Source organism: Agelaius tricolor, unplaced genomic scaffold, assembly GCF_023055355.1.
Source record: "Agelaius tricolor isolate 1412-34295 unplaced genomic scaffold, bAgeTri1.0.p SCAF_30, whole genome shotgun sequence".
Taxonomy (NCBI): domain Eukaryota; kingdom Metazoa; phylum Chordata; class Aves; order Passeriformes; family Icteridae; genus Agelaius; species Agelaius tricolor.
In genome coordinates this window covers 2,187,467-2,468,933 of record NW_027269290.1, presented here as the reverse complement: position 1 = coordinate 2,468,933, position 281,467 = coordinate 2,187,467, and the positions used below count along the sequence as shown (strand labels likewise).

Below are 281,467 nucleotides of genomic sequence, written 5' to 3'. Positions count from 1 at the left end.
AGACTGCAGAAAAAGCAGCTAAAAGCCCACTAGCTTCAGGTTAAATCAAGGTGTGTATCTACAGTTTTCACTTCTCCTTGCAGGAACGACTTCAAGCCTCAGCTATCAACAGCTCAGAAAAGAAAAAATAAGTCCTGAAAACCAAAGTTCCCACCCCAGGCAGGTGACCCAGGAGGAGTCACCCTGACCACAGCTGCCTTCAGCAAAGCCCTTGCCTGGCACAAGCACAGCCTGGCTGCTGGAGGGAGCCACCCACCTGCCAGGGAACCAGAATCCACTTCTCAGTCAGGTGCAGCTACAAATCCTGCAAGAAAAGGATGGTGCCAAACCCCCAGAGCAGCTCTGGTCCCAGAAAGTACCTTCTCCCCTTCTTGTGCCATCTCTCCAACACCCCAAAATCCCACACTTCTCCAGTTCAGGTTTTATCCCCTCACAAAGCCCAAATCACAGCTATTTCCCCTTCCAACAACCCCATTGCAACACCCTAAAGCCAGGCACCTCCAGACCTTCTCAGGCAGTTCCTGTTGAGCTGGCATCTCCTGTGCCATGCCTCTATTTCACTGTGCCCAACAAGTCCTTCTTTCCAGGATGTCTTCTCAAAAGTTGGTGCCCCTTTTTGTGTGCATCTGTCATAAAACTTGAACTTTCCAAATAACTTGAGAGGCCAAACTCAGCACCCTGAGCCTGACTGCCGTGTGAGGGTCTCAAACACCATACAACAGATCTGCCAGACCAGCAGGCCATGGTGCCAACTTCAGCCACCTCAAGAGCTGCTGTAATTCCTCAAAGTCCTTTTTCCCCACACCAGCAATCCTGGCTAAGCAGAGAGATTCCCAGTGCGTGGGTCCTGCCAGTGGGATCCTGCCCACAGTTAAAGTGCCAGGTACAAAGTATTTACTCACAGAAGCAAACCCCACAAAGCTCACACTGAGCCCTGTCTGCTCCAGATGTGGCTGGGAGAGGAGGAGGCAGCATGTGGGGAACACCAACCCTTAGGGTTGCCCTGTGCAGGCAGAACAGTGCAGCAGCTCTGGGATAAAGCTCCATCACCCTTCACAGCTTAACTGGGTGATTAAAACCAACACTAAATTATTCTGCCATTTTTAAGGTAGCCTGGGTGCTGTTAACAGGCAGCAGCACCCACTAGACCAAGAGCAGGAGCAGCTCACACGTGGCACCACCGTGTCCCACCCTGGCATAGGATTGCAAAAATTGACTATTAAACATGTAAATGGCAAGGGGAGATCCCCCAAAAATAGGATTGGTGCTCAGTGCCCCAGAGCCAAAATGCTCCCTGACCCCAGATGATGGTGTTAGTTTATGGGAGGAACCAGCAGGAGATTGGAGTACTGAGAAGTGACTTCCCAGCAAGAGAGCAGGAGTGCCACCATCTCCAGGATGAAAAGCATTTTGGGTTGTCCTCTCTCTGCCCCTAGACACTTCAGGAAGGACATTCTTGTCCCTCAGCACCTCCCAAAGAGCATGGCTGCAGTGCAACAGAGCCTCCATATGAGCTGAAAATCCCCTCTGACAGCCCAGCAGCTTCCAGCACCCTGAGCAAGCACCAACAACTCGTTCTGCTTTGGAGCCATGGCAGGCACAGACTTCAGAGCAACCAGGGCCAAGGGGGCAGTGGGGGAACCAGGGCGGATCTGCATCCACCTCCCTCCATGAAACCCTCGGGGGGCAGCAGCCCAAACCCACCCTTCAGCATCCTCCCGCCTTGCACCACCACTATTGAAAGGCCCAGAACAACCCAAAAAGCCGGAGGGGAGACTGCCGAGCATCCCCACGGGTGAAGCCACGCCCTGGGCTCGGGATCCAGGACACGCAGCTCCCGATGCTGTGCTGGATGCAGGGAGCCCGCGGATGAGCAGCGCGGCCGGGGAGAGGCCGGGGCTGAGGGGCCCCGGGGGTCGCTGCCCTGCCCTGCCCTGCCCGGGTGCTGCTGCAGGAGCGGCCCGCAGCCACAGCACGCTGCTGGGGTGAGGCACCTCGTGCTTCCCGAGGAAGGAAGGAAGGAAGGCAAACACCTCCACACCGGCCCCCAGGCGAGGATCCCCGGCGGCACCGAGCGCGGCAGGGCCGTCCTGAGGCCCCACCTCGCGTCCCGGCGGCGGCAGCGACCATGACAAAGCGGCCGCTGCTACGGGACCGAGAGCGGAGCTCCCGCAGTGCCCGGGCACCGGCACCGACCGCTGACCACGGCCGGGGCTCCGGCCCACAGGGCAGGGCCGAGCCGGACCCGAGCACTCCCTCGGCTCCGGGGAGGCGGGGAGCGAACGATGCGGATGGCCTGGGCTGCCCCGGGCTGCACCCTGCACCCCACACCGTACCCCACTGCTGTACCCCACACTGCACCCTGCACCCCACACCGCACCCCACTGCTGTACCCCACACTGCACCCTGCACCCCACACCGCACCCCACACCGCACCCCACTGCTGTACCCCACACTGCACCCTGCACCCCACACCGCACCCCACACCGCACCCCACTGCTGTACCCCACACTGCACCCTGCACCCCACACCGCACCCCACTGCTGCAGCCCGCACCCCACACCGCACCCCACTGCTGCAGCCTGCACCCCCAGCCTGCACCCCCTCCCCAAAGGCATCTTCAGGCTGGGGTGCGATAGGGCGGAGACGTTCAGAGAAATACCCAGGGGTGCAATGGGGACATGCAATGGGGACATGCAATAGGGATGCAGTGGGGGTACAATGGGGATACAACGGGGGTACAATGGGTTTCAATGGGGGTGCAGTAAGGAATGCAATGGGGGTGCAATTGGGATGCAATTGGGATGCAATGGGGTACAATGGGGTGCAATGGGGATGCAACGGGGGGTCCAAGTGTGAAGCCCTGGCTGGGCACGTAACCCCTCGGGGATGGGGCGATGCGGGGCGTCCCCGGGCTCACCGCGATAACGTTGACGAAGGTGGTCTTGCCCGAGTACTGCAGCCCCACCAGGGTCAGCTCCATCTCCTCCTTCCAGAACAGCGCCCGGAACCAGTCCAGCAGCTTGTTGAAGAGCGCCAGCATGGTGCCGGCCGGGCCGGGCCGCGCTGAGCGGGGCCGAGTTGAGCCGAGCGGATCCGAGCCGGGCCGGGCCGAGCGGGGCTGGGCCGAGCCGAGCCGAGCCGAGCGCGGCCGGGCCGGGCAGGGCCGAGCGAGGCCGAGTGGAGCCGAGCGAGGCCGACTCGGGGCGGGGCCAGTCGGGGTGGAGCCGAGCAGGGCCGAGCGGAGCCGATCGGGGCCGAGCGGAGCCGAGCGAGGCCGAGCCGCCGCCGGTATTGTCCGCGCGCCGCGGGCCCTGCTGCCGCACCGGGTGGGGTCCGCGCGCCGCCTCCCCCGCCCCGCTGCCGCGCCCCCTGCCGGCCCGGAGGAGCCGCTGCACCGAGCGGCCGGGCCCCCGGGACAGCCCGGACACACCGGAGAGCACGGACAGGCCGGACAGACCCGAATATCCCACAGCCCTGCCCTGGTCACTGCCGGCATCCCCGAGCCTCGGTAACCCAGGGCTCCTCAGATCACATTACGGCCGAGGCGAGGGGTGCACCCTCGTACTGCTGCACCCCACAGCCCTGCACATTCCCCCGAGCCTACCCCTGCGCCCCGACACACCGGTACCCCAGGTCCCCTGCAGCCAAAAGCCTTCCTGCAGTCCCAATATCCCCCAGCCCGCACTCCTGTGCTCCCAGCACCTCTTCACCTGGTGCCCACTGCACCCAGCACCCAGCACCCCCACCACCATCACCCCCGTGCCCCCGTGCTGGTCATCAGCACCGGCAGGTGCATTCCCTGCACCCCTGGCAGTGCCCTGCCACAGCTGGCACCAGCCCCTCCAGCCATGGTGCCATGCCACAGGGCACACCCCAATCCTGCACCCCAGCCCCCCACACACCTGGGAGTGCCGCTGGGAGCCCTGGCACACACCGCAGGACCGAGCTCTCCTACCCCACTGCAGCCCGTTCCACTGCCCTCCTGGTGTCACCTGTCCCCCTGGTGTCACCTGCCATAGGTACAGCCACGGCAGGAGCTGCCCCTGGCCATGGGCGCCCCTTGCCCGGCGCTGGTGCATCCAAAGGAGGGTGTGACAAGGGGACACCAGGGGTGATGAGGCCCCAGCAGCGCCCCTGGCTCCTGAGGCTCGGGGAACACCGGTGGGTGAGGGGTGACCTGGAGCTCCAGCCCTGAGGGAGGTGCACCTGCTGTGATGGGACCTCCACAGGCACAGAGAGGACCTCATCCACCTGCTGCTTTCTTCAGTGGTGGGCCAGTCACTGCTTTGGTGCCTTTGGAGGCTGTGCTTGGCCTCAGGCCTCAGTTTCCCCAGGTGATGTCTGTGTGATGGCTGGAGTGGTACAGGGATGGTTCAGGTTCAGGGTGGTGCAGGTGCAAGGATGGTTCAGGTGCAGGGATGGTTCAGGTGCAGGGAGGTGCAGGTGCAGGGGTGGTTCAGGTGCAGGGGCAGGTGCAGGTGCAGGGTGGTTCAGGTGCAGGGGTGGTGCAGGTGCAGGGATGGTTCAGGTGCAGGGGTGGTGCAGGTGCAGGGTGGTTCAGGTGCAGGGATGGGGCAGGTGCAGGGTGATGCAGGTGCAGGGATGGTTCAGGTGCAGGGTGGTTCAGGTGAAGGGGTGGTTCAGGTGCAGGGGTGGTGCAGGTGCAGGGGTGGTTCAGGTGCAGGGGTGGTTCAGGTGCAGGGATGGTGCAGGTGCAGGGGTGGTGCAGGTGCAGGGGTGGTGCAGGTGCAGGGATGGTTCAGGTGCAGGGTGGTTCAGGTGCAGGGATGGTGCAGGTGCAGGGATGGTGCAGGTGCAGGGATGGGGCAGGTGCAGGGATGGTGCAGGTGCAGGGATGGTGCAGGTGCAGGGATGGGGCAGGTGCAGGGATGGGGCAGGTGCAGGATGGTTCAGGTGCAGGGTGGTTCAGGTGCAGGGATGGTGCAGGTGCAGGGTGGTTCAGGTGAAGGGGTGGTTCAGGTGCAGGGGTGGTGCAGGTGCAGGGGTGGTTCAGGTGCAGGGGTGGTTCAGGTGCAGGGGTGGTGCAGGTGCAGGGGTGGTGCAGGTGCAGGGGTGGTGCAGGTGCAGGGTGGTTCAGGTGCAGGGTGGTTCAGGTGCAGGGATGGTTCAGGTGCAGGGGTGGTTCAGGTTCAGGGTGGTTCAGGTGCAGGGATGGTGCAGGTGCAGGGTGGTGCAGGTGCAGGGATGGTGCAGGTGCAGGGGTGGTTCAGGTGAAGGGGTGGTTCAGGTGCAGGGATGGTGCAGGTGCAGGGGTGGTTCAGGTGCAGGGGTGGTGCAGGTGCAGGGGTGGTTCAGGTGCAGGGGTGGTTCAGGTGCAGGGGTGGTGCAGGTGCAGGGGTGGTTCAGGTGCAGGGGTGGTGCAGGTGCAGGGGTGGTGCAGGTGCAGGGTGGTTCAGGTGCAGGGTGGTTCAGGTGCAGGCTGCAGGGATGCTGAGGGTGCTGGGGTGCAGGTGTTTGAGGGGTGCAGGCAGTGTGGGGGAGATGCAGGGCACAGGGGTTGCAGAGGTCCTGGGCTACTTGAGGGTGCAGGGTGTGATGAGTGCAGGAGCACTGGGGGTGCAGGTGTGGGGTGTAGCAGAGCTGAGGGCCAGCAGCCAGGGTGGCACTGGGGCATGGGGGTGCCAGGAGCCCCGAGCAATGCCACAGAAGCTGACAATTCCCACCTGCAGAATGGGACACAACCCAAAGGCACAGCTGCCTCAAAGGATGTTCTGTGAGACCTCTACCCAGCCTGCTGCCTCAGCAGCCTTCAGCCATCAGGCTCAGCAGCCTCAAACCCCTCTTGCTTTGGCCCTGCTCAGCTCTGCTGGGCTGGGGTGCAGAGCTGCCCCAGGGGTGTGCTGGCTGTGCCTCTGCTCTGCTCTGCTGGGCTGGGGTGCAGAGCTGCCCCAGGGGTGTGCTGGCTGTGCCTCTGCTCTGCTCTGCTGGGCTGGGGGTGCAGAGCTGCCCCAGGGGTGTGCTGGCTGTGCCTTGGCTCTGCTCTGCTGGGCTGGGGTGCAGAGCTGCCCCAGGGGTGTGCTGGCTGTGCCCTGGCTCTGCTCTGCTGGGCTGGGGTGCAGAGCTGCCCCAGGGGTGTGCTGGCTGTGCCCTGGCTCTGCTCTGCTCTCCCACACCGTGATGAGCACTCAAGGCTGTGCCACACCAACAGGGCTCATTCCATCCACATGGGATTTGAGCCAGGCCTAAAGCAAGGACTAACACACCAGGCTGTTTGCAATTCCCTCACAGCAGGTCCTTCATTGCAGCAGTTGCTGGTGCTCTGTGAGAGGCAAAGTGCTGAATCCACTGCTGGGGCTGCCTGAGACAAATGGGTGTGCACAGGAAATGGGGAAACTGGGTTAGGGCTCAACTCACCTCACAGCCCCTGACAATTAATGGTGGGGAAGTTTCCCTCATGTGCTATAAGTCATGGAGAAGCTGACTTTATTTTTGGAGACAGAAAGCATTTTGCTCTCCAAGCTGCTGCAGCCTGCTCAGGATCCCTGTGCTCCTAAAGGGAGGCCTGAGGAAGCAGAAATATCATTATTTTCTGTAATCACCCCTTCAGAACTCCTCATACCAGTGAAAAATTCATCATCCCCTAAATCTTGCATGTAATTTCTGCTTGAAGATCATATTTTTTTTAATAGAATCAGAGGATTGTTCAGATGGGAAAAGTCCTCTAATATCACTGAGTCCAACTGTGATCCAGCACTGCCATGGTCACCACTGAACCATGTCCATGGTGACTCCACCACTGCCCTGGACAGCCTGTGCCAGGGCCTGGCCACCCTTTTGGTAAAGAAATCTTTCCTAATAGCCAATCTAAACTGCACTCAGTGCAACTTGAGGCTGTTTCTTCTTGTCCTGTCCCTGTTCCCTGAGAGCAGAGCCCAACTCATCCCAGGTCCCCCCTCCTGTCAGGAGTTGTGCAGAGCCACAAGGTCCCCCCTGAGCCTCCTTTTCTCCAGGCTGAGCCCCTTTCCCAGCTCCCTCAGCCCCTCCTGGTGCTCCAGACCCTTCCCCATCTCCACTCCCTTCTCTGGACATGCTCTAGCACTTGAGGTGCCTTTCTTTTCATGAGGGGCTCAAAACTTTACCCAGCATTTGAGGTGGGGCCCCCAAAATACAAGAGGAAAACAGATTTTTGAAATATTCCAGCCCAAAGAATGTCCCTACACCAGTTTGGGGCTTCCCCCCAGCATTCCTGTAGCACTGAAGCTGTTAAGAGATTGCTCCTGGATGTTCCTGCAGTCCCTGCCACAGACACTGCCCATCCAGTGCCCAAACCAAACTCACCCCTCACAGCAGGGACTACAGCTCAGTTGTTGACCACCGCACACTGGGAGACATAAACAAATGAGTAAAAAAGATAATTTTCATGCACCATCCCCACTCCACCCACCCTATTTCCCTTATTCTCATCAAGGGGAGTCAGCCCTGACAGGTTTGGGGACATTTGGCTGTTTCCCAGTGGTTTGAACCAGGGTCCCAAGCCCTACTCCCTGCAGAGGGTCCATGGTGGCAGCTGCAGGGGTCACCCAGCAGATCTGGTCCCTGTGGCTGTACCCTTGCAGCACTGTCCCAGTGCTGTCACCCCACGGTGGCCATGCCAGAGCTGGCGACTGGCAGAGTCCTGTGCAAGAGCTGGCACCACCCCAGGGCCTCTCCAGACCTGAGAGCCCCAGACCTCTCCAGAGCATGTCTGACATTCCCAGCAGGGTTTGATGTGGTTGCTCAACCAAATTCCTTAAGGAAGCAGAGCTCAGGGCTGTGCCAGCCCATGTGGGTGAGGGGAGGCTTTTCCTGCTGCTTCCCTGGCTGAGTTTAACCCTGGCTTGTGGGAACTCAGCACATCACTCCGGATGTCCAGAGTTGCTGAGAGAACCCTTGGGGGTCTCGGAAATCCTGGAATGTTGCCAAGAGTGTTTGGTGGCTTGATTTTGATCCATCCACAGAAGTGACAGCAGTTTGAGGACATGAGAATCACTTTAGAGTGAAGGGTGTAAAAGGGACACATTTATAGGGTGAAATATAAACTTTAAGGTTTTTGGTACAGGGGGGTTATGGAGACAAGATGGAGGGATCAGGGCGTGTCTCGTCCTTCTTCTTTCTTCTTCTTGTCTTCCATCTCCTGTGGTGATGTTGGCACTTGGGGGTTGGTTTATGGTGAGGGTGCACTTGCTAATATGGGTGGAAGGTATTGGAAAATAAAGGTAAATATCATGTACGTAGATTTTAGTATAAAAAGACATGATGGCCTCGTGGGTGGGCAGAGTGCCCTTGGCTGCCTTGCAGGTCAGACCTCTGTTGGGCAGACAGAAAATTTTGTAGGTAAGAAACAATAAACAATCTGAAGATTGAAAAGCTGAAGAGTCCAGACTCGTCCTTAGAAACGCGGGCAGCCCAAAAACCACCCTACCACCCTGTCTATCGGGCCAGAGACAGACAGACAGCTGGACACTGGCTTACCAAGGAGCAGCACCAAGAGCTGTCACTGCCATGTCCCTCAGGGTTCCTGGTGCTCCAGCCCCCAGGTCAAGCCTCCCTCTGGCTCTGGGTGGGTGCTGCTGTGGGCCTCATCCTCTGTGGGCTCCCACCTGCTGCAGGTGCTCCCATGGGGCCTTCTTGAAATCCTGGCACCCCAGTGCTGCCTGGAAATGTCAAAGTGTGCCCTGAAATGTCTCCTTTCCTTGGTCACTGATTACTTGGAGTCCAGGGGTGCTGTTGGAGCCTGTGGTTACCATCACTCACCTGAGAGCAAAGCTGTTACTCATTACTCAAAATGCTGGATTTTGGCACATGCTCTGCCTTTCCAAGGACCTGCTGAAGCAGTGCTGTGTTTGATGGCATTGAAACTTTCCAGCAGCTGCAAGTGAATTTGGAGCATTCTGGGTCTATTTACCACCACCAAAGCTGGTGTGTGCCACAACAGTGATATCTGCCACGTGGCCACCATGTTTTGTTCCTCCCATCCCAGTGAGTTGTTGCAAGGGGAGGGAATGGACTACCAGCCTGGAAAACCCCAGGCCAAAATTACAGTCATGTGCATAGGACAAGATCTTGTATCTTTATACCTAATATATTTTCTTAGATGTAAGAAAGGTTTCACAAAGAGGGAGGTGAGGCCCTGGCACAGGCTGCCCAGAGAAGATGTGGCTGCCCCATCCCTGGAGTACCCAGGGCCAGGTTGGACTTGGAGCAGCCTGGGATGGTGGAAGGGGTTGGTACTAGATGGACTTGCAACCCAAACTGGTTTATGGTTGTGTGGAGGAAGGACTCTTCCTGAGCCTTGGGGACATGGTTCTCAGGATGCTGTAACCAGGGCCCCAGCTCTGCCTGCCTAGGCTGTACCTCCCCTGGAGCACAGGAACACCTGTGGGGAGGATAAGGACACCTGGGACCATACCTGGGGTTTAAGTGGGGGGCTGAGGAACAGCAGCAATCTTGGCTGTGCTGAAATCCCTGGCTAATTCAGGGGCTTCATGCTAGCCCAGGGCACGGGGAAGCACGAGATTTTGGAGAGGTTCTTTTCCTCTATCTGCTGGTACCCTGTGCTCTTTATGGACTGGGTGAAGCAGTTTCTCAGGACACAGCCAGAGCAGCTCAAACCTGTCACAGCACACGTCACAGGTGAGATGGCCGTGACACACAAAGTGTCACCATACAATATCAGAAGGCTTCAACCCATACAGAGTAGCACCACACCACTTCAGAAGGCTTCAAGCATCAGCCCTTCTTGTTCTTTAGCCCAGCCTTTTACACCCTCATGGTTCATGCATTGCACTGTGTGCCCTCTGTTCCCTCTGTGGTTGCTCAGCACACCTGGGCACTCCATGGCTCAGTGCTGTCAGTGCTGCTCACCTGCTTCTCACAGCTGCACCCACTGGGGATGGGGCTGAGCCAGCCCCACTCCCAATGACCCCAAACTGTACCTCCACAAACCCTGCTGCACCTCTGACATGGGGTGAGCCCAGAGAGGGTTTGGCAATAACACAGGGGATGGTTCAGGGGGTCAGTGCACAGAGGATGGAGAGAACTCCCACAGGGGCCAGGTAAGTGTGGAACAAATGGAGCTGGTAGAAACTGAGATCAAAAGGCAGGAAACCTGCTTAACTGATCATAATCTGCATCAGACAGCTGAGCTGGAAAAACTCCCAGCACCTGATGGGTAATCTGGGAGGAGGTGCCAACACCCCTGGCCGAGTGTGATCCTGCTGCTGCTCCTGCATGCCTTGGGAGACCCTCAGGCAGCCCTTGGCCTGAGCCTGCCCTGAGAGCTCTCCTCTGGACAGCAGATTGAAAGCAAGAGGAAAATGGTGCGTGTCCTGCTGTCAGGGAGTGCAGAAACACTGTCCAGGTGCAGTTTGGCAGTGGGCAAGGAAGGACTTGAGGAGGGGGATGCTGAATAAAGCCTGTCTCCAACTCAAATCGCTATGGGTGCCTCAGAGACACCATTAAAGGTAACAGTGTTACACCAAATTACCTGAGAAGGCAAAGTCCTGGGCCATGCATTCACCTGCAGGGAGCTTACAAAGCTCCACACCTCTCCAAGTGCCTGAGCATCACACAGGAATCCCACAGAGAACACAATTCCACCCCAAATCACCTGGCTGGGCAGGCTGGGGCTTGAGGAAGGGCTGACCTGGCACTAGGAGCAGGGGGATTTCTCTGCCAGGGTGATGGAAATGCAGCAGGTGAAAGGATGTCACTTGAGATCTGCCCCTTTTCCTGCTGCTGGGCCAGGAAACAGATTTGTTCCTGGTGCCAAGGGAGGGAAGTGGGCAGGGAAGACCATTGGGCAGCAATTCAGCTGCATTTTGGGGAGCCATGGCGTGGGGAAGGAGTAGGTCATGCACATGTCTTCCAGCAGGAAGATTGAGCCTTTTTTCCCTGCATCTCACACTGAGTCATGTCAGGGCTCATGACATGGGTGGGCACAGACTGGGCATTTCCCATCTCCTTCCCAGCCCTCACTGCCCAAGTGGGTGCCCAATGTCCATTGGCAAGGGCAGCTTTGAATACCTTCATAGTACTTCAAAATACTTCCCAGAGTATTTCCATCTCCATGCTTTATGACAAAATGTTTTTCCATGTTCTATATTTCTGCCTCTGGATTTATCAGTTAAAAAGACAACCTAATAAAACTCAAATATTATTTTGTTCTGATTTCAGAAAAAAACCCCAAGAATTCAAAATCCCCACCCTCATGTAACAAAAGGCAATTGGAAACACATCACTTGCAAACTGCACTTGGGAATCTCCCCTGCTAGAGAGAAGGGAGGTCTGGGTTGGATATGGGGGAAAATTTCTTCCCTGAAAGGTGCTCAAGCACTGGCACAGGCTGCCCAGGGAGGTGGTGGACTCACCATCCCTGGAGGTGCTCAAGAAACAAATATACATGGCAATTCATGATGCAGTTTAGCGGGCTCAGTGGGGTTTGATCAGAGGTTGCACTCGATGATCTTGGAGGTCTTTTCCAACCTTTATAATTCTATGATTCTGCTTTGAGGCTGTTGAGAAGGTGTTGGCTGAAGGTGGAGAGGAAAGCAAGCTGTGGAATGCCGTTGGTGGCTGTGCACCAAGCCATCAAGGTGTGTCTTTAGCAAGAAGAGTTCAGTGGTGCATGTTTGGAGCAAGCCCAGCCCTGCCCACAAAGGATGCACAGCCAGGACAGAGGCTCTGTTTATTTCAGGGTAGTTCCACCAGTGCTGTGTCTGACAGGGTGGACATTTGTGTGCAGCTGAAAGGCAAACCACACTCCCAGCATCTGCCAGCTGCAGTTCCTCCACATAACTTGCTCTTCTGGTTCAGGATCTTGCACCTCTCAAAAGCCAAAGCTGCTTTCTGTGGGTGAAATCTGCCTGGAGCCAGCAGCAGTGGCCACCTGGAGCAGCCAGTGCAGCACCTCACCTTGCTGCTCCCCAGGCTCCAAAGCCACAGTCGGGGCTGGCTGGGCTGTGCTCATCCCGAGGGATGCTCACGCTGCTGCTCTGTGGCCTGGCAGCATCAGGAGGGGTTTTTTTGGTGAAGGTGTCCCCGAGGCTGTGCGGGAGAGGTCCGAGCAGGGAGCCACAGGCTCGGCGGGAGCCCTGCGCTAGCGGGCTGCCCCCTCTGGCAGCTGGGAGGCGTAGAGAGCCAGCGTGTGATGGAGGAACTGGTACTGCTCGCTCGTCTGGATCATCCCACCTCTGCAAGGGAAAGGCAGGGCCCACTGACACTTCACAGACACAGAACCCTGCTCCAGCTCTCTGCTCCCAGGGCACAAACATTTCCACTGCACCAGCCATGTCAAGATGCCTCTGAAACAGGCTGCAGAGCAGCCCAAAGAATAGAGGGGTTCAGAAGCATTGCTGGGCTGTTCAAAATGAGATTGGCAGCTGATTTGGTGCTAATTTTCACCTGTACTTCTTGAAGAGTGGACAGGTGGAGTGTTTCTGGATTTAGTGGCTGAGCAGGGCGGGAGGAGCAGATGGCTGCCAGGTTCACAGCCCCTCTCCTCTCCCTCATGTCCTCATGTCAGAGCTACAGCAGCTCTGACTGCAGAACCAGCCTGGCACTGGGAATTGTTTGCTATCCACACACCTGCATCCCCCAGGCACCCTTCTGGTTTCCAGCAGAAACAGTCCCTGTGCCCCCTGGGATGCCCATCCCCGTATCTCTGCCACATCCCTCCCCCAGCCCTGCTGTCAGGCTGGCACCCAGCAGGACCCTGCAGGGAGCCCCCTGCCCTGTGTACCCACCTGTCTATGCGCAGATGGCACACGATGCCCAGGATATCCACCTCCCCCGTGTCCTGCAGCTGCTGGCACCCGATCCTGGTGGCAATGAAGCAGCCGGTGCGGCCGATGCCCGCGCTGCAGGGCAGACACAGCTGTGAGCACCTTCAGCACCCACTGCCTGCACCTGCAGTGCTGAGCTGGTGCACTCCTAGATTGTGATTTCTGCCTGGAGGGATGCTGGGCTCCTGGCCCAAGCTGCCAGACCAGGGTTCTGAGCCAGGCACCAAAGCCATGGGCTGGGGTCACTCTGCCATGGCAGGGAGTTCTTGCTGTGTGTCACAGCCCGGCTGAGGCTGCTCTGCAAGCACAAAACCATTCTGTGCCCATCCTTGTGCAGTGCAGGGGGGCTCTGCAGCCCCTCCGCTCCCAGCTGGGCTCTAACCCCAGCACCAGGTTTGCACTCAGCCTGCAGCAGTGCATGCTGCACGTTCCCTAGGGACACACAGGTGCTGTGCTCCACTGTCCCTCAGCAAGGAGAGAATAGGCAGAGGCCACCTCCTGCAGGAGGGCTGTCCTGAAACATGGCCACATCCAAGCCACAGGCCCTGCTGGGCGGCACAGGGAGCAGGAATGGGACAGGTTCAAAGGGACCAACCACGGGGTCACCTGGTTCCATCTCTCTGCTCAAGCAGGATCTTCCAGAGCTGGAGCTGTGGGTGTAGGGTGGGGCTGGTGGCTGGGTCCCAAATGCAGACCCCTCCTGCTCCCACCCTGCTGGACCCCAGTGCAGGATATGCCACTCTAATGCCACCATCGTGCTGCCAGGACAGGAGCTGCTGATTGACAGCTCTGCTGGGGGTGGCTGTGCCCTGGGATTCCTGCACCACTGTGGGACCTGTATGTGAGGACTCACAGGGGACTGACCCTGGGGAGAAGCACAGACAGGGCTCAGGGAGGTGCAAGCTCTCACCTGCAGTGCACCACGATGGGCCCTGGGCTGGCTGCAGTCTGCAGAGCCTCCTCCACCTTGGCCACCAGGTGCAGCAGGGGCTTGGCTGACTCAGGTGTCTGCTGGTCCGGCCAGGAAGGGAAGAGGATGTGCTTGACCTTGCGGCATTCCTTCCCAAGCTTCTCCAGCACAGGACAAAGAGAAATGGGGATGTGAGGGCACGGGCCAGATGAAATGGGGAGTTCAGCTCAGCAGAGCTCAAGCAGCTCATACTCATCTCAGCCACTTTCCTCCTGAATCCCTCTCTGAGCCTCTGCCAGACATGAGGGAGACCCCTGGGCCAGAGCCAATGGATGTGTCCCATCCCAGAGGGTGAGAACAGATGCAGAGTGTTCACATACTGTCCCAGAATCCAGGCAAAGCAAGCCAGATCCTTCAGGCTGGTGTCAACCCAGGGTGACACAGAGCCCATGGGGCAGAGCCCAATGACACAGTGCAAAAACACCAGACTGGTGCTGCTCTGCCCAGCTGACCCCTCTCCAGCACTCCAGGGCTGGCTCCTGCTCCCTCCCAGCCTCCCCAGGCTCTGCACACCCCTCCTCTGGCAGGGCCCTCCTGAGAATCATGAACCCTCCTCTTTCCTGTCACAGAGCATTGCCATCTCATTGCTGAGAACTCTCAGCCCAGAGATGCCAGGGGTGTCAGGTTTGTTTTGTGACAATGAGTGTTTGGGCTATTTTTGAGATTTCTAGGGCTAAAGCAATGCCTAGGGCTGTTACAACCAAGGCAGTTATTTTAATGGAAATGGGTATAGTTGTTGGAGGGGTTTTTGTGGGGATAATAAATGAAGTGATATTATCAGGGGCACTGCTGGGCCCCAGGTGCTCCCTCTGTGCCCCCAGGATGAGGCTCAGACCCACCTGGATGCAGAGATCCCGCACCACGTACTCCACACACTCGCTCACCCCCTGCACGTGGATGGTGAAGGGGCCATAGGTGCCCTCCTTCTCGGGCCAGTAGTGGACACATTTCTGGAGAACAAGGCAGGTTTGTGGCTGTGGAGATGCTCAAGGCACCCAAGGACCCTTGTCAAGGATGTTTGAACTGTGCTTGAGTCAGTGCTGGTGAGAGGGGTCCTCACCTTGGGGAGGTAGAGTGATACAGAGGGAAAGCAAAGAAGGGATAGATCCCTACCCCTGCACCCTCTCCCATGCTCTGCCCTGGATTTCAGGCCCCAGGGATGCATATCCCTGCTCAGCCCAGGAAGCTTCCAGATGCAGCAGGACCCAGGGCACAGGGAGAGAAGGGAGAGAAGGGAGAGAAGGGAGCATAGACATGGCCAGGAAAGGATTTCCAGTTCTCAGTTCCCCCAGGCAGGTGCTGTTGGCTCCCATCCCAGAAGCACAAGCAGTGGGCAGCAGTGCCCCCTCCCCTGGGCTGGATCCCCTGGCTGAGAGCTCTGGGGGGCCAGAGGGGCACTGCTGCCCACTGCTTCTGCCCCATCCCTGGGGGCTGCCCTAGACCCTTTATCCAGCTTTAACCCTTTATTATCTAGCTGGTAAAGAGTGCCCAGAGCACACAGCCATGTGAGGAGGAAAACCAGATAGGGCCAAGGCTGCAGCCCTGGGGATCTCCTCCTCCCCTTGTGATTCATCAGGGAACCCTCTGAGACAAAAGCACAGTGAGTGGGTGCACAGCCCCACATTTGGCCTCACCCAGCCCTCTGCTGCCATCAGCACCCCCCTCCCGCTGTGCCCAGGGCTGGGCAGGCTCCCTGGTACCTCCTTGCGCTCCTGGAGCTCGGTGATCATGACGATGAGGGGAGCCTCCTCCTGCCACACCATCTGCCAGAAGTCGCTCACGGTGTTCAGCAGGGGGCCCTGTGTGGCGATGTACTCCCGGGGCCGGCCCGCGTAGCCCTGCCGAGCACAGCCCGTCAGGGACCGGGGCACCCTGAGGGCACCGGGGCTGTGCCCGGCTCACTCCAGCCCCCACCACGCTTTAGAGGCTGAGCTACACGTGCTGTTTCTTACTAAATCTGTCCTTAAAATGCTTTTATAGACCTGCAGAGGAGCCATCAGGCATCCTCCCCACCCCACTGGTCCCATCACCCAGGAGCAAGTCCATCCTAGCACACCCAAAGTCACTGTCAGTGTGGCAATAGCTGATGGATGCCTTGGCGAGGCAAAGCTCACACAAGGAGCTGCACTCCTCACAAGGGGTATTTCCAAAGGACAAGCAGGAATCCCTGCTTCACAGCTCCAGGCATCCTCTGTCTCCAGACACTTCTCCTGGTATAAAATTGCCAAAGGTACAGAAAATCCAGGCCTTCCCAGCAATCTGTTAATGCTTTGGTCTCACAAGAAGTTGCACTGGGCCAGCTAAGGGACAGGAATGTTTTCAGGAACGTTTTGCAGAGCCCTATTTTCATGCCTTGAAATGATTTATTTTTCCTAGGAAATGTGATTTTCCATTCAGGAGTGTCATTCCCTGGGGGTATCAACCCTGGGAATTCCACCTTCCCCCCACAGCCATGCTCAAAAGCATTTCATGGAACACCTCAGAAGGAAGAGCATCAATCCCAGGTGGGGCTGATGTGATCAAACACCTGCAGAGCCCTCCCAGATTCCTGCTCCTCCCAGGCATGCCCAGGCAGGCTGGGTTGCCAATTTTCTGATGTGCCCACAAATTCCTGCACTGCTACACCTCTGAGGAGGCAAGGGGAAGGAAGGGGTCAGGAAATAGCAGCTGCACACAGGGGGGTGTGGGCACAGCTGTGTGTGCCACAGGGATGGGCAGTGCTTGTGCATTGCCAGCAGTCAGCTGAGACAGAGGGGATACAACAAGAGGGGGAGATGTTGGAGTTGTGGATGCTGAGAGTTTTAAACTTTCTGTTCTGACAAACTCTGACCCCTCAGGGGAACACTGTTTGACCTGGGGCTGTAGAGAGGGCTTCAAAAGCTGATTGATAGCACTAGGATTATGAGTTCAGTTAGAATATCACTGAGTAGAAAACTTAGAGTTTTAGAATACAGTAATATCTCTAGAACTAAAACCAGAAGTTTTAAAGCAGTTACTAGTCCTACTTCTTCATAAGTTTAAGTAGTGTTTTGTAATTAGACAAAAAAGCCCACATTGTGGACTTTGATAATTATTTGAGTTATTGAGCTAAAAGTGAAAATAATTTAGGTGTCATTTTTTAATTAAATAGTTTAGTTTTAAAAGATCTTGTCAAGAAAAGCCCAGCATTCCTGGGTGTCCCACACCTGGGGTGTAGGGACAGGGTGGCAGTGTCACCTGAGGTGTCACAGCTCCTCTGCTGCCCCTGGAGCTCCCAGCAGCTCTGGGCACAGTGCTCCTGTCCCAGGGAGCTTTCACCCTCCCTGCTGGGTGCTGCTTGCTGCTGTGGGTCTGAGCCACAAGCAGCACCAGGAAAAAATGCTCCTGACTGCCCTCCAGCACTTTTTGTGGGCTGCTTTTCCACGTCCTGCTTTCCTTCACTGCCTCACTCACAGCACCAACAGTCCCCCCTCTGCTTCCCTGGCCCTGGGCAGCCCCAAGGGCAGGGTGCTGCAGTGAGATCAGTGGCTCAGCCAGGGCCCTGGGCAGCCCCAAGGGCAGGGTGCTGCAGTGAGATCAGTGGCTCAGCCAGGACCCTGCCCCAAGGGCAAAACTGGCACCTGGCTCACAGAGATCCCCTTCTGGCAGAGACTGCAGCCTGGAAGGGTTTGCACAGGGATGGAATCAAAACCAAGTTGTCTAAGTAACACCCTAAGGTCTGGGGATTTCTCAGTCTCTGGAAAGGAACCCCACCACGTGCCAAAAATAAGCCACACCCCATTTTCATTAGTTCCCTTCCTGGGAAATTGCAGCAAGCCCCCTGAGCAGAGAAAAAATCCCAGGATGAGTGAGGTTTGAGGATCTCTGAGCTGCCATAACCTGCTGACACAGTTTGCCTCCCATGCCTGTGCCAGACCATGGACCAGTGTGTGAGGAGCAGATGGAGAAGCCACTGCCAGGGAGCCTTTTGGGGTGCTCAGTGTGCCCAGGAGCAGAGAGCAGCTCCCTCATGAGACTCTCCCAGCACAGGAACAGCACATCTGCCCTGTGCAGATGGAGCCACATCTCCAGCTCCAGCAGGAGTGGCAAGTCAAGTCTGCAGCCCCAGGGCAGCCACAGGAGAGCAGGTGACAGTGCCCCAGCATGTGTGAGCAGTGTGGCACCTGCAGCCTGATGCCCTGAGAGCCCTGGGCTGCAGCCCTGGGAGGAGAGGACACTCACTGTGATGTAGTTGGCATTTATGTAGCTGTCTTCCTCCTGGCTCCCAGCCCTCCTGAGGCAGACCCGGCTCTCAGGATCTGAAAGATGTCACAGGTCTCACCCAAGGGACTGATCCCGCCCATCCTCCCTGCTTCAACCCCAGGGGCTGGAGGCTGAGTCCTCCTGCTCCATGCCATGCCCAGAGCTGTCTGCACCCTCCCTCAGGCATGTTTTTGTCCCACTCCAGCCTCAGCCCAAACCTGCAGGTGCCATAGTGAGCAGCTGGGGGAACTCACCTGCAGTGATCCCCTGGACATCCACAGAACCTTAAAAGATCTTGTAAAGAAAAACCCAGCATTCCTGGGTAACTAGAGCCCAGCTGAGCCCCTCCACAGCACCCTCAGCCTTTACCCTCTCAGGACCATGCCCTTGGGACATGGAAGGCCCCAGGAGTGCTGCACACCTGGGTAGGAGCAGCTCCCCATGTACCCCAAGCACTGTGCACACCACGGGCAGAAGGAGCAGCAACAGCACCCAGGGGTGCCCACCCCAGTGCCACAGCTGCTCTGAGCCACCCCTCACCCACAGGCAAATGGGAGGCAAAGGGACACAGCGGCACCTACTGGGGAGAATGGTTTTGTATCTGTCCTTGAAAGCACGCCCAGGGATTTCCAGCTCCTCCGGACTCACAAAGTTGGGTGGGATTTTCTGCAGGGGGAGAAAACAGCCATGAGGAAATGCCCATTGCTGCCACTTGTGTCCCCTGCTGGTGGCAGACCTGGCTGCCCAGCAGGGCAGAGCTGGCCCAGGGGCATCAGCAGAGATGCCAGCTCCTGGGATGAGTCTGGCTTTACTCCAGCTGTGGTGGAACTCCTTCCAGAGAGGCAGTGCTGGGAGAAGAGCATGGCATGGGAGGGCAGGACAGGGTTTTGCAAGGACCCCAACAGGACACATGTGCACCAGGGACCAGGTGGCACCTGGGCATCCCTCCCCTGTTTGCCCACACCTCCTGCCCTCCCACTGGGGCTGTGGGGCACAGCTGGGCTCAGAGCCTGATGTTCACCCTGTCAGCCCCACCACTGCCAGCCCCTGAGATCACAGGAGGGAAAATCGTGATCATCGCACCGAAAACTCCTCCTGGAGCTGTGCCAGGCTCTGGGCGTGCTGCTGGAGCTCCTGTTTCCTCAGCACGTGGCTGGATGTCCTCAGAAACTTCAGTGTGATGTCCCGTGGCGTGCAGACAGGCTGGATGGGCTCCACGTTCCCTAGAGAGCTCATATCCAGCACTAGTGACACATTGGAGCCCCTCCTGCAAGGCACAGGGGTCCCTGGCTGACCTACTGCCACCCTGGGACAGAAGGACAGCCCACCCCACTGCATCATCAGTTAAAACCACCCCACACTGGGCAAAGGCCAGATGGAGACCCTAGCAGATGGGGAGATTGAGGAACAGGAAGTAGCTGAACATTTTGCCTTCCTGCTGGGGAGAAGAGTCCCCTGAAGGACTGAAGGTGTTGGGATTTGTCCTGGGCTGGGTGAGTGCCAGGGCTGCCTCCGCACTCAGAGCTGGCACTGCAGGCAGAGGGCTGGCAAAGGAATGTCAGGGGAGCCCTGGGATGAGCAGTGCCATGGGCACCCCGAGGCACACTCACCTCTCCTGGAGTCGCACGTGCTTCTTGGCAGGGGGACTGGGCTTCTCTGCCTTGTCCATGTCCTCTGCAGCTGCCTGGGCTGCCAGGCTGCCCCTATGAACTCTGGAGCACACCAAGCAGGCTTGGACCATGCTGCAGCAAGCACAGAGCCCTCGTCCTGAAGCACAGCAGGGCCACACAGGGGGCTCTCAGCTCCTGGGAGAGCATGGAGCCGTCAGAGGAGAAGCAGCTGGAAAAGAAAAGTCAGATCTGAGAGACACCACAAGGCTGGATGGAGCCCCCACAGATGGTCTGCAAGCAAGGGATTTTAAGTGCTCAGTTGTCCTGGAAGCAGGACCCCAGCCCCTGTATGCAGGCAGATATCCTGGAGAGCTCCCAGCACAGTCACCCTCCCTGCAGCACTGCAGCCCACACTGGTGACCCTGGGCATGGCACCAAGGGCCACCTGCCTCCCCTGAGGGGAGGACACCCACTCTGTGGTGGCAGGCACAGCCTGGTTTGGGGGAGCCCCAGATGCTCTCCACCTCCATGGAAGCACATGCCCTGTGTTCCCAGCCCTTCTCCATCACATCCCCCTGCCTCACCCTGGGGACATGGTGGGGAACTGGGAGCTGGAATGTCTGAGCACAGCAGTGCTCAGCAGGTGACAAGAGGTGGCTGTAGCCACTGCATGGAGCCTGGCCATCTCCTGCTGCAGGGACACACAGACCAGGCACCCTCAACAGCCCCATGGCCCTGGGACAGCCTCCTCCACCCTGCAGGTCACAGCATCTGTTGAGAGGAAACTGCTCTATCCGGGTGGTTGAGCAAAAGGCCATGGGGCAGCCCAGCTGGGGAGGGTGCCAGACATCCTCCATCACCAGGGCTGGGGAGATGCAGGTGATGCTGACTCACCTCTGGGCACAGCTCCTCATGGTGCAGGCAGCACCCTGGGATCCTGAGCCTCCTCCTCATCCCCTGCTTCCTCCATGAGCAGGAGGCAGACCCAGAGCCAGGGAATGATGCAGAGTCAGAGATCTTGGTGGGCAAAGAGTGGGATCCCAGCAGCCCATCTGCTCGGGGAGGTTTTGTAGAGAGCTGGTGTCCACATGGTGGCTGGGAACACAGCTAGGGCAGGAGCTGCTCCCCAGGATTCCCTGCTGCCCAGTGCCATTTCTGAGAGTGGCAATGCCACCAATGCCACTCACACCATCCCCGTGCCCCATACAGGGTGTTCTCAATACAGGCAGGACAAGAGCAGCTGCTGACCAGACACATCCCAGGTTCCCATCCCAGTCTGGCCAGGAAACACCTGGGAGATGCCAGGGAAGCACCTCAGCTCACATGGCCTGTCCAGCATCCTGGCCTGCCTGGCGCTGCCATCTACACGCACATGCCCACTGCCCCTGGCACAGGCCTGGCACTGCCTGGGGGCTCTCCTGCCTGGACTGGCACTGCCTGGGGGCTCTCCTGCCCAGCCTGGTGCCCAGGGGCTCTCCTGCCTATCCTGGGTGCCCTGGGGGCTCTCCTGCCCAGCCTGGTGCCCTGAGGGCTCTCCTGTCCAGCCTGGCACTGCCCAGGGGCTCTTCTGCCCAGCCTGGTGCCCTGGGGGCTCTCCTGTCCAGCCTGGCACTGCCCAGGGGCTCTCCTGCCCAGCCTGGTGCCCTGGGGGCTCTCCTGCCCAGCCTGGCACTGCCCAGGGGCTCTCCTGCCCAGCCTGGTGCCCTGGGGGCTCTCCTGCCCAGCCTGGTGCCCTGAGGGCTGCCTACCTGCTGCCCTGCCGTGAGGGCTCCTCGGTCCCGGCCCAGGCCCGCGGGCACGGCACGCTCAGCCTGACAGCGCGGTTTGAAAGTGTTCAGGAAGCCGCTTATCAAAGGAGCTGCTGCCTCTGCTGCTTCCTCTCCCTCCTTCTCCCCCACCCCGGCAGCCACCCACACACATACCGGCCACAGCTCTGCAGCTCGGCCCGGCCCGCCCGGCCCTGCTCCCCCCGGCCCGCCTGCCCCGGGCACGGCCCGGCCTCCCCGGAGGGCTCCACAGGAGCTCTGACAGGGCTGTGGGGTGAGCTCGATGGCCTCTGTCACACGCCATGGCCAGCCCTGCTGCCACCCTGGGGCACGGAGGGATGGGCAGGAGGCAGCCATGAGGGCAGGAGGCGTGAGGCGGGCTGCTCGGCATGGTGCAGTGGGGCTGCTCTGCGGGCACCACAGCCCCTCAGGAAGACAGGGTGAATCCTCCCATGCTGCAATGAATGCTCCCATGCTGCCGTGAATCCTCCCATGCTGCCATGAATCCCCCCATGCTGCTGTGAATCCCCTCATGCTGCCGTGAATCCCCCCATGCTGCCGTGAATCCTCCCATGCTGCCATGAATCCCCCCATGCTGCTGTGAATCCCCTCATGCTGCCGTGAATCCCCCCATGCTGCCATGAATCCTCCCATGCTGCCATGAATCCCCCCATGCTGCCATGAATCCCCCCATGCTGCAATGAATGCTCCCATGCTGCAATGAATGCTCCCATGCTGCCGTGAATGCTCCCATGCTGCCATGAATTCCCCCATGCTGCAATGAATGCTCCCATGCTGCCATGAATCCTCCCATGCTGCCATGAATCCTCTCATGCTGCCATGAATCCTCCCATGCTGCCATGAATCCCCCCATACCTGCTGTCCTCTTGCCCAGGCCATGCCCTGGCTGTTCCCCATGCTCCTGGAATGTGCCAGGGCTCACTCAGTGCCTCCCACCCTCGGTGCCTGCCCTCGTGCTCCTTGTGCCACCCCACAGACCCAGCCCCTGCCAATGCTGGGACAGCCCTCTGCACCCACCACCACCCCTCAGTACCTCAGGGTAGGACAGGTGGGCTCCCCATCCCCAGCTGGGAAGGGCAGGGGTGGATTTGGGGTCGCAGGTCCCTGGCCTGGCTCAGGTAGGCCAGGTCTGCCCTTGGGGCACTGCACATCCTTCCTGACACATCCCCACTGCTCTTCCTGTTTGCTCGTGCCGGGCTCTGCAGCTTCCTTCCTCCTCAGCCCTCACCCCGCTGTGCTGCAGCAGCTCCTGCTGCACCCCAACAGCCCCACGGACCCCAAACCCTTCCCTGTGTCTGCTCCAAGGGCTGGTCTGGCCACAGTCACCCCAGCCCAGCTCACTGAGGTGACTGTGCTGTCACCTCACCAGAGAGCTGTGTGTCTGTGCACACCTGTGTGTTTGCAGGTGTGCCAGAACAGCTTCCCTGGGCGGCCCTGCCAGTGCCACCCAGTGCCACCCAGTGCCACATGAGGGCTAGGACACCAGAGGGCCCAAGGTCCAGAGCAAAGTGCAGGGCTTGGCCAGCAGCAGAACAGCTTTATCCTGGAGAAAGACCACTAGCACTTGTGTCTTACCTGCAGATCCTTGAGTAGCCAGAGGACAGATTGAGGAATTCTCTGTGGGATGAAAGAACACATCTGTAAGGCCTGGAGGCAGCCCCACCACACACTGCCCTTCTTTCCCACTGTCCCTGACAGAGCTCAGGAATTGCTGGGATGACCAGCACTGTGGCACTAAACAAGGTGTCTGCAGAAACTTGCTCCCAGTAGGAACCAGAGCAAACAAACAAGGATCTGTGCTGGAGTAACAGGCTGCCAGACATGCAGACACTTCCTGAGGCTGGGACTGGGTCTGTGCTCTAAGTGTGGGGGGCACCTGTCCCATCTGGGTGTCTTTGAGCTCAAGGGGTTCCTGAGGATAGAGTGTCTCAGCTTGGAAATGGGGGTGTGTGTTCTATCCCCATCTGTCAGAGCTGGGGCAGTTGTCTGCTGTTCTTGGGGCAGTTTTCTTATCTCTCCCACAATCAATCCTCCCTCCAGGAGATCTCTGCTGTCCAAGGCCACTGAGTGTCCCTGCATGGCTGATCCAATCCCATCATCCCATGGGGAGATGCTGCGCCCAGGGGAGGAGCCAAGCATTCCTACCTGGGTACAATCTGAGCCTGGCACAGCACAGCAGCCTTTGCCCAGTGCATTGCCAGAGGAGCAGCTTCTGCTGCCCTGCATTGCCAGAGGGAGCCCAGGCCCATCTGCAGCAGCCCTGGAGCTGCAGAGGAAAACTCCCCCCTTGTGCAGGATCCCTGCTCCAGCAGAGCCACAGCTGGCACTGCAGGAGGGCTGAGCCCCCATGGGATGGGGCTGTGCCACCCCCTGACACACAGGGGGCAGGGACTGGTCTGACTCTGGCAGGGGTTTGGTTTCTTTGTTGTACTATTGCATTTGTATTTTTAATTTTCCTAGTAAAGAACTGTTATTCCTACTCCCATATTTTTGCCTGAGAGCCCTTAATTTCCAAATGATAATGATTCAGAGGGAGGGCGTTTACATTTTCCATTTCAGGGGAGGCTCCTGCCTTCCTTAGCAGACACCTGGCTTTTCAAACCAAGACATTCCTCTTGCCAGGTGCTGCCTTGGTCATGAAATGCCCCTGGATGCTGCAGGAAAGATGCTGATGCACTTCCTTTGCAAAATGGCTTATTTGGTTCCACTCAGATTTGGTCATGACAAAGGACCCCCCTCAGGGTTAAAAGGGGAAGCTGAGATGCTGGGATGCAGTGTGTCCTCTGCCTCTGGAGCATCACAACACCAAGGTCCTCCTGGATGTCCTCAGGAAATCCTTGCAGCACTTTCCCTCTGCTGCTCAGAGCTCCCTGTGCTGCTGGCTTGGCTCTGCCAGTCACACACCTGCCTGTGCCAGCTGCAGCTAAGCAGGACACCCAGGATGCAGCCTCTGGAAACTACACCTGGCCCCTGGGGCTGCTCCTTATGCAGAAAACTTCAGTGGAGACTGAAGGGACTGTCCTGGCCATGGCCACTCACCCAGGGTAGGAGAACATAGTAGGGATGTTGTGTGGGGATGTGCCATGGCCTAGGCTCCTAGGGGCAGAAATGTTTGCACTGCTCAGATGTCCTGACCCTTACACAGCTCTGATGGTGCACAACGGGAGCCCAGTGTGCTCCCACCTGCCAGCATGGCTGCTCTTCCTCCCCTCTGCCAAAGCACCAGCATGCTGAGGAGGTGCACGAGAAGGGAGAGCACTGGAGGGGACACAGAGCTGTGGAGACCACAGCAGGAAAATGAAGGTGCTGGTGGAAAAGGAGACATGAGCTGGTAGAGAGAGACTAGATGTCAGGGAGACCAGGAGCAGAGGGAGTCAGAACACACTGCATGACCCAGGGCATTTTTCATTTCTCAGTGCCACCTGGGCAGCAAGCTGTCCCCTGTACCTTGCTGCACCCACCTACGTCTGTTGCCCTCCTGGGACTGAGCCCTGTGCCTCCTGCCCGCTGGGCACACAGCAGGTGCACACACCTGCACGTGTCCCTGGTCACTCATCAGTGCCCATCCCTGCTGGTGGGCAGAGACCTCGAGCAGGGAACTCCAGACATGCCCTCCCTCCTTCCATCCCTCCCCTGGAATGCACCTGCTTGGAGCAGGATGCTGCCAGCTGGCTCCTCCTGAGGGACCCTGGCTGGGCTCACAGAGGGGTGTGAGCAGTGGGGAGCAGAGAGCTGGGGAATGCTCTGGCCAGGACTGTGCCTTTCATGTGCAGCCCTGCTTGTCCCATGTCACATCACCAGCTCTGCAGAACTGGAGCAGAACTGCTGGATCCTACAAGCAGGGACTGCTGGGGCCAGGGCACACCTGGCTTTGAGGGGAGATGGTGTCCAGGCTGGGGGCAGATCCCAGCCCAGGGTCAGTTTGCTGTAAGGACAGGACCAGAACACCAGGACAGCCACTGCAACCTGGTGTGAGCTAAGAGGAACATGACAGTCTCCAGGGACAAAACCCAGAAAGGGATGGGAGGAAGCAGCACTGAAGGAAATGGCTCCAGGCAGGTCACTGCTGTGCCCTTCACCTTCCTGCCTCCCTCCCTCCAGAACAGGAACATCCCTTGTCCCCCAGCATTCCTTTCTGCTCTGACCTTGGTGGCAGCGGGGTGTCAGGGGTGATGGTGATGCCCAGAGTGCTGCTGGGAGGGCTGGTGATGGAGGGATGCACATGGAGGGAAGAGTCCCAGCTGCTTCCACACCAGCCATTCACCCTGACCCAGGCAGGGATGTGCCAGGCATGGGATCCCCTGTCTCCTCTGACCATGGGCATCTGTGCATTAGGATTATCTGTTGGGAGGTAAGGACTAGAGAGGTCTGTGACATAGTCTCAGGGTTCTTGAAGAGTCCTTATAGGTGTGGCTTTACTTTCAGCAAGATGTAGGGCCCCTATGGAGTTGGTGCTCTGGAAAGGAAGATCTGGATTTATCCCTGACTGGTACTTGCTGTTTGTTCACTTGCATTTTAAAACTACTTTTCAATGGGGTCATCTTGCACCTCTGGCCATGATTTCATAGCCAGTTCCCTCTATGCAAAGAGCACCATCCACCTCCAGACTGGGACCTATTTTCCCACTACTGACCAACCAATCCTTATGCCCATTTCTGCTCCCCATCCTCCTGAGGATGGGCTCCCTCACCCAGCCCCCCTGCCCTGATCCACACCCCAGCACCTCTCCCCGCTCTCCCCACAGCACTGCAGCCCCAAAGTCACCTCAACCTGGGCACCTCAGCACTGCCAGCTTAATGACAGTGCTGGCACCCAAAGCACAGACAGTGCCAACACTTTCACTCCCCAGGGCTTTGTCCCACCAGGCCCCGTCACCTCTGGGTCCAGCACTCAGGAAGGGATGGTTCTGCTTCCGTTGGCACGACTGGCAGTCAGGATGTCCTGCAGGCTGCTGGAAATGAGCCCGTCTCCTCCGCTGCCTGAACATCGCTCGCAGGCTTGAAGGTGAAGCAGCTGCCTGAGGACGGAGCAGGCTCTGTGCCAGCTGCCGGCCGGGCACAGGAGGAGGAGGAGGAGGAGGAGAACGGTGCAGCCACGCCGAGCATCCCGCAGAGGCTCCCGGGGGGCAGCGAGCCCTCGGCCCCTCACCTGTGTCCGTGTGCCCCGCCCGCCGGCCCGGGGAGGGGGCAGCAGCCCCGCCGATGGCTCCTCCCGAGAGCGGCTTCTCGCTGTTCCAGCGTCCTCCAGGGGAGCGCGTTCCCAAGGACAGCCCCGGCAGGAGCATCCTCCGGGCGGGCTGCGGAGCTCGGCGCTCAGAGCTCAGCGCAGCGCTGCCTGCCAGCCCGGAGCCCCGGCATCCCACCGGCACCGGGATGATCCCGGCGGATGGGCGACCTTTCCTCCGTGGCCGGTGACGCTCTGGGCAGAGTTTGCTCCTGTGCTGTGCCTGGCTGGAGCTCGGAGCAATTAAGCAATCGCTGGTTCGTTTTGCCAAGGCACTGCCGCTGATCTGCCAGCCCTCTCCTCAAGGAGAACCAGAGGAAGAGTTTAGGACCTGGATTTCCTGCTTAACTCTGGATTGTTTTCTTTGAATCACTCGGTTTGCTCAGCCTACAGAAGAGGAGACTGAGGGGAGACCTCGCTGAGCTCTTGAACACCTCATGAGGGGCAGCTCCAGTCTCTGCTCTCTGTGACCAGGACTAGAGGAAACAGCGGGATCCTTGTCACAGGAGGTTTAAATGATAAAAGGAAAAATGTTTTCACCCAAAGGATGGTTGAGCACTGGAGCAGGATCACCTGGGAAGTGGTCACAGCTCCAGACCTGTCTGAGCTCCAGGAGCATTTGCACAAAGCTCCCAGGCACAGGGTGGGGTTGTTGGGTGTCTGTGCAGGGCCAAGGGTTGGACTTGATAACCCTGATGGATTCCTTCCAACTCAGCATATTCTATGGTTCTATGACTGCTGAGTAGAACCATGTCTGGTTTCTGGAATTAGGCACTCTCTCATATCTCCTGCAAACAAGCTGAGCTTTCCTCTAAACTTGCCAACAGAGCAGCAGCAGAGCTGGGCTGCACCAGCACCACTGGGCTGGGCTAACACTGATGCAGAGCTGGTCTGCTGTGGACTAAAGAAGGTGCCTTGGCACAGGAACAGTTCCCCTGGGAAAGGTGATCTCCAGAGTGAAAGTGCTTTATATGAGCCTGGTTTGTTCCTCTCCTCATGTGGGAAGAAGCTCCCCATGTTCATTTTACAGTGGAGGACTGTTCCTAAGCCAGGTGTATAGACTCAGGAAATAATAATAAATAATAAATAGGAAATAATAATCAGGTATAGAATCAGGAAATGACAGAAACATTAAAGTTGAAAAATCCCTCTAAGATCATTAAGTCCAACCATTAACTGACCACTGCCATGTTCACCACTAAATTGTGTCCCCAGGGTAAAGGGTATCTAAGCCAACACATGGGACCATTCCTCAATGCTGAGGTGCTCAGACTTTGACACTAGCCAACAAATGCCAGTGGAGAAGCCACAGAGGGCCAGCAAGGGCCACAGAATGACCTGGTTACCAGGACAGCCTGCTGGGGACACAGTCCCAGCGCCTGTGGCAGCACATCTCTCATCCATGTGTCACTTGGGCTTGTCCTGTGCTTTCCTGGGTGCCTCCAAGAGAGCTGTGCTTTTAGAAATGCTGTCAGGAAAATTCTGTGTGCTTTGGTTTCCCTTGGGGAGTGAGCCTTGCTTGGACACCTGTGGGCTGGCCAGGAGGCACACACATCCTCTTGGGAGGCTCCAGGACACAGAACTGCCTGCAAAAAGAAGTCTCCCAGGAACTGGACACCACCCAGCTCCTCCCTGTCCTCACAGCACACAGGGCAAAGCAGGTCTTGTGGGAATCTTTAAAATTAGAGGGGTTTGGGAAAGCTGCAAAAGGCAGGCCTCAGACACAGCAGAACTGCAATTAGAGCTAAGAAGTAGCCATAAGGTTTGTCAGCAGAAAAATTATATACGAGGTAGAAAGTAAGGACAAATAGAACAATGGTCTGTGTATTAACACTTGTGTAGAATAACTCCCTAAGCTACAGAAAAGTTTATCTAGTGAGATATTAGGAAATTCTAAGCTTAATAATGGAGCTCTGTGCATTGTGTTTTAAGGCTTACAAGCAGGTATTATATTCGAAATAAGCAAGCATTGTTTTAACCAAAGGTATGTATGCTTATAGTGGTTGAACTACTGTCAATGTGCTTTTGTTTTGTGTGATTGGTCAAAAAACTTTTAAAGTGAATTATAACATTGAGTTCTTTGTCTGCTGCCTGAGATGAGAGCTGGTGGCATCTTCCCATTGTCATAACCATGGAATGAGACTGATGCTGGAAAATAAAACAGCTCAAGGCACGTTCCTAACAGTCCCATCCCGTTTGTGATTTGTACATAGACCCCTGACCAGCAATAGGTCTCAGTGAAAAAGGCACAAAAAGGCCTGAAAATCCTCAAGACTCATCATGTTATTCCTACCCTGGGTGCCTTGGCATACTGCAGCAGAGTGTTATAGATGGATAATGAGATGATTGGCTCTCACAATTAAGGGATGACTATTGTGCGAGTATTAAGAAAAGCTTAGTGATGTACAGTTATGTTACTGTAGTTTAGACATCCTCTGTTCTCCCCACAGTTCCCTTTCCCCCCTGTATTGTTACCATCAGACAGCCTGGGGTGTCTAGGACAGGTACAAAGAAGCTGCACATGTGTCCCTTGCATGGGGCAGTTGGGAATGGAAAAGTTTGGTGCTTAGGGGGTGAGGCATGGCAACACCTGACCCCCAATCCAGTTACAAGAAAGCAGTTTGCACTGATAAATAGCAAAGAAGAGCTGACTGACAGACTTTGAGAGGGGCCAGGGCTGGCTGATGCAACCCCCAGGGCTATAAAAGACTGAGCATCCAGCTTGAAGATGAACTGGCCACATGATGTCCACAAGGGCAGTTCCCAGCGCTGCAAATTTTTCCTTATGTAGTCCTTTTGTTGTACTTTAGTCAAGGTTTAATAAACCTATTTAAACTTTCAAAGTGAGCAGTTGTTTCTCACAAGTGGGACCATGGCAGCCCTGCTGGGTTTTTGCCCAGCACAGCCCTGATGGGTTTTTGCCCAGCACAGCCCTGTTGGCTTTGCCCAGCACAGCCCTGCTGGGTTTTTGCCCAGCACAGCCTTGCTGGGTTTTTGCCCAGCACAGCCCTGCTGGGTTTTTGCCCAGCACAGCCTTGCTGGGTTTTTGCCCAGCACAGCCCTGATGGGTTTTTGCCCAGCACAGCCCTGCTGGGTTTTTGCCCAGCACAGCCCTGTTGGCTTTGCCCAGCACAGCCCTGCTGGGTTTTTGCCCAGCACAGCCCTGTTGGCTTTGCCCAGCACAGCCTTGCTGGCTTTGCCCAGCACAGCCCTGTTGGTTTTGCCCAGCACAGCCCTGCTGGCTTTGCCCAGCACAGCCCTGCTGGGTTTTTGCCCAGCACAGCCTTGCTGGGTTTTTGCCCAGCACAGCCCTGATGGGTTTTTGCCCAGCACAGCCTTGCTGGCTTTTCCCAACACAGCCCTGCTGGGTTTTTGCCCAGCACAGCCCTGATGGCTTTGCCCAGCACAGCCTTGCTGGGTTTTTGCCCAGCACAGCCCTGCTGGGTTTTTTTCCCAGCACAGCCCTGCTGGGTTTTTGCCCAGCACAGCCCTGTTGGCTTTGCCCAGCACAGCCTTGCGGGGTTTTTGCCCAGCACAGCCCTGCTGGCTTTGCCCAGCACAGCCCTGCTGGGTTTTTGCCCAGCACAGCCCTGTTGGCTTTGCCCAGCACAGCCTTGCTGGGTTTTTGCCCAGCACAGCCTTGCGGGGTTTTTGCCCAGCACAGCCCTGCTGGCTTTGCCCAGCACAGCCCTGCTGGGTTTTTGCCCAGCACAGCTCTGCTGCCCCAGTCCCTGGGCTGCTCCCTCAGGGGGACACCGAGCCTGGTGACCTCTCAGCAGTTATCAGTGACAGGAAACGAGCTGGGCAGGAGGGGCAGGAGACAGAGCCCCAGAGAGAAAGGAAGCGGTTTGAGAGCTGTCACTGCCGGCTCTGCTGCACGAGGAGCTGCGCCCACGCAGCCACGGGCACGGGGAACGGCGCTGCCCTGTCTGATATCTGTGATCCAATAATTCCTGCTAAAGGAAATTGTGAAAAACGCCAATCACTTGATTTTAAAATGTTAAAAGTTTAATAGTAATAAAATGGTTATAAAATAGTAATACAATTAGAGTAATAATAATAATTTGGACAATTTGAATTTGGACAATATGAGACACTAAAAAACAAGGAGTTACAGACGTCAGGTTATCTTTTTCTGGGCCAAATAAGCGTGAAAAATGACCCATGTTAATAGAGGATTAACCCTTAAAAGCAATAACCTGTTGCAAATTCATACACCTCATTCATGATGCATAAATTCCATTCAAACACAGGATTCTGTCTGGTCAGTGTCAGCTTCTTCCTCTGAATCCTGATGGCATCTTCAGGACTGAGTGAGGCAGGAAGAAGTTCGTTTCTCCTGATAATGGAGCAATAAATTCTTTTTCTCAGAAAGATTTAGGTCTCCTGTGGCTGCTGTCTCAATGTGAGTCCTTTCTTTAGAAAAAAAGTATCCTACACAGCATAGTTCCTATTTTAACATGATGTTATACGCTAAAACAATATTTAACACACAACTTAAGAGAATTAATACAGCATTACTTTCTAACACAACACATATAGTATTCATTTTAATATTTGCAAAAAGCCAATCATAAAATATGCATTTTTCACAGAAATTAAAACCACAGCATCTTGTGTACCAAACCAGTGTCAGCCAACAAGCAGTAATAGGCTACATGATAAAGAATGGAGATTCCAACACCAGGAGGACACTGTCTCCAGGGATGGATATTTCAAGGGATTTCTTTCCGTCTGACAAGACCCCAGCAGGAGGCATTTGATAGGCATCATCAGAAGTTTATCCCAGAAAAATTTTCACCTGACAGGATTCCAGGAATTATCCACTGCCTGGATAATTCTGGGAAATGTGGCAGCAAGAAAGCAAAACTCTGATAATATGCTAAAATATGCTAAAGAAGAGCCCCTTCCAGAGCCCAAAAGACTGTGTAAAACAGACCCCAGAAACGACATTTTGGAGACCCACATGGACCTTTGGTGTGATAGAAGCCAAATCCTGAGTCTCCCCCACCCTGATTGCCTGGCTCAGAATCAAAATTGCTTCTGGCTTTTTCCAAATTTATACTTTGATTATTTAATAAATTTCCTTAATTATTAATTTGGACTATTCATTTATAACACCCTGTTACAGTCATATTTTCTGGAAAAATCTTTTTGCCCAGGATTTTCTCCTGGGAAGTTGAGAAGCCTCAGAGAAAAAGGAAAACAATAATTATCTGATTTGTTTCTCCTGTGTTTTGCTCTTTTAGAATATGTTTAGAGATTGTTTACTAACAGGTGGTTGTTTCCTTAATTTAATGCGAATTGTTTTGACTTATTGGCCAATTACAGCCAAGCTGTGTCGAGGCTCTGGGAAGAGTCATCAGTTTCCATTATTATCTTTTTAGCCTTCTGTAAGTATCCTTTCTGTATTCTTTAGTATAGTTTAGTTTAGTATTCTTTAATATAATATAGTACCATAAAATAATAAATTAACCTAAAATCACAGAGTTCAATTCATCATTCCTTCCTGCCACAAGGCACTCTGCAAATACAATACTGCCCTCCCAGGCTGGGCTGCTCTGGGGTCTCTAGGAAGGGTTTGTGATTGTCCTGGTTTGAAAGGCAAACATTGGAACCCTGAATGCTGAGAATTCCAGACTTTCTGTGCTGCCAGGCACTGACCCCCAAGAGAACACTGCATTGACCTGAGGCCATGGAGAAGCTTCCAAAATGGAATGATAGAACTGGGATTGTGGGTGTGGAGTTTGAATAGAGGTGTGTGATATCACAGGGTGGGAAACTTGGAGTTTAAAATTTTGGAGTATAGTAATATATATAAAGCAAGATGGAGGTTTAAGGCAGAGGCTACTCCTTCTTCTTCATTTTGTTCTTCATAAGTTTAAATAGTATTGTGTAATTAGATAAAAAAGTCCACATTGCAGGCCACAGGTAGTTAGTTATTAGTAAATTAGTTATTAGAAAATTAGTTACTGGTAATTAATTATTAATTAATAAACAATTATCAGGTAGTATTAATTATTAATTAGTATTTAGTCATTAGTTATTAGTTAGTTATTATTAAAATAAAAATAAATTAGGTGTCATTTCTTAATTGGACAGTTTATCCTTAAAAGGCCTTGTAGAGAGAGAGAGAGAGACAGGGCTCCATTTTTAGTTTGTTAGAGTGAAGTGCTGTAGAACTCAGGGTTTGTGAGACTGTAACAGAGGTAACTAATAAACATCTGAGTCCCAACAAAAAATCACACATTTTATCCTGACCCTAGCAAAAAAATAACTTTTTATAACAAATAAAAGAATTTAAGGCTCGACAGACACAGATCCTCTTCTAGCCTTTGATAACAGCTAGAAAGGTGCTTAAAATAGCCCAGCCAGTGTCTGCTGCAGAAACAGGTGTGGTGAGTCCAGTCAATGGCAAGTTGTGGGAGTTGGGAAAACAGAAACTTCTACAGATACTAAAGGATTTGATTTGTTATAAAAAGTTATTAAACTTAAAAGTTAATAAACTTTAAAAAGTTTATTGAAGTTATAATAAAAGCATATGTGTATATAACTGCTTCTGAGTTAGGAGCCCATTGAATAAAACTAGCAGTAATACAATAATACAGTATAAGTAAGTAAAAGTGAGGAGTTTAAAAAAAAAATAAACCCTGTAGCAACTATCTATTAGTTTAAAAAGTTATATATTACCTTATAACAAAGAAACTTGTGACTACTTTAAACTATAACCAAATACTTACTCCTTTAAAATCTCACAACCTCTGAGACTAATATTTATCTAAACAATAAATCATTCTTAACCCAAAAATAATCCCATCCCTTCATTACCAACAACAATAATAACAAGTGAGTCACTGCTCGGGGGTTAAGATTCTTAACCTTGCTAAGGACAAACTGCACATGATGCTGCCTGGGGCCAAAGGACCATGGAGGATGTGCCAGCAGTTAAAATTTTAGGGAAAAAATCTTCAGTGAAAGGATGATCAGACACTGGCCAGGATGGAGACAAAGGCAGGTGAATGTGGCTGTTGTAGATGAGTGCTGAGATGGTGGCTCTCAATGAAGGCTGAACATTCTGTGTGTGTTCAGAGAAGTTGTGTAGATGTAGAGTTGTGTTACTGTGATGTGTCCCCCCCTCATTGTTATCATGGGATGGCCTTGGTATACTCGGGGCATTGGGGAGGGTTGGCCCGTTACTATGGCAATACCTGAGCTCCACCCAAGGTGTGAGACAGTGATCTGCACCCCTGGACAGCAAGGAAGGGGTTAACTGACAGCATTTTAAGAGGGGATAGAGGTATAAAAAGCAGAGCATCCATTTTGAAGATGAGCATGTGGCTGGTAGTCACAGGGGCTCACAGCACTATAATTTTTCCTTATTTAGTCCTTTTGTTGTATTTTTTTTGTTAAAGTTTAATAAACCTTCAAAAATTTCAAAAGGTGAGCAGTCATTTCTCACATCACACTTGGGGACATGACTTAGTGCTGGGGCAGTGGTTGAACTTGGTGACCTTAGAAGGCTTTTCCAAGCTGAACAACTCTGTGATGACTTTTCCAACCTGAACAACTCTCTCTTCTTGCATGTGTGAAAAATGCAGATTTTATGATTGGCTTTTTGCAAATATTGAAATTAATATTATATGCATGATGTTAGAAAGTTATGCTGTATTAATTTTTTAAGTAGTGTGTTAAATATAGTTTTAGCTTATAACAAAATGTTAAAATAGAAACTATGCTATGTAAGATACCTTTTTCAAAAGAAAGGAATGAGGTGCTCCCAAAGGGCTAGCAGCCACAGGACACCTAAATCTTTCAGAGAAAGAGAATTTATTGCTCCCTTATGAGAAGAAATGAACTTCTTCCTGCCTCACTCAGTCCTGAAGACACCGTCAGGATTAGGAGGAAGAAACTGACACTGCCCAGACAGAATCCTGTGTTTGAATGGAATTTATGCATCATGAATGAGGTGTATGAATATGCAACAGGTTATTGCTTTTAAGGGTTAATCCTCTGTTAATGTGGGTCCTTTCTCAGGCTTATTTTGCCCAGAAAGAGGTACCCATCTGTCCTTAACTCTTTGTTTTTATTGTCTCATATTGTCCTAATCCAAATTGTCCAAATTTTTATTCCTCTAATTATATTACTATTTTTATAACCATTTTATTACTATTAAACTTTTAAAATTTTAAAAACAAGTGATTGGCGTTTTTCACAACCTTCAAAAATTTCAAAAAGTGAGCAGTCGTTTCTCACATGGTGCTTGGGGATGTGGCTTAGTGGTGAGCAGGGCAGTGTTGGGCCAGTGGTTGAACTTGGTGATCTTAGAAGGCTTCTCCAACCTGAATAACTCTGTGATGCCTTCTCCAACCTGAATAACTCTGTGACGATTCTTGTGTGGCAAGAGGCAGAGCCCTGGCAGCCAGGGCAGGTCCCATCTCTGCAGCTGGACAGGCAGAGGCAGCCAGAGGGCAGCAATGCAGAGCTGATGGATCTGCCCAATGCTGCTCCTCCAGCTCCTAGCCACAGCAGAATGTGGGCCTGTCTGCTTCTGAGAGCTGTTCTAGATTGCAGAAATTCAGGGAGCTGCCATGCTGGGCCATGCATGCTCCTCCTGTGATTCCTCTGAGTCCTCTTGGTCTTGTGGCTGGGGGTGGAAGCCACAGGAGCTTGCAGCACATGAGGTCTGCTTTGTCCCTGTTCCAGGCCTCAGAAATATTCCTGTCTGCTCACAGTGGGGAAGCCAGGGTGCTTGGAGCCACAGATGCCCCAGATCTGGAGGAAAAGCAAAGAAGCTATGAGCTTTTTAGTTCCTTTTCTTCTGCTGTTTGGGCTGAGAGGGGTCCTTAGCTGCTCTGGGGCTGAGAACATCTTTCGAGCAGCAAGTCCATGGATGGAGCCATGGAGCTTTCAGCACTGGAGGAGAAATGCAGGCAGTAACTGGTGTCACCAGGGCCCCAGATACAGCAGAAGTGTTTGGCTTCTTGCCCATGAGAGCAGTGCCCTGCCAGACAGCAGCTGTACCAGCCCCAGGGCTGCTCAGCACCCTGCCCTGCTCCTGCCAGCGGGGCACGGGGTGAGGGCTGGCACCAGGGTGGTGTTTGTGGTGACCCTGAGCAAAGCACTGGTCCTCCCACCCCTGGGGCCAGCAGCACATCACAGGTGTGGTGCAGGGTGGGCAGTGCCAGTGGTCACCGTGCAGTGCTGCAGCTGCTGGTTCACCATCCCTCGACCCCCACACCTCACCTCTGGCTCTTGAGGGGTGTTTTGGGGCAGAGTGGGTTCTTCTGTGATGCTGAGCCTACCTTGGTGCTGGGGCCCAGGGCTGTGGTAGCAGAACAGGCAGCAGAGCTCTGTGCTGCTGGCCAGGGGGGCAGAGGATGGAGAAGAAGCAGCTGAGCACCCACAGGGCTGCAGAGAAAGGGCAAAGGCGGCCAGCTCTGCTCCCAGCTGGGGCAGGAACCCTGCCCTGCCATGCCACCCTGCCAGCTTGGCATCATGGCACTGTGGCAGATCATGTCCCACCTGGGCACTGCTCCTGCCAGGGGCATCTCCAGCTCCTGTCACAGCCCTTGGGCAGCTGCTGGGCCTGGTGCCCCTCTGGATGGTGGGGGAGAGAGAGAAGGGGCTTCCTCACAAACAAACCCATGGGGCAGCTGGGCCTGGTGCCCCTCAGGGTGGCAGCAGAGATGGAGAAGGGGCTCCCTCACACACCCACGGTGCAGCCGGGCCCGGTGCCCCTCAGGGTGGCAGCAGAGATGGAGAAGGGGCTCCCTCACACACCCACGGCACAGCCGGGCCCGGTGCCCCTCAGGGTGGCAGCAGAGATGGAGAAGGGGCTCCCTCACACACCCACAGTGCAGCCAGGCCCGGTGCCCCTCAAGGTAGCAAGGAACATGGAGAAGGGGCTCCCTCACACACCCACGGCACAGCCGGGCCCGGTGCCCCTCAGGGTGGCGAGAGGGGCTGTGTCAGGAGCCTCGGAGCTGCGGCTGGAGCGGCAGGGGCACACCCGGGGTGGCAGCGAAATGAGGCAGAAACTCTGAGCCCCAGCTGAGCCGCAGGTGTCCCGGCAGGCACGGGATGCTGGGTTAAAGTGTAGTGAAAAAACCCAGAGCAAGGGCGGAAAACAGCGGGGCTGGGCAACAGCGGCCGAGGAGTCGGGTCCTGGGTTTCTCCCCTGAGGCACCCCAGTAGATGGTGAGAACCCTTTTCCAGTGAGGTCGGGTGTTAATAAGGTCCCAGTTCAACGCCATTCTTACACCAAAGGCTCACCCACAGTAAAGAAGAAGCTGAGAGGAAGCTAATGTCTTTACAAAGAATTTGATGGGTGAAGGTATGGGTGTTAACGTCTTTGAAATGGGTCTTAATGTCTCTGCTAACTTCGGGCAGCAAGGTTTGTTGTAGAGCCCAGACAACTTGGCTCCTGAAACAAAGTGTCTGCACAAGCCTGAACTTTTGAACTTTGGGAGTAAAATGGTAGGTTCAAGGGCGAATATGCGGTAGGCGGTTCGGGAAGGCTGTACCTTCCTAGCACCTCGGCCAATGGGGAAAGCAAGAGGCAACATGGGGCCGGGAGTTTGGGATAAAAGGAGGCTGTGCCCTCCGAAATTCGGGAGAGAAAGTTCTGCCGGTGTGCATCCCGGTGCCCTCTCTCCCTTTATTCGAATAAAGGTGCAGGCTCCTCTCTCTCCTCTTTGGACATAAACCTCTGGCATCTGTGGATTTTCCTGACAAAGCAGTACAGAGCTTGACTCTGGTGGCAGTGAATTGTCCCCTCAGCAGTGGCAGCAACTCAACCGTTCCCCTCGGATCTGAGAGCAAGAGAGGGCCAGGAGCTGAGCCCAGCCCCTCACCCCCTGCCAAAATCTCGGGGTATCTCTGCCCTTCCCAAGAGAAACCCCCTCCCCAGCTGCACCCTTTCCCCCACCTTGGCCACTTCTTTTGTCTCTTCAGTACTGGTTCGTATCATCTCTTAGGCAACAGATGGGACAAAATTCCCTGAGAGAAAGAAAAAAAAAAAAAAAGGAAAAATCCTAACCTCCAGCAGTCCTGCTGCAGGTCTCTGGCAAAGGTCGCAGCCGATCTTTTGCAACCTCTTCCTCTGCCAGATGTCAAGCAGCAGAACTTGCCTCCCAGACAGGGGGCTGCTCTGGGACCAGGCTCTGTGCAGGCAAGTCCTCTGCCCCAGAGGTGCTGGAAGGGCTCCTCAGAAAACAGGAAACCACTCAACCAGAAGAAGCAGTGAAACATTCCCTCATTCTGCGATGTTTGTTGTTTTAGGCTCTCCCAGCCAAGTGGCTCAAGCTGAGCGGCAGCCCGGCTGATCCCTCTGAGCCTTGGGGCTGTTCCTGTGGGCCTTGCAGAGAGCCCAGCCCAACCCAAGCCAGCCACCACCCACGAGTGATGCAGGACAGCGTGGCTTTGCAGCCCAGATGCCAAACACGCTCCTAATGAGAGCCCAGGAGGGCATGAGGAGGCTCAGCAAAGCTTGCTGTATCATTGTTACCAGTCTGCTGTCCCTCCCCTCCAGCAGCAGAGCCTCTCTGCTTCCTGGTGTGTGGATGGTAAACTGAGGCAAGGCAGGTGTGTTCCAGCTCAGATGTGAAAATAACTTCTGCCAGTGCTTTGGGTAGGCACCAGCACTCCAAGTTTGGCATCTGGGCAGGTCTCCAAGCCTTAGAGATGCTCCATACCCCCAAAGCCCCAAATCAGGATGTCCAATTCAATGGACACTTTGTTGGGGACTCGTGGAGAGACAAGGCTGAGCTCTGTGTCACTCTGGAAGGCCTGGTGAATGGTCCCACTGACCCTAGTCAAGCAGCAGAGGTTGTGGCTGAAAGGACAGACAAAACTGTCAGCAGGCAAGAGTGGAGGGTACTGATCCTGCATCCCTCTGAGGCTGCCTCACCCCTGCTCTAGAACTGCAGCAGCCTTCAGGCAAGGCTGAGCATGTGCCAGCAGAGCCTTTGGCAACCAGTGGCTGTGGGAGCTGTGCCTGTGGCCAAGATGTGTCCCAAGCAGCAGCTACCACTGGGATGTGTGGCTGCCCACAGCAGCGCCCTGGGGAGCAGCCCCAGCCTGTGCCAGCCCCAAACATGCCACGAGGGTGGTGCTGGGGCTCCCTGCAGCTGGGCTGGGGGAGTAGAACCCAGAAGGGGTCCCCCAGCTCCTCCTGTGAAGAAGCCAAGCTGCTTGTGCTGGGGGCTGGATGCAGAAAGCACCAGGCACTGCTGACATTCTTCAAGATGCACTTGTGTTGTGTTTGGCTTCAGGAGCTGCAGGGGATGCCAGGGAGAAGCTGAGGAGCTGCATAAGCAGGCACTGCCAGGGCTGCAGCCAACCTGCAGGGACAGGAGCACCCCTGGGTGCCAGACTGCAGCTTCCCAGAACTGCTGCAGTGCAAAGGCCTCTCCCCATGCCCTGGGACACTCAAAGGTGTCACAGCCACAGGAATGGGTGTAAAAAGCCCCAGTCCAGGACTTGCCACTGGACACGGTGGTGGTGGTGGTGGCATTGGTGGGGGCGTTGGTGTTGGCACTGGCACAGGCCAGGGCACATGGGAGAGAAAAGCAGCCGGGCACTAAGAGGGGACAATGCCCTGCCTGTGACCTGAGCTGCTAGGCAGATCTCCTTCCTACCATGTGACATGAAAGATGGGCAGGCTTTGTGTTTACTCCTCTGAAAAAGAAACCTTCCTCCTGAAAACAAAACCTTTTGTGTGCAAATGCAGCTGTCTGAAGGTTTGTTTTTATACAGGAAACTTTGAACTGGAGGCTGGAGCTGGTTTCATTTTGACTTGGGATTTTCAGCTCATGGTGATATTTGGAAACTGAGCTGCTTTCCAAATTTGGAGGCTGGGTTTTCACTGTGGATTGTGGCAGCAGTGTCTGGGGCTTCCTGTTGCTGTCCCTCTCCCTGTCTGCAGAAATCTTAGCCCAGCTGAGGTGGGGATGGGTGCCCTTTGGGGGAAGGCTGAATACCTTGAGTGGCAGCTGAAATGTGTGGCCCTCCTTTGTGGGACTGGCAAGGGTTGGGTGCAGAACTCCTCCACCATCGGCTGCACAGCCTGCAGGAACCCACTGCTCCCATGTGAGGCTAGGCTGGGCTCATCCTGCCAGCCTCTGCCAAGAATATGGGACCTGTGAGGTGCAGACCTTGCCCACAGCTGGGACTGGAGGAGACAGGAGTGCTCACACTCAGCGCCATGGCTATTGCACCTCCTCCTGCCCATCCACCAAGATGGGAGTAGGAGCCCCTTGGGACCTGCTCCCAGCTCTGCTCCAAACCCCCTGGCTAGACCCTTCCCCTTGTCCCCAGGGACCAGCCTGTTCACCAGGGTGAGGATAAGTGCCATTCTGGACAAGCTCTTGGGATGCCCTGCACCTCCAAGCCAATGCACCAGCTCCTCCCCATCTCCCCTGATGAGGGACTGAGGGCTCAGGATGCCTTCCCTCTGGGATGGTGCCTGGTCTGATGGGGCTCCAGGCAGCAAAGCCTTTGGCAATCCCAACCCACAGACACCCTCAGGGCTGGTGCATGGGCTGGATGCCTGTGCTGCCTTCATCACTGTCCTGGGGCTCTCCCAGATCCTCTTTGCAGCAGCGGCTGGAGGGGATGCTCAGCACGACCACGATCCCCAGCACCTGGCTGAAACCACAGCACGTGGGACAAACTCTGGCAAGGTGCAGGGAGGAGTGAGCCATGCCCAACCTGCAGTGTTGGCACACAGCCCCTGCCCCTGGGGTGCAGACCCTTGGCCTCAAGGGGCACAGGAGACATCCCTGTCCAGCTGATCCCTCCTCCCCAGCATCCTGCAGCTGAGAGCTGGGCGAGCCCAGGCGGGCCTTCCCGCCGGTCCAGCCCAGACTTGAACGTCAGGGCCGTGCACCAGCAGAGTAAACGGGTGAGTGTGAGCGTGCCAAGTTGACACCGCACGCGCCAGCGCGCAGGAACGGGCTGTGCACCACGCCAGGGACACCCTCCAGGTGAGCTATGGGTCCCATTCCTTGTCCCCTTCCCTCTTCCCAGACACCTGGTTGAAGCCAGGATGTGTGCAGCGGGGAAAGGAGTGTGGAAGCTCCTGTGCCCTGGCAGGGTGCAGGCAAGCCTGGTGCCACAGCCCTGAGGGGGCGGCAGGGGATGGGCAGCCTCTGAGCACGGCTGTGCCTGGAGCAGAGCCTGGCACTCGGTGGCTGTCCCTGCACAGGGGGAATCTTGTGCCAGTGCCCCTTGCCATGTGTGGCACGAGTGGGCACTGGGAGCTGCTCATGGCTACTTCTCAGCTCTGTGTGCATGGCATCCTTGTAGCATTGGGCACCCTTGCTGCCAGCCTGTGCTGGCACTGCATCACAGAGTGGGAGCAGGTGACAGGGTGGGTGATTTTGGAGCCAGGCGCTGCCCCAGCACTACCGTGCAGTAGATCTGGGACCGGCACTATCCAGGCTGCTCTCAGCCCTCCCCAGTGAGTGCCTGTTGCCTGGCCAGGGGAAGCAGAGCCTGCTGAGCCCCAGGGGTGGCGCCCACGCCCCGGGGGTGCAGAGCAGGTCTGCCCGGCTCTGCCGGCTTTGGGCGCGCTCTGAGTCACCGCAGCCCCGCGCTCCCAGCTCTGCGAGGCACCTGGCTCGCACCCGCAGGCATCCCGGCTCAGCTGCCAGGGCTGCAGCAGGCAGTGTGGGGAGCCAAGAGCATCACCCAGGTGATGGTGACAGAGTCATTCCTGCCACTCGTTGCTGTCCCCCAGCCTGGACAGCGTGGCTGTGCCCTGCCCTGCAGAGGGGTGACGTCCCCCACTGCCTGCCTGCCCTCCCGCCTCTGCAAAACGGGAAGAGCTCCAAGCTACCAAAGCGGGTCAGGAGGCGGCAGCGGTGCTGGCAGGGCTCCATGTGGGAATGATTAAACCCTTGCCAGGGGTTGGAGAAGGAGAATCCCAGTGCTCTAGGGTTTAGGGTTGGAGAACCATGGCGTGTGAACCTTGGAAAGCGAGAGGTCCCATTGGCACCTGCATCCTCTGCAGATTCTGCCCTGGGAGCAGCCTGTTCCTCTTGTTCCTCCCTTGCAGCCCTGGGCAGCACTCAGCACCTCAGAGTATCAGAGGGGAGAAATTGTGGCCTGGGGCAGTTCACAGTGCTGGTGGGCATTGGGAGGGACTGAGGGTCAGGGACCAAAGGGTTGGTGCTGGCCTGAGGCAGGGCAGGAGCCCCAGAGCTGTTCCCAGCCCAATCCCAGTGGCAGTATATTAGTACCTCATATCATGGGGCCCCTGGGCATATGTTGTTGTAGGGTGCCAGGTTGGATGCACAGAATCCTGCCCAGGGAGGGATGGCAGAGCTCTCACAGAGACATCAGGGCATGTCCAGACAGCAGTAGAGTCTCCTCTGTGCAGTGCCAGCATTGCCCACAGCACCAGGTTGTGGCTGTGTCCTCTGAGTGACAGGTTGAGTCCCTGTGGGAGTGTCCTCAGCCACATGCTATCCTCTGGCAGGGGCCCTGCAAGGCTCTGCCCATGCCCAGCCTTGGGAGCATCACCTGCTACTGTCACCTCACACAGACCCTGTGACACAGCTGGGACCCTTAGGTGAGGTGGGCACTCTGCTGTCCACCCTGCCCATCCTCACCCTAGCAGGTGCTTCCCAGGGAGGCCTTGACTCCTCCAGGTGTGCAGGACCATGCTCAAGTCAGGAGATGCCTTAGCAGGGACAAACCCAATGCTGCCAGCTCCATGCCCAGGGCACCTGGAGAGGAGGCCAGTGCATGGAGCACAATGTGGGTGGGCCCTGCTCTGCTCTGGGGTCGGTTCTGCTCGGGAGGACAGCCCAGAGCCTTTGCCAGGCAAGGCCTTTGCTCTGCACTGTGGCTATTGTCCCTCACCTCAAGCAGGACCTGACACCACAGTGATTGGCACGCTGTGTCCCCTTTCCCATATCTGCTCCTGGGTGATGCCCCTGGAGCACAGGGCATGAGCAGTCAGTCCCATGCTGGGGCTCTCCTCCTTGCCAGAGGTAGTGGCTTGGCTGCACAGCCCCTGTCCCCTCCCAGCCCTGGTGGGCTGAGCCTGCAGCCACCCGGGAGCCCTGCAGCCGTCCTGGGAGCCCTGCAGCCATCCTGGGAGCCCTGCAGCCATCCTGGGAGCCCTGCAGCCGTCCTGGGAGCCCTGGAGCCATCCCGGGAATCCTGCAGCCATTCTGGGAGCCCTGGAGCCATCCTGGGAGCCCTGCAGCCATCCCAGGAATCCTGCAGCCATCCAGGAATCCTGCAGCCATCCAGGAGCTCTAGAGCCATCCCGGGAGCCCTGCAGCTGTCCTGGGTGCCCTGCAGCCATCCAGGAGCTCTGGAGCCATCCGGGAGCTCTGCAGCCATCCGGGAGCTCTGCAGCCATCCCAGGCAGGGGGCCATCCCCGTCCCCCTGGGCAGGGGGTGTCCCTGTCCCCCCAGGCTGCAGGGTGTCCCTGTCCCCCCAGGCTGCGGGGCGTCCCCATCCCCCTGCTCCTTGCGGTAGCGTTTGTTCGTTCGTTCTTTCGTTCGCTGCTTCGCGGAAAATGTGATGACTCGGCAGCCCCTGAGTTTCCAGGCCTGGTTCCAGCTGCTGGGTGGAGAAAGTTCTGCAGTTGTCTTTAGGTTTGGCACAGCTGAAGGCTTCATGGTCAGGGGGGACTGGAGGGGAGATCCAGCATCCCCACTGAAGGAGGGCTCTCCCTCTCTGTGTCCCCACCTGAGGTGGCACGGTAGCACTGAGGTGGCCGTGGGGAAGGCAGGGCTGGCACAGGATGAGCAGCTTCTGTCCCATGGAGAGGTTGCTGAGCCCTGCAGCGCCAGGGACAGGGCCTCAGCTTGGCTCCCAGCAGTGCTTTGGGCTGTTTCCACTGCAGCCACAGCCCAAACTCCCTGAGCTGAGGGAGCACAGCCACTGGGACCCGAGGTTAAATAAGCAGGGCTGCTATTCACACATGTCCCCATGGCAGGGGGTGACAGCTTGCTGTGCCACCAGGACATGCAGAGGCTCTGAAAGCTGCTGGGATGTCTCCTGGTCCATGCTCAGAGGCCAATCCCATGCTGGTGGGCAGCAAGGCATCCCCCAAGCCCATCCTTGTGCCAAGTGAGGTTACCCCTCTCCTGGTTGGGGAGGTGTGGGGCAGTGGCACAGTATGGCAGCAAGATCTGAGGGAACGCTGTGTTCCAGAAATCCCTGCTTGGCTGCCAGCTCAGAGACCAGAACAGGTAGAACAGACCCTTTGCTCCCTGGGCAAGCCACTGTCCAGAGCAACTGCCTGAGTGGGGGAGTGGTGGCTCATGCAGGGCTGCAGCAGCAGAGGCTGTGGCTGGAGCTGGGGATGGCTGGTGCAGGGGCACTGAGGCTGTGCCCAGGCAGGTGCAGTCACCATGCATGGCCTTGGATTCTCTCCAGCTGGGCCAGGCAGGCACAGCCCAGCTGGAGTGTCCCAGTGGCTGGGGTTGTCCTCTTGCTAGCCTGGAACTGGTCTTTGGTGTGCTTTGAAGGTGCAGGAGCCCCACCTTGACTCTAGGGAAACCTCCTGTCTGTGCCACTACTGCAGGGGACACTGCCTTTGACACTGGGACATGCAACGTCTTTTTCCAGGATTTTCCTTCAAAATCCAGGGTGCCTCCTGTCCCATGTCCCTGGATCATAATTCTTAGCCCAGCAAAGCCCTCCATCTTCACCTCCATCCCCTGCTTCATCAGCCAGGGGCTCCTTGCACTCAGCTCTTCCATCACCTGCCACTCTCCAGGGACACCAGCCCTGCTCGCTCTGCCTCTATCCCAGCCACCCTCCAGGTGACCCTCCAGGCTGCTCATGGCAGCAAACAACCCCACGCTCCCCATCCACAGTGTGGCCACCTGTGCTGGCAGCCTGCACCGCATAATGGACTGTGAGGGGACATCCATTGCAAACGTGTTTGGGGAGCAGCCAGCTGTAACCTCCCTGATCCTGCCTGGGCCCCCTGGCAAACCCTGCCTGCAGTGAGGAGCTCCAGCCTCCTCCCAGCCGGCTGCAGCTGCCCAGCTCTGGAAAGGGGCCTTTAAAAACAGTCCCCAGCCCACTGGAGACAGCAGCAATCAGGCTCAGATCTCCCCCTGTCTCATTTCTGGGGAGGTGCTCCATCTCAGGGGGCTGGAGGAGCTCACCCCAGTCCCTGTGAGCACTCACCTTGCACTAAATGGGGAGTGGGCAGCTGCCCATCAAGCTGGTGCCCAGCAGCAGGGATGGGTATCCCCAGAGCTGGCTGTGGCACTGGTTGATGGGTCAGCCTCATCACCCCAGGTGCTGGTGGATCTCAGTCCCAAATGCTTATCAGGAGATCTGTAAGAGCCACACCTGTTACCCTGGTCATCCATCACTTGAGTAGATGCACCCACGGCATTTTTGGCATTCATCCCTTGGAGCTGTGGGCATTAAAGGTTAAAAATCTTGCCTGTGCTGGAGCCAAGGCATTGCCTTCTGCTCCCACCCTGATCTCTGTGTTCAGGGTGCAGGGGAGGGGGTCTGGAGACAGTGACATGGAGAGGCTCTGATGGTAGAGCTGTACCTTTCTGCTGGGGGAACATCTGAGTCCTAGACAGAAGTGACAAACAGGCCCTCACTGCTGGGCTGAGCTGCAGGGCCAGGGCTCCTTTATCCTCAGCCCAGTCCAGGCAGGGACCTCTGCAGAGACGTGACTGTGACCACGGACCCGGACTCCTGGCACCAGTCCCATTTGGCTGGGACCTGGGAAATTAACTGTTGCCCATGCCAAGGGAGGGGGATTCATGTTCCCTGTCCCCTTTTCCAGCTGGCTCCATCAGCCTGGGAGTTGTCAGAAGGGTTGGGGTATGGACCTGGGGTTGGAGATGCATCCTGGACCAGGTCCTCTGTGTCCCCCCTCCTCTTAATTGCATGCAAGAGCTGGAGCATTCTCGTGAGCTTGTCCAGATACTGGGGGTTGTTTTGTCTGTCACAGGTTCCACCTAACAAACTTCTGAGTTTTTTGTCGAAGGAATCGGGTGTTCTAGAAGACAGGTGGGGGATGTGTCCTACTGTGACAGCTCGGTGGCTTACAGTAACGAGCAGAACTTGAATAGCTCCCATAGGTGGCCGTGCTGGCCACTGGGATAGACTCCCACGGCCACAAAGGCTGTGCTGGCTTCCGGACTGATGCATCACTGAGCCCCTTCCAGCACTGTCCCAGATCCCCAGCGCTGATGTGAAGCCAATGGCATCTCTGCTCTGAATGGGAGCTGGCACTGTGCCGCGCATTGCACAGACACCGCGGAGCACCGCCCTGCCCGCAGCGCGGGGCACAGCCTGCTCCCCGGGGCAGCCCCCCGAGGACAGCGCCCTCCCCCCCGGGCACAGCCCGCTTCAGCCACCCCTCAGACGGGCAAAGCCTGCTTTGGGCACCTCTGTGCCCGTGAGATGCCACGGCAGGAGCCTCTCAGAGTGTGCACTGCCCCCGCCGCAGCCCGCGGCCCACGGGCACGGCACAGAAACACCCCCATCCCTGCCCTCGGCGTGCCCAAACCCCCTCCCAGCCGCACCTGCACAGCAATGAGAGCACGCCGAGCTGAAGGGTGCCTGAAGGTGCGGCACAGAGGGAGAAGAGAGTGCACAGCACTTCCCACTCCACACACGCAGCTCCCTGGAGCACCCCAGCCCACCGCTGCCCCCTCCCTCCCTCCCTCCCTGCTCTGGGCTTGGCTCGGCTCGGGCGCGCCCTCCCAGCCTGGAGCCGCCGTCAGTCCCGTCCCGTCTCCTCCCCTCCCGCTCCTCCCGCCCCTCCCGCCCCGGCTCCCGGAGCCGCCGCTGATGCCAGAGCGGGCTCCAGCCCGGCCGATCCCCGCCGCAGCGAGGTCCCCGAGAGCCCGGCCAGCAGAGCCTCCCCCCGGGCCGGCAGCTCTGCCCGCAGCCCGCAGATCCCTCTGATCCGCTCTCCCCGGGCCAGCTGCGGAGTCACCGCAGAGGACGCGGACCTGCGGCGACAACAGCAAATGCGCCCGGCGAGAGGCGGCCGCCCCCGCTGGGCTTCTCCCAGGCTGGAGGCGAGCTCTGCCCCCGCCCAGGGCCAGCGGGCCCGGCCGAGGTGCCACGGGCTGGCCGGTCCCCAGTGATGCCATCTTGTCACCCGCGCTCGGAAAGCATGCGGGGACACGGCTCCTGGCTGCCGTGGGACACGGGGCTGGCTGGGGACAGCCGCTGCTGAGGAACTGCCCCTCCAGCCCAACTTGGTCATCCCTCTGATCTGCTGCCACCAGGTCCCCATGAGGTCGCTGCTGCTGCCGCTGCTGGTGCTGTGCGTGCCGCGGCTCCCAGGGACCCTGGCACAGGTAAGCGCTCGGCTCCCCAGCCCCGCTTTGGCTCCGCAGCTCTCGGCTGCCAGCTCGCTGCCGCAGGGGCTGCCCGGGCGAGCGGCTCGGGGCTGCGGGTGCCTCTCCCTGGCCGTGCAGCTGCGCCACATCAGCGGCTTCGCCATCCCGAGCGGCGCTTCCCCCGCTGCCCCTCGCCCCCGGTGCTCCGGGCCCGCTGCCTGCGAGCGCGGCGTGTCCCCGTTGCCGTGGCTGCCGGCTCCTCGCCCGCCACTGGCCCGGCTGCTGTTCCCAGGGTCCCCAGCCGCTTCGCTCTCCTCTGCCAAAAGCGCCGCGATCGGCGGGGAGCCGACACGAGTCTGCCCGCAGAGCCGAGGGAAAAGAACGCCAGGAAAATGATGGTTCTGCTGTGGCTTGTTGCAGGACAGGGAGTGGGCAGGAGACATTTCCTTTAACGTGGGGGGAACTGACGCCAGCCCAAAGCCGGGCACACCCTGCTGGGAGCAGGCTGTGAGAACACACGCCGGTGTCGCCGCTGCCGGGAGGGTGCCAGGGGCTCCGGGGATTCTGTTCTGCCCGTTGGGGTGGCAGCTGGACTGAGGTCTGCGGTCCCTCCCTTCCCTTGGTGGTGGGAAGGAGGTGTGCCTGTAGAGGGACTGAGATTGCCAGGCCCTGTGCAGAGCTCAATCCCTCCCTCTCTCTCCAGATACTCTCCTGTGCCCTGGATGGTTTGGTGGCCTTTCCCCTGTGGGCATGGCCTGTGTTGTCTGCAGCCCCAGGACCTGTGCAAAAGGCCAGGGCAGCCCACCGGCTGCATCTGCCAAGCCTGTCTCTTTGCCTTGGCTAAGGCAGGTCTGAGAAGTGACCCAGGCTCTCCTAGGAAAAGGGGTCAGAGCCCACAGATGCCATGTCAGGGTGGGAGCTGTGCCTGGCACAGGGCACCTCTCCCGGGTGCTGGTCTCATCCTGCTCCTCTCTCACTTGACACTTTCAATCCCCCAGGGCAAGGGATGCAACCACACAGCACAGGCAGCGCTGGAGGGCCAGGATGCACGTGGTGAAAGAGGTGAGTCACAGCAAGGAGGTTCCCAGGCCGAGGAGGGCAGGATGGTCTCGTGCCTGGAGGGGTGAGATGAGATGTGCTGGACCAGGACTCTTGGAGTTAAGAGTGGCTTTGTAAATATTCTGCTTTAGGCTGACTACATGCCCAGGGAAGGGGGAGAGTCAGTCCCATCCTTCTCCAGCAACCAACTAGATGGGGGCACAAGGCTCCAGAGCTCTCTGCTTCCACAGAGCACCAGCTGGGCTCAGTGGCAGCACAGCCATAGGTGCCCTGCTCAGAGCCCTGGAGCTGGATCAGAATCTGTAAGGCAGCCCCAGAGCTGCTGTAGGCCTGGAGCCAGCACAGTGTCCACATGGCATCAGTCTGTGCCAGTGAGAAATCACCTGGATGATCCACAGGCACCTGTAAGGGCATGAGGTGGATGTGGATGTGCTGTGTGTGGTGTGGTTAGTGGGAACATGAGCAGTGCTGGGGTCATAGACATCTGGCCCATTTTAGGTACATTTGTGCTGCAGATGTGAGGAGGGTGACAGAGGGAGGCAGGTGATCAAGCTGCTGGAAACTCAAGAGAAGCAGAGAAACATGGGCTGAGAGCTCACACCTTCAGGAGATAAGAAAGAGCTTGCAGTAACAAACCATCCCTGCCTGACACCAGGCTGGACAGTGAGCTGTGAGTTGCCTTCAGGTCAGCTCTGCCTGGTGCTCTGGGTGTCTGCTGACAGCAAGGGTGGCCCAGGGCAGCTGGCCCAGGTATAGACACCTCACCCATGGCACCCAGCTACATTTAGTTAGCCAATGTTACCCTTCCTGAGCTGGCTGATCCTAAATACACATTTGAACTTCTCAGGGATGGCCCTGTGGGGCACTACATGCTCCTTTTCATGTCCATCTGATGTTGTCTGGTCCTTTTGCCCTCACCAGCAGGCTCCAAACCACAGCATTGCATGGAACAGAAGTTGCACATAGTTCTGAAAGTCCAGCTCTAGGGAAGACACACACACAGAGCTCCTGAGCAGTGCCAATGGTGTCCCTGCCCCGGGCTCAGCCCACACTGCTCCTCCCTGGCTGTGTAAAGGTGCCCCATGGCAGCCCTCTGGGGCAGTCATTGTGCTTGGTTTGTGCTGGCTCACTGTGCCAGACCCTATGTAAGCCTGTCATAACACGTTGCACACCATAAATTTGAAGTGCTAATTATTTCACAAATGTGTTATTAGCACTAGAGCTGTTCTGGCATTTTCCAAAGGCTGTGTGCCATAGATGTGGCACCTGGGGACTTGGGTTAGTGCTGGACTTGGCAGTGCTGGGGGAGCAGTTGGACTCAATGATCTTAAAGGGCTTTTCCAATCTAAATGGTTCCATGACTGACAGCAAGGCTGAGGATGGAGGTGTGTAACAATCTGCTGGAGACATTGTGAGGCAGAGATGACCCTGCCCTGGTCACACCACCAGCTTGGGCCTGACAGACAGGCTCTGCTTGCCTCCTGTTGTGTGGGTGACTCCTGAGCAGCTCTAAGGGCAGGAGTTCAATAGCAGTTTCAGCCACTGACCCATCAATTAGGCCAAGCCCTGAATGCCACTTCCCTGTCCCCAGACACTCCATTGGGATGCCACAGCCCCTGTCCTCGCTGCTGCAGCACAGCCAGTGCAGGGACACACCTCAGCAGTGGCTGGGGCCTCTCTGGTCCCACATTTCCTCCATGCATGCAGTGTCCCAGCCCCCCCATGTCACCTCTGAACTGGGCAGGATGGGGGTGTCTCATTGTCTGGATCCCCCCAAAGCAGCCTTTGCCCCTCCTCTGTCAGAGCCCACACAGGGGCAGAGACTGTTGCAGGGAGCACAATGATCTCCCTGCCACACCCATCCTGCTCCCTGTCTTGCTCCTCCATGGTGGGCTCAGAGCTTCCAACATCTTTTTGAGGGGCTCAGGCCAGCCAAGGTGATGGGCGGTGGATTAGACCCAGCCAGGGAACTTCTCTGCCTTAAACCAGGACTCTCTGGACAAAGCCCATGGTGACTGAAGCCTCCTGGTCGTTCTTCAGTGGAGCAGATGCTCCATGCTTAGAGCATCTCTTTGACAGCTTCCTTTGACCTGAGTCCATGAAGGTTTCTGAACATCCTTGTGTTTCCCAAAGGCTGTTCAGAGTCCTTGGGTCAGGGTGGTGGTGTACCCCAGCAAGGGTGGGTGGCTGGGAGCTGGCCCTGCAGGCTGGCACCCAACACCACCAATCCCTGCTGAGAGTTTTGGATTTGCCTCTGCAGGCACCCTCCTGAATGTCAGTGTGAGTGACCATGACCGCTCAGACTCCCTCCTCCTGTCCTGGGATGAGCCAGAGGGAGGTGCCAAGGGATATTTCCTTGCCCTGTCCCCCCTGGGGTCAGGCATGCTGCTGCAGAATGGCTCTGCTGGACCCAACACCACCAGCTTCTGGTTCCATGGGCTGACTCCTGGCACACGCTACGAGATTGAGGTGACAGCCACGCTGGCCTGCATGGACACTGCCAGCCAGACCATCACAGCACAGACAAGTAAGGGCTCCCCAGGACCTCAGTGCTCCTACCAGTGGTTGTTGTGCTGTTTGGAGCCCTACTAGTTCATGGGAGGTTGGGCTTTTCCTCACTTTCACAAGAACCAGGGTCCTTTCTGTGTCCCCAGAGTCTTAGGTTGGGCTTTTCCTCACTTTCACAAGAACCAGGGTCCTTTCTGTGTCCCCAGAGTCTTAGGGGTCATTCCCTCATCCTTGTCCTGCCCCTGCACCTTGTATGGGCTGGGTTCATGCTGTGTCTTCTCCTCCTAGACTAATGGAGGTAATGATGGACCAGCCCATGGTGTGGCTCACAGAGAGCTGAGGGGTGGAAAATGTCACGCCTGGAAGTCAAGAAATGGCTACAAGGAAGGAGCATCTGCTCCACAATTTTGGCACATCTCTGTCAATCACTGCTCACCCCCAGGCCTTGCTCTGTGCCAAGGGCCGGAGAAGGGGCAGGGCTGGTGGCTCTACAGCTCAGGTGGGGATGGCAGCCCTTGCCTGCACCTCTCCAGAAGATCCTTGAGTAAATCAGTGCAGGTGAAGGTGGGAAACCTAGCAAAGGAGAGTGGAGCTGGAGGGAGGAGATTGGGCAGTGGAAGGGCTGGTGTCAGGCAGCAGTGGCAGAAGCAGAAGCTGGTTGTCACAGAAGGGCAGGTGGCAGAACCCACAGGGCCAGCAGGCACAGAGGGCCTGTCAGCAGGTGAGCTTCCAGGTGATGATGGCTTCACCTTCATGTGTTGGGCTGACCAAGCCTCCCTGCTCCATTCAGAGGAGCTGCTGAGACTGATCCAAGGGGATGGTGCAGCCCACACAGCCCGCAGGAGGCTGGTGAGTGCTCAGGGAGGTCATGGGGCTGTGCTTGGGGAATCCCTGCTGGAGCCCCTCTGCTCTGGAGGCAGGCTGAGAGAGCTGGGGTTGTTCAGCCTGGAGAGGAGAAAGCTCCCAGGTGACCCTGGAAATGCCTTTTAGTGCCTAGAGAGGATTTGAAAATGGAGAAACAGGGGCTTTTTACATGGGCAGATGGTGGCAGGACAAGAGAGAAGAGTCTTAAACTGGCAGAAGAGAAGTTTAGATCAGATCTTAGGAGGAAATTCTTCCCTGTGAGGGTGGTGAAGATCTGGCACAGGTTGCCCAGAGAAACTTTGGCTGCCCCATCCCTGGAAGTGCCCAGGGCCAGGCTGGACAGGGCTTGGAACATCTTGAGCTAGTGTTAGGTGTCTCTGCACAGGATGCCCAGAGCAGCTGTGGCTGCCCCATCCCTGGGAGTGTCCAAGGCCAGGCTGGACAGGGCTGGAGAGCTGGAATAGTGGAAGGGGGAATGAATGAGCTTCAAGGTCCTTTCCAATCCAAACCATTCCACAGTTCTGTGGTTCTATGAAATGGATTTTTGGTGCTCTTTGATTGTTGTCAGGGATATGTTGTGGTATCACCTGATAATTTCATCCTGGTGGATGTTCCCAACATGATGGGTGCTGTGCAAATACAGCCAAGGAATCCAGGAGCCTCTGGCAGGTCAAAACAGTGAGGGCAGCCCTCCCAGAACCCACTATTGCACCTTCCCCCAGCCACCCTCTGCTCTGGCCACAGGCTGATGAGGGGGGTGGGACTGGATGAGCTTTAGGGTCCCTTCCAGCCCAAACCCTTCCAAGATTCTGTGACTGGGTGCTGTGAAGCTGCCTGGCAGCACCTCCCTGGGCAAAGGCAAGTTGCACCAGCCTGTGAGCAGCTTGCCAGCTCAGGCTGTGGCAGAAGCAGCCAGCCCTGTCTGTCCATGTCCCATGCAGGTCCCTCGCCTGTCCTGAACCTGACTCTGAGCAGCAGCAGCTCCTCCTCTCTGCGTGCAGCCTGGGCACACGGGCACGGCCAGAGGGACGGCTACAGCCTGGCACTGTGGCACAGCCACTCCCAGAGCCTGGTGAGGAACGTGTCCCTCCTGCCCAGCACCTCCACCTTCCTCTTTGAAGGGCTCCAGGCGGGCAGTGAGTATGCCCTGAAGGTCAGCACCCTGGCTGGGCCCCGCCAGGCCAGCACCAGCACCCACCAGTGGACAGGTAGGGAGTGATGGGTGCCCAAGGAGGGAGGGGTGCTAGGAAGGGTTTGGCAGGAGGGATGCAGCACGTGTGGCAGGCTGGCAAGGGGAGGATGTCTCCAGGCTTGGGGTGGGGACCTTGTGAGTGGTGGGGAATGGCTGGAGTGTTTCACATCCTCAATGTGAGCTGAGTGCCTGGGCCAAGGGAGAAACTTTGCACTTGGGCCTGCATTGCAGCACCCAGGGCTTGGATTTGCCTGTTCCCAACAGAGAGGGGCAGTCTGGGGATCCTGGATCTCCTCGCTGCTGAGAGCTGTGGCAGTGCTGCAGTTCCCAGTCTGCCACCCCTCTGCCCTGCAGCTGAAAGACCATGGCAATGTGGAGGGACCTCCAGCCTGTGTGGGAGGGGGCACAGGAGACAACCCTCAGTAGACCCCTACCAGACCTTCACCCCTCTGCCACAGAGAGCAGCTGTGGGCACCAGGAGGGAGAGAGGAGGCTCCAGGGATCACCAGCCCCAATGCTGAATCTTGCTGTGTCCTGCTCTTCCCCTCAGCTCCCTCCATCCCCACCCAGCTGAAGCTCAGCCCAGGGTCCAGCACCAGCCTCGTCGCCTCCTGGGCAGGGGCTGCAGGGGCTGCCTGGCTCCACCTGGAGCTCCACAACCTCCTCACCCAAAAGGTCAGCATGAGCCTGTCAGCCAGGAGGGGCCTCAGCAGCTACACCTTCCAGCATCTGCAGCCTGGCACTCACTACTGCCTGGGGCTCAGTGCCACAGCTGGGCCCTACACTGCGCTGGGACCCAATGCCACTGCCTGGACATGTGAGTATCAGCTTGGTGGCCCCAGCTTTCTCCCTGACTCTGGTCCAGCCTCTGGATCCAAAAATCCTTGGGTGCACAGGGTGATTTTGCTTGGACCTGGCCAAAAGCTGCTCCAGGCCCCAGCTCTGGGGCACTGCTGTGGTGGGGCCAGTGAATCCCTTCAGCAGGTGGATCCCCTGTGCTGGCCTGCTTCTCCCTGAGATGCAGTGGGAGCAGGCTGTGGGCTCTCCCCTAGGAGGAGGATGGAAGGGCAGCAGGTCCCACTGGTGTTCAGTGCTCCTGGGACTTGGCTCTCATGGCTGTACAAGGGCAGCAGAAAAAATGGGGCAAAGGGGCAGCAGCTGAGCTGGTTTGAGCTGGAGGCCTCTGGGAGGGGCTTGTGCAAGAACAAGAAAGACTTTTTACATGGGCAGACAATGATAGGACAAGGGGTGAATGGTTTTAAACTAAAATAGGAGAAATTTAAATTAGATATTAGGAAGAAATTCTTCCCTGTGAGGGTGCTGAGGCCCTGGCACAGGTTTCCCAGAACAGCTGTGGCTGCTCCATCCTTGGGAGTGTCCAAGGCCAGGCTGGACAGGGCTGGAGAGCTGGAATAGTGGAAGGGGGAATGAATGAGCTTCAAGGTCCTTTCCAATCCAAACCCTTCCACAGTTCTGTGGTTCTATGAAATGGATTTTTGGTGCTCTTTGATTGTTGCCAGGGATATGTTGTGGTAGCACCTGATCACCTCATCCTGGTGGATGTTCCCAACACGATGGGTGCTGTGCAAATACAGCCAAGGAATCCAGGAGCTTCTGGCAGGTCAAAACAGTGAGGGCAGCCCTTCCAGAACCCACTATTGCACCTTCCCCCAGCCACTCTGCTCTGGCCTCAGCCTGATGAGGGCCCTGAAAAAGGGGAACTTTGCTGGTGACACCACATCCATAGCCCAGTAAAAAGTTCCAGTCCTGAACTGGCTCTCCCAGATGTTTCCAGGAAAACCAGGAGGGCAATGAAGAGGGCAGAGCAGATTCACACTGAACACCAAGGCAGTGTTGGCCCTCACAGGATGGAGGTGCCAGAGCAGACTCAGAGCTGCTGTGGCCAGTGACTTGTCCTGGCACTGGCCAAACACTGCTCGTGTGTATGCTGGGAGGAGCTGGGTGCCACCAGTGTCAAATCTCCAGCTCCTTCCTGCTCCACCTGCCAGCCTGGGAAGCTGGAGCCTGCTCCCTGCTCCATGCAGATGGGATTCTGGAAGGCCTCCAGAGCTCCAGCTGGTTTCTTTCTGCTCTGGAGTGAGGCTGATCCCTGCTGTTGCTGTCTGCAGCTCTGACCTGCTCCACTGAACAGAATTCCCCCATGGCAGACACACGAGCCAGGGGCGTCTGGCCAGGAGTTTGGTCCAGCCAGTTCCTGGGAATATCAGCAAGCTCATGGTGGGATGTGAATGGAGTGCAAGGAGACTTTCAGGAATTTCCCAGCAAGGCTGCCAGCTTTGTCTGGACTCTGTTAGTCCAGGAATGCTTGTGCTGGGGAGTGCAGATGGCTCAGTCCAAAAGGATGTCTAAGGCTGGACGTAACCCTGCAGGAATGAGGCTCAGCAGTGTAAGGGGTACGGAGTACCCCATAACCCTGACTCACACAATCCTATTCCCTTCCAGACCCCTTGAGTCCAGACAATGTGACCCTGAGCAGTGCAGAGGAGCAGAACTCCTTAGAGGCTCGCTGGAGTGTCCCAGGGGGACACAGGGACTTCTACCTGGTGACCCTGCAGGAGGGACAGGACAGTGCTCCAACCAGGAACATCTCCGTGGGTGGGGACAACGACCACGTCACCTTCCACGGGCTGAGCCCTGGCCAGCAGTACTCTGTGCAGGTGGTGGCAGTGGCAGGGCCCTACAGGGCATCAGCACAGAGCTCAGCAGCCTGGACAGGTGAGCAGAAAGCCCATGTGTGGCCCTTGGGGCTGTTCCTGCTGCCTGGAGGGGGCTGGGGGTGAGGCAGGCACAGGGACAGGGCACCTGGGACACCTGGTCTCAAGAGTAGCTTGTGGGTCAGAGCAGGAAATTCTGCCTCCCCACAGCGCCTGGTGAGGGTGGGCTCAGAGCTCCTGGGCAGGCTTGTGCCAGGCACAGAGCAAGATCAGATCCTGCTTTGTGCCTTCTGGACTCTGCTGGGCAGGTTGCAGGCAGCTCCTGCCTTTCCCTCAGCACAGCTGCATGGGTGGGCAGGGAAGCACCACCAGCTCCCCTGAGGGGGCATCTCCCTGTGCTCATCTCCTGGGTGACCTGTGGAGCCACAGCTGGTGCTGCCCCAGATCTGCCACTCTGGGGAGGGACAATTGGGGGGAGGTGCCCACCCAACCCATGGTGCTGGGGGCCCTAAGAGCTCTCCCTGCAGCCCCTTCTGCCCCTGTGTGGGAAGGAGACAACTGCAGTGTCACAGAATCACAGAACTGTTCGGGTTGGAAGGGACCTCTGGAGATCATCTAGTCCAACCCCCCTGCTCTAGGGTCCCCTAGAGCAACTTGAAAAGCAGAAAATCTCTTGTGAAAGCCGTGCCTGATGCACTGCCCTGTGTCATGCTGTCCTTGTCCCTTGCAGAACCACGAGCACCCTCTGCTGTGAGCCTGTCCAGCCAGGGCAGCCCCCACAGCCTGCTGGCCAGCTGGGAGGAGGCCTCAGGGGAGGGTTACCTGCTGCTCCTCAGCCTTGCAGAGCACCCTGTGAAGAACAGCTCCTTGCCCAGGGGGGTCACCAGCTTCACCTACGAGGGCCTGCACCCTGGGACCCTGTACACCTTTGAGGTCAGCACTGTGGCTGGTCCCTACACATCCTCACCTCAGTGCATCTCCAACTGGACATGTGAGTGCCACAGCCCCTGATGGTAGGACTAAGTCTTTTGTCCTTGGGTGTGTGTGGCAGCCATCTTGACACCTTCAGTGTCATGCTTTTTATAAGCTACAAGAATGTTGAAGTTTACTGGATGATTAATTGATGATTTGTGATCATGATTTATATTTTTGTTTGGGATTTTTTTTTTTTGGGGGGGGGGAAGAAAAGGAAAAGGTTGGTTTTAGGATTAGTTCTGTATTTGTTTTGGGGTGATTGTGGAATGATGTTGATTGATTGTTTAGTTTTTAATATAGGAAATATAGAAGAATCCCTTCCCCTAGTGTCACACCTCAGGGCACTGACAGCACACATCTTCCACAGCTGAATCCAGGAACTGGGCAAAAGGCTCAGCAGGAGGCAGAGGTGCTGCTGCTGTGTGTGACCCTGCTGTTCCCAGTCACCAGGCACAAGGGGCAGCCCAGTGCCCTTCTCCTCAGCCATCACTGCTCAGGCTAACGCTGCCTTCAGCCACCCTCTCCACCACCCACCACCTCCTCCAGCACCAGAACAGTTTTTTCTCTGCCAGTTTGAGCTGTGCTGGCCCAGTCCCTGCCAGACTGGTGTGTGGGTGTCAGCAGCAGGGGTGCTCCAAGCACCTGGGTGCAGGTTTATCCAGGGAAGGGATTCCTGCCCCAGCACATTTGGAGCTGCATTTCTGCCAGGTGATTCTAGACCTTTCCTTTTCTAGACCCTTTGTCCCCAGAGCAGCTGACCCTCAGCAATGGGGGCCACAGCACCTCTCTGCAAGCCTCCTGGAGAGCAGCATCCTCTGGCAGCACTGGCTACACAGGGACTCTCTGGGAAACCAAGTCCCAGGAGCAGGTCAGGAATGTGACTGTGGGCAGTGACTGGACCAATGTCACCTTGGAGAACCTGGTCCCTGGGCGGCAGTACACGCTGGAGATGGCTGCTGTGGCTGGGCCTTACAGATCCCCTGTGAGATCAGCCACTGACTGGACATGTGAGTGTGTCAGTGCTACCTCACCCTGCTGCAGGTCACAACCACCCCTGCCCCTGAGAGCAGAATGCTCTGTCAGAGTGGCCCATGTGTGAGGAAATGGGAATCAGAGACAGGGGTGCATAGACAGACAGAATGGGCAGTCAGCTGGAGCCACATTCAGCCATGTTGGAAGTAGAAGGGTCTGCAGTGCAGGAGGAACCCATCACTGAACAGAAAACTCCCAAATATCACCCAGGGGAAGGTGGGGACCTGCTCCCGTGTCTGCTGTGGAACAGGGGCTCTGGCTGCTCTGGGTTTGCTGTGCTGACTCCTGACCTAACCCCAGCAGGCACAGACAGGGCAGGGTGCCCAGGACAGCCCCACAGCACAGCACAGCCTCCTCTCACTGCCTGGCTGTCCCCTCTCACTGCCTGGCTGTCCCCTCTCACTGCCTGGCTCTCTCCTCTCTCTCAGATCCCCTGGCTCCATCCGGTGTGACGCTGACCAACACCCGGCGCCCAATGGGGCTCTCGGCCTTCTGGGACAAGGCTGCTGGTGATGTGGACCAGTTCCACCTCCAGCTCTACAGCAAGAGCCATGCAGCACAGAGGAACACCTCAGTGGGGCCAAACACCCACAACTTCACATTCCTGGGGCTGTCTCCTGGCACTCAGTACTTCCTGAAGGTGACTGTCCTCGCTGGCCCATACAGATCCTCATCACACTTTGCCACTGAGTGGACATGTGAGTCAGAAATATTCCCAGTCTCTTGCAGGGATGGGACATCCTGGCACTGCCTGCAAGACTAGCAGTGATGACACAAACTTGTCTGGGTGGAGGGAGGGCTCCAGTGAGACCTGCGTGCTCCCTGACCTGGAAGACAGAGCAGGTCTCACAGTGTCCTAGGTTAGGTGCCACGTGCTGGGCCCCAAAGGACCAAGTCAAGCTGAACCTTCTGTCTAGACCACTGGTGATCTGAAGGCCAGCCAGGGACTGGTGGGAGAGGGATGTGAGAAAGGAAGCATAGAGACCTGTATGGGCTTGCTGCTCCCTATCTGTGGAGCAGAGCAGCCCACTGGGAGCTGGGTGCTCTCAGCACCTGCCTGCCAGCAGCACCCTGGGGACATGCACAGGCAGCTTGCATGTCCCCCAGGAGAACAGGAGATGTGGTGGCCCGGTGCCCCCACTTCTCTTTCAGCCCTGTGCAGAGGTGCAGGCTGTGCCCTGGCTTCTCCACCACCTCATGGGTGTCCATGCTGTGCTTCCCTCCAGATCCCCTGTCCCTGGCTAACGTGAGTGTGCAGCCTGGCCGGGAACCCCAGGAGCTGCACGTGAGCTGGGTGGAGTCCGGAGGTGGCAGAGATCACTTGGTGCAGCTCTCAGTGGCTGAGTCCCTGTCCATCATCAGGAATGTGTCTGTGCCCCGTGGAGTGACCCAGCTGGACCTGCAGGGGCTGGTGCCAGGTTCCCGGTACCGTGTGGAGATCATTTCCCAGGCCGGGCCTCATCGCATCTCCTCTCAGACTGCCATCGGCTACACTGGTACAGCACAGCTCCCTGCTCCCTGTGGATGCCCACAGTCCTCCAGCTCCCAGCTCCATTCCCACACTAGATCAGTTCTGCCCAGCCCAGGTCTGCCCCAGTGACGCTGTTTCTCTCCCACAGTCCCCCTGCCTCCTCGTTCCCTGTCTGCCAGCCCTGTCAGCACAGCCCGGGCTCTGGCTGTGCACTGGGAGGCTGCTCCTGGCCACAGGGATGGATACCTGCTCAGCGTGCTCCAGGAGGGCTCTTCTGCACAGCCAAGGAACCTGGAAGCAGGGAAGGACAGCACCAATGTCACTGTGGCACAGCTGGAAGCAGGGACATGCTACCTTGTGAGGATCTGGGCAGTGGCTGGGCCCTACCGCTCCCTCCCCGAGAACATCACTGGCTGCACAGGTCAGCAGCTGACACCCATGGGTGGTGGCATCAGTGTTGGTGCCTGGGGAGAGGGAGGGGGAGGAGGAGAAGGAGAAGGAGAAGGAGAAGGAGAAGGAGAAGGAGAAGGAGAAGGAGAAGGAAGGCACCCTGGCCTGGTTTCTGATGAAGCTGGCCTGTGGTCACTTCCTGCCTCTCACAGTCTCTGTGTACAAAGATAGCTGCATGTTCAGAAGTGTATTTTTTCCTCTCTGACTTGTGTGTCTTGTTTTTCCTCACAGTTCCTGCTGCACCTACAAACCTGAGCCTTACCAACCCAGGCAGCTCCTCAGAGCTTTACACATCCTGGAACAAGCCCCCTGGCAGGAGGGACCACTACCATGTTACTCTGTACAGCCTCAGCACCCAGAGCAGGATTCAGGTCCAGACCTTGAGTTCAGATGCCCTGAACACCACCTGGACTCAGCTGGAAGCAGGGAGCAAGTTTGCTGTGCAGGTCACTGCTGTGAAAGGCTCATTAGAAGCCTCTTCCATCAATGTCACCCAATGGACATGTGAGTCTGACTGCCTGGGTTGGGCACCCCACTGTGAGCCTCCTCCTGATCCTTCCAGAGCACCCACTGTCACCTTCCCCATCCCAAGCCATGGCCACAGCTTCTGTGTGATGGTCCCACCCTTGTGCTCACTGCCCTCACTCCATCCTGGACACAGAGCCAGTCCCCCCATCCACCCCAGAGGCTCTGGTTACCTCCCCTGCCACATCCAGCAGCACACCCCAGGGATGATACTCTCAAAGCCGTGTGCCCTGCCTGGCCCTTTGTGCCCAGGCTTCTCTCCAGAGGATCTCTGGTCCAACCTGCCTGGAGGAGCCCTGGGCACAGCAGCCAGCTCTCAGCACTGAGCAGGAGGGATAACTGGCTCCCTGTTGCTTTGCAGATCCCTTGGCTCCTGTGAACCTCACCCTGAGCAGCCCCTCAGGCTCAGCACTGGTGGTGACCTGGGCAGTGCTGGGCCGAGGGGCAGAAGGCTTCGTGGTGGATGCCCATGACACAGCGTCTGGCACTCCTGTGGGGCACACACTGCTGGGTGGCCATGCCAGGAGCCACATCCTGAGGAGCCTCAGCCCTGGCACCCGCTACAGCGTGGCAGTGAGGGCCACAGCTGGGCCCTTCCATGCCAGCACCCCCAACCTCACCCACTGCACACGTGAGTGTGATGCTCTCCTTGCTGTGTTCTTCACCAGATCTCCCCTTCCCAGTTCAGTCAGGGGCCATACTGGTGCAGCTGTCCTGCTTACCTCTGCCACCCATGGACGTTCCCAGTGCTTGTTCTCTGCTGGATGCAGCACGAGGAGTCCGTGCCTGACCCTGTGCCACACCCTGTCCCTGGTAGCCACCCACAGTCTCAGCCAGCAGCCGGGCAGGAAACAGCTGCCACAGAGCCACAGCCAGCCCGTGGCACCCTGCTGCTGCCCCAGCTCCTGCAGCACAGGCCTGGCACAGGCAGGGCTGCCCAGATGTGCCATGCTGGGACATTCCCTGCCTGTGCTGACCCATCTCCCTGTGTACAGAAGCACACATCTCTACAGGGCACCTGTACTGTACCTGTGTACAGAAGGCTCACTAAGTCCTTTCCCACAGGTAGAAACCACACCTTGTTCTGAGCCCAGCTGTGGTTGTGGCAGTGCCCTGTGCTTCCTCCCCAGGCCTGCTGCTGCCCCAGCTCCTGCAGCACACACGTGGAGCCTGTCCTTGTGCTGAGCCCATGTGTGGCTGCTTGGCACACACCTGGAGCCTGTCCTTGCTGTGAGCCCAGCAGTGGCTGTGGCAGTGCCCTGTGTTTCCTCCCCAGCTCCACTGCCCCAGCTCCTGCAGCACAGAGCTGGAGCCTGTCCTTGCTGTGAGCCCAGCAGTGGCTGTGGCAGTGCCCTGGGTTTCCTCCCCAGCCCCATTGCTGCCCCAGCTCCTGCAGCACACACCTGGAGCCTGTCCTTGCTGTGAGCCCAGCAGTGGCTGTGGCAGTGCCCTGTGTTTCCTCCCCAGCCCCGCTGCCCCAGCTCCTGCAGCACAGAGCTGGAGCCTGTCCTTGCTGTGAGCCCAGCAGTGGCTGTGGCAGTGACCTGTGTTTCCTCCCCAGCCCTGTTGCTGCCCCAGCTCCTGCAGCACAGAGCTGGAGCCTGTCCTTGCTGTGAGCCCAGCAGTGGCTGTGGCAGTGACCTGTGTTTCCTCCCCAGCCCCGCTGCCCCCGGCCGCCGTGCGCCTGCTGAGCCCGGGGCACCCCGACAGGCTGAGCGTGGCCTGGGGGGCCCCAGCTGGGGGCAGGGATGGATACAGCCTGACCCTGTACCGGGCAGCCCTGGGCACTGTGGCAGCCACAGCCTCGCTTGGCAGGGACACCCACAACTTCACCTTCACGGGGCTGGCCCCAGGACACGAGTACTCACTGGAAGTCACTGCCACAGCTGGACAGTACCAGGCAGCAGCACCCAAAATCAGTGCCTGGACATGTAAGTACCTGGAGCAGTGTCCTCTGCAGAGGGGTGGGAAATGTCACAAACTGGGCTGTCCTGGGGAGAGCTGGGAGGTTCATGGGGGACCTGGTGGCTTTGGAGATGTGCAAACACCTCTGCACAGGTGTGAACTCAGCAGTTGGTGCAGGGGCACACTGCTGGCTGCATGACACTGGCAGGCTTGCACAAGGCCATGCTGATGAAACCTCATATGCAGCCTCTGCTGTGTTTTGGGGTATCCCTGGGGGCTGCAATGGGGTCTGGAGAGCCCAGCCCTGTCCAGCACAGCCTGTCCCAGCTCCCAAACAGCTCCCAGCCACAGGCCACCTTAGCAAGCTTAGGTGATATCAGCTCTAGTGATTATCAGCTCATTTGTGATTTCAGCTCTTTGCTTGCTGGGTGCCTTAGGCAGACACAGGGAGAGAGAGGAGAAGGCTGTGTGAGGTTCCAGAGGAGTGTCTTTATTGAATCTTCTGTGAAGGTCTCAGGGACAGCTCTTCTGCCAAACTGGGCAAAAGTAGGGGTTTTTATAGGGTACAGGGGTTTTAGAAACTGTCCAATAGTAAGGGTCAAAGGAATGTGACCTATAGTCTTACAGAGAGATAAGCAAGGGTTCTGAAGGCAGAAAAAGGGGCTTCTAAGGTCCAGTCATCATCACTAGGCATTTCCTGTCTTGGGCTGCTGAACACCATGGGGGCATTGCAGGCTCTGGGCCTGCCACAAAACAGGGCTGCCCAGATGTGCCTGTGCTGGACATTCCCTGCCTGTGCTGGGACATCTCCCTGTGTACAGAAGCACAGATGTGTACAGGGCACCTGTGCTATACATGTGTACAGGAGGCTCACTGAATCCTTTCCCACAGGTAGAAACCAGCTTACCATAAAGGTTCGTGAAATGAATCAGTGTAGTACAAGAAACCACTAATCCAGCACTTCTCCCCAGCCAGAAAGGTTCTAGGGCTGGTCAGAGAACAGAGGCTGTGCCAGTGCTGTACCTGCACAGCAGCTGGGTGTAGGAACACCCCTGTGCTCATGGCAGGGTGCAGGTGTTCCCACTGGGCTGTGGGAATGAGCATGACTTGGATGAGGAGGGCTTGGCATGAGAGGGACCAGTAAGGGTGATCATCATTAAAGGTGAGGTGGGATGAGAGTAGAAAAGAGAGAAGTGAGGGTGAGGAGGTGTTTGTCAGAGGGGATCCTCCCTCGGAGAGCACCTGTCCTGCTGCACCATGACCATCAGGTCTCTGTGTCCTGCTGCTGGGTGTCCTGTCCCTAACACGAGGTGTGCTGGCTCCCCAGCTCCTGCAGCACAGGCCTGACACTGTAGCAGACCCCACAGAATTGTCTAAGACCCCATGGAGGGCTGAGACTTAACAGCAGGAATTACTGAGTCATGATGAGATAGCAAAATAAGCTCCTGTCTTTTGCCTCTCGGACCCTAGCTTATCTCTGTAACCCCAAGGTCACTTTCCCCTAACCCCTACTATTGGACAAGTTTGGATCCCCTATACCTATAAAAAGGGGCTGTTTTAGCCCATTCAGCAGAAGAAGAGCCATCGCTGGAACCCTTCACAGACCCCTCAGTAAAACCATCACTGTGGAACCACCAGGACCTCTCCTTCTCCTCTCTCTCATCTGCTTCTCCCCCGAGCCCACTGGCACCTTAGCAAGCAAGAGCTGGAAATCCTGAGAGAGCTGATAATCACTAAAGAGCTGAAATCCACTAAGCTTGCTTAAGGCAGCAGCGGCTACGAGCGGCCTGGGTATGCGGGCACTCTGTCTCCAGGAGGGACTGAGCTGTGTGGGTAGGACTGCCTTGCTCAGGGCAAAGCCTGCTCTGGGGCAGGGGGGACTTTATGGCACAGACATGGAGCATGTCCTTGTGCTGGCTGTGCCCAGCTATGGCTGTGGCAGTGCCCTGTGCTTCCTCCCCAGCCCTGTTGCTGCCCCAGCTCCTGCAGCACAGATGTGGAGCATCTCCTTGTGCTGAGCCCAGCTGTGGCTGCTTGGCACACACCTGGAGCCTGTCCTTGCTGTGAGCCCAGCAGTGGCTGTGGCAGTGCCCTGTGTTTCCTCCCCAGCCCTGTTGCTGCCCCAGCTCCTGCAGCACAGAGCTGGAGCCTGTCCTTGTTGTGAGCCCAGCAGTGGCTGTGGCAGTGCCCTGTGTTTCCTCCCCAGCCCCGCTGCCCCAGCTCCTGCAGCACAGAGCTGGAGCCTGTCCTTGCTCTGAGCCCAGCTGTGGCTGTGGCAGTGCCCTGTGCTTCCTCCCCAGCCCCGCTGCCCCAGCTCCTGCAGCACAGATGTGGAGCATGTCCTTGTGCTGAGCCCAGCTGTGGCTGCTTGGCACACACATGGAGCCTGTCCTTGTTGTGAGCCCAGCTGTGGCTGTGGCAGTGACCTGTGTTTCCTCCCCAGCCCCATTGCTGCCCCAGCTCCTGCAGCACAGAGCTGGAGCCTGTCCTTGCTCTGAGCCCAGCAGTGGCTGTGGCAGTGACCTGTGTTTCCTCCCCAGCCCCGCTGCCCCCGGCCGCCGTGCGCCTGCTGAGCCCGGGGCACCCCGACAGGCTGAGCGTGGCCTGGGGGGCCCCAGCTGGGGGCAGGGATGGATACAGCCTGACCCTGTACCGGGCAGCCCTGGGCACTGTGGCAGCCACAGCCTCGCTTGGCAGGGACACCCACAACTTCACCTTCACGGGGCTGGCCCCAGGGAGCAAATACCTGCTGGAGGTGGCATCTGTGGCTGGCTCCTTCAGGGCACCTGCAGGGAACGTCAGCAACTGGACTTGTGAGTACCTTTTCTGAGGGGATGTGTGTGGGTTGTCTGCTTGTTTTTTCTGCCTCTCTTGAGGTCAGGATTGAAAGCACTTGACATGATAGTTCATGTTCAGACTCAGGTGTTTATTGTTTTCTTATCAGGGTTACAGCCTCAAAACTGAGTTCTGCAGTCTTTTATTAGCAAGGCACAAAATGGCTAACTATCTCTTATTATAAGGTCGTTTAGGCTAAACTATCCAATTGAGAACTGACACCTAAATTATTTTCCCTTTTAACCCAATAACTGATCCCTCAAAGCCCTCACGGGACTTTTCTGTCCAATCACAAAATGCCACCCAAACCCATGGAGAAGGAAGAAGAAGGTAAAGAAGAACAACCTGTCTCGACCCGAAAACCTCCATCTTGCTTCATATTTATTTCTATATTCTAAAACCCCAAACTCTAAGTTTTCCACCCTGTGATATTACACACTTCTAACCAACTACATACCCATAATCCCAGTGCTATCAGTTTTGGAAGCTTCTCCACAGCCTCAGGTCAAATGCAGTGTTCTCTTGTATGTCTGTGCCTTTCAGCACAGAAAGTCTAAAATTCTCAGCATCCAGGGTTCCAACCGAAGTGTGCTTTGCTGGGCAGTCAGGAAAGCTGAGAACAGCCAAGAACAGGGCCCTGCTGACCTTCACAGCACAGCCCAGGCAATGGCAGTGAGCAGGGCTCTGCCCACTCTCATCATCTCTGCATGGCTGGCCCAGAGAGTGATGGTGAATGGTGCTGCATCCAGCTGGGGCCAGTCACCAGTGCTGTCCCTCAGGGCTCTGTACTGGGACCAGTTCTATTTAATATTTTTACAGATGACATGGATGAGGGCATTGAGTCCTTCATTAGTAAATTTGCAGACCACACTAAGCTGGGAGCTTGTGTTGATCTATTGGAAGGAAGGAAGGAGGGCTCTGCAGAGAGACTTAGATCAGTTGGATGGATGGGTAGAGTCCAACAGCATGAAGTTTAATAAGTCCAAGTGCCAAGTTCTGCAATTTGGCCACAAAAATCCCCTACAACGTTCCAGGCTGGGGATGGTGTGGCTGGACAGTGTTGAGGCAGAAAGGGACCTGGGGGTGCTGCTGACAGCAGGCTGGACATGAGCCAGCAGAGTGCCCTGGTGGCCCAGAAGGCCAATGGCTCCTGGCCTGGATCAGGAATGGTGTGGCCAGCAGGAGCAGGGAGGTCATTCTGCCCCTGCACTCAGCACTGGTGAGGCTGCACCTTGAGTGCTGTGTCCAGTGCTGGCCCCTCAGTTTGGGAAGGATGTTGAGATGCTTGAGTGCATCCAGAGGAGCACAACGAGGCTGGAGAGGGGCTGGGAACACAAACCCTGTGAGGAACCACTGAGGGAGCTGGGGGTGCTCAGCCTGGAGAAAAGGAGTCTCAGAGGTGACCTTGTCACTCTCTACACCTTCCTGAAGGGAGGTTGTAGCCAGGTGGGGTCTGTCTCTTCCTCCAGGCAGCACAGCACTGACAGAACCAGAGGACACAGTCTCCAGCTACATCAGGGAAGGTACTGGTTGGATATTAGGAAAAAATTTTCACCAAAAGGATAATAAAGTACTGGAATGCTCTTCCCAAGGAGGTGGTAGAATCACCATCTCTGGATGTGTTTAAAAAAGACTGGACATGGCACTTGGTGCTAGAGTCTGGTTGAGGTGTTAGGGCATAGGTTGGACTCGATGATCTTAAGAGGTCTCTTCCAAGCTCATTTTTCTGTGATTCTGTGGTTCTGTGGTTCTGTGGTTCTGTGATCAGCTCCACCAGCCTGGGTGAGGGCAGCTGGAGCTCCAGAGCCATGGTTCAGGGCAGAGGCAGGCAGGAGGAGCAGCAGTGGGGAGTTCACCTTCCCCTGTCCCCAGGCTGGCTTTGTGTTCCCTCCTCGCCCCTCCCCAGGGGACAGGGCTGTCCCTGCTCACACAAGCACAGAGAACTTTGCAGAAGCTTTCAGCTGCCTCTGGGCTGGTGGGTGGAGCCACACAGTGGAGGATAAGGGTGCTGTCCATCTAAAAGATCTTCTAAGATATATATATATATTTTATTTAATTTATCTAGATTTTAATATGTTTTGTGTTACTAATATAAAAATAAGTTAAAACGTTTATAAATAATAACCTTTAATAAGTTGAATATTAATAAGATTGTTTCACTATATTTAAGTTCTCTTGAGTTACATTTTATCAGTCTACTGTTCTATTAAAATTAAGTTTATTATTCTGTTATTAAAGTTTATTCATTCTAAGTTTAAGTGCTGTTTAATATAAAGATTTAATATATATATTTTAAATTTAATTTATCTAGATTTTAAAACCTTTTGTGTTAATAATATAAAAGTAAGTTAAACATTTATAAATAATAACCTTTCAATAAGTTGATAAAAAATAACCATTCAGTAAGTTGAATGTTAATGTTATTAAGTAAAGTTTCACTATATTTCAGTACTCTTGAGTTACATTTTATCACTTTATTATTCTATTAAAATTAAGTTTACTATTCTTTGTTATTAAAGTTTATTCATTCTAAGTGCTGTTTAACATAAATTACCCTAAATCTTGTTAAAAGTTATTTATCTAAACTGTAAAATACATAGTTAATTTTCTTAGAGAAGTAAGTGTGGTGCATCCTAAATCTTGTTAAAAGTAATTTATCTAAACTGTAAAATACACAGTTATTTTCTTAGAGAAGTAAGTGTGGTGCATCCTAAATCTTGTGAAAAGTAATTTATCTAAACTGTAAAATACATAGTTCATTTTCTTAGAGAAGTAAGTTTGGTGCATCCTAAATCTTGTTAAAAATAATTTATCTAAACTGTGAAATACATAGTTCATTTTCTTAGAGAAGTAAGTGTGGTGCATCCTAAATCTTGTGAAAAGTAATTTATCTAAACTGTAAAATACATAGTTCATTTTCTTAGAGAAGTAAGTGTGGTGCATCCTAAATCTTGTGAAAAGTAATTTATCTAAACTGTAAAGTACACAGTTATTTTCTTAGAGAAGTAAGTGTGGTGCATCCCTTCTGATGGCACTGCCAGGAGCCCCAGGCAGTGTCCTGGGTCCCTTTGCTGACTGATGTGTGTCCCATCCTGTCTTGGCAGACCCCTTGGCACCCCGCAATGTGTACATGACCAACCAGGGCTATCCCAACAGGCTGAGTGCATCCTGGAGAGCTGAGCCCCAGGGACAGGACAGTTACAGGCTCCTCCTGTACCACTCAGGCTCAGGCATTGTGGCAGCCAATGTCTCTGTTGGGAAAGGCACCAGCAAATTCACCTTTTCTGGCCTGGCTCCAGGACACAAATACCTGCTGGAAGTGGTGTCCATGGCTGGGCCCTATGCAGCCTCGGCAGGGAACATCAGTGACTGGACAAGTAAGTGTCAGAGCTGGAGATTCTGCATCCTCACGAGGCTCAGCCTTCCCATCTGGGTGGGCTCAGCACCTGTGGTGGGAAGGACAGAGACTCAGCCAGGGAGCTTCAGGGTCAGAGAATGGTTTGGGTTGGAAATGGAGGGGATGTTTTGGAGACCATCTAGTCCAACCCTCCTGCTAGTGGCAGGGACATCTTCAGCCAGATCAGGCTGCTCAGAGCCCTGTCTAGGCTGACCTTGGATATTTCCAGGGATGGGATGAGATGGGGTGGGAGGTACCCACAGTGTAGCTGTGGGACCATGGGCTGGACAAGCCCTGGTGGATGGGAGAGTGGGGCAGGGCAGTCCTGCTGCCTGTGGCAGGGCCTGGCAGCCACCAGTGCTGTTCCAGGAGACAGCCCATGGCCCCACTGGCTCCTCCAGGCATGGGTGACTGAACAAGAGCCCAGCAGTGCTGCTCTGGTAGATGACACCCACGGCCTGGGGGGCCATGAGGCCTCACAGCTGGGGGGGACACCCCACCATTCCTGCCGCATTTTTTCCAGGCACTCAGAGAATTGCTGGCATGGGGTATAAGGGGAGGATGGGCTTTTTTTTTTCTTTTTATGGAATGTGGAAATGCAGATAAGCACAATAAGCCTTTTCATGTGCTCGTCCCCACAGTCCCCATACTTTGCTTGGGGAATCCAGCAGTCCCTGCTCCCACGCTCAGCCATCCCCTGGCAGGGTGCAGGGAGTCATGTGCAGAGCCCTTCGGGCAGGTTTCTAATGAAACTTGCTAATTAGCAGGAAGAATCCATCTCCTCACACTCCTCACTCTGTATGTCCTTCAGCTGCCATTTAAAGGTCATTTCTGGCAATGTTATCACTGAGCATGTGGAGTCTCCTTGTGTCACCCATGTCCTCCTTGTGTCTCTGTAGAACAGAAGAGAGCACATGCATACCAGTAACTGCTCCTGGTGTGGTTTTTGTTGCAGCCCCCTCAGTTCCCCAGAATCTCTCGGTGGTGGCTGAAGGGAACAGCAGCATGCTGATCTCCTGGGGCAGTGTCCCTGGCCAGCAGGACGACTGCCAGCTGTGGCTGCGGGACCCCCGGAACAGCTCCCTGCCCTGGAGGCACTCCCTGGCCAGAGGACAAGTCCAGCACCTCCTCCAGGGGCTGATCCCAGGCAGGAACTACTCTGTGTCCTTGAGCTGCGTGGCTGGGCCCTACTGGAGCAGCACCAAGCCCTTGGCAGTGCCCGTGGGTGGGTACACGCTGCCATGGGGAGGGAGGGAGGGGGCAGGATGGGAGAGGGAGAAACACCTGGGGGGCCTCAAGTCTGGAGTGTCAACAGAGGCATGGGAGGGCTTGTGGTGGGAGATGGAGAAAGCCAGCAAGGTGACCCTCTGGACCCATTGGCTCCCTAGGCTAGCCCCACCACAGGGATCTCCTGGCTCCCTGTGCAGCAGAGCAGGCTTTGCAGATCTCCACTGTCGATGTCTCCTGTCAGATGGGAGCTCATTCCCACTGTCCTGTGGCCCATGGCACAGCAGGCTCCCAGGCTGCAGGTGTCCAGCTCTGCTCATCTCACTGGCCTGGGGAGCAGCTGCTGGCAGGGGCAGAGGTTGGGATTTCTCTGATCCAGTGAGTCCAGAGCCTGCCCTGTCTCCTTTGCAGAGCCAGATCCAGTGAAGGATGTGCAGTGCCTACCAGAGTCAAGGAGCCTTTACCTGAACTGGACAAGCTCTCCTGGAGATGTGGAGGCTTATGAGGTGGTGACAGAGAGACTTTCTGAAGGACCCCCCACCTCCAGGCTTACCATGAGCATCCTTTCAAGCGAGGCCAGTCTGGAGGGGCTGGAGCCAAACTCCTCCTACCAAATCCTTGTGAGCACCGTGGGCATGAACACCCTGAGGAGCCAGGCTGTGACTCTGCTCTGCAGCACAGCAGTGGAGCGTGAGTCCCTTCTTTCTGTGACAGTGTTCACAGGGGTCTGAGGAAGAGGGAAGAGACGAGGATCTGACTCCATGTTTCAGAAGGCTTGATTTATTATTTTATGATATATATATTATAATAAAACTGTACTAAAAGAATAGAAGAAAGGATTTCATTAGAAGGATGAATAGAAAGAAGAATAGAATGTACAGGCAGATTTCATTCTCCCTTCCTTGTCTTGGCAGACCCCTTGGCACCCCGCAATGTGTACATGACAAACCAGGGCTGATCCCCATCCCTTCCTAAGAATAGAAAAAGAAAGAATGATAACAAAGGCTTGTGGCTTGGACAGAGAGTCTGAGCCAGCTGACTGTGATTGGCCATCAATTAGAAACAACCACATGAGACCAATCACAGATGCAACTGTTGCATTCCACAGCAGCAGATAATTATTGTTTACATTTTGTTCCTGAGGCCTCTCAGCTTCTCAGGAGGGAAAAATCTTAAGGAAAGAATTTTTCATAAAAGATGTCTGTGACATCTTCCCACAGGGAAACACCCCAGGAGACCCCAGGAGGAAGCACCTGGTGTTGCTGGTCAGAGCTGGGGGCTCTTTGGGGTGCCTGGGAGCCCCATGGGGCTGCAGTGCCCTGCAGAGGGTCGGGGCTCTGTCTGTGCTGCTGGGACCATGCCAGGCTGAGCAGGGGGAGCAGGGACACACTGACACTCTGTGCCTGCTGGTTGCTCTTGCAGCCCTGCCCCCTCCCCTGCGTGCAGAGGTGTTCCCAGTGGAGGCCAGTTCCACAGTCATCATCTCCCCCGAGCTGTTCAGCGAGGAGAACGGCCAGATCGAGTACTACGGGGTCATCGCCACCACCAACGAGTCACGTAAGTGTCCCTGCAGGTCCCAGGCTGTGCTGGCTCCCTGGAGGGCAGCAGGAGCCCTGGATGTCCCTTTGGTCACTGTCACCTTGCACGTTCCCCTGCAGTGCTGAGGCCCACCCAGGAGATCATGGCCAGCACGTGGTACGATCACTACTACGGGACAGAGGACTCCTACCTGGCAGTGCTCCTTCCCAACCCCTTCCATCAGAGGAGCTCCCCCAACACCTGGAGGGTGCCCGTGGGGACAGAGGAGTGTGGCCAGTCCAGGGCCACCTGCAATGGGAAGCTGAAAGCCAACGAGCAGTACAGGTGAGAGATGTCAGCATCCCTCCTGAGGGGAAGGGGCTGCAGGAGAAAAAGGACTGCACGTGTCCCTGCAATGCCACTGACAATCCAGCTCCCTGGATGTCACCTCAGCCTCACACCCCCAAATCTCCAAGGGTTTTCCACCCAGCAGCATTTGAGGAAGACAGGGCTGGCATGCAGGGACGATTAGGCAGTGTAGTTGGCAGGGACAGGGAAAGCTGAGGCTGCCAAGGGCTGTGTGTGTTGTCTCAGGAGCTGAGCAGATGTCCAGCCCCCAGACAGGAACTAAAATAGATGCTGTAATTTGTAGGACCTTCGTTTGTGACTCAGAACCATGTGCAGACAGTGCAAAAATGAAACTGATTTGGAAACAGTTCCAGTGGTGCCTACTCAGTGGGAGGCCCAGAGGCTGGGGTTAGCAAACACTCAGGCTGAGGTCCGAGTTCCCTGTGAGACACACACATGAATCCAACAGTTATAAGTTCAGAGTCTTATTTGACAGTAAATAAGAAGTATTTATTTATTTGACAGTAAATAAGACAGGAACATGGAGGTACATATTTTCTTGTAGGGTACCTTTAGAACTGCTGATGGAAAACCAGGTTTTCCACTGCTAACAAAGAAAGGTGTCTTTAGTCAGTCGTGTTAATTTATCAGCTCACAGTTTCATCAAATGGGGACCACATCCACAGGCATATCTGTGATCCCCCAGTCTGGAAGGTTATCCCATTTCACTTTAAAGAAACTGGCAGCAAGGATGGCTGATAAAACCATTGAGAGCATTAGGAAAAGGGAATGAAAGTCTGTGGGAGAGTGTGTGCATGAGAGAACTTCGCTTTCCACTGGGAATAAAGGGAGGATTAAATCTGCCTGTAGGTTTTGTGGGGAGTGCATGTTGGACCTGTTGGCCCTTCCTTCCTTCCTTCCTTCCTTCCTTCCTTCCTTCCTTCCTTCCTTCCTTCCTTCCTTCCTTCCTTCCTTCCTCCCTTCCTCCCTTCCTCCCTCCCTCCATGGAAAACTTTACATGATTCTGAGTTGTTTTATATTTATTTAATAGAATTGTTATTTAATTATATATTTATTTAATAGAATATTTAATAATACATTTATTTCATAATATATTTAATAGCATTTATTTAATAATTTATTTATTTAATATAATATTTATTACATATTATATTTTTTATTATACACCTGTGCCAAACAAGGGCTCTTAAGCTGCTGGTTAGGGCAGCATTGGCCCAGATTGGTGATAACACCCAGGGGGTGGGAAATGGCTGCTTTTCCTAAGGGGAAAAAAAAAGGGGAGTTTCCAGAGAGCCATTGCCTGGGAAATTCCAGCCAGACCGGGGTCCTGGAGAGCAGAGAGCAGTTCTGTGGGCTGTGTGATCCTGCCTGGCAGGAGAGTGGCTGCCAGTGCACTCCCATCATGTGTCCATCCCAGGTCCCTGGGCTGTCAGGGGATCTCAGAAGGTTCCAGAAGCCTGGAGACTGATCCCCATCCAATCTGTCTGTTCTGTTTTGCTCATGCCTCACCCTCAGGGCAGGACTTGCTGGTTCAGCCCTCAGCCATGGCTCTGCAGGGGTAGAGAGGGGTCAGCTGGGATGGGATCAGCAGAGATCCCAGACTCAGGGGTGTCAGCAGCCTCGAGGGGGCTTCAGCTGAGCCAGGCACAGGCTCTGCACCTGCCCCACCTGCCTGAACTTCTCACTCCAGCAGGGACCTCCCTGGGGGGAGCAGCTTTTTAGGGCCACCTGGCCCTGTCATTAGTCCACCTGCCACGATTCCATCCCATGAGTCACCAACAAGTACTGAACTGTCCAGTTATTCAGGACTAGAAGGTACTTGGACACCACAGCTTTCTGACTTTTACACCACTGCTTTCTTTCAGTTTGGCTGCCCTAAAAACATAAATGTTCTCAGTACAAACAGCACTGACCTAAATATCCTAAATATCTGACCTAAATATCTTAAATATCCAGCCTAAATATCCTCAGTACATGGAACACTCAGCCTAAATATCCGACCTAAATATCCACAGTTGACTGCTGCTGAATTAATGATTATTAGGGTTGTGAAAAGCTGACAGCTCATTCCCACTCAGAATTTCTGTTCTTGTTTCCTGTCTTTCAGTGAGTTATTTATCCACAAGCCCTCATCTTTCATGCCTTGGCATTTTCAGGCTCATTTTCAGAGGAGGTCTGTGCCCTGGCAGCCAGGTGTGGGGACCCACACACAGGCAGCAAACCCTTGGCTGCTAATATCCAGTGCTGCCTTTAAAAGCTTTGGCTTGCATTCAGGGCACAAGAAGGGGCCCTTCCAGGTCACCTGCTCAGGAGGAAAATCAGAGAGCTGTGGGCATTGGTGTGCCTGCTGCCAGGAGGGGATGAGGGGCACATCTGCATGGGGAAGAGGATGCACCAGCCACTTGTGTGTGTGTGTGTGTGTGTGCAAGGAGGAGTCTGGGCAGGTCTGGCCCTTCCAGCTGAAATGTCAAACAGGGCTCAGCTCTTTCCTGTCAACCTTGCTAACCAGCTGACATGAACTATGTGGTTTTGATTTTTGTGTCCTGTAAGAGACCAGATGTTGAGGAAGATGAAACAGGAAAGCCTTATAAATATGATTGCTTGGCAAAAGATTTTGAGAATATGGAAACTATAAGCAAGATTGAAATGAAAGCAAGCTTTGAGATCCCTCAGTTACTGAACAACTGGAAAACAATGGTGTGGCCAGCTGAAGGTGATCCCCTTTTGATGGAACAACACCCTCTGCCTGCAGACAGGCCCAAGGGTCAGAGCAGACCCTACCCTTGGCAGAAGGGGCCCAAAGAGGAGTTTTTAGGGTTTAAAATGAAACACAGTGTGGTAATGTAATGATTCTTATAGGCTGTATGGAAATGCTATAGGATTTGTATCTTGTACTAGATTGGCTAGTGAGAATCAGAATATTCAACACAGAAGATTTATGGTATTGTAACGGGAACCTCGCTCTCTTACCCTTTTACTCTCTCACCCTCTCACCCTCTCTCCCCCTCTCTTCTCTCAGTCCTGCTCCAGCTGTGGCTGGCAGCTCCCAGCAGGGCCCTGCACCCAGGCCCTTTGCAATAACCCCAAGTTCCCAGCCCTGGCTGCAGAGATCTCTGCTCTCCATCCATCCTGACCATCCTACCCCTGATGCTCCTACAACCAGACTCCACCTTTCTCTGCTGATAACCCTTTGGAGGAGAGCTGCTTCCCATTTGTGCTTTCTGAACCATTTCTCATGCTTTCCCAAGTGGAAAAAACTGGTCCAAGAAGCAGAAAAGGGAGGGAAGACCATTTCCACACATCCCCTAAATCCATGACAGAAAACCAGCTTTATCCAGGCAGCAGCTCTGTCCCCCTGGGTGCTGGGTTCTGGGTGCTGTGCTCACTCAGGCTGTCCTGACTCAGGACTCTGCTTTGCCTTTAGGTTCAGCATTGCTGCCTTCACCAAATATGACCCAGTAGCCCCTGCTGTGACATTCACCATGTTCTCAGGTAAGCTGGAGAGTAGCATCTTCCCTACCTGACTGTGTAGTTTAGAGGTACTGAACAGCCAGAGGGAGCTCATAGGTTATAGTAAATATAATAAATAGAATAAATGCAGCCATATATCACAGATTTATAAAATTGTTTGGGTTGGAAGGGACTTAAAGCTGATATGGTTCCACCCCCTGCCATGGGCAGGGAACACTTTCCACTATCCCAGGGTGCTCCAAGCCCTGCCCATCCTGGCCATGGACACTTCCAAGGATAGGGCAGCCATAGCTGCTCTGGAAATCTGTCCCAGGGCCTCACAACCCTCATCATAAAAAACATTTTTACTGATTCTTCTCTCTATACTCTCTCCTTTCAATTCCAGCCGCTGGATCCAGTGCAGACACAGCTCCACTCTCAATGCCAATAATTGCTGGAATCATTGTGGGGTTTCTTCTGACACTTGCAGCTGTTTTTGCTTTGGTTTACTGGAAACAGCTCAGAGCAAGGAGGTGAGCATGAGCCATATCTTACCTATTGATACCCAACCTTCAGTGCCAAGCCTGGAGGAGAGCAGGGAGAGGGTGTAAAAAGAGACTTAGACAAACTAGCACGTGGGCTAGTGGAATTGTGCCTGGGAAACTCAGAAGCCAAAGGAAGAGGGGAGAGAAGAGCTGCCCATGTGCAGTTAAGTCACAAAACCCTACAGTGTGCCTGCCACTGGTCCACAATACCTCATGGCATCAATCTCTGCACTGCAGGCCAAGTAACAGCTCCTGTGTGTAGCCACAGCTCTCTTCACAGAGAGCAGCTGGCACAAGTTTTTAAGGATTTTTCTCTGGGAAAGATAGTGAGAAGCTCAAAGAAGAAGAGAAAACTATTCTTATCTTTATTTACTGGTTTTGTTGTTTTGCACATGTGGAATGTGTTATGGAGTTTATTTACTCAAAGTAATTTGTTAATTAGACATTAGTGAAAGTTATTTTAATTCCTTGACTAATTAAACCTATGTGGAGATAGTCACAGGTTTTTCTTTAGTATTTCTTTATTCAATTATTCTTTATTTCAATTCATGTTGCAAATTGTAGGATAGATCATGATACGAACAGTGCAATGGGGAAGAAGATAAGGGAGTAGCAGTCTGTTTTTAGGCTGATGGGGATTTTGAAGCTTGTAATGAATTTTCATTCTCAGAAGGAGGTGAGGCTTTCTGTTCTGGAGTGGATGTAGATTGCTATTGGGATTAGGCTGATTAAGAAGGAGGTTCTGATGTGTTTGTAATTGTGTTGGGGGTAATATTCTTTAGTATAATATCTCTTTAATATGTAATTTAATATAGTATTAGTGTAATATAGAATAGCTTAATAAAGCAATTATTCAGCCATCTAAATCACAGAGTCAGAGCACATTATTCCCTAACCCTGTGCTTTGATTCTAGAACCAAGAAGAGCAGCCCACCCCAGGAGATGGTGACCTACAGCCTGAGGTGAGTGCTGGAGTCTGCCCTCTTATGGCCCCACTGCAGCTCCCACTGTCCTTTACCTACTTCCTTTTTCAAGCTTTGACTCAGGAAATGCCTAGCTGTCTCCTCCCCTCAGTTATTTTATAAATCAGCCTTTCCCAAGTTCAGTATTTACTCCCCAGCTCCACTCCCAGTCAATGCCTTGTCCACACCTTCTCCTCTGTGAATTTATGCAGCAGGAGAATATTCTCATCACCTTGAAATCCCTCCAGTATTTAAACTGCTGGACCTTCCCTGGGCAGGCTGTAAACCCTCCCTGTGTGCCTCCAGGTGTCCCAGCAGGGCTGTCCCAGTGGCCCTGAGGCTGGCCAGGCCTCCCAGTAACTAAGGCAAGTTTTCCTCTGGACTTCATTTCCTGCAGAAACGTCCACCGGCCTGTCCCCCTGCAGAACTTCAAGCAGTACTATGAGATGAAGACAGCAAATGCTAACCATGCTTTTTTCCAGGAGTTTGAGGTGAGATGAGACCCTCCTTGTGGTGCTGTTTGTGGGTCCCTGTTGCCATGATATTTTCTGAAAAATCCCTTTGCCAAGATTTTTCTCCTGAGAAGCTGAGAAACCTCAGAGGAAAAGAAAAACAATGATTATCTGCTGCTGTGGATTGCAACAAGTGCATCTTTGATTGGTCCATGTTGGTTGTTTCTAATTAATGACCAATCACAGTCAGCTGGCTCGGACTCTCTGAGAGTCACAAGCTTTTGTTATCATTCTTTTCTATTCCTTGCTAGCCTTCTAATGAAATCCTTTCTTCTGTTCTTTCAGTATAGTTTTAATATATAATTTTCTTTTAATATAATATATATAATAAAATAATAAATCAGCCTTCTGAAACATGGAGTCAAGATTCTCATCTCTTCCCTCATCCTGGGACCCCTGCAAACACCACCACAGGTCCCCAGGATGAGGTGAGAGATGAGAATCTGACTCCCAAGTTCTCAAAAGGCTGATTTATTATTATATTATATTATATGAAAATGATATACTGTTGAGGAAGGTGAAACAGGAAAGCCTTATAAATATGATTGTCTGGCAAAAGATTTTGAGAACATGGAAACTATAAGCGAGATGGAAATGAAAGCAAGCTTTGAGATCCCTCAGTCACTGAACAACTGGAAAACAATGGTGTGGCCAGCTGAAGGTGATCCCCTTTTGATGGAACAACACCCTCTGCTTGCAGACAGGCCCAAGGGGCAGAGCAGACCCTACAGCTTGGCAGAAGGGGCCCAAAGAGGAGTTTTTAGGGTTTAAAATGTAACACAGTGTGGTAATGTAATGATTCTTATAGGCTGTATGGAAATGCTATAGGATTTGTATCTTGGACTAGATTGGTTAGTGAGAATCAGAATATTCAACACAGAAGAAGATTTATGGTATTGTAATGGGAACCTTGCTCTCTTACTCTCTTATCCTCTCTTTTACTCTCTCATCCTCTTTACCACGCTCTTGCCTTCTCTCTCTTTACCTCTCTCTCCCTCTCTCAGTCCTGCTCCAGCTGTGGCTGGCAGCTCCCAGCAGGGCCCTGCACCCAGGCCCTTTGCAATAACCCACAAGTTCCAAGCCCTGGCTGCAGAGATCTCTCCTCTCTGTCCATCCTGACCATCCTACCCCCCAACACTCCTACAATATACTAAAATTATACTAAAGAAAGAGAAAGGAGACATCAGAAGGCTCACAAAGAATGAATAATAAAATCTCATTACAGACTCAGAGAGTCCGACCCAGCTGGCTGTGATTGGCCATTAATTAAAAACAATTCACATGCTGGGTAAACAATTCTCCAAATCACATTCCAGAGGAGCAAAACATGGACAAGCTGAAGCTTCCCAGCTTCCCAAGAGAAGAAATCCTGGTAAAGGATTTTTTCAGAAAATATGTCAGTGACACCTCCTAGAGATGACATTTGGTTTCTGCACTCAGTGCCTCATGCTGTTGGCTCTCCAATATGGAGTTCTCCTCTCCAGGGGTGGTCAGCCATCTCTAGCAATCCAGCCAGCCTGAGGAGCAGCCTTGGAGGCTGAAGATCTGATGGACCAAGTGTCAAGCAGTTCCTTTGCTCAAAACCTGTTTTGTTCAAGCTCTGCTCAAAGCACATGTGGTGTGAGATGAACTAGCAGAGAGCAGAGAGCCCCTGGCCTGAGGGGAGGTGGTGAGAACCACCCTGGCAGTGGTAGGAAAGAGCCTGCAGCCAGAGGGGAGGTCGAGGAGCACTCTCAGGCCTCAGGGTCAGGCTGTGAGTGTCACCTCAGGCTGCCTTGCCTGGCTCCCACTGCCAGCACCTGCAGCCTCTGGACGGTTCTGCTGCAGCATCTTCAAACATCAAGCTTTTCTGCCTTCTTGAGTGAGGACAGGGGCAGAAACAGATGCAGCACAAGATATTTGTGTTTGCTCAGCAGAAAATCCTCTGAGCTTTGTGGTAGATTTCCAAGGCTTTTCCCCCCAGAACTTGTTCTTGGGTTTTTCTTTTAAATATGAACAATGCTGTTGGAAAAGGCAGAGGGAAAAGCCACCATGGCTCAGAGTGCACTGGCCATGTGAGGGGGGAGAGGAGCAGCTCTCTGTGTGAGGGTAATGCTCTTTACCCTCCAGACAGGCCATGAGCAGGGAGCTGAGCTGACCAGGAGCTCTCCAGAGCAATGTTTGTGCTTCTCTTTCCCCCTGTCCTACAGGAGCTGAAGGAAGTTGGGAAGGAGCAGTCCAAGGTGGAGGCTGAGCTGCCAGCAAATGTCTCCAAGAACAGATATCCCCATGTGTTACCCTGTAAGTGCTGTCTCCTCCCTTCTCCCCCAGCCTCCAGGGTGGGAACTCACAGGGCAGTGTCCAAGGACAGGCTCACCTTGCACCCCTGCCAGGGCCAGTGCCTGGCTCCTTTCCTGGCAGCAGGACTCTTGAAATGGGCTCAGTTTCCATTTTCCTGCTGGAGACTCAAGGGTTAAAGGTTGAGGCAGGGCTGAGCCACCATCCTGCCCAGCTCCTCCAGCTGTGCTGGGTGAGCCCAGCCCAGGATGGGTCCCACCAGGAGACCAGAGGGGGTCCATGAGCTTCACTGGTTCATTGCCACCCAGGATGACCCCAGCTCTGTTTGCCAGTGCCCTGCTAGCCCAGCTGGCAGGCAGTGCCCACCTCTCTGGGGAGAAGGTGCCTGGCAGAGCACAGAGCCTCCCTGCAGGAGCTGCTGAGGCTTCTCCCACTGGGTTACCCAGCCCCATGTCCTGGGAAAGGGTCCTGGGGCTCACCCAGCCCCATGTCCTGGGGAAGAGTCCTGGGGGCTCACCCAGTCCCATGTCCTCGTGAAGGGCTCACCCAGCCCCATGTCCTGGGGAAGGGTCCCTGGGGGCTCACCCAGCCCCATGTCCTGGGGGCTCACCCAGCCCCATGTCCTGGGGAAGGGTCCCTGGGGGCTCACCCAGCCCCATGTCCTGGTGAAGGGTCCCTGGGGGCTCACCCAGTCCCATGTCCTCATGAAGGGCTCCTGGGGGATCACCCAGCCCCATGTCCTGTGGGCTCACCCAGCCCCATGTCCTGGGGAAGGGCTCCTGGGGGCTCACCCAGCCCCATGTCCTCATGAAGGGTCCTGGGGCTCACCCAGTCCCATGTCTTGGGGAAGGGTCCCTGAGGCTCACCCAGCCCCATGTCCTGATGAAGGGTCCCTGGGGGCTCACCCAGCCCCATGTCCTCATGAAGGGCTCCTGGGGCTCACCCAGCCCCATGTCCTGGGGAAGGGTCCTGGGGCTCACCCAGCCCCATGTCCTCATGAAGGGTTCACCCAGCCCCATGTCCTGGGGCTCACCCAGCCCCATGTCCTGGGGAAGGGTCCCTGGGGCTCACCCAGTCCCACCACTCACCCTGATGAAGGCTCCCTGGGGTCTCACCTGTGTGGGGTCTCTTTCAGATGATCACTCTCGGGTCAAGCTGAGCCAGCTGGGGGAGGATCCACACTCAGATTACATCAATGCCAACTTCATGCCAGTGAGTGCCCACTTCCCTTCCCCACTGAGATGTGGCCACAGGGCTCTGGCACAGAAACTCTGCCTGGGCTGGGGCAGTGTCCCCTTCTGTGAGGCTGGTGGGCATGAGGTGTGCTGGTGAACAGCTGGGCACAGCTGGCACAGGCCAGCAAGGAGCTGGGGAGAGGGTGGAGAGGGGTGGTTGCAATAGCAGGCACTGATGGAGCCTGTGAGATGGCAAATGCTGTGAGTGTGGGAAGTCTCTCTGCTTTCTTCTCATCTATCCTCTTCCATCACCTCCCAGCTTACTGCCCTGTCTCTCTGCCTGCTCTTTTCCCTTCTGGTCTGTGCAGCTGCAATTGAACAACCCTGGAGCTGTGCCTTCAGCCCCCCTGTGTGAGGTGTTCCCAGGTAACAGGCAGGACATGCTGCATGCATGGGCATTGTGTGCATCTGGGGCATGTGTGTGTCCAAGGACAAAGCTACCCTGAGACCTTGCATGCTCACCTGCCCTCAGCAGGGAAGGGGAGGCACAGGCAGACCCAGATCTGTCTTTCTCTGGTTGGACTGAATGAGGAACTGCTTGGAGGGAGATTGTGTGGGTCACTTTATTCCAAATATGTAGAAAGTGTGGCTGAGCAGCTCATGCTTCCTGTGAAATCAGCTGCTGCTGAGATCAGCTGCCTGGGAACTGTGCCCACATGGGCTGAGGGCAGCAGGAATTTCCCCTTCTGCCACAACAGCAGACCAAGCACTGACTGGTCCCAGGGCAGGACCCACCTGCCTTGGCAACCTGCTAACTCATCTTGCTCTTGTCTGCCTCTTGCTCAGGGCTACACATCCCAGCAAGAGTTCATTGCCACCCAGGGGCCCCTGAAGAAAACCATAGAGGATTTCTGGAGGCTGGTGTGGGAGCAGAATGTCTGCAATATCATCATGCTGACCGTGTGCATGGAGAACGGGCGGGTAGGTCCCTGCCAGCCCCAGCCCAGCCTGACCTGGTGGGGGGAGCTGAGCCCAGGGCTGGGGCTGTGTCCTCCACAAAACCCTGCTCTGATCTGGCTCCCCAGGATGAGCACAGCCCACACAGCTTTCCTGACAGCTTGGGGGAAGAGAGGCTGATCTGTGCAGCTGGGGGTGGGAGCTCAGCTGGGACCATGCCCATCGCCCTCAGATATTCCTGCAGAATCTGACATTGCCATGTCCTCTGGGTGAGCCACCTCACATGGACTGTTCCTCCAGGGATGATGAGACCCTCACAGGTCTCTGGAGGAGGCTGAGATCCAAATGCAGGGGCTGTGAGGGAGAGCTGTGCAAAGCTCCCAGTGGGAAGGGGAAACAGCCCTGGCTGCTCCCCAAGACCTGTCCTGGCTCCCCTACTCTGCTGCTCTGCAGATGCTCCCTGGGAGCCAGATCTGGTCCCTCACTGGGCCCTGTCCTGCTCCAGGTGCTGTGTGATCATTACTGGCCATCAGAGTCTGCCCCTGTGTCCTATGGGCAGGTGAGGGTGCACCTGCTGATGCAGAGCAGCTCTGAGGAGTGGACAGTGCGGGAGTTCAAGCTGTGGCACGTGAGTGCAGACTCCAGGGGCTCTGGGGACCTGTCAGGGGTTTGGGGTGGGCACTGACATTACTCCTCACCTTTTCCCTGCCATTTCTGGGGCTCAGAGAAGACCCAAGCCCTGAGGAGCAGTGAGGGTGACACAGGGGGTGTCCAGCATGTGTCATGCTGCTCTCCACCCTTGCTCTCTCATTTCCATGTCCCTGCAGCAGGATAGCCTGTGGTTTCCAGGCCATGTTCCCTGTGGTTTCCAGGCCATGTTCCCTGTGGTTTCCAGGCCATGTTCCCTGCAGCCAAAGGCAGATGTGCTCCCTCCCTCCCTCCTGGTTGCAAGACACAGAAATGGAGGTGATTAATTCTGTCTTGGCCTGAAAAAATTACTTTTCTTGCCAACATTTTGGCACCTCCTACTGACTAATACAGAAAGGAGTGACATAGGGCCTGAGGATGTAAAACAGATATGATGAAAATGAAAAGCTCTACTAGCTAGCCTACAGTAGTCTACCACAGCAATAGAGTGTTTAGGAGAGTGGAAAAAGAAAATATTGATTCCACTTCAAAATATTCAGTCAGTTAAATGCTGGGAGAAGGTCTGAAAGTGGGAGAAACAATTACCAACGATTACCCTGCTGCAGGGGCTGTGGGGAGCATGGAGGGGCAGAGGCCACCAGGCAGTGCAGACCTGATGCTGGCTGTTCCCTGCAGCTGAGCCAGGTGTCCCCAAGTGCCCAGGTGCTGTCAGGGGTGTGAGGCTGCCCTGGGGGCTGCACACCCATCAGCATTCCCCTGCAGGAGGGTCTGGGGGCAGAGCGCTTCGTGTCCCACCTGCACTACACAGCATGGCCCGACCACGGCATCCCCGAGTCCACCACCTCCATCATGGCCTTCAGGGAGCTGGTCCAGGAGCACATCCAGAGCACCAAGGATGCAGGGCCCACCCTGGTGCACTGCAGGTGAGGTTCTGCCCCCTGGGATGGTGGGGGATGATGGCAGAGGGCAGGGGGGATGAGGGATGCACAAACTGGGAGTGAGGGAAAGCTCAGGAGACACAGCTGCTCTCTGGAGCCTCCTGCTCAGTGTTGAGGAGTACAGGTCTGCTGGCCCCCAGCTCCAGGGTGTGGGGCAGTGTCAGGACCCAGGACATTCCTCTGGCTGCCCTGGGTGATTCGAGACACTGGCAAAGGGGTCAGAGACCTTGCACAGAGTCAAAGACACCTGTGCCTTTGATTTTAACCCATGGAAACAATTACCAACTTTGTGTGAGGATTTACAGGTTGCAAGAGTTTGAGTAGAATGATAGGTAATTTGCCACAGGGTGAAAAACTAGAATTTTGGGGTTTCATCTTCTCCTTCGTCTTCTCCTTCGTCTTCTCCTGTCATTGTCTTCTTTCCTCCTTCTTTCCTCCTTCTTTCCTCCTTCTTTCCTCCTTCTTTCCTCCTTCTTTCCTCCTTCTTTCCTCCTTCTTTCCTCCTTCTTTCCTCCTTCTTTCCTCCTTCTTTCCTCCTTCTTTCCTCCTTCTTCCTCCTCCCCATCTTCTGCTGGTGACACTTTTGGATTGGTTTAGAGGCAGACTGTCTAACATAGGTGATAGGCATTGGAAAATTATTGTAAATAAAGTACATGTAGGTTGTAGTATAAAAAGCCAACACCACCCCAAGGGCAGTCACTGTGCCACAACCCAACCTGCTGGACAGACCTCAGCAGGTCAGAGAAAGAATGGAACAGATAAGGAAAGGTAAACCCTGAAAAGCAGAACTGAGGAATCTCCACTTCTTTGGTCGCAAAGGGCTGGGAAAAAAAGAGACTTTCTAATACCTGGGGGTCATCTCAGCCACAGAAACACCAGAGGGCAGGGGGAGGTGGTCAGCACCAGCCTGGGGCAGCCTGGGTGCTCCTCAGCCCCAACCCTGCTGGGACAGTGCCTGGGTGCCCAGGGAGCACTTTGGGAGCGTGTCCAGCAGCAGGAGGGAGCCAGGGCTGTGTCAGGCCCCTTTAACCCTTTGTGTCCCTGCCCTCAGTGCTGGCGTGGGCCGCACGGGCACCTTCATTGCCCTGGACCGGCTGCTGCAGCAGATGAGGCAGGAGAAGGTGGTGGACATCTTTGGTGTTGTGTACTCCTTGAGGATGAACCGGTACCTGATGATTCAGACACTGGTGAGATCTCTGCCCCCTCTTTCCCCTGGCCCCTCACTTCATCCCATTGCAGTTCACAGGGCTGGCAGCTGGATGAGCTGGGCAGGCAGCCCCAGCACCCCCAGGCTGCTCCTCAGCCTGTCACTGCCCTCCTGCTGCTGAAAGCAGCAGCTCAGCTGGAGTGGAAATTGCTGGGGGGGTCTTCAGCTGCTTCATGCCCTTCTAGACCCACAACAGCAACATCCAGAGTCTCAGAGACCTCCCAGGAGGCTCAGAAACACCCTGGAGCACTGAGGAGCAGGATCAGGCCCTTTGCAGGCCGTTCTTAACTCACACCATGTTGTTGGTGTGTGGTGCTCCCCAGGCTGTCTCCTATCTCCAGTGCCTGGGGCTGGGCCCAGGTGCCAGCATTGCCCTCAGGAGAGGGACCAGAGCCCCCCTCTGCTGCTGTCTCTGCAGTGTCATGGTCTGTGTTCCTCTCTGCCTTTGCCTTCCAGTCCCAGTACATTTTCCTGCACAGCTGCATTCTGGAAAAGATCTTGGAGGAGCCTCTCCTGGATTTATCAGGGACACAGAGGTGAGGCCTTGCTGTGCTTTGCCACTCTGCCCACCCTGATCACAGCCCCTCCCAGCGAGCCTTGGCTGCAGGACAGAAGGACAGGAAGCCCAGCAGCACAGAACAAAGTGGAGTCTCCTGGGTACCCCAACACCAGGGATGTGCAGAGCTGTCCTGGGGAAGGCATTTCCCTCAGCCTCTGGCTTCCCAGCCCACAGACCTGCCCTGGAGATCTGTAAAACTGGAGAGGCTTATGGCAGCTGGGTGACCTTGGGATGTGCTCCTAATGGAGGCCAGGAGGATGGAGCAGGGTCCAGCTGGGCATGGCTTTGACACCTATTTCATTGTCTTGGGGCTACATCTGGAGGTCATGCACTTGTCTTTGTGGTTGGATTGTCCCCTCCCTCATGCAGAACAGGATGTCCTTGTCCTTGCTGCCTCTTGGGAATGAGCCCTGGGCTGTGTCCCCCCTGAGACCTCCCCTGTCTAGGGGAGAGCAGGTTGTCACAGGCTGGGCTGGCAGCCTGGGGCACCCCTGGCATTTGGGGAGGGAGGGTCTGCTCACAGCCCTGCACCTGCTGCAGGCACAGCCTGGCTGCTGCTCAGTGAGCTCAGCCTCAGCCTTGTGCCCTGCCTCTCTCCCCAGGTCCTGCCCCATCCCTCTGAAGAGCTTTGCCCAGCACTGTGCCCAGAAGGCAGCCAAGTCCCACATGGGCTTCCTGAGGGAGTATGAGGTGAGAGCTGGCCTGGGCAGGTGCAGGGGGTGCTGCCATGGCTGTGTGTGCTGAGGGGACCTGGGGGGAGTGACTGAACCTGCTGGGGCTGGGGGACACCCTGGAAGTGCCTCCTGAGTGGGTCCCATATGGCCCCAGTTCCCTGGGTGTCCTGGCAGTGTCCCCTCTCCATGGCATTGCAGCTCCCTCCTGCATCCTGCACTGCTCAGGGTCTGTCCACCAGCCCCTCCCTCCCAGGTGTCTGTCTGGACAGCAGCAGCCCCCTCCTGGCAGCCTGGCACAGCCCTGGCAGCCCTGCAGAGCTGCTCTCGTGGCTCTGCTGCTCAGGCCTGTGCTGCCATGACCCCTGTGCTGAGTCCAGGTGTCCTCAGGAGACCCTGGTTCCTGCTGTCCTGACCCTTCCCTCACTGCCTCCTCCTCTCTCTCACCCTGGCAGGCTCTCCTGGAGGTTGTCAAGGAAGAAGCCAGCTCTGCATCTCCATCTTCAGGCAGCCAGCAGGCACGGCCCTCCTCCAGCATCCTGCCCTGTGAGTTCTGGGACACTTTGCATCCTCTTCCCTCCTGTTCCCTCTCCTCCTGTATGGAGCCATCCTGGAGCAGAGCCAGCAGTCCAGAGCATAAGAAAGTATTTTGAGACTTTGGTGACTCCCCCAGAGGGTTACCAAGGTGTTTGGGATGGAGCATGTGGTGCTTGGGACTGGCAGAGATGGGTTTGCTCAGCCTGCAGAAGGAAAAGGGGAGATCTTATTGCTGTTTTCAGCTACCTGTGGGAAGGCACAGGGAATTCATGGAGTCTGCTCAGAGGTGCCATGGAGGGACAAGAGGCAAGGGGGTGGTTTGGGAGGGTAATCAACTCAGCAGAAGGAACAGTGAATTTCCATGGAGATGTCAGACACTGGAACTGAGGCCCAGAGAGCTCACAGGCTCTCCATCCTTAGAGAGGGGCAGATCTCCCCTGGCTCAGACACTGAGTGAGCTGCACTACAGGGGCAGGGATGGAGACCTGGCCTGTGGGAGCCAGCAGGCTGGAGATGAGCATGGCAGGAGGGAGTGCCTTTGCCCAGAAGGGGTGAAGGAAGGATTGGGTTTGTGTGGCAGTCAGTCTGCAAAGGCTGTCTGAGCTCAGGAGTGCCTGGGATCCCTGCAGCTGCTGCTCTCCTTGCAGATGATCGCTCCAGGGTGAAGTTCTCCCTGCTGGAGCAGGGCCCCCTCTCAGGACTGCTGCAGGTCTGGCGTGTCCCGGTGAGTCCCACCCTGTAAGAGCCTGAATGAGGGATGTGGGATCCAGGCAGCTCTGCAAAATGCAGTTTATTGTATCCAAGAGGTTACAGCAGGCCAGGGTTGTGGGTGACAGAGCTGTGCCCACAGCTGTCAGCTCCAGCTGCAGGCAGGCCTGGAGACCCTTTGGTTTTGGTCACAATGCATTCTAGACTTTTCTTTTGGTCACAATGCATTATATACTTTTGGTCACAATGCATTATAGACTTTTGGTCACAATGCATTATTTACTTTTCTTTTGGTTACAATGCATTATTTACATTTCTTTGCTGAGCACCTTAATACAGCAGAACCAATCTATACCTTAACTATTACCTATAGCCTATCATAACTACTATAATTACCATATTCATGTTGCTATTCCCCAATCACTCAAAGTCAGTACATTACAGTTTAAGCTAGAAGTTGTTTTTCAGTTTTCTTGCAGTGGAAAATTCTGAGACCTTTTTTCTACTTGCACCGTTTGCTGCCTTGTTTGCCTGTGCTCTCTTTCTGCTTGGTAAAAACATCTTCTTGTTTGGGGTGGGTTTATCCTTTGCTCTAAGCCATAAAAATCCTTTCTGACTAACACACCCTTTGCCTCCTTGGTTATCCAGTGAGACTGGCTCAGCAATTCTTTTCTTCTATATCAAAACTTGCTTCCATCTCTATTCCTTCTTGAGATTCTACATTTAAAAATCTTTCTGCTAAGCATCCATATCTGTGAGACTTTCTTGTGAAACTTCCATCCTTCCCAACATCACCCCCAGCAGCAGCACCCACCCTGTGCCTGTCTCCATCCTGGCTGTGCTCCTGCTCTGCTCCACTGCTCCTTGTCACTGTGGTCCGTGGGATTCACATTCTCTGAACCTGAGAGAAGCAGAGAAAATAATTATCAAAACAATTCTTATCTCATTGGCTGTTCCTGTGTTGTGCCAAGGTAGAATGCAATATGGAGGAATCTTGGAGGAGCCTCCCCTGAAAGGGAGAAAATGAACCACCTCCCTTCCGAATTGCTATAAATTTTAAATTAAGGAGCTCTCAGGCAACAAAAATTATGGTAGCAGGAAATAACAGTTCTTTAATAGGGAAGAAAATAAAAGGATAAAATAAACAATGCAGTAAACCAAAACAACACTGCCAGAGTCAGGACCCAGCCTGACACCCTGTGGGTCAGGCTGTTGGCAGCAGTCCCATTGGAATTGTGGCTCAGCCCTCCTGCAGTGCCAGGGCTGGTTCTGCTGGAGCAGGGATCCTGGAGAAAGGTGCAGTCTCTGCCTCTGAAGATCCAGGGGCAGAGGCAGCTGCTGTTCCTCTGGGCAATCCAGTGCAGAAGCTGTGCTGGTGTTCCAGAATCTCCAGATTATATCCAGGTAGGAATGCTTGGCTCCTCCCTCTGGGCTCACATCTCCCAATGGGATGCTGTAGTTCTTATCAGCCATGCAGGGACATTCAATGGCTGTTATCAGCAGATGTCTCCCTGGAGGGAGCAGTGGGTGTGGAAGAGATAAGGAAAACTGCCCACTGACAAAAGACAAGTGCCATACAGATGGTGATAGAATACATCTTGCCTTGCAGTGTGGAACAGGAGGTTGTTTACCCACAGTGATGGTGTTTTGTTTCCTTGGCTTTCAGGGCAAAGCAGCTGTGCAGGCTGTCAGTCAGCACACACTCACGAGATTCTGGGCAGTGGAGGCGAGTTGGGTGCTTGTGCAGATTCAGTTTAGATGTGATGTAATATAGTGTAATAGAGAATAGAATAATATAGTATAATGAAGTAATTAATTAGCCTTCTGATATCAGTGGAGTCAGATACATCACTCCTCCCAGATGTTGGGCAAAAATATCACCAGCAGTGGTTCTGTGTGGAGAAGAGGGGACTGCAGGGACTGAGGGCATCCCTTCCCTCCCCTGCCCAGTTTGGGCTTCCCTCACCTGCCTCTCTTGGTGCTTTCCCTTCTGTCCTTGCCTCCTGGCCTGCTGAGCTCTCTGCTCTCGCTGACCATTCCTGCAGCCACCTGGGCCAGCAGAGCAGGACAGTGACATTCCCATTCCCCACCCAGGGCTGCAGCTCCAGCAGGGACTACCTGGCTGTCCATGGCCCTGACAAGCTGACCATGGAGGACTTCTGGACCCTGGTGTGGGAACAGGATGTTCACACAATCCTCACACTTCTGCCATGGCAGGAGAAGGGGGAGGTAAGGCACTGTGCCAGGGCAGAGGGGGGCTCTGTTCAGGGGAGCTGGAACTAGCAGAGCTCTCAACTCTTCACTGAGTCCTGGGTGGAGACCCAGCTTAGCTAAAGCTGGAGTTTTCCTGTGTCCAGGTGCTCCCACAGCTGGTCATGGGAGACAGGTTCTGTCACCCCCATGCCTGGACTCAGCTGGGGCCCTTCAAGCTCCATCTGTGTGAGACCCAGGGCAGCAGCTCCTGCTCTGCCCAGCCAGGGTGTGGGCACTGGGCACTGGCTGGGCAGATTCCAGCTCAGAGCTCTGAGCTGAGCTGCCAGGCAGCTCTGAGTTCCCACCTGAGCTGGCTGAACCTGCTGGTGTTGCTGGAACTCCCTCAGGTTTTAGTGGGGGGTGGACATGGAGAGGTGCTGGGAGTGCTCTTGGTGCAGCCCCAGCACAGACCCCAGAGAGGGTGACTGGTGTGACAGACAATGCCCACCAACAAAAAGCCAAATTTCTGGCTGCACACAGGTCCCAGGTGAGGTGTGCTGGCCTCTGGAAGGAGACTCTCTCTGCACAAGGACCCTGACCATCCAGTGTGACACAGAGAAGCTTGTCTCAGGATGGAGATGCACCCAGCTCAAACTGAAACACGTGTGTGTCCATGGGGCTGTGCTGGCTCCCACAGCCTGGGTGGGGATGGGGGTGGGTCTGTAGGGGCTGAAGGGTGTTTGGGGCTTCTCCAGTCCACAAGTGCAGGAGTGAGTCTGGATTGCAGCATCCAGAACTGAGTGGACACAGGAGATAGATGGGAGATGCCCTGGGGGCTGATAGGTCTGTCTGAGCCTTTTGAAGGTCTCAGTTCCCTCTCCAGGAGCAATCCAGGGTGCTGTGGAGAAGGAGAGCAGGTTGCCAGAGTGGGTGGGGGGCAGTGGCCCAGCAGAGATGCCTGGGCAGCTTTCCAGGGGCTGGCAGAAAGCTCAGGGGAGCCTCAGAGAGCCCAAGGATGGGAGAGCTGGGGCTCCTCTGCATCCAGACCCCCCATCCCTGCCCAATACCCACATCAGCTCTTTGTGTCTCACAGGAGAAGAAGGCAAAGGAGAGGCAGGTGCAGAGGTTCCTGTACACACTGTGGAGCAGCAAGAAGCAGCCTGATGTGCAGAGCCTGGTGGAGCTGCTGGGGGCTGTCAGACGGGGCAGCGCCCCCCGCAGGAGAGGGGGTCCTGTCCTGCTGCACTGCAGGTACCCAGGGCCAGCACAGGGCCTTGGCATGCCCAAATCTGGCTGGGCTTGAACAGCCAGGTGTCTGCTGAGGAGGGCAGGAGCCTGCCTTGAAATGGAAAATGGAAAATGTAAACCCCCTCCCTCTGAATTATTATCATTTTGAAATTAAGGGGCTTTCAGGGAAAGATATGGGAATAGGAATAGCAGTTCTTTCCCAGGAAAATTAAAAATACAAATGCAATAGTACAAAAAAGAAAAGAAACCACTGCCAGAGTCAGAGCAGGCCCTGTCCCCTGTGTGTCAGGGGGGTGGAACAGCCCCATCCCATGGGGGCTCAGCCCTCCTGCAGTGCCAGCTGTGGCTCTGCTGGAGCAGGGATCCTGCACAAGGGGGGAGTTTTCCTCTGCAGCTCCAGGGCTGCTGCAGATGGGCCATGCCCTGGGCCCATGGGAGCCAGTGGAAGTTCTGAGCCTGGGAGGTCACAGTGCTCTGCCAGGGGCTGGGAGAAGACAGGGCAAACAGGGCTGGGCTGGGGGAGCATGGGGGGAGCAGGCATTGCCAGGCTGAGGGGCCCAGGCCATCCCTGGGGAGCTGCAGGGGTGCTGGGAGCAGCCCTGATACCCTCCCTTGCACACAGAGACAGCTCCCAGTGCCTCAGTGCCCACAGGGCTCCTTGTGCCCTCCTCCAGAGGGGCTCAGCTCAGCCTGGCCTGGCATCAGTGACCCCCCTTGTCCCCTGCAGTGGTGACATGAGCCAGATGGGGACCCTGATCTCCCTGGATTGCCTGTTGCACCAGATGAAAGCTGAGAGAACCGTGGACATCTATGGTGTGAGCCTCCAGCTGGCCAGGAGCTGCTGCCTCCTGATCCCCACTCTGGTAGGTGGGGAGGAGAGGGGGTGGTGGGCAGGGTGCAGCAGAGTCCTTGTGCTCCCCTCCTGGAGCTGGCAGCATCCTGCCCACTCCTGGGTGCTCCCTGCTGCCTGTCCAGCCTCAGCAGGGATTTCCTTCCTGCTCCTTCCCCACCCTGGGGCTCTGCCAGCCACCAAGGGCTGAGGGCACTGACTTTTCCCAGGTGAGAGTTTTCCCTCTCCTGGGTTCTGAGTTAAGATCAGTTAAATTGCATATGAACTCACAGTAATTAAAGCACTCTTCCCATTGCACTCAAGGAAAAGTGGAGCACTGGTGTCACCCTACACAACCTGCCTGCTCCCCCTGGCTCTGGGCATGACTGTCAGCCTGGGGACCAGAGCCTGCTGGGTGTGCCCTTGGGCAGAACCTTCCCTGCTGGGTGTCCCCATGGGCAGCACCTTCATTGCTGGGTGTCCCCATGGGCCTCACCTTCCCTGCTGGGTGTCCCTGTGGGCAGCACCTTCCCTGCTCTGTGTCCCCATGGGCAGCACCTTCCCTGCTGGGTGTCCCTATGGGCAGCATCTTCACTGCTGGGTGTCCCCATGGGCCTCACCTTCCCTGCTGGGTGTCCCCATGGCCAGCACCTTCCCTGCTGGGTGTCCCTGTGGGCCTCACCTTCCCTGCTGGGTGTCCCCATGGGCAGCACCTTCCCTGCTGCATCCCCCAGCCCCAGAGCCTGCTGTCACAGCTGGGGCTGCCTGCCAGGGGGACAATGGGACAGTGCCACGTTAGCAGGTGCCCTGTGGGCTGTAGCACTGTCTGATAGAGCCATTCCATGCCAGCCCAGCCTTGTTGTGCCAGCCCTGGTGGCTGCTTGTGGCACCAGTGCCTCTGGACATGCTTCAGTTGCTGCAGCTGCTGAGTGAGCTGATGCACAGCCCTGGACACACTCCCCACAGGGCACAGCAGAACTGGGGAAGATCTCTCCAAGGCTTCCCAGCTGCACAGCCTCCTTCAAGAAGCTAATTACATTCTTAATTAATGTGAACCATGTGCGTGGTGGGAGCCAGAGCAGGGCCAGGCGTTCGCTGCCCTTCTTCAGAGGCGCTTTGTGCTCCCGCCGTGCCTGGCCCTGCAGGGACACAACTCCCTGTAAGAGCCTAAATGAGAGATGTGGGACCCAGGCAGCTCTCCAAAATGCAGTTTATTCCATCCAAGAGGTTACAGCAGTGCAGGGTCATGGGTGACAGAGCTGTGCCCACAGCTGTCAGCTCCAGCTGCAGGCAGGCCTGGAGACCCTTTGGTTTTGGTCACAATGCATTATAGACTTTTCTTTTGGTCACAATGCATTATAGACTTTTCTTTTGATTACAATGCATTATAGACTTTTCTTTTGGTCACAATGCATTATATACTTTTCTTTTGGTTACATTGCATTTTATACTTTTCTTTGCTGAGCATCTCAATACAGTAGAACCAATCTATACCTTAACTATTATCTATAGCCCATCATAACTGCTGTAATTACCATATTCATGCTACTATTCCCCAATCACTCAAAGTTAGTACATTACAGTTTAAGCTAGAAGTTGTTTTTCAGTTTTCTTGCAGTGGAAAATTCTGAGACCTTTTTTCTACTTGCACCATTTGCTGCCTTGTTTGCCTGTGCTCTCTTTCTGCTTGGTAAAAACATCTTCTTGTTTGGGGTGGGTTTATCCTTTGCTCTAAGCCCTTCTAACTAACATCCCATTTGCCTCCTTGGTTATCCAGTAAGACTGGCTCAGCAATTCTTTTCTTCTATATCAAAACTTGCTTCCATCTCTATTCCTTCATCAAACTCTACATTTAAAAATCTTTCTGCTAAGCATCCATATCTGTGAGACTTTCTTGGCAAACTTCCATCCTTCCCAGCAATTCCCCATCAAGGCAGAGCAGGGTGTAGCCTTTGCCTTTCAAGGGCCCATCAAACGCTGCAGTCCTGCTGAAGGGGGGCAGCAGAGGAGCAGCAGGGCTGCCCTGCAGCCTCCTCCACCCCTCTGGGGCCTGCCAGCACCCCTTGGTGTCTCGGGGGTCAGCGCTGCTGTTGTGCTGGAGGCATCGGATTTTGGGGGGAAGCAGAGGGGAAGATGAACTTTGATGGATGTTCAGGGGTAACTGTCAGAGTTTAATCCCCACCAGCCCCAGCGTGGTGCATGTCCCAGGGGTTGTGCTCTTGCATGTGGCCAGTCCCTGCGGGTGCCTGGGCTGTCCCAGCCCTGTCCCTCCCGTTTCACAATCTGTGACTCACTGCACGCACTGTGTGACCCTGAGCCTCAGCCATTGTGTGCTCACCCTCAGCGAGGCTGAGCCCCCAGCGCAGGGAGGAGGCTCCTCGTGACTTGTGGCTCAGCCAGAGCATTAATGAGCTCTGGGAATGCTCTGGGGCCCCTCTGCAGCCCTAATCCCCCTGGCCATGCCACGTGATCCCAGCCCACACCGTGGGTGCCTGGCCTTGCCTCCAGCTCTGTGCCCTGGGTACAACCCCAGTTACCTCCTCACATCTTCCCTCCTCAGCCCTGGCTTTGGGGCCTGGTGTCATTTTGGGGCAGCCTGGTGTTTGGGCAGAAGCTCATTTCAAACACAGGGGACTCAGGACCTCAGAGCTCACATTTGGACCTGAGGGATCAGTTTGGTGATACTAAAAAGAGACAAACAATGCAGCTGGGCTAAACCCAGATCTTTCTGTGCCTCTGTGAGCCTGCAAGCATCTGCCCTGATCTGCTGTCAGCTCCTGACTCTACAAGCTCCTGCACCAAGGGAAACTCCTGGTCCAGGGGTCTTCCCCATTTTGCCTTGGTGTAGTCCCAATGTACTGAGAGGAGATCAGGGCAGATGCTGCTCCAGGGGTTTTCCCTCCTGGCCCCAGTCACTGCCAGACCCCAAGCCTCCATCTCTGTGCCCTGCACATCCCTGGAATTGCTCTTTGCTCTTGTTTCAGGTGCAAACACCACAGCACATCCAAAAGCCACTGGGGCCCTTGGAGGGGAAGCCAATGAAATTGTTCCTCTGCAGCTTGGCTGGGATGTTCCTCTCAGCCCCATCACAGGGGACGAGGAAGGGGAAACAAACATGGTGTACCAGGCTTGGGTGGCTGTGGTGACACAGAACCACCATGGACTACTGGGGAGAGCAAATCCTGCTCTGGTACCAGACACTGCTCCTTAATTGGGATTTTTTCAAGCAAACTGCAAGGTTAATGTGTGACCTGGATGTCTCTGTCAGAAGCTGACTCTGACCTTTCTCTCTTGCAGGACCAGTACATCTTCCTGCACACCTGCATCCAGGACATCCTGGCTCAGAACCAGCCCTGACACCCCCTGGCCCTTGTGGCACCTTCTGCCTGCCCTGCCTGCTCCTGTACAGAGCTGGGGGCACCGTGGGACTCTGGCACAGAGGAGCCCTGCAGGAGCAGTGCCCTCCCTCCCTGGGCAGTGTCCCCAGCATGGTGCCAGCTGTGACTCCTGGACACACGGACAGGGTCCTGGGACACACGGACAGGGTCCTGCCACACCCCACTGCAGCCTCTCAGTGCACACACAGCGAGGGGCTGGGCAGGATCCTCTCCTCTTCTGGAGCTCTCCTGAGATTTCTGGTGCCTGGAGGGCTCTGTGCCCCCTCAGTGCACACTGTGGGGCTCTGTGGTGGCCCTGAGCCCAGCACAAGCATGGAGCACCATGGTCTGCAGTGCCCCTGGGCTCTGCTGTGGGCACAGCCCTGGGGCAGCTGCCTTGTCTCAGCTGGAATGGTCTTAGGTACAAACAATAAAGAGCCCTAGGAAAGAGTGTCCTTGTAAGGGGGGCTTGGCTGTTGGGGGCTCCAGCTGATGTGAAGGCTCCAGCACAGCAGCTGTTCCCTAAAGAGCAGCTGTGTCCCCAGCCATGGGTCACAGCAGTGTCCCTTGGCACTCCAGATGCTGCAGTCCATGGCTCAGCAGCTTCTGCTCCCTCTCTCTGCTCCTTCCCCTGGGGCAACACTTGTGCAGTGAATGTCCAGCCCACCCAGGCACATTTTCAGGGCTTGAAGCTGTGAACCTGCACCAAGGAGCAGGGCAGAGCCCCCTGGTTCAGCTGCACACTGGGAAGCAGCTGGCAGCCTCTGCAGCCCTGCTGCTCTGGGAGCTGGGTTGTCCATGCAGGGACGTGGCTGCTCTGCAAGCAGGGCTGGCCATACTCAAGGTGAAATCACAAGAAACAACTCAGTTCGCTGAGCTGCAAGTGCAGGCCTGAAGGAAGAGTTAAGATAAAGAAGATGGTTTCACAAGCATGTTCCTCATGTGGAAAAAACTGAACTGGGACCCTGTTTGCCCTTCTGCTCCCCTTCAGGCAGGGTGGGGTTGTAGTGCAGCCTCAAAGCAGTGACCTTGCCCCAGGGTGGCCCAAAATCCTGCCCACTATTCCATGTCCTGTGGCAGCTGCCTTGGGATGAGGAGACATAACAGGTTTGATAAGGAGCTCCCAAGAGCTGGCATGAGCAGCAGAGAGCCCCAGGTGGGTGACTGAGCTGGCCACTCCTCCTAATGCCCCTGTGATTCCACTAGAAGCTGCTTCTTCTTCTTCCAAAAGAAGGATCTGCCCCAGGATGGGACACCCAGGGCACCTCAGCATCAGCCATCCCTGCCTTGGGATGAGGCTCTTCTGCAGCTGGGAATCCTTTTTCCCTCTCCTAAATCAGGTTTCCTCCTGCTCCCACCCTGCAGCACCCAGCAGGGCTGTGCAGCCCCAGCCAGGTGTGGTGCCTGCTGTGCCCTGCAGCACTGCCCAGCTGTCCCCCTGCACACAGGGCACCTTCAGAGCCACCCCTGCACACAGGACACCTTCAGAGCCACCCCTGCACACAGGGCACCTTCAGAGCCACCCCTGCACACAGGACACCTTGAGAGCCACCCCTGCACACAGGACACCTTGAGAGCCACCCCTGCACACAGGACACCCTGTGTGTCCCCCTGCACACAGGACACCCTGTGTGTCCCCCTGCACACTGGGCACCCTGTGTGTCACCCTGCACACAGGACACCTTCAGAGCCACCCCTGCACACAGGGCACCTTCAGAGCCACCCCTGCACACAGGAGACCTTGTCTGTCACCCTGCACACAGGGCACCTTCAGAGCCACCCCTGCACACAGGACACCTTCAGAGCCACCCCTGCACACAGGGCACCTTCAGAGCCACCCCTGCACACAGGACACCTTGTCTGTCACCCTGCACACAGGACACCCTGTGTGTCCCCCTGCACACAGGACACCTTCAGAGCCACCCCTGCACACTGGGCACCCTGTGTGTCACCCTGCACACAGGACACCTTGTGTGTCACCCTGCACATAGGGCACCTTCAGAGCCACCCCTGCACACAGGACACCTTGTGTGTCACCCTGCACACAGGGCACCTTGTGTGTCACCCTGCACACAGGACACCTTCAGAGCCACCCCTGCACACAGGACACCCTGTGTGTCACCCTGCACACAGGGCACCTTGTGTGTCACCCTGCACACAGGACACCTTGTGTGTCACCCTGCACACAGGACACCCTGTGTGTCACCCTGCACACAGGGCACTGAGGTCTCTGAGCCCCCTGGACAGGGGCTCGAGTCCTCCAGGGCAGCCAGAGGGGTTTTCTGGGTTCTGCCAGGTTTGGCTTTGCAGCTGGCTTGATGACACCTACAGTGTGCCCTGGGGTATCCTCCTGTGGTGGCCCAGACACACAGGGCAGGTGCTGCTGCTGCAGAGCAGCCACCAGCCCAATGCCCTGGCTGTGGAAACAAACATTTCCCTCTTGTGACCCTCATCCTGCAGCCCCAGTGTGCTTTAGGACTTGCTGGTTACATAAAAGCCACAAAGCCATCAGGCTCCCTGTGAGCAAGGGGCTCCTCCCAAGGCAACATCATAAATCCTTCTGTGCACATGAGAGCATCCACTGAGCTTCACAAGGCCTTTTCATGTTGGGAGAATTCACTCATCCTGCTGGAGAGCCCCTGGCATGCTGGCATGTCCCCAGGAGCAGCAGAGTTGCTGGATGGTCACTGGTGCAGGCTGAGCAGCAGGGACAGGGCACATCACACTTGGCTTACCCTGGCACAAGGATGTGGTGACACAGAAACATTTCCAAACACCAACTGCAGCCAGAACAATGCAGCTCAGGGGGGCTGAGGGTGCCCATGGGCTGCCCAGGATGGTCTGGGCTGTGCTGAAGGCAGCAGTGCCCACACAGCCTGGCCAGAGTGGGAGGAAATCCAGCCCTCCATGGGGCTGAGGCTCTGCTCCACCTGGGATGCCCAGCCCAGGAGTGCTGCAGCCTGGAGCTGGGAGCACAGAGGGTGTCTGTCCTGTGTGCAGGGAATGTCCTGTGTGCAGGGTGGCACAGAATTTGTCCTGTGTGCAGGGGTGACACAGAAGGTGTCCTGTGACTTTGATTTAGCCCTTGGAAAAAACAATACTAACCTTTATATGAAGAATTACAAGCCACAAAAGTTTAAGCAGACTGATAGTGAATTTATCACAGAGTGAAAAAGTAGATTTTTGGGGTTTTTAGAATGGGGGTTCAGGGGGCAAGATGGAGGAATCTGGGCATGTCCAGCCTTTCTCCTTCTCCTTCTTGGCCTCCATCTTCTGCTGTGATGGTGGCACTTTTGGGTTGGTTTAGAGTAGAAGCTCACTGTCTAACATAGGTGATAGGTATTGGAAAGTAATTGTAAATATTGTACATGTAGTTTTTAATATAAAAAGATAACAACTCCCCAGGGGCAGGCAGAGTGCCTCTGTCTGTCTTGCTGAATGGACCTCAGCTGGACAGGAGAAGGAATTTTATAGATAAGAAACAATAAACAACCTTGAGACTGAGAACTGAAGAGCTCTGACTCCTTCTTCAAGTGCCCCATGGGCAGGGGCTCAAGTCCTCCTGTCCACTCAGCAAGACAGTCCAGGCACTCTGCCTGCCCCTGGGGAGTTGTTATCTTTTTATACTAAAAACTACCTGTACAATGTTTGCAATTACTTTCCAATACCCATCACCTATGTTAGACAGTGAGCCTCTACTCTAAACCAATCCAAAAGTGCCGCCACCATCACAGCAGAAGATGGAGGCCAAGAAGAAGAAGGAGAAAGGCTGGACACACCCAGATCCCTCCATCTTGCCCCCTGAACCCTCATTCTAAAAACCCCAAAAAATCTATTTTTCACCCCGTGACAAACGGATTATTATTCTACTTATACTGTTGTGGCTTGCAGATCCTCATCTAAGGTTTGCAATTTGCTCCATGGGTCATAATCAAAACCACAGGGGCATCCTGGGCTCTGTGCCAGGGTCTCTGAGCCCCCTGGCAGGGGTCCTGGCAATCCAGAGGGATGTCCTGAATTCTAACAGCAGAGCTCCCCTCACTGCTTTACCTCAGCACAGCTGACCTGCAGAGCATGTGCAGGCAGAGCCTCCTGTGTTGGAAGGAGTGAGGGAGCTGCTGCTGTGGGACAGGGCTGGGGTGATGCCCTCAAACAGGGCAGAGGTGACCCAGACCTGGATCCAGCTCCAGCTCCACCCTGCTGGTGCTGCTGGATGTGGTGCTGTTCACAGGGGTCCCAGGATGAGGGAAGAGATGAGGATCTGACTCCATGTTTCAGAAGGCTGATTTATTATTTTATGATATATATTATATGAAAACTATACTAAAAGAATAGAAGAAAGGATTTCAGCAGTAGGCTTGCAAGGAAAGGAGAAAGAATGGAATGAATAACAAAGGTTTGTGACTCTCAGACAGTCCATGCCAGCTGACTGTGATTGGCCATTAATTAGAAACAACCCCATGAGACCAATCCCAGATGCACCTGTTGCATTCCACAGCAGCAGATAACCATTGGTTACATTTTGTTCCTGAGGCCTCTCAGCTTCTCAGGAGGAAAAACTCCTAAGGAAAGGATTTTTTATAAAATGTGTCTGTGAGAGCTGGCACAGCCTATGGCTCTCCTGGCTCTGCATGGCCCAGGAACTCGGGGCCATGGTTGAGCTGAGGCCATGGACAATCCTGAGCATGGCTCCACATCCCCAGGGGTGTGTGGAGATGGGGTTTGGCATCAGGCTCTCCTTCAGTCTGTACTGAGAAGCCTTTGTCCCTGTGTGTCCCTGCACAGGTTCTGATGTTAAAGCTCCTGATGCTCCTTGTCTCAGAGGATTTCAGGACCTGTGGAGAGCCCTACATACAAAGCAGAGCCACTCACAGTGGCAGTGAGGATGCCATGGGCTGGCAGGAGCCTTGTGAGGGGCACAGAAGAAGGCTGAAGTTGGGGTTTCAGTCTCTTGAGCTGCTGGCTGCTCCCCTGCATGGGTGGGCATTGTCCCTCTGGGCTCTGCAGGGACAAGTCCTCCCATGTGTCACTGCAGCCCAGGCAGGGCTGCCCCCTCCACAATGGGCAGCTGCCAGGGACAAGGAGAGGCAGGAGACCCCAGGCTCTCCCTGCTGTTCTCCCTCAGTCAGAACTGCCCTGTGGTGCTCAGAGCCATCAGGGCTGGGCTTTGCTCTAAGCCTTGCTCTGTGAGGAGGGGCTTGGGGCTGGCTCCACAGCTGATGGCACAGGAGGGAGGCTCAGGATGGGACAGAATTGATTTCATGGAGGAGAACAGAACATCATCCATGTGGGACAACCTGGGCCTGCCCCAGGCCATGCCCTGATAGCAGTGACCAAGCAAGGGCTGGGCTGAGCTCTGCTGTCTCCACACCAGCTCTCATCCTGGAGCTCAGCACAGCACAGGACTGTCCATCCTCCTCATGGATGGGCAGGGCACCAGGACCTTCCACAGTCCCTTGGAAAGTGCCCCTGAGTCTCCTGTGTGTCTGAGCACAGAGCCAGCAGTGCCAGGACAGGGCACAGGGTGTCACCCACAGCTGGTGGCACAGAGCTCCAGGGCAGAGGCCCTGAGGGAGAAGGAGGGAAGTTAAAGCCATGCTGGGGGAGCCATGGTGCTGCCCACAGAGCTTCCATCAGTGCAGGAGTGAGTCCTGCCTCAGCCCTCACATCTGGCCAGCACATCTGCATGGGGCTCCCAGCACAAGGTGAACCTGCAGACATCTGCAGTAAAGCTCCTCCAGCAGCTGTGGAGGGAGCTCCTGTGTCATAGTTGACAACACAAAGCAACACACTCCATTTCAGAAGGCTTCACACTGTTTTTATTCTAGCATTCATGCTTTTTATACATTCTTACAAAACCCATGAGTTTACTCATTGGTCATGAGGGACAAACAAAGTCTTCATTGGAACAGACACTTGCAGGTTTCTCTTATTTTTCCTTCTTTCTTTCTTGGTTTCTGTGTCAACAACCTTGGTAGAAAATTCTTTCAGGGGTAAACATGGACCCTCTTCTCAAACTTCTCTGTGGCTCACAGGAGTCACTGTGAAGCCTCTCCCACACCCCTCATCCCCAGGGCAGCACAGGACAGGGATTTGTCCCACAAACTGTCCCACAGGTTCTGCCCAGTGAGTGCCATGGCTGGGCCAGCCAGGGTGTGTCTGTGGCACAGCCTCTGCTGCTCCTGCCTGACAGGAGGCCAGGCTGGTGCTGCTGCTGCTGCTGATGATGATGATGATGATGAAGAATTTATGGCCTCCCACCCAGGGCTGCAGTGGAGTCTGCAGCCACAGATGCTTACAGAGGGTATTGTGGGAGCTGTGGTTGGGATGAATAATTTTCCAGCCCTGCAGCTCAAGAGCCATGAAACCCAGAGGAGGAAAGAAAGACAACAGAGCACTAAAACAAAACCAACCTCTGGCTTGAGCTGCCCAGTGAGTTCTGGGCCAGGTTGTTCTTCATGTTTATCCTGCTCCGGATGAGCAGCATCCAACCATTGCCCTCCTCCATCAGCAAAGGGGCCAGAACAGGAGAGATGAGCAAGATTTGCCTGTTTGGACCCCCCTTCCTACTCCCTGCTCCCCTTTCCAGGCTGGCTCAGCAGGGACAGGCTGGGTTGTGCTGCCAAGTGACAGGAGAAGGGACACCCACCCCTCAGAGCTGGGGGGCACAGCCATGGCAGCCTGAGGGGGATGCTGGGGCACCAGAGCTTGTGGAAACCCAGGGCACCACAGGGAAAGTTTCTGTGTCTGCTCTGGGGTGCCCTGACTTTGACCCTCATCCATGGAGAAAGTTTCCCAGACTTCAAGATAGACTGGAATCCACAAAAGTGTGAAATAGATTATAGAGAGCAGTGTAGGTGAATCACTTGGTGAGAAATTTAGGGTTTGGGATTTTTAGTATGTTGTGGATGGAAGCAAGATGGAGGGGACAGGGTGTCCTCCTGGGTTTCTTCTTCCTGCTTCTTCTTCCTTCTTCTCCATGGGTTTGGGTGGCATTTTGTAATTGGGCAGAAAAGTCCCATTGTGGGCTCTGTGGGATCAGTTATTGGGTTAAAAGGGAAAATACTCCAGGTGTCAGTTTTTAATTGGATAGTTTAGTCTTAAAAGACCTTGTAACAAGAGATTGTTGGCCATTTTGTGCCTTCTAATGAAAAGCTGCAGAACTCACAGTAGTGAGACTGTTTTACTGATAAGAAATAATGAACACCCGAGTGTGAACATGAACTACTGTCTCAAGTGCCTTCAGTCCAGACCCAGAGAAAACCAATATTATAAGATCTACTTCTTTACACCAATTAAGTGATTTTCCTGAATTGTAATTCAAGTTGACATCAAAGCCATCTACAAACTAATCTCACATTTTCCCCTGCTCCTGGTAACAGCATGAACTGTCATCCCAAGTGCCTTCAGTCCAGACCCAGAGGAACTGATATGACCCCCAGGAGAACACTGCACTGACCTGAGGCCATGGAGAAGCTTCCAAAATTGATTGATAGAACTGGGATTGTGGGTGTGGAGTTTGAATAGAAGTGTGTGATATCACAGGGTGGAAAACTTAGAGTTTCAGGGTTTGGAATACAGTAAAATAGATGGAGGTTGTAGGGCAGAGGCTGCTCCTTCTTCACCTTCTTCTCCATGGGTTTGGGTGGTTTTGTGCAATTGGACAGAAAAGTCTGCAGTGCCAACTTTGAGTCATTAGCTATTGGGTTAAGACTGAAAATAATCTAGGTGTCAGTTCTTAATTGGATAGTTTAGTTTTAAAAGACCTTGGAACAAGAGATTGTTGGCCATTTTGTGCCTTCTAATGAAAAGCTGCCAAGCTCACAGTAGTGAGACTGTTTTAGTGATAAGAAATAATGAACACCTGAGCCTGAACATGAGCAATCATCCAAGTGCCTTCAGTCCAGACCAGAGGAACCCGGCAGGGGCAGCGCTCTCCCCTCGCTGCCGCTAGAGGACAACACACAAACACGGCTGAGCTGCAGGAAAAGCCCGACCCCGAGCAGCAGCGGGAGCTCCGTGCCCGCAGTGATGCCACGGATCCCTCTGAGCTGCAGCTTCAGCCAGACAGGGCTGGAAATTGCACTTCCACCCCCGAGGGGCTTATTCAGAAATGCCAGGTTTGCCATGTGTAGTGGTTTTGGTCGGTTAATTTGAGATTTTATTCATTTTGAGGTTAATAAATTGGGTTTCTTGGGGTTTTTTAATCTTTGACATGTGTCTTTCACAGAGGGGTGTTTAGTTTTTCAGTGGTTCAATAGATTGTTAGTTACAGAAATTTTTTTTATATCACTTCTTTAAATTTTTCCTGTGTTAAACAATGAGACCATGGAAGCATCAAAGCTTGGGTTTTTTCATCTTTGACATGTGTCTTTCACAGAGGGGTGTTTCGTTTTTCAGGGGTTCAATAGATCGTTAGTTATATAAAAAGTTTTGTGTCACTTCTTTAACTTTTTCCTATGTTAAACTATGAGACCATGGGAGCATCCAAGCTCTGTGGTCCAAGTAACTCGGTGTGCAGACCCTCAGTTTTGCCAGGACCCACTGGAATAAATGATGCTTTGGATGTTGGCTGCTGTTATAAGATTTCAAAGAAACAAGACATGGATATGAACCACCACAGCCAGCCTGGAATAAAAGGCAAACAGAGGAGTCAAAGTGAGGCACGTGGAGAAAAAGCTCTGCAATGTCAGGACATGCAGCTCCACAGAAATGTGAAAATTGCAGTCAGACCCTTCCTGAGGAAATAGATGGTTGCAATAGGAGCCTCTTCAGTGTGATTTTCTGCAAGAGCTGCAGTAACAGTGTGATCAGGCAGAGCCCTGGTGCTGAGGACAATTTGCTGAGTGAGGCATTGTCAGGAGGGGGGGATGTGGTTGGTGTGGGCAGCTGAGCTGGAGGAACAGGGGTCACAGGTGAGAGCTGCTGCAGCCAGGAGTGAGAGAGCACCCCCAGCTCCAGCTCAGGGGCTCTGCCCTCCCTGGAGAGGACACAAGATCCAAGGCAGCTCTGATCCAGCTGCAGTGAATCCATGAGGATTGCAAGCCATGGAAACCCACCTGTCCTCCCTGTGAATGACACCAGCATCCAAGGGAGCTCTGAGCTTTGATCCAGCTGCATTTTCCAGGGAGGATGGAAAAATGAGGATGGAATCCTGTTTGGGCCATGAAAACCCACCTGGATTTCACCCCCCACATCCAGCTCAGAGGTTCTGTCCTCCCTGTAAATGACACCAGGATCCAAGGGAGCCTTGATCCAGCTGCAGTGAACTTTCTCCAGCCCAAATTCCAATTCCTGGCTGATGTCAGAGCCTTTCCAGGCCCTGCCAGTGTCCCAGAGCTGGAGGGGAAGCGTGCTGAGAACCCCAGGGACTCATCCCTCTGAGGAGGGCTCCTGTCTCCCCACCAAGCTTTTGTGTTTTACATTTGGAGCTGTCAAAAGACATTGCAAATGTTTAATTAATGACATCCCCAGCACTGTTCATGATGGAAGTGGCTTAATTCCAATTAAACCAGTTCCTGCTCCCAGACCAGAATCCTCTCTCTGCTCTGCACTGGGGGATGATCTCTCCAGTGACTGCAGCACTCTCAGGGAGTCCTGGAGCTGCAGGGTCTGAATGCACTTTGCAAGTGAAATATTTCACACCCAGCATCACCCCAGCCAGAGCCCCCAGCCCTGAACTCCATCTCAGCACTTTCTTGGAGAGGAGATTCCTGCTCTCATAGGTCTCAAGGCACCCCAGCCCCATGAGCTGGAGCTGTTTAAGTCTCCCACTGTGCCAGTTCACCTTCCTGACCCCAGATAACCCTTCAGCCTCTTTTATCCTGCAGTAATGAGAATATCTGTCAGGAAAGGCTTATGGCAGAGGGAAAGGCTGGTTCAGAGGAAGCAGGGCTGTGAAAGCAGCCCTCAGTCTGTGCCTTGGCCATGGGGCACTTTGCCAGAGCATGGGTACAGTGGGAGTGACTTTTTGGGTGCACTGTGCAGCCACCCAAACCTGGGCTCTTCTTTCTCTGCCCCATCCGCCTCCTCCATGCAGGGGTGAGAGGGAGGCAGAGGGAGGAACAAACCAGAGCCCAGATGTACCTAAAGCCCCATGGACAGCTTATTTCTGTCTTCAGGTGATACCCACGTGCAGCTGCTGTCCCTGTTACAGACGAGGTGCTTGGCTTTGTACAGGGTTCAAGCTGTGGGGCCAGGCTCTCCCCTGTTCCTCAGCCCCCTGCCATGGGGTGACAGCAGTGACCCCTCCTGAGGGCATCACAGCCCATGGCTGGCATCAGAGGGGACACAGGGCTGTCCTCTGTCCTCTGCAGGATCTCCTGTGCAGCTCCAGCACCCTTTGCTGGGCAGGTGTTTCTGCTGCCCCAGAACTCATCAGCTCCTTGACATGTGATGTTGTGCCCACCCCACAGGTTCCAGGACACTGTGAGGGGACCCTGGCCTGGGCAGGGTCTGTGACACAGCTCCAGGTGACACAGCTTCAAACCCCCACTCAATGGATTCTTCCTCTTCTTTGGCCACTTTAGCCAGGGTTAGGAGGAGCTGTGGAAGGAACCCAGCCCCCTCTCCTGCCACCAGTGCAGGGCAGCTCCTGCAAGCACAGCTCACACCTGGTCACACCTGGGCACAGCCAACACAGCACTGTGTCCCCCATGGGGCTCTGGGACACTGCTGCTCCATCCCTGCACCTCCCCTGCTGCAAGGAGAGGGACAGCTCAGGACAGACAGACAGACAGACAGCCTTGGGCATGGTCCTGAGCTGCTCAGGCCCTTCTCCCCTGACTTTCCAGCCACAGCTGAGTTCAGCAGCCAGCACAGACACAGAGTCCTTTATCTGGGGTTGTATTTCAGTCCCCGAGTCTGGAGCCCATGGAGTGCCTTGGGTACTCCTGCCTCACTGCTTCACTCCTCTGCCCTGCTGGAGCCAGCTCTGCCTTCCCCTGCCCTGCTATCTCACAAAAACACGCTTACAAAACAAGCCTGCATCCTGGAGCTATGAACAGGTCTTTATTTGTTGAGGTTCCTTTTGGCTTTTTTTTTTCCCCTTTCTTCCCTTTGAATGAAATTCCTGCCAGCTCTAAGAGAGAGAGAGAGAGAGAGAGAGAGAGAGGGAAAGAGTAGAAAGTTTAACTCCTCCCATTGGAGCGTCTCACGCCCCTGCCCAGCCCTTGAAACCCAATAACCAAGATCATTCAGCGATGCCTCCCCTTGCCCGGCCGCATCCCCGGAGCTGCCCGGTGCCCATGGACGGGCTGCTGCTCTTGTGGGGCATTGTCCTGGCGGGCTGTGCCCGCTGCCAGGCGGTGCCCGCCGAGCCAGGTGCGCCCTCCTGCCCGCCCCAGTGCCACTGCGAGCAGGATGGCATCGTGCTCTCGGTGGATTGCTCCGAGCTGGGGCTCTCGGAGCTCCCTGCCGGCCTGAGCCCTCTCACCGCGTACCTGTAAGTACAGCCTGAGCCTAAACCCTCGCTGCTTCTCTTTGCAATGCTTCCCCCGGAGCCCTCCGACAGCTGCGGCTTTCCTCCGCCTTGGAAGTTGGTGCCACATATTCCCGAAATTAAATTTCCTGTGGAAATTAGAAACCAAGCGAAATTACAAGGGAAAAGGCAGCTCTTTGGGCAGGACCTGCCCGGCTCCCCTCCTCCCGCACTGTTTATGCTGCGATGTTCTGCTCCGCTCCGGGATTGCAGCGGACCCTGAACTGGCTTGCCGGGTCGATTTTGATTGTCTGAGCACATAATGGAGTGTTTTTACACAGCAGTTAGCGCAAACTGCTCTGGGATCCTTCTGTCAAGCATTTCAATAGCTGCAGTAACTCAGAGCTTTGCGGGGTTTGGGTTGTGCTGGCCACCAGCAGTGTCCGAGCTGCCTTTTTAAAATGAATATTTAAGCCTTGGGAGAGGTTTGGGGGGTTGGTAAGTGTTGTGATGATTTATGTATTCATTTTATTGAGGAATTATTGATTATCTGAATGTTTCATACCCCTTCTGATGTTAATACCCCGAAGGGTTAATTGACAGAGACTGCTGCGTTCATTTCTATCCCCAGAGGTGGTCTCGGTGCCATCATTCTGGTGATGGCTGAGGATCCTGATAAACGGCTGTGGAAAATCCCAGGGTTTAAGCGGGAGAGGAAACATCTCTCTCAGGGAGCCGAGTTATCCCTGATGCTTCCTGGGCTCGTCCTCAGCGCTGCAGCGGCAGCTGTTTGGCAGCAGGCTGGGCAGGAGCGCGGCATTCCCGGCTCGGAATGCAGCCAGGGCAGTGCCAGGGGAAGCCGTGTGTGCCACAGCCCTCAGGGAGCGCCGGCAGCCCCAGGCAGGGCTGGGGATGGATGCTCACGCTGTGCTCGCTGCTGAGAGGGGACGGCACACAGACCACGGGGGTGCTTTTCCCCCAAAGGCGCAGGTGCTCAGCTGGCAGGGCAGAGCACCCAAACCCGCCAGGAAGGCTCTGCACAGCCAGGTGGAAGCTGCCAGTGCTGGGTGAGAGCTGCTCTGCTCCTCCCGCTCGCCTGAGGAGCGCAGTCTTGCGCCAGCCACTGCATGGCCCGAGCTGTGCTGGATTAGCTGGGAGGGAAATAAGGCAGGAGAAGGACGACGCTCGCTGGAGACCATGAAAGATGAGAGAAATGTGTCACGCAGGCTGTATTTCCCCTGGGAGAGGGAACCACTTGTGACATGAGGTGTGACTGCACAGAACTGTCCCTGGGGCTGGTTTGGAACCGGCTGCCCACGAGCGAGAAGTCACAGGACCATGTGGGAGAATGCAGAGCATTGCCTGCTCCTGTGGGGACAGGGGCAGCCCCGCCAGGCGCCCCCTTCACCCTGAGGTGCCCCAGGATGGGGCACCCCTTGGTGCCACTCCTCAGAGGAGACGCCGCAGGTCCTCCCCACGGGGCTGTGCCTTGGGCTGGGAGCTGCACAGCGTCCCATGAGCCCAGGGACATTCCGGTGTTCCCGGAGCTCAGTGCCGCCGTCACCTGCCCACGGTGGCTGGAGCAGGGACACGGAGCGCTGGGACACGGAGCGCTGGGACACGGGTCCCTGTGCATGGACCAGGGGGGGATGCTGGAGGTGCTGCCGGCCCGGAGCGGGTGCAGCCCTGGATTTCAGCGGGGCTGGACCCTCGGGACAGCCTGGAGCACCCCGCACTTCGGGACGCTGCTGGTGCTGTCCCTTGGCCGCGGCTCCGTTCCTGTGTCTGTACCGGCCCCGAGCCCCCATGGGCTGTACCGGACCCGCTCTCTCCGTGTCTGCCCCGGCCCCGTTCCCGGTGTCTGTGCCGTTCCTGTGTCTGTCCCGGCCCCGTTCTCCCATGGGCTGTCCCGGCTCCGTTCCCGATGTCTGTACCGCCCCCTCTCCCCGTGTCTGTATCTCCCGTGTCTGTCCCAGCCCTGTTCCCGGTGTCTGTCCCAGCCCATTCCCGGTGTCTGTCCCAGCCCCGTTCCCGGTGTCTGTCCCGGCCCCGTTCCCGGTGTCTGTCCCAGCCCCGTTCCCGTCTCTGTCCCAGCCCCGTTCCCGGTGTCTGTCCCAGCCCCGTTCCCGTCTCTGTCCCGGCCCGTTCCCGGTGTCTGTCCCGGCCCGTTCCCGGTGTCTGTCCCGGCCCCGTTCCCGTCTCTGTCCCAGCCCCGTTCCCGGTGTCTGTCCCGGCCCCGTTCCTGTGTCTGTCCCAGCCCCGTTCCCGTCTCTGTCCCGGCCCCGTTCCTGTGTCTGTCCCAGCCCCGTTCCCGGTGTCGGTCCCGGCCCCGTTCCCGGTGTCTGTCCCAGCCCCGTTCCCGGTGTCTGTCCTGGCCCCGTTCCCGTCTCTGTCCCAGCCCCGTTCCCGGTGTCTGTCCCGGCCCGTTCCCGGTGTCTGTCCCAGCCCCGTTCCCGGTGTCTGTCCCGGCGCCGTTCCCGGTGTCTGTCCCAGCCCCGTTCCTGTGTCTGTCCCAGCCCCGTTCCCGGTGTCTGTCCCAGCCCTGTTCCCGGTGTCTGTCCCGGCCCTGTTCCCGGTGTCTGTCCCAGCCCCGTTCCCGGTGTCTGTCCTGGCCCCGTTCCCGTCTCTGTCCCGGCCCCGTTCCCGGTGTCTGTCCCAGCCCCGTTCCCGTTTCTGTCCCGGCCCCGTTCCCGGTGTCTGTCCTGGCCCCGTTCCCGTCTCTGTCCCAGCCCCGTTCCCGGTGTCTGTCCCGGCCCGTTCCCGGTGTCTGTCCCAGCCCCGTTCCCGTCTCTGTCCCGGCCCGTTCCCGTCTCTGTCCCAGCCCCGTTCCCGGTGTCTGTCCCAGCCCCGTTCCCGGTGTCTGTCCCGGCCCCGTTCCTGTCTCTGTCCCAGCCCCGTTCCCGGTGTCTGTAGCCCCCATGGGCTGTCCCGGCCCCGCTCCCGGGGCTCTCACGGTGCCGTCGGTGACCGCGGTGTCCCCGTGCCCGGGCAGAGCCCCCTCCCCTCCCCAGCCCCGGTCCCGCAGGGCTGGCCCGGCCCGGGGGACGCTCGGGAGCGGGGCGGGCCCGGCGGTGTCGGGGGAGCCTCGGTGTTCGTCCCTCCCTTCCTCTTTGGGGAAAACCGACCCGTGCGGTGCTTCCCCAGTAACTCTGCCAGGGAGAGCCCCGAACAGATGTGATGGGAGCAGAGTCAGGATGAGCTGGGAATGACTGGAGCAGCCCTGGAGAGCTGGGTTCCTCCCTGCTCCTGTCACTACTGTCAGCAAGTTAGGTGAGATCAGGTACAGTGGGCAGCCAGGGCTGGCTTGTCACAGCAAATCAGCATAAATTTTGTAGGAAGTATAGATATTGGAGTGAGATCTAAGTTCTTCGTGGAAATACAGGCTTGAACTCCCCATTCAAATATGTAAAGAAATGCTGGAGTGCTTTGGAGAGCCACAAGAGCTGAAGAGGGAGCCCTGGAAGGGCAGCAGGAGCACGGAGCTGGTGGGCAGCTGCTCACAAAACTTCCCAGCTTCTTTGCTCCGTGCCCTGTGTTGTCAGCAAGTCGCTGGCACTGTGAGAGCAGCATTTCCTCCGGAGCAAAAGGAAGGATCCTGTAATCACCCTTGATGAGACGCTGCCTCACACTAATGAGCTGGTGCCCGTGCCCCATCCTGCAGCGCTCCCCACCCCCGGTGCCTGTGTCCCTGCAAGAATCCTGTCCTTGCTCACTCTGCACCTCTCTGAACACGGCCCCGATGCCACCCATCCTAAGCCAGGTGTTTTCAGAGGTGAAAATTCCATCGCTGGTGAAATTGCGGCTGTGGTCCAGGAGAGGGGAGAGATTTCCCCTTCAGCTGAGGTGCCAGTGCCATCGTGTGTCACCTACCCCCTCTCTGTCCCTCAGTGTGTGTCAGAGCTGATCTGGGGCTGCAGCACAGGGGGCTGGAGCTGCTGGGGGCTCCCTGGAGAGGACTGCAGCAAGCTGGGGGTGCAGGAGAGTGGAGTTGCATTGGGGAAGGTTCCTGTGCAGCAGAGAGGTCACTGCTCTAAGGGGCTCACAGGAGGATGGGAAAATGGGAAAAGCTTCTTGGTGCTTAAAATATTGTCTTGGCTGTGATCCCTGGCACCACTGCCCACCCTGCACATGACCTGGAGGAGCAGCCCCACCTCAGATTGCCCAGGGAATCACAGGGGCTGGTGCAGCTCTGTCCCCAGCTGTCCCCTGGCTGTCACCAGGAGGTGCCTGCAGCTGGGTGCAGGTGCTCAGGGCAGCCCCTGCCCCAGGAGGGGTGAGGAGCAGTTAATGAGAAAGGAAAAGTAGCAATGATGCAAAAGGAACAAGCAAAAATAAAACACCAGCCAAGTGTTTTCTAAAGTGAGGCAGCTGGAAATAAACTACTCCTCATAGTCACACGGGAATATTTAACATTCAAAATTTGTTCAAAAGCAAAAAAAATCAAAATTACTAGAGAGTGGAATCTTTACAAATTAACACCCAAGAGGGAAAAGAAAATCAAAAGTATTTCACCTGCTTTGTAACCATTTATAATCCTGACCCCCTCAGCCCCATGGAACTGGCTACCAGCCCCTGCAAGGGGACAGGTGCAATGCTGGGGGTGAGGTAATGACCTCAAGTTTTTGAGGCTGCTCCTCTTTCACAAAAAAAAAAAAAATGACACCATGTTGGTTGTGCCTGCCAGGTCCCCCCAGGGATGTGCTGGCCTGTCCAGCTGTCACTTGCAGGAAAGAAAGGGAGAATCTGTCTCAGCAGAGACCACCTTGGGATGGAAAGGCAACGCCAGTGGTGCCATGGCCACGTGTGGACATCAGCTGGTCAGGGAGCACACACACCCACACCCTGCACAGGTCTAGAGGGCTGTGACAGGCTCTTATCCCCAGCCACACACATGGGGAGGTACTGGAAGGATTGCCCAGATCTCCTAGGCTGGAAGACACTTCTGGAGGTCTCTTATCCACATTCTAATGGGTCCACCTTGTGAGGCTGGTCAGGATCTTGTCCAGCAGGCAAATCTACTGGATAATCTTAGGAGTATCTCTAAGAATCCCTCATCTTTTCCTCATTCTTTACCATCCCGTGTTTCCTAATATCAAACTGCAAATTCCTATGGTTCTTTTGTGGCCATTACCTCTCATCCTTCCCCTGCACAGCTCCTAGGAGATTTTGGCTCCAGCTTCTCTGCACTCTTCCAGTCAATAGTTAAAGAGAGCAGTAACACTGTTAACTATTGCTCCTGTTTTTGTGAGGGCTGATCAAACCCCCTGGTGTGAGCAGCGTGTGGGACAGAGTGGGACAGAGTGGGGCAGAGTGGGGATGTCTTGGTTTGGAAAGCCAGGAGTCTGCTAAGGAAGGCAGGAGCCTCCCCTGAAATGGAGAATGTGAACCCTCCCCACCCCTCTGAATTGCTATAAATTTTAAATTAAGGGGCTCTGAAGCAAAAATATGGGAGCAGGAAATAACAGTTCTTTAATAGGGAAGAAAATAAAAGGATAAAATAAACAATGCAGTAAACCAAACCAACACTGCCAGAGTCAGAACCCAGCCTGACACCCTGTGGGTCAGGCTGTTGGCAGCAGAACCATTGGAATTGTGGCTCAGCCCTCCTGCAGTGCCAGGGCTGGTTCTGCTGGAGCAGGGATCCTGGAGAAAGGTGCAGTCTCTGCCTCTGAAGATCCAGTGGCAGAGGCAGCTGCTGTTCCTCTGGGCAATCCAGTGCAGAAGCTGTGCTGGTGTTCCAGAATCTCCAGATTATATCCAGGTAGGAATTCTTGACTCCTCCCTCTGGGCTCACATCTCCCAATGGGATGCTGTAGTTCTTATCAGCCATGCAGGGACATTCAATGGCTGTTATCAGCAGATGCCTCCCTGGAGGGAGCACTGGGTGTGGAAGAGATAAGGAAAACTGCCCATGAACAGAAGCCAGCTGCCATAAAACAGCAAATGGAATCCAATTTGCTTGGCAGTCCAGGGCAGGGGAGCACAGCCCTGTGGGAGAGGGGGAAGGCAGATACTGCAGGGGGAGAGATGAGGGGCACAAACCTGGAGGGTGCCATGCACCAGAAGCAGCCTGGTGCTTCTCAAAGCTCAGCTGGAGGAGCCATCCCCCCCTTCCCACGGGTCTCGGGTCTCCCCAGCCCCATGGAGGGGTCAGTGGGGCAGTTCTGCTGCTCTGTGCCCATCCCCAGAAACACCAGTGCCCGCTGTGATCCTGCCCCAGGCCCCTGCAGACCTCGCTGTGGAGCCAGGCACAGCCTGCAGAGCTGTTCTGTGTCCTGGGAAAGCAGCAGGGGCCTGGGGCAGGGCACAGCTGATGGGGCTGGCAGGCTGCTGCTGCCACAGCACGAGCTGGGGGAGGGAAAAGCAGCAGGTCCTGGCTGCTCCCAGGTATCACCAAGCATCTCGTGAGGCTGCCCAGACAGAGGGCTCCTCATTCCCCACACTCTTTCCCTTGAGGAGAACGGGACCAGGAGCCTTCAGGGCTGTTCTCACCTTGCAGAGACATTTTGAGACCCTGTCTGGAATTTAGCATCCCACTGGGAGTCTGGGGCCCTGCATCACCCTCTGAGGGCATCTCCTCTGAGCTGCCCTCTGGAATCAGGTGCCACAGAGCCCTGACAGGGATGTGCAGGAGACAGGGATGGTTTGAAGCTGAGAAGACACTTCCCAGGACACACAGTGCTGGGTCCAGCACAGGGCAGAGTGAGGGAAAGGTGCCTTTTTCTTGATATTTGCATTTTGTAAAGAGCCACAGAGCAGCAGGTGGGTGAGGCAGCAGGATTGCAGGCTCACACACCGCTGGTGCCTGCAGCAGCACAGCAGCTGAAGGAGCTCCCCTCAGCCCAAACCCCTCCCCATGTGCAACATCTGCCCCTGGCAGCCCCCCTGTGGTAGGGACAGCCACCAGAACCCCCAGCATGGGGAACACCCAGGAGCTGGCACAGCAGGATGTGGGGCTGCCCTCTGGAAGCCTGGGCAGGGTGTTGGGGCTGAAGGGTGATTAAAGCTCCCCAAGGATTTGGGGTTCCTGCAGGGGTGACAGAGACCCCTGTGTACCTTTGGGACAGTCACACACCCTAGGGAGAAAGAGGGAGCAGCCAAAAATGCAGAGAGCACAAAATCCCAATGCAAAGTGTAAATTGAATCCTTCCTGGGGCCAGTGCTGCCCTCCTGGCCCAGGTGATTGTGTACAGACCAGTGAGTCACCATCCTGTGCCCAATGCTTGCCCAGTGCCAGGGCCCATCTGCAGCTTCTTCTTCGTGCCATGGTCACCACGGGAGCCCCAGGCTGCAGCAGGACCCATCCAAACACACCACAGAGGTGCAGACTCACTCCCAGACCCTTCCACTTCTCAGGCCCCAATGCAGCCCAGGACTACCAAATGCTGCTGCAGCTGGCCAGCAGACTGGGGCTGCTCTCTGCCTGACCTCCTTCCTGCTGGCAGACTGATAGGAAGAGCCATTCCTGCCCTGTTGTCTCAGTTTGAAAAGCCAGGTGTCTGCTAAGGAGGGCAGGGGCCTCCCTTGAAATGGAAAATGTAAACCCCTCCCTCTGAATTATTATCATTTGGAAATTAAGGGGCTCTCAGGCAAAGATATGGGAGCAGGAATAACAGTTCCTTATTAGGGAAGAAAATAAAAAATATTAAAAAATGAAGTAAAAAACCCCTGCCAGAGTCAGAGCAGTCCCTGTCCCCTGTGTGTCAGGGGGTGGCACAGCCCCATCCCATGGGGGCTCAGCCCTCCTGCAGTGCCAGCTGTGCCTCTGCTGGAGCAGGGATCCTGCACAAGGGGGGAGTTTTCCTCTGCAGCTCCAGGGCTGCTGCAGATGGGCCTGGGCTCCCTCTGGCAATGCAGGGCAGCAGAAGCTGCTCCTCTGGCAATGCACTGGGCAAAGGCTGCTGTGCTGTGCCAGGCTCAGATTGTACCCAGGTAGGAATGCTTGGCTCCTCCCCTGGGCGGAGCATCTCCCCATGGGATGATGGGATTGGATCAGCCATGCAGGGACACTCATTGGCCCATTGAGAGAAGATAATAAATAATGTCCCATGAACAGAGGATATTTCATGGAGAGAGGATTGGTTGTGGGAGAGATAAAGAAAACTGCCCCATGAACAGCAGAGAACTGCCCCAGCTCTGACTGATGGCAATAGAACACAGACTTATCTTGCAATCCAGGATGCCTGTACAGTCCAAAGTCTACAATCTCATCCTTGGGAATGCCTGGGAGAAGGGAAACCAAAGCAAGAACAAGGGGAAATGTTTATGGGCTTGGGGTTGTGGATGAGGGAGATAAAGCTGGTGAGGGACACCTGAAGAGCTGAGCCCTGCACACTGCAGTGCATTCACAGGTTTATATTCACCATTTATCAGCTTTGAGGAGCTTTTTTTTCCCCACACCTAAAATATTAGGGCTGACAAGGGTTTTCTGCTTTCAGGGGTTTGGGTTCCTTCAGAGGGACTCCACAGAGTCCATCTGCTGATTGCATACAGGCACTCCACAGGGACACAGGTGTGCTCTGCATCCTTGCCAGCAGCATCCCAAGGACTTTAGGGGCAGGCAGGGATTCAGCTCCCTTTGCCCAGCACCTCAGTCACAGCCTCAGGCTCTCCCATGGGTGACAGTGGCTTTTTGCTGGTGTTTTGCTGTGAGTGCCCCAAGGGGGAACATCTCCCAGCACTCCTGCTCAATGGCACTTTGGGACACCCAAAGGGGCTGGTCCAAACCAAGGACTGACTTCAGGGAGAGCTGCTGGCACTGAATCCAGGGCTCTGGCTGGTGTTTCCCTCTGGAGCAGGGAGATGAGCACTAACCAGAAACAGGAATTCCTGTCCTGTGCTCCCCAGCCTGCAAGGAGGAGAAAATCAAACTGAGAATGTCTGGGACCAGGCACAGCTTGTGAGAGAAACTGAACAGCAACAAGGAAACAGCACAGCTCCTGAGCAAGTGTTTCCAAATGTTCTTTTGTGTCCTCTGGGCAAGGTGGAGCTCCCAGGCCAGCAGGAGCTGAAATGCCCTGGTCCCCTGGCAGTGCTCAGTGTGCCTTCAGCCCTGCACTGAGGATGATGAGCACAATTCTGCAGATGCTTCGTGGCTGTGTCAGGACTCCAGGCTCAGGACAGTGGAAAGACACCAAACTCCTCAGCAAGCAGACAAAATATGGTGAGGGAGCCCAGGTCAGGGGGCTGGAGGGAGTGAGGGAGGGGTGGGAGTGCTCAGAGCAAAGCCAGAACTGCAGGACCATGAATCATAGAGCCCCAGAACAGTCTGGGCTGGAAGAGACCTCAAAGATCATCTCACTCCACCTTCCACCAGCCCAGGCTGCTCTAAGCTCCATCCAACCTGACCCCAAACACTTCCAGGGATGGGGCAGCCACAGCTTCTCTGGGCACCCTGAGGTGCCCAGGGCCTCACCACCCTCACAGGGAAGAATTTCTTAGGAACATTTAATCTGAATCTGCCCTCTGTCTGTGGGAAGCCATTCTCCCTTATCCTGTCACTAGCTGCCCATGCAAAAATTGCTCTCCCTCTTTTCTTCAAGCCCCTTTAGGCACTGGAAGGGGCTCTGAGGTCTCCCCAGAGCTGCTTTTCTCCAGGCTGAGCCCCAGAGCTCTCAGCATGCCTTAATAGTGAAGTCAGTCCTAGAGCTGCCTGAAGAGCACGTTTGGTGGGATGGTTTTCCAAGCAATATCTCATTTAATTGCAAAGGAAAAGCTTAATGAAAATGTTCATGGGGCTGTAAAGGGTAGAAATGTAGTAACAAGTTCAATCAGGAGAGATTATTTCAGTGTTTTCACTTCAGTGTCTTTCTAAAAAAGAGTTTCCATTTACATATTTTTACCTGCTGGTGTTACATTTACCCATAGGCCATTTAATATTCACATTACAGGACTTCAAGACTACCAAATCAAAACATTTTGCTGTTTTTAAAACACAGTTTATCATTTTTTTTTGTTCTATACTAAATATTGACATGCTGGCTCTTTGTTCTAGGCCCAAGGGAAAGGAAGTTCAGAAGTCTCTGAATTTCCAATGAGTTCCATGACATCTCTTCCCATTTCCTCCTGCTGCTTCATCTCCCAGGCCCCTTTTCTGCCAAGGCTCTGCTCCCTTCTGCTCTCTATGCCATGAGGTTTGGGTCCAGCACTGTTCCCTTTACCTGGCTGCTGTTTTCCCACTGTGGGTAGGGCTGGCATTAATGGGATGCTGTGCTCTATGGAGGAAACTGCTCCATGAACAAGGGGGGCATCCCTCAAGACCTTCCAGCCACAACAGGCAGTGCTGCAGGTGACAATGCAGGTGACAATGCAGGTGACAATGCAGATAACAATGCAGGTGACAATGCAGGTGACAATGCAGGTGACAATGCAGGTGACACAGGCTGTGCCTACAGTGCCATCCCACCTGAGACATCCCCAGGATCTCAGTTCCAAAGGAAGTGGTGAGGGTATCTGGATGTGAGCAGATCTCTGACTCTTGATGGGGACACTTTCAGATTCCACAGAATTCTGGAATCTTCTGAGCCAATGAATAGGACAAATAGGTTGTTGGCAATGATTAGGATGGGTATGGTGATTAGGAAGAATAGTAGGTAGGTGAAAAATTGTGTAATGTAGGGGTCTGAGGCCATATATCATGTTGCAAATTGTAGGATAGATCATGATACCAACAGTGCAATGGGGAAGAAGGTAAGGGAGTAGAAGTCTATTTTTATGCTGATGGGGATTTTGAAGTTTATAATGAATTTTCATTCTCAGAAGGAGGTGAGGCTTTCTGTTCCAGAGTGGATGTAGATTGCTATTGGGATTAGGCTGATTAAGAAGGGAGGGATCCACTAGAGTGGCTGAATTCAACTCCTGCACGAGGGGAGATGCAGAACAGCTCTGCCCCATCCCAAAGACAGCAGCTGGTGCCCAGGTCACCCTGCAGGAGGGGCAGCAGCCTGGCCTGAGCTGCACTGGAAGGGAAAGCAGAGAAAGAAAAAGAAAAAGAAAGAAGCAGAGCAGGTGCATGGAGGGAGGGCAGGGCAGGGGCTGCTTGGAGCCGCTGTGCCAGAGCTGGGGCCGGGCTGGCTGGACAGGCTGCACTGCCAGCACGCCTCCCCCTCCTCCTTCCTCTGCAAACCCTCCCGGGACTCGGCTGGGGCTGGAGGAGCGCGGCCGCTCTGCCCCGGCTTTGGGGATGCTCCAGTGCCGGCTGGGGAATGGAGGAGCCGAGGGACAGAGGGAGGGATGGAGGGAGGGAGGAGCCGGGGATGGAAGGAGGGAGCCGGGGATGGATGGAGGAGCTGGGGATGGAAGGAGCCGGGGGATGGATGGAGGAGCTGGGGATGGAGGAGCCGGGGGATGGATGGAGGAGCTGGGGATGGAGGAGCCGGGGGATGGATGAAGGAGCCGGGGATGGAGGAGCTGGGGATGGAGGGAGGAGCTGGGGATGGATGGAGGAGCCGGGGGATGGATGGAGGAGCTGGGGATGGATGGAGGAGCCGGGGATGGATGGAGGAGTCGGGGATGGATGGAGGAGCTGGGGATGGATGGAGGAGTCGGGGATGGATGGAGGAGCTGGGGATGGATGGAGGAGCTGGGGATGGATGGAGGAGCCGGGGGATGGATGGAGGAGCTGGGGATGGATGGAGGAGCTGGGGATGGAGGGAGGAGCTGGGGATGGATGGAGGAGTCGGGGATGGATGGAGGAGCCGGCGATGGATGGAGGAGCCGGGGATGGATGGAGGAGTCGGGGATGGATGGAGGAGCCGGGGGATGGATGGAGGAGTCGGGGGATGGATGGAGGAGTCGGGGATGGATGGAGGAGCTGGGGATGGATGGAGGAGCTGGGGATGGATGGAGGAGCCGGGGGATGGATGGAGGAGCTGGGGATGGATGGAGGAGCCGGGGGATGGATGGAGGAGCTGGGGATGGATGGAGGAGCCGGGGGATGGATGGAGGAGCCGGGGATGGATGGAGGAGCCGGGGATGGATGGAGGAGCCGGGGATGGATGAAGGAGCCGGGGGATGGATGGAGGAGCTGGGGATGGATGGAGGAGCCGGGGGATGGATGGAGGAGCTGGGGATGGATGAAGGAGCTGGGGATGGATGGAGGAGCCGGGGATGGATGGAGGAGCCGGGGATGGAGGGAGGGAGCCGGGGGATGGAGGGAGCTGCTGCTGGCCGGCCACAAGCCCTGGGCTCCAGCTCGCCCAGCCCCATCCCGCTTTTCCTCTCCTGCACCGCCCGGCTCCCTGCAAGGTCCTTGCAGCGCAAAGCCTCCTTCGCTCCCCCCGCTCCCTGCCCGCCCCCCGGGCTAAGCAATATGCCACAGCCTCCCCTCTCTCCCGCCCTTTCTTCAAGAATAACCTCATAAATCTGCCCGGGGCAACGAAAACACTGAGCTCATGGCCCTTAGATGTGTGTGGGAGGAGCTCTCGCCGGCGATTAAAGCAGTTGAAGGTTTGCTTTGAAAAGCTCTTTGATTCTGCTGGGGGCTCCGGTGCCAAAGGCAGCGCTGGGGCTGCGAACGCCGCTCCCCCCCTGCACCTGCCTGGGTCAGGGAGCAGCGGCGGCCGGGGGAGGAACGGGGAGGCACCGGGAGCCCAGGGACACCCCTGGGAACGGGGGGAGCCCAGGGACACCCCTGGGAACGGGAGAGCACAGGGACCCCTCTGGGAACAGGGAGAGCACAGGGACCCCTGTGGGGAGGGAAGGGGGAGCACAGCACTCCCAGCTCTGCAGTGGAGCCCAGGGACCCCTGTGGGGTGCAGGGGAAACCCACGGAGCCCTCTGGGAATAGGGGGAGCCCAGGGAGCCTCTGGGGAGGGAAGGGGGAGCAGAGCACTCCCAGCTCTGCAGTGGAGCCCAGGGACCCCTCTGGGGAGCTCCCTCTGCCCAGGGCAGGGCAGGGGCTGCCCCGGACACCGCCCATGCAGCCGGGGTGTGAAATGCCTCCCTGCCTCTGGAGCTGCTCTTCAGGTCCTGCCCCAGGGGCTGGGCTGGGCTCAGGGACGGGGTCCTGCCGGTGGGACAGGGACCGGAGGGACAGGAGAGGAGCCAGGACAGGGATCAGCAAGCAGCGCTCTGAAAAGTGGTGGGAAGGCATAGGGCAGGGCTGACAGGGCTGGCAGGGGAATGGCTTGAGTTTGGTAGGAGCAGGAAAGAGATCAGAAAAGGTCTTTGTGAGGAGCAGCAGGACCAAGGACAAAGGTCCTGCCCAGCTGAAACAGAGCCAGGCTCCAGCCCGTGGGGAGGCAGGAGCTGTGCCAGAATGGAGAGCAGGGGCAGGACCCAGGGAAGCTCAGGTGATGCCTCCAGTCCTGCAGGGATGCATCAAGGACCCAAAAAGGGCTCATGTAAAACCATTCCCAGCTGCAGCAGCCCAGGCTTTGCTGGCAGGGATGAAGGAGGGCAGCTCCCAGTCTCCTCCCCTCCATGGACAGACAGGTCTCTCAGGCTATCCACAGCTCTCTGTCTCCCTTTGCCTTGTTTGCAGCCTTCCTGTAGCTGTTTCAAGCCCTTTAAAGGATTTGCAAATGAAAAGCAGTGCCCATGGGAGTGGAGCAGTAGAACACACCTGTAAAGGCAGGACATGCTCAAGGGACAGGCTGTCTGTTCTTGTGAGCAGCCACAGGCCCCACTACAAAGAGAGCCCGGGAGACAGGATGGTTTCCAGCACTGAACATCCCCGTGGGGCTCCAATTAGGAACATTCCCTTGCTTCAAAGGCAAGGTGAAGCCCAAGCACCACGTGTCATCCCATCAGATGTGCCACGGTGGGAACCACAGGGCTGGAAGGGAGCAGAAATTTGGCCTCTTCTGCCAAGTATGGCAGGGAGACCAGGGGCAAGCAGGCTGAAAGGTTTGGTGAGGTGACACTGAGCCCTGAAGGCCATTTGGGACATTCCTCCTTGTCTTGGTGTGGAAAGAAAAGAGTCTGCTAAGGAAGGCAGGAACCTTCCCCTGAAATGGAGAATATAAACTCTCCCCACCCCTCTGAATTGTTATAAATTTTAAATTAAGGAGCTCTCAGGCAAAAATATGGGAGCAGGAAATAACTGTTCTTTAATAGGGAAGAAAAAAATAAAAGGATAAAATAAACAATGCAGTACCTTAGAACAACACTGCCAGAGTCAGAACCCAGCCTGACACCCTGTGGGTCAGGGTGCTGGCAGCAGAACCATTGGAATTGTGGCTCAGCCCTCCTGCAGTGTCAGGGCTGGTTCTGCTGGAGCAGGGATCCTGGAGAAAGGTGCAGTCTCTGCCTCTGAAGAGCCAGGGCAAGAGGCAGCTGCTGTTCCTCTGGGCAATCCAGTGCAGAAGCTGTGCTGGTGTTCCAGAATCTCCAGATTATATCCAGGTAGGAATGCTTGGCTCCTCCCCCTGGGCTCACATCTCCCAATGGGATGCTGTAGTTCTTATCAGCCATGCAGGGACATTCAATGGCTGTTATCAGCAGGTGTCCCCTCCCGAGGGAGGAGTGATTGTGGTCACTCAGAGAGAGGTAAGGCAAACTGCCCACTGGTGAAAGATAATCTGCCATACAGATGGTAATTGAAAACATCTTGCATTGCAATCTGGAACACCCCTGCCTGTGCCACCTCCCAGCACTGGCTGTGCCAGCATGGAGCAATGGGGGCTGTGGCACTGTGAGGTGGGGCAGCATCAGGGATCTCAGGGTCCTGCAGGGTCAGAAGGCACAAGTCACCTCCCCAGGGATGTCACCTGATGTGGGGATGGCTCTGGGTATAATTGTGTCTTGAAATTTCAAGAGAATTCACAGTTCTGGGTATTTCTCAACTTCAGTAAAGCAAATATTTATCTTTGCATGAAACCTGCAGGAAAGACATTTGCACCTTTAGATAGAAATTCATCTTCTGTCTTTCCCTGAGGACACAAGAAAAAATTCTGGTTGCAGGAAACAACCTCTGCAGTTCTGCTTTATCCCTGGTTCTGCATCCCTGAAAGTGTCCCCCTGCACCAGCCCCTCAGGGCCTGGGGGCTGAGAAAGGAAACAGCCATGTGAGCACTTCATCTTAGAATGACAGAATCCCAGGAGGGTTTGGGTTGGAAAGAACCAGAAAGCTCATCCTGTTCCACCTGCCTGCCATGGGCAGGGACACCTTCCACTGCCCCAGGCTGCTCCCAGCTCTGTCCAGCCTGGCCTTGGACATTCCCAGGGATCCAGGGGCAGCCCCAGCTGCTCTGGGCACCCTGTGCCAGGGCCTGCCCACCCTCACAGGGAACAATTCCTGCCCAATATCCCAATATCTCTGGCAGTTCAAAGCCATCCCCCCTTGCCCTGTCATCCCAGGCCCTTGTCCCCAGTCCCTCTCCATCTCCCTTGGAGCCCCTTTAGGCACTGCAAAGGGCTCTGAGCTCTCCCTGGAGCTCTTTCCAGATGACAGCCCCAGTTCCCAGCCTGGCTGCAGAGCAGGGGGGGCTCCAGCCCTGTGAGCAGCTCAGAGCCTCCCCTGGGCTCGCTGCACTCCCCAGGCAGCTCTGGCTCACCCTGGCTCAGGCACAGCCAGGGTTCTGTGCTGCTCGTGCTCAGCTGGCTGCTCCCAAGGGAAGGAGAAGATGCAGACCCACAGAGCTGCTCTCTGCCTCTCTTCTCCTGGGCACAGGGCTGGCAGTGGTCAGATAGCATCCCAAAACTGGAAGGTTCCCTCATACAGCAAAGGACAGAGATGCACCTTTAGGCTCAGGTGAAGCAAAGGTACCACAGCCAGGACAGGACCCTGATCAGAGGTGCAGGTGAGGTTTGTGTGCTGCCCTGATTTCCTGTGGCAGTGTGTTCCATGCATTAATGAGGTCCTGTTGCACAAGTGTGTTTGATGGTGTTCCATGTGTGTCACCACAGGACATGAAATAACACAATGCACACACACTGTTGTTTTCGAGGTAAAAAGAGAAGTTTATTTTCTGACTCTAACATTTATAGAATTCTAAAAGTGACAGTAGGTTAGAAAGTGAATGTGCTTCCTCTCCAATGACTCTGAACAAACAGTCTATCAAATTTCTCTTCTTTCATAAAAGAATACAAAACAATAAGTTATTTACAGAAAGTTTGTTACAAAAATGTAAACATCAGAAAGCTTAAAAAATCTTAAAAAATTAAAGCAACAAATGTAGGTCTTTCTAGAGCATGGAGCAGCCCTCCTTTACCTGCTGAGTGTGAGTTCTCTCCAGCTCAGGGCAGGCAGCAGGTTCCTGTGCTGCAGGTTGTGTTTGCAGCTGCGTCCCGTGCAGGGAAGTGCCTGCCAGTTTAGGTATTGTTGTGCTTTCATGTGGTGTAAGACAGCAGAAGATTTATTAGTGACAAAAGCATGAATGCTGGAAGCTGTGATTTATTGCAGAAGGGGGAGAGGAAATGTGCAGCAGCCCATGCTGGTTAGTGTGGTGTGTCTGAGGTGAGCTCGCTCACGCTGTGAAAACCGCCCTGCTCCTCCATGGAGAGCCCTGGCTCACCTGGCGAGACTCTGGGGTGCACCCAGTCCCCTTCCAGGGGAGACCCAACATCTCACAGATACTCTGGGGAAAGGGTTTCTCCTGGTGAAGGGACACAAGGACTCAGACTTTAGGGGACAGGTGTCCCACAAGCTTTGGATCCCTTGTTTGATACAGCTGGGAGGCACAAAGGAGAGTGCAGCACGAGGAACAGGTCTCTAGCCCTGTCCCAGCCTTATGGTTGACCCCAAAGCCCTTTTCTTTTCCTGTGCCTCAGTCTCCCCATCTTTAAAGCACTACTAATAACCCCTTCCCAACGTGACGTGAGATCAATTGCTCAAACCAGTGCTCTGGAAGAGCTGGAGACTCTCTGCACTTTCCAGCCACATGTCTGGACCTCTCAAGCTAAAATACCTTTTAGAAGTTTATTAAAAAGTTCTTGAGCTTTCCATTTGTTCAGCTACAACACAAAGAAAAGCACCACTGAACCCTGAGATTTAGGGGCTGCCTTTCCTGTCTGCCGGCCTCATCACTGCTCACTGCTGGAGCAGCCACAAGTCAGAGCAGCTGCTCAGAAACTCCTCACAGCCAAGGCTCTGCTCTCAGAGCTCCTGGGCAGCACTGGAGGACCCCAGTGAGGAAGTGAACCCAGCTTGGCCAGGGATGCTGTAAACCCCAGTTCTGTTGTCTGTAGGAAGTTCCCTTCCTTGCAGCACAATTCCTCCTGAATGGATGGGGTAAATAGCAGCTGGTGCAGCTCTTTGCTAAGCCTAAAAAGGAGGGAAAAGGCTGGCTTGGGTTAAACAAGTAGGGAAGTTCTCTTCAGGTTTCCCAAGCAATTAAAACTAAACCAAACCAAAACACAACAAGTTTGCTCTGACTATCCCCAAACCATTTTGCTTTGACCCAAACCAGAGTACTTTTCTTTTTTGAGTCATCTGAAAATCTTTGAACCCTTTTAAAAAAGAAAAGGTCTTACAATGAAAAATCTCACCATTTCCCCCAGCCTCACTGATTTTTTAGTGGAACACAATTTTTCTGTGAACTTACTTTTGACCAAAATGCTGTGGGTTTTACCTTGGCTGGAAGTCACAGTCATCCAGATGAGCTTGTGCTGTCACTTGCTTTTCCTTTCAACAACATTTCTGTCTTTTCACCTCCCACTGCACAGACACAAAGGTCTCATGGGAGCATCACCCTCATCCCAGGGCTGTGCTGAGTTCCCAGGGAGACTAAAGAGGGGCTGGGAGAGGGAAGGGAAGAACCCATGACGGCTCCTTTTAGCTTCAGAGAGCTCCTCTGACTACCTCTGGCTACTGCCAAGGCACCTTTGAAACACCTTTGAAACATCTCCAGCATGTTGGGCACCATGACTGGGCTGGAGGGGAAATCCACATTCCCTTTGAAGTCTGGATACTTGAACAGTCTTAGAATTATAGGGCTGTAATGTGCAGGAATGTGTGGGGCTGTAATTGTGACTTAGATCCTTGGATGAAAGGTGTTATGTACATACAAAAGGTATTATCATTATTGCTACTATTATTACTATTATTATTACTATTATTATTGCTATTATTATTATTATAGGCCTGCAATATGTGGATTGGAGATGAAAGTAGCACCAAAAGATCCTGAAATACAAGATGTGTCTTAAGGAAATTTCAGCTTGGAGTTGGGTTTTGTCTACACAGGAAAAGTGGAGCTGACTGGCTCTGCTGCACTGGCAGCTCTGGGGTTTGATGGAAGAGCTCCTGTATGCAGCCATGATTCCCAAAATCTGAGTTCCTCTGGCCTTTGGAATGGTGTCTCCAGTAGGAGCAATTCCTGAGCAGTTTCAGCATAAAAAGTGAAATCAGAGATTTTCACCATTCTTTACAAGACACCCTGATTGCTCTGTAGACATCACAAAATCAGGCCCTGGTGTTTGGGCCATTAGGTGTGAGGAGTTTGGGAGCTGGTGTCCTCACAGGGCTCAGTGTCAGTTCCTTATCTTCTTCTCTGCCTCTGTCAGGGTCAGGATTGAAAGTGCTCAAGATGGTATTTTGTGTTGGGGCTCAAATGTTTATTATTTCTTATCTATGTTACAGTCCCACAAGCTGTGAGTTCTACAGCATTCTACTAACAAGCTACCAAATGGCAAACTATCTTTCTCTACAAGGTCTTTTAAGGCTAAACTATCCAATTAAGAAAGGACACCTACATTATTTTTGCTTTTAACCCAATAACTAATCACCCAAAGTTGGCAATGCAGACTTTTCTAACCAATTACAGAATACCACTCAAACCCATGGAGAAGAAGGTGAAGAAGAAGGATCAGCCACACCCTAAAACCTCCATCTTGCCTTATATATATTACTGTATTCCAAACACTTAAACTCTAAGATTTCCACCCTGTGATATCACACACCTCTATTCAAACTCCACACCCACAATCCCAGTTCTATCATTCCATTTTGGAAGCTTCTCCATGGCCTCAGGTCAAATGCAGTGTTCTCCTGGGGGTCATTGCCTGGAAGCAGAGAAAGTTTAAAATTCTCAGCATCCAGGGTTGAGCAGCTCAGAGGCTGCAGTGGAGGCTGGAGCAGGCTCCTGGTGTCGCTGGGTGTGGAGGGAGCTCCTGGGCTCTGCTCCTCCTGCACTGCACCAGAGCCGTGTCCTGCCCTCTCCAGCCCCTTCCAGCACCCATCACGCTCTGCCAGGGCAGCCTGGATGCAGCACATGGAGAATCACAGAATTCACAGAATGACAGGGTTGGAAGAGACCTTCAAGATCATCGAGTCCATCCCAGCCCCAACACCTCAACTCAACCCTGGCACCCAGTGCCACATCCAGGCTTTGTTAAACACACCCAGGGATGGGGACTCCACCACCTCCTCAGGCAGCCATTCCAGAACTTTATCACCCTTTCTGTGAAAAACTTTTTCCTGATATCCAACCTGTATTTCCCTTGGCACAGCTCGAGGCTGTGTGCTCTGGTTGTGTCAGTGCCTGGAGACAGGGCCCAGCCCCAGCTGAGCACAGGCACCTTTCAGGAGCTGTAGAGAGTGGTAAGGTCACCCCTGAGTCTCCTTTTCTCCAAGCTGAGCACCCCCAGCTCCCTCAGTGGTTCCTCACAGGGTTTGTGTTCCCAGCCCCTCTCCAGCCTCGTCTCCTCTGGACACACTCAAGCATCTCAACATCCTTCCCAAACTGAGGGGCCAGCACTGGACACAGCACCCCAGGTGTGCCCTCACCAGTGCTGAGTAAAGGGGCAGAATGACCTCCCTGCTCCTGCTGGCCACACCATTCCTGATCCAGGGCCAGCTCCATCCTCAATGCACTGTGGGTCTGTGCAGCCTTTGCCATCAGCTGCTCCTTGATCCTGCCCTGTTCTCATTAACGGGGGCCATAAGTGAGGCCAGGCACTGGAGGGGGACTCCCCAGGACAATCCCGTGGGGATTTTCTCCTGTCACAGGCTCTGCAGAGCATCAGGTTTCACTTTCCACCTGAACCACAACACCTGACTCACGCTGGGGAGCGGGGGAGGATGAGTCAGGTCCATCCACAGCAATTTTTCCATGGCTAAACTCCCACAAGAGCGACCTGGCTCCTCGCAGGAAAAGTACCATCAAAAAATCCTGAAATACAGGATGTGTCTTAAGGAAATTTCAGCTTGGAGTTGGGTTTTGTCTACACAGGAAAAGTAGAGCTGACTGGCTCTGCTGCCCTGGCAGCTCTGGGGTTTGATGGAAGAAGTCCTGTATGCAGCCATGATTCCCAAATCTGAGTTCCTCTGGCCTTTGGAAGGGTGAGATGGATAAACCCGGGGAATCCTCCCCACAGGAGGTTCAGCCCTGCAGCCCTTCCCAGTCTCAGTGACCAGCAGAGCTTTTCCAGCAGCTCTGGGAGCCTGCAGGGGCTCTGGCAGCAGTGGGTGCTGGGCAGGGGAGATGCTCACCAGGCACAGGACAGCAGAGCAAAGGCTGTTCCCTGTGTGTGGGTCTCGGGTTTTGCATTGCTGAAATGGCTCCCAAGGTATTGAAGAGTCTTTTTTTCCCAGCCTGAGACAAAAGAAGAAGTCGAGATTCCTCAGCTCTGGTTTTCAAGGTTGTTTATTTTCTCTTATCTATTCCATCCTTTCTCTGACCTGCTGAGATCTCTCCAGCAGGTTGGGTTGTGGCACAGTCCCTGCCCTTGGGGTGGTGTTGGCTTTTTATACTACAAACTATGTGTACTTTATTTACAATAATTTTCCAATACCTATCACCTATGTTAGACAGTCTGTCTCTACTCTAAACCAATCCAAAGGTGTCACCATCCCAGCAGAAGATGGAGGACAAGAAGAAGAAGGAGAAAGACAGGACACACCCAGATTCCTCCATCTTGCCTCTTGAACCCCCATTCTAAATCCCCAAAATTCTACTTTTTCACCCTGTGGCAAATTAACCATCATTCTATTCAAACTCTTGTGGCTTGTAAATCTTCACACAAAGTTGGTAATTGTTTCCATGCATTAAAATCAAAGTCACAGGTGTCTTTGACTCCATGTCAAGGTCTCTGAGCCCCCTGCCAGGGTCTGGAGCCATCCAGGGCAGTCAGAGGAATGTCCTGGGTTCTGACACATGGGGACCACCCACCCAAGGATAAGACAAAGCAAGAGCTCTGATGCCTTGTGGCCTCCTGGTGACACCACAGAATTTTCCAGCTCGCTGCTCGGGGGAGCAGACATGGCTGAGAGGAGGCAGCTCCCAGCACCCCTGACACACAGCCTGGCCTCCCAAGGGGCTCCTCACTGCCAGGCCATGGCTGGGCTTGGCTGGAGAGCACCTCAGCCCAAACCCCTGCAGGCTTCTCTTTGTCCTTGGCAGGCAGTGAGCCTGGTGAGGAATGCAGCTGGGATCCATCTCCCACCTTGGGCTGTGAGCCCCAGCCAAGCAGGGAGTGTCAAACAGCAACCCCAGCTCCCTGCTGGGCTGATTTGCCAGGGCTGGACAGCTCAGTCTGAGTACCCAGGCTGCTCTCAGCCCCTGGCTACCTTAGCAAGCATAATGGATTTCAGCTCTTTAGTGATTATCATCTCTCTTAGGATTTCAGCTCTTGCTTGCCAAGGCACCCAGGCTAGTCGGGAAGCAGATGAGAGAGGAGAAGGAGAGGTCCTGGTGGTTCCACAGCGATGGTTTTACTGAGGGGTCTGTGAAGGGTTCCAGTGACTGCTCTTCTAACCAGAATGGGCTAAAACAGCCCCTTTTTATAGGGTATAGGGGGATCCAAACTTGTCCAATAGTAGGGGTTAGGGGACAGTGACCTATGGGGTTACAGAGATAAGCTAGGGTCTGAGAGGCAGAAGACAGGAGCTTATTTTACTATTTCATCATGACTTGGCAATTGTTATCTTTAAGCCTCAGCCCTCCATGGGGCCATAGCAAGCCTGGAGCCTGCTACAAAACAGCACAGAGCTGCTCCCTGCTCTGCTGCCCCAGACTCTGCGTCTGTAAATCATGGGCTGGTTTTTGGGAGGCAGGGCTGTGAGGCTGCCTGGCCACAGAGATCCAGGCTGTTCTGGTTGAGGTGCTGGCAGGAGCAGCAGCTCCCCAGGGAAGGGCTCAGAAATGCCTGGATTGTCAGCACTGGCACCACAAGGGACGTCTGCCCGCGTCAGAGGGGAGGAGTGACAGCATCCTGTCTGCCATGTGGCCCCACAACCAGGATGCATCCTCTGGGTTGGAGCCTCAGCTTCTTCTGGCTGAACTTCACAGATGCTGTTTTTGAAATGTCCTCTTGACAAGGCCAGAAGTCCAAAAGGCATTTTTCAAAAGCTTTCAGCCATAATGTTTCTTTTTGGGAAGTCTTTGGTCTGAACACAGATAATTATCAGCCAAAAATTGCTGAAAACCACCAGCAATTTTCAGTTCTGATAAAAATGCTACTCTCCATTTTACAGTGTCAACAACTGTTTTTTACTCCATGTTCATTACATTTTTCTGCAAGAGGAGTCAAATATCTCCAGGCAACTATCCCCTGGGATCCCAGCAGTTTATCCATCTCTGTCACCCAGCATAGTCCCTTCTCCAGGACTGTTTCTGTTGCCTCCAGAGATGCAGAATGCTGCTCTGGCCCAGGCTCTGAGCTCTGTGTGGATGGCAATAACATTTATGGAACTGGCTGGAATGTGCTTTGCTGCACACTGAGGCTCAGCTCAGAGAGGAAGGGTGAGCTCAGAGCAGCGCTGGCTGACAAAGTCATGGCAGCAGAGGGCAACAGATTAGGTGGGGAAATCAAGTAATAATGCCCATGAGTATCTGTGAGACTGCAGGAGCAGGAAATCTTGCCTGATGAAGCAGATGGGGAGCAGAGTTTCTCCCTCTATGTCCTGAGCTTTCCTTTGCAGGCAGCCCTGTTGAGACAGAGACAATACAGAGCATCACTCCATTTTCAGAAGGCTTCAAACTGTTTTTATTCTAGCATGCATGCTTTTTATGCATTCTTACAAAGCTCATCAGTTTACACTTTACTCATTGATCAGGAGAGACAAAGTGCTCCTTTTGTATTCCTATTGGAATAGGCAGTTGCAGGTTTCTCTTATTTATCCTTCTTTCTTCCTTGGTTTCTATCCCAGTGACCTGGCTAGAAAATTCTTTCAGGGGTAAACATGGATCCTTTACTCAAACTTCTCTGTGGCTCACAGGAGTCACTGTAAAACCTCTTCCACACAGCCCAAGATCAGGGTCTGAGCTGCAGCTGAGGGGGCTGCCCAGAAGGAAGGCAGGTGGGATGCTGAGTGGCTCCTCAAGGGTTATTGTGCTGCAGCCCAAGAAACAGAAGAGATGGTGTAGATTGGGACTTCTCAGAAGAGGAGATCTCCAAAGAGGACAGCACAGGTCTCACTCTGGCTGCAGTGCTGCCAAGATGAGCTGCAGCCAGGGCAAGGCTGCACTGGCCCACAGAGCTCCCCTGTCCCTGCAGCCTGTGCCTGCTGATCCCACCCAGGTCTGCTGATCCCTGTCCCCAGTGGGAGCAGGGAGAGAATCAGAAGGGCAACACTGAGAATTCCCATGGGTCAAGACAAAGACAGTTTAGGAGGCAGAGCAAAGCTGGGTGTGCAGGAAGAACAAACCAAGGGAATCATGCACTGCTTCCCACTCCAGGCAGGGGTTCCCAGGGGAGCAAGGCTTTGTCCCACCTCAGGGCTCCTTGGGAAGACAAATGTCACAGCCACAAACGTGCCCCCTTGCTGCCCCTTTCCCCACAGCTTTCAGAGCTGAGCCTGGTGCCATAGGAGGTGGGACATCCTCTGGCCAGCTCAGGTCACAGCTGCCCAAGCTGTGCTCTGTCCCTTCTCACAGGCACCCAGACTGCTCCTGGGGGGGAGGAGAGGGGGAAAGCTGCTGTGCAAGCCCTCCTCAGCACAGCCAGGGCACTGGTGGGGTATCAGCATAGTCCCACACCCAGACTACAGCACCCCACGGGCTGCTGGAGGAAAATTCTCTCCATCCCAGCCAGGACCAGTTCCTATCTCCACAGCTTGCCCAGCTCCAGCTGCTGGCACTTCTTCCTGGCAGGTTTTTGCAGGCTGGTGTGGAGATCAAGGCTCTCTTCCCAGATCCTGTTATCACCATGTTAATTCATGGCCACAGCAGATTAGAATCATGCTTTAGCTAATCTGATTGTTGGCCTTGATCTTCCAGAGCATTGCTGTTGTGGGCAGGATTCTGCTTGATCTTGATAAATCAATCCAATTCTGATAAATCAATCTGATTTATTCGCTTTATATCTGGTTCTTTCAGTAATGATTTTCATCAGTTATGTGACACCCTCCCTGACCATGTTTCTCCCCACAGTTTGGGGGTAGAGATGTAATATTGATGTCTGTAGCTCAGTCCCACAGTCTTTCCCAGAATCCCATACAACTGCACCAGCCTTCTGGGGCAGGGCCCAGCCATACATCCTTTCTGTAAAGGTCCAAATAAAAATTAATATTTAGTTATGACATTCTTCTGCTTGGCAGATGTGAGGGACTTTTGGATCTGTGCAGTTTTTTGTCTGAGCTCAGAAGTTTTCCATGGTTCCTTGGCCTGCCCTTCTATTCCTGACAGAGACTGAACTTTCACCAGACCCACCAGGCTCATAACTGGACATAAAAGGGCTTTTTGTTACCCTGAGACATTGAGGAATCTTGGCTGGGGGTGACCTGTGACCGTGTTCACAGGGGTTTCAGGTTGAGGGAAGAGATGAGGATCTGACTCCATGTTTCAGAAGGCTTGATTTTTTATTTTATGATATATATTACATTAAAACCATACTAAAAGAAAAGAAGAAAGGATTTCCTCAGAAGCCTAGCTAAGAACAGAATAAGAAGGAATGATAACAATGGCTTGTGGCTCAGACTCTCTGTCCAAGCCAGCTGGGCTGTGATTGGCCATTAATTAGGAGCAACCAACATGAGACCAATCCCAGATGCACCTGTTGCATTCCACAGCAGCAGATAACCATTGGGTACATTTTGTTCCTGAGGCCTCTCAGCTTCTCAGGAGGAAACATCCTAAGGAAAAGATTTTTCATAAAAGATGTCCATGACACTGACCTACCCCACCTGCATGGCTGCAGCTCTTAGCACAGGAGGGAGCCCTCAAGTTGTGCTGGAGGAGCTTTTGTTACCCATTGTTACCCATTGTTTGTCCCCCTTTTGTTACCCATTGTTTGTCTCACAATGCTTCTCATTTTAAAGCTCCACCTTGGCTAACCCAGGTCTGGGATATGTGACAGACCTCCAGGGCTGGGAGCAATGTCCTCTGTGCTCTCTGAAACAGAGCTCCAGGTGCTTTCTGGTGAGGTTGAGATCTTCAGAAGGGAGAGCACGAGCAGAGATGTTGCTGTGACCCAAAAAGGCACCACCAAGGGGAAGGGTCTGGAGCAGCAGTCTGGTCTCTGAGGGATCTGGAGAAAAGGAGGCTCAGGGGGGACCTTCTGGCACTGCACAGCTCCCTGACAGGAGGGGACAGCCAGGGGAAGTTGGGCTCTGCTCCCAGGGAACAGGAACAGGACAAGAGAAAACACCCTCAAGTTGAATATTAGAGAATATAATGCTGAATATTAGGGAAAAACCCTCCCTCAAAGGGTTGTCAAGCCCTAGCACAAGATGTCCAGGGCAGTGCTGGAGTCACCATCCCTGGAACTGTTCAAAAGATGTGTGGATGTGGCACCTGGGGACATGGTTTAGTGGTGGCTTTGGCAGTGCTGGCTGGACTTGATCTTGGAGGCCTTTTCCAGCCTCAATGATTCCATGATTCTGTGATCAGCAGACCTTAGAGGAGAGCTGGTTTTGCCCTGGCACAGCACTGTGAGGCACTGGAGTGCCCAGAGCTCAAGCAGACAGAGATTGCACATGTGCAGAGCAGCTGGGGGCTGGAGGACAGACTGTGACACAGACTGTGACAGTCACACCTGGCAGGTCACCTGCAGAGCCACGAGCTGTCTGCCAGGAGCCTTCCCCAGAGCTGTGGGAGAAGCCAGGAGCAAACCCTGCCTTGAGCAGGGAAGGCACCTGCCCAGCATCCTCCTCCAATGCAGATCCCAAGCATGGGAAAGGAGCAGGGAAAAGCCTCAGGGAAAGGAATCTTGTGGAGGCCAGGGATGAGCCACAGCAATGTTTGCCCTGTGGCCGGTGCAGCAGGAGCTCAGGGGGACAGAAGGGGCAGGGAACAGCAGAGTGCCCTCTTCCTCCTCTCAGCCTCTTGGGTGGCACCTGCAGGGGTGTGTGCCTGGCATTTAACCCTCCCTTGGCCAGCTGCTGCTGGGACTTCCCCAGCTGGCACTCAGCAGGGTGAACAGAGCTGTTTGCCCTGTGCATTTTGGAGTGTGAGGCTGCAGAATGTGCAGCCTTCATCAGCCAGGAGCCTGCCATGGTCTTTGATGGCTCTCTCTGTGCCAGGAAAGGTGTTTCACTGCCCACCTTACAGGGTGCCCACCAGATGTTCCCTGAGAACACCTGGGGGCCGTTTCCCACAGGTGGATCCTGTCAGCTCCAGCCTCTCAGATATTGTTATTTTGGAATATTGCTGCCTTTTGCTGTTGCTCACGCTGGTGAAACTTGTCTGGACAGGACAGATGATCTTTTGGTGCATGAGCAGAGGGAATGCCAATGAATCACCCACAGGGCATCTGATTTCCAGACGTGGCCCACATGCTTCACTGCCTTTCTCCCAGGAGACCAGGCCACAGGCTCTGGGCTCATTGCACCATCAGTGGAAGGGAGGGAGCAGAGCTGGCACTCAGGGCTTTCCACCAGAGCAGCATCTGCTGCCAGCAGGCAAAGGTTCCCACATTCTGCAGCTGCCATGGAGCAAAAGGGGCTGGTGGGATGTCCTCTCTCACTCAGGAGGAACATCTGGGCCAGTCCCTACCTGGAGCTGTGGGAGGAATGAACAGCAGGAGCAGCCTGGTGCTGTGGCAGGGAGGGTCCTTGGCAGCCCCTGCAGGTCACCTCTTGGTGGCTGTGAGTGGTGACAGCGTCCCCAGCACTGCAAGGATGGCCAGGGCTCTGGAGAGCAGCTGCATGTGGCATTAGGCACATGGGGACATGCAAGGACTGGGTCAGAGCATGGATTAGGCAGGAACTGCCTCACCCCAGAGCTCTGCTTCCCACCCCTGCTCTGCCTCCCTGCTGTCCCACCCACTTTGCCCTACCTGCACCAGAAGGAGCTGGGTAAAACCAGTGCTGAGCCCTCAGGCCCTGGTCCAGCACGTGGCAGCCAGAGGTGGGGAGTTTGCACAAGTTCTGCTCGTGATTTCCCAACCCAGGAGAGCACCAGGGCCTGCCCGCAGATCCTGGCCACTGCCAGGGTAACCCCCTGCAGTTCAAAAACTCCCTCTAATTAGTGAACCTTCCCATCACAAGTCACAATGGAACAATTCATTATTAGTGATGTGTGCAGGCTCTGCATTCCTCTGGCTCTGCTGCTTCTGCAAGAATGTGGGGACTGATCTGAAGAGATGAACCCATCTCATCCACATCCTCCTTGGTGATTTAAGAGTTTGGCTCTCTAAGCCTTTGGCAATTACCTGCTCCTTAATCCTCCACATCCACCAGCTTCCAGGTCATGCAGCCAAATGGATTTGCACTGAATCACAACTGTCAAAAAAAGGAATTAGAAGCGCCCTGCTTGAGGGTCCCTTCACTGTTGACCCCACAGCAACCAGCGGGGATGCCAAAACATGAGCTTCCAACCTCCCTGCCAGTGTGAGCACTCAAACCCAGTCCTGCTGTCAGAAGCTCCTGTTTCCCCCTAGAATTCTCATGACTTAATGGTGCCTGTGAATCTCCTCTGTTTAACTGCATTGTCTTCTGCAGCTGTGAGGGAGCAGGTTCCAGGATGGGTGGGATGGAGGGGAGCATGTCCCAGTGCTGGCAGACAGGGATGGGCAGCCCTGGGTGCCCTGGGGGATGCACAGCCCTGAGGGGCTGCAGCTGGGTTTTCCAGAGGGAGCAACACCCTCTGGTCACAGCAGGGAGCTGTGTCCAAGCAATAACTTTCTTTTCTCTGTGTGGAGGGCACCATGCCTAGGACAGAGCAAGGTGACTTATTTAGTGTTAAAGTTCTGTTCTGGTGCCATTTGTACTCCTCCCATCAGGGAATTGCCTGTCTGGCTTCTCTGCTGAGGGAGGTGCAAGCACTCCAGCATGGACACTTGGGACCTGTTGGCCATGGGGACATGGACACTTGGACCTGTTGGCCATGGGGACATGGACACTTGGGACCTGTTGGCCACGGGGACATGGACACTTGGGACTTGTTGGCCACAGGGACATGGACACTTGGGACCTGTTGGCCACGGGGACATGGACACTTGGGGCGTGTGGGCCATGAGGACATGGACACTTGGGGCGTGTGGGCCATGAGGACATGGACACTTGGACCTGTTGGCCACAGGGACATGGACACTTGGGGCGTGTTGGCCATGGGGACATGGACACTTGGGGCATGTGGGCCATGAGGACATGGACACTTGGGGCCTGTTGGCCATGGGGACATGGACACTTGGACCTGTTGGCCACGGGGACATGGACACTTGGGGCCTGTTTGTGGTCCTTTGGCAGCCTGACACTGACTGGTGGATCTGCCTTAGGCCTGTGCTCCCAGCTCAGGGCCCCTCTCATCCAGAATGACCCTGGAGACAGCAGAGTCACTGCCATGCTCTCCTCAGGGGGCTGTGGCTGTGTCAGGCCTGTTCCTCAGGAGGGTTTTTACCTCCAGGACAGGTTTGCTTGTGTTGCTCTCGTTGTGCCCCCAGTCTGGCTGCCTGGGGGGTGCAGGGGCAGGTGCATGCCCTTCCACTATCCCAGGCTGCTCCAAGCCCCATCCAGCCTGGCCTGGGACACTTCCAGGGATGCAGGAGCAGCCTCAGCTTCTCTGGGCAACCTGAGCCAGGGCCTCACCACCCCCACAGCAAGGAATTTCTTCCATGTATCTCACCTTAATCCTTCAGCTGGAACCCATTCCTCCTTGTCCTGTCAGTCCAGCTCCTGATGAAAAGTTCCTCTCTGGCAGGTGGCCACCCCTGCTATATTCAATCTGTCGCTGCAGGGGCTCATGGTCCTCCCAGGGCAGCCTGTGCCTGCCCTCAGAAAGGCATGGCCAAGGACTGGCTTTGCTAAGACTGCTTGTGTAGGCAGCTGGCCCTTCATATTCCTCCTTTCCAAGCATTTTAGATGTTTCTAGTTTGTTTTCCTGGATGTGGAAAGGGGAAAAAAGCCTTCAAGAACTCATCTGACACCCCCATGCCGTGCTGTGGGTCTCTACTGGAGCAACTGCTGCAACCAGAACAAAATAGAAACAGAGATGTTTTTCCAGGCAGAAATAAGGTCTATGGGACAGGAAAAGGCTGGATTAGAGCTGAAAGCAGAAATCAGTAAGAGATGATTAATTAAGTATTAAGAGAGGGCAGAGATTTGAGGAGCTGTTGGCAGCTGAGTGTAGGAAGCTTTTGGGATTATTGGCCCATTATTTATCATGCAGTTCCAGCATTGTTGGGGAGGGATTTCCCTGGACATGGAGGCTCTGCAGAGACTCCATCTACCACAGTGTGTCCTGGATTTCCCAGTGTCTGATGGCTGGCAAATTTTCATGAGATTTTCAGTGGCTTTCCAGGAGCTCTCCAATGTGCACAACTCTCAAAGCAAAGAAATGCTGCCCTGTGAGCTCCCTCATAATCAGTATTTTTTTGGATTTGATACTATGGAAGGTCACCAAGGTAGATGAGAGGGAGGGAAGTGCTTTTTCAAACGTGTCTTCATAGGGATTCATGAAACAGAGGAAGAACTCAAAGCAGTAAAGATGTAATTTATTGGGTGGATCTGGGCAGAAATTGTGAAAGGTTCCCCATAAAAACAACAGTTACATTTTTAGATGAGAGTGAAGTTTGTAGGTGTTTTGTCTAGACTGTCTCTTCTTTTGATGAAGTTGGAGACTCCCAACAATGAAAATCTGGCTGGGCTTTAAAGACTTCCTTTGATATTTTCAGAAGGGACTGTGAACCCTTCTGAAGACAGAAGGGTACAGAAGGCACAGTCTGGCCTAGGTGAGGAATCTGGCCTTTTGTAATTTAGTGTGGCAGAGATTGAAATAATTGATAGACCTCAACCTGTCAGTCCAGACAATTGTACAGATAAATGAAAGGAGGAATGCTATGGGAAGCAGGATAAAATACACCTGGTCAAGCAAACAGTGCAGGCCAAACCATCATCCCAGAGTTTAGTTCAGTTTCTATATTAACCCATTACCTTAAAGAGAATACATAGCATTTTTTTCTCAATATGATAAGAAGTTCTTTCCAAAACATGGATTAAATCTGAGGCTTGCAGTTGAGAAATCCCAGCAGGCAGCAAGTTTATAAATTAAGGAAAGCTTAGCTGCTCCTTAATAGCAGGAGGGTAGGTACACAGTAGAAGGTGCATTTATCCTAATTAAGCTGATTAATAAGGCCAATAAAAAGCCATTCTGATTCCGTGGAGGTAGGAAATGTAAGCTTACATCAAAACATCAGCTAAAGAGAGCTGGTGTGATTACAGATGCAGAGGCACCTCCAGTTCCTTAGCCTTGATCTATTGGCAGGGTTTGGCCTATAAAACACACTCCTGGCTGTCCCCAGGCATGCTAGGCTGGTCAAAAAGAATACAGTGAGAAGCTTCTAATCTCTGAACTACCTCCTGGGTCAGAAATATGACTGGCTCATACCTTGAACCAAGCATTCCACTGTGGGCTCCCAGCCAGGGCAGGCAGGGTGATGTGTGCATCACACATCACAGAATCAGGAATCTCCTGAGCTGGAAAGGACCCACAGGGACCATCCAGTCCAACCCCTGCCCTGCACAGACACCCCCAAATCCCACCCTGGGCATCCCTGGCAGTGCTGCCCAAACACTCCTGGAGCTCTGGCAGCCTCGGGGCTGTGCCCATTCCCTGGGGAGCCTGGGCAGTGCCAGCACCCTCTGGGGAAGAACCTTTCCTGAGCTCCAACCCAAACCTGCCCTGGTACAGCTCTGTGCATGAGTGTCTGATCCTCACCCACCCAAGAGGGCCCTGGGCTGTGTTTGGGGGTACAGGCAGTGCCAGCACCCTCTGGGGGAAGAACCTTTCCTGATCTCCAGGCTGACCCTGCCCTGGCCCAGCTCCAGCTGTTCCCTGGGGTCCTGTCCCTCTCACAGAGAGCAGAGATCGGAGCTGCCCCTCATGAGGAGCTGCAGCCTGAGATGAGCTCTCCCCTCAGTCCCCTCTCTTCCAGCTGAACAAGCTGAGGGACCTCAGCTGCTCCTCGTGTGACCCCTACAGACCCTTCTCCATCCCAGCACCCCTCCTTTGGATGCTAACAGATTTGGATTTTTTTCATATTGTGGTGCTCAAAACTGCCCCCAGCACTTGAAGTGGGGCTGCCCCAGAGCAGAGCAGAGCAGGACAATCACCTGTGGTAATCACATATCCTCTGAACAGAGAGAGACAGCTCTCTCCCAGGATTTCCTGGGAAGCTGTGAGAAGCTGTGAGAAAGTTCAGAGAAGAGAATGAGAAACAATTCTTATCTCCACTTGCTGCACCTGTTGTTGTGCACATGTGGAATGTGTTATGGAGATTGTTCAGCAAAGGGTGGTTTCTTCATTGGCCACTGCATGGTGTGTGGATTGATTGACCAATTAGGTTAAAGCTGTATTGGACAGTCTGCAAGAGTTACGAGCTTCCTAATAGTATAATATAGTATAGGATAGCCTAATAAAAGAGTTGATCAGCCTTCTTCAATCATGGAGTCAATGCTAATGACTCATTAGCATGAATAGTGCCAATTATTCCCTGTTCAGGGGACTGTTGCCACCATCATCTCCTCCCTGGTGCTGCTGGGCCCCCAGGACCCCGCTGGCCCTTCTGGCTCATTTGAGCTGCCGTGGCCCAGGACCCCAGGGTCCCTTCTCCTTCCCTTTCCTTTCCTGCTCTGCAGCCCCTCATTCCCCAGCGTGCCCACACATCCAAAGTGCTCCATCCCAGGTGCAGAATCCAGCACTTACCCTGGTTAAAACTTCATTGTTCGGCACGGAGAAGGAAGGACTTTGTGGGGTGCCATAATTGGGGCCTTCCAGTACCTTAAGGGAGCCTGCAAGGAACTTGGAAGGAGAGTGTTTGAGGGCCTGGAGTGACAGGATGAGGGGAAACTGCCTCAAATTGACAGAGATTAGGTTTAAATATTAGGAAGAAATCCTCTGTGAGGGTCTGGCACAGGTGCCCAGAGCAGCTGTGGCTGCCCCTGGATCCCTGGCAGTGCCCAAGGCCAGGCTGGACAGGGCTGGAGCAGCCTGGGACAGTGGGAGGTGTCCCTGCCATGGCAGGGGGTGCAATGAGATGATCTCTAAGGTCCCTTCCAACCCAAGCCATTCTATGATTCCATAATTGTTCTGCTCTCTCATCTGTTGAGCTCTCTCCAGGCCCTATGTGTCCTCCCAGTTTAGTGTCACCAACAAACTTAATTATACCTTCAATTGCTGCCTCTGAGTCCTTTATGAAGACATTGAAGGGTGCCTTGCATGGGCACCTGGCTTTGCTTGAAGACTGTGAGCCATGAGTCAGCAGAATCTTCTTTAGGGTGGCTGAACAGCTCACAGTGACAAACCCAAGTGGTTTTAACTCTGACCTCCAGGACTGCAGACCAGAGCTGGTTTTAATCCAGACCCACTTTCTGCATCTTTCCAACAGGCAAAAGGCAAGATGGTGAACAGAATGATAATCAGAGACAGAGTGGGTTAATAGTGGCTGAGTTTTGTGACCATGGTGCTTTATCCTCCCCAGTGTTCCCACCCTGGCTGGGCAGGAGTGGCTCTGCTGCAGGAGCTCATCAATTGCTGCTAATTCTCTTGAATTCAGCTGCTGTCATCACTGAGAATAGCTCATTTGGGAGCAAGCTGTGGCTGAAAGGTCTTTACCTGACTGGAAATGCTCCTCCAGCACAGTGAGAAAGAGCTGCTTTCACAATGACCTGAAGGGTCTGTGGGTATTATGAATGGGACAATTATAAAAACCTGTTCAAAATTATCCCATATTTCCTCAGCAACCAGGGCGTGATTTACCTCCACCTAAAACTCCCATCTAAACCAGGCAGCATGAATCACACAGTGAAAGGACTGGTTTCTCCCCATGGGACAAGAAAGGAAATCCAAAGTCTAGCTCAGATGTAGGCACGTACATCCTAGGCTTCTAAACTGAGGTGGTGAGATTCAAACATCCCCCTCTTTAGTAAGTCCAGAAATGGGAAGATTATTTGGTGAAGTCTTTAATTAATTGGTGATAAAAGCTAATGAAGCTAAGAAAGCACTGAAACCTTGTAACTGTCTTTGGCGTGGCCACGTCTGTGATTTCTCCAAGTTCATTTCCATTGCCTCTGGGGAGCTGAAGAAGCCCAGGAATTCCATGGAAGACCTTTCAGAATTTTACCTCTCTAATTTGGCATATGAGTTTGTGACAACTCAAATATTCTGGGACTGATTTTACAAGCTGCTCAGGTTGGTTCATGTCCTGTGAAAAGAATAATGCTGTTGTCCAAGAACGTTATTATAAAGGAATCTAGTAAATCTCAAAAAAGCATAATTAAAAATTTTGCAAGGTAACTGCAGCATTACATAGGCCAAAGGGCATCACCAAATACTCAAGTTTGTTTCTGGTCCAAAAGATAATTTTTGTTTTATCTTCTGAGGATTCTCTTGCCAAACTTCAGATGTCTCTGAGCTGCAGTTTTGTAAAGACATACCCTACAATCTAATTTTCAAGATCAAGAGTAAAGCTCTCTTTTCTCATCACTCTTAGCTGATTTCCCAAACCTTGATGTACAATGGAAATAAGCCATCCTACTTGCCCACAAAGAGAATGTGGCACAGCTGAGGGACACACAACCCCTCTGGCTTTTAGAGCTGTTCTCCAGGTGCTTTCATGCTGGTCTGACAATGGATAAAGGAAGCCAGATCTGGCTCCCAGGGCAGTGTGGTCACCTGCCCAGAGGTGGGAGGAGCAGCTTTGTGTCTCCACAGCCAAGTCCTGTGTTGGCATAAGCAGGACTTGTCTGACTCACCCAGGCTGGGGCAATGCCAGGGACCTTCCTCCCAAAATCCTGGCTGGGGTGACCTCACTGCTGATGACAGGCTGATGGAGACAAACATCAAACATCCATGTTATCCCCTCAATCCTAATGGCTTTGGGAATTTTACGATTGTGCAAAGAGAGTCAGTCCCTTGCACCCCTTCACATGGTTGGGAATGGGGCAAATGAGCCAGACAACTCTTAATAGCTAATTACATTTTCTCTGTAATTGCAGCCACTAATAATATTTCTAACACAGGAGATGCAGGCAATCCAACAGGCCAAAAGGTGGCAGGGATGGGAAGAGCTGCTCAAACACAAGGCCATCACCATAAAATTAAATAATTTTCTTTGTTTTCCCCTGAGAACAGGCTGTGGGTGCTCCCCTCAAAGTCATTCTTAATGTGGACAAATCTGAAAACAAATGGGTAGGATGAATAACAACAAATATCAGGGGGAATTCACACAGCTCCTAAAGGCACCCAAATTTGAGACTATTGACCTCCTAACCATTGTGCTTAGCCCAGTGCTTAAACCAGTTCTGCTGCCTGAAAAATGCAAGGGGACAAATGCAACACCAGCTTTCAAAAAGCCTCCAGGGGCAACCCAAGGAATCACAGACCCTTAAGCCCATCAGATGGAGTGAAGGTAGAAGTAAGGAATAGAATTAGTAGACTAAATCATAAAAAAAGGGTAAATGTGGTAGGAGATAAAAAGAGGAGGGTCTGAGTAAAGGAAACCATTCATTGAAGGTGCCAACAGGCATCTGGTCCAACAGAAATTAGTGGCTGAATTTATAGTCTCTCCAAAATGAGCCCACATGAAACTCTCTTAAAAGGATTCAGTTGGTGTGGGCTGGTAACTGGTCAAGAGAAAGGAAATGAAAAAGTGATCAGTGGGCATTTTGGGAGCAGAAGGCAGGAGGAACCAAGAACTGGGAGAGTATCACAGAAATCTGTGTCTCTGCCAGATGTCAGAGCTTTGCCAGGAGAACAGATGAGGGAAAAATCAGTTTTGAGAAACCCAGAGAGAAACTGGGATCTGTGTGCACCCAGCAGGGCTGTAATGACCAGCCAGGAGCAGTTCCTGCAGGCAGGTTGAGAATTGTGCCAGCTTGGTCCTCAGGGTGATCCAAAAGGCGGGTGTGGAGGGCTGGGAGGAAGCCACAGCAGAGCCAGTCTAGTTTATAGTCTATAAAACTGTGTGGTAGCTCTGCTGAAGTCAAAAGGAATGACCCAAAGTGGTGCCTGCCCTCGTCCTGATCTGTAATTAAGTCCAAATCTCACAGGCTCAGGATCCAGAGCTCTGGACAAATGACATGGCAGAAGAAAGAGAGAAAAGTGATTCTCTGTCATCCCCATGAATCAATTCCATGCTCTGGTCTCAAATCCCTGCTTCCCTTGCTGACTCCAGCAGGTCCTGCTTTACTGCCCCAGCCAGTTCCACACGCTTTTGACTCAGGAGCTTAGGAAAATGTTCATTTTGTCAGGCCTTTCCTCTCTTTGCTGCTCAGAGCAAGTTCCCACGCTGTGAAGCACTTTTGTCAAAAATTCAGCTTCAGAAGTTTTCAAGGCTGTGGTGGGTGCAGGGTTCTCTCTCTGTGTGTGAACTGACAGTGAAATGATTATAAAAGTGAAAATAACTGAGATACAGAATTGGTATAAGTGAAATGATAAAAGCATGGGTTACTGATCCCATCATGATGATATTTCAGACTAGTTCTGGTAACTTATGTACCACTTCTCTGACTCTTCTGCCTCTCCAAAATATCATTAACTTCACAGGAACCATGTCCTGCTTCCTTCCTCCTATTCCATCCTGGGTCAGACAGACCCAGGTCCCTCTGAAGGTTCTCTCTCTAGGTTGGTGTATTGGTTTTTCATGGCTTGGCTTTTGATAGCAGGGGGCTACAGGGGTGACTTCTGTGAGAAGCTGCTGGAAGCTTCCACCATGTCTGGCAGAGCCAATCCCCGATGGCTCTGAAGATGGACAGGCTGCTGGCCAAAGCTGGGCCAGTTAGAGAGGCTGGTGACACCTCTGTGACAACAGATTTAAGAAAAAAGATAAACAAAAAGGTTGATTGAGCAGTTTTAATTTCAGCCAGAAAAGACCCAAGTGAGAACATGTGAGAACAACTCTGCAGACACCAAGGGCAGTGGAGAATGAGGGGCAGGAGGTGCTCCAGGCTCCAGAGCTGAGATTCCTCTGCAGGCTGTGGTGAGACCATGGTGAAGCAGCAACTGTGCACCTGCAGCCCATGGTGATCCATGGGGATGCAGAGATCCACCCACAGCCTGTAGAGATCCACAGGGGATGCAGAGATCCACCCACAGCCCATGGGGATCCATGGGGATGCAGAGATACACCCACAGCCCATGGGGATCCATGGGGATGCAGAGATCCACCCACAGCCCATGGGGATCCACGGGGATGCAGAGATCCACCCACAGCCCATGGGGATCCACGGGGATGCAGAGATCCACCCACAGCCCATGGGGATCCATGGGGATGCAGAGATCCACCCACAGCCCATGGGGATCCACTGGGGATCCAGAGATCCACCCACAGCCCATGGGGATCCACTGGGGATCCAGAGATGATCCACAGGGATGCAGAGATCCACACACAGCCCATGGGGATCCACAGGGATGCAGAGATCCACACACAGCCCATGGGGATCCATGGGGATGCAGAGATCCACACACAGCCCATGGGGATCCACAGGAGATGCAGATTTTACTGGTAAAATGCTGGTAAAATCCAGAGATCCATGGGGATGCAGAGATCCACCCACAGCCCATGGGGATCCATGGGGGATGCAGAGATCCCCCCTCAGCCCATGGGGATCCATGGGGGATACAGAGATACACCCACAGCCCATGGGGATCCACAGGGATGCAGAGATCCACCCACAGCCCATGGGGATCCACAGGGATGCAGAGATTCACCCACAGCCCATGGGGATCCACGGGGGATGCAGAGATCCATGGGGGATGCAGAGATTCACCCACAGCCCATGGGGATCCATGGGGGATGCAGAGATCCCCCCTCAGCCCCTGCAGGAGCCCACACAGGGGTGAGGGGTGGGTGGATGCTGAGAGGAGCCCAGGATCCCCTGGGAGACCTGTGGATGGACAGACAGGCCCTGCTCCCAGGCCAGAGCAGGCTGTCCCACAGGACTGACCCCATGGAAGGGTCCCCCACATGAAGCACTCTGGGCAGGGCTGCTGTCCCTGGCATGGTCTAATGCTGCCCAGGTCCCAGGGAGCTGCTGCTCAGGGGATGGACTCACACTGGAGAATTCATGGAGGAGTCTCCCTCGGGAGGGACCCCAGGGTGCAGCAGGGGGTGACTCCTGTCCCTGAGCAGCAGGAGAAGCCACAGGGCATTGACTGACCCAAACCCCCATTCCTGGTCTCCCTGCACTGCCGGGGTAGGAGGTAGAGCTGGGAAGGAAGAAGAGTGGGAGGAAAGTGTTTTTAAGGGCTTATTTACTTCTCATTATCCTGCTCTGAATTTGTTTGTAATTAACTAATTTCATATTTCTAATTAGAGCCTGTTTTGCCCATGACAGCTTTTGATGAGTGACCTCTCCCAGGGGATGCAGTCTGTGAGCTGCCCAGCAGATGTTCCTCTCCAACCATGGAGAGAAGGGCAGCCAGCTGTGCTGGTGGGGGACACAGGGACAGTTTTGAAGAGGGACATAAAGAGGTCTGAGGGCCATTGCTTGGCAGCAGAGCAGGAACTGGGAATAGGACAGTGTGGGCTAAGAGCAGAAGCAGCGTGGGTGTCTTGGCTTGAACAGACAGGTGTCTGCTAAGGAGGGCAGGAGCCTCTCTTAAAATGGAAAATGCAAACCCTCTCCCTCCAAACTGAGATCAGTTACACTCTGCCAGTGCAGGACATGGTCACTCCATGTTTTGTACTATTGTATTTGTATTTTTAATTTTCCTAGTGAAGAACTGTTATTCCTGCTCCCATATCTTTGCTCGAGAGCCTCTTAGTTTCAAAATTATAACAATGCAGAGGGAGGAGGTTTACATGAGTGTCCCATGAAGTGATCTCAAGCCATGAACCCTTCATTGAATTGTCTCTCCCTGCCCAGCTGCAAAGGGGAGTGGGTGAGCAGCTCCAGTGGGTGCCTGGCCAGGGTCAACCCATGACAGCTGGATTTAAAGTGCACAGTATATTTGGTGCTGGGGAGCTCAAAAATGGAGTCATTATGTCAACAGGAACTGCTGGTGCTACTTCTTTATGAAATCCAGACTGTGCTGAGGTGCCTACAGGGAAGCTGAGCTCCTCTGAAAATCTGGCTCCAAAACAAGCAGCTCCTGGCACTGTTCCTCCAGGCAGGAGCTGCTCAATGGGAGAGGGAAGTTTCTGGCTTAGGGGTTTTTTAAGTGGCAAAATGCACTTTTGTCCTCAAATTGAAAATTTCCTTCAGAACATGGTGGTGTTTGCCAGAACGTCTCAAGTTTCCATTGGGGAAGTGAATCATGAAGAATTGACTGGTGTCCTCCAGAGCCCAGTCAAGGAACCTGGCTGGGTCAAACAAAACCATGTTTGACTCCACAAAGACACTGAAATATAATGGGAGGCACTTGCTTGGACCTGCAGCTCAGATAATCCTGCTAACAGGTTCCCTAATTGGAGCCCCAGAGTGTCTGTGATGTGATAGAGACATTACTGCTGGAGAACTGCTCTCTAGGTAGAAAACAGAAAGCAAACATTGTATTTCAAGTTTTGCTGTTGTTCTGAAAAAGACACAGGGAATATTTCAGTCAGCCTTGATCAGATTAGCTGGCTTTTCACCAGGTCCTTTCTAATTCCTGGCTGGTGGTCTTTGTAAATGGAGATGGACAAACTGTAGGAAACAGGAAAAAAAATCCTAGAACAATATCCTAGAACAATATATTCCAATTGTTCTCACAAGCTGAAAAGCAGGAGCATTTGTTCTCAGTTGAAGACAGTGTTTTGTCTGAACTGATTTCAAGCAATTCAGTCGATTTAACTATGTCAGTTTGCATGAAGAATATTCAAGAAGTATTCCAAGGGTCTTTGTAAAACCAGAGCATTTTAGTATTTCCAGAGTTTTGCAGCCTTTGCCTCCACAAATTAGAAAACCTAATGCTGACTTGCCAAGTCTTGAATTATCATTCTACAAGCACATTTGGCAAAGAAAATATCAGTCAAAACCCTTTTCTCTGTCTCTGCAATGGGTTCATTGCTTTGTTCCGTCTTCTAGTGGCTCCCAGCTCAGCTCAGAGGGAAGCAGGGACTGCCCAGCACAGCCAATGGCCCAAATATTCTCAGGTGAACACTGGTGTGGGCATGTGGAGGTCCTGAGCAGGGACTCTTCATCAGAAACTCAGTGACAGGACAAGGAGCAATGGGTTTGAGCTGAAAATGGGGAAATTCAGGTTAAATATACTGAAGAAATTCTTTCCTGTGAGGTTGGGGAGGCTGAGGCACAGGGTGCCCAGAGCAGCTGTGGCTGCCCCATCCCTGGAAGTGTCCAAGGCCAGGCTGGACAGAGCTTGGAGCAACCTGGGATGGTGGAAGGTGTCCCTGCCCATGGCGGGATGGGATGGGATGGGATGGGATGGGATGGGGTGGGATGGGATTAAGGCTGCTTGCAACCCAAACCATTCTGTGATTCTCATTCTAGGACAGTCAGTCTGGGTAGCTTGACACAAATTTTCCTTGTCTTAAGCTACTGTCCAGATCTTTACACAGATCTCTACACAGATCTCCTCAGCAGCACGCCAAGGTGACATTTTCATTTTGCTCCTCCTTTTATTGTCTATACCTAAGGCTGACTGTGCAAACCACCATCAACAGCAGCAGCCTCTGCTGAGCAGTGATGGATATCCAGGAGGGTTCTGGTCTGGAAAGTGGCCCATTTGCAGGGCCCTGCATGGCTGGGCACGGACAAGAGCTGGGAGCTCAGCAACATATGTGGGAAAAGCTGCAGAAATTTTGTTTAATGAGTGTGGTAGAAAAGAAAATGAAGGTTTTGTGTGTGGGGATGCAGTCTGTGAGCTGCCCAGCAGATGTTCCTCTCCAACCATGGAGAGAAGGGCAGCCAGCTGTGCTGGTGGGGGACACAGGGACAGTTTTGAAGAGGGACATAAGGAGGTCTGAGAGCAGCAGAGCAGGAACTGGGAATAGGACAGTGTGGGCTAAGAGCAGAAGCAGCGTGGGTGTCTTGGTTTGAAAAGCCAGGTGTCTGCTAAGGAAGGCAGGAGCTTCTCTTGAAATGGAAAATGTAAACCCTCTCCCTCTGAATCATTATAATTTTGAAATTAAGGGGCTCTCAGGGAAAGATATGGGAGCAGCAATAACAATTTTTATTAAGAAAATTAAAAAAGAAATACAAACGCAATAGTACAAAAAGAAAAACCAGAGTCAGACCATGCCCTGTCCCCTGTGTGTCAGGGGGTGGCACAGCCCCATCCCATGGGGGCTCAGCCCTCCTGCAGTGCCAGCTGTGGCTCTGCTGGAGCAGGGATCCTGCACAAGGGGGGAGTTTTCCTCTGCAGCTCCAGGGCTGCTGCAGATGGGCCTGGGCTCCCTCTGGCAATGCAGGGCAGCAGAAGCTGCTCCTCTGGCAATGCACTGGGCAAAGGCTGCTGTGCTGTGCCAGGCTCAGATTGGATCCAGGTAGGAATGCTTGGCTCCTCCCCTGGGCGGAGCATCTCCCCATGGGATGATGGAATTGGATCAGCCCTGCAGGGACACTCAGTGGCCATGGACAGCAGAGATCTCCTGGAGGGAGGAGGGAGGAGGAGAGATAAAGAAAACTGCCCCATGAACAGAGGATAACTGCCCCAGCTCTGACAGATGGGGGTAGAACACACACTTATCTTACAACCCAGGACACTTTTGGAGACTGGATGTGTTTGGAAGCCAAACTGCAGCCATTGCACACTGAGATGGTTGCCTTGAAAATCTGATGTCTCTTTAAGCTAAATTTATAAATGCATCATTCTGCACACATATGGGGCATTTGAAGGCTGGGGATGGACATCTCTGGTATCAAAAGCAAGACTGGAATTGCCTGCAGTACTGTGACAGGAATGCACTGATGCAGGTGGATATAGCAAGGAGGTAGGAATGCACTATCTGATGGGGCACAGAAAACTGGAGCACTGCCTGGAGTCCAAGTATTATTGAGATACTAGATTAGTAGACCTATTCCAGACTTTTTCAGAGGCTGAACAGTCAGACCTGCACCAGAATACTCATTCCTGTAGTCTCAAGGTGATTCAGTGCTCATAACAACTTATATCTTGTGGTTTTCCTTTGCATTCCCAAGCAGAAGCCCACTTAAAAATGGTATGTGGGCACCAGGACCCCTGGCAGCTGTGAGCAAAGGTTGTCACTCCCGGCAGCAGGCCTGGCTCCAGAGCCATCTGAAAGCCTTGTGTCCCCAGGTGTGAGCCCAGCATGTCACCCTGTGTTTGCTCCCATCTGCCTTCCCTGTGCTGGGCACCATTCCTGTGCTCCAGCTGGAGTTTGGAGGTATCTGTAGCAGCCAGTGCAGAGTAACAGCATTCAAGATGTTCTTCATTCCTCCTTCCATGCCTTACTGCTTCTGTTTGAGGGATGAATAAGGGTGTTAACTTGTGAAAGTGCTTTGCAGCAGCGTTCACCCATGGCTGGGGCTGCACCTCCCACCAGCCCCTGCAGCATTTTGTGCCTCTTCCCTGGTGCCCCACCTTGCTCCAGGACCCCTGTCAGATTCACAGAATCACAGGGTTGGAAGAGACCTTAAAGATCATCAAGTCCAACCCAGTCCCAACCCCTCAACTCAACCCTGGCACCCAGTGCCACATCCAGGCTCGTTTTAAACACACCCAGGGATGGGGACTCCACCACCTCCCCAGGCAGCCATTCCAGAACTTTATCACCCTTTCCATGAAAATCTTTTCCCTGCTATCCAACCTGTATTTCCCTTGGTGCAGCTTGAGGCTGTGTGCTCTGGTTCTGTCAGTGCTGCCTGGAGACAGAGCCCAGCCCCAGCTGAGCACAGGCACCGTTCAGGAGCTGCAGAGTGATGGGGGCACCCCTGAGTCTCCTTTCTCCAGGACAAACACCCCCAGCTCCCTCAGGGCTTCCTCACAGGGTTTGTGATGTGTCCCATGGTGGCACAGCTCAGCTTCCAGGGGCAGGGGTTGGCCACAAGCAGTGACCAGAGCAAGCTGCAGCTCTCAGCTCCTGCTGGCAGTGACAGCCCATGGCTCTGCCATCCCCTGGCCATGACAGCAGAAGCTCAGTCACTGCTCAGGGGTCAGGGTGCTTGGAGGGCCTGGCTGCTGCCAGGAGCCCACTCCAGCTCAGACACCTCATTACCAGCACTGAGAGGCTGCAGAGACCCCCCTGGTGCTGTGAGCTGTGCCAGGTGGGGCTCCCACCTCTCCTGCACAGCTCAGAAGGGACAGGGACCTGCTGGAGCAAGTCCCAAGGAGGTCACCAGGTGGATTAGGGAGATGAAGCACAACTACAAGGAAAGGATGAGGGAATTGGGGTTGTTCAGCCTGGAGGAGAGAAGCTCCAGGGTGACCCAAGTGCAGCCTTTCAGTGCCTGAACAGAGCTGACAAAGATGGAGAGAGACTGCTTGAAAGGGCCTGGAGTGACAGGACAAGAAGAAATGGATTCACACTGACAGAGTGTAGGTTCAGATTGAACATTAGGAAAAAATTCTTCCTCTGAGGGTGCTGAGGCCCTGGCACAGGATGCCCAGAGAAGCTGTGGCTGCCCCTGGATCCCTGGAAGTGCTCCAGGCCAGGCTGGATGGATCTCTGAGCAGCCTGGGTTTGTGAGAGGTGTCCCTGTCCATGGCAGGCAGGTGAAATGAAATGAGGTTTATGGTCCCTTCCCACCCAAACCAGTCTGGGATTCTGGGATTCTGACAGAGACAGAGAGAGGCTGTGGCACAGTCCCAGCCCCATTTCACAAAAGCATCCATGAAAAGCAGCTTGATGCAGCCCTGCCAGCAGCCAGGAACAGTGTGGGGAGCACTCCAAGAGCCCTTCAGGACAGTGACCTTTGGTTTGTGGCTGTGAGGAACAGCTCAGGGTGATGTGAGGGCACAGCTGGCTCACAGGTGGGCACCTGTGCAGCCTGCAGAGGAGACACCAGCATCATCCATCCCTCAGCAGATGAGACTGGGCTCAAACATCGCTCTGGGGCTGTGGTGGTGGTTTCAGATTCCTGGGTGGGTCCTGGTAGCTGTGTCAGATCTCAGCACAGAGTAGAAGGCTTTCTCTTTCTCTGTGCCTAAGTCTGTTGGGGCAATGAAATGCTTCTGATCCCAAAGCTGAGTCCAAAACATGGGGAGGAAATAACACAATCACTGTTTTCCCCCAGAAACATTTTGCACAATTGAACTGCATGAGATAAAACCAGCAAACTGGAGTTGGGTGAGAGTGCTGGCCCAGCCTAGAGTGATGCTCCTCATCTCACTGGCATCTAGAGTTGCCTCCTTCCATCTAAAGAGCCACAGGGACCTGAAGCAAGTCAAGCCATGGCTCTAAAGATGGTTTATTCACAATCAGGCTGCCAGCAGCTGTTCCAACCATGATAAGGTGTCTGCCCATATCCCAGGGTACGTGGCCACATCCTGAGTGGGAAGGCAGTCAAACCCCAAAGCATTCCCTGGATTACCCACACAAATGTCAGTGTGTCCAAGGTCAGCTCCACTCAAACAGGGCACAGGAGTCACCTGGAGTTGAGCATGCAGCCAGAGCTTGCTGTGCCTCCACACAGCAGGATCCAACTCCTGTCTGCTGCCCCTTTCTCTGCTGCCTGGGGGCTATAGGTGAACCCCCTCCTGGCCCAGGCTGCACAGAAAGAGCCTGCCAGCAGCACTGGGTGTTACTCTGTGTCCTGGAGAAAGCAGGGAACAAGGTGGCCCAATGCTGCACTGGGGCTGCAGAGGACAAGAGGTGCCCACTGCAGCCAATGCCTGTCAAAGCCCCAAGCAGAGAGTGCAGCAGTGCTGGAACACAAATGAGAAAAGCATCCTGTGCTGTCCTGTGCCTGCCCCACAGTCCTGTGTCCACCTGCACCTCCTGCACACAGAGAGGCTGCCCTGGCACAGCACAGGGGATGTGCCCTCTCGAACATGTAGGAGGGATGTGCCCTTCACACCCACCCAGAAGCTGCTCCTCTCCTGCACCTCTCGGGTTTTGGTTGTTAATTGCTGCCCTGAGATGTGCAGGGTGTCTCTGTTTCAGCCCATGTGTCCAAAGAAAGACTCAGAGTTCTTCAGTTTTCGATCTTGAGGTTGTTTATTAATTCTTATCTATAAAATTTTCTTTCTGTCCAGCCAAGGTCTGCTCAGCAGGGCAGCCACAGGCACTCTGACCACCTCCAAGGTGGTGTTGTCCTTTTATACTACAAACTACATAGAACATATTTACACTTAATCCCCAATACCCATCACCTATGTTAGACAGTGCACTTCTACTCTAAACCAATCCCAAAGTGCCAACATCACTGCAGAAAATGGAGACCAAGAAGAAGAAGAAGAAAGGCTGGACATGCCCAAGTTCCTCCATTTTGTCCCCACAACCCCCATACCAAAAATCCTAAAATCGACATTTTCACCCTGTGATAATTTTATTATTACACTATTCTAACCTCTGTGATGTTCAGGTCCTCATACAAAGCTGGTAACTTGCTCCAGGGGTCACAATCAAACCCCCAGGTGCTCTGGGCTGTGTGCCAGGGTCTCTGAGCCCCCCGGCGGGGTCCTGGCAGCTCTGGACACCCAGAGGGATGCACTGAGTTCTGACATGCACCCAGACATCAAACACTCCATGCAGGTCTGGTGGTGCAGCAGGGCAGGGAGAGGTCAGACATCACCCAGGATCACCCAAGGATCACCCAAGGATCACAGACATCACCCAAGGATCCAGCAAGCCTGATCTCTGCTCCTCACTGGGTTTTCCTCAGTCTCCCATGGTCTGCTCTGGACTCACTTTGTTGTCTCATCAGAAGTTTGCTTTAAAGGAATTCTTTGCTTTCATTAGGGCTTCTATCTCCTGCTCTCAGTACTCTGGTCTAGCAAGACTGGGGTATGGATTCTGGCCATAGCTGGGCTTGAGAGAGAGGGCTGCAGATGGAAGGACTCACACTTGGAGCACTCCAGCCCCAGCAGGGTTCACAGGTGCAGCTCCTGGTTCTTCCAGACTATGGAAAATGCCTCAGGATGCAGAGACTGCTGCAGTGCTCCTCATCACAGCCACAGAGCAGGATACAGTGCATGAAACATGAACTGGACAGACATTTAACTCCTCCAGAACCTTGGTCTTTCCTGGGAAGAGCCATGCCTTGAACTTTCCAAAGGAAAGGTGAGGGCGGCTCCAGCAAGCTGCAAGGCTGGAGAGTGCACCTCCAATAACATCCCCTGACCCATAATCAGTGCAGGACCATCAGCTCTGATGGCAATAACAAAGAGATGGTGCTCTGTGAAAGTCTGGATCTTGTTAGCACAAAATACTTTCTTCTTTCCATTTTCTTCTGGTGTAGATCAGTGCCTGGCAGTGCAGTGGGGCACCACAGAGGGAACCAGGAGATGCCCACCACGATGATCCACCAGCCTCAGGGGCTGTTTGCCTCTTAGCTGCCTGAAGACTGGGCAGCTTGGCCTCAGGGAAGGCAGCTTTAGGGTGCATGGACAGAGTTTGGACAGTGCTGTGGGCAGCAGGCCCCTTCCAGGCCAGCAGAACCCCTTCTCTGAAAGCCCTGAGGGATCCCCATCCTCCCCAGCACATCCCTGACTATTGGATTTGTGGGGTGCCCCGTGGCAGGAAGGAATGATGAATCTGACTCCATGTTCTCAGAAGGCTAATTTATTGTTTTATAATACTATATTATATTAAAGAATACTAAACTATACAATACAATACTATACAATACTAAAAAATACTATACTATACTATACTATACTATACTATACTATACTATACTATACTAAAGAATACAGAAGGGATACTTACAGAAGGCTAAAAAGAAAATCATGAAAACTCCTGACTCTCTCCAGAATCTTAACATAGCTTGGCCAATGAGACAAAACAATTCACATCAGAATCCAATGAAACAACCACCTGTTGGATAAACAATGTCCAAACACATTCCAAAGGAGCAAAACACAGGAGAAGGAAATGAGATAAGAATTGTTTTCCTTTTTCTCTGGGGCTTCTCAGCTTCCCAGGAGAAAAATCCTGGGCAAAGGGATTTTTCAGAGAATGTGAATGTGACACCCTGACCAGCATCCAGCCTGAATGACACCTGCACCAACAGGCTGGGAGCAAAGCAGACACCCCAGCATCACAGCAGCCTCTGGAGATCTCCTCCCCACCCAGCTCTCCTTGGCCCTTTCCTGCTTTATTCTGCATTTTAATGCATCGGATGTTACACAAACCCACGGATTGTTCTCCCTTTTGTGCTGGGCAGACAGACAGGCTCCCCAGACAATAGACAGGCTTCACCTGTGGCTGGGAAGGAGAGGTGGAAGATTTACTGCCATGAGGTAATTGGCTGGAGGAATTTGAACTTTCTTTGCTTCCGGAACTGCCTCCATTGTCCTGCCCTGCCAGCAAAGCAGAGCCAGGGAGGGTCCCGAGCACGGGGTGCTTGCAACAGGCAAGGTTTGCCTTTTGAGGAGCAGCTGCATTCACAGATGGCAGCCAGAGCCTGAATTCTTGGGCTGGGAAGGTTTTCTGCCCCTGGGTGCAGCTTACCCCACCTGCTTTGACACTTCTTTTGCCAGATTTCTCAATCGTGGCTGGTTGGTGACCCCCCTCTCCCTTATTCAGAGCATAAAAATGTCCCAACCCTCTTTCATTTACCTCATCAGTAAGAATTAAACTTCTCCTTGATGCCTTTGATAGTGCATTAGGACATGACAGGCAGCATCACATGCCAGATCACACAAGTGTGTGGGTGCATGGTGAGAAAGTCAGTGCAAGAGGTGAGGTCTTGTGGGCTGTGTGAGGTGAGGAGGGATCTGTTTTCAGCTAGGAAAAAAACACTTTTGCAACTTGCAACTGCCCGTGGTGCTTTTGAAATCCCTTCCCTTCGTGGTGTGGGTGCAGCAGGCACAGACCAGGAAATGCTCCAGCAGCAACACCAACACCTCATCATCCTTTCAGGTGCAACACTCTGCTTTGTTGGCATCCAAAACTCGAGGCTGCCGCATTGCTTGGGCTCTGGAGTGCTCCAGCCAGGTGCTGTGTCTGTCCTGAGTGGCTGGTTTAGCTCAGTATTGCAGCTGCACAGCTTTAACAGCTGGGTCACAGCCCCTCCTGACAGCGCTGCCTCACCGAGTTTTCCAAGCTCTGGGTTGTGGCCCTGGACACGGGTGAGGGAGCTGGTGAGAGCATGAACAGGGAGCTGCAGGGTGATGTGTTAGGGCCCTTCAGCACAGCTCTGCACACACATTGCCAGCAGGAGCATTGACATTATCAGCTGGACACAGCCTGGCAGACAACCTGGGCAAAGGGTGGGAGTGCCAGGGGGAGATGCTGGGGGCAGCCCCAGCCTGGGGCTGTGCACCCCCCAAAGTTCTGGTGCCTGGGTGCTGGGGGAAGGCAAATGGATGAAATCCATGTCCAGACTCATGCCATGGCCTCTGACTGCCCTTCCAGATGTCAGTGGGAGATGCCCAGGGATATCTCTGCACCTAACATCAGCCTTGTGGTTTTCCACCCCAGCACCAGAAGGAAAGCCAGTGCTGCTCAGCTCTTGTAAAGCTCTAGATGGAGGATTTCAGTGATGCTAAAAGAGCTATTTTAAATTTTATTTAAGCTTCTGAATTGTGTGGAATTCTGTTTTTTTTTTTTCCTTTTCCTGACTGTCCCCAAACTCAGCCACTGGAATTCAGGCAGGGATTGCCTGTGAATCCCCCAGAGCCTGTTTTCTTCCCTGAGTTAAGGTGATACCTCCTTCTCACTCTGCAAATTCATCCTCCTACACCAAATAAGGGAAGGCAGAAACATTTGCAGGACCGATTTTATTTTTTTTGAGTTTTCATTTACTCAGAGTCTCATGATGAAGGCAAACACTTCATGCTGGCCTGGCCACCAGCAGAAGCTTGTCCATCCCCACAGCTCTGGCAGCAAAGCCTTGTCTAACAGAGCCCAAAGCAGGGATCCAGGCTCCAGAGTGAAGTGGGCAATCCAACTGCTGAGCACAGGCCTGGGGGTGCCCCAGCCCCTCCACACCCCTCCTGTGTGGGCTGCTCAGTGGCCAGCACTGGCTTCAGGAGCCTTAGCCTTGGTCACAGCCTCTCACAAGCTGGCACTGCAGGGCTGGTGCAAAACCCATCCTAGGACAGCCCCAAGTTGTCTGTCCTTCTGCCACAGTGCTGGGAAAATGTGGCCTCAATTGGCCTTCTAATCTCAGTGCTCTCATCTGGCTTCCAATTTTCAGTGCTCTCAACTGGCCTTTCAATGCTCAATGTTCTCAACTGGCCTGCCAATTTTCATTGTTCTCATCTGGCCTTTCAATCTCAGTGCTCTCAGCATTGGCAGCACAGGGGGCTGGAGGGCAGGGGAGAGGGCTGGGCTGTCAGAACTCAGTGCATCCCTCTGGGTGTCCAGAGCTGCCAGGACCCTGCCAGGGGCTCAGAGACTCTGGCACATGGCCCAGAGCACCTGGGGATTTGATTGTGACCCCTGGAGCAAGTTATCAGCTTTGTATGAGGATCTGAACGTCACAGAGGTTAGAATAGTATAAGAATAAAATTATCACAGGGTGAAAATGTAGATTTTAGGATTTTTGGTATGGGGGTTATGGGGATAAGATGGAGGAACTTGGGCATGTCCAGCCTTTCTTCTTCTTCTTCTTGGTCTCCATTTTCTGCAGTGATGCTGGCACTTTGGGATTGGTTTAGAATAGAAGTGCACTGTCTAACACAGGTGATAGGTATTGGGAATTAAGTGTAAATATGTTATATGTAGTTTGTAGTATAAAAGGACAACACCACCCTGAGGGTGGTCAGAGTGCCTGTGGCTGCCCTGCTGAGCAGATCTTGGCTGGGCAGAAAGAAAATTTTATAGATAAGAATTAATAAACAACTTCAAGATCAAAAACTGAAGAACTCTGAGTCTTTCTTCAGACGTGGGGGAAGAAACAGAGACACCCTGCACATCTCAGGGCAGCAATTAACAACCAAAACCTGAGACTGGGGCAGGGCAGGAGCTCAGCTCTGGGTTCCTGCCACTCCACCCAGATATTTGGGGCAGGATGTTGAAGAGGCTGAGCTCTGATCAATGTGTCGTGCCTCTGGCAGCAGGCAGCACTACCCAGCTCCCAGGAAACAGAAGAGGGCAGTTTTGTGCACTTCTTTCCCAACTGACCTAGTTAATAGTTGGCCATGCCACAACCTGGAATGGTTTGAACAACTTTTGGGACAGGTTGAATACAATTGAAAACCAAACTTCTGGTCCATAAAAGCACCTGCCAAGCCCAGCTCTAAATATAAATCATCTGGTGTGCCAGACCATCCCAAGGCAGTCCTGGACCAGAGTGAATTATTGCCTTCCCTTGCTGCTTGAGTGCATTAAATGTATTCAGCTCTGTCATGACATGGTTGTTCCTCCTCTGCCCTTTTTGGCACAGACAACTCCACCTCCAAGACAAGGGGCTGAAAGGCAAGCCCTGGACACTGCCTGGCTGCTCAGCAGGTGTTGGGTTAAGCCAGGTTTTCTCCTCTCAAGGCAGCCATCCTGCAGATGTTGCTGCTCTTTGCAATTTTCAGGGCCTTACTTGAGTGTCTTTGAGAATCCCAGCCTGCACAGGTAGTTCTTTGTCTAAACAGCTGCTTCTCACACTTGTGACTGAACTAGTGGCACAAACCAGACTAAAACAGCAAAGTGCAAACCTTGAGGGAGATTCTGCTGCCCCATCATTGCAAGGGGCAGCTCCTCTCAGGGCAAAGCAGGGGATTAGAACCACAAGATTTAGAATTGCATAGGATTGTAAATTACAGACTGATTTGGTTTGGGAGGGACCTTAAACCACATCTGATTCCAGCTCCCCTGCTGAGGGAGGGGACAGGGTCAGGGTTAGGGTTCCAGCAGACCAGGCTGCTCAGAGCTGCACCCAGCCTGACCCATCCTGTACCCTTGTGATACACCTCCCTGCTGGTGGAGAGCATAACCTGAACTCAGGGCACCTCAATCCATGACAAAAGGCACAGGCACAGGGTTCTTATTCCCCCACAGCTCTTCCCCACCTCTCTGTTTCTCTCAGCCATTCTGCCCAGGGAGGACCCTGCTGACCTGGCTGCTGGGATTCAGAGCATACAGAAGACAAGAGACACAACTGGGATTGGAAGACAAGAGAACAAATGGGATTGAAAGACAAGAGACACAGCTGGGAGGTGTCTCTGCCAGCTCTGGGCTGGACACAACCATTGCTCTTTGTTTGCCCAAAGTTTTGGCCAAGTCTTTTGGGACTGGATGCAGTTTTCCCCTAGGGGAAAGCTTTAAGTGCTGTTTGGGATAACCTGTGGTGTCTCAGATCTCTGTGGGCACAAGGCAGGATCAGCTCAGAATCAAGACCAGGGTTCCCTCAGTGCCTTTCTTGCAGTGCCTGGCACCCACAGGATCCCAAGATGGTAACTTGTTTGTGAGCAGCAAAAGGATCCCCCTGCAATGCCAGGGAAACCAGGCTTTTCTCTGAGTGAGCTTCCTAGAGCAAAAACTGCTCTTTCTCAAACGCAAAAGTTTCCAGGCAACAGAGATGTGGTAGAATTTTTTGAATGAAAACATATTGGAGATGTTTGAGTCTGAAGTGAAGGATTTTGTTTCAATTGGGGTTTCATTTTACTTTTGATTTTTCCAAATTCAGCCTCGGGTTAGTTTGTGCAGGTGCTGCCTGTCATTAAATATTGCATTGTCATGGCTTGGCTTTTAGTGAATGAAATGTTTTGATGTGAGCATAAAGCATTTCAATCAGCCATTCAGACATTTTCAACTACAAAATTTATTAGATTTGGTCCCCTGTAAGAAGTTTCCAAATTTTTTTACTTCCAAGTAGTGACAGGCACAAACTGCACTAAGAGTCAGCAGTGCATCTACTGCAACCCTCCAGTTCTCCTTTACTGTTTTCTTGCCATTCTCAGACCAGCTTGTCCCCAGGGCAGTGGTGCAGATGTGGTACTTTGCCATAATATGGTTCAATACCTGGTTTTGGGTTGCTGAGGGCTATGTTTTTGGTAAACAGTCGGGCCTAGTTCCTTTTACAGGTTTTAATCTTTCTTAATGGACGCTCCTCTGTTGGGTTAACAAGATATTTAATACTCTGCTTGTTTGATTTGTTGTGTATTGGTGATTTGTTAATAATGTACAGATGTAAGCTTGCTTCATAGGGGGAGGACCCTGGTTACTCATTCTAGCATTAATTCTCCTATTTAAATATAGGTTAGCCTGTTAATGGGGAGGGAGTCGTAAAGTTCTTATATTTTTGTAGTGTAGAGCTTTAACACACTCTTTGTTGATGGCTGCTTGAGGGCCCACAGTGATATGGTGGCATTTGGTCAAAGGCTGGACTTGCTGATCTTGGAGACCTTTAATGACTCTGTGATTCTATACATGGTTTTGTGTTAAACCCACCAAAATGTGCCTTCCAAGGGGAGAGGCAGCCTGGCCCAGTGCTTTCCCAGTAGTGCCTTGTCCCAGTTCTTCTCCATCTCAGCAGCTTTTCCCTCACTCCTGCAGCCCTTCCCCACAGTGACTGACACCTGTCAGAGGCTCTCCCTGATTCCCTGCCAGCCAGAGAATGACAGGAAGAGCTGTGTGCTGCCAGACTCCCTCAGTGTGACAGAAGTGAGCACTCTCAGAGTGCTGACCTGCACTTCTGGCAGTTCCAGGCTGTGGAGCTCCTGCCCACCTGCCACAGCCTCGGCCACCAGCTCTCTGTGGTCACTGGAGCAGGGCTGGGGACAAGAGGGATCAGCTGCAGGGATGGGACAGCCCAGATGTGTGCAGTGAAGAGGAACAGGACAGAGGTGGCTGCTCTGGGCCAGATGTGCAAGGAGCTCTTGCACCAATTAATGGTGGGCACACAGAAGGAGTGTACTTCCAGCTCCAGTACAGGTGGAACTCCCTAACCCAAGTTCTGCCTTTCCTTAGGCTTCCAACTGATGCTTTCCCAGAATATGTGGGGCCAAATCTGCTCTGTGCAGAGCTGGTGCAGTCAAAGGAAGGCTGTGGGTGACAGTGGCTGCAGGAGCCCCATGTGCAGCTGGAAGCATGTCTGTGTGCAGCCCACACCTTCCTCCCCTCAGCCCACTCCCTAAAGGAGATCCAGAGCTCTCTGCAGATTCTCTGGCCTGGCCACAGGTACCAAGGTGGTCTGAAGCCAGTCCCAGCCAGGTACACAGCCAGGAAGCACTTGGGTGACACAAGGTCTCCAGCACTGCCCATCACTCTCAGGTGTTTGCTCATGGAAATTCACCCAGAGCCTCTGGGAGCCACAAGAAGACAACTTTCAATAACCTCTGCTGCTGTGTTGCCCTCAGCCTGCCTGGACCCCTGGCTGGTCCTGGCAATCAGTGATTTAGGCACCCCTGAGCCAGATATAGCACTGAACAATCACCCTGAATAGCCACAGAGAGATTTATTCTATGTTAATTTGTTGTGTATCTTTGTCTTGTGTCTGTATAGAGAGATTCTATACAATTCTTTACCAGCAATTTGTACATAAAAAGCACATCCTCCAACTGCATCCAACCAGCATCATGCCTCTGTCACACCCTCCTCACTCATCTCCTGCAAGCAGAGGAGTCCTGCATGTGGACAGGACTTACACCCTGTCCCATCTCTGTTCCTGTCTGCTTCAGTATGAGGGTACCAGTTGTGGGTTTCTCTGGCTCTGGACTGAAGGAACTTGGGATGATTGTTCATGTTTGGACTCAGGTGTTCATTATTTCTTATCAGTAAAACAGTCTCACTACTGTGAGTTCTGCAGCTTTTCATTAGAAAGCACAAAATGGCCAACAATCTCTTGTTCCAAGGTCTTTCAAAACTAAACTATCCGATTAAGAGCTGACACCTAGATTATTTTCCTTTTTAACCCAATAACTGATTCCACAGAGCCCACAATGTGGACTTTTCTGCCCAATTACAAAATGCCACCCAAACCCAAGAAGAAGGAGGAAGAAGAAGAAACCCAGGAGGACACCCTGTGCCCTCCATCTTGCTTCCATCCACAACATACTAAAAATCCCAAAACCTCAATTTCTCACCAAGTGATTCACCTACACTACTCTCTATAATCTATTTCACACTTTTGGGGATTCCAGTCTATCTTGAAGTCTGGGAAACTTTCTCCATGGATGAGGGTCACAGTCAGTGCTGCCCTGGGGGTCAGGGCACCCCAGAGCAGGCAGAGAAATATTCCCAGTGCCCTGGGTTTGCACACATCAGTGTCTGCTGTTTGGTGCACTTCAACAAGCCTTGCTCTCCAGGTGGATCAGTTCTCTCCCAGGAACATTTCCACAGGAATTAATTCTGTTGGGCTCCAGGAGTGGTTGGACGACCATGCAGGTGGCACCAGGTGGGCTGTAAATAAATCCCTTTACTGTGAGCATTGGGGCAAACTGCCCAGAGAGGTCTGGGAGCTGTGGGCAGGACCCAGAGCAGGCAGGGCAGGCTGTAGTGGATAAGCTGAGGTGCTGTGGTGCCAGAACAGCTCCAGTCTGTGCAGGAACCTCTGCCAGGCCGTTTCTGCCTGCCCAGAACAACTCTGTGGCTTAAAACCATCCCTGGCTGATCTTGAGCTGCTGTCCTGGTTCCAGAACTGGGTTCATTTCTGCATTCAGTATTTGGGAGGGGACACATTTCCAACACCCATTTGGTTTCAAGGCCACTTGCATGGGGAATGCTGGGGATGCACCAGTTGTGTTGGTTTGCTGTTTGCTGCTCCTTGTCTTGTTCAAAAGCCTTTGGCTGGGCAGAAAAGAGGAAGATGCTCCTGGGTTCACCTTTCCCTGGTAGCTGTTCCAGGTTAAGACAATATTGCCTCCCACAGAAGGAATTTTGTCCCCAAAAAGTCTGGCAAGGGGGGACCTGAAATTCAGCAGAGACCTGGAGGAGAACAGGGAACAACCCAGTCTGGACACCAGGGGATGTGAGGTTCTTTCATCCTCACAAGGGGATATGAGGTTCTTTCATATCTTCACTTTCATTATTTTTCATTCATTCTTTTCTTTAATGAATTTCTTCATTCAAGAAAAGAATGAGGTTCTTTTCATTCTCTTTCAAAAGTCTCCACTTTTCATAGTGGAGACCATTTAGTTGCCAAAAGTCAGGATGTTGCTGGACTGTGGCTGCTCCAAAGGACATGGTGGGAAGAAAGGACATATACTTACAATCTCATTTTTCTTGCTTTAAAAAGGTGTTCCTTGCTCTCATTCAGGCCCCAATGTTTCTTTTTTGTTTAGAGGTTCTTTTAGATTTGATGTACTCACACTAATGAAAATATTAAGGTTGACCCAGCTCATCCACTTGTCAACTCTGAACCCTATTAAGTTAGGCTAACATGTAAAAAGAGTTTTAAAGAGTTTGAGAAGCCCTGCTTTGACATTTTCTGGACAGAAACATTTTTCTTTTCAAATTACTTCTGGTGTAGAATGCCCTTTCTGGGATGATTTTTTTAATGTCAACACTGAAGGGGGGGAAAAAACCAACATGGTTTTTATTATTTTGATCAACCCAAACCAATTCCCTCTGGACCTCCCTTTCATGGCAATGACCAAAAACACGAACTTGCAGAATGGTAACAGAAAAGAAAAATTGTGCTTCTTGCCCAACATCCAACTCAAAGCAGACTGCTGCACTGGCTGCTCTGTCTGGGAGGTGAAAGAGGGAATGGCAGGGGCTCTGTCAGCCTCCCCCTGTTTGGTGTGGGATGTAGGAGCACCAGGGGTAGGACAGTGGGGATGGATGGAGAGGAGAGATCTCTGCAGCCAGGGCTTGGAACTTGGGGTTATTGCAAAGGGCCTGGGTGCAGGGCCCTGCTGGGAGCTGCCAGCCACAGCTGGAGCAGGACTGAGAGAAGAGAGGGGGAGAGAGGATGAGAGGGTAAGAGAGTAAAAGGGCAAGAGAGCAAAAGCGTAAGAGCGTAGAAGGGTAAGAGAGTGAGGTTCCCATTACAATACAATAAATCTTCTGTGTTGAATATTCTGATTCTCACTAACCAATCTAGTACAAGATACAAATCCTATAGCATTTACATACAGCCTGTAAGAATCATTACATTACCATACCATGTTACATTTTAAACCCTAAAAACTCCTCTTTGGGCCCCTTCTGCCAAGCTGGCAGGGTCTGCTCTGACCCTTGGGCCTGTCTGCAAGCAGAGGGTGTTGTTCCATCAAAAGGGGATCACCTTCAGCTGGCCACACCATTGTTTTCCAGCTGTTCAGTAACTGAGGGATCTCAAAGTTTGCTTTCATTTCAATCTCGCTTATAGTTTCCATACTCTCAAAATCTTTTGCCAGACAATCATATTTATAAGGCTTTCCTGTTTCACCTTCCCCACCAGTGGGAGATTCCCCATCCCCAGCTCTGTGTGATGGCACAGCAGCCACCACAGCACCCACACAGGCCCAGGGGTGTCAGTGCCTGTCGTGCTCCCCAGAGCTGCACCCAGCCAGAGCAGCCATCTGCTCCCTGCCTCTCACAGCACCTGGGCTGGGATTGTCTCCCCTGGGATTGCCATGTTCCTTGGGAGCCAGGACAGCTACAGACAGGAGACAGAGCCCAGGAGAAAAACCTCCATGGGTTCAAGGAGTGTTTGGACAACTCTGAGGCACATGGGGAGATCCTTGGGGCTGTCCTGTGCAGGAGTTGACTCCATCCTTGTGGGCCCCTTCCAGCTCAGGATATTTTATGATTCTGTGATTCTATGACACACTGTGCAAAATAAACAATTTTGCCTATTTAGAAAGAGTGCCCTTATGCTCTGATCCAGGTCTCATTCCTGCCCCTGGCACAGGGGCCGCTGTTCTCATCCCTCTCTCCTCCACCTGGCTGCAGCCAAGTGCCCTGAGCTTCCACCTGCCCTGGGCTTCACCCCACACCCTCCTGTCTCCCCTGACTCCCCCTGGCAGCCCCTGGGGTGGGATGGCAGCCCTGACCTGCCAGAGGGTTTCTAGAAGTGATTTCTTCTGGTTCCCCCTCCAGCCATCCCCAGGGGCAGAAAGGCATCAGTGCCCTGCTCAGCCCCCTCCTGCTGCCCTGCTGGAGGGCACAGCCTGGCACAGGGCACAGCTGGCACAGGGCACAGCCAGGACAGCTACAGGGAGAGGTGCAGGAGGAGCAGCCAGGGTGGCAGAGCTTTACTAGCCCAGGGTCACTGCTCCCACTGCACAGACCCAGCTTCTGGTGCAGGAATGGGTTTGATCTCACCCTGGCAAACTGGCCTTGGCTGAGACTTCATTATTGAAATGTTGTGGAGATTTGGGCTAGGGCCTACACGTGGGGGATGATCTGAGATGACTGATCTATTTTCAAACGTGGAGAGGTGGGAGTAGAAACACGTTCAGCTCTTGCCCATTGCAGTGATATGGGATTGAAGCAGTGCTGGTGCCTCCAGATATGGTGTGATGTAAATGAGCTCTTAGTGCTTTGATCTCTTTATCTTCCCTTTCTCCTTCTCTTTATGGAGACTACCTTTAGTGTAGTTTTCAACCTGCAGGCTGTTAGGAAGAATTTCAGCTGGTTCTATGGCTCCAGGTACCATTTTACCATCAGCCCCAGCTTTGCCCCAGGCAATTCAGGCATTTTGTGGTGACCTTGGAGATTTCAAGATAAAGAGGAAAAGAGATAGTGAGAACCTTTATGAATCACTCTAGTATAATCTGAAGTATTTCTGAAACCATCATTTATTGCCCTTGGGCTTCTTTTCTGGTGGTGTAACTGTGCATTTTTACTGGATGCTAATGAGAGTGGCCAGGAGAGAGGCACAGACAGTGCTCAGCACCCAGGGATTTCAGGGTGTTTCATTCCTTACAAGAACAGGCCTAGTGCTGGGCCTTTCCAGGATAAGGACTGGAATTTTGGTCTGGTTTGTTCAGTTCCCCATGAAATCAGACTGCTGGACTGGGAGGCCTTCATGCTGTAATTGTGCAACTAATTAATCAAGAGGATAGCAGGTCATTAGCTTCTCCTCACAATCACAAAAATTTCTGCTCACCTGCCTGAGTGTGAGGAAAGAGTTTTTTATGGTCCAGGAAGCCACAGGTTCAGCACCAAAAGTGAGAGGAGCTGGATTGAGCCTGGGCTGGGGAGAGAGCACATTAATATCCTAAACATCTTGAAAAATATGAACATATTCATCCAGCAGAGCAATTTAGGGGCTGAGAAGACAGTCACCACCTGGGATTCTCAGCAGCTTCCTGTAGGCTCAAACCAGGATCTCAGTCAGATTTGTCCTTTGGGTGACTTTGCCTCCTTACAAACAGGGAGCAAGAGCTTCATTTCCCAAAATACTGAAAGTCTTGTACTTGACTCGGGCCATGTCTGCCCTCATTTCCAGCTGTAGTTTGGATTTCACTGGATTTCACTGAGGTACCAGGGAAGCCAGAAGCCCATGGGGTGCCCCACTGTGGGCTCTGTGGAGGTCCAGGAACAGCAACCTGAGCTTGCAGGGACCTTGCAGAACAAAATTCTTGAAGGCTGCAAGAGCAGGAAGGCAGAGGCCTCTTGCTCTGCTGAGTGACAGAGGGACCCATGGGGAGCACCTCTGGGGACTGAAGCCAAGGACAGACCTTCTGCCCCTTTGGAGCAGACAGAGGTGGCTGGGGAATGACTTCTCCAAGCCACAGGTAGGAGTTGCTCTTTCTATAGGAGAATCTTTCTGCCAGCTGTGCAATTTTCTATGCACAGATGCACATCTGGCTCTGAGGTGTCTCTGCTTGGCCTCAGCCAAACCCTACCCCTGCAGTTTCCCCTTCAAACCCTCCTGGCTGAGCAGCCCCAGTCCTGGAGGGGCTTCAACCTGTGTTGCTTTAGGTCTGTTGGCTTCTGCTTGCATTAATTGTGCTTGCATTAATTAATTGCAGCCCATCTCTGAGGAAACACTTTGCTTTGTGCCTGGGAAGACACATCAGGAGCTGTGGGGCTCATGGGCAGGGCTCACCTTCCCCCAGTTCAGTGGGCAGCTTTAGGTGCTTTGGGTTTGTGAGAGGCACCAATCCTGCTGTCCCTAGAGGAGCATCTGGGGATGTTGTTCAGGCAAGACTTGCAGGGTGTCCTTCATGCAGCCCCTTTAGAGCAGCATAAAATCCTGTCCTTTTGGCCCAGAGCATGCAGATCCACCCAGCCCTGCAGGTGCCTCTCTGCCTCCTCCCAGAGGGGCTGCACAGGGACATCCCCACAGCTCCATTAATGCAGCCCCTCTGGGTTTTGGGGTATCCAAACAGGCTGCAGGGTCCTGGATAGCCCAGCCCTGTCCAGCACAGCCTGTCCCAGTTCCCAATGGGGTCTGGATGGCCCAGCCCTGTCCAGCACAGCCTGTCCCAGTTCCCAATGGGGTCTGGATGGCCCAGCCCTGTCCAGCACAACCTGTCCCAGTTCCCAATGGGGTCTGGATGGCCCAGCCCTGTCCAGCACAGCCTGTCCCAGTTCCCAATGGGGTCTGGATGGCCCAGCCCTGTCCAGCACAGCCTGTCCCAGTTCCCAATGGGGTCTGGATAGCCCAGCCCTGTCCAGCACAGCCTGTCCCAGTTCCCAATGGGGTCTGGATGGCCCAGCCCTGTCCAGCACAGCCTGTCCCAGCTCCCAAACAGCTCCCAGCCACAGCCACCTTAGCAAGCTTAGGTGATATCAGCTCTAGTGATTATCAGCTCATTGTGATTTCAGCTCTTTGCTTGCTGGGTGCCTTAGGCAGACACAGGGAGAGAGAGGAGAAGGCTGTGTGAGGTTCCACAGGAGTGTCTTTATTGAATCTTCTGTGAAGGTCTCAGGGACAGCTCTTCTGCCAAACTGGGCAAAAGTAGGGGTTTTTATAGGGTACAGGGGTTTTAGAAATTGTCCAATAGGAAGGGTCAAAGGAATGTGACCTATAGCCTTGCAGAGAGATAAGCAAGGGTCTGAAGGCAGAAAAAGGGGTTTCTAAGGTCCAGTCATCATCACTGGGCATTTCCTGTCTTGGGCTGCTGAACACCATGGGGGCATTGCAGGCTCTGGGCCTGCCTCACTCCATGGCTCAGAGCACCCCACACATCCTGCCCAGCAGTGATGCCAAGGAAAAACCCTTTTGATCTCTTTTCTCATATCACCCCTGAGCTAAAACTCTGTGCTCACCATCTCACAGCGTGGCAGGCAGTCCCAGCAGGGAGCCCAGCACTGTGTGTGTGTCACCTCATTTTTTGGTAAAGGAAGATCAGCTAATCAGTGAATAATCAAAGGTTGTTCATGAAAGAAGGTGACATCAAAGCAAATAATTTAAGGAACACCTCGAGGGCCAGAGGAGTTGTAAGGTCTGAGGCTGAATCACATGAGCTCAGTTTCCATGAACTGTGTCTCAGTTTTCCTGCAGGTACAAGTTAGAAACGCTTACGATAAATGTTTAGAATTAGTTGGGGAAGGGGGGAAAGTTAAATCACACTAATTATAGCCATGATGGCTTTGGTGCAGTGCCATTTGAAAGCATAGGTGTATTCTACACTTAATGCAAGAGGCATTAAAAGGCTTCTTGGGTAAGCAGGGTGATACAAGAGCAGAGTTTCAGTTTTGGGAGTAGTAGAGTAGTTCACTCTGCTGGCAGCATTCCAGACCACAGCCATGAAGGGTGATTTGACAGCAAAAGAATTCCTGCTTTTATTTGATATTTTGTACAGAGGACAGACAGGGCAGTCACAGGGGAAGGAAGAACAGGGGAGCTCTGGGACAGGAGAGGGGTGGCTTGTCCCAGAGCACCACTGCTCAGAGGTATCATGAACTCAAAGGCAAGAATCTGGACAGTTCCTCTGCAGGTCCTGCAAGCCTGGGTGAAGCTGCAGCACCCCATTTCTTCTCCTACCTTTCTGATTTCTTTTAGAGTTTAAGGGACTTTGAGATTTGAATAATTAGTGCATTTCTGTACTGCCTGCTCTGGTACAGACCTCACCTTTGGAATGGTTTATCCAGTGCAAATGGACAAGGGCCATGCACAGACATGAGTGACCCAGCACTTGTTTGGCTTCCCTGGATGCTCAGGCACCCAGAAGAGAGCCCTGGCTTGGAAAGCCAAGGTCACTGACACAGCTGGGAAAGGTCAGAGGAGACCCTGACCCATTTATCCATGGATCCCTCTTTATTCTGCTTGATGCTGCAGAAAAAATAATCCAACAAGGTTCAAATACTGTGGGTTCCTTTTGAATTAACTGAATGTGGCTGACTGAAGTAACCACCCCCAAACACTTGAAGAGATAAACAGCTCCTCTGATTGCTCTGACAGGAAGCATTTCCACCCTTGCATGTGTTGGGGATGTACATAACATAAGAAACATTACTAAGAGGAAAATCACAAGCTTGGGAAAACACAGCAACAAGTCAACAACATCTTTAAATGAGTAATAAGTCAAATATTTACTCCCACAACACTTCAGGCAAGAATCCTGTGCCTCAGCTTTCACACAAGCATGGACAGCCTGTGGAGAAACATCTCGTACTTTTGTGGCTAGAAAAATCACCAGGTCCAGGGCTGTGCTTGGGAAGTTTATTTCCAGCCCTTGGAGGAATTTGTTCCTCCTTCACACCATTTGTCCTTGCACATTCCATGCTGTCCTCACACCAGGGCCAGGCCAGGGATTCCAGCACCCCAGGTCGGGTGTGATGTCCCCTGCTCTGGAGGAGCTGCTGGGGGGTCCCTGCAGGATGTCACACTGCAGAGTTCATGGCAAAATTGAGTGCCTGGAACCTTTGCCTTGCTGTTCATTAGCTGGCAAACCACTGCCAGGATTTGCCCTTTTGGGGTGCCCTTTCCAGGGCTGTCAGTGGAGATGTATTACACTTGAGTCCTGCAGGACTGCAAACCACCAGAGTGTTCAAACAGCCAAAACAGCAGTGACTTTTAAATAAATTTACTCAAAATATTTTCTATGTAACAACCTTGAAGAAAGGCTGGGCTCTTCTTCACTGCCCAAAGAGATGGTGGGAGAGACCCCCTTGTCTCAGACCTGCCTGTCCCCATAGCCCCAGGGCTGCAGGAGGGGGGCTTGGAAAGAAAAGCCACATTCTGTGGAGCTGTGAGGCTCCAGGGTGATGGATAAGGGCATCTCTCCTCTGCCTTTTGGAAGACTTTTTCAGAAACCAGTGTATTTTGTTCCTTTAAGGTATTGATTTTCTCCTTTTAGGTATGGATCAGGGCAGGAGGAAAGTGTCCAAGGCCAGGTTGGAGGGGCTTGGAGAAACCAGGGAGAGTGGAAAGTGTCCCAGCCATGGCAGGGGTGGAATGAGATGAGCTTGGAGGTCCTTTCCTGCCCAAACCATCTGGGATTCTAGAAGATAATAAAAGATATTGTCCCATATCCTCAGCCACCCAGAGCCCTGCTGCTGCCTGGGACTGATGGGCCCAGGCTGATGAGTCTGGACATCCCTGCAGCCACCACCCAGCCAGTGTCCAGCTGTCCCCACCACACCTGGGGAGCACCTGGGCACACAGAAGGCACTTCCATGAGGCTTGGAAAGTGGCAGGCAAGGGGTATTCTCTACACTACCAGCAGAAGGCAACTTAAGGAATATACCTCAGAGTTTCAAGGAGATTTTGGACGTTTCAGATCTGTGTTTTCTCTCACAGTCTTTCATTTTACATTATTTTTCGTTATTTTCACATTGTTCCACAACATGTCAAAACATCAGACAGATTCATTACAACACAAACAGGAGACACTTTGATGTAGGAAAAAAAGATGTTTTAATGGGTGCTAAGTAGCAACTGCCCTTGGGGGTTTAAAAATAAAAATAGAAGCAGCACAAAATAATGTTTTAACCCTTGTATCCCAGGATCACCAAAATATAGAATGCAGCATTGCACACAGAACAGTGCAGGCAATAATTTTCTTTTTACACTCATTCTGAAAATAGAATTTTGAATTCTCATAGGGTTTTGGCGAGTTTTCTACTACTTCTTTGGAGAAGAGAAAGTTAAAAAGAAAAAAATAAACTTCTCCAGGAGTATTTTCAAAAGGGCTCACAAAAGTGTGTGGTTTTGTCACAGGACACCTCTCCAGAGAATATACAAGGACAGCATCCAACCTTCCTGGTGTGTCACCTGCAGTGACACCAATGCTAAATGGAGCTGGTTAGAACATGGTGGTTCGGGGGTTTTTTTTGTGGAAAGTGGTCAAAATGTAGAAGCCTATGCCCCTGAGGTGTTCTGCTCTTTACCAGCAAAACTCCAGCATTTTTTACTGAGGAATACAAAGGCAAATCTCAGTACATTTTTCAGCGAAGCAATTTCCTCCCCAGAGCCCAAAGCCAGCTGAGATGCTCCAGATCATTTGCTCCATGACCTGGGAGATCTCAGGGGCTCTGAGCAGGTGGAACAGCTCAGAGAGGTCCCTCTTGTATTGCTGGGCTCTCCTGAGGGGCTTTTCTCCTTTGTGCTTCTGTCCTTGTCCTTGGCACGAGCCTCCTCCCAATGCCAAGGCATTCCCAGTGCCCCTGGGAGGGCAGGGAAGCCCTTCCTCAGGCTCACAAGTGTGTGAGGCTCACAGAAGGAAAGAGTAAATAAATTGCTTTTATTTTGTTGTTGTTTCTGCTCATTTTCCCATCACACCCATCAGGCTGTGCTGTGTTCAGTGCCAGGAGGAGCTGAGCTCTGCCCTGCCTGTGCCCAGTGACAAAGAGCAGCCCAGAGGATATTCCCCATCTATTCCCATCGGGTTTAACCACCCCAGCTTTTAATTCTGCCTCATCTTACCTCAGCTCTAAGGGTCAGTGCTCCCTTGCTCACCTGGACAAAGCCTGCTCTAGGCTGGGGTGAGCAGTGTGGGTTTCATCATGTGCAGCTGCTCATGAGGGCAGGGTTGCAGCTATCAGACCCCAAGAACAGCCTGGAAACATCCTTGTTTTCCCCAGATACCAGATTGTGCTCTGACCCCAAGAACAGCTGGAAATATCCTTGTTTTCCCCACATACCAGCTTGTGCATTGACCCCAAGAACAGCTGGAAAGGTCCTTGTTTTCCCCAGATACCAGCTTGTGCTCTGACCCCAAGAACAGCCTGGAAATATCCTTGTTTTCCCCACATACCAGCTTGTGCATTGAATCACCTGGGACAGACTCAGCTGCTCTCACAGCCTGAGATGGGGAGAGCTCTGCTCAGGCAGCTCACAGTGACTGTAACGTGCAGAGGGCTTCAGAACCACCCTGGACCCTCTGGGTACCAGCACAGCCTCCTCCAGAGGCTCTCTGGAAGCCAGGCAGAGGAGATGAGCCTTTAGCTGGAGATGGCAGAGTGAGACAAGCACAATCAGCCAGGTTCCTTCCACCTGCTGACCTCAGTTTGTCACCCACAGAGCCAAGCTCTGCCCCTCAGTCCTGGTGTGCTTCTCTAGTTTGTACAGTGTAGAGAAAGGCAGTCCAGTGGCATGGACCCCTTCTCTCATGGGCTGCTGGCTCCTCAAAAGCACCTGTCTGTCCACACACTGGAAAATCTCCCTGTGGGGGCTGGCACGGCCATGGTGACAGAGAGATGCTCCTGGGCTCAGGGACAAGTTGTCCTTTCCAGTGTCACGGGGCTTCCTGTTCACTCTCCAAAACTTGTGAGACAGCAGGGCTGCTGATGCTGCTGGGAAATGTCCTAACTTGCTTCATAACTTGGAGGAGCTGAGGCAGACCACCCTGAAGGAGCCAGCTCTCTCTGGCTACTCCTCTCCATCCATCCCTCTGCAGGCAGAGCCCGGGCTGTGATCAGCTGCTAATGCTGAAATGCTGCTTGCAGAGGCTTCTCACTCTCCCACTTAGCACAGAGGGGACCCAGAGCCTGGCACTGGGGTTCATTCTGTGCAAACCACTGATCAGAAACCTCTGTGTTTGCTTCCTGCCAGAGACCTGAGCATGAACAACATCAGCCAGCTGCAGCCCCGCGCGCTCCGGCACCTGCGCTTCCTGGAGGAGCTGTGAGTATGGGGGTGCTGCATGGGCAGGGGGTGCTGGGGCTGGGGGGACACTGCACAGGCTCCTCCAGCACTGGCCACAGCCTCCAGTGCTGCTCCTGCAGCTGCAGGCTGAGCTGGGAGCAGCCTGTGCTGGGGCAGGCTTTGTTTGCTGCTCCAGCTTAGGGGTTTCGCTGAGGTCGTCACCTTCAGGCTGAGGTGGGGCCAAAAGCCAAAATAAAAGAGGACCTAATCTCTCATTCAAAAATCAACACTGTAGCCTGGAGCAGAGCCAGCAATCAGAGAGTTTCACTCACCCTTCAGCAGCCAGGGTCCCCCTCACAGCCTCCTGCAGCCCAGAGACACAGGAGCCCCCGGGTGCTTCACAGGGTCCCTCAAGGGTGTCACACAGAGTTCCCAGGGGTGTCACACTGAGCCCTCAGGGATGTTGCACACAGACCCCAGGGGTGTCATACTGAGCCCCCAGGGATGTCACACTCAGTCCCTCAGGGATGTCACACGCAGCCCCCAGGGATGTCACACTGAGCCCCCAGGGATGTCACATGCACCCCTCAGGGATGCCACACGCGGTCCCTGTGTCCCCAGGGATGTCACACTGAGCTCCCAGGGATGTCACATGCAGCCCCCAGGGATGTCACACAGAGCCCCCAGGTGTGTCACATGCAGCCCCCAGGGATGTCACACAGAGCCCCCAGGGATGTCACATGCACCCCTCAGGGATGCCACACGCAGTCCCTGTGTCCCCAGGGATGTCACACTGAGCCCCCCAGGGATGTCACATGCACCCCTCAGGGATGCCACACGTGGTCCCTGTGTCCCCAGGGATGTCACACTCAGCCCCCCAGGGATGTCACACAGAGCCACCCTGCAAAACTGAAATCCAAAAAGCTTCCCCCAGAGGCCGAGGTGTCCCAGCAGTGTGCACTGAGGTCTGAGCAGACACACTCAGACACAGCAGCAGCCTCAGTCCTGGGGATCAGCATGTGGCTGTGTGTCAGTGAAGGAGTGGCCCCACTTCTGAAAGTGTGAAAATTAACCAGCAGCACAAGAAACCACTGGAATCCTTTGTGAGCCCCAAAAATGGGAGCCCAGGGGGCAGAATGTTGAGGTTGACCATTTCTGCATTAGTAAATTGCACCTGTATGGTCTTACTCCACTTGACCATGAGAAATACCTCCAGGTGTTATTCTCATGCTGTTGATACTTTCAACACAACAGCTTCTGTTGGAAAACACAATTTCTTCAAAACACTGTTATTGTATTCATGAAATCCTAATATTAATGCTTCATTTGATGTGTGTTGTGAACTTACTGTGTATATAACAGTTACTGCAACTTAATCTGCCTCAATGAAACAACTTTCACTTCTCTGAATCAGATCTTGCTGCCACCACAAGGCACAACACTGGCATTTCATCAATGGTATTTTCCAAAATGTCAGAATTACAGATATCACAGGATATCACCTGTGAGATCCTGGCACAGGGTGCCCAGAGAAGTTGTGGCTGCCCCTGAATCCTTGGAAGTGTCCAGGGCGAGTCTGGATGGGGCTTGGGCTGGTGGAAGCTGTTCCTGTCCATGGCAGGGGTGGAATGAGATGATCTTTAAGGTCCCTCCAAATCCAAATCATTGCAGGATTCTGTGATTTTATATTACAGGTTTTTACTTCAAATGGTCTTGTAACTGATCACCATCTGTCTGTATTTCAAATTCTTTGGAATTGTAAGGACCCAGCCACCCCAGGCACCCTCCCCAGCAGGCATTCACAGGCTGACAAGGAAACATTTTTGATCCTGTTTTGGATCAAAAATGCTTTGGAGCCAGAGCTGCTCACAGAAGTGGGTTCTTCAGCACCTTGCACCCATCTTGCAGCCTTTCTCCTTTCATTTTATCAACTTCCATGTTGAAATGTGGGCACCCAGCACCTTCACTGGGGGTGCTGAGGCTTTTCACACACCCAGACTCCTCTGTGTACAATTAGCAGTTGTCTTGCTGCGAGCAACCGTGTCCTGGTTACATCATGTACAAACAGAGCAGCCTCAACCAGCAAGGAATAAATATTCATAGGTTCCAAAAGAGCCAGCTTCTCACAGCCAAAAATAATTATGAATGAAAGAGGCAAAGGGGAAAAATTTAAAGAGGAAAATCTGAAAAAATAGTTGGAAGTTGTTAGATAATATTTTACTGGAGGTCCAGTGTGTCACAAGTCTCCCTTTGGAAAGGATTGACATCACAGTTAAAGGAAGAAATGCAAACTGCAGCATCATATACTTGTGCATAGCAAAGTGCCTGCTTGAATTTGATAGCAGTAATATAGTAATCCTATTTATGGAAATCAAGTAATTTATATGAAATCAAGCAAGGAAGGATTTTATATACTATGGCAAATTAAAAGTGATTCAACAACAACAGCTAGATAGGGACAGTTTGTTCAGCATTCATAGGGCTGTCATTGACCAATAATGCAACTTGCCTGGCATTTTCCCTGCTCTTTTCATTTATATCTTCACCAAATTTTCATCCCACAGCATTACATCAGGACCATGACATTCAGGCTGGGATCACCCTCTGTGCCAGGACACACATAAGAATCAAGCAAACAAATCCTGCTTGTTTAGACATCCTCAAGGGAAGTTTGTTCAGGTTTCACAGCTCAGATCTCTGCTGATTTCATCTGCCTGGGACACATTCCCAGGGTGACACGTAGCAGCCCAAGCCCTTTGTCTTCACCCCCATGGCAGAGCTGGGACATGGCAGGGAGTGAAGAGCAGAAAGCCCTGCTGAGCACTGAGGGACAGCCCAGGTACCCCAAACCCACCATCCAAGTGTCTCCTGGGCAGGAGGGAGCCCTCCCTGCCTGTCCCCCTCCAGCAGGGAAGGGCTGACAATGAGGAGGACTCTGCTGCAGCTCATCCTGGCTGCAGGTGCCTGTGTTCAGGTAGATGGAAAGCCTTCAGCAGGTTTCTCACCCCCAGAGATTTTGGGTGGCTTTATGGCCCCAGTCTGCCCTCTACACAGAGTCCCTAAGGCACAGAATGGTCTGAGCTGGAAGGGACCCACAAAGATCATCAAGTCCAACCCCCAGCCCTATATAGCACCATCCCCTAGAGTCACCTTGGTCCAAATGCCTTTTGAACTCTGTCAGGCCTGGAGCCATGACCAATTCCCTGCCCTGACACATTATCAGGCCAATCCCTTGGGTCCTGTCACGGCTCACAGACAGATCAGTGCCTGCCCCTCTTCCTCTTCTCTGGGGGCTGAACAGAACAGGTGGGCCCAGATGCTCCTCACACAACTTCCCCTGCAGGCCCTTCCTCATCCTCACTGCCCTCCTTTGAATGCTCCCAATAGTTCAATATCTACAGCTTTATGTTCCCTATTATCTCCTGGATAAACCAGGCAAGTGACAGGCTGGAGCAATCAAAGACAAAATTTACAAAATTCAGTTCAAGGTGAACCAAAACTGATGTTCTGGGGCTTTGGTCAACCTCAAAAATTTCTTTTAACCTGAGAAAGAAAAAATTGTTTCATCTTCAGGTTGCTTCTTAACATTTAGTCTTTTACTTTGGGTAAAGCCCTAAAAGGAAATGGTATTTCAAATTATATTTGCTTTATTGCCAAAGATACCTTAGGTGCTTGAATCTTACGAAAAAAATCAGAGGTTCCTCAGCAAAAAATTTGCCAATTTCAACCCAGATTTTCAAATCTCCTTTTCAAGATTCTATGAAATGACCTAATGCTCAGAAACATCCCAGGAACTCTTGACATCTTGTCCTTGATCTATAACCCTTATCTTCTTCAACGGGCAGAGAAAGCCCAGGTTCCTCTGGCTCCTCCTCATGGTTCTCCTCTCCTGCTCTTGCCCATGATTCTCTGATTCCATCTTCTCTCTCTTTAAATTTAGCCCCAGTAGCCCAGGGTCCCATGGAGGAGAGCTGGTGTTTCACACCCTTCACCACTTCTCCTCCTTCTGTTCCTCTATTTTAGCACCACCCCAGACTCCTCATGCAAGTGAAGTTTCCCAGAAGTCAGACAGCAGCTGGACTCATGGCTGAGCTTGTGCAGGGAGCTGGGATTCAGCTGAGGAAAAATAATAATGGGGAAAGGAAAAGACAGCTGCAAAAATGGGTGGATGAAGCCCATGTGTCCCATGGACAACAAGGACAAAACGTGCCAGGTTTCACTGCTGTGGAGCCCTGCAAATCCAGACTGTGGACCCACCTGAGCACATTAGTCCTCTTCACACTGTGAGGAAAAAACCAGAGCAGGGTGGCACATGAGGGTCCTGAGGACAGCAGGGCCATCACCCACGGGTGCCACCCATGACACCCAGCCAGGCTGTGTCCCACAGGGCATTTCTGCACTGGCTCCTCTCTGCTCTGGACACCAAACATGTCCTGATGGCATCAGGGGGGATGCTGTGGTTAGGGCACAGATGAGGGCACAGGGACTGCTCCAGCTCGCTCCCTATGTGCTCTGATAAAGTAATTTTCACTGCCAGAGCTTCATTGTCCAGCAATGAGAGCAGGCCCTCAGGTGTGCCCTGTGGGCCATTTGTATTTACTGAGAGCTGCCCAGGAGGGTGTTGTGAGTGCAATTAGGTCTCATACTCAGGAGATGCCCAGAGACCAGATCCTCCAGACTCAGCTGCCTTTGAAGAGGAGTGGGAGAGGGGCCTCAGTGGCTGTGCTCCCCTCTGGCCCCCAGCCTCCCCTCCAGAGGCAGGAGAGGCTGCACAGGCAGGCACAGTCCCAGCCCAGGCATTCACCAGACTTTCCCCAAAGAAAACCTGCACAGATAGAGGTGTTCAGAGCTGGGCCTCACACAGGCAGGGAACAGCCCAGAGTTTAGTATGTCTCCTCTTTGTTTCTTTCCCTTTTTTTCCCCCCTTCTTCTTTTCTTTCTCTCTTTTTGGCAGCAGGAAGATTGTTTAAAGTTGCTAATAAATTCCAGTTAATGAAGCCTGAAAAGCCAGAGCTGGGAGCCAAGAGAAACAAGAGCAATCAGTACAGAAGGAATAGAAAGAGATCTTGAAAGCCGGCCTGGGAATAATAACATGTTGAAATGTGTTCGCCGGCAAGGGCTTTGTTACCGCGCTTTGAATCCAAGCGCGAGCGCTCGGTGCCAAGAAGGGAAACTGCAGCCAAAGGCAGGTGTTCATTGCCATTCACCTCTTGCTTCAGGGCACAGCGGCAAGATCAGACCCCTTCCCAGCCACTGGCTCTTTCACCTGCCTGTTCTCGGGCCCCGGGGGCAGAGGGACTCACCGGCATGGGGAGCAGGCTCAGCACCGCGCTCAGCACCCGCCGCCGGCTCTGCCAGCCCAGGGACCAAGAAACGGCACGAAAGCAAAATGAAATAAAATGCAGTGTCCTGGTTTAGGGCAAATTTGGGAGAAAAGCTCCAAAAGGGGGCCCCTCCAGAAAGCAAAGCCACACAGTCCCTCCACCCAGCCAGGTTGGGAAGGATTCCTTGGAGACAAGTGGAAAGAACCTGTTTATTTAACAAGCACAGCACCCCCCAGCACACAAAATGAACAATACCAGATGACTACGCTCTTTCACTGCTCTGAAAAAGATGACAAATTCAGAAGGTCTCTCTTGGGGGTGGTCGCTCTGTTATCAGTCCCTCCAGCACTGGGAATGGCTGCTGCCCACAGCAGGCCCCGCTAGGCCACAAGGTGCAAACTCTTGGTGTTTCCCAGGTCCCAGTCCGGAGCAGGTTCAAGTAGATCCAAAAAAAAGGGAAAGGAGAAATAGTCCAGGAAAAAATTTGGACTGCTTAGCTACTAACTAATGAGCAGGAGCAAAAAGGGAGAGCGAAGCAGGAGCAAAGCAGAAGCAAGAGCAAAGCGAAAAGCAAAGCAAAAAGCAAAAGCAGCACCCATGTACTGCCCTGTCTCTGTGTCCCACCAGCCATGGGGGGAGCAGCTGATAAGAAACCAAAACAAAACATTCACTCTTCAGAGCCAGTCTTGAAGGCACAGAACATGATACCCAGCATAAACAGAACACACAAATGGGGATACAAGCATCATAATGTCACCCTAGGACATGCAGGCATGCATGCTGCAATGTGAATGCAGCAGCCCTCTTCTCCTGCCTTGTACCTGTGAGGGAACCCCCCTCTCACTCCCCTTCCCATGTGGTCCAATGGAGCCATCAAAGCTTATGGGGACCAGTGCTGCTCTTGGCTGCCCTTGCCTGTTGTTAGAGCACTCCCAGCCCCCCATCAGCCTCCAGGCATCTGGAACATCCACTTTGGGGAGATTGTTCAGCACAAGGTCTCACTCCAAGGCAATGTCACTCCTGGAGGAGGCAGCACTGTAGTGGGGCATGGCTCCTGTGGGAGTGACAGCTCCTCCGTGGCAGCAGGGCTGGCATTCCTGGGCAATGCTCACATGGGCTGGCACTGGGCTGAGAAGCTGCTTCTGGAGCAGTGTCTGAAGTAGGGGACTCCTGAGACAGCAGCTGTGGTGGGTTTCCATGACACATCAGGCTGGACAGGTCTCTCATGGAGACACAAACGCTGGTAGGGCCATGAAATTGTTTTGCCATGCTGAGATTTGGAGGCAGAATCACTGCTCCCTTGGTAGTCACCTTGCCTGGCACAGCTCTCCATTTCCAGGTGGCCGTAGCTAAAGAGCTGCAGCTCTGAATTCTTGGTCTCTGTGGTTCCCCCAGGATTCTGCACAGCTCCTATGCAGAGAAGGCACCAGGGCACAACTTGTTGGCAAAAAAGGAGACCAGCTCTGGTTGATCCAGGACTTTCTGTCCCCCTGGCTGGCACCAGTCCTTGGCAGAGGATGGGGCAGCTCATCAGTTCAGTGGGTGAGCAAAAGCACAGAGAGAGTTAAAGGATAATTCCTCTGATGAAGCCTCCTAAAGCTCATCCCTGTGCATGGGGTGAGGACTGTCCTTAGCACTGGCCAAGGTGCAGGTGAGGACAGGAGAGAAGGGCTTCTAAGGGGTTGTCTATCATGAACATTGACCAATGAGGCCAAAATATTGCAGCTGCCCAAACCAAATTCAAAATGTTTTGGAAATTTAGAGATTTCCATTTTATTTCTACTCCATTTAGACCAGGGAGAGTGTTCAGCAACTGAAAATCCTTGCTAGGTGGGATAGCTGAATCCAGTTTTCCTGAAAACTGCTTTCCATATGACTAACCATGTTCTGGGGTACCCCAAGTGGGGCACCAAAAGTAGAGTCAAAAGTGAAAACTGCTCTGAAAGTTTGGAGGGAACAAACAGAAAACCTTTGCAGTTTATAACATAAAGAGATGGAGTGAAAGTCTTCACTGTCCTGTTCATTAAGGGGCTGTGTCTTACTAATATTACTTGGCAAATGAATGCAAACTGGCTTGCATATGAGCATTCATGTGGGTTGAAAACTGGCTTGAGGACCATAAACAAAAGAACAAATGCGATCAATCTATCGAGTTGGAACAGGCATTGAGGGGGGTACAGCGAGCAGGGCTGCAAACAGGCACAGTCTTCTCCTCAGGGATGGAGTGAGACAGCACAGACCACATTAGAGGCATCTTCAGGAGATACCAGACTAGGACCAGCTGCAGATTCCTGTGTGAGAAGGAAGAGTCCAGGCCTGGCCCTTTCCTCAAATGCACCATGTTTTCACTTGTTGACTTAATTGGCTTCATTCCTGCTTTGCACCAGCACAAGAACAAACTCAGGCATGACACGGGGCCTGTGGTCCCCTGTGTGCCCAGGGGAAGGCCCAGGCTTGGCTGGATGACACAGTTTAGGCAGGAGCATGGAGTGTCTGGGCACACTGCCTCGAGAGGGTGAGCGCTTGAGAAACCACCCCGAGCAGGAGATCAAAGGGGCGGCCGACACGCTCAATAGAAGTTTGGCAAGGGGAGAATTTCACTGGGATATGGACACACATGTTTGTCCTGTCCTGCCAATGGGCAACGTTCCTGCCTCCTAATGTGAGTGATAAGAGCATCCCTGAGCTGCCTGAGCACCTGACATGAGCCATCTTGCCCAGCACAGCCTTCGGGCGTGCCATGGAAGTTGTAGCATGACCAAGAAGCCCAAGATACAGGAGGGTTGAGCCTGTGGTAACTGAACAGCAGCAACCATACAGTGGTAAACCATGAGTTTGTTCCAACTTGGAGTGTATTGGGAATGCAGATCAAAGCCTGGAGGAATGTTCCCAGAAATCACGGGAGTGGTGGAAGGGGAGGCGGGGGGGCAGGATCTAAAATCCACCACGAGCTCTCTGAAGCAAGCCAGCCACATCCAGCTGTCACCCTCCCCTTCTACCTGCCCCTTCTATCAGCCACTTTTAAAATCCAGAGCTTTCTCTTTCTCCCAACCCCATGTCACAGTGTAAACTTCAGGAGAGCAGGACATAGCACTGAATTAGGTCTGTCCTAAAAAGAGCCCTGAGCAGGCCTAGAGCTGAGCCCATGTGGAATTTCAGAATTTCAGCCCTGCAAGAACAGCTCCTCTTCCCTGTGCTTAGGGCAAAGGCAGTGCCTTTCTGTCCTCCTTGGTAGGGTTATTCACCCAAGCTCCTCCACAGAAGGAGTGAATTAGGAGCTGTCTCAGGGGATGTCACACTGGCAGCATCACTTCAAATGTTATTGTTCCATTTTAAATGGAAAGGAAAGAACCATTTCACTGCATTTCCTGTGGGATCTGAATTCTGCAGATATATTCAATGGGTGCCTGTCTGCCAAGCAGGGGAATTTCTGAGAGTCTGAGTGAGGGGGACAGAGGGAACCAAGCACTTGGAAGAGTGCCAAATGACCATGGACAGAGGAAGGGTCACACACAGGAAGATTTTTATGTCTTGGGTCTCTGACATGAACTGGCACAGGAGTTAATGGCATGGAAGCAAAGGATGATCAAGAAGAGGCTCCAAGGCCTGGAGCCCCTCAGCTCTGGAGCCAGGCTGGGAGAGCTGGGGGTGCTCACCTGGAGAAGGGACAGCTCCAGGGAGAGCTCAGAGCCCCTTCCAGGGCCTAAAGGGGCTCCCAGAGAGCTGGAGAGGGACTGGGGACAAGGGCCTGGAGGGTCAGGATACAGGGAATGGCTTCCACTGCCAGAGGGCAGGGTTAGATGGGATATTGGGAAGGAATTCTTGGCTGTGAGGGTGGTGAGGTCCTGGCACAGGGTGCCCAGAGAAGCTGTGGCTGCCCCATCCCTGGTATCCAAAGCCTGTCTGGACAGGGCTTGGAGCACCTTGGGACAGTGGAAGGTGTCCCTGCCCATGGCAGGGGGTGGAATGAGATGAGCTTTAAGGTCTCTTCCAGCTTAAACTCTCCTGTGGTTCTATGACACGTTTCCAGGGGTCACCCTTGGCAGGACACCCCAAAAGGCTCACCCCTTCCTGATCTGCTCTCAGAGAGGTGGCCCAGCCCTGCTCCTCTGCCTGGAACACCTGGAACACCCCCAGCAGCATCAGCACCTGTCCTGGAGGTCTAGCAAACCTCCAAACCCCACAGCTCCAGACCCTGCGTGCACACCCAGCCATGCAGCCCTCTAGGAAAGGGAAAACTCAGCCTGTGTGCACAAACACAGACATGTCCCACCTCCCAGTCCTTGCACAGAAGTGGGCAGACCCCATCTTGGACCCCCGTGACACTGTCAATGGCCTTGGGAGGAGAGTTCAGAGAAGTGGTTGTGGTTGGTGCCTCCCTTTGGGCCTGCCCCTGGCCTGGCATGGACCCCTAACCCTGGGGAGAGGAGCTGGGCTGCCTCAGGGGCAGGGAGGAGGAAAAGGCATGGAGAGAAGAGCCAGAGACCAGAGGTGAGCCAGGGACAAGGCACAGTCTGGTGCAACATGGCCAAGGACAGAAACATCTGCAGCAACAGTGAGGCATGGGGCCTTATCTGGGGCTGGGGATGCTTTGGGCCTCTAAATTCACCTGTGAAACCTCTAATTTCACCCAGTGAAAACAGGGCATCTGCTTCAAAACAACACAGAGTCATTTCCCCCTTATGTTCTGTGTTACCCACAGAGCTGAGGTGCCACCAGCTGGCTCTGCACGTGTCCCACCAGCATCTGGGGCTCCCCAGCACCCTCGGAGGCCGGCAGCCCCAGCTGGGGCTCCATTTAAGCTTCACATTCCTCTCCTGCTAATCCCAGGTCCCAGATCCATTCAGGGGCCTGGCAAACACTCAAACACACCCAGGGAAGTGAGCAGAGAGGACGAAGCTGCCAGAAGAGGCACTTTGAGCCCGGAGTAGGTGTGAGCAGCCCGGAGCTGCAGGGAGGTGAGGACAGACAGCCAGGGAGGAGAGGAGGATGCAGGAGCAGGCTGCTAATCCTGGAGGTCCCAGATCCATTCAGGGACCTGGCAAACACACAAACACACCCAGGGAAGTGAGCACAGAGGCACTTTGAGCCCGGAGTAGGTGTGAGCGGCCCGGAGCTGCGGGGAGGTGAGGACAGACAGCCAGGGAGGAGAGGAGGATGCAGGAGCAGGCTGAGGATGCCGTGCAGGAACACCTCCCCTCCAGGCAAGCACTGCAGCCTCCCGGACAGCACTCCCTCCCTCCCTCCCATGTGGAAATCAGCAATCAAAAGCAGCAATTACCCCAAATCACAGCCCCTAAGTGACAAATAGCCCAGCCTGCCAGGCAGATCATGTGCTGCAGGAGGCAGGTTCCAACCTGCTCTCACACATTAAAGAGACGACCCTGTGCTGTTTATGCTGTCAGAGGCCTCATTATGGGAGAGATTTTCTCCAGATTCCCGAGGGGAGGGAGAGCTCAGGCACCCACACACGGGCTCTGCCACAGGTGAGCCTGGCTGCCCAGAACACCATGGTCCCCTTGGTGACCTCTGCAGAGCCCTGGTTCCCTGTCAGAAGCCAGGAAATCCCTCTGGCTGCCCTGGAGGACTCCAGCCCCTGCCAGGGGGCTCAGAGACCTTGGCACAGAGCCCCAGACCCCTGTGCCTTTGATTGAGCCCTCGGAAAAAACAATTACCAACCTTAGATGAAGAATTACAAGCCATGGAAGTTTAAGTAGAATGATAGTGAATTTATCACAGGGTGAAAAAGTAGATTTTTTTTGGTTTTTAGAATGGGGGTTCAGGGGGCAAGATGGAGGGATCTGGGTGTGTCCAGCCTTTCTCCTTCTTCTTCTTGGCCTCCATCTTCTGCTGTGATGGTGGCACTTTTAGATTGGTTTAGAGTAGAAGCTCAGTGTCTAACATAGGTGATAGGTATTGGAAAGTAATTGCAAATATTGTACAGGTAGTTCTTAGTATAAAAAGATAACCCTGCTCTGCGGCAGGCAGAGTGCCTCTGTCTGTCTTGCTGAACAGACCTCAGCTGGACAGGAGAAAGAATTTTATAGATAAGATACAATAAACAACCTTGAGACTGGGAAATTAAGAGTTCTGACTCCTTCTTCAACCACTGGGCTGGGAAAAGAGACTTTCTAACACATCTCAGGGTCACTGTGAGCAGCGAGAGAACCCAAGAGTTCCCCTGCTCTCTGCTTCCAGCCAGGATTGCACTGCTCAGCCTCCACACCTGTCTCCTTCCCCTAAAAAATGCCTAAAAAGAAACAAAACTTTAATAAATACCCTTGCCAGGTCTGTGCCCAGCCTCTTGGGTCTGGTTTGGACTTTCTGTGAGAGTGAAGATGAGCCTGGTCACAAATGATGTTCACTGTCTCTGTTTTGGAGATACAACATTCCACTCCAATTCAAGTAGACAAGTTTCTTGCCCAATTTTAGTGGCAATTTAGGGTCTTAATCAGGTTGTTGAACCTTTCTTTGTGATTTCTGGCTGATGAGTGCTGGGACTTCATCTATATTTGTCCTCATGGGAGAAACAGGAGGAGAAAGAGAAAAGTCACCTCTTGTCTAGGTCAAGCCTAGATTCAGAAGTCCTGGACTTCAGTCCTGGCTCAACCATATGCCCCCACCAGAGTCCTGATGGTAACAGTGATCCAGTTTCTAATGGCAGTGAAAGATGCAAATACCTTTTAATTCCCCAGCCTGCTCTGGGCCTTGTTAAATTTTGAGTTCTAAAATCAGGTGAAGCTATACAATGGCAAATCCTACAGGTTTCCTTCAATAAATTCTTTCAGTAAGCTCTATGTCCCAGATATGTCCCATTTCCCATTGTGATGCTGCTCTTTGCTTCCTCTCCCATCCCTTGGCCCTCATTCACCAGCCAGGATTTAGGGACAGTCCTAAATCCATGAGCAGAAACAGCTCTGCCCTGCTCCAGTCTCTCTGCCAAGGCCTGGCATGGAGCAGGGTTTGTGGGCTGTGCTGTAATTTCTGTGCTGGGGACCTGTGTCTATCCAGGAAATGGGTTTGAGCCATGAGCTGTCTCTGGATGCTGAAAATGCTGGATTCAGGTCTGGCAGAGCTGGGATTTCCTTTGCTGTTCCTCAGGCAGTGTGAGGGGATGATGCCCAGCTCAGGGTTGTGGCTCAGCTTGCAGGTGCTGCAGCCTCCCCTGAAGGGGACAGTGCAGGATGGAGGGGTTATGAGGCCTCTGCAGACAGGGAATCTCATCACAGGGACGCTGACACACAACTGCCTCTTCTTTCCACTGCAGGCGCCTCTCTGGAAACCAGATCTCCAGGATCCCTGGGGAAGCTTTTTCTGGCCTCTACAGCCTGAAGATCCTGTAAGTAACTGGTTTGTCTCTGCAGAGTAATCCCTGTCCCTGCCCCTCCCCAGCCCCTGGCCATGAGCAGGGACCTGCAGCCATCCTGAGGGATGCAAAGCTTCAAGGTGTGGGGTCAGGTGTTCAACCCATCCTGGCAAACCTGCCCTTGGTGACTGTGGAGCTGTGTCCCCTCTCAATAGGGAGCTGTGTCCCACCCCAATGAGGAGCTGTGTCCCACCTGAATGGGAGCTGTGTCCCATCCCAATGAGGAGCTGTGTCCCCCTCAATGAGGAGCTGTGTCCCCCTCAATGGGAGCTGTGTCCCACCCCAATGAAGAGCTGTGTCCCCCCTCACTGGGGAGCTGTGTCCCACCCCAATGAGGAGCTGTGTCCCCCTCAATGAGGAGCTGTGTCCCCCCCCCAGTGGGGAGCTGTGTCCCCCTCAATGAGGAGCTGTGTCCCACCCCAGTGAGGAGCTGTGTCCCCCTCAATGAGGAGCTGTGTCCCACACCAATGGGGAGCTGTGTCCCCCTCAATGAGGAGCTGTGTCCGCCCTCAATGGGGAGCTGTGTCCCCCCCCCCAGTGGGGAGCTGTGTCCCCCTCAATGGGAGCTGTGTCCCACCCCAATGAGGAGCTGTGTCCCCCCCAGTGAGGAGCTGTGTCCCACCCCAATGAGGAGCTGTGTCCCCCCCAGTGAGGAGCTGTGTCCCACCCCACTGACTGAGCAGGTCCCCCCAGGGCACGGTGTGCCCACAATGTGCCCTGGGAGAATCTGCAGAGGTTCACATTTTGCATAAAACTCACCAAACCCCCCTCAAGTGGTGTCCCCCAGATGTGGAGTCCAGACCCCAAACTGGTCCCTTCTGCTCTGCTGCTGTGCCTGGGCTGGGTTGGAGCAACTCAAAGATCCAGGCACCTGGGAAAGGGGCCCGTGCTCTGTCCAGCTCAGCTGCCCTCACCACAAACCCCTTCACAGCCCAGGAGGCCTCTGCAGGGCTCTGGAGTGACCTGGGGAAGGTGGAATCCTTGGGCAGTGTGACCTGAGGGATCCCAGCCTGCCCCCATGGAGGCAGCTGGACCCTGGAGCTCTGCAGCCATCAGGGATCTGCTAACCCTGCCCAATAAATGGCACTGCAGGCTAACCCTGCTCAATAAAGGTCATTGCAACTAACCCTGCTCAATAAAGGTCATTGCAGGCTAACCCTGCTCAATAAATGGCACTGCAGGCAGCACCCACCCCTGCTGCCCAGGGGGGAAGGTCTGAGGGACAAATCTCTGGAAACTTTGGAATCCCCACTCAGCTGAGCTGGCTCTGCTGTGGCACCTACACTCACACCTCCCTAAGGTGTCCCACTGCTCATGGAGTCACTCTGTTGTGTCCATGTGACAGCCCTCAGGGTCTGTGCAGGATGTTGAGGTGGGAGTCCCTTTCTCCCTGAGGAACCATCTTAAAAATCTTCTGCAATAAACATTTCATCCCCAAGGGGATGTTTTGAACTCAGCCACAATGTGAAATTGTTGTAGCTGGTCCAGTTTATGCAGAGAGAGCAGGTACAAACCTGCTCCAGGATTAGAGAGTATAAGGCTGTTTACTACGTCTTCTGAAGATGTAAAGTATGAATCCTGCCCTAAATCTCAGGGCTTAGAGATTTATCCATCCCCTGCATTAGGCAACAAATCAAAGGAACTGAGGAAAAACCGCAGCTCTCCCACCCAATTTCAACAAGAGGAGCCTTCTGCTCTGGGGACGGGAGCTTTTCAAGGTGCTTTTGATCAATTCTGTTTGTGTCAGGCCTGGGTAAGGGCAAATGCAGCTTTACTGGAGCAGTGCCTCCCTTCAGAGCCCACAGCTCCATGGGGAGGGGAGGGTGAGCTCTGCCCTCCTGCCCCAGGACAGGGCCACAGGCAGCACCAGCAGGGACAGGCTCACCAGAGCCAGCAGAGGAGTGAGGGATCAGGGCATTTCACCTGGAAATGTTGCATGGAGAAGCTTGAGGAGTGAGGGATGAGGGCATTTAATCAGGAAATGTTGCATGGAGAAGCTTGAGGAGTGAGGGATGAGGGCATTTCACCTGGAAATGTTGCATGGAGAAGCTTGAGGAGTGAGGGATGAGGGCATTTCCAGCTGGAAATGTTGCATGGAGAAGCTTGAGGAGTGAGGGATCAGGGCATTTCCAGCTGGAAATGTCATGGGGAAGCTTGAGGAGTGAGGGATGAGGGCATTTCACCTGGAAATGTTGCATGGCAAGCTCCAGGCTGTGCTGTGAGACCCGTGGTTGGTGTCCTCATGCTGCAGGATGAGCTGCCTTGCTCTCAGCCTGGCTGTGCCCAGGGTGACATCTGGGCTGTCATGTCCCTCTGGCATGGGGGGACATGTGCCTGCTCAGGGCTTGGTGTAAAGGTGGAGCTGGCAGTGCTGGGTTCATGATGGACTCAGGGACCTCTGAGGCCTTGTCCAGTCTCAATGCTCCTGTTGTTCTGTGGCACTTCCCTGACCCCAAACCTTCCCCAGGGGTGTGCAGAGCACCAGCCCAGCCACCAGGGGAGGAGGGTGGATGCTTACAGTGACTGCTCCACCCATGAACCTCTTATTTCACAAAGTTCCTGCTCCATCAAAGCAGGGGCACTACCAGACCCCACATCACTGGGAGCATTTTGTTTTCCAAAGACTCTGCTGGTTCTCCTGGCCTGTCTGCAGTGCAATGTGGTACTGCCATGTCCTCTCACTACAGAAGATGCTCTGATTGTTTTCTGCAGTGTTTCTGTGGGCTCCACTGGAGCGAGGTCTTTGGGGGAAAGCAGTGGCAGATCCCTCACCCTCCAGGAAACGCAGCCACTGACCCCCATCTGTTCCTCTGTCACTGTAAGAGTAAGGGCAGCAGTGAGGGACACAATGGAGACAGACTGGTCCCTGGGAATTGCTGGAACAGGTCTAGAAATGTTGCCAGGACACATCTTGGGAGCACTGAGCTTAATCACATTGGAAGGGCTCTTGGCAAGGCTGGGGACTTCACTCATTTCTCTACTGAGAGAAGACTGAGGAAAACCACAAGGTACTGAAGAAGGCAGGTGAAGGCCACCCTGTGTTTCCTTCAGGTTGTGCGTAAGGTCCCTCAGCAGTGACCTGGCTGGGGCTGGTGGCTCTGCAGCAGCTCAGCAGGATCTGCTCCATCTCTCCAGCAGTCAGGGGGAACAAATGTATTCCCTCAGTCTGCTTGTGGCCAGGGTTGGAGAGCAGAGCCTGGAGAGAGGCCATGGGGCTGGATCACCCTGCTCCTTGTGCCCTGAGAGTGGCCAAAAACCCCTCATCCTCTTCCTCAGCCACAGCTCAGTTCCCTCTTCCCTTTGCTGCACTTCTCTGTACCCCATCCAAGCCTGCTGAGGGTCAGAATCCACTGCTGAGCTGGCTCCACCAAGATCTCCCTGTGTTCTGGAGCTCTGAGACTGCAAATATCAATTTCAACCTAAAGGACTGGGAGGAGTTTGGGCTGCTGGGGGAGTGCAGTGATTTGTAGGGTGTTGTTGTTATGGACACTGTGGGTACTGCAGAGATAAGGGTGCAACCCTTAAAGCTGAACACTGGTGTAAACTGGTGCCTTGTGCAGCGCACAGAAGTGTGCCAGGGAACTGGGGAGCTCCAGGGGACTGGGGAACACCAGACAGGCCCCAGTTATGTCCATGTCCTGTGCACCACACTGGGAGAGGACAGCATCTCATGGGGCATGGGGTGCTCAGTGCACTGCTCCCCAGCCAGACCAAATCCTTGCTCCCCTAGGGCCAGTGTAACCATTCCTGCAGCCCTGTGCTCTTTTTTTGCCCTTTAATCTCCACCAAAACCAGAGGTAGTGACCTTTAATCTCCACCAAAACCACATAGATATTCCCCTCTCCAGAGGGTATCTGGAGATGGGAACATGAAGAGCCCATGAGACATGAAAGATCAGAGAGAGGCTGGGATCTCAGATATTAAAAGACAAGAGCCTGGAGGAAAGTCCTGTCTCCTCACTCTAGGCAGAGGCAAAGCACTGCGTTTATACTTAACCATTCTGGCTCTGCTGAAAATCAAAGCAGAAGAGGACTCAGGGAGGGCAAATCACCCTTCAGGCTTCACACTGAAATTCCCTGGGGGTGTTGGCCAGCAAAGGGCTGCTGGGCTGGGACCCTCCTGGTCTGAGACTCCAGCTGTGATGCTTCTGCTCCTCCTGATGCTGGGCAGGCTCTGGCCAGGCCACGCTGTCCCACCTGGGCCCTGCCCTGCAGGACACGAGGCAGCAGCAGAGCAGCAGATGACAACAGGCAGGAGGATGGGGAAATGCCAAATCCTCACCTCTGGGCAGCCTAGAATAGAAATTGCAGGGCTGCTAGAAGAGTGGGATGGATGGGGCTCCCCCAGCCATGTCCCCTCCTGCAGCTCCTGTGCTCAGCTGGGCCCTGGGCAGCACAGGGGGCCCCGGTGCTCACAAGGGCCACTCCAAGCCTCTGGCACTCTGGCAGTCACAGCTGCCTGCGCCCTCAGCTCCTCTGCTGTGCCCCTCACAGCACCCTGCCCCTCTCATCTCCCTCTGCCCCTGCCTGGGCATCTTCTCCCCTCCTGCTGGCCCTGCTCAGGCCAAGGGCAGGGGGCAGCGAGCTCCAGGAGCTGCCTCTGCTGCCCCCAGAGCCCCTTCCCACGGGGGGCACCCTGCCAGGCTGCTGCACCCTCTGCCATGGCTGGCACCCCACAGGACGTGTGGCTGCTGGCAATGGGCCCTGCAGCTCCATAACCATGGGCTGAGCTTCTCCTTCCCAGCTGTGCAAGGGCCCTGGGAGCCCCAGGGATGGATCCCCTGGGTTCTCTGCAGCCCCCTGGGATGGAAACCTCATCCAGGTGGGCAACTGTCCCACAGGGACCAGCACAGCCTCGGGGGCTCCTGCAGAGGGATTTGTTTCTGCAGCCCAGGTGTGCTGGGGAGATCAACCCCTGGGTCCTGCAGCCCAGTGAGAAGGATTGGGGGTCTGGTGGTGAACAATGAATCAGATGAGGTTGTGTTCACAGGGATCTGAGGATGAGGGAAGAGACGAGGATCTGACTCCATGTTTCAGAAGGCTTGATTTATTATTTTGTTATAGATATTATATGAAAACAATACTAAAAGAATAGAAGAAAGGATTTCATCAGAAGGCCAGCTAAGAATAGCAAAAGAAAGAATGAATAACAGACTCTCTTGGACAGAGAGTCTGAGCCAGCTGGGCTGTGATTGGCCATTAATTAGAAACAACCACATGAGACCAATCCCAGATGCACCTGTTGCATTCCACAGCAGCAGATAACCATTGTTTGCATTTTGTTCCTGAGGCCTCTCAGCTTCTCAGGAGAAAAAATCCTAAGGAAAGGATTTTTCATAAAAGATGTCTGTGACATGAGGTCACTTATCCTGGAGGAGAGGGGACTGAGGATGGACACAGACCTTCAAGGACAAGGGTAGGAGGGTGGATGCTCACAGTGACTGCTCCACCCATGAACCTCTTATTTCACAAAGTTCCTGCTCCATCAAAGCAGGGGCACTACCAGACCCCACATCACTGGGAGCATTTCACTTTCCAAAGACTCTGCTGGTTCTCCTGGCCTGTCTGCAGTGCAATGTGGTGCTGCCATGGGCTCTCACTACAGCTGCTGCTGCAATGAGTCAGGAAATACATCATCTCCATATGTGAACATGAGGAATAGCAGGTTTTGGAGTAGATGGCAACAGGGATATTGAGGATGTTGTGTTTGTAGATATGGGTGCTGTGTTCCAGGCTGGCTGAGGTTTGACAAGGGACAGGCTGGGAATGGCTCCCACAGCCACGACCAACTGAAACCTGGGCAATTCAGGAGCTGACTCACAGCAGGGTCAAAGATCTTCTCTCTGGTGGCAGGGGGTTCCCCTGAGGAGGCAAGCTGATATCTGGGGATGGAAACAATTTTCCTAGTTTAATTTTAGTGTGCTAGAGCCCTAGGGCTAATTGCAATCATGTGCAGGTCCACAAGTAAACTCTCACATGCTTCTTGGGCTGTCAAGGGGCCTGGTGCTTTCCCAGTCTTCCCAGAGAATCAGTTTATGTTTAAAAAAGGATGGGAAACACCCTGGGAATTCCTCCACCAACCCGCCTGTGCAGATGGTCTCTCCCTGCCCTCAGAGTGAATCCCAGAAGTTCTGGAACCTGGAGCAGATTCTTGGCTCTGCCTCCTCTGGCTGCTTCACTGCACAAAAACCACCTGGAAAGTGGCCATGGAGATAGGCCTGTGCAGAAACCAGGCTGGGGTACACCCAGGGAAGCAGGTGTGTGGAGACCTGGCAGGGAGCACGGGAAGAGCCAAGCTGAGCTGCCCCACTGCAGCCAAACACCGTGCCCCAGATCTGCTGGGATGGGCTGGGATCTGCATGCATGGAGCCTGGAGCCAGCCAAGGCCAAGGGGCCTCCTCAGACCCCTCAGGCAGGGCAGACTGACAGGGGGGATGCTCAGCAGCAGGAGCTGCTGCTCTGGGGTTTTCTGCACTGGCAGGTCCAGCCCTGTGCAGAGACTTTGGAGTGCAGCTCTCCTGGGGCTGCTCTGCAGCACGGTGCACCCACCTCTCTCCACAGGGCTGATGCTCCTCAGTGCAGGCTTCATTGCCAGCATCATTGGAAGCCACTCCACAGGCTGTTTTGACCCCTCTGCAAACTCCTTCCCTTTCCAAATCAGCTCCTGGGTCCATGCTCTCCCAGCCTTGGAGCTTTCCAGGGTGGCAGAATATGCTGCTTAATGAGAGTATCTGGAAAACTGGAAACTTCTCCATCCTTCCAGACCTCCTCATGAGCTGCCTGGATGCTTCTCATCTCCAGGTGTCCTGGCTGGAGCTCCATCAGCCAGGAAGGTCCCATCCCACCTGGCCATGGGCTGCCTCGTGCTGCCACAGCTTCCCAGACATCCCAGCCTTGCTCAGGTGTCCCTCCCCAAATGCTGCCCTGCACAGCCAGGAGTGCCCCTGCTCTGACTCCTGGCTGAACATGCTGCAGCAGCAGCAGGGCTCTCTAGCCAAGAAGGAATCCCACACCAAACTCCACGGGGAAAGACTCCAAGTGCAACCACAACCTCCCCACAAACCGTGGAGGCCAAAATGCCTGAGTGCATCCTCCTGGCTGCAGACCCTGCACCCACAGCAGGCCCACCCTGGCACTCCATTCCTCAGCAAGCCCCAACCAGCCTGGGGGAGTGTGCAGACCCTGTGCTGCCCCAGCACTGCCTGCACAGACTGGGGGGTGAGCACTGCCCAGGGTGTGAGCACTGCCCAGCACTGCCCAGGGTGTGAGCCCTGCACTGCCCAGCACTGCCCAGCACAGCTCTGCCCTGCCCAGCATTGCCCCAGCACTGTCCTGCACTGCCCAGGGTGTGAGCCCTGCACTGCCCAGCACTGCTCAGCACTGTCCTGCACAGACTTGGATGTGAGCACTCCCCAGCTCTGCCCTGCCCTCCCCAGCACTGCCCAGCATTGCCCTGGGGTGTGAGCACTGCCCAACCTGCCTGCACAGCCTGGGGTGTGAGCACTGCCCAGCACTCCCCAGCATAGCCCAGCACTGCCCTGCACTGCCCAGGGTGTGAGCACAGCTCTGCCCAGCACAGCTCTGCACTGCCCAGCATTGCCCCAGCACTGCCCAGGGTGTGAGCACTGCCCAGCTCTGCCCAGCACAGCTCTGCACTGCCCAGCATTGCCCCAGCACTGCCCAGGGTGTGAGCACTGCCCAGCTCTGCCCAGCACAGCTCTGCACTGCCCAGCACTGCCCTGCACTGCCCAGGGTGTGAGCACAGCTCTGCCCAGCACAGCTCTGCACTGCCCAGCATTAACCCAGCACAGCCTGGGGTGTGCACTCAGCCCTGCCTGACCCCCTCCCAGCACACCCTGCCCCAGCCCTGCCCATGGTTCATCTCCATCAACAGGTAGGCTGGACAGGAGTGGCCTTGTTCAGCGCATGCCACATGCCCTGGATGGGGCTTACCCTCACCATCCCCTCTTCTTTTCCTCCTGAGCTGTGACCTCAGAACCTCCTGAGGCCCAGGACAGGTGCTGACTCACCTGATGTGTGAGCACACATCAAACAACATCACCAGAAAAGTCAAGTTGTCCCAGGATGGCAGGTTTGGAGGTGGCTTGGGACACTTCAGCAATCCCTAGACAGCCCCTAGCTCTTGGCCAGCCCTGAGCTGTACAGAAATGGCTTTGAGACAAAGGGAATGGTGTGGCACATCCAAGAGACGCTCCCTTTGGGAGGGAAAAGGAACGTGCAGAGGTTGGAATGTCTTTAATCCCCATGCATGGGCTCCAGGCACAGTTGCCTCCAGCAATAACAGCCCTTTGACTGTGCTGGCTGAGTCACTTCAGCCTCCCAGGATGGGGACATTTTATCATGCACAGGCCTGTACCTCTGAGGGCTGTGTGTCTGCTGAGCTCTCTTGTGCAAGGATCCCGGTGTGATGGGACCCGATCCCAACATTTTTCTGGTCGTTCAGGCACGGTCCCAGCCAACAAACAATCCTCCTACTTCTGAAAATGAAACCCCACCTCTGAGGAGCTGTGATTTATCCTGGTTCCAGCCAGACTGCTGTGGGCAGCAGGTGGAGTGTCCGTGTCTGCAAGCCCTGGTACCACCTCAGCAGTGCCAAGCAAGGTGACACTGCTCCATCCACACCTGGGCTTGGGTCACTGCTGGTCTGAGCAGTCTTTGTCATGCTCATCAGTGTCCTCAGCTTGTCCAGAAGCTGGCTCATCAACCAGTAAAGTCATAGAATCACAAAATGGTTTGGATTTGAAGCAAGCTTAAGGACCATCCCATTCCACCCAGGACACCTTCCACTGGCCCAGGCTGATCCAAGCCCAAAACCTGGCCTTGGACACTTCCAGGGATGGGGCAGCCACAGCTTCTCTGGGCAACCTGTGCCAGGGCCTCACCACCCTGAATAAATTCTAAGAAAAATTAGACTCAGCAACTGAGAAATCACATCAACTAGACCAGGATTGCTCCATGCTTATTATTCCACTTTACTGGGCTGCAGGACCCAGGGGTTTGTCTCCCCAGCACACCTTGGTTGCAGAAACAAATCCAGAAGGATTTGAGCTCTAAGGTTGTCTCCAGGCTGCTGTGAAGCAGCACCTTGCTGTAGGAAAGCCAATGAAATCCAGGGATTTTGTTGGAAGGCAGGAGCTGAGGGAGAGGCAGGAACAGACAGATGCTGACAAAGGCTGAGGCCAGTGTGATCCGGGATCTCGGGGTCACTGTGATTTTGCGGACTGAGGTGCAGCTTCACAGACTGCCTGTGCCTCAGGCAGGCACCCTGCAGCAGGCCTGGGGTCCACACAGATCCTGCACCTCCCTCCCTGCCCACACCCTGGAAAGCAGCTTCCTACCCTGGGGGGAGCAGGAATGTGGGCAGGGGACAGTGTCTGCCCCAGGCTTTTAGGACCATGAGTCAGGAGGTGACAGATGAATTGTTTGCAGAGTTGTTCCCTCTTTTCAGTGTTGCTGACATTAATGTGCAGTGGCCCCTTGAAGCAGAATGTGTTGGCCATCCTTGGATGCTGCAGGTGCTCTCCTCAGTGAGCTGCTGCATTGTCTTCCCCCTTCTTATACAGGAGCAGCACCCCAAAGGGCAAAATGCCACAATTTATACAAGGAGGTACCCAGCAGCCCTGTCCCAGCTTTTCAGATGCCCTGCTGTCCTCTGAACCCTTTTGCCATCCTCCTGTTGTAGCACCCTGGCATGGAGCAGCCCCAGGAACCAGCTGTAACCCCAGGAAGGAGGTGGCACAGACAGCAGGGTGATCCTGCAGGTGTGTGGGATCATCCACCTGGCATCTTCCACCAGGTTTTGGTACAATTATTTGAGCTTTTCCTAAAATCATGTTGTATGTTGTTTATGAAAGATAAGTAATATGCAAGGGAGGTTTAATGTGATGTGTAAGGATTGAGTGCAGTGAGCAGGGCCTGATGGGGGATGTCCTTAATATCAGACTGTAAGAGAAGCCATCCTGGGACATCCAGGGATAAACACAGCATGTCTTCTCCTGCTAAAACCTGAGCTCCCTGTAAGAAAACCTGGAGCTTTCCTGAGCTTGAGGCCCAATGAAGAATTTCTTGTTTAATACCAGGGTGGCCCTGTCCCTAGAATATTATCAAACTCTGTTTGGAATTGGTTTCTGGTTTCTCTGTGTCATGCTCTGATGATGAGTTACTGGATTCATTATGTGCAATGTGAAGAAGCACTGGTTCTTGTCCCAGTCCCAGCATCTGAAAACTTCTCTAGCTGCCCTGCTGCTGTGAAAAACAGCATTGTCCGCCACTCCAGTGGTTTCTGAGGTCTCTGAAGCATCTTCCTTAAATATTGTTTGTCTGCACCAAAATGGCTTCATTTTGGAAGCAGTCCATGCTGATGGTGGTCTGGAAAGTCTCTCAGTCTGTTTTACTGGTTGGAGGAGGGACTTGTAATAAATGGCAGGCAGCAGGATCCAGCAGAAGTGTGACAATGGGCTTTGCTTTAGTGCTGACTTCAGATACTTCCAATGACCAACACTAAACACCAGGCTCACATTTCAGAGAGCCACTGAGATTCAATGTTTGTCCCACCAAAACCCTGAAAGCACTTTCTGAAGCCCCACTCTGTATCTCTCTGTGTCCAGCTCTGTATCTTCTTGATTTTTAACAAACATTAATTATTATTTCACTTCACTGGGCTGCAGGACCCAGGACACCAGCACACCTGGGCTGCAGAAACAAATCCCTCTGCAGGAGCCCCCGAGGCTGTGCTGGTCCCTGTGGGACAGTTGCCCACCTGGATGAGGTTTCCATCCCAGGGGGCTGCAGAGAACCCAGGGGATCCATCCCTGGGGCTCCCAGGGCCCTTGCACAGCTGGGAAGGAGAAGCTCAGCCCATGGTTATGGAGCTGCAGGGCCCATGGCCAGCAGCCACACGTCCTGTGGGGTGCCAGCCATGGTAGAGGGTGCAGCAGCCTGGCAGCGTGCCCCCCGTGGGAAGGGGCTCTGGGGGCAGCAGAGGCAGCTCCTGGAGCTCGCTGCCCCCTGCCCTTGGCCTGAGCAGGGCCAGCAGGAGGGGAGAAGATGCCCAGGCAGGGGCAGAGGGAGATGAGAGGGGCAGGGTGCTGTGAGGGGCACAGCAGAGGAGCTGAGGGGGCAGGCAGCTGTGAGTGCCAGAGTGCCAGAGGCTTGGAGTGGCCCTTGTGAGCAGCAGGGCCCCCTGTGCTGCCCAGGGCCCAGCTGAGCACAGGAGCTGCAGGAGGGGACATGGCCGGGGGAGCCCCATCCATCCCACTCTTCTAGCAGCCCTGCAATTTCTATTCTAGGCTGCCCAGAGGTGAGGATTTGGCATTTCCTCATCCTCCTGCCTGTTGTCATCTGCTGCTCTGCTGCTGCCTCGTGTCCTGCAGGGCAGGGCCCAGGTGGGACAGCGTGGCCTGGCCAGAGCCTGCCCAGCATCAGGAGGAGCAGAAGCATCACAGATGGAGTCCTGCTCCTCACACCCCCTGCAGTCACCCCCAGGGTCTCTATTCTCTCCCAAGAGCACTTCTGCCCTGCCCTGGCTCTCCTGTGATTCCCACTAGCCCAAGCAGAGCTGTAGCCAGTGCCCAGCTGTATTTGTGCATCCTTTTAGCCCTGTTCATCTATGGAGCTGTCTTGGTTTGGAAAGCCAGGAGTCTGCTAAGGAAGGCAGGAGCCTTACCTGAAATGGAAAATGTAAACCCTCCCCACCCCTCTGAATTGCTATAAATTTTAAATTAAGGGGATCTCAGGCAAAAATTATGGGAGCAGGGAATAACAGTTCTTTACTAGGGAAGAAAATAAAAAGATAAAATAAACAATGCAGTAAACCAAACCAACACTGCCAGAGTCAGAACCCAGCCTGACACCCTGTGGGTCAGGCTGTTGGCAGCAGAACCATTGGAATTGTGGCTCAGCCCTCCTGCAGTGTCAGGGCTGGTTCTGCTGGAGCAGGGATCCTGGAGAAAGGTGCAGTCTCTGCCTCTGAAGATCCAGGGGCAGAGGCAGCTGCTGTTCCTCTGGGCAATCCAGTGCAGAAGCCGTGCTGGTGTTCCAGAATCTCCAGATTCTATCCAGGTAGGAATGCTTGGCTCCTCCCTCTGGGCTCACATCTCCCAATGGGATGCTGTAGTTCTTATGAGCCATGCAGGGACATTCAATAGCTGTTATCAGCAGATGTCTCCCCTGAGGGAGGAGTGATTGTGGAAGAGATAAGGAAAACTGCCCACTGACAAAAAACTACCATACAGATGGCAAATTTGCTTGGCAATCCAGGACAGGAGCCTTTCCCTCAGTTTCCCTGTGGAATTCTGCATTTCACAACTGCTCTTCCGCACCAACCTCTCTCCTCATATGTGGAAGTTGTTGGCAGAAATGCCAGGTGAGATGCTGTCAGTCCTTAATCATGCTCTTCATTTGGAAGGGAACCATTTATTAAGTGTGGCCTCTCTGCTGTCTTTTGCACCAAACACATCTTCTCCCCTGCACTGAATGTCAAAATTTAACATTTTACTAAAGAAAAGCTTAAGTCATGGTAGCTGGTGTCTATTCTTTCTTCTCCATTCTTATGCTCTTTTACCCTGTATAGAAAAAAATTTTGGCACAACTCATTTTTCACGAGCTACTACTGACAGTTCCTCATTTCCTTGCTCTTTCTTCTGTGTTCATACAAATAATTTACTGATAAGTCCCCATTTTCTTCCAGAAGTCGAAGAGTTTTGTGCCCTAAAGCTTTCCTTTTTTAAAGGATGTCTCTTTCCAATTTTCCTTCCACATCAGACTCTGAATCCTTGGCAGAAAGGCTGCAGTCACTGCAATGGGTCCGTGTTCTTTGGGCTGCCCCTCACCACTGAGGCCATGACACTGTCAGTAAACTATGATAGAACCCTAAGCACCATTTCCTTTTTCATGCCATCTCCAATCACTCTAAGGAGGTTTTTGAGTAACCTCAGGTATGTAAAACCTTCCTCTTTCAGGCACTTCCCCAGGCCCAGCTACCTTGCTGGGATGTGTCTGTCACCCAGGGGAGCACGTGTCAGTGATGTCCCAGCTCTGGAAGGAGCCAAGTTCAGGACAGAGGCATGTCCAGAGTCAGGAACAGCCTTTGCAAAGATGCTGAGATGATGGCAAGCAGTAAACTCAGATGTGTGGGGCTCCAGTGGGTCAGTGAGAGAGGGTTGTGTCTGACCAGGTCTGAAACAGCCCTTGGAGTGTGGTTCTCACTCTGCCTCCCTCCCTAGAGCTGTTCAGACACCCACCCCTGTGTCGCCGTCGAGGCGGTCACAACACAAAGCAGAGACCACAAGCAGTCTCAGATGGCAACTCTTTACTATTGAACATGGCTGACTTTTTATACACTTTCTAATTGTTTATGCTTCTACCTTAACTATTGGCTACAATAAATTAACATAACACTATTGGCCAAAAGTTACAGTGACTCCAACTAACTTTCTAAAAATACTTCCTCCAGCTGCAAAGTTCTCTTACCTTTCTTCAATTCTTCACTTCTCTTGGTCTCCTTGGTTGCAGCCTTGGAGAGAGCTCCTTATCAGCTTCTTCTTGCTTCTCAGTTTCTTCTCACTCCTTTAGCTAACAGGATTGCTGTTAGCCCCTTCCACACCCTGGGTACACTGTCCCCTTTGTCTCCTCCTTTCCCATCACCTGTGTAGGTGTCCCCATGTCCACTGCCCTCCTCCATGCCCTGCACTCACTTCCATCCCTGAGGGCTCCTCCTGGCTCCTGCCTGTCCAGCCCAACAGCCCCAGGCACCTGCTCTCTCTGCTCTCTCTGCTCTCTCTGCTCTCTCTGCAGCCTCTGGTTTGCCTTTTTCCCCAGCAGTTCCAGTTCCTGCTGCCAGCTGTGCCAAGGCTGTGGGGTCCCTGAGCAAACATCTGTGAGCAGCTCCTCACCCTCTGTGCCTGCTGTGCCACAGTGGGGTAGGAAAGCTGCCCAGGGCTGGTTTCCATCCCTTCTGGAGGGAACCACTGAGGGAACACACATGGGCAAAGGCTGCCTGACTCCAGGATAAATGTGGGACAGCCCGGCTCAGAGCACTGGTGTCAGTCTGGGGTAACAGAGGCACATCTGCAGGGCAGAGGCCCCTTTGTGCAGCACCAAACTCACTCCTTGGCTCTTCTGCTGCACCTCCTGGGCCACACTGGGCTGCAGCTCACCTGCCAGGTCACCTGCCAGCCGCCTCTTAAGAGCCCTGGCTGGCCAAGTGGTGCTTTCCAGCTTTCCAGCAAGAGCCCAGAACAACTTGAGAAACAAGCAGCAACATCCTCCATTTCGTGTCAGGCTGTTGTTGTTGGGTTTTTAACAAAGTTTTCTTTTTTCTAATTATAGGATGTTGCAGAACAATCAGCTGAGCCGCATCCCTGCAGAGGCACTGAGAGATCTTCCAAATCTCCAATCTCTGTAAGTCATTAAAAATCAATGCTGCGAGCTGCACAGTCCCTTGGGGACCCCAGGCTTCCCAGCATTTGAGTCATTAGTTCCTTTGTCAAGGATGTTCTGTTCCTTCTTCCTTTTCTTCTCCAATTTATTCAAAGATTACTGTCACTTAGAGTGGAAGGGAGGGGAGGGCAGTTTTCAAGGAAGAAACACTGTCTTGGAAGAGGATGTTGAAATTACAGCTCCCCATGTGTGCATTGTGATGAAAAGGCCACCAGAGCCAATGCATATTTCAAGGAACATTGGAAAATATCCACCCAAAGAGTCTCTGTCCTCTGTACTGTGGACCACAGTGGGGAAAGCGAGCACAGAGCATGGTCTGGGCTGTCAAAGTGCAAGTTGGGCTGTTTAACCCAAATGGAGGAAAATTGTGGCAGGGTAGAACTGCTTTAAAGACTTTAACAATTCAGCCCTGGGAAGAAGCTGAGGCTGTGATTGTGCTTTTCCTGTACCCACAGCAGGTCTGGGCTCCTGTGTTCCCTAAAAATCACACCACTTTGGAATTCTGCTGTTTCCTGAGTATGGGCAGAGTTGAGACCAGATCCTGGGAGTGCCAGTGGATTTAGGGAAGGTGTGTTTGGTGCAGGGAACACAGCTGAAGATTGTCAGAGCATTCTGAGTTGGGCTGAACCACTGAAAATCTGACCTTATCCCTTAATCCTTAACTTCAGTCCTAGTCTTACAGCCCTTTTATCCCAGAAACGTTAGCTGGGAGCAGTTTCTGGCAGTCTCCTGCTTGGAGCAGGACTATCCCAAATACTCAGAGGGGCAGCTGCAGCTCTGTCTCTCCAAGCACAGAGATCCCCTCTCACTGGTAGCCTGGGGCTGCTCTTCCTGGGGAAGAAACTTTTTCTCAAGTCCAACCTAAAACTCCTGGAAGGCAATTTGTGGCCATTACTCTTTGTTTGATCACTTGGAACCACCCTGAAGGGCTTGGCTCCATCATCTTTGCTTGCAGGTCCCTGGCAGCTCTCCTCTCAGCCCCTTCCCTGCTCCTTCCACCTCTGCTCATGGGGAAATGCCCTGGGACCCTGGCTCAGCCACTGGGCCTCCACTGGACCTGTCTCATTCCTCCTCATCCTCCTTACACTGGGCACCCCAAAACTGGGCACAGTTCTTCATGTGTGGCCCTCTCAGTACCCAGTAGGAGTTTCTGTAAATACGAATTTAAATATTAATTTGCAATGGGGGTGTTGGCTGTGCAGGATATGAATGTTCTTTCTGCCAGAAGAGATTTGAAACATTTGTTGTTGAAACATCATTGGCACATGGTTGTGGTTATTATTAAATTGTGTTGACATCACCACCAGTGCCAGAGTCAAGATCCCCACTCCAGGGATTTTGAGATCAGGTTGTTTTCCAAGTGACTTCTCTTTCAAGGGAAGCATGGCATGGAAGGTGTGCTGGTTCTTGGCTTCTTTTCTGCCTTTGTCAGGGTCAGGATTGAAAGAGCTCGAGATGATATTTCATGTTCAGACTCAGATGCTTATTTTTTCCTCATCCATGTTACAGTCTCATGAGCAGTGAGTTCTGCAGTATTTCACTAACAAGCTACAAAAATGGCCCCATATCTATCACTACAAGGTCTTTTAAGGAAGAAATATCCAATTAAGAAATGACACCTAAATTATTTTCACTTTCAACACAATAACCAACCTCCCATGCCCTGCAATGTGGGATTTTTAATCCAATTACACAAAACCACCCAAACCCATGGAGAAGATGAAGAAGGAGCAGCCTCTGCCCTAAAACCTCCATCTTGCTTTATCTATATTACTGTATTCCAAAACCTTAAACTCTTAAGTTTTAGGTTTTATATGCTACCCTATGATATTACAGAGGCAATACCCTATGATATTACCTACCCTGTGATATCACACACTTCTATTCACACTCCACACCCACAATCCCAGTTCTATCATTCCATTTTGGAAGCTTCTCCACAGCCTCAGGTCCATGCAGTGTTCTCCTGGGGGTCAGTGCCTGGCAGCACAGAAAGTCTGGAATTCTCAGCATCCAGGGGGGGTTCCAGCAGCAGGTCACAGCCCCAGGAACTGCCCCAGGAACACCCCTTGCCCCTCAGCCTGTCTCTCCTGTGCCCTGCCAGTGTGTGACAGCCAGTGCCACCAGAGCAGAGCCAGCCTTGGCTTCTGAAGGTTCAGCTGCTGCCACAGCCACCCCTGCAGCTCTGGCCACCAGTCCTGGGGCATTCCCCACTGCTGGGGGCAATCTGGGCTAGGGCTGGGTCCACATGCTCCATCTCCTCAGCCCCTGCCAAAATACCACAGGGCACCTGAGAAATGCAAACCACCCCAAGCAGACACTTGCAGCACTCTGGGCTTGTTTAAGGGGCAGGGTGGGAGGATCCCATGTGTGAATTAGCACAGAGGTACCTGCTCCTAGTGCATCTTGAGGCCACCTCACCCAGGGTGGTTTTCCCAGGTGTCTCCAAAGTTGGGTCAGGAGCTAGGGCCAGCGGGATCCAGTGCTCTTCCTGCAGAAACTGAACAGTAAAAGCAAATTTTTGGAAGAAATAAACTGCTTTAGACAATCTGAGGGAGACTGACTGGGAATAAAATCAGAGGGTGAGCATGTGGGCAGGTCTGGCTCGGACATGCCTCATGCCTGTCACAGCAGGACTCTCTCAAGAGCTGCAGCCACAGTGACCAGAGGCTGCTGCAGCCAGCTGTGTCCTCCTTGCCCCAGAACAAGCTGTCCAAGCTGGTTGGTCCCCACCCAGGGTCCAAGGTGACTTAGCAGGGACCTCCTGCCTTCCCTGAGCAGCCCTGCTCCTGTGCACAAACCTGTCTGGGCTGTTCCTGCCCCCTCAGAGCTCCCTCAGCCCCTCACCCCTGCAGTGCACAACCACCCATGCCTGGCCCCTCCGGGCTCCTTTGCTCCTCCTCTTCTCATCATCCATTTTTAAGATACCTGACCTCATTTCCCTGTAACAGAGCCACATCTTCTGTGCCTTCCCCAGCCTCTCATTATTTTTGAATCCCATCCCAGACTCAGACTGAGCACAGGAGAGGGACTGGGACTGTGATCTCCCACTCTTCCCTCTGCCTTAAAAAAACCCCAAACTGTTAGGCCTGACAGACCTGAGATCAGGATGGGAAAGGCACCAACACCTCCATCCAATGCTCCCAACTCTCCTAGCCAGGCCCACAGCACATTCACCAGGCACAGTGGGAGCAAGGGAGTTCAAAGGAAAACTCCTGCTGGGAAAATAAATTTTACATGGGAGGGGGTCTAAAGTGCCCCTCCATCCAAGTGAGCCTCCATACACATTCTCATGGTCACAGAGTGCCCAGGGCTTCTTTAGAATCAGAGCACAGAATTATTACTGTTGGAAAGGACCTCTGAGATCATCGAGCCCAACAGTGCCCAATCCCCACCTTGTCACCAGCCCAGAGCACTCAGTGCCACATCCAGACATTCCATGGACACCTCCAGGGATGGGCACTCCACCACCTCTCTGGGAAGCCCCTTCCAGGGCCTAAAAACCCTCTCAGTGAAGGAAATCTTCCTGATGTCCAACCTGAACCTCCTCTGGCACAGCCTGAGGCCATTTCCTCCTGTCCTGTCAGATTTATACAGGTGACTGATTAACACCCTCTTGGGAGGCCCTTTTGAGAACTGGCAGAGCATATAAAAATATAAAGAAATCTATGAAGTGTATTGGGAACAGCACAGTCCCCTGTAGCAGATCTTTTAGGCCCTTAAAGGTTATCTCATTCCAGCCTCCTGCCACGGGCCCTTTCCACGAGGCCACATTGCCCCAGGCCCTTTGCCAACCTGGCCTTGAACACTCCCAGGACAGGGCAGCCACAGCTTCCCTGGGCAACCTGTGCCAGTAAGATGAAGAGCTCCAGGAGAAGATTTCTGTAACAAAAAGCAAGCAGCAAAGCATGAGTAACTTGTGTAGGTGTCACATCAGTGATCCCACCTCACCCATCCCGTTCTGTCTGTGCGTACAAGAGTTCAGGGTGAAGCCACAGGAGATCAGTCACATCCCCAGCTGTCACCTCTGCATGTGTGCCCCTGAGGCTGGCCCAACTCCTCAGCCAGCTGGGGGGCAGTCTCTTCTGGAAGCAAAAGTTTCAGAAGTGTGTGACCGTGTTCACAGGGGTTCTTGGATTGTGGAAGAGACGAGGATCTGACTCCATGTTTCAGAAGGCTTGATTTATTATTTTATACTATATATTACATTAAAACTATACTAAAAGAATAGAAGAAAAGGTTTCATCAAAAGGCTGGCTAAGAATAGAAAAAGAAGGAATGATAACAAAGCTTCTGTCTCAGACAGAGAGTCCGAGCCAGCTGACTGTGATTGGCCATTAATTAGAAACAACCCCATGAGACCAATCACAGATGCACCTGTTGCATTCCACAGCAGCAGATAATCATGGTTTACATTTTGTTCCTGAGGCCTCTCAGCTTCTCAGGAGGAAAAATCCTAAGGAAAGGCTTTTTCATAAAAGATGTCTGCAACAGAAGTGTTCCATGCAATGGAGAACTCTTCTCTGTCTGGGATGGTTAAAGGAAGGGCAAAAAGTGCTTCTCAGAGGGGTCCTGAGCACAGATCACCCCAGGCTGCAGTGAAACCTGCCCTGAGCACGAGGGGACAGGAGGGAGCTGTTCTCCAGGATGGGTATTCCACAGGATGGTTTTTCTCCAGGGGAGCAGGCACAGCCAGCTCTGCCCTGCATTAGCACCACACCAAACTCCTCTTCTGCCTCCAGACTGACTTCTTTGAAGTGTGGAGGGCAAGTGCAGACAGAGGTGATGATTTGCACTTTCATATCATCACAGAATCATCACGGTTGGAGGAGACCCTCAGGCCTAATCCAGCCACCAACCCAGCACCACCAATGGACCCCCACAGCCCATCCAGACACCTTTGAACACCTCCAGAGACAATGACTCCACCACCTCCCTGGGCAACTTATCCCAGTGTCTGACCACTCTTTCAAAGAAAAAAGAATTTTAATGTCTAATCTGAATGTCCCCTGGAGGAGCTTAGGGCCATTTCCTCTTGTCCTACCCCCTCTCCTTTCAGGCAGCTTTCTCCTCCTCCCACAGGAGCTGCCCTGCAGAGACCCTTGGGCTGGTGAGGTCCCAAGAACCAGGTCTGGTGACACAGCCCAGTGTCTGAGGGGGAATACAGGGCTGAGATGCTCTACTTGGTTTCTACTGCCAGGCTTCTCCAAATGTGGCTACTCACCTCAGACCAACGGACTCCATGCAGGTCTGCATTAGAGTGATTTTTTCCCCCCTCTTTTTCAAATATCTGAGTCATTTTCCACAAGTTTATGAGACTCCTGTGTATCCATTGCCAGAAAATTTGCCAGGCTGGAACACCTATAGGTCACCCACAGCAAGGTTTTCAGGAATTACCAGTCAGGCCATGTGAGTCCCAGTGTCTTTGTGCTGCTCAGAGACTCCTTTTTTCCATTCAGAAGGGGAAGTGGCTTTATGGCACATCATGACAGCCCATGAGTTACCAGACTTGTATGGCACTTGGTGAAATATTAACTCCCTGTTTGCATGTTGGCTGCACATCCTAAGCAAGCAGGACAGCTGGGAAGGGGGTGGAAATGGGAGCCAACAGGAGTGGGGTGGAACCAGGACCAGACAGAAAGGGATTGTGTGGTGGTTATTTTCTTGCTCTTTCAGGTGTTTACATTTGGTGTCCATGTTTGTCGTTCTGGGATTCAGGCAGGATTTGAAGGGAAAGTGTGCATCCCTCAGGGACAAACTGACCCAGCAGAGGAAAGGCAGACTTCTCAATGACCAGGTCTTTTCTCAGCATTACAACAGAAGCAGCAGAACCAAGTGCAGACTGAGAACAATTGTTTTCAGCTAAGTTCTATCAGAAAAACTTCCCAATCAGTTCAAGAGATGAGGTGGCCAGAGAAATGGGACAGAAAGGGATGCTCTAGCCACTGTGGGACAGAGAGAGGCTGGCATTCACTGCCTGCTCAGCACAAAGGTAGATTTGAAATGCAGCAAAAGCCTGTGTCAGTGAACTCCAGTTGTCTCCAAATGTGGCAGCTTCTGGGCAGTTAGAGAGGATGAGACAGGACACATCCCCCAAGCTTTGGAACTGAGCTGCAGGGTCCCTTTGTGGCCCTGCTGCAGTCCAAGCCTGGCTCCCAGGCAGGAGGAATATCCAGACCTGCCCTGAGGCCCCTCTGTTTGCTGGCTGAGAGTGCTGGGCAGGGCAGGCAGCTCCTGCAGGCTCTGAGATGAGGAACCAGCTGGAAATCTGCAGAGGGTCTGGGAGTCCCTGACAGCAGGAGATCAGCTTAATGTACCTGCTTGAGGAGAGGGAGACCAGGCAGGAAGAAACCTCAATAAATGCTGTCACTCAGAGGGCAGAAGCAAAGCCATTCTTCATTTTTATCCAAAGGGGAACACTCTGACTCTCCCACCTCACTGAAACTTGCCTGAACCATTTTTTTCTGGCTTGCTCTCTCTCCAGTGAAGGATCTTGGGCTTCCAGGGAGCCAGTGGGCCTCATCTAGAGTTGTTAAAATTACTGTTCTGCCAGTGCTGGTCCCACAGCATGTCTTTTGTGGGGGACACCACCCCTGCCATGGAAAATTCTGCACACCTGAAGTCCATGGGTTGGCAGCTTTGAGGAAGCTCCTTACCCACAGACAGGTCCCCAGGTGCTGATGCAGGTTGAAGTAGGAGTGCCCTGTGCAGAGTGATCAGAGCTGGGCCACAGTCAGAGCATGAATTCTCTGCTCCAGAGTCCTCAACCCCAGGAAAGCTGGGGCCCTCTTGCACTGCACATGCACCCCCTGTGCCTCTCACCTCTGGCTTTATGGCAGCCTGAACACAGGGCTCCAGCTTGCCCTCTGTACCAGGAGCAGGAGCTCTCTGCACCTGGGTCCTGCTCACATCTGGCTCTAAAACACATTCTGTCATACATATTTAGTTATAAATCTGTCTTGGTTTCTCACTCTGAAAGGAAATGAGCATGTAAGAGCCACACAAAATTTTTTGTCTAAATGTAACACATTTATCTGTAAAACACAGATAAAAAAGGAGAAACACAGATGTCACAAAGACCATGCTTACACTGCTCTGCTTCTCTTCTTGCCTTCTGATGGGGACCTGTCTGTGGGTAAGGAGCTTTCTCAAAGCTGCCAACCTATGGACTTCAGGTGTGCAGAATTTTTCATGGCAGGGGTGGTGTCCCCCACAAAAGACATGCTGTGGAACCAGCACTGGCAGAATACTAATTTTGAGTACTCTAGATGAGGCACACTGGCTCCCTGGGAGCCCAAGTTACTGAAGATCCTTCACTGGACAGAGAGCAAGCCAGAAAAAAATGGGCAAGTTTCAGTGAGATGGGAGAGTCCGAGTGCTCCCCTTTGGATTCCTGCTCTTGGACACTCCAATTGCCCTGTGTGGTTCCCCCCATATTCTTCCTAACCAAGGAAGATGCAGCTCTGAGTTCTGGCAAATAACATTTCAAACACAGTAAGAGGGCTTCCTCCTGCAAGCTCTCCCTGAGGTGCTGTGAATCCCAGCCAGCCAGGAGCAGGTTTCCATCCATCCCACATAACTCTGTGCCAAAAGGGCATGGATGGGTCTAGGTTGTCATCATGCCATGTGCTGACCCAAAGCTTGGCTGCTCCAGGTTGGACCACTGGGTATCACTGACCATTGGTCATCAGGGACCTCCTGTGGTCAGCACCATCCCTCCTGAAAGGGTTTGGCTTTCCCCAGCAGTATCTATGGGTCATTCTGTCCATGGATGTCAGCCAGCTTGAGGAGCAAGTGTCACACCCACCCAGACAGCCCCATCCACATCAGATACCCTGTGCTGACAAAAACTCCTCACCAGGTCCTGCAAAGCTGCAGCCATGCCCAGACCAGAACCAGACCAGTCAGCTACAGGATGGGGAGACATCACTGTCTGAGCTGTCAGGAAGGACACCTTGGCAGCTTTCTCTAGATGAACACAAAGGGGAATTTGGATTTTAAAAGAAAAGTCCAAGCTCTGGAGACTGAGCCTCCTACCAAGCATGAGGGAGCTGCTTCCCAGCAGGTTTGATTTATCTGGGAAGCATGTTGGGAAGGCCAGTGGGGAGGATTAGAAAGAACACGCACACCTGATGGCAATGCTCTGAGCCCTGCAAGGGCTGCCAAAGCCTTACATAATGCTCAGATGCAGTTGTGCTCCCCTGGCAGTGTCTGGCTGCCAGTGGTTTGTAGGTGCAGTAACAACATACCATGTGCATGCTGGAAGAGTCGTGTGTCAGTCTAATTAACGACTTTGTGGTTTGTGAGCACTTACCTAAAGCAGATGGGCACTGTGTCTGTTCCTCTGCCAGGCAGAAAGAGTCCAAGGTATTTCAAAGTGAGCAGGTGCTATAAATTATAATTACCAAGCTTGTCGAGGTAGAGAAAGCAGAGAGAAAAGAAACCTGGTGGATTAAGAGATCAAGATAAACTCCTGTTTTTTTCTTTTTCAAATGCCTATGGAAAGCTTTTTTGAGAGTTTCTTGCAGATCAGCATTTTGGGAAGGTGTTTAGCATGTGTCTGGCTCTTCAGGGTGAGTGTTGTCTGATCAGCCTGGCGGGGGTAGGGAGGATTTACTGCCAGGCAGAAGAGTTAAAGCCTCAAGATCCTGCACCATGAGAGTGAGGTCCCCTTACCCCCCTTCCACACTGCACTTTGGGTTTTCTCTCCCTGGCAAGATGCTCCATTCTGCTGGCAAACCCTTGGGTGCAGGCCTTGTGGTTCATTCCCTAGCTCTGGATCCCACAAGGATTGACTCTCTTGCTGTTGGGCTTGATGGCATCCAGGAAAACAACCTGTGACTGTGTCTCCATCTTCTTCTGTCTCTTGGCAACTCCTCCTGTGTGCAGAAAAGGAACTGCTCCCCCCTGCCAGCATGTGCCAGTCCTCTACAGCCAGCCACACTCTGCTTGTGGCTAAGGCAGCAGGGCAGAGGCAGCCACTGCCACAACCAGCGTGCAGCAGCCCCATTCCCTGTGGTCCTGGCCTTGCTTTCATTTTATTTCCCCTTTCTCCATCACACTCTTGCCTCCCTCTGGAATATTTGCAGAATTCTCCTGCCACTGTGCCTCAAACCTGCTGTTCCCAGCTGAAATCAGCCAGGGGCTCCCTGAGGAGCACTCTGGTCCCATCAGCACCATCCCCACCAAGGGCAGGTTCTTGTTTGTGACCCTTGTGTGACAGCAGGGCTGTGCTCTGCTCATGCAGCCTTCACAAGCTGAGGGGGTGCAGTCTGGAGGAGAAACTGTGCTACAGACATTCTTAAAAACACTGAAATCATCTTCCTGCTTGCTAAAGCTGTAACTTCCCATTATATTCTGATTTCAATCCAGCTGTACTTGACCCATAATCAATAAGTGCTAAATCAGCCTGACATGTAACTCCCTGTACACAGTTTAATTGTAGCTCTAACTAAAACAATCCACTTCCTCCATCCCATTAGTTTGCCACCATTTGGACTCCTGTGGAAATGCAATAAAGGCTGCTTCTTCCCCTGTCCCTTAAGGCAGGTAATTATTTTCATACATATGGCCAGAGATTAAAATGCAAAAAATGACTTATAGCAATTTGAAAACATGTGGACTTTGATGTAGACAAAGGAGGAAGGCTCTTCCCACCAGATCAGATTCTCACAAGCATATAAATTCTTATGACAGAAGGAAGAAAAAAATTCCTTTGGAATCAACATGGCCTGAAGAGCTCAGTCTGTTCATTCCTCATTTCACTTCTTTGATGTGTTTGAGATTTGACAGTTTGCTGTTCACAGCAATATTCTTCTCTATAAATCACAGGTGATGCTGTGAGGTTTGGGGAAGGTGTTGTTTCCGTGGGTTGTTTAGGGGGCAAACTGACACCCATAAGGTCAGTACAGCACAGCAGTGACGAACACCCTGCTGGCACAGGAGCTGTCGTGTGGTGAGCCCACCTCAGCTCTGATTTACTGGCTTCAGAGTCTTTCTGGAGCACAAAAGGAGGCCAGGGAAGAGCAGTGAGGTTGCTCTGATGGAGTGTATGAAGATGGGCTGAAGCAAAGTGACTGCAAATGTTTCCCCGGTGATCACTGCTGCTGCTGAGCACACAGGACCTTGGATTTCCCCTCTTATGGATTCCTCTGCAGCAAAAAGCATTCCTGCAGCAGGAAAAGGAGCCCAGGGTGTCCTTCCACTTGTGAGGGCACAGGCTGCTCAAAACCTTCCCATCCCAGCTCTGAAATCCCCTTTTCCCTGAGGCCCCTCTTCCAGCTCTGGACAGCAGCACAAGCGAGTCAGGGAGCTCTGTCCCCACCCCTGTTTTCACAAGCCTGATCTCCATTTTGGCACTTCAGGCTTTAATCATATTTCTCCAAAGGAGGAAGTCTGTGAAGGTCCAAGAGCAGACATTTACCACATTGAAGTGAACACTGCAGGCAGATGTGCCACACATCTGGATGCGCTGAAGTTCATTCTCAGGCACTGATGTAGCCATGGTGTGGTGAGTCTTTGCTGAAGTTGGTTGCTGCTAGTGCTCCTTGAAGCTGTATGGAAGCAGGAGCCTCTCTGGCTGCACTGCCATGATCCCACTCCCAGGTATAGCTTGCACAGCCTGGGAGTAACCTGGAAATGGCACAGTGGCCCCTGTGGCTTGTGCAGTTGAGCCAGTGCACAGACAGGGAAGAGATGATACAATTTTGTTTCAGGTGGGCTGATGTCCCTGGAAGGGACTGATGTCCTCTCCTGAGGCCACTTCTCATGATTTGGTCCATCAATGATAAAGCAAATTCAGAGGAATTACTGCTTTTTGGCACAGACTTTGAACAAATAACATTTTTCTGGTTCTGTGTACCTCGGGCTGTTCTCCAACCTGCCATGCCCTGGCTGTTCCCTCCACCCAGTCTGAGCTGCCCCTGGAGATCTGTGTTTGTCACCAGGACTGGCAACAATGGCTCAGCAAGATCAGACCAGGTTTGAGGAGAAAAAGGTGCATTAGAATACAAATGCAGTTCAACATTCTGATTTTGGACCCATTCCTCTGTTCATTTCGGCCTGACCCAAATCCCAGGTCTGGGTTCAGGAGTATCCCTGACTGGGAAACAAAGTGCATGGCTGGACCTTCTTTCCTGTTCCAGCAGCTTTCTTTGCCATTCAGCTCATCTCCCCACGCTGTTCAGAGTGTGCTCCCCAGTACCTCTGAAAGCTATTTGTACTGCAATGATGAGCAGCAATGTATTTTCAAAAGCCAGAGCTGGTAAATCCACTTGGCAGAACATGAATCACTCTCTTTTATTAGGGCAATACCTGTATCTTGGTCACTGTGCTCTTGCTAGGACCCAAGAAGCAGCTCCCTGCAGCCCACAGATGACAGTGGGGGCATCAGCCACCGTGATGCTTGGCACAGCTACAAAGACCCCTGGGCCACCTTTGTAGCTGGGATGTTGAGTGCCTGGGACCAGGGCATTGGTGTCTTTGTGCCTCTGCTGTGACTGGGGTGCTGGATCCTTCCCTCATGGTGGAGGATCCTAAAATACTGCCAGGAAGGAGATCAAATTCTTCTGAGTCACCAGCATGGCCTCACTACACAACCTTCCTTCACTTTGGATAAGTTTCTGCTGTGCCCACGTCTCCCTCAGGCAAACCAGGTGGATTTGTCTCCCCTGACCGTGGCTGTCTAGATATTACCTCACCCCAGGAGCAGTGGAAAATGATCAGCATCTGCAGAGGGTGAATCATCTCTGTTATCTCAGAGCCCTCTCTGGGGAATGAATCACTCTCTGGAGGAATCTGGTTTTCTCTTCTGGCTATAGAAAGACCCTATAACTGGTTTTTTATTCACTGTGTGAATAAGGCTGGGTGAGATGTGATTTTCCTACACTTGGAAGGCAAAAGAAAAATGTCCCTGTCCCCACCCCTCACTTTTATCCAGCAAAATCAGCCCCCAAGCTGGCACACCCCATCAGAGCAGGGGTACCAAAGCAGGGCTGAGCACCTCTGCTCCCCACAGCCCCCTGCACATGGCCCAGCCACATCTGTGTAGCCCTCAGGGAAATCTATCAGAGGAGATCATCTTGCCCAAAAATCCTAAAATACAAATGCAAGGAGCAGCTTACCCTCTAACCAGGGAGGAATTTATCTACACTCCAGAGCTGGAGAGATTTGAATTTGCAACTGCTGTTCTCAGAGCAAGTCAGAAAGGAGGCATGGCTGGTGCTACATCACAGACATGGATTTTTTCCTGGCAGTAGGAGGAACTCAGCTGGTCAGATTTGAGTCTTTTCTGCTTAGCAGTAAAAAACCATGAAATGCAATGTGGTTATCCCAGTACAATGGTCTCAATGGCATTTTTAAGAGGAAGATTTAATGACCACACACAAGCTGTTGAATGTATCATCCTCAAGGAGCAGCTCACTTTAGCAGTGCCACAACAAATCCTTGCTGCATTTGTTTTTCATTCATTACTTGCTGTTTTTCAGCAATGAGTTGCTGTGAAGTTTATGTAAAGGCGATGTCCATGTATCTCATGCTTGTAAGTGTCAATGCTGTGAAGGATCCCAGGATTCCTCTCCCAGGAAGACAAGAGTGTTGTGTGGTTTACCAGGCTAACAGCTAAAAGTTTAGCAAACTTCAGTCAAGAACTGGAAAATAACACAGAAAAAAAGCTGTCTGCATGAATTGGTATCTCCTCCAAGGATGGTGTGTAGAGATACAAGACAGAGAAACTGCCCCAGCTGCATCAGCTGCCTCATCTGTGCTCATGATGTGTAAAAAGCAGCAGCTTCCTTTCTTTTGAAATCCTCTCCTGGAATGTGCAGTGAGTAGATCATTCAGGTCCCAATGACCTTGAGTGGGGCCAGCATGTCCATGATGTCAGCTTCTCTCTGAGACTTCACTTTCCAGTTTCCCCATCCACTGAGCTGGTGGTTGGCAGCACTTGGAAGGGGGTGATGGTGATGGTGATGGGGTTGGGGATGGGGATGGGGATGGTGATGGCACTGGTGAGGGACTCCCTTGCCACGCCCCAGCACCTCCAGAATTCCCACTTGTGCTGCCAATGAAGAGGTGCCAGCACAGGGAGGTGTTTGGAGCTGTGCTTGTCCAGCAGCTTGGAAGTGGCTATTCTGCCTGGCTGTGCCCACCAGGCACTGCAGCCACCTCCAAACTTCTCTCTAGTGACTGTGGCAATGCAGCAGGGCCCCTGGTGCTCACATATCTCCCCAGATTGTTTCCCCCTTTCTCTGCCCACACTGCAGTGACTCCAGAACCCACCTGTCAATAAGCAGAGGTCCCTCAGAAGAGACTCTGACACACACTGAAACTTGGCTCCACCTTCACACCCTCCTGAAACACACTGTCACTTCCCATCTCAGGCTGGAAGAGCTTTCAGAAAGTGCCCTGGCTGCCCCCAGTGTGTGTTCTGGGCACATTGTGAGCACTGAAGAAATAACAATCACAGCTCTCATCCACACTCCTGCCTCATAAAGTCATAAAGAAGGTGCCAATGTGTTTCCATTAACCTTTGTCGTGGCATAACCCATAAATTTCATGAACCTGAGCCCACTCACCCACCTGAGCACCCAGGCCATGCTGAGTGTCCCTGGTGATGGCTCAATGGAAATGAGAGACAACAGTTGCTCCACACAAGAGACATGTCAGTGCCAAAGGAAGATGGGTCCCAGGTGTTGAGGCATTGGTGTGTAAGCTCACATGTGTGTAAGGAGCTGTGGTTCATCCACTCCTGATCTTCAGGCAAACTGGAGATAGGGAGATGAGCAAGGAATGGACAAATAAACTGGCAACATCTGTCATAGAATCATGGAATCCTGGAATGGTTTGTGTATAAAGAAACCTTAAAGCTCAACTTGTTCCACTCCCTGCCATGGCCAGAGACACCTTCCACTACCCCAAGTTGCTCCAAGTCCTGTCCAGCCTGGCCTTGGACATTCCAGGGATTGAGCAGCCACAGCTTCTCTGGGCACCCTGTGCCAGGACCTCACCACCCTCACAGCCAAAATTTCCTTCCCAATGTCCCATCTAACCCTGCCCTCTGGCAGTGGAAGCCATTCCCCCTTGTCCTGTCCCTCCAGGCCCTTGTCCCCAGTCCCTCTCCAGCTCTCCTGGAGCCCCTTTAGGCACTGGCAGGGGCTCTGAGCTCTCCCTGGAGCTGTCCCTTCTCCAGGTGAGCACCCCCAGCTCTCCCAGCCTGGCTCCAGAGCCGAGGGGCTCCAGGCCTTGGACCATCTCCATGGGCCCCTCTGGACCCACATGAGCAGACCCGTGCGTTTCTTTGCTGAGGGCCCCAGGGCTGGACCCCGCACCAAGCGTGCCCAGATCTGTTCAGAGCCCTCTCCCCAGAGCTCAGCATGTCCTGTTCCTTCAGTCCCAAGGGCTGCTCTCCCTCCTCTTCCCAGCTGCCCTGTGCCTGACAAACACCACGGTTCCCATGCAGGCCCTGCTGCTGGGAGAGCTCTGAGCCACTCTGCTCAGCCTCCAGCTGCCTCCTGAGCCTCCTCCATTTCCCTGTGCCTGGCACCATGGCCAAGGGGGCAGTGCCAGGGCCCAGGGAGAGGCTGGTCGGGGAGCTGGCACAGCTGCCCAGCTTTCAGCAGTTTCTGTAGCTGCACAGAGATTTTGGCAATCCTTCTTGCACCGTTCTGACCTGAGGGGTTTTGGAGGTGTTTGCAACCGGGGATAACAATGCCCTCTTGTCTACACCAAAGACACTTTGTGTGGAGTCTAGGTATTGCTCTGATTTCATTTCCTGAGCATCCCTGGTGGGGAGCTTCCCACAGAAACATGCCCCATTGAGTCAGGAGGGAAGACTCACTGCAATCCAAACAGAGCCCTGCAAACTTTCTCACCGGGTCCTGTTCCACAGCCAACTGCAAACATGTTTGTGTCTTGAACCTCCATTCACTGCCTGGGATGGTTTTCACAAGTTTCCAGCTGGAAATGGAGCCAGGCACCACTTGTGAGTCTTGCTGAAGGGCTGAGAGCCTTTCTGTGGCACGGCAGGGATGCCAGGTGGAGGAGCTGGCCTAAAGGCAATAATGTGTCATTCACAGAATCATAGAATGCTTTGGGTTGAAAGTGACCTTTAAAGGTCATCTAGTGCAATCCCCTGCAATGAGCAGGGACATCTTCAACTACACCAGGCTGCTCAGAGCCCCATCCAGCCCTGAATGCTTCCTGGGAAGGGACACTTCTCCGAGCAGCCTGGGTTAGTGTTTCACCATCTTACTGTAAAAAAATTTCTTCTTTATATCTAGTCTGAATCTCCCTTCTTTTGGTTTAAAACCATCACCCCTTGTCCTATTGCTACAGCCCCTTCTAAAAAGTCTGTCCCCATCTTGCTCATAGGCCCCCTTTAGGCACAAGAAGGAGCTCTGAGGTTTCCCCTCAAGAGAGGAAGAGCCTCCTCTCCTCTCCTCTCCTCTCCTCTCCTCTCCTCTCCTCTCCTCTCCTCTCCTCTCCTCTCCTCTCCTCTCCTCTCCTCTCCTCTCCTCTCCTCTCCTCTCCTCTCCTCTCCTCTCCTCTCCTCTCCTCTCCTCTCCTCTCCTCTCCTCTCCTCTCCTCTCCTCTCCTCTCCCCTCCCCCAGGCTGAGCAGCCACAGTTTCCTCAGCCTGTTTCCAGAACAGGAGGGCTCCAGCCCTCAGCATGGCCTCATCTGGGACCACTTCAAAGCTCCATTTCCCCACTGAATCTACAATTCTTTATGGCAGCAAAGACACAAGAGGCAGGCAGAAATTTAACCCAGTTTCCCCTTCCCAGGTGAGTACTGCAATCCCTGGCTGCCTTTGTCCTCTCCCAGCTGGTATCAGTTGATAGAAGAACCCTGTTCCTCCCTGGGTTCCTTGGGCAGGCTCAGGGACCCAGAGCTGCTGCCTGTGTGTGCCAGGCCCCAGAAGGGCTGAGCAGGCACAAGGAGCAGCACAAGGGGCTGGCAGTGTGGCACTGGGGACAGAGTGGGCTCAGGCAGGGTGACCCCGGAGCTGGCAGTGTGTCAGGGAATGAAATAAACACAGGCAGGAGACTTTTCTCCTTTTTAATGCCTTTATTAAAAGTGATCAGTTTGTGTGAGGAGAACCCACAGGTCTGCGCTCACGCCGCCACCGCTGCTCCCAGGAGTGACTTGGAGAAGGAGGAAAAGGGCAGCTTTGTCCACTGGTCTGAGGGCACAGCTCAGGGTTCCATCCTCATGAGAGCATCAGGAGATGCAGTGATTTTGTGGTTTAATATTTGATGTCCTCTGTGTAGCCAACATCTTTAGGGTAGGGTGAGGGCTAAAAAGGCCTTGGCAGGTACTGATTTTGTTCCTCACGTCTAGTCATCACTTTTGTCAATTTTGTGTTGGCTCATTGTTTTAGGGGTTTTTGGCTGGGTTTGGTGAGGGGTTCCCTCCCGCTGCATGCTGGATCCAAGGTCATTTGCATGCTGACTTGATGTCCCTTCCCCTTCACCGTCTGGGTGCCATTCTCCAGGAAGCAGCAGGGTGCCACTCGACAAAAAGGGGGAAATCTTAACCATCAAGGACAGGTAACTAACGAAAACGACAGGTGATTACAACAACAAAGAGTTAGAACTCTACCCTGGCAGCAACTGGCCCAACCTGTTAACTCTGCAACCTTTAAAAAAAAGAATGGGCAGCTGTTCTACTCATAACAGTGGAGACAGAGTGGGCTCGGGCAGGGTGACCCCAGAGCCCTCCCTGGCCATGCCCTCAGCTCCTGGGGCTCCCCAGGCAGCTCCTGACTCAGGCTGGGAGCTCTGCCTGAGAAAGGAGCTGAGCTCTTGGCCCCAGTCATGAGTAAGTTATCGGAGAAGTGGAGCTGCAATGACATCATCTCCTTCTTATGTTACTACAAGGAACTTAGATCCTATTATGGGAGAGGAGGTAACTCAATCGAGCCTTTCAAGATAAACTCAGACAGGAAGAGAGACACGATTGCCTGGAGGCACCAATTAGACATTTCTGGTGAGCTCAGCTCTGTTCAGCTGACACACGTGTGCTCTGGGGCCAGGGAGACAGGAGCTCCTCTCTGGTGTCCCTGGGGTGGGGTGGCAGGGGTGGCAGCCAGTGCTTCCTCACCGTGCTGCTGGCTCAGCCCTCACACCTTCAATGGGCACAGCTCTCCCTCCAGAATGTCCTTTCTTTGTGTCCTGTGGTCTGCTGTGCACAGGGAACCACAGAGGAGCTCCCTGGTCTGGAGACAGCACAGCCCAGCCCTACACCACTCAGTGCTGTGTATGACCTTCAGTGGCAAGTCTCCTCCAGCTTTATCAGGGAGATAACAGCCCAATGTGTTGCAAAAAATACTGTGAGGATGGGCTGGAGTTTGAGGTGCCAGTGCCCTGTGGTGACTGGGCTGTGGGGAACATCCCAGACTGTGCTGCAGGCCAGTTTCTGCACATCAGTGGCCTAAGACATGCAGACAGACAGCTCTCAGTGGCTCTGATGTGTGTGAGGAAGGAGAAAACAGCAGCAAAATCTGGGACATGTCCTGACAGCATGGTATTGAGCATTTCTGTTGGTTTCCAGGCTGCAGCTCCCCTTGTAAATGCTTCACAGCCAGAAGGAAATGGTAAGAGATGGGTAAATTTGCTTCTGCCAGTCATAGGCTGAGGCATTTGCGCCACATCTGTTAGGGAACAGAGAGGCTGGTTCTGGTTATCCCCTGGTTATTCTGCCAGTTATGTTACCAACAGCTCAGAAACACACTTGTACATCCTCTGAAACGCTCTGGAAGCATTTCTTGGGAAAAGACAGTTCTCAGAAACTGCTGGGTCTGTGACACACAAGACACAAGATGTCAGATCAGCTCAGGATTAACACAAACCTCACAACTCAGTCATTGCACCGAGGACTGCACAGACCCCACCCCTGCCAGATCTCCCCAGTGGCTGCAGTGCTGGCATTGGCTTGTCTTCTGCTCATTGAAAAGGAGGAATCTCCCACTCTTGACCTTTTCTCCTTAGAAAAGGACTTCCCTATTTTCCTGGTTCCTTCTAGAAGTGTTCCTGATGCCACCATCCTCTCTGGACTGCTCCAGACATGAAGGCAGTTGATTTCTCCACAAGCATTTCTCAAACACAGACAACAACCAAGCAATGAAGGGGCTCTCCCAAGGCATGTTGGGCCCTTAGCCCTGGAACTCAGTATGAAGCTGACCTGAAAATGTCCTGCCCAAGGAAACACTTCCATTTTCCATCCCTCATGGTTCCTCTGTCTCCCCAGAGCTGTCACTCCCCAGCAGCAGCAAAGGATGCAGCTGGCAAGCTGAGGCACACATTTGGAGCTGACCTAGTCCTGTCACCATGGCTCTGCACAGATGTGAACATCTGCCAAGGGAAAAAGCTGCCTCAGAGCAGTGGGCTGTGGATGTCCTTCCAGGCAGCTCCCTCTCTCACTACCCCTGAGTCCCCAAGTCTGAGGTGACTGCAGGCACTTTGAGTCAGTGTCATGTTGGAGTCATATAAACACCCTGCAACTCTCAGCAGCAGATGCAGCTCTAAAGCCAGAAACTGAGACTTTCAGCAGCTGCTGGTTTCCATAAGCTGTTGTTCCTGAATGTCCCACTTAAAATCAGCTCCTTCTGCATGCAACAGACAGGCCAGTGCTCTGCAGAGCCTTGCTTGAGCCTGTGAAGTCATTTGGAAGTCCTGGCCATGCTGACATCTGGAGTCCCTGTGTGTGACCCTCTCTCCAGACCCACAGCACTGCTCAGAGCAGGCGTGGGATGAGCTCCTCTCCTGAGCCATCCAGCAGCTCTGCCAGAGGTGTCTTCCTCTGCAAGCAAGCAAAGGGTTAAAGCTTGCAAGGAAAACCAACTGAGTGATTTGGTGAAACAAAGATTAAAACATCTCCGTGGAAGGTGAGGAGCCAGCCCTGGCCTGTGCTGTCTCATTTACCCACTAATCAGCCCAATTACCTCAGGTATAAATCATAACACAAAACACGGAGCCAGAGTCACACACTGAAGAAAGAAGAGAACTGTTGGGTTGGTTTTTGTTTAGTATAATTGATATAATTACTAACAACCCTGTGCCAAGAACTTCAGCTTTTCTGCTTCCAGAAGAGAGTAGAGAGCTGTCTGAAAGCCATAGCAATTAGCAATCCCCAGATGCACAGCTTTTATTAGAAAGAATGCACATCTATTGCAGAAAGAGCCAGCAGCTCCCTGAGGAGCAATTAACCATCCCTTGGTGCCAGGAATGCAGCTGTCACTGAGCCCATGTCCCCTCAGCAGGGCTGTAAAGGCAATAAGGAGTTCTGCCCATCATGCTGCACGTGAAATGTCTTCACCTGGGCACTTCATTGCTCCTAATTTTAACTCACCTGGCTCCAGATAGGTGCATCTTGCTGTGCTGTGGTCCAAGCAGGCTGCTGATTCTAACAATTGGACCATCAGAAAGTCTCCCTTTTGCTCCACTGAGGAATCTGAGCTCTGATCTCCACACTCTGGAGCAGACTGACAGAAATCACATGGCTGGAGCTTCCCAACACCCCAGAAGGTGACCCCAGAGAGTGTCTTATGGACAGATGTTGGGGAAGATGAAACAGGAAAGCCTTATAAATATGATTGCCTGGCAAAAGATTTTGAGAATATGGAAACTATAAGCGAGATTGAAATGAAAGCAAGCTTTGAGATCCCTCAGTTACTGAACAACTGGAAAACAATGGTGTGGCCAGCTGAAGGTGATCCCCTTTTGATGGAACAACACCCTCTGCTTGCAGACAGGCCCAAGGGGCAGAGCAGACCCTGCCAGCTTGGCAGAAGGGGCCCAAAGAGGAGTTTTTAGGGTTTAAAATGTAACACAGTGTGGTAATGTAATGATTCTTATAGGCTGTATGTAAATGCTATAGGATTTGTATCTTGTACTGGACTGGTTAGTGAGAATTAGAATATTCAGCACAGAAGAAGATTTATGGTATTGTAATGGGAACCTTGCTCTCTTACTCTCTTATCCTCTCTTTTACTCTCTCATCCTTTTTACCACACTCTTGCCTTCTCTCTCTTTCCCACTCTTTTTACTTCTCTCAGTCCTGCTCCAGCTGTGGCTGGCAGCTCCCAGCAGGGCCCTGCACCCAGGCCCTTTGCAATAACCCACAAGTTCCAAGCCCTGGCTGCAGAGATCTCTGCTCTCCATCCATCCCCACCATCCTACCCCCCATCACTCCTACAGACAGCAGCCACACATCACAGCTCACCAGGAGGTCCCCAGGCAGCCCTGCAGAGCTGAGGAGCAGCAGAGCTGGGGTTATCTGAGCCCTGCAGAGGTGACCTTTCACTGGCAGGAGCTGTGGAGGCACAGAGCTGTGGACACACGAGTCTGCAGCATGACCACAGCCAGAGGCCATCCAGCAGTGTTAACAAACTCCTTGGATGGATCCAAGCACTCAAAAACCTCCACCAAGGACCTGTGCTGCACTCCTCATACCCATGGACATCCCTAGGGGGAAAAGGGCCTTTCCTGAGTGTTGCTAAACAGCCACAGAGCAAAGCCAGCAGCATTCATGGTTTCCCCAGGTCCTGGGGCACCATCACAAACCAAACTCCTTTGTGGGTCAGACAAAGAGTTTGTGAGCAAAGTGGGATGGAAAGTTGGACAGCCATGGGCTCCACCTTGCTCCCTTGTCCCTGTCCCTGTTCCTGCCCCTGTCCCTATCCCTGCCCCTGTCCCTGTCTGTGTCCCTGTCTCTGTGTTCTTGTCCCTGTCCCTGTCTGTGTACCTGCTCCTGTCCCTGTTCCTGTCCCTGTCTCTGTCCCTGTCCCTGTACCTGTTCCTATCCCTGTTCCTGTCCCTGTCCCTATCCCTGTCTCTGTCCCTGCTCCTGTCCCTGTTCCTATCCCTGTTCCTGTCCCTGCCCCTATCCCTGTCTCTGTCCCTGCTCCTGTCCCTGTTCCTATCCCTGTTCCTGTCCCTGTCCCTGTCTCTGTCTGTGTTCCTGTCCCTGTCCCCGTGTCTGTCCCAGCTCAGCCTGGTGTACCAGCCCCTGGCTCTGGTTTAGCATCTCCATTTCTGAAAGCTTAGTTTGGGTTTGAGAAATTAAAACTATTCTCATGGGTATTTTCATCGTCTGTTCTTTAATTAATTAAACTTGAAACTGAGCATTCACTTTAAAACAATTTTCATTAAACTTATAGGGATTTGGATGAAAGAATATCTCTGGGAAAAATAAGCAGTGCTGCTTTTTTTTATTATTATTTTAACAGTTTATGATGCCAAAATTTAACAGAATTCTTATGCTGAGGAAGGAATGGAAAAAAAATAAGCAAAAATTAACATTTCATGCAGAAGTTTTCATTTTGCTTTAAAAGTTCTTGTTTGTCCCGAAAGATTTTGATGACATTTTCAAAGCCTTACTCTGAGCTGCTACAGGGTTTGCTTTTCTGATCTTTATTCTTTGGAATTGTTGTCTCAAGAAGATGAATTATGTTATTCTCTCATTTGTTTGTAGTTGGGGGGGGGGGGGGGCAGTAAGTAAATTGGGGCAGAACTTGCAATGCCCACTCTCTCAACAGGAAAAATCAAAATCCATTGTCTTGTGTTGGCCCTGTGAGCAAGGACACAAAACCTGTGGGAGTGGAGCTTTGGGTGTGATGTGCTTTTGTGATCCTCTCAACTGAACAGAATCACAAAATCAATCACAGAATCACAGAATCCCAGAATGGTTTGGGTTGGAAGGGACCTCAAAACTCATCCAGTTCCAGCCCTGCCATGGCAGAGACACCTTCCACTATCCCAGCTGGCTCCAAGCCCCATCCAACCTGGCCTTGGACACTTCCAGCTGCTGTGGGCACCCTGTGCCAGGGCCTCACCACCCTCTGAGGTTAATACAATAATGTGGAAAAATGGGAATAGTGGAATAGGGGTTTAACCCACCCTGGGTTATCATTCCAGTCTAAGGTGATGCTGTACCAGAGCTTGTACTCTGCATTTTAAGGACATTTTTCTGACAATCTCAGGAAGGTTTGACTGCACTTCTTAACCAGGTACAAATCTCCAGCTTTGTCCAGCCAGGGTAGGAAATGCTTCTTTCTGTAGTGTAGGGAAGGTTTGTTTCCCAGGATTATCTGAGCATTTCATAAGGAAATACCACCCACAGCCCCTTGCAGAAAGCAAGGCTTGCACCCAGCCTCTCCTCTCTCCCACCTGTGATGGGGGCTTTGGTCTCCTCTTCCTCCTGCAGTTATTTCAGTGTCCTGTAAACTAAGAAATGTTGGTACTCTTTGAAAAAGGGTTGTACCTGGGGGGTAACAGTGTCTGGGGGTTTGCTCTGGTGTTCAACTTTGATCAAAAATATTACTTTATATAGTCAAGAATACTAATTTCTTTACCACATTCCTTTCTGGAGGATCATTGATTTGAGGGCTGGGCCATGACAGCTCTGTTAACTTCCTTCTCTCATGCTTTGATAAGAGACAAAGTGCTTCCTCTTTGCAATTTGAATTCAGAGATCTCTGCCTTAGATATCCTAGAAAAATAAAATAAGCTCTGTTGGCTGTGGATGGAAATTAAAATTTTGTATAATTTGTTCCTGGTATTTCAGCCAAATCTGAACTATTTTCCTCTTATAATTTGGTTTCAAAATCTACAGATAACACATTGTATCCTGCTTACCATCATTGCAATAAAAGGTCTTTAGAGAGATGATTCCCAAACCTAAGTTTTAATGTTTTTTTCATAATAACCTTAATATTTTTTGGCTTGTCGTTCTATTCTGAAACAAAAACAAGTGTTCAAAATTAAAATTTCTCACCAAATTAAACCTCAAATTCAACAGCCTTAAGCTTTCCATGATGATTAAAAAGAAGCAATTGGCAAATGGAGGGGAGGACAGGCCCCAAGGTGTGATAGCAGAGCACAGGCTCAGTTCCTGCCCTGTGACACAGGGTCTGACTCCTGCACAGGTACCCCCGGGGGTTGGGATCCCACACAGAACCCCAAGCAGGGCTGTGACACATTTCCCATTTCCAGACAGGTCCTTTCCTTCTGGAATGGGGCTGTGGCTCCTGGCCTGGTGCCCTGCACACCCATGGGTGAGCCTGGGCTGGCACTGCTCAGATCCATGGCAAGCCCAGCCCAGGAGATGCAGCTTTGATGCTCTGAGTTCAGGGGTGGCTGCGAGCCCAGGGGTCACCTGGAAGGACTCAGCCCAGTCACGGGGCTTCAGAAGCTGCCATCAGCTGGCAGCACCAAATGAGCATCAAGGAGGGATGGCCCTTGTGATGCCTTGTGCAGGCTGACCTAGAACAGACACCAGATGAAGCTAAAAAATAAAGATCCACCTTGGGCAGCGCAAGAGCCCAGCCAGGGCTACACCCCAGGTGAATCCAAAACGGCCACAAAATGGACAACTGGTCACGAGGTCTCTCGCTTTTATAAGTTTTGGTCCATTTGCATATTGGAATTAATTGTCCAGTTACAGCTTTACCCCATGAAGTCCATCCCATCCTTCTTGTTTTTCTCTCTTCATTCCATGTTGTTTGTGCTCTTGGGCCTGAGATCTGCATCAGCTGTCCTTGGTCCCCAGCTAGAGAAGGAATTGTTTTGTCTCCCTACTTTGTGAAGAGAGGTTACTATTCCTTTATATAAAGCCCAGACCCACACACTAAAGCAGCACAGAATCTGAAAAATAGAAAAGCTCAAACCTGAGGCATCACTAGGCAGTGGGCAGATATTGGTTTCTCTGGCTCTGGACTGAAGGCACTTGGGATGATTGTTCATGTTCACACTCAGGTGTTCATTATTTCTTATCAGTAAAACAGTCTCACTACTGTGAGTTCTGCAGCTTTTCATTAGAAGGCACAAAATGGCCAACAATCTCTTGTTCCAAGGTCTTTTAAGACTAAACTATCCAATTAAGAGCTGACATCTGGATTATTTTCCCTTTTAACCCAATAACTGATCCCACAGAGCCCACAATGGGACTTTTCTGCCCAATTACAAAATGCCACCCAAACCCATGAAGAAGAAGGAAGAAGAAGCAGGAAGAAGAAACCCAGGACCACACCCTGTGCCCTCCATCTTGCTTCCATCCACAACATACTAAAAATCCCAAACCCTAAATTTCTCACCAAGTGATACACCTACACTACTCTCTATAATCTATTTCACACTTTTGTGGATTCTTTCTCCATGAATGAAGGTCACAGTCAGTGCTTCCCTGGGGGTCAGGGCACCCCAGAGCAGGCAGAGAAATATTCCCAGTGCCCTGGGTTTCCACAGGCAGACATCTCCCAGCACAGGTGGGAGCATCACAACACCTTCTCATGTTAATCATTATTTACAACCCAATCCAATGTCCCTGGCCATCAATCCATCCCCTATTTACAGCCCAATCCAATCCATCTCCTATTTACAGCCCAGTCCAATCTCCCTGGCCATCAATCCATCCCTCTGCCTTTGCACAACACCTGGGGAAGGGCTTTCACTGATCCCCACCCTGTTTCTCTCCCACCCAGCCGCCTGGATGCAAACCTCATCTCCGTGGTGCCCGACAGGAGCTTTGAGGGGCTGCTCTCCCTGCGTCACCTGTGGCTGGACGATAACGCGCTGACGGAGATCCCGGTGCGCGCCCTGAACCACCTGCCAGCGCTGCAGGCCATGACCCTGGCCCTCAACCAGATCTGGCACATCCCCGATTTCGCCTTCCAGAACCTCAGCAGCCTCGTGGTGCTGTAAGCTTCCTCCACTTCTTATTCCCTTGGCTGGGACAAGGTGCTGCCCAGGGGATCCTCCTCCTGTGGCAATCCCTGCTGCTCATTCCCCCCAGGGTGGGGGGCAGAGGGTTTGTTCCCCCTCATTTGATAAGAAATGCTAAATTTGCCTCTTTTGATTTTTGTCATATTTTTCCCACTCTTCAGTGAAGAGCTGGAAAGCTCCTTGATATAATTTGGGAAATGTTTTGTATATAAAAAAAAAATATCAGTAACTGGAAACAAAAACCAGATTATATTTTATTTTCCTTGAAGACTCAAGCAACAAAAACCTCTTTTCTTTTTATCCCTCTAATCCCTGTGTTAAAACTACAGGAATTTCTAGCAACATGAAAAAAATAATTAAATTGCAACAATCGGCAGTGAGGTCAAAAAAGTAATATTTTAATTTCTTGGAAAACATACCAGCTCACTCCCTCTCCTCCCCTCACCCCCTTTTATTACCGAATGCGATTTAAACCAAAGGTCTAATGTCAACACCTTGTCCAAGCCAGTGCCTGCTTATTTGCATGAGTGTGGTACAGCTGCAGGTCAGAGGTTCTGCGGTGGTTGCTGTCCAGTTTTTGTTGTTAGCATCTCCTGGCCAGAACTGGGAGTGCTGGGGAGAGCAGCGCTGCTCCGGGATGGAAACAATCCCTGGGGAGAGAGAGCAGCGCTGCTCCGGGATGGAAACAATCCCTGGGGAGAGAGAGCAGCGCTGCTCCGGGATGGAAACAATCCCTAGGGAGAGAGAGCAGCGCTGCTCCGGGATGGAAACAATCCCTAGGGAGAGAGAGCAGCGCTGCTCTGGGATGGAAACAATCCCTGGGGAGAGAGAGCAGCGCTGCTCCGGGATGGAAACAATCCCTGGGGAGAGAGAGCAGCGCTGCTCCGGGATGGAAACAATCCCTGGGGAGAGAGAGCAGTGCTGCTCCGGGATGGAAACGCTCCCTCCATGGGCAGTGAGACACCAAACCAGCCACAACCTCCGGCAGAAGGGAACTGATCCCTTTGGCAGCTGCTCTGGAGGGGCATCCTATCTATCAACAGATTATCTTCCCTTTAAAAGGAACTTCATATGTGCAAATTGGATGGTTGTTACTTCTTTGGTGTTGATTAGCAAGTTCGGGTGTGATTGCCAAATGCTTTAGAGCTCCTCTATCCACATGAAATGCCACCTCTAGTTTGGTAATTTGTACTGATAGCAGGGTGTTAAGTAACCTCAGCATGTAGTGCCTTAGTGAAAGTTTAGCAATTATTTCCCTTTCAAAATTTAAAGTGTTTACTGAGACCATCCAGCATAGAAAGTGCTTGGACAAAGCACAGTTCAGAGTTTTATTAAGCATCAAATTCATCTGTTTAGACAAAGCATAAAGGCTTATTTAGGAGAAAAGCAAAAAGCAACTTGAGAAAAATCAAAAAAGTAGTTTTCACCCACAATAGTGCTCATTCTCGAAGGCAACCCCTGGCCACCATAATGCAACCACTTCAGTCAGCTTTAATAGCTCACTCAGCGGGTGAGCTGACATTTGGGGTTTCATTTCAGCCTCCAAAGCATGCTGCTTTCATTCCGGCTCATCCCATACTGTGGGCAAGAAGCAACTCCTTAATTAACCAGGCAGGCTTGAGAAATAAAAGTCATTGACCATTAGGTCACAAGGGAGGGAATAATGTCCCACCACACACAATTGGAAGGGAACACATGTGTGATCCTGCCAGGCTCTGTGGGACACGATGCTGCATTTTTGTGGGATCACAAGTGTTTGGCAGAACTGGCCCCATCAATCTCTCCCATGCTTCCACGCAAGCCCTTGTCAACACATTACCAGTGGAAAGTCACCCAGTGTCCCTCCTGTGTCCCAAGCAGGGACATGTCCCTGCTCCAGACTCACCCACCGAGCTGACAAGCCAATGTTCCCAAAAGGCAGCCAAGCTGGAGAGAAGGCATTCCCCACCAGGGTGCAGATGGCATGTCTGCCTTCCTCTACAAAAGTCTGTTTGCAGGTAGATGGAGGACCTGCCTGCTGCTACAGACATGGAACTCCCAGCTGCAGAGTTAGAATGAGCCCCTGGGGAGAAAGGCAAGGGCAGAGGGGCTGGGCACAGGGGAAACCCTCCTGAACAGCCTGGTCAGGACTCAGGGACATGGCGGGACATGGCTGAGCATGGATGACCATGGCTGAGCATGACTGACCATGACTGACCCATGGCTGAGCACAGATGACCACAGCTGACCATGACTGACCATGGCTGACCATGGCTGACCATGGCTGACCATGACTGACCATTACTGATCATGGCTGACCATTACTGACCATGGCTGACCATGGTTGACCATGGCTGACCATGGCTGAACATGACTGACCACGGCTGACCACAGCTGACCACGGCTGACCATGGCTGACCATGGCTGAACATGACTGACCATGGCTGACCATGGTTGACCATGGCTGACCATGGCTGAACATGACTGACCATGGCTGACCATGGCTAACCATGGCTGACCATGGTTTACCATGGCTGACCATGGCTGAACATGACTGACCATGGCTGACCATGGCTGACCATGGCTGAACATGGCGGAACATGCTGACCATGGCTGACCATGGCTGAACATGGCAGACCATGCTGACAATGATTGACCATGACTGACCATGGCTGACCACAGCTGACTATGACTGACCATGGCTGACCATGGCTGAGGGCAGAAGCCTCCCAGGTACAGCTGTGCTCTTGTGCTGTTCCTCTTCCACACCCCTTGTGCCCTGGGCAGAACCATTTCACCATCCTGCACCACCACAAGCACTGACATCAGAGCCTCAATCTGGAATGCTTTAAAGGTTTGGTGTCTGCTAATAAATGACACCTTTGCTGAGGAATTCCCTGATCTTATTCCCATCTATTGCTGCTGCAGGCTTTGAACTAGGGCTGCAGGCTGTTCAGTGAGCAGAGCCCCATGTACATCACTCATCAGGAAATCCATGAATCTCTGTAACTAGCACCATCCTTTCCCAGCTTTAGTAACAAAGGCTCCATGTGCTGGGGTGCTGGCACTGTGCTTTGATGGCAGAAGAGAGGTGGATATTTGATCAGGATACTTCATGGGAATAGGTCGCTACCTTCCAGTCTGATCTATTCAGGATCAAATGTATCTTAGTACCTGCACACAGAAATAATCCTGAATACTTTTCAGCTGATGGTTTGTATGAAGTAAAGGTTGCTTTACAAAAATCATCATCTTTCTTGAGCATAAGAGATTTTTCATTCAGCAGTCAGCATCTGAAACCCCCATGCTGCTGTGCTGACAGTCCAATGAAGTGTCTGACAGCAGCTCTCAGTAGTCTCCCTCATCTCCTCTGTCAGCTGAATTCAGCAAGAAGTCTCAAGCCAGGAATCACAGCACCTCTTTCAGTCCCACTCTCCAGAGGGGTTCTCAAGTAAAATCTTACATAGCCAGGAAATCCCCCATGCTGCAGATGTGTCCTTGCTGCCACATCTCTGCAGTGGGCTGCAGTTCCCTTCTTCCCTGCTGTCACCAAAGGAGCTCTCAGCAGAGGTGCTGGGATGTGTGTGGGACACAGAGTCAGAGTGAACTTTCCAAAATAGGCCAAGCAGGAGAGAGGTTTGCCCCATAATGTGGCACCTAGATAGAGAAAATCTTCAAGTGGTTTTACTTTCATCACATAGCAGAGAACCCCTTAAGTTAGAGCAAATGAGGTCAAAACCCAGATCCTTCCTTGTTTGGGTCCACAGGGAGCCTTGGCTCCCGCAAACCTCCAGGAATTATTTTGGCCCCATAATGGGAGCAAAAGAGAAGCTCCACTCCTCTGACCTGGCCCTCACCCTTGCCTATCTGGCTGAAAAAATGGACTCTGGGAAAAGTTGTTCTCATGCCATTACCAGTTAGTTTTGTTTGACACCCTCTAATTCTTGTGCTCTGTGTCCATCTCCTCTGTGCCATTGCTGTATTTGTCATGTCGGCTGCACCCTTCCCTCAGCTCAGCTCTTCCAGTCCCCGTCCCCTTACCTGGTTTGAAATATGGAATCCCAGGATGGTTTGGGTGGGAAGGGACCTCAAAGCTCATCCTGTTCCACCCCTGCCATGGCAGGGACACCTTCCACTGTCCCAGGCTGCTCCAAGCCCCATCCAACCTGGCCCTGGGCACTTCCAGGGATCCAGAGGCATCCACAGCTGCTCTGGGCAACCTGTGCCAGGGCCTCCCCACCCTCACAGGGAAGAATCTCTTCCCAAGATTTGATCTAAATCTACCCTCTCTCAGTTAAAAAAAAAATCTACCCTCTTTCCCCCTTGTCCTGTTACTACCTGTCTGTGTAAAATCAGAAGTTAGTTCTCATATTACACTGATTTTTTTCCTTCACACCTTCAGATGAAGAGACCAGCTCTGTACACTGCATCAAAGCCAAAACTTAATTCTGGTTTATATCATGGTACAATGCTGTTCTGTACCCATTTTCCCTCTTCTAGTTATCCCTGACATTTAATTTGCTTTTTTCATAGCTACTAAGCACCAATACCTCTTTCCTGGAGATGTATAAAAGCCTGATAGTGTGTATGCTCATAGGAGATTGGTTCTCCCCTCTGCTGCACTGGACACTCACACAACCTGAATATCAGCTGATAAAATCCTGTCAAGGTCACTCAGCAGCACCTTCCAGCGAAAGTGTGAAAACAGTAAATGAAGGATCTTTAGTAGAATTCCTCTTTCTTACAGTTTTTGTCATTAAAGGACATGATGCAGCTCTCTCTCTAATAGAATGGCTTAGTGAATAGAAAACTTGTTTGCAAGACTCCTGGGTTCCCATTCCCATTCTGTCCTTGTTCTGGTGGAACTCTGGCTGAGACTTTCAGAAGGGACCACTGTTCTTCAGTGTCTTCCTTCCCCAGGAGCAGCCATCAACACATCCCAGCTTTCCAGGGAAGCTGATCAGTCATTTCAGTGCCATCTGTGGGACCTGGGGCCTCCTAGCACCCAAAGCCCAGCCTGGTGCAGGATGAGCCTGTGAATCCCTGCCCTCACCTGTGCAAGGGGGTTACCAGTGTCTCTCTGAGAAGTTGTTGGGAATTTTGGTGTTGGCAGGGAGTGCCAGGCATGTGCAATTCATTATCACTAAGAACAATATTGCCTGGGACATCTGGGTCCCATTCATGAGCCTTTTTATTGGCAAAAGTGCCTTTTCTCTCAGAGGACCAAGCTTGCTGCCTTGGCAAAAGTAGATTTCCTTCTCCAGCACTTGAGGAAGAAGCAAATCGTGCTCCAGTGCACCCTGAGAATGTCATTTCTGATCGAGCTTTATTTTTCACCAGACAAGCCTCATGCTGGTCCTCCAGTAATGGAAACAATCCATGGAATTTGCACCATTTATGATTTAGATTTCTCTACTTATCCATGGCCAAGTTGAGGAAAAGAACAATTTTGTCACAATAAAGATGGAAACTCATCATGGCCATGGCTCGTCAGGGGAGAATTCATATGATGTCAGATTTGAGCTTGGTTCAAATCATCTAATGCAAATAATTGATGGAAAATGTTTGCATTTGTCCTTTTTGAGAAAAAAGGACAAAAAAATGAAGTCATTAAAAATGAAAGCAATGGCAAATCCACCACTTCTTTTGTAGTCTGTTCCAGTTGTTAATCATCTTTAGTGTTAAAAAAAAACCCCACTCATATTTCCCATTTGAATTTTCTTTGGCTTTGACTTCAGACATTTGTTCTTATTATTCTTTTCTCTGTTAAATCACAGAACCATTTTAGTACCCAGTTTCTAACCAGGAAGAATCCTATACATTACATTGCACTCATCCCCTTGATCTTATTTAATAAGCTAAACAGATTGAGTTCTCTAAGTCTTCATCCTATTTTTTTTCCAGCCTTTGGATCATTTTTGTTGCTCTTCTCTGCGCCCATTTCAGTTTATTGACATCCAGTTACCAGTGTGGGTATCAGCACCACGTTTGTCCTGCCAGATCTGCTTTCACCAGTGTTCAGTGCAGATGCTGATACAATTTTCTTTTCCTTGCCCATTTAGACAAGCACTTTCATTAAAGCAGTATTTAGGCACTAGCTCAGCTGGCTTCCCATCTGTGTAAGACAAATGTGCAGTCCCCTTGGAGGTGGCATTGCCAGAGTTGAAGGTACTGCCTGTGTTGGGCTGTCTCTCAGACTGTTCTCCAGAACCTTTGAATTCACTGAAAAACTAAATGGAAAAGGAAGCCAGATGAAAACTGAACAAATTTGACTAAGGGAGCTGCATGAATGATGAAGGGAAATCCCATTTATTCCCAATTTCTGATAAGAAATTGTTGGCAAGGAGAGAAAATCTTCTTTCTAGAGTCTGTTGCATGTTTCTTATCATGGGTCAGAATTAATCTTGTAGTGTTTGATTTTCTTCTGCTTTGTTTCTAAATTCTCACCACCTGAGGCACCAGCCAGGCTGCAGCCTCTCTCCCCAGTCACTGTCATTGGTGTTGGTTTCACCTGGCAGCAGAGGAGCTCTCTTGTCCCACAGCAGGTGGGAGCCCTTGTGCTGTTGCAGGAGTTCCCAGGAGCTCCCACCCTGCTCAGTGTGACCATGGCTGTTCCTGTTTCTGATGGAGGTCCAGGGCTGAGAACAGCCAGCCCACAAAACAGCAGTGACTCTCCTCATCCCAGGACAGCCTTCCATGGGTATTTGCCCAAACCCATCCTCACTCCATGGCACTGACCTGCAAAGGAAGAGGCCTAGCTCCTAAAGCCCATTGCCCTTACCAGGGTGACTGGTGGGTTACAGCAAAAGCTTAAAGACTTCCCATGTTTTTGCATCACAGGGGTTGTTTATAGCCCAGAATCAAGCACCTTGAGCTGCTATCAAACCAGCTGAGCTGTAATTTACAGGGCAGAATATAACGTTGTGTGGGCTGAGCTCAAATTGACAAGCACTGGAGATGTTGCAATTCCACTTGTTAAAATTTGTTTACCAGGGGAGAAAAATGAGGCAGGATGGAAGACAGGAACGTCTTTTCAAGTGTTTACCTTTCCAGCTCTCTTGTTTCTATTATTGCCATGTGGTTGGGTAACTCTAGAGTTCAACTTAGACAGCAATTTTTTTTATAACTCCCTTTTCTGGTCGTTCATAATTTTCTCACCAACAAAGAACTTCCTTCGGATGATTTTCATTACTCTGCCTCCAAACAAAGCACTCTAGAGCCAAATATAAACACAGCAGGTGATTGCTTTTCTCTGCTGTCTCCTTGCCTGGTTGCAGTGATAGCAGTCAGCTGGGCAGCATGTCTGACTCAGACAAGGTGTCCAGTCAGGCCATCCTGACAAAGCTCCAGGGAGCATCCAGAATGCTGAATGCTTCCCTGGCATTCAGCATTCCCTTGTCCCTCACTGTCCCCTCACAGCAGACAGGGGTTTGGGGCATGGGGTTCTTGTGTTACCTCTTCATGTGATCCCACAACAACTCCAGACCCCAACCCTCTCTTTGCCAAAGGCAGTATCCAGTGGCAAAGGAACTCAAAGTGGTTTTCAACACCAGCTGAAGAGAAGGCAGCATGACCAGAAGTGCTAACATTTGATGGAGGAAACCATCTGGGCACAAACTTCTTTTCTTGTGACAAAGAGAAAATTCTCCCATAAGATCCTCATTTTGATCTCAGGCTTCTTTTCTCCTCTAAAAGTCACAATCCAAGTTTTCTTGCAGGCAACATCCTTTTCTTTTTTCCCGTTTGCTCAAAGGAGCAAACATATTTTATCAGATATCTTTCCCTTCCCTTCCCCTTCCTCTGAAATGTTTGTATGTTCTCATCCCAATGACAAACATCCATCTCAGGCTGGTTTCTGTTTTGCAGGCCCCTACCAAACTGCCCTAGAGCCTGGCTGCTCCTCCACTCCCAGCTTCCTCCTGTTTTACCTACAATATTTGGCAGTGGGAGCTGCCTGTGCTTAGCCAAACAGCTCACACTCAAATCCAGGTGGAGGGAGAGATTTTTCAAGCTGAGACACATTTAGATCAAACAGCAAATAATGAAAAAAATCATTGATCCACCTGCCAGGATGGAGCCTCCCCCAGGCTCTTGGGAGGAGGCAGCAGCATTGGACAAAGGCTGGTGCATCCCTTGCTAGTGCTACCATTGGCACAGGACAAAAGGATCCCTGAGGGGAGTGGTATAGCAGCAATTCACCACATGGACTTGGTGTTAAAAGAGAATCTGAACTGATGGGGAAACCCCCCATGAGAGACCTTGGTGGGCAGTCAGCACACAGAGCATCACCAAGGGGGTGAAGTGCAGGCTGGTAGAAGTGTAGACTGAGCAGCTGTGGGTTGTCTTCTCCTGTTTTCAGCAGACTTTTCTCAGACTGCTCACAAGAACTCTGTCCATGGACTCAGAGGTGCCTTTGAGTGGGATTTCAGAGGGAGATGCACAATTTGCCACAAGTCATAGCTGCAAAAGAAGTAATATGGAAGAAGCACTGAGATGTGCACACATACACAAGAGTCTCTGATAACCCATGACAAGGAATCCAGGGATTAAGGGCTTGGGTTTGCCAAAAGACTGAGACAGGAGAGTGAGGGATTCATGGAAACACAGAACCCAGAACTCCAGAAACTCATCACCTACAGAGCTTCCAAGGCAAAATTACCCCAGGTGGCTTTGCAGGGCCCCCCAGCACATGGCTTCCCAGTGCCAACGTTAAGGCTGGGAGCTCCCAAGCCTGTAAGCACTGGATGTTTGTGGCATGTAGCAGCAGGATGAAGGGGAACAGGAAAAAACTGTTCCTATGGTGCAGAGAATGTGCATCAGCCTGTGGCATAGCCCCAGCACTTCAGCCAGGCACTCTGAAGCACTGAGCTGAAGACAACTCTCACTGCAATCAAACTGGAACTGGTCCAGGAGCTGGCAGTGTTTTCTTTTTTTCTTTTTTATTTTTTTTTCCTTTCACATGTGAAAATAATAAACTGTGACTAACAGGATGATTTTGCACTCAAAGTCTTCTTGCTGGTACTAAGACTCCAAGGAGTCCAAATATGGTTGTATCCTTAGGTGCCCATGAACAGCTGCTGAAGCCACAGATGGGCTGAGCCCAGGGTAAGGTGACCTCTGGGGTGTTTCTTGAAGCTTCTTGCTTAAGCATGTTCATCCACAGCCACCTGGCAGCTGTGAAGGTGGAGATCTCAGGGAAACTCCTACATTAGCCTGGAATTCCTGAGAGGAGTGGGAGCTCTGTAGCTCTGCAAGCACTACTGCACCCAACATGTGTCTCATGGGCTAAGAGAGGGAACCCCATAAGGGCCCTTGACATCCCAGCCCAGGCTGTGCTCAGCTTACAGGATGTTCTGGACCAGAGGAGAAGGTCAGCCTGCATCCCCAGTGACCATCTCTGTTTTGTCCACAGGCACCTGCACAACAACCGGATCCAAAGCCTGGGAGCCAACGGCTTTGATGGGCTGCACAGCCTGGAAACCCTGTGAGTGCCTGTTTTATTCTCTGCCCTAAAAACATGGGGTGTGCTCATCCCCCAGCACAGCATGCATTGTCAGATTAACCCCTTTTCTCACCCAAAGATGGGGTAACTGAGAGGCATTTTAAAAACTTTTATTTTATTTTCAGTCTCATGTGAAGGGTGAGACAATACAGATGTTATAATTCACACTATCACAATCAGAAGCCAACTATTTCCTAATTACAATACATTATAAGTGTTTCTTGGCCTATCAGCTTTTTGCCATGCCATGCTGTAAATGCCTTAAAGCCAATCATCTAAAATTATCCCTCATGGGTCTTAATACAATGCATCTTTCATAGCTCTATTTCTCCAAAGTATCTAGTCTTATTTACAAAACCATCCTTTGAAACTTATTTCTAGTTCCATTTCTCTCTCAACAATGTCCTTCCTATTCCATAACATATCTAAGTCAACATTTCTTATCTCAAAGTTTACATACAGATACACACTATGTGAGCCTCCTGTCAAGCTTTAAGAAGTCTCTACAAATCCATTTCCCACATGCAGGAAAGGGGGCCAGCCCCACACATGTCCCTGGTCCCCAGGCACTGAGGGCAGCAGCAGGGCTGGCTCCTGGCACCAGTGGATGCCCAGGGCATGATGCCAACAGGGGAGGGAGAGCCTGAGCTTTCCTCCTGTGCCTGTGCTGCTGCTGCAGGGCGATCTGTGCATGTGAGGAGTGTGGCTGAAGGGGTTCTGAGGCCCTGGACATCATTCCAGTCCAGGTGCAATCTCAAGGGCTGGGATGCATTCCCTTCTCAGGGATTGTGTCTCCTTCCTCAGCACACAGACATGGTCCTAAAGCCTCCCCAACACCTGACCAACAAAGTGAGAGGCTGGCTCAAGTTTGGGGCCTGTGAAGTCCTCAGGGGTCTGTGGGGTATCTCTGAGGGGATCTCTGTGGGGTATCTGTGAGGGGATCTCTGAGGGGAATCTCTGACTGGATCTCTGTGGGGTATCTCTGACTGGATCTCTGAGGGGATTTCTGTGGGGTATCTCTGAGGGCATCTCTGTGGGGTATCTGTGAGGGGATCTCTGTGGGGTATCTGTGAGGGGAATCTCTGACTGGATCTCTGAGGGGAACCTCTGTGGGGTATCTCTGACTGGATCTGTGAGGGGGATCTCTGATGGGATCTCTGACGGGATCTCTGTGGGGATCTCTGAGGGGAACCTCTGTGGGGTATCTCTGAAGGGATGTCTGTGGGGGATCTCTGAGGGGATCTCATGTCTGGTGGCATCACCCCCAGCCAGCTGATTTCATTGTGCTTGGCGTGGCTGGGAAACAATCCATCAGAAGACTGCAGGGAGGATGGGAATCAGGAATGAACTCATCTCCAGGACACACCTTCAGGAAGGTAGATTGAGATCAGATAGTAGGAAGAAGTTCTTGGCTGTGAGGGTGCTGAGATCCTGGCACAGGGTCCCCAGAGAAGCTGTGGCTCCCCCATCCCTGGAAATGTCCAAGGCCAGGCTGGACAGGGCTTGGAGCAACCTGGGATAGTGGAAGGTGTCCCTGCCATGGCAGGGCTGGAATGAGATGGGCTTTGAGCTCCCTTCCAAGCCAATCCATCTGTGATTAGCAGCAGGGAGCTCACCCTGAGCTCAGGGACAGTTTCATCCCACAGCCTGGCCACACATTCCCTGTGCTGTGACAGCTGCATGAGCAGCCTGGGCCTCATGTGCTGTGCGTGGGCCCAGGAGGAAACATAAACAAGCAAACAAATGAATTGAGGCTCTGAAAGACTGGAAGAGGTGCTTGATGCCTTCGATTGTGCAGAAATATGTCCCTTCATGCAGGCTCAGGGTCAGAGTCGGGCCCTCGCTTCATGCCAGGAGAACCAGGGGGTCCAGGTCATGGCAGGAGGAGATGCTGCTTCCCAGCATTCAAGTGCCACTCAAGGAGACAGGGCCCCTCTGTGCCCAGCATGGTGCCAACAGCAGCTATCGGGCAAGAGTGGCAGCAGCAGGCAAACCCCTGGTCCCCAGACACACTCCTCAGGGCAGGACCATGACACACATTGTCTCTGCCTTGCAGACTGGCAGATCCTGGGGCCACCCAGAAGGGCTCAGCTGGGGACAGGCTGAGCTGTGCCAGGGGTGGGAGGCTGATGGATAATCTCCTCTGGTGACCCACGGGTCCCAGCTTGGCTTTCTCCCCAGTCATTTCTGGTGGTCACAGGCAAATGTGTGAGGGCAGAGCTGTGGCACCCAGGCAGCACAAAGGCAGGAGCTGCAGGAGGAAGCAGAGAACTCACTGATGGAAGAAAACCTTGTTTGGGCTACAGCTGTACCAGACAGACACGCAGCAACATCCCAGCCTGCATCTGGGCAAACCTTTTCTGCAGCCAGGGTGGTTAGAGATGCTGCTGCCCATCCCAAGCAGGATGGAGTTGCAGAGGAAAAGATGGCCTCTTGTTCACTGGGGGAAAGACTAAAGGGTTTAATAGCCCTGGGAGATAATTCTGTTTCCACAGCTATTTCTGCTGAATGCTCATTTTCCCTCTCTCCTGCTCCCACTCTCACACTTTCTTTGCTTTTTGCTGCTCATCTGAGGAGCCACCCAGCACCTGGGGAGCTCCGTGTCCCCTGTGCCTGCTCAGGAGCCAGGGCTGTGCAGCAGTGTGGGGACTCTGGAGCTCTGCAAGCCCTGTCTCTGCTCTGCCGATCAGGAGCCCTGGGAGGATCCAGCCTCCAAGGGTGGTCCTGTTGGAGCAGGGCTCTGCTGTGCCCAGGCCCTGCAGGATGGTGTGAGGGTCCCACAGCCCCACCCTGCAGAGCTGCCTGCAGCAGGGACAGTGCTGGGGCAGGCAGCTCCAGACTCTCCACACTCTCCTCCACGTCTGATTGCTCTGAAAAAGGGCCCTCCAGAGCAATGAGAGGCCTTCTGCTCCTCTTGGCCTGAACATCCTATTCTCTCCTTCAGGCCAGCAGGAATTCCAGCTCAGTGATCCTTGAGGAATGGGTGTTCCTCAAGTGGAGCCATCCCCATGTCAATCCTGAGCTGGGGTCTGCTGACCAAAGCTGGGCAAGCTCTGGAGCTAAAAACTGCCAAGCATTTGGCTGCACTGTCCCAGCCAAGCTGCTGGACCTGCATCTACCTTCCACCTCTCAGCTCCTGTGCATGTGGAGACGATTACAGTCTCCACATTTATCCTTTAACTCAGATTATGATTACATTCTGTTGACAGCACTTAGCACATTTTCTTGGCTTGTGGAGGCCAAACCATGCTCTCAGTTACCCCGTGGGTGTTACCTCCTGGAAGGCAGCAGGATGGTAAGGGTTGGTGAAGACAGAAATTTCTCCAGGGTTCCTAAAATGAGTATTTGTGGCCAGATGCTGATTATAAACCAGGCACAATAGTTGAAAAACTGTAATATTTGAATGGAAAACATTGTTTCAGGTTTTTCAGAAGAGCCTGGGAAGTTTTAGGTGCAAAAACCTCTGTCTCCCTAAGGGAAATATTTCTTCTCATATTCAGCTAGTCAGGAAAACTTCTATTTTTATTAAATGCCAAAACCCTGAGAGAAGCAGCAGGCACTGCCCCATGCAGGTCTCAGCAATGTGTGAGCTGCATAAGTACAGCCATACTGCTCACCTGCTCCAAGTCCCAGCAGTTCTGCAAAAACAGATCCCAGTGGAGCATCTTTGTTCTTGGAGAGGGCTTGGCCCTGATATTTCAGGAGGTCAGCAAATCTAGAAAGAGGTGAAACCAGATGAATGACTTCACATTTCCCTTGCATTGACCTGCAGCTCCTGTGCACAAGTCAGCTCTGCCAAGTGCACAGCAAGAGCTGCTCTGTGTTCTCCACACTGATGGGGGACAGGCAGATGTGCAGCACCCACCAGGCCTCAATGAGTCAAATGCCAGCATGAAACTGGAGAAAGCAGCTCCAAGAAGACATTTTCTCTGTCAGGGCAAGACCTGGCTGCTCCCCAGCAACCCCCCCAGCCTTCTCTTTCTGGGAAGGAGAGCTGGCAGGTAGGCTGGAAGCAGCTCAGAGCCTGGGCCAGGTTCCAAAGGGGTTTCGAAACAGCCCTGTAAAGCAGTGAGATTCCCTCTGCAGCTCCCACCAGCCTGAGAGATGGCACAGAACTGCCCTGCAGGGCTGTGGGAAGAAGCCCCAAACTGAGCCATGGAACCAGGGATTAGATGGTCACAGTGGGAGCAGCTTGGCATTTTTTAGCCCTTTCCCAAAGACATGGAGAGAAAGAGAGAGTAAATATCCTGATGTGACACATTCTTCCTGTAGCCTCTCTGGGTAACAGCCTCGATCCTCCACACAAGGTGTAAGGTGAGGGGAAATGCAGGGAGGAGGCAGCACTGCCCTGCTGGGCATGGAGACCAAAAAAACCAAGGGAAGGACATCCATCACCTACTGGCATGGGCTCAGGTGAATGTTTGGACCATAGCAAATGGCCTGGCACAGAGGGGTGAGGGTATCCTGAGTGGGTGAGGGAGCTGAAATGAAAAAGAATCAAGAGAAGCACTATCTGTTGCAAGAAGTAGGTGCAAGGCATGCCAAGAGCTGAGACTGCAGACCCAGTGCTCTTCACATTGCTTCCCTGTTCCAGATCTCCCCTGTCAGTCCTGCCCCGTGGTGTATCCTCCTTTGGGATGTTTAACTCCTGCTGTAAAACATCTGGCAGCATCACCTGTTTCTGCCATTTGGATGGAAAGATCTTGACTTCTACATTTCCTGATTATCTTAGACCTTATTTCTCAGTCTTTAACAAAGCAGCAAGAAGGGCAAGGGGTTTAGACATCTTCTAGTGAGAGGTGTCCCTGCCCATGGCAGGGGCTTGAAGAGAGATGATCTTTAAGGTCCCTTGCAACCCAATCCATCCCATGATTCTGTGATGAGATTTGTTTTGTGTCATAAGCCTGGTGAGTAGAAGTATTATGGGAAAGCTGATGGAAGAAACAGTTCAGCTGCAGCCAGGAGCATCCCTGCAATGGCAGAGACTGTTTTTTGGGAACACCAGACCTTGTGCTCAGGGCTGTGGCAGAGCTAGGGAGAGTGTGGCTGTGGTTTCAGAGGAAAAGCAAGGGCAAACTGCCAGCCAAAGGCCTGCATGGTGCTAACACAGGGGCCAGCTTCCCCTCTGCTCTGGGAGGAAAGGATTTCTCATGAGAGGATGGATCCCTGTGACACCAATTTCCACAGGGAGGCTGGTCTCATGCCCAGGTTTCTTCCTTACCACCTTCACCTGGAAAGCTGAGCAGTGTCCTAAGGTCCTTGAGCTTTGCTATCAGTCTGAGCACAGTCTAAAGGCTGATGAACAATTGCCTCACCTTCTCAGGATACCCTCACCTCGCAGTGCTCAACTTCGGCCTCGTTAGGTAGATTGTGATAACACTGAGTTTATCTCTCTGTGTCCCCAAAATATGAATATTTCATGGATCACAGCTGAAGGGGAATGAGTGAAGCCCCCCTGCATGGCCAAGCTCCAGGTCACTGCTCTGTGCAGAGGGATGGGAGGGGAAGCTGACCTGAACCTGTGCAGCCACAGGTGTTTGAGAGTGTGTGTGTCCCTCAGAGCTGGCCCCAAATTCCATCTCCAAACAGCAGCACTCAAGACCATCATACAGCATTGCCCCCATCCCTGCTATCAGGCAGCCCTCAGGCCACGGTGTTCCCATGGCAGAACAGAACAGAGCCCAGAGAGCAAGTGCAGAGTGCAGCTGGAAGGGACAGAGGCTCCTCAGGGATCTTCCCAAACCCTCCACCAAAGCAGTTGTGGAAGTGACACATTGGAGATCCCATCCCAGTGGCATTTTCAATGAGTCACTTCCACAAGTGCTTTGGTGGAGGATTTAGGAAGATCTGTGGGATGGCCCTGGGATGGGATCTCTCCTTTGAAGAGAGAAGCTTTTTTTCTCCCATCAGGCTGTATTGCCAAGCAGGAAGAGGGGTGGTGGTGGCCCTGGGGGCTGACTGTCACACACACACACAGCAGGAAGCCTGATGAGGATGAGGGTTGCTGGGGGCTCTGGTACAAGGCAGGAGGGCAGCAGCAGTGGTTCTGGCAGGTCTGTGGCTCAGCTGGGCTGGCAGTGCCAAGCAGCACCCTGGCAAGGCATGTGCAGGGTCCCCACCACAAAATCCACCTCCCATTCTGTAGGAGTGATGGGGGGTAGGATGGTCAGGATGGACAGAGAGGAGATATCTCTGCAGCCAGGGCTTGGAACTTGTGGGTTATTGCAAAGGGCCTGGGTGCAGGGCCCTGCTGGGAGCTGCCAGCCACAGCTGGAGCAGGCCCCAAAGATGAGCCCCAAAGAGAGGGGGGGGGGGGGGGGGGGGGGGGCGAAGAATAAGAGGATGAATAAATCTTCTTCTGTGTTGAATATTCTGATTCTCACTAACCAATCTAGTACAAGATACAAATCCTATAGCATTTACATACAGCCTATAAGAATCATTACATTACCATACCATGTTACATTTTAAAAACTCCTCTTTGGGCCCCTTCTGCCAAGCTGTAGGGTCTGCTCTGACCCTTGGGCCTGTCTGCAAGCAGAGGGTGTTGTTCCATCAAAAGGGGATCACCTTCAGCTGGCCACACCATTGTTTTCCAGTTGTTCAGTAACTGAGGGATCTCAAAGCTTGCTTTCATTTCCGTCTTGCTTATAGTTTCCATATTCTCAAAATCTTTTGCCAGGCAATCATATTTATAAGGCTTTCCTGTTTCATCTTCCCCAACAACATTGCCCAACACCTGCTCAGCGCTCTGCCTGGAGCTGCTGAGGCAAAGAGAAAAATGAGAGCTGTGGCACTGCTGTGGGCTCTGTCATGGTCACAGCCAGGTCCCAGGGAGGAAGGACAGGGCCAGGGCCCTCCTGCCTTGGCACACTCACACAGCCCCTGGTGCCGGCAGAGAGCAGAAGCCTGTCCTGGCAGTGTCCTGCCTGCCCAGCCAGCCCCAGCAGGGCCAAGGTGACTCCTGGGGCACAGGCAGGGCTGGGGAATGAATGGCTGCTCCAGCTCAAAGTGCTGGAGGCCTCCGGGCTGCAGCCAAAATAGGAACAATCTGCCCCAGAAGTGCTGCTCCTCTGGGAAATCTCCAGCCTGTCTCTGCCATGGACGTGCTCAGGGAGGCCACGCAGCCCTGCCCATCCCCTCCACCTGAGATGACCCCGCTGTTTCCTCTCTGCCTGGATTCTCCCTCCCCCTCTGCATCCCTGCCAGCTCCTCCGCCCATCACACAAAGGAGATAAATCACTTGGAAAGAGCAAATCTCCATTCATTTAAAAACCTTTTAATTTATTTTTAAAAAATAGCACTAATAAATTAGAAACGTCTCCCAGAAGGGCTGAATCCAAAACCCTCTGGCTCCAGGCACTTTATCTGCCTAACCTTGCCTCACAGGAAATGCCCTTACCACAGCACCCATCCCATTATCTGGATAATTAGTCGAGTCTGTAAATGCAGAGCAGAGCTGGAACCTACCAACTCCTCTGGAGAGCTGGATTTTCTATGGGAAAGGAAAAAAAAAAGAAAAGAAAGTAAGAAAATTAATATAAAGTACACCTTGGGCAATGAAGGCAGGAAGAAGGAAATGGGAAATATCTCCAATACAGCTCATGCAAGGGTTGTTTAACACTTTAAGGGCCAGGCAGGCTTTGCTGCTCTCCCAGAAAACTGTCTCAAAATGGTACCTTGCTCCTCAAGTGGATCTCTCTCCATCAGCATGTTTAACTTGAAGCCTTTTGTGCAGTCTCTTGATGTTAATCCTAAATCTGTACAATTCCCAAAGCAGCTGATGGATCTGACCCCTCAAGGACACCCTGTTTGCTGCACTGAGCTGCTCTGGTACTTCCTCAGCATCCTGATGATCCAGTGTCAGCATGGCTCCCCAGGCAGCTCAGCAGAGCTTCCTTGTGTGATCCCAAACTGTCCTGCCAGAGGATGGGAGGGACTTCAGGAGAGGCTCAGTGTCTTGGTTTGAAAAGCCAAGTGTCTGCTAGGGAGGGCAGGAGCCTCCCTTGAAATGGAAAATGTAAACCCCCTCCCTCTGAATTATTATAATTTTTGAAATTAAGGGGCTCTCAGGGAAAGATATGGGAGCAGGAATAACAGTTCTTTATTAGTGGAAAAAAAATTAGAAATGTAGATAATACAAACCAACACTGCCAGAGTCAGAGCAGGCCCTGTCCCCTGTGTGTCAGGGTGGTGGCACAGCCCCATCCCATGGGGGCTCAGCCCTCCTGCAGTGCCAGCTGTGGCTCTGCTGGAGCAGGGATCCTGCACAAGGGGGGAGTTTTCCTCTGCAGCTCCAGGGCTGCTGCAGATGGGCCTGGGCTCCCTCTGGCAATGCAGGGCAGCAGAAGCTGCTCCTCTGGCAATGCACTGGGCAAAGGCTGCTGTGCTGTGCCAGGCTCAGATTGTACCCAGGTAGGAATGCTTGGCTCCTCCCCTGGGCGGAGCATCTCCCCATGGGATGATGGAATTGGATCAGCCATGCAGGGACACTCACTGGCCATGGACAGCAGAGATCTCCTGGAGGGAGGATTGGCTGTGGGAGAGATAAAGAAAACTGCCCCATGAACAGCAGAGAACTGCCCCAGCTCTAACAGATGGTGATAGAATTCACATCCCCAGCCACATCTTGCAACCTAAGGCACTCAGGTACCCAGACTGAGGGGATGGGGAAAGAAAGGGGACACGTGGCTTTTTGGAAAGAGGGCCACAGCTCAGGGCCCTGGCTGCATGGGTCCAGTTCACTAACTGCTCTGATCACTGCATAAGTGGAAAGTGACTTTTCCAAACAGTGAGAGTGACCTATAAAACTGAATTGGCAAACACACCTGGCACTGACTGGGTGTCTCCTTGGGCCCTTGTCCCAGTGTGCTGCAGCTTCTCCCCCTAAGGCAGGAGCCTGGACTACCAGGAACGTGCCCTCCCTGGTGCAGCTCAGCTCTGAACCCATTGTGCCTTGTAACCAGGCTGAGCTTTGGCAGAGCACAAGCCCAGTCAGACATGATATTTTGCAGGTTTATAAAGAAAAAAAGAGAGAAAGTGAAGGCAGTCCAGGTGAAAAGGTGGTTCTGGAGGTGCTGCACTTTTCCATAGCTCATCTCCATCGCGGGACTCTCCCTGTTCTCCCTTTGCCCACCAGACCCTCACACCCCCTCCTGCACCTGGCCAGCTCTCCAGCCTGCCTCCCCCTGCCACTGATCTTGCAATGAACAACAGCACGGGGGCTCTCCAAGCTCCAGCCTCTGAGTCTGCACACATGCTGTGACCCATCCTCAGCTCCTCTGCTCTTTGGGCTTCCTTTTGCCCAAAGCCTTTCCCTGTTGCCAGAGCCTTTCCTGTCTGTGCCTCTTCCTCCCGAGGTGTGTGATGTGAAGTGATGCCTGTGCAGAGCAGGAGCAGCCCTTGCAGGCAGCAGAAGGGCAGCAGAGGCAGCTGGGGGCACATTTCCACCATGGATGGGGGAAGCTCTGTTTCCATCCCACGTCCCTCCTGCCAGCAGCAGAGCTCCAGGGGCTGATCCCCAGCCATTTGTGCACCTTGGGGAGCAGGTAGAAATCCTCAGCTTCTTTCCTGCAGTTGGGGAATGCTCTGCTGTAGAGCAGGCTTCCCTGAGCTTTGCCTTCCTCTCCTTCCCCTCCTCCCTGCCTGCCTCCTGAGCCATCAGCTCGTGGGTGTTTCTGTGTGTCCCAGCACCCAGAAATGAGGTCCCTTTGAATGTGCATGGCAGAGGGTTAAATACATCAAACATTTCTCCATCACCTCTGTCAGTCAGAGAGCAGACAGGAGTCCTGGGTGGAGCAGCCACACACTGGACACTGCTGGGATGTTCAGTGGGGGTCAGAGCTGCACTGGGAGGGACTGGTGGCTGCAGGGGTGCAAGGCACAACCCACAGACAGTCAGCAATGGACCATCAGTGCCACAGAAACCCTGTAAAGTGCTGCAGCACCCTGTCAGTGAGAGGCTGGGACATTTCCAGATTCTCTGAATCCTCATTCAGAGACTGCTGCTTGCTCCTGGCAGGAATCATGTACCCCAGTACCTGACAACCTCCCCACAGTGGGCAGCCCATCTCTGCTCCTTTGGGACACACATGCACTCCTCAAGTTCCATCATAGCCTGGCTTCTCCTTATAGCTGGCAAAAAAAAAAGGGGGGGTTTTCTAGGGCATGGTAATGTGCCAATGAAAACACTGACCCTAGCAGATGAATCCCATGGTGGGTCTTACCTCTCTGCAGTGCATGTGAACATCCCCCTCTTCCTTAGGGAATGGGGACATTGCCTGGAGCCAGACAAGTGCTCTGGGTCCTTCCACATCCCCCTTCCCTCCTCTCACTTCTTATAGCACTGGCAGCATCTCATCCCCCAGGCCAAGCTGGGCAAGGGTATAGTGGATATTTTTATTCTCGAAGAGGGGGAGAGAATGATGCATTTGACTTTATTTTATTAGAAGGCTAATTAATTACTTTATGATACTATATTATTTTATATTATATTACACTATGTTATATTATATCTAAACTGAATTTGCTAAGCACTCAACTCTGCACACAACTGTACAGAATTTCGTGACTGTCCCAACAACACACACACTTGGCCCTGACAGGCCAAGGAAACAAAACACTAATACTGTGGGTAAACAATTTTTATATTGAATTTTACTTTTGCACAAACACAGGCACAACAAATGAGATAAGAATTGTTATGATCATTCTCTGAGGTTCCGAGAATGTGAATCTCAGAAATGTTCTTGGGAAGATGGTTTTGCTTTTCTCTGTGAGGAGAAATGTGGCTGCACAAGGGCACACACACACTGCTGCCACCTGTGGTAATCACATTTCCTCTGAACAGAGAGAGACACAGCTCTCCCAGGATTTCCTGGGAAGCTGTGAGAAGCTGTGAGAAAGTTCAGAGAAGAGAATAAGAAACAATTCTTATCTCCACTTGCTGCACCTGTTGTTGTGCACATGTGGAATGTGTTATGGAGATTGTTTAGCAAAGAGTAGTTTCTTAATTAGACACTAGATAGTGTTTGGATTAAGTGACCAATTAAGTTAAAGCTGTATGAGACAGTCTGTAAGAGTTAGAAGTTAATAGTATAGTATAGTATAGTATAGTATAGTATAGTATAGTATAGTATAGTATAGTAAGATATAGAAGAATAAAGCAATTATTCAGCCTTTTGCAATCATAGAGTCAATGCTAATTATTCCCCATTCAGGGGACCATTGCCATGATAGCCACTGCCAGGAGAGTGGGCTTTGGGCTGGTGCTACACAACAGAAAGTGTTGCAAGCATTAAAAAAACCACTTGGGGTGCTTAGGGACATGTTTTAGTGTGGGGTTAATGCTTGGACTTGATGATCTTGGCGTTTTTAACCTTAACGAATCTGTGATCCCATAAAATACAGCACCAGATTGTGCAATTATTTTTCATATTTGAACTAATCTGGCAAGCCATGACTGGATGTGTGGAGTCTGGGTAAAGCTGTCTGCTCAGTACTGGGCAAGAGGTCAAACTACATGGTCACCATGGCCCCCTTGGGCTTCCAGACTACCAATTAAATCATTTCCAGTGCTTGATTTGCCCACAGTAACCAGCACAACTAGCAGAGGCAGTAATTACATTTATTGGCAGCTTGATGAGGTGCCAGCACAGGACAGGTGGAAAATGCAGGTCCTCAGAGGAGGCTGCACAAAGTCCCCTCCAGGCACCATGGTAACATCTCCAACCCCACTGGGACTGAAATAGTCAGCAAATGTCCCATCTACAGCTTCTAATCTCACTTCATCTTCAGGTTTATTAGCTGCAAATTTGTGGTGTTTTGTGGCTTATGGAAGAATTTATAGTACTATATAATTTTTTTTTTTTTTGGCTTCCTGTGTGGAACCACTAATAGTCCCTAACAGGCAGAAAATTGACCTGAGACTCTTTCCCCTCCTTCTCTCCTTTTGGCATGACTGAAGATATTAATAGTTCCAGGCTGCTTGCTGTCAGCTTCAAATCACCCTGGCAGTTAAAGCCCAAAATAACTGGGCCTTTGATGTCAACTTACTTTTATTTCTAAATAAACAACAGTGTTGGTTAAGATCTTCCAAATATGAAGCTATAGGCTCCCTCTAGCAATGAAAACAATGGAAAACCAGCCAGTTCACTGTGTCTTGGGCAGACTGGGTGACCTTTCAGAGGCTTTCATCTCAAGCAGAAGAACAGACAAGGCTCCTCCTGCTATCCCACTGCCATGCTAGAGCTGGTAACTTTGAGCCTAGCTCAGGAAAGGGATTATTCATAGCCATTGCTCTTGCACATCAGTTCTGAACCTCTTTTCTGACTGATTTCACTTTCAAAAGTCCTTGATAATGGGGAAATCCCCCTTACGTCATGCTTATAATTTTTGATTTATTTTTGCTGTTGTGAGGCTTCCCTATTTCTTGGCATAGCCATGGCCATGATGTGTTGCCATCCTTCCACCAAGTAATGCTGCCCTTGATTTCCTTTGTGCCAAAAAGGATAACACTCCTGTCCTTTTAAAAAAAGGAGGAGAGAAAAAAAATTCCTTGTGTTCTTTCCCTGAGTAAACAGCAGAATTCAGGGATTAATTTGGGACTGGAGGATCCTTTTCCTCAGTTGCTTTTTCTCCCTGATTTCTAATTTTGTTCCTGGGTTCTTTGGGAGAGCAGGAACTCCTCGTGGCACAGGAAAGGGATATTTGAGCTGATCCAGGGGAAGATTCCTGGTGTTTTGGATGAGAAATGGATGAAATTGAAGTGCTGGGGAGGGAAGGGTTGTCCTTTAATCATTCCTTTAATTATTCCAGGGAGACAATGCCTGTGCTGAGGAATTTTCCTATTTCCTGGAATAGGAATGAGGGAAAAGTAAAAGGAAATTTCTGTGCTGAGTTATTAAGGATGAGCAACAACCAAAGAGCTTTTTCATGTGGGAAACCCACACGTCACACACAAAGAGACAGGAGAGCAGACAGGAGTCCTGGGGGGAACAGCCACACACTGGACACCACTGGGACTTTCAGTGGAGGTCAGAGCTGCACTGGGAGGGACTGGTCAGACCCCAGGGCTGGGGCAGCACTGCCAGGTCCAGCTCCCTTGGGCCAAGAGCCCTCCTGGGCCACCCCAGCCCGTGCCACAGCAGTGCAGTGGGAACACTGAAGTAGCTTTTTGCAGCTTTCCCTGCTTCATCCCAAATCTGGAAGCAGTGGGAAGGTGGCAGAATGTGGAGCTGGGGAAGCAAAGCATTGCCCAAGTACCTCAGGGAAGGCAGGGAGAGGAAGGGAACTCTTCAAGGTGTTTGCTCCAGCAGCTCCATTTCCTACATCCAGCAGCTCCTGGAGAGGGTTTGTGACTGATGGGCAGTTCTCTGGCATGCTCAGGAGAGGAAATTTTGTTGCCACTGGAGTCAAAAAGCAAAACCACCCCTGACTCACTGAGCTGTGAGTTCTTCCAATCTGAGTCCTGGGGAAGAAGCTCTGGAAATCCAAGAGCAGGCACATGGGCTGGGCCAAATTCCCCATTGACAGCAGGCAGAGAGGAGATGTCTGGGCCAGATGGAGCCTGACAGCACCTGTGGAAAGAACCTGAGGACTGGATTTCTCTAAATGAACAGAAACTTCCCCATGGGCAGGAAAACCCTGGTGGAGGTTGAATGCTGTGTCTGGTCATTGGTTGGACCAGAGCCCAACTCCAGTTGTGTGAAAGAAGAAGGGACATATTGCAAATCAACAGCAACTCCAACATTGATGAGGGAGAGAAAATGTCCATCTGACTCCATGGATATCAGAAGGCTAATTAATTACTTTATTATATTATATTATTCTATACATCTAAAACTGAATCTGCCAAGCACTCAACCCTGCACACAACTGCTCGCACTGCACAGAATCTCATGACTGTCAGCCAACAGTCCTGACACACACACACCTGGCTCTCACAGGCCAAGGAAACAAAACACCATCACTTTGGGTAAACAATATCCATATTGCATTCTACTTTTGCACAAACACAGGCACAGCAAATGATAAGAATTGTGTTTTCTTTCTCTGAGGTTCAGAGAAGGCGAATCCCAGAAATATTCTTGGGAAGAGGTGCCTTACATTTCTCTGTGAAGAGAAATGTGGGGCTACAGGGACAGGGAAATTTTTTTCACATCATGGTTTGGGTCTGGGCTTTGGGAAGAGTGGCCCCACTGCAGGGAAGAGATGGCACCTGAGGACCATCCTGAGTGCTGGTTTCTCCCAGCCCTCTCCATCCAGCTGAACCCCATGAACTGGGCAGAGCTGGGCCCAGAGCTGCCCTGGGGACACGTCAGCTTGAGAGCAGCACTCCATCCAGAGCAGCCACCTGTGAGCAGCAGCCAGGGACCTGCTCCCCACAGCAGCTGGGCTCTTTCCAGGAGGGAGGCTCACCTCCCCAAACCCAGGAAGCAGGGCAGGAGCGAGCACAGGCATTGTCTCCTCTGAACAGAACAGAACAGAACAGAACAGAACAGAACACTGGCAGCCACAGTGCAGCAGCAGGACTACACCTGGTTGCATTTCCACTTTCCAACAAGCCCAGTGGCTGCCAGCATTCCAAGATGGGCTTTTACCCAGCAGGAGCTGCTGAACACAATGAATGCTCTTTGTATGTGTCAAGTGCAGAGGGGAGGGAGGCCCCGGGATGCTGCCAGGGCTGGGAGCGCTGTGTGTTCGCTCAGGAAGGGCTGGTCCTGCACGTACTTGCTCACATGGGGAGGTACAAACAGAACCTTCATCTGCTGATGAAAGACCAGCCTGCCTGGAAGAGGTGCAGGCTGGAAAGGAAACACATTTTTAAAGACAGGAGCAAATATTACAGCAGGATGAATTATTCCCTGTAAATAATACCGGTTGCAGATCTAAGATCCCTTGTTCTGTTAGTGAATCACAGGTGAGCCAAGGCTCCTCTCTGCTGGGCAATATTTTCCATCTGTTGGCAGCTCACAGAAACAGCCCTGTGCCATCACAGGAAGCCTCCACAGTGGCAGTGACACTGCAGTGATGGGCTGAATGTCACCCGGGGCTGGGGCTCACAGAGCCTCTTCTCCAGGGACCATCCCTTGGCTTCACACAGGGTCACCCCAGCCCCAGTTTGTGGTGCAGGGAAGTGGCACAGGCAGACACCCAGTCTTGAATGACCTCTGCAGCTGCCTGCTCCCTGTGGAATCTCACTCTAATTTCAGGGAGTCACTGCAGGGTGAAATTTTTAAATGCACCTTATGTGCATAATTTGGGGCTGTCAGTCGACTTAGGCTGCTAATGCCTCTGATTTCAACCAGTGCAGGGATCTGGAGGTTAATCAGATTTGACTGATGCTTTGAAAATGCCCAGTGGGGTCCTGCCTGCACTTCCCATTGCTTGTTCACTTGGGAAATCCACTCCTGTATCTTCCTGAGCAGCAGAGAAGGGATGCCATTACCAGTCCTGCCCCTGGTAACCAAACCTGTGCAGTGAGAGCCCTCAGCCAGGCCCTGATGGAGCCTGGCAGTGCCATCTACAGACTCTGGCCAAGAGCACCCAAGCAGCTGATAGGGAGCTACAAGCCAAGAGTGAGGCTATCAGCAGCCAGGTGTTGGGCTATTTATCCTTGAATAGATAAATTTGGGCTCAAGCAGGGAAATCTGAGGAAAACCACTGATCTGCTTGGAGCAGGATGAGAACAGAGTGTGCCAGAGCAAGTTCAGGGAGAGGCAGAGCTCTCCTGCCTAATAGATGTGAGGAGGGGACACCACTCCTGTTCCACTCCTGGGCCCTGGGACAGGCACAGCAGCTTCAGGTGTGACCCTGCCACCACTCTGGGCAGGCAGAGCTCAGGGTCTCACCACCAGCCCTGTGCTCCTCCCCTGCTGAGTGCCAGCACTGCCAACTATCAGACAGCATGAGCCCTGCCTGGCTCCTACAGGAGCAGGATTCATCTGCTCAAATCTCTGCACAGAGCACCTGCATCCAGATCCCTGTGTAACTGGAGGAGGGAGAACTGCCCTCAGTGTCAGGGGACAAACCCTGCCACACCAGGACCTGCCACAGCACCTGGGCTTCTCAGGGAATCCAGCAGCAGGGTCTGGTGTGGACCTTGTCAGAGCTAAACCTGACAAAATCCACCCACAACAACCTCATTCCATGTTTTTCTCTTGGGTTTGTGCCCTATCTTGTAATTCTGTGATAAGCATTCCCTAAGACATAAATCATATAAACTGGAAGTCCTGGAAGGACCTATTTGGAGAGACTCTCTGGGTTGATTTCCTGTGTAAACACCTTCAGGGCAGAGCTGAGCTGGTGCCATGGAGTCGTTCCCAAGAGGGGCACTGGTAGTGAGAGAAGATGTAAGAGAAAAGGGGGCCAAGAGACATCATAACATAATGACCAAGCCTGGGCCAGAGGATGAGAATTACAGGGTAATTGGGCAGCAGCCCATTGCTGTGTAAATGCTCAGTTATTTCTGTTCCATAAACCACAATCCAGGTTACATGGTAATTACTTTGAGGTTCATTAAGTGTAATTATACAGTAATCTCCAGGAGCCAGTAATCATGTTCCAAAGTATCTACCACTTAAAGCTTGGTGAGTGTCATGCAGGTAGGAAGCAGTCTCATGGCTTTCAGACTTCAGTGAATTGCAAAGTGGGATGGCCAGGACAGGGCCAAATGTTACTGTGACAGCTGGAGTTGCCTTCCAAGGAGAAAGTTTGGCATGTCAGAGAAATGCTGCACACCCAAAGCCCAGCCAGTCTCCATGGGCACCCTCCAGCCAACAGCAGGACTGGTGCCTTTGAAGGGCTGCTCCTCCCAGGGTGCCAGCAGTGCCCCAAAAGTCAAATAAATCCTTTTCCAGAGGTTAAGCCCATCCTTGGAGAGCAAACACAACTCCTGAGATTTTATTCAGACTCAGATGTCTCTTCTAGTTGCCAAGTCAGGGTGGGTAAATTCTACACTTGTCATTACAACCAACATAGTATATATATTTTTTTTTTACTACACAGCATATTAAACAATGCTCAACAGTGTCAGTTCTTCTTGCACATCACTTCCAGCTCTGGCTCATCGATTCCAATGTGGGGTTGGCTCCAACCATCAGAAGAAGACCTAAGTGCTCCCACAGACTCCTCTTCCCACTGTTCCCAGTCACAGCATGTCCCAGTGGCAGGGGGGATGTGGTGTCCCCAAGAGGGGGAATGAGGAATGTCCCCACTGAGGGAATGGTCCCTGATCCCCTCTGCACCACAGAGAAGCCTTTCATGGGCCTCACACAACTGACACTGCTTGTGTTTCTTGTCCTTCAAAGAACCCCATTTTGACCTGGAGAGGCAAGAAAAATTACTGAGAGCCAAAGGCCCAGAGCTGAGCTCCTGGGAGAAGGGGCCAGGGCCCTCAGGAGATGGGGAGCAGCTCCACTGCCCAGTGCTGGGCTCGGGGCACTTGGGAGGAGCCCCCTGGCAGCAGCCATAGCTTGGACTGGCTCTCACCTGGCAGTGCTGTGAGCAGGGAATGTTCCTGCTGCAATATTCCTGCTGCAGGAACGGGTGAGATTGTGTTTCCAGGCAGTGCTGGATCAGCATGCTAGGAAAAACCTGTCTCCCATGTTAAGGGCCAAGTTTCCAGCTTCAAAGGTTGAGTCCCTACAGAAATGCTAATTAATGCTTTTCCCTTCTCTGTCTTTCAGGGATCTGAACTACAACGAGCTGCTGGAATTCCCCGGGGCTATCAGGACACTGGGCCGACTGCAGGAGCTGTGAGATTTTCCTTTTATTCTTTTTCAAACCCACTCTCCGTGAGAGAGCGACAAATCAAGCATCGGGTGTGCTCTGACTTGAGGAGAGCACTCAGTCCAAGCCTTTCTTCTCCCTCCCAGCCCTATCCACTGCATCAAAGCAGTTTATCCCCTCGATTTCCATCAGCCCTGCCCAGCTCCCCATCAGCCTCCACACCTTGGGGGGGAGTGGGAGTCTCTGCCAGCCTTGGAGCACGTTCCTCCTACTGCTCCTCACTCTCCTGTGCATCTCAGGGGCTCAAATTCCAGCTGTTCTCTGGCTGCTTCTGATGTCCATTCCCCAGCTTGGGACCACAACCCGGACTGAACCTTGTTATTGTGAGGCCACAGTTTCTGCAGGCACTGTGTGCCACCTCCTCTAATGCAAAGAAATTAGGATAAATGTATAGGATTTCTCCCTTAGGATAAATTTACAATAGGGAATTACCAGTTTATGACCATTTTAGTGGATAGCTCTCCTTCCTCTAATGGGTCAGTCTGGGAGACACTAAAAATAAGAAACCATCCCAGTTATCACCCATGAAGGTAGAAGCCCCAGGGTGGGATGAGTTGATGTGGATCCACAGTTCCTGTGTCACTGGTGCCAGGCTGAGGTGGGACAAAAGCAGCTGCCCTCATGTTTCTGGGAGCCTTGGAGTAAAAATCTGACACTACTTTTTTCTTTACTGGAAGAATTCTCATGAGACTTCTGTGTTCAGCCCAATATCATCATTATTCTCACCATCAAAATGAGAATAAGATCCTTAATCCCCTTCGAGATGGCTTTTGAAATGCCTTCACTAAAGAGGCAAATTCCAAACAGTCCTCAACTAATCACCTGCTCACACTCCTCTGGGATAAACAACTTGGGCACCACCCAGAGCTTAGTCCTGGACACAGGAACCTGTGACTGCCTTTGCTGTACAGGAGGTCAGACTGTGGCCACAGAGCTCCCTTCTGCTGAGCAAGTTTGCTGATAGAAATTTTCACAGAATTAAGAGAATGACCAGCTTGGAAGAGACCTCAAAGACCATTGAGTCCAACCCAGCCCCAACACCTCAACTCAACCCTGGCACCCAGTGCCACATCCAGTCTGTTTTAAACACATCCAGGGATGGTGACTCCACCACCTCCCCAGGCAGAACATTCCAGAACTTTATCATTCTTTCCATGAAAAACTTTTTCCTAATATCCAACCTAAATTTCCCTTGGTGCAGCTTGAGACTGTGTGCTCTGGTTCTGTCAGTTGGTTCTCAAGCTTAACCAAAACTATCCCAGCTACAAATCCTTTAAAGTCACATGGGCTGATAATTCCTGGCACACTCTGGTTGGCAGCTGTGGGGCTGTTATAGAAACCATCCACAAAAATTGTAGTTTCTGGTGGATAGAAAATCTTGTATTTGCTTGTTTCTGTTTCCTGACCTGTAAAGTGTTAAACCTGAAGTCCTTGTACCCTTGGTGGGGTTGGTGGGGTCGGTGGGGTCACAAATGGAGTAAATGCAGCAGATTTTGTCCTGCCAAACCACAGACCTTGTTCACCTGCTGGGATGCTGCACCTGGGAAGGAGCCTATATCTCCTATATGATGAATATTTTGAAGGCTCTCTGGCTTTAAAAGTGTTGAGAAAAAAAGAATCATTTAATTAATATGAAGATATTTGTTTCTCCCAACAGTGGTTTTCACAACAACAACATCAAAGCTATTCCAGAGAATGCATTCGTTGGGAATCCCCTCCTCCAAACAATGTAAGAAAATTAAGTAATGTTTCCTACATCTTTACATTGCCCAGAAAGGAGCATTTGCTGCTGTCTTTAGTTGGGATTTCTTACAAATGACAGCAATCTGATGTTTGCTATCCACATGCCAAAGCAGGCTGAAATTGCTGTTTCTGGGCTCCTCAGAACTGCTGTGGGTTCTCCTTTCAGAGGACAGTGTTGCCTCTGAACACAACCTCAGCAAAGCTGGTGAGAGAGAAGAAATGGCCATGGGAGTGAGGGGATGATTCCCTTTCCCACAGGAAGACAAGAGATCAGTGCCAAGCTCAGGATCTTTGAGGCCCTTGGGTGCTGTGGGATGTGAAGTTTGGGAATCCTCAAGGATGAGGATTCACAAACTTCCTGATACCAAGGAAGGAACAAAACACAGGTGGTCTGCATGGAAACCACCTAAGTCCTGGCTGATATCTGCTGCTGTTTATTCCCTGTGCTCAGAAAAGCTGCTGGCCAGCTTCAGCAGCAGCCACACGTGTCAGAGAGCTGGGACTGCAGATCCCCATGTGTCTGCCCAGACCTGGGACACAAAGCTCTGCAGATAAACACACCCAGCTGTCAGGTCATGTCTGCTCTGACCCAGGCACAGTCAGGGAATTTTGGATACTTCTCTGAACCACATAGATACTGAAAATCGTGTGACAAAAGCTCTGCTTGTCCAAACTGGACTTAAATTATAGAAATATCAATATCTGGAAAGCAATGGTGACACTGGGTGAAACCATTCAGTGCTCCAGCCAGAACCACCAGCCTCATCCCCATCTGCTCGGGCAGCATCCACAGGGTGATGATGGAGGCCAATACTCCCAGATTGTTCATCTCTCCATTGCATCTGCCCATCTACAGTTAGAGGGGGGAAGTGCTTCTTGCAGGAGGTGGCTCAACTCCTCCCATGTCTCACTGGGTCCTAGAAGAGCTCACTGCACTGACTGTGACAAGTGGGAAAGGTGCTGGTGCTGTGTGTGACACCACGGGAGGTGACACCAGTGCAAGGTGTTTCTCAATAGGACTGAAGAAGGGTTTTACACATTTCCAGCCCATTTGTTTAAGCAGGATCCCAAAGGACCCATTCAGAGCAACAGGAGACCTCAGTTGTAGCAATGTCCAGCCAAAGCAGGCCATGGGAGAACCTGTGGTTAGCTGGGAAAAGAATTCCTCCCAGCCCAGCAGCACCTCCTGCATGGCTTGCTGCTGGTGGCTCTGGGGCTCTTGACCTGTAACAGCATCTTCTCTTTGTGTGCAGCAGACTCTGACCTGTTCCTCTTTCCCATTGCAGCCATTTTTATGACAATCCCATCCAGTTTGTTGGACAGTCTGCTTTCCAGTACTTGCCAAAGCTCCACACTCTGTAAGTTCACCAAGCCCATCCCCAGAGAGGTAACATCCAAGCTCCAAGCCCTGTGTACTGGGCACCTTTGTGGCCTCCTCGCTCCCTTTTTCAGAGCCCCTGTGCCAATAGAGGACCACGAAGCCACTCTCTTGTCCAACCCCAAAGGTTACTCCAAGGAGTAGACGCTGCTAATGTTTTCTTCTAAGGAAGGATATTTTTGAAAAGGGCATTTTGGAGACAGCCACTAATTCTTCCTCCCTACACAGCTGACAGGCACTGGGGCTTTCCAAGGTCTCCACAGCTGTGCCAGGAGCAGCAAAGTGCCACCCACAAGTGCCACAGCTTTTTCTGCTGTTGCATAATTGCCCAAACAGAAGGACACTGAAGGCATCTGCCTTCCTCCACAAGATGGAGGAGTGGAGGAACACATCCCAGCACCATGGCACAAATGTTATTACTGGGCAGCCAGCAGTGGCATTGCCTCCTGCACAGGTTTGGCCCTGTCCCTGTTCCAGAGCCACCAGCACAGGCTGGGCACCACCTGAACCACAGCAGCTGCCCCACACTGGCATTTCAGCCAACCTGTTGTGGCACAGCACTAAAAATACTGAGGCAGAGGCAACCTCATAAATCTCTATTTATAAGCCTCACCCAGGCACATAAAATAAATCATTCAAATAGCCCTGCATTCTTTAGATCCAAATGCATAGACCCAGGGAGGCTTGGGTGGGATGCCCTGCTTACATTCCCCATGGTAATTGTTTGGGGTTTTTTGATTTAATTTGGGTAGAGATCGTGCCAAGAATGTCAGTGGCTGGGAGAGGCTTGGAGCTTGCCAAGTCTCCCTGCATGGAAGCCCCAGCTCCATCCTGCTGTATCCACACAGTGTCTGCTCCAGCCACAGGGACACGCTGGGGCTGGGCCCTGATCCCATCTGGGTGTGAGGAAGCAGATTTGCCACCCTGGCTGATGGGTCTGGAGCCTCCAGGTGCTCTGCCCACCTCACTGCAGCCTCGTTTCTCTGCAGGTCACTCAATGGAGCCACGGACATCAGGGAATTCCCAGACCTCAAAGGCACCACCAGCCTAGAAGTTTTGTGAGTGGCACCTCTCTCCCTTTTACCCTGCTAGCTGTGCTCTTCCTCCTCCAAGGTGGTCCAGGCTGTTTCAGTGAGGACAACTTTCCCAGTGCTGTGCAGTGTTCAGCTCTGCCTCTCCCTGGTCGCTCACCCTTCTGCTTCGTTTCACCCCTGTGGCTCCTGAACCAGCTTTCCTCCCTGTGAGTGGCTCTCTCAGTACTCTTGAGTGTGCTCCAGCCTTTTTTTTGTTTGTTTGTTTGTTTGTTTGTTTTTTCCTTCCTTCCCTCCTGCACCTGTGAGTGCAGTGCTTCTGCTGCACCCCAGTGTCTCTGCCCATACTGGAACCAGCACCATGGTGCAGTTCAGAAACATCTGCCACCCAGGCTGGGGCTCCTGCAGCTGCTCTGGTCCCCTCCTCACGCCCCCAGGGCCTTGGAGGACACACTGCCCCTGGCCACACATGGTTCTCCTCCCCTGGACACCCTCCCCACACTGAGCCCACACTGGAGCACCCCTGGGCAGGGTGTGGCCTGGCCCTGCCATGTCTTGGGGACACAGGGACACACCATCCATCCCTCACACACAGCTTCTGAGGAGTCCTGGCTCCTGGCCTGTCCAGCCTGGACAGTGGGAGCAGGGATGGCAGAGAATGCTACAGAGGCCACTGTCACCTGCCCCCAGCAAGGCCAAGGACAGCTGTGAATTCAGTACTCAGCAGTGGCCCAGAACTCTTCATAGAATGGCCCAGAACTCCTCACATTCACCTTAGCCAGGTCCAGCAGCAGTGCCTCTTTCCAAAGCTGCCAGGCAGGATTTTATGCTCTCCCTGTATTTTATTGCCCTACTGATATTGTCTCTCCTGCCACTGTCTGGGACTGGGTTTCTGGGTCAGAGTCTGTGTGCTGGCTGTCAGCAACAGCATTTCTTCTCTCTCCTCCATCCCTCCAGGACCCTGACCCGGGCAGGAATCCATTTCCTCCCCAGAAGGATGTGCCAGCAGCTGCCCAGCCTCCGAGTCCTGTGAGTAACCCGTGTCCCTGGCCTGCCTGGTCCTTACAAAGTGCCCTCAGGAACTGGGCTTGCCTTTTGTCAAGCTCAGGGAAAGGACCAGCTGTGGAAGACCATCCTGGGGTTCTTGCTCCCATCATTTTGCCATGCAGAAATCACCACCTTCTTCATCACTGCTTTGAGTTCTTGCTTGTTCTTGCCCTTGCTGCTCCATCCCCAGTGCTGCTCTGGTCCCAGGGCTGCACCAGCACCTCCTCCTTGCTCTGCACAGCAGGCCCTGTCCCCTCCCCATGCAGGGGGAGTAGAGAGAGAACAAAAGGGGATGGGTAAGGATGGCCACAGCTCTCCACAGCTCCTCTCAGCCCAAAAACAAGGGGGAAATCACCTTCACCCTCTGCCCCAGCCTTGGCTTATTGCAGCTGGAGCTGCAGCAAGGGCCATCACCTGGAGGAGGGATCCTGTTCATATCCCAGGAGGGATCAGGTCTGACCTGATGGAGACCTGTGAGGCCACAAGGCCTCATTTCCTCACCTGGGGCAGCACAGTCAGGTCAGGGTTTTGCTTGTTCTCTGTTTCTTTGGCTCTGCCTGCTTAGCCAGGCACTGAATGATGCTGGGGGTTCATGCTCTCTCCTTTAGCTTGGTACATGATGAAATCAACATCTCAGAAAGGTTCTGCATCATCTCAGGAATCACACCCCTGGTTCCTGAGATCCCCAACTATGTTTGCAGTCAAAGACATCCTCAGGAAATGAGTCATGAGCCAGATTTATACAAGTTTGCAGCCTTAGGGCAACAACAGGCTTGCCTCTCATCAGTCTTTATACAAGCAAGCTGAAAAAGAAAACAAGTTTGTTCCAGGAAAGCAACAGGAGTGAATTCTTGATCACAGAAATTGGAAACAAGAGTAAAACATAAAAATAAAAGAAGACAATTTGTAACTTAGGAGATTACAGGCTTTTGGTTCCAGATGTCCCTGTGGGGAAGATCTCCCATCTTTAGACACATGGACCAATTCAATGGATGAGTTGCTACAAAAGTGCAGCCTTTGGGCTGGCCCAGGCTGTTGGGTCCCAGAGCTCTGTTTATGGTTGCAGTTATCAGACTGCAAGCCCTCACAGCAGAGCCTGTTCTTTGTGCCTACCCCCACCACCATGTGGGACAGTTTTATTGGGACACACCACCTTGTTCCTTGCCCCCTGTTCCTCTTCCCCAGTGAACATTCCTGACATTAACTGCACTGCTTTTGGGTTTGGAGACAGAGCGTGAGGGCCAATGTTTGTGCATGTTCACATCTCTCTTGCCTCTGAAATGCCTTGGCCCCTGTCCCCACAGAGCCAGTGCTGCTCTCTGCCTGGCTCTGGGCAGCCACAGGAGCTGTGGCTGTGACACCTCTGGCCATAGATGACAGGTACAGCTGCATTTCCAGGTGGGGATCCTCTGCAAGGACCCTGCACAGGGACTGTGGAGCCATCCTGGGATGCCCCACACAGGCAGGGCAGCCTTTGGCATCAACCTGGCATCATCCTGCTGCTTTCATCCAGAGCTCCTGCTCAGGGCACAGATTTCCTGTAACCATGGTGCTCCTGAGGTGGGAGGGACCCACAAGGATCATTGAGTCCAGCTCAGAACACCCCAACAATCCCACCCTGGGCCTGATAGAGTAGTCCAAATGCTCCTTGGGCTCTGGAAGATTTGTCTTTCTCCTCAAGCAGAAATAGGTGACACTGCCCTGAGCAGAGCTGAAGTCCCTTGGTGCCATCAGCACCTTCTTCCTGCTGTGTTCCCAACAGAGCATGAGTGACTGAGGCTGCTCTGTTTGTAGATTCTGGGCTGCACCTGGTTGCCCTCACTCTGGAGGAGCCAGAAACAACTCCTGGGGCTGGTTCTCCCCCATCACTGTTAGCTCACCTCCAGCCCTGTCAAGCCCAATGCATTGACACAGGGACCAGGGAAAAGTGACTGATTCTAAGGACTTTTCTCCAGCCTGGGTGAGCACAAACCTTTTGCTTGCTTTTCCCTCCCTCCTCCTCTCCACCATGGAAAACTGGTGGTGAGTGGGTTGGCAAAAAAAAAATAATAATTGAAATATTTTAGGAGCAATCTATTGGCAGAAAGATGGAAACCGAGTTTGGAAAGTCGGCTGAGAAACCACATACAAAACTTTACCCTGGGGTAAATTTCCCTTGAACAACCACAAATCCAGTCTCTGCTGGTGGGGGAAAGAGCTGGGTTTAAACATTGCTCCTTACCCAGCCTGTTTCAGCTTCAATAAATTTTCATTAAGCTGGGCCAGGGTGGGTTTTCCTCTGACTATGAAGCCACTCTGGATGCTGACAGGACACTCGGGACACTGAGCCATGAACCAGTGGCAAGAGGAGTTTGCTGCAAACTGCTTTTGAGTGACAGCACTTGAAAAAACAAGGACCAGAGGTTGTCAAAGTCTGTGATGTCCTGAACCAAATCCCTGCCAATGCCACAACCCCTTCCCTGACCTTGGGACAAAGCCAGGAAAGGCTGAAGGGGGAGCAGGCAATGGGGTTGCTGTGCCAGGAGGGAGCTGGTCAAATCCTCCCCAGGCTCTGCAGGCACAGCTGCAGCTTGTGCAAGCTCTGGCAGAAAAATCTCTGTGCTGTGCCCATGGAAAGCAGGGCTGGGCATGGCAGAAGTGGCACAGGAGGGTTTCCTATCCCAGCTGACTTGAGGCTGGGGAGGACAAGCCCACCCCAGCTGTACCAGCAGCTCCATCAGCCCACAGGCTGTGCAGGGAGCTGGGATGGGGGTGGGTGAGTGGGGAAATCATGGGGCAGGACCTTGCACAGAGATCAAGGGGCAACCCTCATCCTGCACAGAGATCATGGGGCAAACCTCATCCTGCACAGAGATCATGGAGCAACCCTCATCCTGCACAGAAACTGTGTTAGTGTTCTCAGGGGTCTGAGGATGAGGGAAGAGACAAGGATCTGACTCCATGTTTAGAAGGCTTGATTTATTATTTTATGATATATATTACATTAAAACTATACTAAAAGAATAGAAGAAAGGATTTCATCAGAAGGCTGGCTAAGAATAGAAAAAGAAAGAATGATAACAAAGGCTTGTGGCTCAGAGTCTGAGCCAGCTGACTGTGATTGGCCATTAATTAGAAACAACCACATGAGACCAATCCCAGATGCACCTGTTGCATTCCACAGCAGCAGATAATCAATGTTTGCATTTTGTTCCTGAGGCCTCTCAGCTTCTCAGGAGGAAAAATCCTAAGGAAAGGATTTTTCATAAAAGATGTCTGTGATAAGAAATGATGGAGCAGCCCTCACCTTGCACAGAAATCATGGGGCAAACCTCACCCTGCACAGAAATCATGGAGGAGCCCTCACCTTGCACAGAGACACCCAGAGCCAGCAGCAGCTGCAGGGTGGAGATCCCACTCTCTGGGTTACCAAAAGTGGAGCTGTGCAGGATGAGGTGAGGTCTCCTCGCTCTCCAGCAGTACCTGCCTTGCAAGGGAGGGCTCAGGGGCTCTGGCTTTTGGTGTCCCAACATTCCTGTGCTGTCCTTTCCCTGCAGAGAGCTGTCACACAACCAAATTGAGGAGCTGCCCAGTTTCCACCGGTGCCAGCAGCTGGAGGAGCTGTGAGTATGGAAATGTCCTTGTTTGTGCTGTCCTTGTTTGTGCTGTGCTGTGGGGAAAAAGGGCTGCTTTGAGGAGAGGGGTGGTTCCCACCCACAGAACTCCCAAGCACTGGGGAAGTTGGGCATTGTAACTCACTGTTTGGAGTGCAACTGGACCAGAGCTCCACTGTCAGGATCTTTAGAGTGACCCCAAGAAAAGTTGGAAAGTCTCTTTTCCCAGCCTGGTGCTCAAAGAAGGAGTCAGGGCTCTTCATTTCTCAGTCTCAAGGTTGTTTATTGTTTCTTATCTATAAAAAATTTTCTCCTGCCCCGCTGAGGTCCATCCAGCAGGACAGTTCCAGGCACTCTGCCTGCCCCCAGGGCAGTATTATGTCTTTATACTAAAAACTACCTGTACAATATTTACAATTACTTTCCAATACCTATCACCTGTGTTAGACACTGAGCTTCTACTCTAAACCAATCCAAAAGTGCCCCCATCACAGCAGAAGATGGAGACCAAGAAGAAGAAGGAGAAAGGCTGGACATGCCCAGATCCCTCCATCTTGTCCCCTGAACCCCCATACCAAAAACCCTAAAATCTACTTTTCCACCCCATGATAACTTCACTATTATTCTACCTAAACTGTTGTGGCTTGCTGATCTTCATCTAAGGTTGGTAATTCATAATCAAACCCAGAGGTGTTTTGGGCTCCATGCCAGGGCTTCTGAGCCCCCTGGCAGGGGTCCTGGCCATCCTGGACAGCCAGAGGATGTTCTGGGTTCCCACACTCCACTCTGCCCCTGTGCACATACAGAATAAAAATGCATCCCCTGTGCACAGGAGCTTAATTCAGTCAGGTCCTGTCAGAGGTCCCAGCCACTTCAAACAGAAGTAGGAGGCGACAGCACCGAATTCCCTTCTCTAACTCCAGTCCCACCATGAGCTAATCAAGAATGGGGTTTATGTCCACCATAAATGTCTTCTGCTCCAAGGAGGGGCCCCATGCCATGGGCACAAAGCAGCTCTTGTCCACCCTGCCCATGGCCAGCCCCTCCTGAGAGAAAGGGGATTCTTTCCTCAGCTGTAGCTCTGGAACTGGGTCCTCTCCAGGCCTCCGGAGGCACTGCTGCTGCTCTGAGACAAAGTTACTCACACTCAGCTCAAAATGTGGCCCTACACTTCAAACAGAACACAAGTTCTTGGCCTTTTTGAGAAAAACTGTTAAAAAAAACACTTAAGATGATAGACTCCATGATTTTTCACAGAATTCTGCTACCTGGAAGAGCAGATGTATGGGAGCAGCATCCCCATTATAAAACCCCACAGGAGAGGTTGTCCCTGCTCTCTGTAGCACCTCAGCCTGGATAGTCAGAGCAGCTCATCCAGCCTCAGCAAACTGGACATTAAAACACTGTGAAACTACATGGAAATGAGAGTACACAGCCTCTGCTGCTTTTTATGACAGCTGTGAGAGTACCCTCAGGAAAACATTTGAAAAAAAATTTTTAAAGACCATAAAAAGGCAAATGTTCAGAATTTCAAATCTGTAGTTTCACACATTCTGCCTGAGTTCCTTCTTACAGAATTTTATAATATGCCAAATTCAGACTTAACATTAATATAGAATCACGCTAAATCCCAGCTTCTGGCTACTGATGTAAAATAGATTATACCTATGTACCTATTAACATATTAATATCAAATTAATATTAAAGATTAGTATTAAATATTAATATTTAATATTAATATTTAATATTAAATTGATTTTTTTCTTATTAAGGGACCAAAATTAGTTTTTGGTCCCTTAACCCCAAAGTTATTTTCCTCTAAGCCCCACCCCACCAAGCATCAGTATTCCTGATGGTTTGAAACAAGTCTGGTGGTGCCTGGTGGTACAGCCTGGCGCACAAAGAGCTCAGCTGTGCCCTCCCTCTGCTGTAACTGCTGGCTTGCAGACCTTCACCTGCACACGCAGGTGACCCCTCACAGCTAAACACCCCTAAATTATCTTCTCAACCTTGCTGCAATACCCCTTCTGCCCAAACTCCACCTCTTCCCATCAGTGAGACCCCCAAATCTGTGCCCAGATCCTCCAGTGGCTCCCAGGTGAAATCCTGGCTGCAGTCAGGGCACTGCCAGCCTGGGGCACCACGGGGACAGCTCAAGTGCCCACCTTTGGAACAGGAGCAGGTGGCCAAATGCCAGCTGAGACATTAGAGCCAGCACATGAGATGAGTCAAGATAATTTCTGAGTCTAAAGGCAGGTGACCCACCTGGGAAATGCCCAGGAGCTGCTGTAGGAGCAGCAGGCAGTGGCTGTGTCTCCTTGCACGAGGACATAGATGGGGGGATGCTGCTTCTGCAGGTCTGGGAATCCAGGATGGGCTCACACTGGGGAAAACAGCCCTGAGGAACTGAACCTTTCCCACAAGGTGCATGGTTGGAGCATCCAGGATTTCTCTTGAGGATGTGGGGGGAGTGTAGGTCAGTCACAGAGCCTGTGAACTCTCACCCTGCTTTTTGCCCTTCCTCAGGGGATGAAGGAGCTGGAAAGGGGATGTGAAGGGCTGAGGCACTTCATGTGCAGATGTGGACAGTGGGTTCTACAAGACATCCAGATATTCCTTCATGAAACACCGAGATACCTTCAGCCCTCAAACCTTCATCCTCACCAAGGCAAAGGGCAGCACCCCATGGTCCTTCCTGAAGGTCACACAGAGCTGGTTGCTGACCACTGACTCCAAGCTCTCAGTTTTTCCTCTGGAAAAAGAAGTTTGGAGGCTTAGGGAGGAGCAAAGTGGGAAACCAGTGTGGATTTAGGGATAACAGGGCATCTTTGGCCTCTGCACATCAACAGTTCTTCACTGAGCCATGATGGCATCAAAAGCAGAGGCTGTCTGAGCCCTGGAGCTGCCTGTAGGAGAGAATGGCTTTGACACATTTTGTTGCTCGTCCTGTTTAACTCCTGAAATCAGAGCAGGTCTCCCAAGCACAGCAACTTCCACAGTGACAGTGCTGCCCTGGGACAAGGATCTCCATCACTGCCTTCAGCTCTCTTCTCAAACCAGTTTCTGTTTTCCCAGGGGTCTCCAGCACAACAAGATCCAGGAGATCAGAGCAGACACCTTTGTGCAGCTGCTGGCCCTGCGCTCCATGCAAGTATTGTCTGCCAGGGACCAGCTGGGGCTGTGCTGGGGAGGGGACTGAGAGCCCAGGGGGGCTGGGGCAGCTCCCAGGCTGCCTCTGTCTCTGCTTTTCTGTTGAGTCCCTCTGTAGGAGCATCAGGGGTAGGACAGTGGGGATGGAGGGAGATGAGAGATCTCTGCAGCCAGGGCTTGGAACCTGTGGGTTATTGCAAAGGGCCTGGGTGCAGGGCCCTGCTGGGAGCTGCCAGCCACAGCTGGAGCAGGACTGAGAGAAGAGAGGGGGAGAGAGGATGAGAGGGTGAGAGAGTAAAAGGGGTAAGAGTGTAAAGGGGTAAGAGGGCAAAGTTCCCGTTAGAATGCCATAAATCTTCTGTGCTGAATATTCTAATTCTCACTAACCAATCTAGTACAAGATACAAATCCTATAGCATTTACATACAGCCTATAAGAATCATTACATTCCCATACTGTGTTACATTTTAAACCCTAAAAACTCCCCTTTGAGCCCCTTCTGCCAAGCTGGCAGGGTCTGCTCTGACCCTTGGGCCTGTCTGCAAGCAGAGGGTGTTGTTCCATCTAAAGGGGATCACCTTCAGCTGGCCACACCATTGTTTTCCAGTTGTTCAGTAACTGAGGGATCTCAAAGCTTGCTTTCATTTCAATCTCACTTATAGTTTCCATATTCTCAAAATCTCTTGCCAGGCAATCATATTTATAAGGCTTTCCTGTCTCATCCTCCCCAACATCCCTTTTCCATTCCTCCTTAGGAAGGGAGGAGGGCACAAACCATCCTTTGGCTTCCCCTGTGCCTGCAGCCCCCCTTCCTTACCTGCCCCCTCGTGCCCACAGCTCAGCCAAGGCAGATCCCACATCACAGACTGGCTCCTGAATGCCAGGAGCAACCCAGGGCAGTACCTGAGTGTACCTGAGCTACACAGGTTGGTCCTGGGCCACCCCTGGAAGAGCATCTTGTTTAGTTTGAAAGCTCCTCAGCAGTTCATGTTCCACAGGTGCACCCAAGCATCTCCCACACACACAGAGTCACCTCCCAGGTGCCTGGCAAGGCCCTGAAGGGCACCACTGGCTCTGTGACATCTGGGAAGAGCCCTGATGGTCTCTATTTGCTGTTCTGTTGGGAAGGGAACTAAATCCCACCAAACCTGCTCCCATGGTGCAGCAATGTGAGTGCCATTTCATGGTTCCTGGGATTCCCTGAGTGTCACAGACACTACGGTTACACCTGAGGTGTGGCAGGTGACACTGCAGACACCCAGGAAAACCTGAGCATGCTGCCCCAGCCCAGTCACACACACAGAGAAAGCTCTGACAGCTTTGGGTGTGTTCTGGTCCCTGGGAAAGGATTCATCCCACCCAATGCACACACACCTGAGCAGGTATCTTGGCTCCCTTAGAGCTGGAGAGATGAAGGTCCTGTAGCCAGCCTTAGGGCAAGAAATGTGTCCCAGTTTGCTGGTTCCCTCTGCCCTGCTTACAGAGGGAGTGGAGCTGTCTCACTTGGATGGAGGCAGAGCTTTTTGAGTGGACTCAGTGAATCCAAAGCTCCTGTGCATGGCAGGAGACATTCTAAAATCACCTTCCCCAGAGCCCTGGCCTATTGGGTACCTGTTGCCAATTCCTCAACTTCTGGGTCTCAGGCTGGGCCCTCCCTGGGGGCTCCCCTGTCAGGGGAGACCCCTCTGGAGTGGTTCTGTGTCAGGAAAGAGAGATGCACTGGATTTTTTTGGTCTTCAGGTTCCTGTTTATTATTATCTTATCTAGAGTTTTGCACGCTGTCCACATCAGGCTCAGCACATTGGAAAAGCACCACAAAATGGCCAACAATCTCTTGTTCCAAGGTCTTTTAAGACTAAACTATCCAATTAAGAACTGACACCTAGATTATTTTCCCTTTTAACCCAATAACTGATCCCACAGAGCCTGCAATGTGGATTTTTCCCAATTACAAAAGTCCCAATTACAAAATGCCACCCAAACCCATGAAGAGGAAGGATGAAGAAGCAGGAAGAAGAAACCCAGGACCACACCCTGTGCCCTCCATCTTGCTTCCATCCACAACATACTAAAAACCCCAAAACCTCAATTTCTCACCAAGTGATTCACCTACACTACTCTCTATAATCTATTTCACACTTTTGTGGATTCTGGTCTATCTCGAAGTTTAGGAGACTTTCTCCATGGATGAGGGTCAAAGTCAGCGCTCCCCTGGGGGTCAGGGCACCCCAGAACAGACAGAGAAATATTCCCAGTGCCCTGTGTTTGCACACTGGCCCTATCTCCCTGTGCCCCACCAGCACTGTGACTGGCACTAAGGCATGACCTGTTCGGCATGTTGGCAAAAAATTCCCAAATTTACAGAAATTAAACCAGAAAAGAACATTTTCCATTGATCCTTTCCCATTGGTCTCAGCAGAGGAGCTCCTGCAAGGCAAACTCTTGTGCCCTCTGTTGGAAACCACCCATATACAGACCCAGACTTGTCTGGGGGGAGCTGCAATGGGACAGAAATTGCTGCTGACCAAGGGGCTACAGATCCCACATGTGCTCCCAGCAGGGCCCTTGGCTGGGCCAGTGTCAGCAGCTTCACTGCCCTGCTCTGCTCTCTTCTTAGTGCTGTGTCCTTGCCTTGCAGAGACCTGAGCTGGAATTACATCCAGTTTATTCACCCAGAAGCCTTTGTGACCCTGCACTCCCTCACCAAGCTGTAAGTTGCAGGGATATTTCTGTCACCAGGGATGGGAGGTATCTGAGCACCTCAGACTGACTCCCTGGGCTACCAGAACACCTGGGATTTAGCTGTTGGAAGATTGATGTGTTGAGGTGCATGTCTCAGCCCTGATGTGGACACAACAAATCCCAAGGTTTCCTATTAATACTATTAATAAAGGGATGATGAAGTGCAGGAGGGGCCATCTTCAAGATGCTCTCATCCTGAACACTAAACCTCCATTTCCTGATGCTTCCATAGCTGCCTTAGATGCCTTTAAGGAAGATCAGCAGGATGGGCTGTTTCTGCAAGAGTCACTGCAGACTATCTGTGCTGGCTCTGGAGGGCCCCAGGTCTCAGCCCCCTCTCTAAAAGCCTTGGGTATTTTATGGGCTGGGACCTGCAGTCATCCCTGACCCACAGTGGAAGGGATGTGTGGGGCATGGACGTGCACAGGGAGGGAGAGGCCACCCAGAGCTGCCAGCATGGCCACCAAGCCCAGCCCCTGCAGCGTTCACCTCCAGAGGCTCCTGGCCCCAGAGCAGCACCAGCCCCATTTCAGCATCACATCAAGGGAGAAACTGAGGCAGTGCCCTCTGCTTGGCTGAGATACCTCTGGCAGCAGAGCCCTGACCATGGTCTCCCTCTCTGCTTTCCCCTCACCAGGGACCTGACTGACAACCAGCTGGTCACGCTGCCCCTGGATGGTTTGGCTGGACTGACCCATCTGAAGCTCCAGGGCAACCCAGCTCTCTCTGAGCCCTTCACCAAGGAGAGCTTCCCCAAAATGAGGTACTTGGGGTGTTGGCTCTTTCCCTTCTGGTGTTCAGCACAGGCTGCATTTGCTCACAGCACTCAGCCTCCTGCTCTCCTGGCCCATCTCGTGCTGTCCCCACACTTCCAGGCCCATGGGTTGAGGAGGATCCATCTGCTGCTAGCACATCTCATCTTTAATATGTTCCATGGGAGAGCAGTGATGTGCTCCCAGGCCACCACCCCCACCCCAAACACACAAACACACAAGTGGAAAACGTGGAGCAGGCCCAGCTCAGGGCTCCTCTCAATGGAAAACATTCCCAGAAGCAGTCCTACCTAATGACATCCAGGTTTTCTTCCATAAACTCTGCTTGTGTGGCCGTGTCTTGTCTGTTATGGATTAATGAGGAGCCTGAAGGAGTCAAGCTGATGAAGAAGAGGCTGCAAAAGGCTCAGAGCAGAGTGCTGTGCTGCAGGCTCAGACTTTCCGACCCTCCTTGGCTCCTGGGTCCCAGTGTGGCACCTGCCTTTGAGCTTAGACACCCATGGTCCAGGGAACACAAATTCCTCCCAGATAAAGTCATCTCTTGCTTGGGTGTCTCAGGGAGTTCCCTTCAAGCTAAGAATGCATAAGCTGATGCTCCCACTCATCCAGGATGGGTTCCCAAAGCTGGAGCTTCTCCAGTTTCCACACAGGGCTGGGGTCACAGGTCACTGGACCAACACAGGGTTAGAGCTCAGGCCTGAGGAGGAGTGTGGAGCTCTCCCTTCAGGTGCCTCAGCAGTGCTGCCTGCAGGGCTCCCTCCTTCTGACTTTTTTAATTCATAGCTAGGAAATGTTGTATGATGGGTTTCCAAATGTTTCCGACAGGGGGTTCCAGAAGCTCTTGGAGGGTTTTCCACACCCAAGATCATACAACAATGGTGTGGGTTGGATAGAAACATTAAAGCTCATCCTGTTCCACCCCCTGCCATGGACAGGGACACCTTCCACCAGCCTTGGTTGCTCCAAGCTCTGTCCAGCCTGGCCTTGGACACTTCCAGGGATGGGGCAGCCACAGCTTTTCTAGGCAACCTGGGCCAGGGCCTGCCCACCCTCACAGGGAAGAATTTTTTCCCAATATCCCATCAAACCCTGCCCTTTCCAGTAGGAAATGAGGATTCCTTGTCCTGTCCCTCCAGACCCTTGTCCAAAGTTCCTCTCCAGCTTTCTTCACACAACCACAGAACCAGAGAATCATTAATGTTGGAAAAGACCTCTGAGATCATCGAGTCCAACCTGTGACCAGTCCCCACCTGGTCACCAGCCCAGAGCACTGAGTGGCACCTCCAGTCGTTCCCTGAACACCTCCCAGGATGGGGACTCCATCACCTCCCTGGGCAGCCCCTTCCAATGTCTAACAAGCCCTTCCTTGAAGGAATTCCTCCTGATTCCAACATGAGTCTCCCCTGGTGTAGTTTGAGGCCATTTTCTCTCTCCCTGCAGCTTAGTGCCCAGAGAAGAGACCAATCCCCACCTTGTTGCAATCATCACTTGTGTAAGGAGTGATAAGGTCCCTGCTGATGGGGGAGAGCTTCCTTTTCTCTAGGCTGAGCCCCCTCAGCCACTCTCCATATGATTTACTCTCCAGACCCTTCCCCAGCTCCATTTCCCTTTCCTGACTGCAGCCCCTCAATGTCTTCCTTGAAGTGAGGGGTCCAGAGCTGGGCACAGGACTCAAGCTGCACCCTCACAAGTGCCAAGCTCCTTTAGGCCCTGCAAGGGGCTCTGAGCTCTCCCTGGAGCCTTCTCTTGTCCAGGTGAGCACCCCCAGCTCTCCCAGCCTGGCTCCAGAGCAGAGGGGCTCCAGCCCTGGAGCAGCTCCGTGGTCTCCTCTGGACCCGCTCCAACAGGCTGTCCCTTGTGCAGGGTGGGTCAAGTTCAGCACTTCCAGGGTGTTTCTCCTCTAAATTAGTTCCATTCACATCTCTTGAGCTGGTTTGTGTTTGTAGCAGAGAAACTGAGCCTGCAGCAGTGCTTCAGTGAACCATGCCAGGCAATGGAGCCCATTAACATTCCCTAAATTTGGGGTACTGCCATTAAGCAGCCCTACTCTTGGGGCATGTCTGGAGGACTCATCTGGGAGCAGTTCTTAGCCTTGCTGGGAGGATCTGCACCTCCCTACCACCTTTCAATAATAGGATCTAATTTGGAGCTTATAACAGGAAACGAGCTTGTATACAGAGTTTCCAGACCCTCCCGGGGCTCGGCCAGAAATGTTTGGGAACATAAAACAAAAGCATATTTTTAGAATATAGAGTTTTACCATATTTACTGATCTTGTCAGAGGACCTTAATTGTCTGGAAAACCTGGGGTTCCTTTGCCTTCATCATCAGTCTCCCTGACTTCCAGCAAAGCCAAAAATGCAGCTGCTGACAGACAGCCTGGTATTGCATCCAGATGATGCTCAGCTGCTGCTGAATTAACCTTGTCATACATGCTATAATTAGCAACTATCAATTCAACTTTCAAGTAGAAATCAGACATATTTAAATAACTTGCTTCATTTGGGAGACCCAAGAATTCTCTGCCTGAGCTGGGACTCCTGGAACTGGAGTTTGAAGGTGCCCTCAACAGCAAGCAAGGGGAGCCTTGCTCTAGGGAAGCTTCCATTTGAAGGAAGGAAAGGATGCCTAGGAAAACATGGCCTTGGGGTAAAAATTTAAGACTGTACATTGGATAGAGGGGCTAGTTTATTCTGAGGAGAACAGCAGAAGGGTTTTTAGGAATGTGGTGGTTTAGGAATGGTATTCTCCAATTTAGTGTTCCTGCTAAAACCATGCACCACTCCACTCCTCCCCAACTGGAGGCACAAAAGGCCAAGATCATGGGTTGAGATAAGAACAATTTACTGGAAACAGCAATGAGATAAGACACAAACACTAACAGCAACAATATTAATAACAAAAAGCATAAGAAAAGAAAGTTATTTACATGGAAAGCCCCCAAAAACAAACAAATGCCAGATGGCTCCTCCACCACATTTTCTCTTTTCCCCCTAGCCCCCAGCAATGAGTAAAATGGTACAGAACAACCTCTGGGTCCTGGCCATGCTCCCTCACACCTCCTGCAAAAATTAACCCTGTTCTGGCTGGAACCAGGACAAGGAACTATCTGGGAATTTTAGAGCAGTTTCCAAACCTGGTGTTTGACAACATTCTATTGACTGACAGTGTCTTAAGCACCAAAAGTGGTGCAGAGAGACCATGGGCTGCCCTGGGTCCATGGAGTCCTGCACCAAAGGACCTGCACCCTGTCCTACATGGAGTCCTTCACCAAAGCCAAGTCCCTCTCCACTGTAACCATCAGCACACAGACCAGCTTTTGCCATGTCAGCAGCACAGGTACCAAAATTGGAATGATACAGAGAAGTTCAGCATGGGTCCTGCACAGAAATTCATGGAGTGTTCCATATTTTTTTGACTCAGCTGATTATAGCATGGTGCTGATAGCACTGACATTGTGGATGTGATCCCTGTAGGGCCCATTCACTCCAGAGCTGCACATGATGACCCCTGTGGGTCCCTTCCAGCCCAGAATACTTTGTGACTCTCTATAGATGAGTTTCATCTTTGAACAACTGAAGGAACTAAGCAAAAAGTGCAAAGCAATGGAGAGTCAGGCCATGGAGGGGACACACCTTAAAGTTCTGCTTTCCTCTGTGCAGAGTCCTGGAGGTGCCCTATGCCTACCAGTGCTGTGCCTATGGGAGCTGCAGCAGCTTCTTCAGGGTGTCCAGCCAGTGGGAGGCAGAAGACATGGCCCCTGAGGAGGAGGATCCCCACAAGAGGACCTTGGAATTGTTCCCAGGTCACGCTGACAACCACTGTGAGTAAACAGCCTGCATGGTGAGCAGCCTGGGCAGGGCTGTGAGCTGGGTGCCATCCTGCCTCTGCAGGGCTGGTGCCACTCCTGCCTCAGGGTGGTGACACCTTCTTCAGCACAGGTGGCCCATTGCTTTGAGCAGGCTCCATTTGGTGACCCTGTGTGGGAGAAAGAGTAGGCCTGGCACATCCAAACCTTCACAATGGATCCAAAGGACCTGGCAGCCCCCACACCTTGGGCATGTTTGTCAATTTGGCCTTGCTGGCCATGGAGGGAGGCTGCTCAAGGCACTGGAAGGTGGCTGGGGCTACCTGGGACAACTGGGCTTGGTCATTAGGCTTCTGGGCAATGTGGAGCCTTTGGCAGGACATCACTCTTTGTTCTGGCATCATCTAGAGGAAGGACCCTGGGATTAATCTGAGTAAGAGAATGAACTCAACCTGGAATATCTCTCTGACTGGAGGTAGAGAGAGATCTCATCTCTCTCTTGGGTGTTACAGCCAAGGTCAGGGTTAGGACAACAGGACATGTTAGGGGAGCACAGCACAGGGACTGGCCAAGGCAGGGAAGAAGAAGCTCCATGGCTGAGCAGCACTTTCTGTCCAGGAGTCCATTTATTCTGTGCTCCAAAGTGCAGCTCTGCTCAGGCTGGTTGAGGCCAGTTCCAGGAGCCAGCAGAGAGGGCAAGGCACCCCTGCACTCCCAGCCCCACAGCACAGCAGCAGCTCCAGCACCAGGCTGGTGTGATCCCTCTGCAAGAGAATCTCAGAATAGCATAAGAAAAACATGAACCCCTTTGCTTCCTCTGGAACTGCTGGAGAGTGCAAACAACATTTCAGAACACAGCCTGGATGCTGCTTCTATTTATGTATTTGTGTAAATACAGTGCACTTCCAAGGCCTGAGACATCCTGCAGGCAAATCCACGTGGTAGATGGAGAGAGGGCTGTGCCCTGGAGGGCCCTGACCCACCTGCCCCCAGCAGCTCTGAGCATCCAGCCCCAGCCCTGCTGTCCTGCACAGCCTGAGCAGGCAGGACTGCATCTGGAGGCACATTCAGACCCAGAGCTGCTGGACACTGCTGTCAGGAAAATTAATCCACAAACACCAGAGGTTTATGTCCAAAAAGGAGACAGAGAGTCCTTTTTTGGCTTTATTCCAATAAAGGGAGAGGCCATGGGGCATTCCCCTGGGATCTCTCAGGTTTTTGGAGGACACAGCCTCCTTTTAATCCCAATTTCCCAGCCACGTTTCTCCCTTCTCTCTTTCCCCATAGGCTGAGGTACTTGAGAGGTTCAGACTTCCCAAAACACCTGATACCAGAGATTTCCCTCTAATGTACAACCCTCCCTTTTAATTTTTAATTCTTACGGAATTTATAGGTTTTTCTTCCCCATTGTTTCTTTCATCTCTTAATGTCTAATTTCATTTATCAGCAAACCTAAAGTTTATTTGTAAAAGCAAATATATTTTTCCATTCATCAATCAGTGGAATCCTTCCCATTGCTTCTTTTATCTTCCAGCAGACCCCCAGCTCATTTGTAAAGACAAATCCACGATTCCTCTCACTGTGTTCTGGGCAGGATGACCAAGACACTTTGTGACACAGCCAGCAAGGGACCCCCAAGCCCTGTGCTCCTGCTCCTGCACTGATCCTTCCTGAGAATGACCTTTAGACATGCAGAGAGCCCAGCCAGAGGGCAGCAAATGTGATTCCTCCTGGCATATGTGGCTCCAGGAAGCATGGTAGACTTGGTGGTAACACTGGCCAGACAGTACACAGGAGTCATGTTTCAGTCATTGCTGCAGGATTTCATCTGAGCCAGGTCATTTTTTCCATCATTAATGCAGCCCATTCTGTAGCAGTGCCAGTGCAGATAGTTGTGGGGTTTGCCCAGCAAATTATGGTGTTTGTGGGAAGATCTTGTTTGTGACAAGGGCCACAAACCTGCTTTTGCTCAGTCTCTGATGTCCCAAAGGATGCTCTCACCTGGCCCTGTCAGCAGACCAGAACCTACCCCAGGGTCCAGGGCCTCCAGGCCAGCCCCAGCACCAGAGGGGAATGCTGGCTGATTCTAAGATGTGCCAGATGAGGATGTTTGCAGCTCATAAAGGCTCCTGTTAAAGCATTGGATCTGTGTTGATATATCAAAGCACAGAGGTGCAAATGTGAAATCCACAGGAACACCATTCCTTGTGATGTGCAGCTTTTGCAGATGACTCTCCAGACCTCCAGCAGCAGGGTCTGCTCTTGATGATATGGGGTTTGTGATATTGCTGTTTTACTTAATTGATCTTGGCTTTATTTCTGTTCTCTGTGCTTCCTTTCTGATGGCCACTGATGGTATTTGGCTGGGTTATATGAACCTTGTAACACTTCCTCATTAAAGAGGAGAAAAGCTCCCAAACATTCCTTTCATGTAAGAGGGAAGGTGGTCGGTCTGCTGGAGAGAAAATACCTCAGGGCTGTGTAGCAGCAGGTCCAGCCAGGCTTGTCAGGGCACTCAGGACGGTGTGGGAGAAACTGAGAGAGGGACAGGGAACATTTCCAGGCAGCTCTGTCCTCTCAGCCTTGTGCATTGCTCCCAGTCCCTCCCAAAGGAGTCCCCAGAACCTCAGCTGGGCAGTGAAAGGCAGCTTGTCCCAGGCAGCCATGCAGGGACAGCAAATGGCTCCCAGCACCCAGCCCTGCCTGGCTGTGGCTCCTTCAGCCTCTCCTGCTCCCATCCCAGCACCCATCCCAGCCAAGCCCAGCCCTGAGGGAGCACCTGACTCCAGGCCCAGAGCACACAGTGGTGCCACGGACCCCAGGGCCAGATCAGCTCTTCCCCACCCCCTCAGGGCCCTGGGTGCTGGGAACCCCCCCACCCCACCTGGGTATGTCCATTCTCATCTGAGTAACACCCACCTGGGGCCCAAACTAGAGTGGTCAGTGCACATCTCATCATTCTGTCCCCTTGTCAACATGGATAGTTAAGGTCTCACTGCCAGCACTTTCAGTGTTTGGGATATCACTGAATTCTATTCTATCACTGAATTCCCAAACTGAATGGGTTAGGGAAGAACCTTGAAGCTCTTCTCATTGTCCCCCTGCCATGGCAGGGACACCTTCCACAGTCCCAGGTGGCTCCAAGCCCTGTCCAGCCTGGCCTTGGGCACTTCCAGGGATCCAGGGGCAGCCACAGGTTCTCTCCAGCTCTCTTGGCACCCCTTTAGACATGGAAGGGTCTCTAAATCCTGGGGCCTTCTCTTCTCCAGGCTGGGCAATCCCAGCTGTCTCAGCCTCTTTGGATTACAGCTGGCAGTGTTTAGCAGACACCCCTGCCCCAAGTCTGCCCCTGTGGCTGACCAGGAAGCCAAGGATGGCTCAGGGACCTGCCCCCAGGACAGCCCCCAGCAGCTCCCAGTGGTGCTGCAGAGGAGGGCAGGAAAAGTGCCCTGGGGCACTTCCATCACCACCCCAGCACCTCCCTTTGGGACCTCTGGTTTGAGGATAGGAGGGGATGAATTCACTTACAACATGTGTTTGCAATGATGGAACAAAGCTGTGGGACGTGAGAGGGGAGCACATGTGTGTGATATCCTGGGCACTGGGACACTGCTCCCCCAGCCCAGCACCTCCAGCAGCTCCTGAAGTCACTAAAGAGCTTCTGCAACCACCTGCAAACCCTGCAGGGCCCTTAGAGACACACTTCTGCTTCTGCCATTCAAAAAGCTACTCCGGACCCCAGACAGGATCTGCCCAGGCCTCTTGTAGCCACCCTCACACCGAGGAGAGGGCAGGACCCTGCCAGCCCAGGGGCTGCCCTGGCTGAGACAGACAGGACTGAGCAGGGAATGAACAGACAGCACAAAGGGGAACAGCATTCAGCCCAGTGTTTTCTGTTCTACCCCTTCCCCAGCAGTTCTGCACCTCTTCCTCTCACTTGACTTTTGGTACAGGCAGCTCCTTTCTCATGAAAGGGCACTACTGGCAAAGAGGGCTTTTCTCATAAGATCTCAGAAAGTGGAGGCACCTCAGCAAAATTCAAACAAATAACTGCTTCTTCAAAATCAATGCAGCCTGCCTTGCTGGGACACAACAGCCATTTTCCTTTCTCCACAGCTCCCAGGCTGCAGAGGGACTGGTTTCTAGCAGAGAGGGGTACATTTTTCACTTTGAATCCCACTGTGCTGACTAAGGATTGCTTTGTAATTCCCAGCAGGCTCAGTAGTCCAGGCAAAACAAGAGATCATCCTTCACTTCAGGAAAATGTTTAACCTGGGCTTAAAACCAGGCTTTGAGGAGAAAATGGATGGCACAGGTTACACTTTCCCAAGGGCTGGGTCTCAGCAGAGCACAGAAAGGCAAAGCTGTGTCTGTTTTATTTGGGTATCGTGACTGCACATCACAGCCTCCTCACTGTGGCTGGAAAAGACACTGGAGATTTATAAGACTATAAAATACAAGGATGAAATATTTTTCCATCCCACTGTGAGGGTTTCCTTGCCAGGCTCCAAAGCAGCAGCAATATTTCAATTCTTACACAGACAGATTTTAAAACTGACCTTTTTTTCCAGAGCTCCCTGAAGCCGAGAAAGCCATGAAGCTTGTCAGGAGGCACTAAAGATAGCACGTTATTTGTCATCATCCTTTAATCAAATAATCCCAGTCACATTTTCAAACACAGCCAGGGAGCACAGCTCTTGAGAGGCACCACTTCTAAACAGATCAGACACATAAATCCCTCTCAGGCCAGCCTTATCTCCAGCACTGTGGAGATTTGCCTTCCTGGCCAGTGTCTAAGCTGCCAGGTGCACACCTGGGCTCCAGCATCAGTCCATTCATCCAAGACAGAGTTCATCCCACAGCCACAGATCCAGCTCTCTGGCTACCAGGCTGTAGCAAGAACAAAACCACATCCTTTCCCTTTCCTCCTGCTGGCAGAATACCCTCCCAAGGTCTCCACTGGGAGCTGAAGGCTGTGCTGGTGCCACGGCTGGGAAGGGGGCAGCAGGACAGAGCTGAACTCACTGTGTCCAGCCAGCAGGACTTTGGGAACAGGAACAAGGAACAAAGCAGAAAAGTTGTAGATGATGCCATTCACCCTGGTGACAGCCTGCACTGAACACACAGCTGAGGGCTCAGCCCCATTCCCTTCCAGCAGCTCCTTCTTCAGCCAGGGGCTCTGCCTGACCCTCAGCAAGCCCCAGCCTGGCTCAGGGTGCAGAGATGCTGGTGCAGGGCTGGGCTCTGCAGCCTGGCTGCACAAACCCCATGGCTGCAGAGTCTGCAAATCCCTCAGCAAATTCTGGGAACATCCACAATCAAAAACAAGGCACCACAGTCCCAAGGTTTTACAGGGCACAAAATAACACAATAAATGTTGTGTTCCCTTGTCTTTTGCTGAGGAACTGCTTGGTGGTGGTTGCTGCTGACAAAAAATTTGTGCTGCAAAAAGAGGCTGATGGTTCCCTCTGAACAAAGCCCCAAAATCCCTGTTGATGAACAAATATTGGACAAGGCCTGCCCAGAAAGCTCCCATGGAGAAGCTGCATTTGAAGGCTTTGTGTTCTGTAACCACACAGGCTGGAGGATTTCGTTACTTTTAATGAAGAGTGCTGGGAGGAGGGAACCACAGTCACACAGCTCTGGGATCTGGGGCTCTCACACTTCAAATGTTGGGAGTAACCTAAAAACAGAGGGGTTGGCTACACTGCAACCCATCAACGTTTACAAGATCTTCTCCTCTACAGCAGTGACTGCAGGGGACAAACTGCACACCAGCACTGCTTTGAACTGGCTGGGAAGGTCTGTGTGCAGGACAGGCAGCAGGAAAAGCACCTGGCCCAGTGAGCTCTGATGGTTCTGCTGGTTCTTCTCTGAGCACCATCTCTTGTTCTTTCCTCCCCAGATGACCTAGATGCAGATGATCTTCAGCTGGACCTTGAGGAATCAAAGCTGCACCCCACAATTCAGTGCACACCAAGCCCAGGTGAGCAGCCAGGGAAACCCTTTGAACAGAGCTGGGATCTTTGAGCTTCTCTCAATGCCCAGGATCCCCCACGACCTTTCAGATCAGAAGCCTGATGGATTTGGCTTAGGCCAAATGAGGGACAGGTGAGGAGTCTCCTTCTCCCCACTGGATGCAGCTGCTCTCCCAGGAGGGGATGCCCAGGAAAGGATAGGCCTGAGCAGGAGCCCCAGGTACCACCAGCTCCTCCATCCACTGCCCTGCTGCCCTCAGCTCTGGCTCTCCTCTTTCCCTGCATGACTGACACTCAGCTTTGCCTCATCCAGCCTGGAATATTGCATGGCAGCCTTGTCCTTGGTGTCCTGATCATACCCATGGCACTGCAAACTGCAGGGACACTTTGCTCTGTGTCCTGAGGAAGGGGAGCAGGGAGGCACTGGGCTGCACATGCTGGCTGGGGCTCAAGGAAGTTTCCTTCTGATTTTGTCCCTGTTCACAGCTCAGTGGGGTCCCACACAAGCACACCTGGAGGCTGGAGAGGTGTGGTTCCAGCCAGCCTGCTGTGGGACACTGGCAGGGACAGACCAGTTGTTCCACTGAGTTTGTTGCAAAAGGAATAAGATTTCAGCTGAGGGCATGTCCTGCTGCCTGGCACTCTGAGCTTCACCTCCTTTGAAATGAAAAAGCTTTCTCCATTTCCCCTAATTTTTTTGCTCTCTACCACCTAAAACTTCTACTGCCCTGGTTATGTTTTTGCTGAGCCACTCACTGAAACATCCCAATCCATCTCAGAGGTAATTTTATACCATTGCCCACTCTCTCTTTCCCCACTTTCTTTTTTCTTTGGCAAACAGCTTCCAGACCAGTCCTCGTTTTGCCCCTCCATGACCTTCCTTTACTCACTCCCCGTCCATCCACTTCTTTCTTTCTCCTGACATCCTTCCATGTTCTGCCTGCCCAGACCCCTCTGTCCCTTCCCTACCACCCCAGCTCCCTCCCTCTCTCCCTCATGCCCAGACACTTCACCTCACAGTGCTCATCCCCATTCATGCAGAATGAATGAAGAGGTGCAGACACCTCTTATCCAAGGTCTTGAGTGCACAGAGAGAGGCTGGCAGTGCCAGAGCAGGATCCTGGCAGATCTCCACACCACCAGCTCCCAGGGGGAATGTGAGGAGGAGCAGGTAATGGCAGAGGGGCCCAAATGCCAGGCTCATACCAGGAGTGTTGGTCAGTCTGCAGCCACAACCTTCTTACATTTTAGGGGCACTGATCATTTTGTTGCTTCTTATATTTTATTTTGCCCCCACCCTGCACCTTCTTCCCACCCTAGACAAGATCTGAGAGGGTGCCAGAGGCACTCCAGTGTGGGGGCAGGAGCACAGGGGAGAGCCAAGAGGCAGCTGCAGAAGAGGGGGGACAATGTCACGTTTTCCTTGCCAGCCCAAGGCACTCATGTGGCTCGTGGGGCCAGGAGAGAGCTGGGACTTGGAGAGAAGCAGTGCCTCTGGGTGTAACTTTGGGGTTTGTCTTGCAGGTCCCTTCAAGCCCTGTGATCACCTGTTTGAGAGCTGGATCATCCGCCTGGGAGTCTGGCTCATCGTTCTGGTCTCGGTGCTCTGCAACGGGCTGGTCATCCTGGCTGTCTTTGCTTCCCCCAGCTACCTGTCCCCGGTGAAGTTCCTGGTGGGCTCCATCGCTGGGGCCAACCTGCTGACGGGCATCTCCTGCAGCATGCTGGCCCTGGTGGACAGCCTCACCTACGGCCGCTTTGCCCGCTACGGCGCCCGCTGGGAGACGGGCGCGGGCTGCAGGGTGACAGGGTTCCTGTCTGTGCTGGCCTCCCAGGCTGCCATCTTCCTGCTGACCCTGGCTGCTGTGCAGTGCAGCCTCTCAGCCTCCTGCGTGCGGGGATATGGCAAGTCCCCATCCCTGGGCAAGGTCAAGGCCGCCGCCTGTTGCTGCCTGTTGTTGTCCTCTGTGGCCGCTGTTCTGCCTCTCTTCTCCATTGGGGAATATGGAGCATCCCCTCTGTGCCTCCCATACCCCATCCCAGAGGGGAAACCCACCAGCCTGGGCTTCACCGTGGCCCTGGTGATGACAAACACGCTCTGCTTCCTGACCATCACTGGCACCTACATCCGCCTCTACTGCAGCCTGCTGAAGGGGGAGTTCAGCGCTGTCTGGGACTGCGCCATGGTCAAGCATGTGGCCTGGCTGATCTTCACCAACTGCCTCCTCTACTGCCCAGTGGCCTTCCTCACCTTCTCCTCTACCCTCAATCTCTTCCTTATCACCCCAGAGGTCATCAAATCCGTCTTCCTTGTGGTCCTGCCCCTGCCCGCCTGCCTCAACCCCTTGCTCTACCTGCTCTTCAACCCCCACTTCAGAGATGACTTCCGCCTGCTGAGGCAGAAAGGGCAGGACAAGGGCAGCTTCCCCCAGACCTGCAGGGCTGATGACATGGAGAAAAGCTCCTATGACTCCACCCAGGCTCTGGTGAACTTCTCTGACATCGACCACATGTGTGAGACACCTGATTCCCTGGGAGTGCGCCCCATCCTTGACAGCTACAGCTTCCCCTCCATGGCGCTCATCCCCTGCAGGCAAAGGGTGGGCACCAGGGGCAAGGAGAGGGGCTGCTCTGAGCATTGCCCCTGCCTCAATGACAGTGAGGTGCTGATAACTTCAGAGAGCCAGGATCTGTCTGGCAGCAGCCTCCGGATAACCTTCTTCCCCTCCCCAGCCACGCCGCCCTACACATCTCACTTATAACCCTCCTGGGAGCAGCCATGGGAACGGCCCCACAGCCCACACTGAGGGCCACCACCAGTGCCCAGGGGCCAGCAAGGTGACACAAACGGCTCCCTGAAAAGCACCAGTACGACCTGTCTACCCTCATCCCCATCATACCTGCCTGGGCAACAGGCACTGCTCTGCCAGCTGCCCCTGGCCTAGGAGGGCTCTGACTGAGCTCCAGACACTCAGGGCTGGCCATGGGTGGAGACAATCCCTGTGTGAGTCTCACTTCTGCTAGGAACTGCCTGGGAGAGAGCCCCACTGGCTCAGGAAGTGGGTCAGGGAAACCTCCTCCTGCTCACCCTGCAGCATCACCAGCCAGGAGGAGCCTGCAGCAAAGCCAAGTTTGTCTTCCCAAGGCAGAGACCTCTTGGCCAAAGCCATGGCTCTGTGGCAACCCCTGGAAATGGCCACCTGCAATGACATGGCCGCCCACAGGCACCCCAGGCCTTGTCCTCTAGGGCTCTCTGCAGGTCCCACACACCCCTGGAAATGGGCTGGTGCCTGTCTCACGCCACCAAAAGCAGCATATCCCTGTGTACACCTGAGTTTTGGACACCTCTACTTTGGGAATCCCCACTCATTCCACTGGGAGCCTCATGGGTTGGACACCACCCTCACTTCCAGCCAAGACCAGGAGCTGGGGATGCTCAGTTTTTCAATCTGACCCACAGTGTCTCACAAGGGGTCTCTGAAACCCACAGCAGCCAAAGCCAAACAGTTCCTAGAAAAACCCATGTGCTCTGCCTGAGGTCACCCAGCAGCACCAAGCCAAGGCACCCACGGGCACACCAGGCTCCCTCCACCCCCCTTCAAACAGCACAGCACACCTGGGGCACTCCTGTCTGCAGCCACCTGGCTCCTGGTCAGACATGGTGAAAATGGGGTCTGGCTGCTGCCTCATTGCCCCCAGACCTCACCCCTGGAAGAGGCTCTTGTTCTGGGTACATGTCCCACACACGGTGGAGCCATTTTGGGCACTGCATGTGCCTTCTCCTGTTTTAAGGGCAGGCAGCTGGTGTAGAAGGAGGAAACAGAAATCAGCATTGTAGGATGGTGGCATCAGGAGGACACAGGCCACTGGGAACAGCCTCAAATCCACTCCCTGCAGCTCAGGGATCTCCCAAATCCACTGACTCCATCACAAACCCTCCCAGTGCCACCCAGTGCAGCAGGGAGCCCTGTGCTCAGAGCTCAGGCCTGGGCAAAGCTTTGGTTCTGCTGACGTTACTGCAGCTGTTTGTCACTCATTTTCATGAGATAATAAATGAGCCCTGTTGCTGACCAGTGGCTGGTTTCTGTCCTCTTTCACATGAGGAGACCTTGGTGGTTCCCTTGGCAGCTGCTGTGCCTTGGGTGCTGCCTGCACTGCCCAAGTGAGAGCTGGGAAATTGTGTTGTGTCCATGTGAGTTGACACCACCCTCCCCACCCCTGCTCTCAGGAGGGAAGAGCCAAATCACCTTCATGCAGCAGGATTGTGGCACCAGGTGCCTCTCCAGGTCCTGTGGACCAGACTCCTGTGAGCTGTACCCTGGGATGTGCTGCTCAGGGCTTTGAGTTCATGACCAGGACAGATCTGTGGCATCAAAGTGTAAGGACATCATGTAACAGGGTCTATGCAAAGCCAAACTCACCAGACAGAACCTGGCTCTGCTTCCCTCCTCTGCACTTGAGGCTTGTGGTCTTATCTCAAGATGAAAAACTTGAGAGATACCAAGAAATCAGAGACACAAGATCCAAGGATTAGAGAAGAGGGTGGGACCCCCAAATTTAGTGACAAAATCCAAAGCTTTGCTACAATCTTCAGGTGGGAACTGTGAAAAACATGGCCTGTTGTGAGACTTGAATCCTGATCCAGACCTCTGATATCCTACACATGCTCAAAATCCGTTTTCATGTTTGGCTCATTAAAAACACAGAGCCATTTTCTTCCACGTCCTTAGGGCTGCTCACATGCACAGGACTGGGAAAGACTCATCCTAGGTTGATTTCCAGAAACAAAATGCTCCTTTGGAGGTGGGATTAACCTCCTGGAGCTAGTTCAGAGGAGGGCTACAAAGCTGATTATAGAGATGAAGCAGGGGGAAAGGTTGAGAGCATTGAAATTGTTCGGCCTGGAGAAAAGAAGCTCTGGGGTGACTTAACTGGGGCCTTCCAGGACCTGAAGGGAGCCTGCAAGAAAGATGGAGAGAGACTGCTTAGAGGGCCTGGAGTCACAGGACAAAGGGGAATGGCTTCAAACTGGCAGGGAGGAGGTTTGATTAGATAGTGGGGAGGGAATTCTGGGCTGTGAGGTGCTGAGGCCCTGGCACAGGGTGCCCAGAGCAGCTGTGGCTGCCCCATCCCTGGAAGTGTCCAAGGCCAGGATGGACAGGGCCTGGAGCAGCCTGGGGCAGTGGAGGTGTCCCTGCCATGGCAGGCATGGGGCTGGATGAGCTTTAAGGTCACTTCCCATCCAGGACAATTCTATCCCAACACAAACTCAAATTCCCCAGCACATATCCTTACTCCATAAGGAAATCTTGAATTGGAAGACACCCTAAAATAAACCCCACTGCCACTGGCACATTGAGCATCATTACAAGTCACACACCAACTGCAACAGTCCTGAAACTTGCCTGAAATCCCCTGCCCTGCCCTGCTGCTGGCAGTACCTTCAAGCAGTCACTGAGGTACCCAAGTGCACACAGGGCAGAAGGTGTCCCCAGCAGAGGGACATGTGGGTTCTCCAAGGCTCTGGGCCATCAGGGGACAGCCCCTCATCACAATGGCAGCAGGAGCTGAGCAGCACTGTAGACAAGAGCAGCATGATGCTGCACAGCCAGTGCAGCAGAAATGGAGCCCCCAGCAGGTACATGGGGTTCCCAAACTGTCAGATCTTGTGCACAGCTCCTGTACATGTCAGGCTGCCACGGCTGGAGAGGCTGTGGGGTAGAGGCAACAGCTTCCTTTCGGGAGTGCACAAGTTACAGCCCTCATCCAAAGGGTCTCTATACAGTTTCAGCCTAGCAGGTGTCTCAGGTGGTGGCCAGTGTGGGGCACAGCAATGGCAAACAGCTACAGACACCCTTGCTGGCACTCAAGGCAGAGGAGCAGGGAGCCAGGCCAAGGCTGGCTGGAGCCTGGCACAGTCAGGTTCACAGGGCTCAGGCTCACCACCTTGGGAGCTGGCTGAAGGGAGGGAGAGCATCTGAGAGAGGAGGACCCTGAGATAATGACAGGGCTGACACAGGTGAAAGCATTGCCCTTCCCATGAACAATTCCCCCAGGAAGCCATGGAAAGGTCCACTGTGGTCTGCATAAAAGCTCTCTGGGTTGTGTGGGCTCCTTGATCAATGGGGGACTTCCCACGCCCTCTTCTCCCAGATGAAGCAATGGCCAGCAGCCCTGCAGGCCCTGTCTGTGCCAGAGCCAGCCCAGGCCAGGCAAACTGAGACCCTCAGCACCTCACTCATCTCTCAGGGCCTCCACAGCAGATGCTGCCCATGGATGTGCTGACCATTACTTGAGCTCACCCAGGATCCCCACTGCACCCTTCTTCTGCCTCACTGGTGTCTCCAGGCACGTGCCTGGAGGGTGTCCCCAGTGAGCCAAGGACAGGCTGCAGGGCATCTCTGGGGAAGGAGACACAGAGAGAGCACCAGATCACCCCAAAGGGCCCTGAGCCCCAAAAGCAGACATGCTGTAAAGCACAGGAGCTTTTCCTCACTGTTCAGGAGGAAAGAGTCCCTTGGCTCCATCCAGGGAAGCTCAGTTGCCTCTGAAAGCCAGTGCCCATCTCCTGGCAACTCAAGAATTGCCAGCTCAGAGAGAACAAAGCTCCTTGGAGCACTGCTCAATGCACCAGCCAGGATCCTCTTACCCAGCTCCCATGGGCACAGAGCCCTCCCACACTGCTGCTGCACGGGCTGTCAGGGGAATTTAGCTGAGCACAAGCTGGCTGTGGAGCAGGGATCTGCTCCCTCTGCTCCCCAGAGCCCATGGCAGCAGACACAGCCTGAAGGCCTCTCTGAGCTGTGCTCCTTGCAGGGTTGCTAAGGGGAAAGGAGGGAGCACAAACACAGAGCACATCCTGTACTGACCAAAGAGGTGCCTGAAAAACAGTGAAAGGCTGTGGATCTGCAGATGTGCAGGAAACAGAAACCAGCACCTTTCTAATTCTGCTGCAGGCCATAAATCCAGAATATGAGCTCTCTGGAAAATGCTCATTGAAGTGCCTTTCCCCTCATTCTAACAGTGTACATATCTTTCCACTCTACCAAGCACTAAGTTCAACAATTATTTTTTAAAATTTTAAAAGTAAAAGTCATCCCACACCACTCCACCTCCCTTCCTAGCAGCTGGTGTGGTCTTTACTGATGCCACCCTGCCCACCTTTGGGCAGCTCAGCCCTCAGCCAGGTGTGGTACCTGGGGTGACCCTGGGCTCTGCAGGCAGCACATCCCACCTGGATTAGCCAGTCCCACCTGCAAGCAGGACTCAGCTTAGACTGTGTCACCCACTTCTGGCCACCAGCACTGGTGTGAAATGACTTCAGCAAGGCCAGAACACTGGGAAGTTCCTGCTCCCCATCCTCCACCAGCAAGAGCTCATGAGGCTGCTCTGCTGCCTCCTCTCTGCTCCAGTCAGGTGAGACCCCACCTGCAGCTGCCTCCTCTTCTTGGGCCACCAGCACAAGGTAGATGTGGATCTGTGGGAACACATTCAGAGGAGGCCACTACACTGACCACAGGGCTGGAGCCCCTCAGCTCTGCAGCCAGGCTGGAGGAGCTGGGGGTGTTCACCTGGGGAAGAGACAACCCCAGGGAGAGCTCAGAGCCCCTGCCAGGGCCTAAAGGGGCTCCAGGAGAGCTGGAGAGGGACTGGGGACAAGGGATGGCCTGACAGGACAAGGGGGAATGGCTTCCCACTGCCAGAGGGCAGGGATGGATGGGATATTGGGAAGGAATTCTTGGCTGTGAGGGTGGGCAGGCCCTGGCACAGGGTGCCCAGAGCAGCTGTGGCTGCCCCCGGATCCCTGGAAGTGCCCAAGGCCAGGCTGGATGGGGCTTGGGGCAGCCTGGGTTAGTGAAAGGTGTCC

At 52.9% G+C, this 281,467-nt stretch overlaps 4 protein-coding genes and 1 non-coding gene across 8 annotated transcripts in view; 3 read left to right on the top strand and 2 right to left on the bottom strand.

Annotated features, from left to right (window-relative positions):
- ARL8A (ARF like GTPase 8A) overlaps positions 1 to 3,348 on the bottom strand; it is an 18,825-nt gene extending 15,477 nt beyond the window's left edge. Inside the window, exon 1 of the mRNA XM_071450470.1 lies at positions 2,921 to 3,348. Within this exon, the coding sequence (XP_071306571.1) occupies positions 2,921 to 3,043 (123 nt within the window). The 5' untranslated portion in view covers positions 3,044 to 3,348. The remainder of the gene's footprint in view (positions 1 to 2,920) is intronic.
- An 8,324-nt stretch (positions 3,349 to 11,672) lies between these two features.
- Positions 11,673 to 22,522, bottom strand: PTPN7 (protein tyrosine phosphatase non-receptor type 7). Of its 3 annotated transcripts, none has more exons than XM_071450242.1 (10): positions 22,407 to 22,522; positions 19,587 to 19,815; positions 19,060 to 19,243; positions 18,558 to 18,642; positions 17,956 to 18,032; positions 15,456 to 15,593; positions 14,595 to 14,705; positions 13,696 to 13,853; positions 12,747 to 12,860; positions 11,673 to 12,194 (listed from the first exon to the last, which is right to left on the bottom strand). In XM_071450242.1, the coding sequence occupies exons 2-10, from the start codon at positions 19,715 to 19,717 to the stop codon at positions 12,101 to 12,103; spliced, it is 1,092 nt and encodes a 363-aa protein (XP_071306343.1). In that variant the 5' UTR covers positions 19,718 to 19,815; positions 22,407 to 22,522; the 3' UTR covers positions 11,673 to 12,100. The 3 variants fall into 3 exon arrangements, with proteins under 3 accessions (XP_071306343.1, XP_071306342.1, XP_071306344.1); XM_071450241.1 differs by lacking the exon at positions 22,407 to 22,522 and adding an exon at positions 21,335 to 21,448; XM_071450243.1 differs by lacking the exon at positions 22,407 to 22,522 and adding an exon at positions 20,481 to 20,658.
- Positions 22,523 to 46,370: 23,848 nt separating this feature from the next.
- Positions 46,371 to 94,140, top strand: LOC139601220 (receptor-type tyrosine-protein phosphatase V-like). Of its 2 annotated transcripts, XM_071450047.1 has the most exons (39): positions 46,371 to 46,912; positions 47,893 to 47,956; positions 50,214 to 50,480; positions 52,267 to 52,533; positions 53,068 to 53,334; positions 54,981 to 55,253; positions 55,923 to 56,183; positions 56,902 to 57,174; positions 57,628 to 57,897; positions 58,426 to 58,695; positions 58,819 to 59,091; positions 59,352 to 59,624; positions 60,007 to 60,276; positions 61,304 to 61,576; positions 64,091 to 64,363; positions 67,490 to 67,762; positions 68,738 to 69,007; positions 69,421 to 69,699; positions 70,432 to 70,566; positions 70,668 to 70,872; positions 74,321 to 74,388; positions 74,753 to 74,879; positions 75,806 to 75,853; positions 76,251 to 76,344; positions 78,555 to 78,645; positions 79,778 to 79,854; positions 80,664 to 80,798; positions 81,280 to 81,402; positions 82,185 to 82,345; positions 83,412 to 83,547; positions 84,024 to 84,103; positions 84,729 to 84,816; positions 85,253 to 85,343; positions 85,982 to 86,058; positions 88,137 to 88,271; positions 88,776 to 88,898; positions 89,329 to 89,486; positions 90,211 to 90,346; positions 93,610 to 94,140. In XM_071450047.1, the coding sequence occupies exons 1-39, from the start codon at positions 46,847 to 46,849 to the stop codon at positions 93,667 to 93,669; spliced, it is 6,810 nt and encodes a 2,269-aa protein (XP_071306148.1). In that variant the 5' UTR covers positions 46,371 to 46,846; the 3' UTR covers positions 93,670 to 94,140. The 2 variants fall into 2 exon arrangements, 1 of the variants encoding a protein (XP_071306148.1); XR_011682844.1 differs by lacking the exons at positions 83,412 to 83,547; positions 84,024 to 84,103; positions 84,729 to 84,816; ... (5 more) ...; positions 90,211 to 90,346; positions 93,610 to 94,140 and adding an exon at positions 80,186 to 80,243 and having other exon boundaries at positions 82,185 to 82,210.
- Positions 94,141 to 104,887: 10,747 nt separating this feature from the next.
- Positions 104,888 to 277,664, top strand: LGR6 (leucine rich repeat containing G protein-coupled receptor 6). The gene is made up of 18 exons (XM_071450206.1): positions 104,888 to 105,132; positions 169,187 to 169,258; positions 181,811 to 181,882; positions 196,258 to 196,329; positions 220,846 to 221,061; positions 230,478 to 230,549; positions 248,255 to 248,323; positions 250,015 to 250,086; positions 251,387 to 251,458; positions 252,468 to 252,536; positions 253,467 to 253,538; positions 257,093 to 257,158; positions 260,225 to 260,296; positions 262,938 to 263,009; positions 263,679 to 263,804; positions 267,477 to 267,637; positions 273,528 to 273,608; positions 275,125 to 277,664. Exons 1-18 carry the CDS (start codon positions 104,891 to 104,893, stop codon positions 276,360 to 276,362), a joined length of 2,916 nt encoding a protein of 971 aa, XP_071306307.1. The 5' UTR covers positions 104,888 to 104,890; the 3' UTR covers positions 276,363 to 277,664.
- LOC139601432 (U6 spliceosomal RNA) lies at positions 267,134 to 267,228 on the top strand. The gene has a single exon (XR_011682915.1). It is a non-coding gene; the product is annotated as a U6 spliceosomal RNA (small nuclear RNA).
- Positions 277,665 to 281,467: the final 3,803 nt, after the last annotated feature.

Coding starts and splice junctions, on each gene's coding strand:
- PTPN7 (XM_071450242.1), bottom strand. CDS start 19,717: ATGGTCCAAGCCTGCTTGGTGTGCTCCAGAGTTCATAGGGGCAGCCTG. Junction 18,033..18,557: donor ATACAAAACCATTCTCCCCA/GTAGGTGCCGCT, acceptor GACATCTTTCAG/ATCCTGAGAGCCGGGTCTGC. Junction 15,594..17,955: donor TAAATGCCAACTACATCACA/GTGAGTGTCCTC, acceptor TGTGCTCGGCAG/GGCTACGCGGGCCGGCCCCG.
- LGR6 (XM_071450206.1), top strand. CDS start 104,891: ATGCCTCCCCTTGCCCGGCCGCATCCCCGGAGCTGCCCGGTGCCCATG. Junction 169,259..181,810: donor CTGCGCTTCCTGGAGGAGCT/GTGAGTATGGGG, acceptor TTTCCACTGCAG/GCGCCTCTCTGGAAACCAGA. Junction 250,087..251,386: donor AATCCCCTCCTCCAAACAAT/GTAAGAAAATTA, acceptor TTCCCATTGCAG/CCATTTTTATGACAATCCCA.
- LOC139601220 (XM_071450047.1), top strand. CDS start 46,847: ATGAGGTCGCTGCTGCTGCCGCTGCTGGTGCTGTGCGTGCCGCGGCTC. Junction 69,008..69,420: donor GCCCTTGGCAGTGCCCGTGG/GTGGGTACACGC, acceptor TCTCCTTTGCAG/AGCCAGATCCAGTGAAGGAT. Junction 88,272..88,775: donor CATGGCAGGAGAAGGGGGAG/GTAAGGCACTGT, acceptor GGCTGCACACAG/GTCCCAGGTGAGGTGTGCTG.